General features: G+C 44.0%; 1 protein-coding gene across 3 annotated transcripts; it reads right to left on the bottom strand.

The window, feature by feature from the left end:
- Nucleotides 1-52716: 52716 nt before the first annotated feature.
- PBX1 (PBX homeobox 1) lies at nt 52717-286710 on the bottom strand. Of its 3 annotated transcripts, none has more exons than XM_079981596.1 (9): nt 286498-286710; nt 282674-282747; nt 112143-112387; nt 95456-95646; nt 94030-94165; nt 87611-87659; nt 79408-79520; nt 78127-78216; nt 52717-64101 (listed from the first exon to the last, which is right to left on the bottom strand). In XM_079981596.1, exons 1-9 carry the CDS (start codon nt 286686-286688, stop codon nt 64009-64011), a joined length of 1182 nt encoding a protein of 393 aa, XP_079837722.1. In that variant the 5' UTR covers nt 286689-286710; the 3' UTR covers nt 52717-64008. The 3 variants fall into 3 exon arrangements, with proteins under 3 accessions (XP_079837722.1, XP_079837721.1, XP_079837723.1); XM_079981595.1 differs by having other exon boundaries at nt 87500-87659; nt 286498-286709; XM_079981597.1 differs by lacking the exon at nt 79408-79520 and having other exon boundaries at nt 87500-87659; nt 286498-286709.
- Between the last annotated feature and the right edge of the window lie 1648 nt (nt 286711-288358).

Genomic DNA, 288358 nt, shown 5'->3' with positions numbered 1-288358 from the left:
TCGCAGCGAGGGAACCGCCAGAAGGCCCTCGGAGCTGGACCTCAGTGTCTGGGCAGAAGGGTTGAAGCTAAATCCTTGGAAGACAGAGGTCCTTGGGCTGGGTTGGGACGATATGGAGTTGGGGGGCCAGCTCCCATCCCTTGTGGGGGCGCAATTATTTATATATATATATATATATATATATATATATATATATATATATATTTAAACATAAATGCAGAAATAAAAACAATGAAACATATATTATAACATATTTTCTTAGCTTCATTGGACTCCCTCACGTCTCCCGCTCCCACTTGCATCATTGTCAATTCTTACCCGCAATTTATCATCTTGTTTAGATTCTTATATCCCATTCATTTAAAATATAATCTAATAATCCTCCCAAAGGTTTATGTTTTTTCCTCAATCTCACTTGTCATCCTAATTCCATCTAGTTTAGTGGTGCTCAATTATTTATGATCTAGCATCCTTCTTAACATTCAACCAAATTACAATGCTTTTTTAAATAAATCTTAAATTTCTTCCAGTCTTCTTCAACCTTCTCTTCTCCCAGGTCTCGGATTCTGCCGGTCATCTCGGCTAGTTCCATATAGTCTATCAGCTGCATCTGCCACTCTTCCAGTGTGGGTAGATCTTGGGTTTTCCAGTGCTTAGCGATAAGTATCCTTGCTGCTGTTGTTGCATACATAAAAAATGTTCGGTCCTTCCTTAACACCTTCTGGCCGACAATACCCAAAAGGAAGGCCTCTGGTTTCTTAGTGAAGGTATACTTAAATACCTTTTTCAGCTCATTATATATCATTTCCCAGAAAGTCTTCACTCTAGGGCAAGTCCACCAGAGGTGAAAGAATGTTCCTTCATTTTCTTTACATTTCCAACATTTATTATCAGACAAATGGTATATTTTGGCAAGTTTAACTGGGGTCATGTACCATCTATATATCATTTTCATTACATTTTCCTTCAAAGCATTACATGCAGTGAAGTTCAACCCAATGGTCCACAACCTTTCCCAGTCCTCAAACATAATGTTGTGCCCAATGTCCTGTGCCCACTTTATCATAGCTGATTTAACCATTTCATCTTGTGTATTCCATTTTAACAGCAAGTTATACATTCTTGAAAGTACCTTAGTCTTAGGCTCTAACAGTTCTGTTTCCAACTTTGATTTCTCCACCTGGAACCCTAGCTTTTTGTCATTTTTAAAAACTTATTTAATCTGAGCGTAGTGTAGCCAGTCTCGCACTTTATCCTTCATTTTCTCCAAACTCTGCAATTTCCAATTGTCTCCATCTTTTTCTAGTATTTCCCAATATTTTGGCCATTTGGCCTCCATATTGGGTCTTTTTCGGGCCTTAGCTTCCAGCGGTGAAAGCCACCTTGGAGTTTTATTTTCCAATAAGTCTTTATATTTTGTCCAGACATTAAACACTGCTTTTCTGACAATATGATTCTTAAAGGCCTTATTGATCTTAACCTTGTCATACCATAAGTATGCATGCCAACCAAAAGCCTTGTTAAAACCTTCCAGATCCAGAACGTCAGTGTCCTCGAGAAGTAGCCAGTCTTTTAGCCAGCAGAAAGCTGCGGCCTCATAGTACAACTTTAGGTCTGGCAGGGCAAAGCCCCCTCTTTCTTTCGCATCAGTTAATATCTTAAACTTAATTCTGGGCTTTTTGCCCTGCCAGACAAACTTAGAGATGTCTCTCTGCCACTTCCGGAAGCACTCCGTCTTGTCCACAATCTGTAGTGTTTGAAACAAAAACAACATTTTTGGCAATACATTCATCTTATTAGCAGCAATTCTGCCTAACAAAGAAAGTTTCAGTTTTGTCCAACTGTCTAAGTCTCTTTTAATTTCAGACCAACATTTTTCATAGTTATCCTTAAAAAGACTCAGATTTTTTGCTGTTATGTTTACCCCTAGGTACTTTGCTTTTTTAACCACTGTTAGTTCTGTCTCTCTCTGAAACCGTTCTGACTCTGTATCTGTCAAATTTTTTCCCAGCACCTTAGTTTTCTGTTTGTTTAATTTGAATCCCGCCACCCGACCAAAGTCTTGAATCAATTGTAACACTCTTTTCGTACTAGATTCTGGCTCCTGCAGGGTCAAAACTAGGTCATCTGCAAAAGCTTTAAGTTTGTATTGTTTCGCTCCGACCTGGATTCCTTCCACCAACCGGTCCCCTCTGATCATGTTCAAGAGCACCTCCAGAACCGAAATAAATAGCAGAGGGGAAATGGGGCAGCCTTGTCGTGTTCCTTTTTCAATTTTAAACTCTTCTGTAACCACATTGTTAACTATCAATTTAGCTTTTTGTTCTGAATATATTGCATCAATCCCATTCTCAAAACCCCGTCCCACTCCCATTTCTTTTAAATTTCCCTTCATAAATTTCCTTGCGGGGGCGCAATTAGTGCCAGCGCCTTCCGTCAAGAGCTTGGGTGTAATCTTCGAAGCCTCCCTTTCCATGGAGGCGCAGGTTACAGCTACAACAAACATGGCATTTTTCCATCTCCGCTGAGCTAAGCAGCTGGTTCCTTACCTCTCTTGCCCTGACCTCGCCACTGTGATCCACGTGACGGTCACCTCCCAGCTTGACTATTGTAACTCACTCTACGTGGGGCTGCCCTTCAAACTGACCCAGAATCTCCAGCGGGTGCAGAATGCCGCAGCAAGACTCCTTACGGGGTCCTTGCCATGGGATCACATTCAGCCAGTGCTATACCAGCTGCACTGGTTCCCGGTGGAGTACAGGGTCAGGTTTAAGGTGCTGGTTTTAACCTTCAAAGCCCTATACGGCCTAGGGCCCTTGTACCTATGGGACCGCCTCCTCTGGTATGCCCCATGGAGGACCTTACGGTCTGCAAACAACAACACTCTGAAGGGAAATTATACTGGCCTCGACCAGAGACAGGGCCTTTTCGGCCGTGGCCCCGGCCTGGTGGAACGCTCTCCCACAAGAGACTAGGGCCCTGTGGGATTTGACATCTTTCCGCAGGGCCTGCAAGATGGAGCTGTTCTGCCAGGCCTTTGACCAGGGCAGGGTCTGACCTATTTTGCTTTGTATAAGAACAAGCATGAAGGAGGCCTCACAGCCTGTTCACAGGTCCTTATATGATCAGTGAAAACCGTTGGTCCTGGCAAGTATTAACCGCTCTCAATCTTAACCAAGAACTGCCATTTGTCCAGATTTTACTGTAATTTGTCTGAATTAAATTGAAGATGTATTTTAATTAATTGATGCCTGTTTTTATGTATACTGTGTTATTTGTAAGATGTTAGCCACTCTGAGCCTGGCTTCGATGGGGAGAGCGGGGTACAAATACAATTATTATTATTATTATTATTATTATTATTATTATTATTAGATTAAAATGAATTTGCCAAGGTAAATGAACACTTCTAAAGGGCACTAAGCTATTTGCCACATCCAGTGGCACTTCACAACATATCACAGCGCTTCACACCTTAAGCATATTTTGCTCATGATTCATGGAACCCGTCAAACGTCATGGCTGATCGTGGAGCCTGGAAGTACTGGGAGCTTTACCCTTTTAAAACGCAGTCAAAAAGGCTCTTCTCCAGTGCAACCAACCTGTTCCTACCCCACTGTCTCCAAATCTGAAAAAAGGTCTACCTAAGCCCATATCTCTCCCCTTTGACTCCTATCACTGAGCACCCTTTTCTTCAAGACCCAAATAGGCATCATTACTTTATTTATACAAAGGAATGGTACCTTTGACAGGTGAAGCACTTTCAGCTAAATTAACAGAGATTCTGTTTAACTGGATACATAGCCATGAATTCCTCCATCTATTAACCCTACTGTGGTAAAGAAACAAGCTCCTAGAGTTTTATCCTCTTCTCAAGAACTAATGGAGGTCCTAGAACTCAGCCTTATCTCTAAGCTACCTTACATTACCAATGATGGGCTGAGAAACATTGGGAAGATGATATTGGTGAGCCAGTGTCTAATGAAGGTGGCCAACGATTTGGGTGGGCTGACCTTCTGATGTTTCCAGATATTTTGAGCCACTGAAAAGGTTTCAGGGTTACCATATCTCAAAAAGTAAAAAGCAGGGCACCCCAAAGTTGATGAGCTTTTTTGAAATGAAAACGCCAAAACAATGTGGGCTTTATTTGTTTGTTTACTTGCCAAAGATCCAGGACAAACTGCTGCCTTCCGGAAATTCCCTCTTGGCACCCTGCAGTTGGTGTCATGCCTAATGGCAGCCCAGCAAACTGCAACGCGACAACAGCCTTACATTTTTATGCACATTGGAAGACATACCGCAAACATCATCATAATTTAAATAGGTATCAGTACATAACATAATATCTATACAATATAAAAAGCAAAACAGTTATATGAACGCAATCATAAGAAGAAGAAATACATAATAAAATGCAGATTCTCAAAGGATGCAGATACACATAACAGCAAAAATATAAAAAGGGAGGTGGAAATCAACAGCAGTGTATCTAATATACAAAAGCAGCACACAAATCCGGAACCTCCTCTCTGTGCAAAAGTGGCTGTAGCTGGAATTTATCTGGAAATTTTTAGTGTAGCTAGCTTTTTATCTCACTGGATTATTTTAATTCTTTGCTGTGACATTTTATTACTCTTTGATTTTTTTTATTGTTATTTAGATTTTCCTTATGATGCTGCGAGCCACCCTGAAAGTTTTGAAAGTGGAGGACACCATGCAATATTTTAACAAATACTTACAAATAAACATGTTTGTTGGACGAGAAAAATAGGGGTTAACAGCGGTAATGGTTAAGTTAAAAGAAAATCAGTGTTATTAAAATTAAGTTGAAAGTAAGGGAGGGATTTGTTAATTAATTAATTAAAAAACCCACAAGAAAGTGTTGGTAAGGCCTTGGAGATGTTAGAAGAATTTGGTAAGGTATCTGGTTTTAAATTGAATAAATTAAAGACCAAAATTTTAACGAAGAATTTGCAAAAGGATGAAAATGAAAAGTTAGAATTACAGTATGGAATTAAAGTGGTAAAAAAAATAAAGTATCTGGGAATTTGGTTAACTACTAAAAATATAAACTTGATTCAAGACAACTACCTTACGACATGGAAGCAGATTAAGAAAGACCTGGACACCTGGAGCAGAGTGAAACTCTTGTGGATGGGAAGGATGGCGGCAATAAAAATGAACTTACTTCCAAGAATGCTGTTTTTGTTTCAAAACATCCCCGTGATCAGAGGCTCTAAAATGTTTACAGATTGGCAAAAAACTCTTTTGAAATTCATATGGCAAGGAAAAAGGCCAAGAATTAGATTCAAACTTCTTACAGACCGGAAAGAAAGAGGGGGATTCTCGGTACCCAACCTAAAATTATATTTCGAGGCAGCCTGCCTTTGCTGGATCAAAGATTGGATCAATTTGGAAAATACTGACTTATTAGACCTCGAGGGGTTCGACAATAGGTTTGGCTGGCATGCCTACTTATGGCAAAACAAAGAAAAAGTACATAAAGGGTTTTCTAGTCATATTATTAGGGGGCCTCTATATGAAGTGTGGGAGAAGAATAAAAAACTCCTTGAATGGAAAACACCCTGGTGGCTATCACCAATCGATATCTCAGTGATCAAAAAAACCAATATGGAAGGAAAAAGGTTTACTTATGAGGACCTACTAATAAGATCAGAAAGTGGATGGAGGATGAGAACATATGAGGAGCTGAAAGAGAAATTAACAAGCTGGTTACAATTCCACCAAATAAACGCAATATGGACGGAACATAAAAAAGTAGGGATGAATGAGAAGAAATCCAAATTTCAGATAGAAATAATAGAGGGTAAATCCAAATTATTATCTAAAATGTATGATATACTATTAGAATGGGACACCAAAGATGAGGAAATAAAGGAGGTCATGACAAGATGGGCAATGGATCTGGGATATAATATAGAGTATGATAAGTGGCTGAATTTATGGACTAGCGGAATGAAATTCACGGCATGTGTAACACTGAGGGAAAATTTAGAAAAGATGATGTACAGGTGGTACATTACCCCTGCAAAGCTAGGGAAAATGTACAAGACAGGGAATAAGTTTTGCTGGAAGTGTAAAACTAAAGAAGGTAATTTTTTCCACATGTGGTGGACATGCGACGAAATGAAGAAATACTGGGAATATATTTACAATGAGTTAAAAAAAATATTTAAATATACATTTCCCAAAAGACCAGAGGCTTTTCTTCTGGGAATAATTGGGGACGAAATTAAAAGAGAAGATAAGACATTATTCCAGTATGCTACAGCTGCCGCTAGATTATTAATTGCCCAAAATTGGAAAAGCCAAAGTATCCCACCAATTAGTGATTGGCAAACAAAGTTATTCGAATTTGTAGAACTTGCAAAAATGACACAAAAAATTAGAAACCAAAAGAATACAAAGTTTATTAATGACTGGAATAAATTTATGATTTATATTGAAGGGAATTACAAGAACCTAAAAACTATAGCAGGACTGATATAGATCTTACGATGTGCAAATCATTATAATTATCAACTGCAGGAGAAATAAATTACTCATATTAAGAAACCTGATACCGGGAGGGATGGAAGTCAATAGATGTGTAGAAGAATGATTAAAATATTTAAAGATATAAAGATACAAATGAGAAGACAAAGAAGCGTAATGGAAATCGACATCGTTTATACGTTATGTTTTGATATTTATTTAGTTTGTGTGTGTGTGTGTGTGTGTGTGTGTGTGTTGGGGTTTTTTTACAACTGTTGTAACCCTTGATTTGTTTTTCTTTTTGGTGATCTAATGTGAAAATTAATAAAAAGAATTAAAAAAAAATTAACTAGACATGAGAATGCAGAAAGGGGAGGTATGAGGAAGTCGGGAAAGAAAGGTATATGAAATTAAGAGTTGGAATGATACGTGTTGTATGTCTTTTATTGTTATTTTTTTCTTTATGTTTTGTTTGTTCTGTTAGAAATTTGTGGAAACTTCAATAAAAATTATTTATATATATAAAAAAAACAAATAAACATGTTTGCTTTCATTAGAGAAAGTGGTCCAAAGATTGCACTGCAAGAGAGAAATATTTTAAATAAATGAAGATGGACCATTGGTCTGATTCAGTATGAAGCATTTTCTATAAATATATATGACAAGGCTACATGTTGTTAGACCTGCCTAAAATACTTAAGATACTTTGATTGTTGGTTCAGGAAAAGATATACTGTATTTTTCGCTCCATAAGACGCACTTTTTTCCTCCTAAAAAGTAAGGGGAAATGTCTGTGCATCTTATGGAGCGAATGCGTGGTCCCTGGAGCCGCAGTGCCGAGGGGCAAAAAGCAGATCATGTTTCTTCTTTTTTTAGAAAAAGGGAAGGGGGTGTTGATACAAAGTCGCTGATTGGCAAGTGATCAGGAGGGAGATAAGGCTGCTGGTAAAGGAGGCTGCCAGAGGAGGGCGGGAGGTAAAGACAGCGAACTTGCAAGTAGAGGAGATAGGAATACTAAAAACAAGCAATGAGGAGAGAAATTAGAAGAAAACGAGGAGCAAAAAACTGCTCCAGCTAAGAAAAGACACAAAGACAAACAAGAGGGAAGGGGGTGTTGAAAGGAAGCAGCTGATCGGCAAGCGACCAGGAGGGAGATAAAGGAGGCTAGCGATAAAGGAGGCTGTCTGCGAGGGGGGAGGTAAAAGCCCATGGATCTTCAGGATTTTTGCATTGGGTCACGCCAAATTCACCATCAGATCACATAGCATGTCTGTGGCCACAGCATGAACCACAAAAATCATACATCCACTGTTTAATTCAGAATATTTTTTTTCTTGTTTTCCTCCTCTAAAAACTAGGTGCGTCTTATGGAGCAAAAAATACGGTAGCTATAAATGGAGAATTCCTGGGTGCCAAAATCTAAGTTTGGGGCAAGTACTCTTTGGTGAGAGAATCCCAGCAGAGTTAAAATCACAAAACATGCAGCAAAGTAAAGCATGGAAATGTTGGTGGATAAACCTTTGAAATATGCCCCTCCAGGTTAATAATAATAATAATAATAATAAATTTTATTTATATCCCGCCCTCCCCAGCCAAAGCCGGGCTCAGGGCGGCTAACAACAATTAAAACAGTGTGACATTATAAAACATTATAAAAATGAATTAAAATCAAATTGATGGCAACCATAAACTAAAACTTTGTAAAGATTGCCAATTTCCCCCAGCATAGAAAAAGAACACACACATTAGGTAAGTTAAAAAACAATTTACTTACAAACTCTGCAAAGGGCAGATTCATGTGCTTGTCCATACATTATTCAGAAAAAGCTGCAGAGGCAGTAAAACTTGGCTTAGTTTCAGAGCCTCTCTGGGGATAAAAATATTTTAGGTGGCCTGGGGTCATCTGCATTTGTCAAGTGGGAGAAGGCTGAAAAACTCCAGCCCCACCAAAGCTTCCCTGCCAGCCACCCCCTTGCGTTTCCAAAGAAAAGAATGGGATTGGGAGCGTTGTGTTTTCATATCACATGGAGGAAATTGTTCTGCCCACAATTCCTGAAGAAATCCCTCCCTTAATGATTTATTCTACAGTGGTACCTCGGTTTACGAACTAATTCCATCCCAGAAGTCCGTTCTTAAACCGAAGCCGTTGTTAAAAGCAGAAGGCAGGTCAGGGAAAAGTTCTAGATTCAGGTAGGTAGCCGTGTTGGTCTGACGCAGTTGAAATATATAAAAAAAATTAAAAAATTGTCCCGTAGCATCTTCGAGACCAACTAAGTTTGTTCTTGGTACAGTGGTGCCTCGCAAGACAAAATTAATCCGTTCCGTGAGGCTCTTCGTATAGCGGTTTTTTCGTCTTGCGAAGCAAGCCCATTGACAGCTTAGCGGATTAGCGCTATTAGCGGTATAACAGCTTTTAGCGGATCAGCTGTAAAGCGGCTTATCAGTGGATCAGCTGATAAGCGGCTTAGCGGCTTAGGAAAAGGGGGGAAAAAGGGGGGGGAAACCCGCAGGAACTCTCAAGACATTTTCGTCTTGCAAAGCAAGCCCATAGGGAAATTCGTTTTGCGAAGCGCCTCCAAAATGGAAAACCCTTTCGTCTAGCGGGTTTTCCGTCTTGCGAGGCGTTCGTCTTGTGGGGCACCACTGCATAAGCTTTTGTGTGCATGCCTCTCCACCTACCAATGAAAAAGCAGTTGTGGGAGAGTGATTCTGAGTTGTATGGCGAGTTCCCGCCCCCCCCCCCAAGGGAAATAAAGACACATGACACAGATATTTAAGGTTAATAGGCTAAATATGGCCACAACTTTATTGGTTACAGGTGATGAGCGGTATTGGCTTAGGCATTGGTCCTAACCGACTATCTGGTTTCAGCCTGTTCGCTTGAAGTCCGGGAAGGGTTAACCACCAGTAGGTGGAGTCCTGCTGATGCACATCAACTAGAAACTCCCCCGGGGGCACCACATAGGGGCGTGCCTTAGGCCCTCACCTCCCTAGGCTTCAGACAGGGCCACGCCCCACGGAATCCTTTATCGGACTACCCTTCAATATGCGGCGGAGGTGATGGCGCCTCCTCCCCCCCTTCCATCTACATAACAATACCAATACCAATGCCTAACCGCCACTCGAGCAAAAGCTCGCCGCCAATACCTCAAACCTGCAACCAATCCCTAATCCCAGCCATCATATCAGCCAGCCACACATCCTTTCCTACATTGGAAAGATGTACACCATCCTCTCAGTAGAGGGCCACTTAGCTGAACTGGATGTTCATAGAATCATAGAATCATAGAGTTGGAAGACACCACAAGGGCCATCGAGTCCAACCCCCTGCCAAGTAGGAAACACCATCAGAGCACTCCTGACATATGGTTGTCAAGCCTCTGCTTAAAGACCTCCAAAGAAGGAGACTCCACCACACTCCTTGGCAGCAAATTCCACTGTCGAACAGCTCTTACTGTCAGGAAGTTCTTCCTAATGTTTAGGTGGAATCTTCTTTCTTGTAGTTTGGATCCATTGCTCCGTGTCTGCTTCTCTGGAGCAGCAGAAAACAACCTTTCTCCCTCCTCTATGTGACATCCTTTTATATATTTGAACATGGCTATCATATCACCCCTTAACCTCCTCTTCTCCAGGCTAAACATGCCCAGCTCCCTTAGCCGTTCCTCATAAGGCATCGTTTCCAGGCCTTTGACCATTTTGGTTGCCCTCCTCTGGACACGTTCCAGTTTGTCAGTGTCCTTCTTGAACTGTGGTGCCCAGAACTGGACACAGTACTCCAGGTGAGGTCTGACCAGAGCAGAATACTGTGGCACTATTACTTCCCTTGATCTAGATACTACACTCCTATTTCTCAGCTTCAATTTCTGCATTCCAAAAATAATACCTGCATTGGGATAATATTTATTTCACAAGTTTATATACAGTTGTTTGGGGTGGTCAATGACCCAACCCCCCAGAGCTGCCACTCTATGCGCCACCAAATGTTCCAAAAGCTTCCTGGCTTTGTTTATTGCAATAGGGCACCGACAGTCTTCCACACACGCCTCTCCAACAGTGGTGACCAAATTAGGGTTGGATCTGGCAACGAGGCAATCAGTTCATTGAAGTCATTGCAAATGTCCCACATCAAGTCCATGCCTTTCCGATAGGCCAAGTCATTTCCCCTCAGCTGAATAACCAGAGCATGAGGGGACCTCCCAAAGTGGCTCTGGCTTTCACTGCAGGCATAAATTCCGCCCAGTGCACCCAGGCCACCCCTGTGTTAAATGGAGCAGGCCATTGCCCACAGGCCAGCCGATTGGCTGGCCAGAGGATGACACCAGTGGCGTAGCGTGGGTTGTCAGCACCCGGGGCAAGGCAAGTAATTTGCGCCCCCTAACCTGTGGATTTGCGCCCCCTAACCCGTGGATTTGCGCCCCCTAACCCGTGGATTTGCGCCCCCTAACCCGTGGATTTGCGCCCCCTAACCCTAACCCCCAGAAGTTGCGCCCGGTGCAGCCGGCCCCCCCTGCACCCCCCACGCTACGCCACTGGATGACACGATCGGGGATTCCCTCAATCCCGCAGAGGCTGAGAGCCAGTCCCCACCGCACATGGTGCTTTCTACATCGGAAGTGGCTCTAAGCATCAAAACCAGAAGCAGCATCTCCCTGCTTGCCTTTTTTAGGGACACTGGAAGCCGCCAAATACCAAGTCAGATCACTGGCCCATTCACTCCTAGGCGGCTGCCAGCAGCTCCCCAGAGTTGGGGTTTTTTTGGGGGGAGGGGTGTCTTTCGCAGGCACCCCTGGAGATGCTGGCAGACACTGAACCTGGGACCTTTTGCACGCAGTCTTCCCTCGCTCAGCTGCAACCTGCACAACCTACTTTGGGTTTAAAAATAAAACTCATGGAGGGAAAGGGGGAAAAAAATCACAGAACTCCATTTAGCGTGTAGCTTGAGCCTCAGTGTGACAGAATCTTCTCTCTGCTCTTTCCTACACATTTCCCCCAGCTTCAGAACCATCCCAGCCAGCCACTAGCAGATTTCACAAATCTTTCTGTCAGTGGGTACTTTATGGAAATTGAAAACTAATTAAGGTTTATCTCTGCAGCTAATCGCATAAAATCCATTGCATTCTCATCCCAGCTCTCGAAATAATGACTGGACGTGAGCACAGAGTGGGGAGACGTCGGATAAAGGCTGACAGCCTGCGAATAAGCTGTACGGTGACAGAAAGGGGAGCCCTCAGCCTGCTCTGGCAGGAGCCAAGAGCCCCCACCTCACAGATTCAGGGCCGTGATTTAACTTCTTAACCCCACCTCCCCTTGCAAAGGCTCTAATTTCAGACAGTTCTTAGGAGAAATCAGCACCCAGTTTTCACACACATCCCTTGAACATGCGAAATGGCAATACTGAAAAGAGTACCCCTGAGCATGTGCAGAGTGACTTTCCCTCATAGCCAAGTAAGCACAGGCAGCCCCACATATCTGTTGTTGTCGTCTGTCTGTCTGGCACTGCACAAACCCCACATATCTAGTATTACAATAATGAACGATTTATTTGTCGGGGGAGCTGCTTCTAGGACGGCAACAAAGATTAAGTTTAAATTGGGCATTTATGAATCATCTTGCATCTTCTTGCAGCCCATGGGACTCTCAAGAGTCTCCTCCAGCACCATAATTCAAAAGCATCAATTCTTCGGTGATCAGCCTTCTTTATGGTCCAACTCTCACTTCCATACATCACTACTGGGAAAGAAGATCAAACCTCTCCATTCTGAAGGAAATCAGCCCTGAGTGCTCACTGGAAGGACAGATTGTGAAGCTGGGGCTCCAGTACTTTGGCCACCTCATTAGAAGAGAAGACTCCCTGGAAAAGACCCGGATGTTGGGAAAGATGGAGGGCATAAGGAGAAGGGGACGACAGAGGATGAGATGGTGGGACAGTGTTCTCAAAGCTACCAGCATGAGTTTGACCAAACTGCGGGAGGCAGTGGAAAACAGGAGTGCCTGGCGTGCTCTGGTCCATGGGGTCACGAAGAGTCGGACACGAATAAACGACTAAACATGAATCATCTATCCTATGCCTTCTCTTGGTTTCAGCAAATCTGAGATGCTGGGACTCGAGAGTGGAGTATCGAGGTGTGTGAAGACATGAAATAGCCGTCCCAGGCTCTGGGAAATGTCACCATCTCCCCTTTTCCAAAGCAAGAGGTACCATATTTTTCGCTCTATAAGACGCACCAGACCACAAGACACACCTAGTTTTTGGAGGAGGAAAACAAGAAAAAAATTATTCTGAATCTCAGAAGCCAGAACAGCAAGAGGGATCGCTGCGCAGTGAAAGCAGCAATCCCTCTTGCTGTTCTGGCTTCTGGGATAGTTGCGCAGCCTGCATTCGCTCCATAAGATGCACACACATTTCCCCTTACTTTTTAGGAGGGAAAAAGTGAGTCTTATAGAGCAAAAAATACAGTAAGTTTTCACGAGCAAAAGGCCACGTAAGACTTTCCAAGAATTCTGAAAAGTCAAGATAATAAAACAAATCAACAAAATGGCTAGCCACACAAATTATATCGATGGTCTCCAATTGTTTACATCTCTGATGAGCTGGATTTTCCAAGCTCATTTCTTTGTCTCCATTCAACGGATTAGTAGTGGCTCCCCCAAAGACCTCAGTGATGAGGCAGAGACATCAGGGATTAGGTACCCTGGTCCCAAGTTGTTAAAGACCTTGCAAATTAATACAAGAACCTTGAACTTGGCCTGGGAGCATGAGGACAGCCAGCCTTTGAGTCCTGGGGCTGTGTGCTGGCAATAGTCCGTCCCCACCAACATTCTTGCCACAGCACTGTGCACCCCCAGAAGCCTATGAGCCAGGCCAGTGAGAAGCTTCACATGCTGTTTTGCTCCAACACTCAGCCAGCGTGGCCAATAGCATGGAATTCTGGGAGTTGTAGTCCAGGAAGTTGTAGTCCAGGAAGAGGCCATGGGCTCTCCACATCTGATGAACCTCTCGGAGGAAGACACAAACGAACCTCATTGGGTTTGCCAGGATCAGGGGAGCCATTGTGATGCCAGCGCTGGATTATTTAGGGTGGTGTGGATGGTTCTCCCGTGCAGGACACCAAGCCGACGGAATGCAAAATAATAATAATAACAATAGCAATAATAATAATAATGTCCTATATTTATACAGGTGCCTACTGAAAAGATCCATTTAAAAAAGCAACTGTACTGTACCAGAATGAATTATTGTGAAAATCAGAAATATTGTGGCGGGTGGGGGTGGGGATTTTGTCCTTGCTCAAGGCACCATATTACAAAAATCCACCCTTCGTGGTGCTTCATAGATGTTATTGGAGTCCCAACTCCCATTGGCCCCAGACAGCATGGCCAACGGTTGGGGATGGTGGGAGTTGGGAGGGTTTTAGGTTGACCTCTCTGTCCTAGATCCATATGATTCACATCACCCCAAAATGGATGTCTGGCTCTTGGCAAAATAATTATATTCTTTATTTCCATTATGAATTCCAGCTCTGAAATGTGCTTTTTCCTGCATACAGAAAACTTTGGGAATTCTTTGAGGGAGAATAGACACAGCTAGGACAAAGAGAGCATTTAATGCTTTGGGGGATGGTCTGGCAAGACACTTATGGAAGTATAAATATAAAAGCAAAGGCGTTGGAGTCATCAGCAATGATGTGGTGACCAAGGCTGAACATCAAAACATCCCAAGGCAGGCTGTAAATGGAGGATGCAAAGGGGGCAAAGGGCAGAGCCTCAGAGCTTTCTATAGCAGAGTGGACAAGGGCACCAAAACATCAATGTGTCCTTTTAGCAAGTGCCTGTGAACATCGTAATGCAAATGCAATGCAGCAGCTGACGCGATGAACAGAGGCTCCATATACTGTCCTCGCTGCGTTCAATTCTGTCCGGAGCACCCATTTCCAAGGATTCATCTCCCAGTAACCACCCCGGGCAGAACAACATGCCCCCGACACATTGAGCTTCTTTGGGATGGGGTCAGAGAAGCAGCCAGCAGGAGCTCGTTCCGTCAGGAGTGCATGCAGGAGCCAGGCCCTGTAACCAGTAGGGCTTCGCAGGACTGGGGCCCTCTTCCAAAGTCTTATCCAGTCCTCAAATTGTATGTTGTGACATACAGGCATTTGAGAATATCGTAGGCTTCACCATCCCACCGATACTCCAAGAAAAATACACACCACACCTAAATATTTCACTATTGATAGAAGAACGGGGAAGCCAGGCTGAACTGAATGTGCTTACCGTATTTTAATGTGTATAAGATGCCCCCATGTATAAGACACCCCCTACTCAAATTTAAGAAAATGGAGGGAGATGGCACAAATTTGTTGCACTTTTTAAGGGGAGGATTGCCAGTGTTAAGTTGTGGGTGAACATATCAGACAACACAGCAATTCTTCAAACAGCTCTTCTTTATTCAGAGGCCAGATCAGAACTGAACTGAGGAGCTCAGTCAGCCTGCTTATATAGAGCTCCAGAACAACGTAACTGTAGCAACTTTCTAAAACTATCCAATCACTGAACGTCACTTTCGATCCTTCATTTGCATACAAACTATCCAATTACTGAACGTCACTTTCGATCCTTCATTTGCATAACTATCTACAGTATCCCCCTGCTGGCCCAGGGTGAGAACTTCAGTACATAACAGCCAGAGTTGTTGAGCTTTTTCTAGGGGGAAATGCTGAAAACCGCTCACCCACACACGTCACAAAATCCGCCTCCCATCTGTCCCCTCGCTGGCAGTGGCTGCCAATCACCCATGCAATTGCCGCAGTGTCGGCCAATCAACACCACCCAATCAACACCACGCAGCAACCAATAACATGCACAATAGCCACTGACAGCCACGGCAGCAACCAATCAAACATCCACCCTATGCACTACCCAGCTATAAGACGACTCCCACTTTTTAGCATGATTTTTTTTTAAAAAAATCCTCGTCTTATACACAGAAAAGTACGGTATGCTTTAAAAGGCTGCTTTTGTTGCCATTAATTGTGGCAGAGATATCTCCAATCCGTTTCTGTGAACCTGTGAATATTTTAGTGGATTGTATTTAGATTAGCCGGGGTAGGAATTGAGGGCCGTTGGATGTGTTGTCTCAGACAGTGGAACATCTTGGGCTCATGGACAAGGCTAAATTAGTGGCGGGTTGTCATCTGAACGGAGGTGGGTGGGGAATACAAATAAATAAATTAATAAAAAAAAGCTCAGCTTCGAAGCCAATTAAGTTGGTATAATATGAGAGGGAGAGTGCTGGTTAAGGGCATGTTAACAGCTGAACGGTAAATCAACTTATTTAAATGCCTTTTCCCCCCTTTGATGGCTGAGTATATGCATATCATTAGCTTGTAAATGCCTCTAATAAGCCTGTCTACACTAATATGCCAAAAAGAGTCTAATTAACTTTCTCTCTCCCCCCCTTCCCCCCCTCCTTTGGCTTTGCGAGATGAGATGGTGAGGGGGTTCTTGAGCTAGAAGTTCTTGAGCTATTTTGAAGGAGATTTGCCAAAATCTACTTTCACCTTAGCGGGATGTGGGTGGTGCTGTGGGTTAAACCACAGAGCCTAGGACTTGCAGATCAGAAGGTCGGCGGTTCGAATCCGCGCGACGGGGTGAGCTCCCGTTGCTCAGTCCCAGCTCCTGCCAACTTAGCAGTTCAAAAGCACGTCAAAGTGCAAGTAGATAAATAGGTACCGCTCTAGCGGGAAGGTAAATGGCGCTTCCGTGTGCTGCTCTGGTTTGCCCGAAGCGGCTTCGTCATGCTGGCCACATGACCTGGAAGCTGTACGCCGGCTCCCTCGGCCAATAAAGCAAGATGAGCGCCGCAACCCCAGAGTCGGTCACGACTGGACCTAATGGTCAGGGGTCCCTTTACCTTTACCTTCCTCCTTGAATTATCATTTTTCTCCTAAGACTTTTTATTATTATTTTTAAGAAAACATTCAGGGTTTAAAGAATATTTGGCTAAATATTGTAACATAAGATAATGAGAATTTTCTTGGAAGAAATAATTAGGCTTAGGGGTAGAAGAATATATTAATAAATATTAAAGATTAGAATAGTAATAAAGGAGAAGTTAGTAAATGAAAGAAGTTAATATTAGAAATATGAATTTGGAGAACTGCTAAACAGGTGATATAATGAAATTCAGTTAGAGGGGATTCGAGGAAGTCAGTTATCAATGTAATGAAATTAAGATTTGGAAGTAAAAATTCTTTTTTATGTGTTTTTCTTTGTTTTTTTGTATTGTAATGTTCTTTTTTCTTGTTTCTTTTTATGTGATAAATGTGAAAACCAATAAATTTTTTTTTTTTGGGGGGGGGACATTCAGGGAAGGGCTATCCTTTGCCATCTTCAGACTCACTGTTTTGTCTTTTATACTGAGTGTATTGGTAATTATTGTTGCACCAAAATTAAGGAATTACAGTACCTTACATAGCGATACAAAACAGTACAATTTTATTTGTATATTATAATATGAAATTAGTAAAGGAAGTTAAATCTAAGAAGGAAGGAAGGAAGGAAGGAAGGAAGGGGGGAGGTACTGTTATGGTGGAAGAGAGATATTTTCCCATGGCTTCAATATGTCCAAAAATCTTGCACGCTATTGCAGAATGAGCAGCAGTGGCAAGGAGCAGCTGCCACATTAATTCACTGGATCACCTGCCCTTGACCTTCACAGAGTCCAATTTTATCTCACTTTTTAGATCTTACCTTATTGACACATCAAAGTCTATTTCGAGTCAGTCTACTTTGCACATTGAAATTGAAATACTGTGAGAACAACACGTGAAAATATGCAGACTTTTTTTTTGCACTAAAAAACAAATCGCAATTTTTCTTACTAACCAAGCGTTCCCTCTTCTGCACAACTCTTCAAGGTGCTGGAAAAGCCCTCTCCTTTGTATTTAGCCAACCTCAGCAGAAGACCGAGGATCTCAGAAGGGAGCTCAGATTTGGCAGCTAACAATTAGGTAGCATTCTGAGTATTAATATTAATAAAACACCGTAATTACAGGCTCGCATTGAACTCCTCAAGACATATCAGTGGAGCCATGAAGTCATGGGATTTGGTATGTGGAAAAAGAAACATTTTGCATTGTACTGCTAAACATGGCTGTCAATCTGTTTCGTCATCTTCTTCAGACTCTATTTGGTGCAATCCATTAGGAATCTCACTTGAACTAGCCCCATTGGAATGAAGAAATGAATGGGGAATGCTACACAGGTAAGAGCTGTTTGACAGGGGAACGGACTCCCTCAGAAGGTGGCGGACTCTCCGTCATTGGAGAATTTTTAAGCAGAGCTTTGCTTTCTTTAGTTGAGATTCCTGCTTTGCAGGGAGTTGGACGAGATGGTCCTCAGCACCCCTTCCAATTTGACAATTCTGTGGTGCTATGATTCTAGGAAAGCAACAACAAACAAACCTATGGTCACATAAAGCATACTCAATAAACACATGGCTGAATAAACACTGGCTGTGTTCTTAGATACATAAGATATACCGTACTATTCATAGCATAAGGTCCCTTTTTGTAATGGTGTCCATTCCACTGGTGTGTTCATAAAGTCCAAACCATCCACATGAAAGGTTGTTACAGTTCCACAAAATCCTTTCACAAAGTCTAAGACGAGGACTTTGTCACCGTCCGGTCTCCGGGCGATCAAAGTCCCGGCTGAGGATGTCGGGAATGGGGGCAAGATGGCGGGGTGGGAGCAAGAACGAGAGTCCAGAAGCCAGGAGTCCGAGGGTCAGGAAGCAAGGAGGCATGAAGTCAAGAGTCTGAAGATCAAGAAGCAGGGAGTCAAGAAGCCAAGGTCCGAGGATCAGGAAGCAAGAAGCCAAATGCAGCAAGGCAGGAAACGTGTTGCTGTGGCAAAGAGCCGAAGGGAAATGCTGACCTTATATCCCTTCCCGGCTCTTGTCAGCAGGTGCTGTGAGTTACCAATCGGCCTCACCTGTGCAGCCACGCCTTGCCTCTTCAGAACAAACTTAGGAAGGCCCCAGTCCTGCGAAGCCCTACTGGTCACAGGGCCTGGCTCCTGCACGCACACCTGACAGACTTTGTCTACAGGACATATTATAGCTGCTACTACTACTATGCCTTAAGATCCACTGTCCTGTAATATCACATATGAGCTTTAACTACTGATGAAACCCAGGACGGTGAAACAATGCCAATATTCCGGAAATCCTTGTCTTAGACTTCGTGAAAGGATTTTGTGGAACTGGAACAACCTTTCATGTGGATGATTTGGACGTTATGAACAGACAGGTGGAATGGACATCATTACATAGATGGACCTTATGCATGAACTGACTATAGAATGATCTGATCCACTGGGTCTTCTGCTTTGTTCGTTTGTTGACCTTTATGAGTTACTTCTCTTGAAATTTACAATTTGATACTACAAATAGTATATCTTATTTATCTTATTACTTTGGCCACCTCATGAGAAGAGAAGACTCCCTGGAAAAGACCCTGATGTTGGGAAAGATGGAGGGCACAAGGAGAAGAGGACGACAGAGGACGAGATGGTTGGATAGTGTCCTCGAAGCTCCCAGCATGAGTTTGACCAAACTGCGGGAGGCAGTGGAAGACAGAAGTGCCTGGTATGCTCTGGTCCATGGGGTCACAAAGAGTCAGACACGACTGAATGGCTGAACGACTAAACAACAACAACATTTATCCAAAAACACAGCCGGTTACATCTCATGTGCTTATTGGCTATGATTCTAGGTGCAAGAATTGTGCTCCTGTTCTGTTTTCTATGCACACCAATGGAGCTGGTGCACGTGACACACTTCTTGGTTCTCATCCTGTTAGCAGCAAAACGCATCACATCTGCCTGTTCCTTGCGAAGAACGAACAGATGTGTCTAAACAATAACCAAAGGCTAAATATTTTAATATGGATTAGCCACATAGTGATACGGATATGAGCTCCTCTCTCACTCTCACTCTCTCTTTATGCAAATACATAGGAAGCTCATTAACAAGGTGAGAGGCTGAAGCTTAATTAGAAAAGAAGGGGAGGCAGGGACAGTTTGATTTAGCCTCGTCAGCAAACTAACTGGCTAATTGGCCTTTGGCAGCATCAAAGGCCTTTATTAATTGAGCACCCTGTACTCATTCATTACAATCTTTACACCGATCGTTCCTTATTGTGGGCTGGGAAATGTTAATCATTCTGCCCTCCATTCAGCAAAACCTACAGCCCCAGTCACTTGCTTCTTGAGGCCCACAGATCCAAATGTCTAGCCATATGCTTTCAGTTGAGATGAGACACAGGTGATAAAAAGGGAGAGGAATTAAAATGCGCTAGTTTAAAGGACTTTAAAAAAACGAAGATCATGGCCACTGGTCCCATCACCTCCTGGCAAATAGAAGGGGAAGAAATGGAGGCAGTGAGAGATTTTACTTTCTTGGGCTCCATGATCACTGCAGATGGTGACAGCAGCCATGAAATTAAAAGGCGTCTGCTTCTTGGGAGAAAAGCAATGACAAACCTAGACAGCATCTTAAAAAGCAGAGACATCACCTTGCCAACAAAGGTCCATATAGTTAAAGCTATGGTTTTCCCAGTAGTGATGTATGGAAGTGAGAGCTGGACCATAAAGAAGGCTGATCGCCAAATAATTGATGCTTTTGAATTACGGTGCTGGAGGAGACTCTTGAGATCAAACCGATCCATTCTGAAGGAAATCAGCCCTGAGTGCTCACTGGAAGGACAGATCCTGAAGCTGAGGCTCCAGTACTTTGGCCACCTCGTGAGAAGAGAAGACTCCCTGGAAAAGACCCTGATGCTGGGAAAGATGGAGGGCACAAGGAGAAGGGGACGACAGAGGAGAAGATGGTTGGACAGTGTTCTTGAAGCTACCAGCATGAGTTTGACCAAACTGCGGGAGGCAGTGGAAGACAGGAGTGCCTGGCGTGCTCTGGTCCAGGGGGTCACGAAGAGTCGGACACGACTAAACAACAACAAAGTTTAAAGGACATGGATGAGTTTACCAAAATGCCATCTTCTTTTCCATCCTCCTTCCCAAATCTCCTCCTGGGATGCCTGACTGCAGTGGAACTTGAAGTTACCATCTTTTGCTGGTTTTGGATAGCAAGGGAGCAGTGGGCCTCACAGCACAGAGACCAGTGGGGAAAGTTAGTCCTATGCAAAGAACTTCAAAAGTTCCCCCGTGGGTGCTGTGGCTCAAGCCTGTAGTTAGCACCACCCAGTGGTGGAGCAAGCCAATCGGGCACCTGGGGTGGCGCACGTGCCCTGCACCCAGGGGTGGGGCCAGCCACCCATGGGGCGGGGTGAGGCGGGGCAGGACGCTCCGCAGGGCCTCTGAGGAGTCTGCCTGCCTCCTCCCCCAGCCAGATGGGGCGGGGTATAAATAATAAAATTATTATTAATAATTCCAATTAGGTGTGTGCTTCTCCGTGTTGTAGGGAGTAAACACATTGACTAGAACTGGAGTAACCTTTCAGTCCCAATCCAAGGTTCTTAATTTCAGAGCCATAACTAACTTCATATCCGAGTAGTAAAAGTGTGTCAGGAACAAGGGATTCAAGGGACAGAACCAGTTTACTTGCTGAATGTCCTCCTTGGAGATCCTTGCCTGGTCCCACTTAAACTCAATTCTACCATCAGGTTAAACCATGGCTGTTTAGGGAGACGTAGTTGACAGGGTTGTATTTCTGCTGCTGCTGTTAGAAGCTGGGTTTTGCTCTTAATATATTGGTTTCTCCTGTGGCTTTGTGTTTTCATTTTGATTGGATATTTTTTGTAGGTTTTGTTTATTACTTGGTCGTTAGTGGCTTTGAAATTTATAGAAAAAGCAGTGCGTACATTTCGGAAATAAATAGCTTGTTTGCATAAAAGCATTAAACTTGCCAGATCTGCATTGAAAAAGCAAACAGGTAAGCGTAGAATTGAGCGGATGAGCACACAAGAGTTGCATTAAGCCTGTGTGCGGATCCTGGTCCCAAGTCCCCTGGATTTGCACTGCTTTGGGATGGAAATTCTGGCTTGCTTCCTTCCTTCCTTAACTGCTCACACACAGTGCAACAATCACAATGTCTACGGAGGAGTAAGTCCTATTGCATGCCCTATTAAGTGGGATTAGGATAGCAGCCTTACTATGGAGAATTATCATCACTGGTTCCAAACTTCTTGGTTTATTTGAAAACATTGCTGCTCTGCCCTACCTTTAAGGTCTCAAGGTGGCTAATGTCAAGTGAGAAACAGGTGGAACCAAAAGTACCTAAAGCAGCGGAATACAAAAAATAAGAGATAATCATCAAAGCATCTTGCTATTCTCCAACAATAAAAGCAGTTTAATTAAGCAGGTTAAAACACAAAGCAATGCAGTACCTTAAAACCACTCATATGCTTTAAGGCATGAGTAGGCAAACTAAGGCCCGGGGACCGGATCCAGCCCAACTGCCTTCTAAATCCGGCCCACGGACGGTCTGGGAATCAGCGTGTTTTTGCATGAGTAGAATGTGTGCTTTTATTTAAAATGCATCTCTGGGTTATTTGTGGGCATAGTAATTTGTTCATCCCCCCCCCCAAAAAAAATATAATCCGACCCCCACAAGGTCTGAGGGACAGTGGATCAGCCCCCTGCTGAAAAAGTTTGCTATCCCCTGCTTTAAGGCATGGGTAGGCAAACTAAAGTCTGGGGGCTGAATCTGGCCCAATCGCCTTCTAAATCTGGCCGGCGGATGGTCTGGAAATCCGCGTGTTTTTACATGTGCCCTTTTATTTAAAACACATCTCTGGGTTATTTGTGGGGCATAGGAATTCGTTCATATTTTTTTTTCAAAATATAGTCTGGCAACCCACAAGGTCTGAGGGACAGTGGACCGGCACCCTGCTGAAAAAGTTTGCTGACCCCTGCTTTAAGGCACCCTAAACAACAAGTTTTTAGCCATCTGAGAGGCTGGTGCTATTTTTCTAGAAAAAGAGGTGCCAGAATTCACCATGAAAGCCTCCCTTGTTCTCTTATAATGAAAGGTACCGGTGAGTTCTGGCTGTAAAAGGTAAAGGTAAAGGTACCCCTGCCCGTACGGGCCAGTCTTGACAGACTCTGGGGTTGTGCGCCCATCTCACTTAAGAGGCCAGGGGCCAGCGCTGTCCGGAGACACTTCCGGGTCACGTGGCCAGCGTGACATCGCTGCTCTGGCGAGCCAGAGCCGCACACGGAAACGCCGTTTACCTTCCCGCTGGTAAGCGGTCCCTATTTATCTACTTGCACCCGGAGGTGCTTTCGAACTGCTAGGTTGGCAGGCGCTGGGACCGAGCAGCGGGAGCGCACCCTGCCGCAGGGATTCGAACCGCCGACCTTTCGATCGGCAAGTCCTAGGCGCTGAGGCTTTAACCCACAGCGCCACCTGCGTCCCTAAGTTCTGGCTGAGAAAAAGCTATTTATTAAGACTATCATCTCTCAGGAGGGAGCTCCTGAGCCTAGAACTTGGCATACAGGAGATACGGTACATTTGAAGCCATGCCAGAATGTTTCCTCTCTGTTGTCTGGCAATGGTAGGTGATGAGAGGAGGACCCCTTTGTTTCTCAACTGCAATTGTCTCCTTCATTCTGTTTTTACTCCCAAATCCTTATATTCTCTCTATTGTCAAAGCCAGGTTGTATGATGCTTTGCAAGCCCTTTCTGGTCCTGATCTTGATATTTGTGCCTTTAGACTTGAGTCTGTCCTGTGGTATTGGTCTTGCTTTTTCTACATGCCGGCTGGCTATTCTGCATGCCCTGAGGGCCCAGCCTTGCTCCTAATAATAATAATAATAATAATAATAATAATAACAATAATAAATTATTTATACCCCGCTCATCTGGGTTTCCTCACCCAGTCAGGGCAGCTCCCAACAGAAAATTGAAAACATGATAAAACATCAAACATTAAAAACTTCCCTAAACAGGGCTGCTTTCAGATGTCTTCTAAACATCAGATAGTTGTTTATGTCTTTGACATCTGATGGGAGGGAGTTCCACAGGGCGGGTGCCACTACCAAGAAGGCCCTCTGCCTGGTTCCCTGTAACCTCACTTCTCGCAGTGAGGGAGCTGCCAGAAGGCCATCAGAGTTGGACCTCAGTGTCTGGGCTGAATGGTGGAGACACTCTTTCAGGTGCTTGTCTACAAGCTTGCCCTGAATTTTTGGTCCTCCTCACTTAACTGTCCTCCTTCTGTGCTTTTGCTTCTTGCAGCATTCCTTGCCCAGGGACTCGGCTACACTAGTAAAGAAAAAACGCTTTATATGAGTTATAACACGGTGGCACCAGATGGCGCCATGGAGTCCCGTCTTTCGCCAACGGGATTTCTCTTTATGAAGTTTACAACATGTTTAACTGAATCACTTTTTTGATGTGTATAGATCCAGCCCAGATCTCATCCTGAAAGCACGAAAGAGCAGGCTGCTATTTTCCATTTCCTCTGAGAAGTTCTGATATTAGCTCTGCCCACTCATTCCCCTCAGGATAAATCCCGAGGCCCCAGGTCCACCAAACTCTTCTCCTGACTGGTCCTCTGCCTTTACCATGTGATTTATGATGGACTGCCATTGGGTTCCTTCTCCTCTTTCTCAACTCTGCTTTGTGATCTGCCATACGCTACCCCTTCGCTCCTAGCTTTATGGTAGGCATAGGCAAATTCGGCCCTCCAGATGTTTTGGGACTACAACTCCCATCATCCCAGACCACTGGTCCTGTTAGCTAGGGATGATAGGAGTTGTAGTCCCAAAACATCTGGAGGGCCGAACTTGCCTATGCCTGCTTTATGGTCTAGACTAGGGATGAGTTAACCCATCCATCTCAGTTCTCACCATTTCTCATTTTTCCTTCTTAAGTTCAGTTCTCTGCATTTCCACATCCATTCGCGATTTTTTGAAAAAATCCTCACAAAAATCCATCAGCATTTTAGTATCTCTAATCTACACTTTTTTTGTAGGCAGGTTTGCCCAATCTATACATTTTTGTGTGTAATTTCCCTAATATGTATGTATATACGTACAGTGGTACCTCGGGTTACAGACACTTCAGTTACAGACACTTCAGGTTACAGACTCCACTAACCCAGAACTAGTACCTCGGGTTAAGAACTTTGCTTCAGGATGAGAACAGAAATCGCTCAGCGGTGGCGCAGCAGCAGCAGGAGGCCCCATTAGCTAAAGTGGTGCTTCAAGTTAAGAACAGTTTCAGGTTAAGAACGGACCTCCGGAACGAATTAAATACTTAACCTGAGGTACCACTGTATGTTGGGTTTTTTTGCTAATATGTGCATCTTTATGCACACGTTATCCTGGCACATGCGTATCGATACAAAATACTTAGCTGCTGAACTGCGCTGCATAATTCTGAGAACTGTGACTATGAAAGGATGTCTGTGTTTCAATTCACTTACTGTTTTGGCAGTGGCGTAGCGTGGGTTGTCAGCACCCGGGGCAAGGCAAGTAATTTGCGCCCCCTAACCCATGGATTTGCGCCCCCTAACCCGTGGATTTGCACCCCCTAACCCTAACCCCCAGATGTTGCGCCCGGTGCGGCCGGGCCCCCCTGCACCCCCCGCGCTATGCCACTGTGTTTTGGAAAAGGCAATTTAGGGAGGTTTTGCCTTTAAATTCAAACTGAATCGGATTTCTTTCCCACCTGTAGCCTGAGCCCTAAGAGACCTGGCAAAGGGCAAACCGCCTCCCCCCCAACAGGGTCTCCGGTTCAGTGGCGTAGCGTGGGTTATCAGCACCCGGGGCAAGGCAAGTAATTTGCGCCCCCTAACCCATGGATTTGCGCCCCCTAACCCGTGGATTTCCCTAACCCCCAGATGTTGCGCCCGGTGCGGCCGGCCCCCCCCTGCACCCCCCACGCTACGCTACTGCTCTGGTTTGAAGGGTAGATTAGCAAACAATCTTCTCAATGTGGAGGTATGAAAAGCAAAGAGCTGATCACCCCTTTCAATGTTATCCTGCAATCCACAGATGCAATCCAGTATGGATTCCATCTGTATGGAACCCTGATGGGCTTGGTTTTGGCTCTGGTGGTTTGGAATGGGTGAAGACATTCCTCTTTAACCAGGCCTTTGTCTGACTGACATCCGATGCCCTTTTAAAATGTGTTGGGGGATTATTGAATTGTTCTTTATTTTCTTTTTATTATGCATTTTCTGCTTTTATATTGCGGTTTTATGTTGTGAACCACCCTGAGATATATAATATATTATACCTGTACATTTTCAGGCTGCAAATTAGCTCAGGATAGGCAATACATCCTAATCAGGCTGCAGATATCCAAGATTCCTTCTCCTTTCCCTCTTCAACAGGAGGGGCCTTTGCAAAATTCTTATTTCCCCTCCTTTGGGAGGCCCAGTGCCCCTGCTTTCTCTTTATTCCACGCGGTGTCTAGGACCTGAGAATCCATTGCCTCATTATTCAGATTATTATTTTAACAAGATGTCTTGCTCTCTCAGAGGCAGCAAAGGCACAGAAGGGCCCATCAATTTTCATAGAAAGCCATTAAAGTTCTTTCTCATTAGCCATAATTAAAAGGTGCAGCCTGTACTCTCCATAGATCACACTGCAAGGTAGGGTCGCCGAAAAGATATATCCTGCTTGGCACTTTAGATTATGTGCAAAGCAAACCGGTAAGACAAGTGGAAGGGTCACGATACTTTCAACGTCCACAAGCAAAAGGAAAAAGGCTTCCTTTCTCCATACAGGAAACCATTTTTTCAGGCTTTCAAAAATAAGATGATCAGATTTTAAAATCCAGATGCTAGACCACCAAACATCAAAGGTGCCAAATAGGTTGTTGTTGTTGTTCAGATTTATACATCTCACTGATTTCACAATTATTTTGACATTTCAAAACTTGACTTCCTTCCCCCTTTTTCTGTGGTTCCTTAAATTTATCTTTAATATCTTCTGCATATCCTAATTAACTTAATTTGCTCATTAATTCATCTTCTTTAAATATATACTCTTATGAAACTGCAGGTTATTACAATAACCCTGCCAATGTTTTTATCTGTTTACAATTTATCCGTAAATATTCAATAAACCATTCCCGTTCTTTTATAAAAAGCTTGTTATCTTGATTTCTTACTCTTCCGGTAAGTTTCGCCATTGAAGGTGCCGAATAGATTCGAGGTCTACCTACTGCACAAAGCGGGGGAAAGACGCCCCCCCTCCCCACAATATATATATATATATATTTATATATCACAAATACATTCAGTTACAAATTCTTGAATTACTAGTACTATTTACTATCCCTGTAAGTATCTTTATGTAGAAAAAAAGATCAGGACATAGTAAAAATAGTATACATATATCTTGGATGTGGAGTATAGAGGGCATTACAGTGGTGGCCCGCAAGACGAATGCCTCGCAAGACGAAAAACTCGCTAGACGAAAGAGTTTTCTGTCTTTTGAGGTGCTTCGCAAGACGAATTTCCCTATGGGCTTGCTTTGCAAGATGAAACGTCTTGCGAGTTCTTGCGAGTTTTTTTCCTTCCCCCCCTTTTTCTAAGCCGCTAAGCCGCTAATAGCCGTGCTTCGCAAGACGAAAAAAACGCAAGACGAAGAGACTCGCGGAACGGATTAATTTCGTCTTGTGAGGCACCACTGTATCTTTAAAATACAGGTGACCCAATGTTTTTGAGCATAGCATTATGCACACTTCACTGGACTGTAGGGCAATGCCATGTTCAATCAACCCACTCGCTCCCCAGCTGCAGTGTGGTGCAGCCTGAAATCTGCCTGCTGGAGTAGGGAAATGGGCTGTTGGGGAAACTGATGCCGAAAACCCCAAATCACTGCTCTGGAACTCAATACATTCTAGTCACATTCAGTAGTGCCGGATTTGGGGTGGTTCTCCTGCACAGGGTGACACCATCACTTCTAAAAGTTACTGTACTTTTCTGTGTATAACACCCCCCGTATAAGACGCCCCCTATTTTGGGGGACTCAAAATTTAGGGAGGACTGCCCCGAGTTGTTGTGCTTTTTTTGGGGGGGGGGGAATCGCTCACTCACCAGTCAACGCTGCCAATAACACATGTCGCAGAAGCAAAAAATCAGCTGCCTGCTTGCTGCCAGCAGCCGCCAATCACCTGCCAATCACCCACCACAGCCAATCCACAGCAGCCCTCACCGCAGCCACCAATCACCAGAAAAAACACCACTGACAATCTCATACTCGCGGCAGCAACCAATCACCTTTCCCCACTCTGAACTACCCATGTATAAAGATAAAGGTAAAGGTAAAGGGATCCCTGACCATCAGGTCCAGTCGTGGCCAACTCCGGGGTTGCGGCACTCATCTCGCTTTATTGGCCGAGGGAGCCGGCGTACAGCTTCTGCGTTACTAAGCCACTTCTGGCGAACCAGAGCAGCGCACGGAAAGACCATTTACCTTCCCGCCAGAGCGGTACCTATTTATCTACTTGCACTTTGAGGTGCTTTTGAACTGCTAGGTTGGCAGGAGCTGGGACTGAGCAACAGGAGCTCACACCCTTGCGGGGAATCAAACCACTTACCTTCTGATCAGCAAGTCCTAGGCTCTATGGTTTAGACCACCGCGCCACCTGCGTACCTGCACTGATGGTTTAGTTTATGTAAAATATGCAGGGATTTATGACATGCAAAAGGAACCATGGAAGGAGAAGAAAGGAAGTCACTGATGCAGGCCTCCATGATGGAGAACGTGTCCCTGATGTGAGCCCCTTGGCTTGCTCCATGTGTGAGTGGCACAGGAGAGTCACTGCTGGCATAGTCCCTGAATGGTGGGCACTGGCAGTTTCCAAAGATGCCTTTTTTTAAACTCCCTTTTGGTATTCTCTGAGCATGCCCTTGATATTGCAGCAGCCCTGCTGCCTATGGAGCGACACACCTCCCTATTGTTCTGTAAATAATTTGTAAGCTTCTGGCAAAGGGCTAACAGTTTCATTTTCTAAAGAGGCAGAAGGAAAAGTTAGTTTGTTTTCTCTTTTGCACCATTCTTCCCACCGATTCAGATACCGAAAAGCATCTTCCAGGAAAGGGGTGGGTGGGAATCCTGTCTGAGGTGGAGGACAGCATAAAATATTTTACTACAAAGCAGAATTACTCTGAAGACTGATGGATTCACTCGCGAGACCCACTTGCATTTATGGAGGTCGTAAGTTATACACTCCCGGTGAACTAGAGGAAACATAACAATTGCCTTTTATGGGTAAAACTTCATGCAATATATTAAACTCACCTGGGAACAGACGAGGGTTTACAGCAAACTATAACTTTAACACTTCTAAACCACTGCATTATTTTCAGAAGGATTATGAGTAACAGGGTTGGGTTTCAAATACTTCCTTGCGCCTGTTCCAATGAAATATTCTGTCTGCCGCTTGTACTTAAGAGTGTTAGCCGTTTGTCTTGATGCTCTCAGAGTGTGGATCATGACCTTATGGGGAGATACAGGGGAGGGAGCTGAGATTATCCAGAGCTACTGGGAGAGTGAAGACATGCACCTGGGGTTGGGGGGGGGGTTCCTATCTTTTTCTCCCTTAGATGCTCAGTGCCTAAGAATTTTGCAGGCGGGAACTGGAGGAAAAAGAGCTACAATGGTACCCAGGCATCCTTTGGGTCAATGCCCAGCATAGCCAAGTATGGCTTGTTGCCGGACAAGAGACTGGGGGAGGCGGGAGGGAGGGGGAAAGGGGTGTGTGAGACTTGCCCTAAAAGAATGTGTAATGTCTGGACATTCAGCCTGATCCGTGGATTTCACTGCCCCCTCCCCATGCAATGGCAGAATCCACAGCAATAATTCTCCCAACGCTCAACCATCAAAACGATGGTTTGCATGCAGTGGTACCTTGGGTTACAAACACCTTGGGTTACAGACGCTTCGGGTTACAAACTCCGCTAACCCGGAAGTAGTACCTCGGGTTAAGAACCTTACCTCAGGATGAGAAAAGAAATTGCGCAGCGGCAGCGGGAGGCCCCATTAGCTAAAGTGGTGCCTCAGGCTAAGGACGGTTTCAGGTTAAGGACAGACCTCCAGAACGAATTAAATTCGTAACCAGAAGTACCACTGTATAAGTTTAGAATGGGTGGGGATTTAAAAACAGAAACAGCCATGAGATTGGCAGTTTGGGAGGTTGAAGGAATTTAGGAGGAAGAATGGCTTCTGCCTGAAGGAAATACAGTGATGAGCTAGAGGTAGACCCTATGCTCTTCTTCTTTGGGTTTAGGGAAAGGAGATTGAGAGTAACCCAAAAGGCATGGGTAGGCAAACTAAGGCCCGGGGGCCGGATTCGGCCCAATTGACTTCTAAATCCAGCCTGTGGACGGTCTGGGAATAAGTGTGTTTTTACATGAGTAGAATGTGTCCTTTTATTTAAAATGCATCTCTGGGTTATGTGTGGAGCATAGGAATTCGTTCATTTTTTCCCTCCAAAATATAGTCCGGCCCCCCACAAGGTCTGAGGGACAGTGGATCATGGAATCGTAGGTTTGGAAGGGGCACCAAGAGTTATCTAGTACAACTGTTCACAATGAGGGAATCACAGCTAAAGAAACACCTTTAAGATGATCCGTGGATCTACATGCACAAAAGAGTGAGTGCGCAAGAACACCTGAGGGGGTCAACCGAGCAGAAAGCATGCCACAGTCATTCTCCATTGATAGTTTGAAGCTTCTGAATGGACAGCATGTTGCACAATTAAACTAAGGCAAGCATAAATGACATAAAGAACAACATCGCTACAATTCCACCTTGCAAAAACTGCTTGTACACTTTTGCAGTGCAGGGAATAGCATGGAGTGGGTAATTCTCACATATTTTACTGGGGGAATCACAGAATTGTAGAAATGCAGAATTGTAGAGTTGGGAGGAACCAGCAGGGTCATCTGTCAGGGGAATCCAATCCCCCTCCCTCATGGCTGGCACCCATAAATGGGAAAACAAGAAGTTCTTACCATGGTATTTTATTTACTCTTCACAGAGAGAGACGGATGATGCAGACTCTCTGATAATGGCATTGCTCCAAGTAAAGTCCCACCCCCACCGTCTCTCCTATTATACATCATCCATGTGACGGCTGATCTGTGCTTTCTGCCTCTGAGCTTTCTGCTCTCTTACTCTCAATGCCCGCCTGATCCTGGGAGGGGGGTAAGGAATGCTTTCTAAAGACATTGAGACTGTCAGCCATCTCTCCTCCAATGCATCATCTTCCTGCTGCTCCTTTCCCAATATTTCCCAGCTTCTCCCCTCTGCAGCCTCTGTACTACGACCTTCTGCAAACCACTGTTCTCAATCTATACTGTCCTCCTGTTCTCAGGAAGGTTCAAGAGAAGGGGGGATGGTCCCCACCATTCCTCTTCAGTGCAATCCCTGACATCATCTAGCCCAGGGGTCAGCAAACTTTTTCAGCAGGGGGCCGATCCACTGTCCCTCAGACCTTGTGGGGGGCTGGACTATTTTGGAGGGGGGGTGAACGAATTCCTATGCCCCACAAATAACCCAGAGATGCATTTTAAATAAAAGCACACATTCTACTCATGTAAAAAACACGCTGAGTCCCGGACTGTCCGTGGGCTGGATTTAGAAGGTGATTGGGCCGGATCCAGCCCCCGGGTCTTATTAGTTTGCCTATCCATGATCTAGCCCAACCCCCAGGAATCTCAGCTACAGCATCCACAACAGATCTGAGCTTTGCAGCTGGCTGGGAAAAGGAACCCAAGTGCCAAGTGAATGTTGTTTGTGGAGCTGATGCTTGGTGTGTTTTTATTTCCTGTTTGAAGTTGCCCAACAGTGTGAACTTCCATGAAAAGAAAAAAAAAAAAGGCAGGGGCTCTATTTGAAGTTCTGGCTGGCGCTTTCTTCCGGGTCCTTCACTCGTGGCACTAAGCAGCTCTGAACCGCATATTGGCAACTCATGAGCAATTACGTCGCTCTCTTCTCCGTCCTGACACAATGGAAGCTGCCAACACCTGGATGTGAGCGGATGCAGCTGACAGCAGCAAGGGCCCTTCGGGGAGGAAAAGTCCGCAGCCAGCTGATGGAGATGACAAACCCCTCGGCTCCAATGCGTGATGCCCTCTCCAATGTGAATGCCCCAAGAATGAGACAAGATCGCAGTGTCAAGAGGCGCATCTTTGCTGCCTCAACAGTGACTTAGATTTCATGCAACTGCAATCTTCTCCATACAGTTTACATGTTATTTCCTAATATATTCCACAGAAAGCAGTGAAAAAGAGCAACCTTTTGCTAAAGCAACTCTCAACCATAAAAAACTGCCTGAACAATATATTGCTTACTGGATAGAACTCCCACAATTATTATTATTATTTTTACAAAAATCAACAGAGGAAGTATCTTGCTTTGCAGTCTCTGCAGTCCTCAGTCTCTTGGTTCACCAGCACAGAGTTAAATCTGGCTTGCCGCATTGTGTGGCTGTAATATCGTTGCACATCCAATACGTGGCACATCTCCGAGTGAGAATTGGTAGAGTTGGGAAAGCGTTCCTGCTGGAGATGTAACAAGGTTGAACATACGTTTTATCATATGTGGAGGACTTGTAAAAGGGGGGAAAGAATATTGGGAAATGATATATAATGAATTGGAAAAAATGTTTAAAAGTACCTTTTCAAAAAAACGAGAGTTCCTTTTGCTGGGGATAATTCAGAGGGAAATTCCCAGGTGTCAAAAAAGGCTTTTCCTACAACTCCCACGTCATCATCAACATTTTATTTGTATGCCGCCTTTCCACAGTTAACAACAATGCTCAAGGTGGCTTACAACATGACAAGATTTACATAATTACAAAAGTCATAAACAATAAATAAACCACGTCAAAAAAATACACAACCAAATGGAAAACAATTTCCACATAAATCAAAATCTAAAACTAAGAATACAGCATTAACATCACAGTTTAAGAGGGACGCGAGTGGCGTCATGGGTTAAACCACAGAGCCTAGGACTTACCGATCAGAAGGTCGGCGGTTCAAATCCCTGCGACAGGGTGAGCTCCTGTTGCTCGGTCCCTGCTCCTGCCAACCTAGCAGTTCAAAAGCACGTCAAAGTGCAAGTAGATAAATAGGTACCGCTCTGGCGGGAAGGTAAACGGCGTTTCTGTGCGCTGCTCTAGTTCGCCAGAAGTGGCTTAGTCATGCTGGCCACACAATCCGGAAGCTGTATGCCAGCTCCCTCAGCCAATAAAGCGAGATGAGCGCCGCAACCCCAGTCAGGACCTAATGGTCAGGGGTACCTTTACCTTTATCACAGTTTAAAATGACATAGGTAAAAAAAAATAGCAATTTAAATAAAAGAAATACAAAAACAACAACAACCCAAAATGTGTGTGGGATTGGCATTTTTTCTGTATGGCCAGAGCATTTGATATAATTATCTCAGTAACCGTATAAACACTCCTGCAAGGTAGACTACTGCTTTTAATTTCATTTTACAGCTGGGAAGGCTGAGAATCACTGGTTTGCCTCTATAGCCTTACTGAACTTATGGCTGAACTGGGAGAAGGGAGCTTCCTCGATTCCAGCTCATCGTCTCAGGGACTAGAACGCTGCACTGGCTCTCATTGCTGATGAGTCACTAAACCACCTTTAGAAGACATCTGAAGGCAGTCCTGTACAGGGAGGTTTTCAAATGTTTTAATGTTTTGTTGTGTTTTTATTCATGTTGGAAGCCGCCCACAGTGACGGGGGCAACACCGTCAGATGGGTAGGGTACCAATAATAAAATTATTTTTATTATTACATTTCATAATCAGCAGTTGTGATCGGCTCTCTGCCTTGCATCACACTAAAGAAGAGAAAAATGCAAAGAAAAGCAAGGCATTTTGCATTAGCGATGGAAGCCACCTGCATCAGGAACTGGAGCTGTCACTCCAGCCAGCTGTCTGAGAGAGAAGAAAGCAGGTCCTGTCAGATAATTCCTTGCCAGGGAAACGATGTCATTGGACTTTAGTTGCATTGCGTTGATGCAGATGAGCTCCAGGTCCAAGTCTGACACCAGATCATTAGGCAGGGTTTTGCTCCTGACGCATCCCTGGCTCCGAAAGGCAGGGTCTTGTTGAGATAGGACCTGATAGCTAGGATGGCAAGAGAAGAGGCAGCAGGCCAGCTGGAGTCCCCTCATCTTAGCATCCCCTTCTTTGACAACTTCTGTGGCAATTGGCTCATGGATAGGGAAGGGAAGACGTCACCACCTGCATGCTGATCATCCGGAATGCAAATAATCACTCAGTGATTCCAAAACGGAACAGGTTTGAAAGGTCACGATGCGTGAAGCTATCTACGCACACCGCATGAAAACAGGGACACTCATCAGGGTGACAGCCAAGGAAGCCTGACTGCCAGTATGGCTCAGCAAAACTTCTGAAGCCTTGGATCTCACATCCCCAGACGCAGAGGGTGTGACCAGTGGCGTAGCGTGGGGGGTGCAGGGGGGCCGGCCGCACCGGGCGCAACATCTGGGGGGCGCGCTCGCTGCCTCCGGAGTCGCCGAAGAGCCTCGGGCGCAGGCTGTAGCAGAGCCCCATGTCTCGCGGAACCGACGAGCTGTGCACACGTCCGGGCTGAAGGCGTCCGGCAGGCAGCGGCTCTCAGCGCTCGCCGCGGTCCCCGCACGTCAAGGCCGCGGAGGGCGCGCCAGGCAGCCCCTACTCACAGCCCCGCCGCCGCCGCCGCTGCTGCAGCTGCTGGGCCATGTTGCATTTTCCTCGCCTCTCTGCCCTCCTTCTCCTCCGGGCAAGCGGCGTCGTTTGGGCGGCAGCGCCAGCGGCAACTCGCCTCAGATCACCTGACATGGACCCGCTGCTGCTGCCGTGGCTACCTTACCGTAAATACCCCAGCCCAGGCAGCAGCAAGAAGAAGCTGGCAGCGGCGGCAGGTTAGGGGTTAGGGGGGCAAATTACTTGCCTTGCCCCGGGTGCTGACAATCCACGGGTGCTGACCCACCACAACATTCTCCTGTACAAGTGGGAACTGCACTGGTTCTTGTTCATTTGAATGGGGCTTTCACGCTGAGCATAACTCACAAGAGAGCCTCCTGGTGGGTTATGCTCAGAAGGAACAATGGTTAAAACAATGAACATGGTTATTATTCTGTGCCCAGGGCAGCTGTCTACCAGATCAATCTGGTATACAGGCTGAGACCCTACCTGCCTGCAGAGTGCCTCACCAGAGTGGTGCATGCTCTGGTTATCTCCTGCTTGGACTACTGCAATGCACTCTATGTGGAGCTACCTTTGAAGGTGACCCGGGAACTACAACTAATCCAGAATGCGGCAGTTAGACTGTTGACTGGGAGTGGCCACTGAGACCATATAACATTGGTCCTGGAAGACCTACATTGGCTCCCAGTATGTTTCCGAGCACAATTCAAAGTGCTGGTGCTGACCTTGAAAGCCCTAAACAGCCTCGGTCCAGTATACCTGAAGAAGCGTCTCCACCCCCATTGTTCTGCCCAGACACTGAGGTCCAGCTCCGAGGGCCTTCTGGTGGTTCCCTCCCTGCAAGAAGTGAGGCTACAGGAAACCAGGCAGAGGGCCTTCTTGGTTGTGGCACCCACCCTGTGGAACGCCCTCCCATCAAATGTCAAGGAAATAAATGACTATCTGACTTTTAGAAGACATCTGAAAGCAGCCCTGTTTAGGGAAGTTTTTAAGGTTTGATGTTTTATTGTGCTTTTAATATTCTGTTGGGAGCTGCCCAGAGTAGCTGGGGAAACCCAGCCAGATGGGCAGGGTATAAAAATTATTATTATTATTATATTTGGTTGGACCCTTGGATGACGAGGGAGTCAAAGGTGCACTAAAGGAGGCTTCTGAGAAGCTAGAGGAATTCTTCGCATATGTCCTCACAGCGAATGATACAGGGCAGTTCCCAGTGCCTAAACTAACTTTTGCAGGGCTGGAGTCCAAGGAACTGAGACAGACAGTGGTGATGAGAGACAAAGTTCTAAGCCTACGAGACAAAACAAAAACTTGTAAATCTCTGTGTCCGGATGGCATCTGCCTAAGAGTTCTCAAAGAACTCAAATGTGAAATTGCTTATCTTCTAACAAAAGTATGTAACTTGTCTCTTAAGATCAGTCTTCATACTACTTTTTTTAAGGGATCTGTCCAGGAAAGCTAGTGGAAAGTATTGTTAAAGATGACTGTCTCTTTAACCTGTTGGGAGTCCTTTTAGCAAGCATATAGAAGTGATTTGTTTGACCTAGGGCTTGTCCCCACTTCTGCTTTTGCTGTGCCTGGAAAGCATGAGTCTGAGCTCCTTTCCAAGGGAAAACCTACTCTTTAACAACTGATTGGAACAAATGGCAATCTGGGGGAAAGCCAAATTGCTGTTTGCTCCGATTGAGCACTGAAGAGTAGTTTCCCTTGGGGGGAAAGCAGCAGGAAAAGAAGAAATGGGAATGAGCCCATAGTGCACTTGGACTTTCAAATGCTCCTGATAAAATACCTCCTGAGTAAGCTTAGCAGTCATGGGATAAGAGGAATCTGAAAGAGGCATATTCGTAAGTACACAACCTGGGTTTTCTGACCTCATCTTTGAGGTGGGCCTTAGGTGAAGATGACAAGTGCAATCTCCTGCGTGAGCCTTGTTGCAGGTCATTGGAAGATCCACTTGGCACTCTCCCATAGTCAAGGACAGCCTTCTCTGTGGTGGTCCTCAGACTTGGAACCTCCTTATCCTGGAAGATCTACATTAACACCTTCCTGGTGATGTTTCATCACCAAGTGAAAGCTATTTCATTTTTTTTTTAAAAAATAATTTTTATTAACTGGCCAATCACATCAAATTAAATCACATCATATAAATTCCGAATTACAAAGCCAAATTTTTAAATTTTGTTGGGGGAACCCATACTTCAAGATCCAAAGGGGAATTCAGATCATCTTCTTATTACTGCGTTAATGTCCAAATCAGTCCCAATCAGTCCAAACAAAGCTCATAATTCTATCCAGTCTTATCTTGGTGTTGCCACATCATATCTTGTTTGTATAATTTCTCTTTTTCCTTTACGATCTCTTCTGTTAGTCTCCTTAAACCGATAGCAAGTGTAATAATCCTGTGTGGATTTCCTGTTCCTCCACTAAGTCCAGATGGTTTCCATATATCTCCTTCGTAGATAACATCACTTTATCCATCGTAAATTTTGGCATTTGTCGCTCTTAAGTCCCACCGAGGAGTTGATTCACGATATGTAAACAACTCTATTTCTCTCTTTCTCCTCCCAGACCCAAGAGCTCCCACAATGCCTCACAAAATGGCGAACGGCATTTTTTCCTGACTGCGTCACTCCAAAACTCTTAGCTTTCCAGCTTCATCTTGAAACATTGCTTTGGATCGAAAGTTTATCTCCACACAGCCTTAAATCCACAGCTTAAGTCCTTAATTTCTGACTCATTAGGGGAGGGGGATTCTTGTTAAATCACATAAAAAGGTAGAGGCAGGTTTTTCCCCCCCTCCCCCCTCAGTCATTACCGTATCTTGACGTTCTTCTCGTATTTTATTGTTGTCTTGTTATCAGAGATCTCTTCTGTCAGCAGTATTTACTCCCCTTTTTCCTTGATGTATGTGCAATTAATCATGTCCAAATTATTTCTTTTAAAGATCATTGCAACCAGCGGCGCAAATCGGGGACGGCGTCGAGGAGTGCCGAAAATCCCACAGGAGGGCTTTGTGCCTAGTGCCCCCACCCCCACAAATTCGGGGGTGGTATAGGGCACAGCAGGCAAGGGCCGTCCCCCCCATAATCCTGGGGGGGTTAAGGAGGCTAATTACCCCCATCATAGCCTCCAAATTACCTTGTGTGGGTCGGAGAGATGTTATTGTCAGTCATCTTCCGATGCGCCACCTAGTGGCCCCCAGTGAAAGCTATTTCATGTCAACATCTGGCAAATATGAATGACTGTGATCTAAAGGGGTAAACAGCAATGAAGACATTTTTGTAAGTTGCTTAAAAACTTTTTTCTTTTGTGTTAAGTGGCAAAGACAAGTACAAGCATTCAGAAAACGCCAAATGAAAAGCAACTTTCATATTACTTGGTTAAGTTTTGTTGGCTATATTTCTAAAAAGGAACATGATTGGCAGTCACAAAGTACCGTATTTTTCGTCCCATAGGACGCTCCGTCCCATAGGACGCACCTAGTTTTTTTGGGGGGAAATAAAGGAAAATTTTTTTTCCTTTATTTCCCCCCCAAAAGCAGGTCAGGGAAACCAAACCAGGTCGAGGAACGGCGCTGTGCCTCCCTGCTGTCCCCCGAGCTTGTGGGGCTGGCCGATGTCTGCCTCAGGCGGCAGGCTGCTATCTGCAGCATGGGGAGCCGTGCGGGGAACTCCTGCAGGGTTCACCACGCTGCGGATGTCTGTCCGGTGCGCGGGGCGCTCTGCTTCAGGGTGCCCCGCCCGCCGGGCGGCAGGCTGCTATCCGCAGCGTGGGGAGCCCTGCGGAGAACTCCCACAGGGTTGCCTAGGCTGCGGATGTGTTCCCGAAGCGCCGGGCGCTCTTCTTTCAGCGCGCCCGGCGTTCCGGGAAGCAGGCTACTATCCGCAGCCTAGACAGCCCTGTGGGAACTCCCGCAGGGCTGCCTAGGCTGTGGATGTCTTCCTGAAGCCTGGAGAGTGAGAGGGGTCGGTGCGCACCGACCCCTCTCGCTCTCCAAGCTTCAGCGAAAGCCTGCATTCGCCCCATAGGACGCACCCAGATTTCCCCTTCATTTTTGGAGGGGAAAAAGTGCATCCTATAGGGCGAAAAATACGGTACACGTGGTCTGTTATAGAAAAGTGTGGAAAAACATTTAAATGACCTGCATCAAACTACTGAAGCAAGCAACATCCAATAGGTGTTTTTATTTTTTATTTTGTTCAAACATTGGGAGGGCTGTAATCATGATAATATCTTGACGCTATGGTTACAATTTTATTTTCTGTTTCTGGATTTTATCTTTTATTGCTTGCTTTAATATCTGAAAAGGAAGAAACATAATGAATACATATGAATAATATTTTATTTAAACGAGCCTTTGGGTTCAATTGATTTCTGTTGCTTAGGCACGATCACTCATATTTTTCATGATGACGTATCAGATTATTTATTTATGTGTATTGCCCTATTTTTATTTTTATTTTAAATTGTAAGTCCCCTTGGGCATTGCTCTGCGGTGGAAAGGGGGATATAAGTGTGTTTGTTTGTTTGTTTTTTATAATAATATTTATTGAGTTTTACAGAAAAAAAGATTCACAAAAACAGAAAAAAACACGTACACACATAAAAAGAAACAAAACCAAAACTTAAAAAGACAAATTAAAAATCCCTTTTTCAAATATCATGCCATTCATTAACTTATTTTCATGACTTCCTCACATCTGCCTTTTTTGTATCCCATTTAAAAATTTAAACAGCAAATTCATATCTTCTTAATTTTACCCTTAATTAATTATCCTCACGAATTTTAACTTCTAATCATATTGCTAGAACCACTTCATTTCATTCCAACATCATTCACATTCAAAAATTTTGCAATGTTTCTGTAAATACATCTTAAATTTCTTCCAGTCTTCTTCCACCAACTCTTCTCCCTGATCTCGGATTCCGGGATATAAGCAGAATCCGGGATATAAGTGTTTTAATCCCCTCTAATTTTTAAAACATCAGTTGCCACAGGGACTTAGACAGCTGCAGCATATCATGCAAACTTCTCTTTATGGCTTAACATCAGTCTGGTTTACTCCCTTACTGTTTACTGACCACTATGTCTGACAAGCCTGTCCAATAGGGCTTTGCTCCTATGCCTCAGGATCAGCTGCTATGAACAGAGCTTCCTGGCATGTTCCTTGTTGCCCCATAAGACATTCCCCTGTAAGATAAATGGAGATGAGGGTGGCAATGTGGTCTAAACCACTGAGCCTCTTGGGCTTGCTGGTCAGAAGATCAGCAGTTCGAATCCCCGCAACAGAGTGAGCTCCCGGTGCTCTGTCCCTGCTCCTGCCAACCTAGCAGTTTGAAAGCACGCCAGTGCAAGTAGATAAATAGGTACCACTCTGGGAAGGTAAACGGCATTTCCGTGCGCTCTGGTTTCCATCACAGTGTCCCGTTGCGCCAGAAGTGTTTAGTTATGCTGGCCACATGACCCAGAAAGTTGTCTGTGGACAAACACTGGCTCCCTCGGCCTGAAAGCGAGATGAGCACTGCAACCCCATAGTCACCTTGGACTGGACTGGACTGGACCATCCAGGGGTCCTTTACCTTTTCTCTTTTTTTTAACCTTACTTCATGTTCATCACAATTTGGTAGAACATGAGCTGCAAAACCAAAGCCACTCTCTGGGGGTTTTGTCGTCAGGAAATAAATTTGGAAGCGAAAGGGGTCCCTTTTGGCTTGTCCTGTTGCTACTGCTGGACCTGCACAGCCATTGTGAGGGAAGGGTGTGTGGAAAGGACTGGAGACAAGGAGATGTCGGGGGGAGGAGCTGCAAATTCTCCTCCCACTCGGATAAAAAGTTCCAAGTGGCATCACGTGTGTTTTTGCCTTTCTCCAAAATCATATAGACAGAAGCGTGTGAAAGGTTCTTGTTTTTGTGGTTGGTTTGTTTTTTTATCTTCGTGAACTCTGGTGCTGCAGGTTTGGGACTTGTCAACAAAAAGCAGATATGTAATACTTTTTGAGTCACAACACGAACAATTCTGTATACCTCCGTGCATCACATAGAGGACTGGCCTTATTGTACGACATCTGGTATTACCAAGGTGTCTCTTTTTGTCCCTAAGTTATTTTGAAATGGGATTTTCACTACATGGTGGGAATAGATGGGTATTCCATATAGGGGGGAAACACAAATTTTGCAGTGGAGGCCATATTCTGCAATTGCTGGTGCCTGGAGGCCATGATCATTGCCACCGTACTCAACATATCTGTGTTGAACCTTGAAAATTCCAAATAAAGGAACAGCCTCTTTGCTCTATCTAGTTCCTTGCATTGTGCGTTCTCTCTCTCTCTCTCTCTCTCTCTCTCTCTCTCTCTCACACACACACACACACACACACACAGTTTCCCTGGTGTTTCCTGGCAGCAGCTGCTGCCTTTCATTTTATTTCCCCCTTCTGCCTACAGACTAGCTCAAGCCCCACCTGAGACCTAACATTTGTCTGTTTGGAGAATAGATGAGTATTTATTAGAATTAAACAGCTGGGAGCGCAGTGATATTTAGACGAACATTAGAGGGGCTGCAGGAGGAGGAGATAATTCCTGGAGCAGCTTAGAAAAGCTGGCTGAGCTCAGTTTCCGCCGGGATTTCACAGGTCTCCTGTGTGCGGCTGATACAGTTAATTTCACACTGGAGCTGCAGGCTGGGCCACACTGATATTGCCATGTTATTTAGAATCGAAAGGTCAAGCTGGAAATTGAATAATCATTGACAAGGAATCCATCAGGGATGCTAAGAGCACAGCGAGCAGCAGCTCAGACCGTGTCAAAGGCTGATGGAGGAGCCTGGCTGAAGAATATAGAGGCTCAGGCAGCCATTGGCTCCATTACACCAGTTGGCCAAAGCGTCAAGTTTCCGCAGGCACGCGCGCGCGCACACACACACACACAGCAAGAGCAGGGGGCACTGTATAGGCAGCACTAATGTCAGTGTACTGGAAGAAGCAAAGATCCCCAGTGTCGAAGCAATGATTCTTCAACATCCACTTCACTGGACTGGTCATGTTGTGTGGATGCCTGATTACCGTCTTCCAAGGCAACTGCTCTATTCCAAACTTAAAAATGGAAAGTGTAATGCTGGTGGTCAACAAAAGAGGTTGAAAGACTCTCCCAAGGCAAATCTAAAAAAATGAAGTATAAACACTGACAACTGGGAAACACTGGCCTGCGAGCGCTCCAACTGGAGAACAGCCTTTGCCAAAGGTGTCATGAGCTTTGAAGACGCCCAAACTCAGGATGAAAGGAAGAAATGTGCTAAGAGGAAGGCACGCTTGGCAAACACTCACCATGATCAACTCCCACCCAGAAACCTATGTCCCCACTGTGGAAGGACATGTGGATCAGGAATTAGCCTCCACAGTCACTGTTAAAACCGTGTTCATGGAAGACAATCTTACTCGGCTACGAGTGATCGCCAAAGAAGAAGAATTGTGATTATTCACTTTCTCTTCTCTTCTTTTCTTTCACCTTTATCTTCTTCCTTTTCTTATTCTTTCTTATTCTTGCTTTTTCCTTATTTCACTTCTCTAGATTAGTTTGGCCTTTATTGTACTTTATGCAGAAAACGTTTAATAAGAATTGATTTTTTAAAACCTCTTTCTAGTTTTTGTAGGGAAAAATTATTACACAGATGGCATCACACTCTTTTGCAAATATCAAAATGTTTTCTTCTACATCACCTAATTGTTGGAGAGATTGCAATAAACTTGGTACATGTTATCATTTATGGTGGGAATGTTGGTTGGTGCAAGGTTTGGTGAATTTATTTTTTACAGAAATGATAAATATTACTAAATTTATGTTACTGAATATTTTTCATGATACCAATGTAAAAATATTATCAAAAGAATTGGTCTTATATATGATTTTGTCAGCACAAACAGTACAGTCATACATTGGAAGTCAAACGGAATCCATTCCAGAAGTCCGTTTGACTTCCAAAGCATGGCTTCTGATTGGCTGCAGGAGCTTCCTGCTGCCAATCAGAAGCCACAGAAGCCGTACTGGACGTTCAGCTTCCAAAAATCATTTGAAAACCAGAGCAATCACTTCCTGGTTTCAATCGTTCTGGAGCTGAAAAGTTCGAGTTCAAAGGTGTTTGGCTTCCAAGGTTCCACTGTAATTGCAACACAATGGAAAACAGCCCAAATTCGTACACTGGATACTTACTGAAATATAGCTATAACGGAGAAAATTACAGATAATTTGATATTTTGACAAGGTCTGGAACCTCCAGACGCTTTCTATATGATTTAGCATTCCTTTATGAAATATGTAGCAAAACTATCACTTTCAAGAAAGCCATTGTCACAAGCCTGGCAAACCTAGAACTCTGCTTGATGATCTGATAAATGTTGATAGTCTTTACTTGGACTTGGTTATTTTAACTCATGCGCAACTACACATTCTATGTACCCATTTTGCAGTTTATGTTTCTCTTGTCTGAATTTTTGCCCATTATCATTGTTCTCTCTGTTTTATATACATTATAGAATGAAACAATAATAAACTTTTTCTGACAATTCTCCGTATGAACATATTATGTGTTTTGCAACACATTCTCTGTCTCTCAGATCATTCTTCACATCTTGCAGTTATTGTAGTATATCTGTTTATTGCCAGTGTGGTGTAGTGGTTAAGAGCGATGGACTCGTAATCTGGGGAACCGGGTTCGTGTCTCCGCTCCTCCACATGCAGCTGCTGGGTGACCTTGGGCCAGTCACACTTCTTTGAAGTCTCTCAGCCTCACTCACCTCACAGAGTGTTTGTTGTGAGGGAGGAAGGGAAAGGAGATTGTGAGCCGCTTTGAGACTCCTTCGGGTAGTGATAAAGCGGGATATCAAATCCAAACTCTTCTTCTTCTTTCATTGTAGAGCACCGAAAACCAACATGGTGACTTTCAGCTGTTATGAACTACAACTCCCATCAGCCCCAACCAGCATATGCTATAGTTAGGGATGATGGGAGTTGTAGTCTCAAAGTCTGGAAGGCTCTACATTGGCTACCCCTGTTTAGAAGATTGCTTTTAAGCAGACACAGGGCAGATCTGACCAATGCTTTAAATCTAATAGTTCATCCCATAAGCATAATAATTTCTGAATGTGAAACATGAGCCCCCCTCCAAATCTGTTCCGTAGAGCTGGAGGAAACCCCAGAACAGATTTAGGGAGTGCTGGTTGAGGAGGAGAAGAGAGGGGATTTAATAACCACCAGTTCCATAGTCAGAAAATCCCATCAGTTCTAACAGCAGTAACTTTTGCTGGTGATATCAGATTTTTTAATGCCCTAACATAAATGCATTGTAGCTTTATCTTTTGAAAAAAGTACTACATTTATTTACTAGTTCTCTGAAAGTGTGGGATTCAGAGTCTTTCTTGCTCATGGGGCCAGGAGATGTTTACCAATCCGGAAGTGATTTGCAAGTGTGTTTGTGTGTGTGTGTGATTAAGTAATATGTAAACGTCCTTAAAGGGACGCAGGTGGCGCTGTGGGTTAAACCATTTGCCGACTTGCCGATCAGAAGGTTGGTGATTCGAATCCCTGCGATGGGGTGAGCTCCTGTTGCTCGGTCCCTATTCCTGCCAACCTAGCAGTTCGAAAGTACGTCAAAGTGCAAGTAGATAAATAGGTACCGCTCCAGCGGGAAGGTAAATGGTGTTTTGGTGTGCTGCTCTGGTTCGCCAGAAGTGGCTTAGTCATGCTGGCCACATGACCCGGAAGCTGTATGCCAGCCAATAAAGCGAGATGAGCGCGCAACCCCAGAGTTGGCCACGACTGGACCTAATGGTCAGGGGTCCCTTTACCTTTACCTTTAAACGTCCTTAAATCTCTGTTTTCTATGCATCCCAGAATCCACAGACATAATCTAATACAGAGTTGTGCATTTAAAACTGCTTTAACTAAGTGAGCCTAAATATGCTTAATTCTGTGTTGGATTGTGTCCAGTATCGAATTTTGAAAATCATCTACATTTCACATTCCATTAAAAACTACCCAGTCTACCCCTATAAACATGCAAATCCGTGTTTGAGAAACATGAATCTGTAGGAGCTTTTTTGAGTTGAGTTAAGTGGACCTGCAGAGGAAGAGACCACTTTCTCTGGCAGGCGACCTTTTGGGATTTCTGCCTGGGATGGGGAGAGACAATCCTGCAAAGGGCTAACAAGGCAAAGAGAATTAAGGGGAGCTTTAATTCCAAATGAGGATCATTTTGACAGAAGTCAAAGTCCCAAAGCCCCTTGCGTTCCCTCGAAATAGCATTCAGACATCCAAATCGCCTTGCAAAGTAAATTTCATATTAACAAGCAGAGAATCAATTTTAAATAACCATTAAAGTAATACGATTTCAAGCTTTAGGCGGTGGGGTTTGATACACTCTTGGCAGTCAGTCTAGGCCACAAAACTCAGGGGACTCTTAAAACTGCAGCGCTTGAAGCGGAGAACAAATAACTTGCTCCTCCACATGTTTCTCTTGTATTAGGAGGCAACAAGAAACTTGAAACACAAAACTCCCTTTCGCCTGGAAAATATTGCAGGTTTCAGCTGCAGGGATGTGTCCTTGTTTCTCCTACATTTTCCAGACTTTGAGGCAAGGTTATACAGATTAAAGTGAGGGGGGCGGGGGATGGGGGACAGCTCTCTCCAACCAAAAGCAAAGGACCTGTGGTGAATTTAAAAGATCTTCTAGTTACAGTACCTCAAAGCCTTATGGAGACTCTTGTCATCTTCTTGCGAGAGAGAAGCAGCAAGAAGCCTGGAGCATAATTCTGTTTCGGAACAAAATGGGTAATTTAATTCTGCCGGCACCAAGAATACTTTTTAGATGGCAGCCTGGAGTTGCTGCTGGTGTTTTTGTAAGATGGCGGCGGCAGCAGAGACTGCTTGTGGTGGATGCTCTTTTGTGTACCCTCTTCCCACCTTCGTTGTGGAAATGTTGGCTGGACCATAAAGAAGGCTGATCACCGAAGAATTGATGCTTTTGAAATATGGTGCTGGAGGAGACTCTTGAGAGTCCCATGGACTGCAAGAAGATCAAACCTCTCCATTCTGAAGGAAATCAGCCCTGAGTGCTCACTGGAAGGACAGATCCTGAAGCTGAGGCTCCAATACTTTGGCCACCTCATGAGAAGAGAAGACTCCCTGGAAAAGACCCTGATGTTGGGAAAGATGGAGGGCACAAGGAGAAGAGGACGACAGAGGACGAAATGGTTGGATAGTGTTCTTGAAGCTACCAGCATGAGTTTGACCAAACTGCGGGAGGCAGTGGAAGACAGGAGTGCCTGGCGTGCTCTGGTCCATGGGGTCACAAAGAGTCGGACACGACTAAACGACTAAACAACAACAACAACAAAGCTTGGGAGAAGGTAGGTGTGAGCAGTATTCGAAGCGTCTTCTCTGGATTGCAAACCTACACTATTAATCGTCTTTTCCCTTGACCGAAGGGATATTGAATGCCAAGAACTAACAGTAGCAGCAGAGAAAACATGTTCCCCTCTTCATTTTCAACTGTCTTGGGCACATGAAACTAACCACAATTACCTTGAATTTCTGCTTAACCCTCAAGAAAGAAGGGCATTTTCGCTCGCCAGGTTTAATTCAAATCCATCAAACCTCCTTTGGGGAAGGTTCTCATGCAGGGTGGAAGGAGAAAGAACTTGCCCATGTGAAGACCACCTGGTGGAAACCCTCACACATATGGTTCTTAATTGTAAACTATATGCTGATCTCCGTCAGCAATTTCTAGATCAACTCTGTATCCCTAACTGAAAACCAGAGTTGGAGGTCATACATTTTCTATTCCTGGGGAACTCACCAAGTTAGTGGCTAAATATCTGTATTTGGTTTTTTGTCGTCGAAATACACACAGACGTCTGATCTCCCTGGAGACCTAGAGATGTGACAATAGACTGCTCTGCCTCCGTTCTTTTAGTAAATGTTTTGTGCCACTGGGGAAGTGGTAATTCTGTGTTGATTTGTTTTGGATGTTTGTATGTGATGCCAATAAAAGGTTTGATGACGATGATAGTCTTTTTTCAAATATTTATTTATTTATTTATTGAATTTATATACCACCCTATACCCAGAGGTCTCCGGGTGATTCACAGAAAAGATCACAATATATAAAATCAAAATCAGAACAATAACCCAATAACAACCCCACCCCGAAAAGAGCCACATTTCAAAAGGGTATAGGATGTCGATCAGGTTGACCAAAGACCTGGTTAAAAAGGAATGTTTGTGCCTGGTGCCTAAAGGTGTATAATGAAGGCGCCAGGCGAACTTCCCTGGGGAGAGTATTCCACAGATGGGGAGCCACTGCAGAGAAGACCCCGTTCTCATGTTGCCACCCTCTGAACCTCTCAAAGAGGAGGCACACAAAGGAGGGCCTCAGAAGATGAGCTCAGGGTCCGGGTAGGTTCGTATAGAAAGAGGTGGTCCTTGAGGTATTACAGCCCTGAGCTGTTTTTTGTTTTCTCTGTACTCACTTTGGAAGCAATTCATTGCAGGCCCAGTAGATTTTGCATGTGTTTGGACAAGTTGCTTAAAACATGCCATGCTGAAAAGCTGCTATTCAAGATCCAGTTAAAATGACGACCGCTTGCCTTGTTGCATGGCTTTTGCCAAAGGTCATGAGTTCGTTTCAGTATCGTACCATTTAAACTGGAGCCAAAGCTAAGTATTTGTTCTTGCCTACAGCACTGGGCCATTGACCATGGTTTCGCACAGGCTTCGTTTTCATGCCAAGACTGAGGTGCCAGGATTTCACTGCAGTATCTCTGGGTTAATGGCTGGCATCCACTCTGGAGCCGAGAAGCTCTGTCCTTTTCTGCTGAGGAAAACTAACCACCTTTGAGGGGACAAGAAGGGATTCTTTACATGCCTTATGGATGGACAAAGGATCAGGCAGTTGAAGGCTAGACTTATCTCAGGTTGCAGTGAAAAACAAGAGTTTTCAAACCAAACTGGTTCTTAGAAATACCTTAGACTTGCCTTAGACATGAGTTCTTACAAGTTTTTGAGATGCCACCTGAAAACTTGCATAGCTAGAGGTTTCCTGACATGAAGTTCTCCAGATAATCCCCTCCTTTGCTTCATCTTGACTGGGAAGGAAGCTATGTGAGATGGAAAGATAGGGGAGAATAGGAGCTGAACTTTTAACCTGAAATTGCCCTGGGCAAACGAGATGTGGAAGACTGTTTGCCAAGAAAATGTCAAGAGAAGAGGAAGCAAGCAGCTTGGCAAGAATAAGACTCTTTCTTTGTTCAGTCCAGGCATTAAGGGAAGTGATAATGATCTGAAAGGGATAAATGAAAGGTAGATTGAAATTAATCAGTTACTGCTGCTTTTAATTAATTTCTATTTTAGTTGGTGTGAACTTCTTGAATATTCTTGAATTATAAGTGGTCTATAGATAAAGGTTTTTAAGTAAATAAAATTACCGAGATCCTGCCCAAAGAAAGACTTTCCAGTTGAAAAATCTCAATTATTAGCATTTTAATCTAGAGCTCTAGGCTACCAAGCTTAATATTTCTGCTGTATTTTGAAACTGAATCAAGAGATGAGACAGCCATAGTGTTTTCCTGCCAGTTTGTCCCTGATCTTTCCATCCAACTGTTGTTTCTCTTCTACTGAGCAACACATCTGGTATCCTGCACACAGGAGGAGCTCAGGGAAAGGACGAGGCAAAAAAATAAAAATAAAAAAGGCCAGGGCAAGAGAATGAAGTGGTTTGCAGAGCCAGCCCATGCATGAGGCAAGGAGAGGGGACTGCCTTGAGCAGCAGGATCCACGGGGGCAGAAGATCCCAACGTAGATCTTTATTCCCACCCCCTGTTCCTGATGTAGACCTTCAGTCACCTCTTCTTCCCTGGTGGGGAGGGGGAGCACTATTTTGTGGTTTGCCTCAGGTGCCAAAATGTCTTGCACCAGCCCTGGTGGTTTTGCACCTAACAGCAGGTAGTTAGCCTTAATGTGTGAGTTTGTTGACGCCAGGAAAGGAGATCGTGGCTGCTTGGCTCCTCCTCCAGTCATCTTGTTGCAGCTATGGCAGAGGCATGGTTTGGCGTGTTGTCCAAGCCCAGGATCATGGTTTATAATAATATAACAATAATACATTTTCATTTATATCCTGCCGTCCCCAGCCAAACCGGGCTCAGGGCGGCTAACATCAAAGTATATAATACATTAATTAAAACATAAAATCCAGCAGGGACGCGGGTGGTGCTGTGGGTTAAACCACAGAGCCTATGACTTGCTGATCAGAAGGTCGGCGGTTCGAATCCCCGCAACGGGGTGAGCTCCCGTTGCTCAGTTCCTGCTCCTGCCAACCTAGCAGTTCGAAAGCACGCCAAAGTGCAAGTAGATAAATAGGTACCGCTCTGGCAGGAAGGTAAACGGCGTTTCTGTGTGCTGCTCTGGTTCACCAGAAGCGGCTTAGTCATGCTGGCCACATGACCTGGAAGCTGTACGCCGGCTCCCTTGGCCAGTAAAGCGAGATGAGCGCCACAACCCCAGAGTCAGTCACGACTGGACCTAATGGTCAGGGGTCCCTTTACCTTTACCTAAAATCCAGCAGTCGACTGAAATACAGATTAAAATCAGAATAAATCAGATGGCAACCAACAATTTATAACTGCAGACAAACCGCGAATCGTAACCAAGGTTTGCAGTTTGTGGGACATATGGAGGAGCAGGGCTGATTTGGGGGAGATTGACCAGTTCGGTCACACAGAGCCTAGGGGGCACTGCAGGGGAAATCACAACTATGATGAAGAATGGAAGGCGAGAGGTGGGGCTGAGCCCGAAATTTGAGACCCCAAGGTCCACCACCAGGAGGAGAAAAACCAGAAGCTCCATTTCAGACAACACACCAAGTCAAACTGTGCCTTAGCTGCACAGCAGCAGTGGAACCAGAGAGGAAAACTCTCTCCAGGAGTTTTCCTCTCCAGGAAAACTCATGCTCAGGCATTCATTCTGAGTCATACTTTGCTCTTATTGTTAGGAGCAAACCGGCTCACTGTGGTTGTCTCATCTTCTAGTTCTCAGCAATATTGAAAGCAAGACGATGGCCAGAAACAATTGCAGTATAGAAAACTTTATGGAATAATGCAAAACATCAAAACTATCAAACTGAAGTCTCCAAAAGTCCTTGAATAAGTCACGGTGCCAGACTTTACTTGTAAAGCTTTGTATAATTGGCAAATGTCCAATTCTGATGTCCAACTCTGAACTCTGCTGAACAGTGTTTCTGGATAGCAACCACTGTTTCGTTCAGTTCTTCAGTTCCAGAGTATTTTTCATTCTCATATATATCAACTCGAAAAAAGATTGGTTAATGAAGAAATTACACATTTTTCTATTTATGAGTGTTTTTTGAACTAATTGGCTGATGAAGAACTTTTGATATTGCTGAGTTGTATTTTGCAACACGGGTTTGTTTGTTTACTCATCTTCTAGTTCAGCTGTGAATTTAAAGTTGCAGGGGCATTCCTGAATTTTCAGCTGGTGACATGACTGGGCAAACCAAATAAATGATACAAGAGAGCCGGTGGGGCAAAATGGTTATCCAGTGTTGGACTAGGATCTGGAACAGCAGGGTTTGAATCCCCAATAAGCCACGAAGCTCACGGGATGACCGTAGGCCATCCACTGCCTCTTAGCTTAATCTACCTCACATGGCTGTTGTGAGGGTGAAATGGGGAGGACAACCATATACACCACACTGAGATCCTTGGAAGATAAAATGTGGTGTATATATATGTAATACATAGATAAATAAATTAATAAACAATTGATATAACAAATGTAACAGATTATCAGGACAATGCACACTACTGCAAAGTGAGAAATTAATTACCGTGTTTTTCGCTCCATAAGACACACTTTTTTCTTCCTAAAAAGTAAGGGGAAATGTCTGTGCGTCTTATGGAGCAAATGTGTGGTCCCTGGAGCCGAATTGCCCAGGGGCAAAAAGCAGATCGTGCTTGGTTTTTTTTGAAAGAGGGAAGTGGGTGTTGAAACAAAGCCACTGATCATTTGCCGATTGGGGAGAGAGAGAAGGGACGCTAGAGATAAAGGAGACTGCCTGGGAGGGGGGAGGTAAAGACAGCAAACTTGCAAAGGGAAGAAAAGGAAGACTAAAGCAATAAGGAGAGAAATTAGAAGAAAAGGAGGAGCAAAAATTCTGCTCCAGCTAAGGAAAAGACACTACACTAAGGCAAACAAGAGGGAAGGGAGTGTTGAAAGGAAACAGCTGATTGGTGGGATCGGAAGAGAGATAAGGGACGCTAGTGGAGGCTGCCTGAGAGGGGGGAGGTAAAAGCCCATGGATCCTCAGGATTTTTACCACAAAAATCATACATCCACTGTTTCGTTCAGAATATTTTTTTTCATGTTTTCCTCCTCTAAAAACTAGGTGCGTCTTATGGTCAGGTGCATCTTATGGAGCGAAAAATACGGTATGTTACCTGTAGGCTTTAATCCTTCTAGCACCTGATGATTACTTCTTAGAAACCCAAAGTGATCAGAGATTGAGAAGACCCCATCTCCCCCTTTTGCATTGTAAAGCCTTTCTTTTAAGATGCATACATTCTTGTGCATAGAAAGTATTTGCAGCAGCCCTGACCTTTTCCACTGCCAGCAATGGCACTTTGCTCTTAGGGTCCATAATCAGGCATTTCAGTCTGACAATGAAAGCGAGACCAACCATTTCTTTGCTGGTACTTCCAGCAATTTATCCTCAAGTTAACCCTGTGTTTGCTGCTTAAAGAAGGGCAGGCTGCGTATCAGGAACAGCTAGTGGGAGGGGTGTCAAAAGAGAGACACTGGAAGGGCTGGGGACAGGAATACTACCCAGGTGCATGTTTATTGTGTGCAGAATGAAACAAGGCATTGCTAAACAAATGGACTTGCCGATCAGAAGGTCGGCGGTTCGAATCCCCGCCACGGGGTGAGCTGCCGTTGCGTGGTCCCTGCTCCTTCCCACCTAGCAGTTTGAAAGCACATCAAAGTGCAAGTAGATAAATAGGTACCGCTCCAGCGGGAAGGTAAATAGCATTTCTGTGCGCTGGTTCACATGACCCGGAAGCTGTACGCCGGCTCCCTCGGCCAATAAAGCGAGATGAGTGCCGCAACCCCAGAGTCGGCCATGACTGGACCTAATGGTCAGGGGTCCCTTTACCTTTACCTAAGCAAATGGAAACTGGCCTTGCAAACAGGGAAGAATTGGAGAGCAAATCTGCTGCCATAATGAGCTTGGTGCAGGGTTGCTAAAGCTGAGCCATTTACCCTCAGGCTCTGTACCCTTAATTGTAGCCTAAAAGACAGCCATTCAACAGGTATTGCTTATTTTGCATCTCCAGATCTTGGAGGAAGCACAGCTCTTAAATCCCTGGCTATCATGAAATGGCTCTAGGCACTTTCTTTGACAGAAAAAGAAGTTGGCATTAAAGTAAGCAGGGGAGAAATACTGGCTTGGGAATCCTAGATTCAAAACACATATTTCTGGAACCTTTGTGTTTTATTTATTTGCAAAAAATGCTTCTTAGGGTAATGGGAGACATAAGTTGAGTTGAAAACCTTTGTGCCTTTGTAGCAATCCATTCTCGAGACCTGGACTCCACACTGTCCTCAATTCTGAAGGCTGGTGGGATTTTTTTTGTTAGTTTGTGAGTCCAGAAGTATGGAACAGTTGTCATGTTGTCATGTTTCTTCTTGGGTTCATTCATTTATCCTGGCTATGCAAGCCTCCATAAAACATCCGGTCTTTTGAAGCTGAGGACCCAAAGTTTAGCCACTCCCTAATTCTGCGACTGCATTATTTCCTGGGTGTTCTGCGACTTAGCTCTGCAAGAGTGGTGATGTTAAAGCGTTCTGAAAGTCTTATGACTCTGTGCAATGTCCTTTCATTTCAATGGAAATAGCTCCTGAAAAGGTTCCCAGAAATTGTCACTATTGGAAAAGAAACTGGAACACTGGCTTGCTTGGGTGATGAAATAGATTATTTATTTTTATTTTTAGCTCACCCTTTCTTGTAGGTTCAGAGCATTTCAACAACTGTAATCAAATTTTAAATTGTGCCTGTTTTAAAATGGCTTCTGGGTCCTCCTGTAAGAATTGATTGTGGTTTCCTGTAAAATATCAAATGGCTGTGCTTTGCACGTAGAAGTGGAGTTCTCCAGGTGGTAACTGAAAATTAAACTAGACCCTGTGATAATCATGTGCTTTATAATTAATGTTTGCTTAGATGTTTTCCTTTTCTAATTTAATGCTCATACTAAGCCAACTTCCATATTGCTAGAAACAGCTGCCATCCTCCTGGGGGTAAGATGGGCTGCCCCCGATTTGGTTCGGACCCTTATTCTGCAGCGCTGGGTGGAATGGAGAACCATACGGTCCCTGTCTAGTATCCAATTATTAAATTATGTTAAGAATTTAGGGTGAAAAAATGATTTTGTGTGCAAGAAATACACCACTTTTGCAACAAAAGAAACTATTTATTTGGAATATGCATTACCAGTACAAATCAGGAGACTGTAAAACCTACACCTTGTTAGTATTATTATAGAACAGAAGAGTTTCAGTGGGAATTAAAAAGACAGAGGCCTTTGTTTTTAAAGGAGCAGAAAAGCTTGATGTAAATCAAAGGAAATGCTTCCTAGGGTTTCTAGGGGGAACCTACTGGAAACAAAAGAATGAAGACAAAGCAATAAGAGAACAAAGCAGGGTGTCTTTACACTCAACAAAAGGGCTCATGATAAGCAAAAACAATGTATGCTATAATACATTTTTGATAATAGCAAGGGTAATAATATTTTCAAGAAGCTTTAGGTAAAGTTGCATGGGGAAAATAAGGGACTGATACAAAGTGTGATGTGAAAAGTTCACAATAAATGGCAAATAAGGAGGCCAATTTTACAGTGCCAATTTTTGAGGTGCTAAATTGTAGCTCAAACTGCCTTTGCAAAATTAGCTTAGTTCTGCAAATCCTTTAAAACACAGTATCATCAAGGACAAGTTATGGGCTCTTCCTTACTGGAAGAAAAAGTAATATTCTGATCCTGCCTAAAACACATTTGACTCTATAACTCCATGATCCCACCCCAAGAATAAATGGCAGCTTCAGTGCTAATTTGAGAGAGATACCATAATTGACCAAATAAAGTTGGGTCACCACTTTCTCTGTGCCATGTGAGATAGATGACATAGACTCTTGCCAGAGATTTCATCCTGACAGACTATATACAGAGTCATCCCACATGTAGAGTAACAGTGATTTGGGGTTGCCTTAAATCTGGAGATAAGTGAGGCTTAGGCTGCCATACATTCAATGAATTTGCCTTCTAAATGTGGGCCCAGATTCTGCAAATCTCCTGGATCAGCACCTAGGGCTAGTTACAAGGGGTGCAGTATTTGCTCACCTAACAGAGTGGGTGCATGCCTAGCTATGCTTGCTTTTAGTTACAAAGTCAAATACCGTGGAAGTTATTTCAAAGAAAAAGAAAAACTTCAATCTGACCCTTCCTTGCTAGTCCCTTCGGTCTCCCAAATATCCTCCCCACTCTTAGAAAAATTACCAGCAGTGGGAAACAGGAGCTGTGGCAGTGCAAGTGGGAGGGGAGAGTAGGCAAAGAAGTCTGTTTCCTACCCCCCCCAATACTTTGGTGTTGTTGCATCAGGATGAACAGCACAGTGGTCCCTGGAAAATGCAATTCTCACAGAGGCTACGGAGGGCCATTGGTTCTGTGACCCACTGAATAGAATCATAGAATCAGAGTTGGAAGGGGGCCAAGGGTTATCTAGTCCAACCCCTTGCAATGCAGAAATCTCAGCTAAAGCATCCATGACAGATGGCCATGCTTAAAAACCTGAAAAGGAAGGAGAGTCCATCACCTCCCGAGGGAGACTGTTCCACCACTGAACACCTCTTACTGTCAGAAAGTTATTCCTGATGTTTAGTTGGAATCTCCTTTCTTGTAAGGTGAAGCCATCGGTTCGAGTCCTACCCTCTAGAGGAGAAAACAAGCATGTTCCCTTTCCATGTGAGAGCCCTTAAGATATTTGAAGATGGCTATCGTATCTCCTCTCAGTCTCCTCTTTTTCAGTGCTCCTCCACCAAGTGCTCCTCATATAGCTTTTGTTTCCAGACACTAGATCATCTTGGTTGCCCTCTTCTGCACAGCAAGCACACCAAAAGAACACCAAGTGACTAGATTGGGAGAGGGGGACAGATGCTCTGCTTTCGCTCTCCTTGGTGCTGAAGTCACCATCAGTGGCCCATAAGTCTAAAGGGAAAGTTGAGAGAGGATGTTATAGGGCTGGGGAAGCCAGAATTGGCGTAGATTTTAATCCAGGCATCCCCCAACCATCGGCTCTCCAGATGTTTTGGACTGTAATTCCCATCATCCCTGACCACTGGTCCTGTTAGCTAGGGATCATGGGAGTTGTAGGCCAAACATCTGGAGGGCCGCAGGTTGGGGATGCCTGTTTTAATCTGAGCTGGAGAAAAACGTTGGGATTTGTAAAGTTCACCTCGTTCTTTTCCCCAGCGACAAACTGTCAAGCTAACAGGTGAGTTAAGCAGCTAAGCGAGTTTGGTAGCAGGGCTAGGAGACTAGGGCAGACTGCCCTTTGATCCAACCAATCTCAAACTCCCAACTAAACTCATTGGTAAACAACATGAACAGATATGCAGTTAGAAACCCAGAAGCTGTGCTGTGGTTTTCCCGCCAGCGGATTGCACTGTCCGTCATATGTACGGCTGTCTCCCCTGCTGGACAAAGGTTGTGGGTGAAGCAAACCCTAGCCTTTAGATTTATTCCCTTGATGCCAAGATGGCTGAGCTGGAGGAGCAGAGAGAGGGGCAGAGCAAGGTGGCAAGGCCTTCAGGGACATGATACCTGTGTCGCTCTCCCAGGATGATGGCATCCCTGCTGTCATGAAGAATGAGCATCTCTGGAAAGAAGGCCACCACTCTGAGGAAGACAGAAATGATCCCTTAGAAGGGACCATTTCCTTGGGAGATGAGCAGTTATCCCCTCAGGCTGAGGATATTACTCTGGGTGGGGTGAAGGGATCTTGTCAGTGGGCGATTCAACCATTAGGAACACAGATTGATGAATGTGAATGCTCATGATGCAGTCTGGCATGAATGACATGGGGAAATGTTCCCATGAGGACCTGGAAATGAAATTTAGGTTGTGGTGACGATGTTGATAGCCAGGACCTTCAAGGTAGATTTCTCTGAAATGCTACTGGTGCTTCATGCAGTGGTGTTTCATGGGATGGGGGAGGGGTACAGAGAGTGCTATTAACCCTCCATGCCCCACCCCCACCTAGCGCATGGCATTTGCCTGTCAGCTGATGGGTGGGAGCAGGGGGACATGGAGGGTGAAGAAAACCCTCTGCACTCACCCAGGGACTTGTGCCCCCCTCGCAGATTCTGCGCCCAGGGTCACAGCCCCCACACTATGCCCTGAATTCAATACAAATGTGCGATTGCCAAGAAAATCTAACACAGTCACATTTGACTTCGACATAGGAAGCTTCGCAAAAAATTTGGATGGAGGAACTTGGCTGCCAAGAGGGTCAAATCACTCCAAAATACTTGGGAGTTGTTTAAAACCACAGTATTAGAAGCTCAGCTATACTGTACACCACAGATTAAGAAAGGTACCACCAGAGCAAAGATAATATCAGTGTGGTTAATGTATGGTTAGCGAACAGAGTCAAACAAGCTATTAAACTCTAGTAATTAGAGACAAAACAGCTTTCTTTAGAAAACGGAAGTCTTCTCCAAGTGAGGAGAATAAGAAGGAGCAAAAACCGTGGCAAAAGAAATGCAAGCAGACAAAAAGGAATGCTAAAAATAACAATCTGAGGAGCACATTGCTAAAACATTAAGACCAACAAAAAAGGTAAATCATTAGAAGCAAGTGACGGCCTAAGGAGGCTGTTGCACCTTTGAATGGCAAGGGCATGAAAGGTGAGCTGGAGGAAGATAAGGGGATGACAGAGAAGAAGAATGAATTACTTGTGTCTACACACGGGCAGATATAGGGCAAATACTGTGCCTGAACTGGACTGATTTTGGATCCATTTAACAATGTGATCCTGTGAAGGCTGAGGGTTCGCTCCAAAAAAGAATTGGGTGATGAGAAAGTTAAGAAGAAAATCCAAACTTTTGAGGGGCAAGGGCTTACAAAGAAAGCAGAAAAAAAGTTTTCTCTTACATATACTTGCTCAGCTCTGCAACTATTCACCTCCAACAGGGCACCATTTCTCCCCACAATGGTATGACGTAGCGTCACTCCAATGAGAGACCGTGAGAGAAAATGACAGCCCCGACTGCAAATTGTTTCAGATTACATTTTTTAATGGAAAATACTTCCATCACCTGAAGATCCCTAGAATTTCTCCTGCCCCATGAGAAAATGGCTGAAATCCCCTCTCTCAGTTTTCCAGAATGAGAATGGGATCATGAACAATGAATTTCAACAGGGACAAATGTTAAGATCATACACTTAAGACATGCAAAAAGTCTTAGTAGACCACACACTTCACATGAGTCAACAGTGTGATGCAGCAGCAAAAAAACCCCCAATGCTGTTCTTGGCTACATCAACAGAAGAACAGGGATCTGATCATATTATGACTCAATTCTGCCTTGATCAGACCCATCTGGAGTCCTGTGTCCTGTTCTGGGCACCACAATTTAAGAAGGATATTGACAAGCTGGAACGTGTGCAGAGGAGGGCCACCAAGATGATCAAGGGTCTGGAAACCAAGCCTTTTGGGGAACCGCTGAGGAAGTCAGGTATGTTTAGGCTGGAAAAGAGGAGACTGGGAGGAGATATGATAGCCATCTAGAAGTACCTCGAGGGCTGTCACATGGAGGATAAAGCAAGCTTGTTTTCTCCTGCTCTGGAGGGTAGGACCCAAACCAACAGCTTCAAACTGCAAGAAAGGAGATTCCAACTAAACATCAGGAAGAACTTTATGATGGTAAGAGCTATTTGACAGTCGAACAGACTCCCTTGGAGGGTGGCAGACTCTCCTTCCTTTTTAGTTTTTAAGCAGAGGGTTGTCATGGATGCTTGAGTTGAGATTCCTGCGTTGCAGGGAGTTGGACCAGATGAAACTTGGGAACCCTTCAAACTCTACAATTCTATGCACAAGGGGAGGTAGACCTGCCTTTGATCTCAACTCATCACGAGAAATATAGTGTAATGATGTCGTGGTGCTACGTTGACAGAAGAGTTGGCTACATTGCAATGCCAATCAGCACAATTAAAGGCCACTGCTTTGTTTTAATTCTGAATGGTGTCTGTGTGTGTTTGTGTATGCTCTTGTTGCTAAGGCACTTGGGCCAATACTTTCTGTTTCTTGTTTGTGTTTTGTACTGCGGGGATTTAAATGGCATAACAGGGGGCATCAACCTGGTTGTCTTTAGCAATGGGACACATCTGGTGATATATTTATGTAAAAGCGCTGAAGGAGCGGCTCCGCTTTTTGAGAGGCCCCCGCCTTCCCAGCTCAGCTCTAGTTAGTTTTAATCAGTGCTTTTCTTCTAGAAAAAATGGTGCTGGTACTGCGTGTCCTTGAGCACCCCCTGAATAAAACATTGCTTTTAACCTTATCTGCTGAATTGTAATTATAATGGCGGCTGTCATGCGTGTTCGGCAAAGTGTTTATTTCTTCATCTGTGATCCCAAAACTATGTTCCTGGCAATTAAGCTAAACAAGATAAACTTGCAAGTGTTTTACTGCCGGGTCACACCGAAGAACACATTTACTTATTTCTGCTGCTGGAGAAAGCTTGGCTGTGAATTAAGGCTAGGACCTGCAGCCAAGCCATTAAGATCAGTACTTACAAGAAAGGCAGGATGAAACTAAATGTAAAATCTGCTGTTTAATCTTAAACACTTGAGAAATGTCGAGCCTCGGTGCTTCTTTGAGCATTTGAAAACTGGATTTCTGCTTGATTGTATTTTAAAATCTATTATCTTGTTTCATGAACGTTTCAGCCTTGGGTAGTTGGTGTGGCCTGGAGTCAGGATTTTGAAGGCTCAAGTGAACCCTAGTAGATCAAAGTGAGGAACTTTGGGTGGCTTATTATTATTATTATTAGTACTATTAATGAAATTTCTATACCTGCTTGCCTATCACCCCTGACCTCAAGGAGTTAATATAAGCAATATGGCTAAGTGATGCTTAAAGGAGATACTGGGGTTCACATATCTCAGAAACCTCTGACCTTGAAACCCTATTGAGGTATGCAATTACATGCAATTAATGGCACATGATAGCTCAGTCGGTAGAGCACGGGACTCTTAATCTCAGGGCTGGGGGTTCAAGCCCCATGTTGAGCTAAAAAAAATAAGCACTGCTGGGGGTTGGACGAGATGAATCTATTGGTCACTTCCAACTCTGCAATTTTATGTTTCTGTGATGCAGAATGGGGGCTGCACACATTTGCCATGCCCTCCACGATCAAGTCCTCACCCCAATGCTATCTGTAGGTTTGGGAGGATGTCTAGAAGAGGGCAGCCTACCAAAATGCATTGCTTGGCCCTATGAGCTGGAACCCTGAGCACTCAGCAACCTGCCCCGATACAGACTTCCTCCCAACCGCATGGATTGCCACAGGGACATGACAGCTTGAGGAGGAGGAGGAGGAGCCTGGGTAGCCCGGTTCTCAACTGAGTGTGCTGCTCACTAATCCCAGATGAGGTTACTTAGAGGTGAGGGCAAGGCACACTGTAATCTGTGTTATTATTACTTGTTTGTTCTGGAACCAAGTCCCTGGATTAAACAGGTTTTCAAGGGCTCACTTGAGATGACCTAGGCTCACGGTGGCCAAGAAGATGGAAAATGGCAATAGAAGGATCTTAAATCCATGGAATGTTCAAAATTGTCAGGTATGGATCTGTGTTAGAAACTGAGATATGAAATCTAGGAGCTAAATGGCACCTTAAACCTTGGTTATTATGGGCACAACAACAGAATGTCTAGGCGCTTTCTTTTTTTATAACAAGAATAGAAAGCTGGAAATGAATGAACCGCAGCTAAAATATTATGTTCTTTTTTCACATGGTCTAGTCCTTCCCCTGTCCACCCCCCTAATATTCTTCAGAGGGTCTCTTCTCCAGGCTTCAGAGAGTAGCTGGAAGTGGGGAGGCAGAAAAAGGTCCTCCTTTCCTTCCACTCTGCAGTTTTAATCTGAAATCTTAGGCGCAGTACTGCACCCAGAGCTCAGAAACTGCTTGCGCTAATGAAATTCCCTGTCGCAAAAAGCGCCTAGAACAATAGGAGTTTCAAACCCTGGTATGGATAAGAAAGGATTTGCATTTTCACCCAACAGGCAGTGGATTGAGACACCGGCCCACCTTTGCTTTTCAAAAAGGCTGTCAAAGAAAGCCAGTTGTTGGGTAGGGGTTTAGATTTCCCAGGACTGCTGAATTTCATCCTCATTAGGGAGTTCCATGCAGCAGTCCTCAAGAAACTTGCTTCATAATCATATTAAACAAATCATTCCAGCAATCACAGACTGAGTTTTAAGTGAACTTCAGGCATGTTCTCAAATGTTTTGCTAGTGTCCCACGTTTCAGATTCCATGCTCATTTTTGTACTTCCACCTTCAGCTTAAGCAACGAACTGATGTATAATAATAATATTTTTATTAAAAGAACAAATCATGCAAATACAGGGGGAAAATAATTAGATGGTTTTTTTGTTTTGCGTTTTGCTAATGAAGCTTTTCACATCACTTTGAATATAGTAAAAAGGTTTAAGGAGTGAGGAAGCAGGGAAGATGTTTTTTTTTTCAAGGCCGTAGTCTGACAAAAAACAAAACTGAACCGAGGGTCATGCCCTGTTGAAATGAACTGGAGCTGCGCAGGAGATTCTGTGGTGCAGCTCCGCTTCATGTCTGTGGGGCTTGCCCTGAAGAACTTCCCAGAGGATTGGGCCCTAAAATAAAAGCTCCTTCAAATAATGCAAAACAGAGAATGGAAAAGAAAAATAACTTCTGGCTTTCAAAGTTAGTAAACATAAAGTATTAGGTGTACCTATTATGCTCACTATTCCAACCATTTTTAAAAGTTTTACAAAATGAATTACTGTCACTTTTTTAAAAAACATTGTGTAACAGGAAATGAATGTGCACAACTCTACACTTTTCTAGCATTCTTGAACTAATTCACAAATGCATGGAAATAATAATAATAATAAAAAATGGAAACGAAGGAAGGGTGAATGTAGGTAGTTTGGTGTTAAAAACTATACAGGTATGAAGAGCTTGTTTGCCACAGTAAAGACAGGATGGGGGGGGGCCTGTCCTTTGATGCGTGCTATGAGGGTAACTTTTTATTTTATTTTTATTATAAACACTATTAAATTCAGACTGCTTTTTTGGTTTTTTCCCTTTATCTGAATATACAAGAACATTCATTATCAAATGTTCATTATCATCAATACTACAAAGAACGAGACACAAATCGCAAGAAACAATGGAAAATGTTAATAAAGCTGAAAGATTTGAATTTTTTAATTTTTTTAAAATTTTTAAGTTTTTTTTTAGTTTCTGCAGTTTTTAATTTTTTTTGTTTTTGGTATCGAAGTCGGGGTTTTCTGGGCAGAAAATAATGAAGCAAAAGTGTATGAGAAAAAGGCAGCTCACAGGTAATCAAAATAACCAATATTAATAATAATCAATATAATAATAAAAATAAAAATAGTAAATCTGGATATGCAGAGAACCACTACCAGTGTTTGTACCATTAAGGAGTTAGTACCGTATACCATGACAGACCAGAAGGAGGAAGATATGTTGTTGCAGGCAGATAAATGCAGATCCATTTATCTCCCCTGTCTCTACTGCCACGCAAGTGAAATGATAAAATTCAGATCCTTGTCCAGTACGAGGTTAAAGTAGTGAATGTTACTGCACAAGACTATCCACCTACACATTTAAATGGGGCTTGAATAAGATTTGCTTTCCAGTGAATTATGCCTCTTGTTCACACATTACAGCCGATGATACAATGGTCCACGTGAACATTGCAAGGAGAGATACGGAGCAAAGAGCATACAAGAAACGCAGTTAATCAAAACTATGCTAATTACATCAGGAAACTGAATACAGGCATTCACACTTCCTAAGAGGTACTAACCACCTCGGGTGAACAAATTGTAGTGCTCAATTGGCTTTAATCTCAAGTGCGTCCAGCGGGTCAGGGAAATAAGGGCTCGATGGAATAATGTTGTGACTCGATATAAGGAAGCTTCATAGAATGTTCACAAGAAAGGGAAGGGCAGGGTTCTAATGCTGACACAGCCTGCAATCCTATACACACTTACATGGGAGTAAGTCCTATGGAATTCAGTGGGACTTCATGCACAGGATTGCACGGAAAGATGCACCAGCAAAATCAGCTTTGCCCCTCCTTAGCAGCTACAAAGCACTGAGGTGGGTGGACCAGAGCTCTTTGGCGCATCTCAGACTTGGCTTTTTTCAATTTGCATTGATCAATCTTGGCTATTTGCCACCTCGGTCTTCTTTTCTCAGATGATCACAACATAGACAGAAGCCCCCTAACTTCACATGCACATTAACCATCCCAATTACAAGGGGCAAGGAGACTTGGGAGTGCTAAGGAGCTTTGATCTTCATGGAGTGATTGTGAGTGTGCCACTCTAGAAAACATCAAAACCACAGCTTCAACCCACTCTTTTGAGAAGAAGTGCCATCATAAGCCAATAGATGTTGGGCCAGAGGATGCAGTTCTTGAGGCTCTTGGTTGCTTCCTACTTCTTTGACTTGCCACTAGCATGCCATGGCCCATAGCTGAGATTGTTTGGTATCTCTTCATCCCTCCAGAGGTGTGAAAGAGCACTTGAGACATATTTTCACAGCCTCCATACCATCAAAGGTAGGACAGCCCCCAAACCCTTGCATACTTCAGGCAGTAGATGCCAATGCTGTCCTCTTCTGCTGACTGGCATGCAATGCACTGGGAAATGCTTGGGAGCAAGCCTCATTGAAATGTCTGTCTGTCTGTCTCCCTCTCTGCCATCTGGGCCAACTACCTCTTTTTGCTCTGTGGGAGGAGGGCTTTGTCTGAGAACAGGTAATAATTTAAACCTGGCATGCAGATATATTTTTCAAAATTTGCTAGTCAAAGAGATATCTGTTTTAAGGGTTTTTGTGGGTCCAATATGCAGGCCAAACTAGTCTGCCTATTTCCTTATTATTATTTCTTTTTCCACTAGGAAAATGGCGAGTCAAACTATAATTCTCTTTTTCAAGATCAAGACATTCCGTTACCATTTTAGCAAGGATCCATTCATAAACCTGTAAGTAAGGTGTGAAGCTACACAAGTCCAATCCCTGTTTATATGTGCACTGGTAAAATATAATGTGCATCCTAGGACCTTAACATCAGGAGCTGGGCTCTCACTTTCCCTATTAACAGATTTTTTAAAATATATAATTTGAATACTGCTTATATGCCAAAATGGCCTCTAAGCAGTTAAATGGTAGGATAAGAGTGTATTCAGGGCTGTGGGTATGTTGCAATTTCTGCAGCTTCACTGTGCAAGTCCAGAGTTGGATACCTTGCTTAGAATGTGGCATCTCGAGAAGTTCAGATGTCGTTTTTTTAAAAAGCAAGATTCTAAACAGCATGGCTGTGCACAAACACTAGGAAGGATGTAGGCAATAGCTGGATAAGGCTCAGAAATATGAGGGTAAATGCTGAATGCCTCTGTGCTGTGCATGGCTCCCATCCCTCTGCCCTTATCCAGTTTCCCCTACTTTCCCCTAATTATTGTAAGCTCTCCTACAAAACGCCTAAGCATTTCCCCCCGCAAATCTTTAAAACACAAATATTGGAACTGGAATAAATTATGCAAATTGACTTCATTTGCATTGCTTTATTCCAAGCACCCAAACGTGAATTTCCTTGGTGCGAAAGCATGCGCGGCCCTAATTTTACTGTTCTGGGGTGGGGGTGCAGAATGGGAAACAGTGGCAGTGACCAATGGCAGGAGACGTGACTGGGGCTTGATTCAAGGCACAACGGGATGGTAAGAAGTAGATCTGCCCACATTCTCCTGGTCATCTTGGTTACCTTGTGGCATGTTGTGGACATACCTTTGCAGTACCCGAATTGCATTTATCCAACCTGTAACGGGGAATATCCTGGAAGGCAATTTCATCAAGGGTTCAGGGTCTTAAGAAGAACAGACAATTGTCCTTACATGGAAGAGGAGGAGGAGGAGGAGGAATGGAGCCCAAAAGGCCAGGGGGAAGGGCTTAGGTGGCTCCTGCAAAGAGGTAGTGAGAACATCAGAGAAACAGAAGGAGGTGGATGCCAGATAGGCTGGAGGGAGGTAAAGGCTGACTCCTCAAAAGAAAAAAAAGATAATATCATGAAAATGCACAAATACTTCTAGAGGCTGTTTGTTTCCTTCAGATTGAAAAAATATTCTGGTGTGAGAGAATGGGCGATGTAAAAAGGAGTAAAAGGAGAGGTGGCTTCTACCCAGAAAAGAAAGGGAAGAGAGTATAAAGTAGTGTCCAGATTGGCTGAAAAAAAGCATCCCAACCAAGAGAAGAGAAGGAGACTCTTGCTGTGTCTGCCGATCGGCTCTGGATCCAGCCTGATGGCGTCAACATTAGGAGAGAAAACCCCTCCCTTCTCGGCCCCCACTTCTGCCAGGTGCAGGGGGGTGGGGGCAGCCAGGGATGCCGGATTGCTGGGAGATCAGTTGGAGGTATCAGAGTGAACGCTGCCAGGGCCTTCTGTGGGGGAGGTCACTGACGAAGGAGTTGTAGCATCCTGCCAGCCTCCATTAGCCTAGAAGGAACAGAGAGAGAGCCGTCAGTCACTTTCACAACAAGGGGCTCAAGCCCCCCAAAGCTTTCCCAGCAGGAGCTCCCCTCTCACTAAGGGGATGACGGCTGTTGTTAAGGTCCACAATGCCTACGCTGGGATCAGCCGCATTAGTCGTGGGAGACAGTTGCATAAAGCATGACAGTTACCGTATTTTTTGCTCCATAAGATGCACTTTTTTCCTCTTAAAAACTAAGGGAAAATGTCTGTGCATCTTATGGAGTGAATGTGTGGTCACTGGAGCTTAATTGCCGAGTGTGGCACGCTCCTGAGCTGCTCTTTGGGGCTGGTGGGGGAAACCCAGGCATCCCCCGCCAGCCCTGACAAGCTGTGCAGCACTCCCTCTAGCTTCTGCCTTAGCGGCGTGAAGCCTCCACAGGGCAGCGGGGAGCCTTCATCCCGCTGCCCTGCGGAGGCTTCGCACGGCTATCCCTCGCTTTTGCAGGAGGTGCGTCTTATGGTCCGGTGTGTCTAATACAGTGGTGCCTCGCAAGATGAAAAGAATCCGTTCCGCGAGTCTCTTCGTCTAGCGGTCTTTTTGTCTTGCGAAGCAAGCCCATTAGCGGCTTAGCGGATTAGCGCTATTAGCGGCTTTTAGCGGCTTAGCGGATAAGCGGCTTAGAAAAGGGGGGGGGAGGGGGAAAAAGTCGGAAAAACTTGCAAGACATTTTCGTCTTGCGAAGCAAGCCCATAGGGAAATTCGTCTTGCGAAGCACCTCCAAAACGGAAAACCCTTTCGTCTAGCGGGTTTTTCGTCTTGCGAGGCATTCGTCTTGCGGGGCACCACTGTAGAGCGAAAAATACGGTATTTAAAGGTTGATCCAAGTAAGAATAACTCATTTTCATGGAGCATAAGCTTCTGTTGTTAGTCTACTTTGTCAGATGCTAGAAGTGGAACCGCAAAGCAATGTAAGCCATTAACAAAATGTTGGTTCTCAGTAATGCTCACTTATTTTGGGAGGGAGTGTAGCACATATTGCACGTGATAGCGTAAGATACATAATAAGCAGTGATTTTTTATGAGAAAAATAGGTGTCGGAACTCACCATGGTTACAGTAAGTCACCGGGCGGCTCAGGGAAGCCCTGAACAGATGCTGGTTTGACAACAGCTGTGCTGACTGCCCATGGAGGTGCCAAAATCTACAGCAAGCTGTCTCCCTAGCTGGTTTGGGCGTCTCCCCTGGTTCTGGTGTAGGTCAAATAAATGGGCCCCAGCCTCCCTCATTCTCTTAGATTCCAATGGGTGGCTAGGGCAGTTCAGAAGGGCCCTTGCACTAATGTGTGCATTAATAGAGCCCTGGCTGGAAAGCTTAAAGCCTGCTGCTGCTGCTATATGGGAGATGGATTGAAGAAAAGGAAATAGGTCTTGGCCCTGCCCCATAGCTTGACCAATTGGGGCTAGGAGTGGCTAGGAGCCTGGTGCTCCTTGACTCAGATCTTATATACCTGTTCCATGAATGCTAGTTCATAAATTATTGAAATGCAGCCCCCGCCCCCCGGAAATCCAGAGCGAGAGTATCCCCAAGAGAAGGCATGGGGAAGAGCCCAGCATCTCTCTAGCGACTACAGAAGTCCAACCAAATCTCAGGGGTGTGAAGTATCAGATGATCCTTAAGGTACATGTGGCCCTAGTGGTTTAGGGCTTTGTAAGAATTAGAAATCATGGGGGAGGCGAGAGGTGTTATATGCTAAAGCTCTGGACTTTGCGATCTCAAAATCTGTGCCTCATCTTCATTCCCCATTGTAGTGTACAAGTATATTATTTCAGTGTGTCAAAAAGTGGTCCAAAGGATTATGACAGCCATATCTAACCAACCAAGGATGCTAATTCTGTAACACGAGAATTTTCAAATGGTTAAGCAGCCTGCACTATAAACTAGGGCGCAAATTCATTTTCCATCTAGAAAAACTCACTAAAATAGCCATTCATTTCTCTCTCCCTCTCTCCCTCTCTCTCTCACACACACATATACACAGGGGCTTTCATATATTGAAATCCATGCTTTCCATTTTTGTCTTAAAAATATACAATTTTAAGATTTCAAATGCAAGTTGCAGATTCCAAATATATCTTCCATTTTGGAGATACATATCAGGCAGGTGTGTCAGGGGGGCCAACTTGAATAAAATATGGGGCGGGGCTTGCAGGTAAGCCCCGCCCACATAATTGATCACATGATGCTGTGCACACACACCATTGGAATGGCAATGGCCATCAACTTTTTTTGGGGGTGGCCCCCTCAAATATTTTATTGGGGGAGAGACCCTTTGGCCCCCAGGAATTAGCTCCTATGCTGTCATTTGACAATTCAGCCTCCCCTCCCCCGGATTTTGGAACTAGAATATTCCGCCTGCCCTTAAATGCAAATTTCCAGAAGGAACATTTACATGCTTAAAGGTAGGAAGAGATGAGGTATAAATATAGAATAAGATACATTGACTCAAGTTCCTGTTAAAAAAGTAAGGAAACTGTATTTCCAGAATTTTTGTGCAGTATAACGCATACCATATTAGAAACACAAAAATGTGAACCACATGTTCCTAATGAGCTGAATTGTAGGGGACTGGTGGCAAACCAAGGTTGGCATGCAGAGAAGTCACATATAAACTGCTCTTATTCTCAAGTCCTCATTCATCCAAATGTCCAACTACAGCAAGAAAAAGTGTTGTGTATGGATCTCAGTTACAAGACTTAGACCTGTTCACATATTAAATGCACAAGACAGTTGGAGAAGATGGTAGCTCATGAAAGTGAGAAGCTAACTGATTTTCTGTGAGTTCTTTCCTCTGTTCTAATGCTACTCATGTGAACACGAGTTATGTGAGCAACTGAAGGTACAAGAGGGCTCACAGTGATAACATAGGTAAAAAGGTAAAGGACCCCTGGACGGTTAAGTCAAGTCAAAGGCGACTCTGGGGTTGCGGCACTCATCTCGCTTTCAGGCTGAGGGAGCCAGCGTTCGTCTGCAGTTTTCTGGGTCATAGGGTCAGCATGATTAAACCACTTCTGGTGCAATGGGACACCGCAACGAGTGCCAGAGCACATGGAAACACTGTTTAACTTCCCGCCACAGCGGTAGCTATTTATCTACTTGCACTGGCGTGCTTTCAAACTGCTAGGTTGGCAGGAGCTGGGACAGAACAACGGGAGCTCAAACTATCACAGGGATTCAAACCGCCAACCTTCTGATCGGCAAACCCAAGAGGCTCAGTGGTTTAGATCACAGCGCCACCCGCGTCCCATGATAACATACCATTGTAGCAGCAGTAGTCATTTTATTACAGTCATGCTAAGGTTCCGGAAGTTATTCCAAGGTTTGACACTGACCATTTCCCAACCACACAGCAGTTAAACATACAACTGAGTTCTTACTGCTTAAAGCAATGGTTTCCACCTGTAGTCTACTGACCACCAGTGGTCCATGATTTTCATCCAGGTGGTCTGTGGATTTGTGATTGAAGACTGGAGACAGCACATCCTTTGCATTAAATGTGATCAGCTAAGACCCTCAGCAATTTTCAAGTAGTCCGTGGCAATAAAGGTTTGGGAATCACTTGCTGAAAGGAAACCCATAGTCATTTGATGCTAAAAAGCCAATTTCAGCTAGCTCTGGATGCAAACTGGAAATAAACACCAGTTTAAAATCTTTCTTTTTAAAAATCACATGAAATCAACTAGGTGGCCGGAATGTCTGCAAAAATCCAGAGCCCTAGTTTGCTGCCAGCTACATTTAGCACACATTTTAACTTTCAATTTAAAGTTTAGGCAGCTAGAAATTGTAAATCTCAGTTCATAGTCAACCTATTTGCATGCATGGCTGGGCTTACTTCACCTTTCTAAGTTACACACACACACACACACACACACACACACACACACAAAACTAAGCAAAGATTCCTGGGAGATCCAGTCTTTTCACATTAGGTTTTAATCTACTCATACATCCTAAAGAGGTTGCATTGCATATCCTCCTACTTTGCTACAGACAGGCTTATTGTTTACTGCAGAAGATGAAACCAGCTCACACACTTCCACGTCCTGACCACTGCAAGAGGCAGCAATTACCACAGATTATCAACCCGACAGTGACAAGCCGGGTAAAGAGAGACACTGAGCCAACTCTGCCGCCCGGAGACTGGCATATTCAAGTACACTCAGGACATTAATAGCAATTTACGTGCCATCACTGAGGGAGAGCCACAATGGCCCTGTTGGCAGCCTCTTATTTTGAAGCCTGTTATTTGTGGGAGTTACAAGCTATAATCACAACAGAAACTTTCAAAACCCTTATCTTCGGTGACACACCAAATCTATTTCAGAACTGTAATTGCTATGTCACTGGAGAGTTTGCTGCTTAATGCACTCAAATGACATTTAGTGTTTGCCGGGTCATTATAGGGAACGGGAAATGTAAGGGGGGGGGGAGTGGGGAGGGCTCCTATTGTGTACTCAACTTATTTTTAGAAGGGGCTTTATTGCAGACACCCAATTAAACGAGCTAGAGAAAGAGATAATCTTTATACAACACAGAGATCCTTACTATTTGAATCTTACTCTCCCATTCTCAGCCCAGAAATACTCTGGAACCCAGGACACTCCCCACTTCACTCATACTTGAGAATATGATTTATTTCCAAAGCAAGAAAAGGACCCCATTCTCTGCAAATTGTATCAATGTCTCCAGGATTCCATCCGAAAGCTTCCTTCCTAATACAGTGGTACCTCGAGTTACAGACACTTCGGGTTACAAACTCCGCTAACCAGGAAGTGGTTGCTCCAGGTTAAGAACTTTGCCCCAGGATAAGAACGGAAATCGTGCGCTAGCGGCACAGTGGCAGCAGGAGGCCCCATTAGCGAAAGCACGCCTCAGGTTAAGAACCGTTTCAGGTTAAGAACGGACCTCTGGAATGAATTAAGTTCTTAACCCGAGGTACCACTGTACAGAATAGCCCTGAAGCCTTAAAAGGAGAGCTAGACTAACACTGAGAGGTTCTAGGATTTCTTGTGGCTGCAGCTGCACATCATGAAATATGGATCCCAGAGCTTGAGTCCTCTACTCAAGAGCAATTCCAAAAATCCGTTGCATTTTTTGGAAAGGTAGGCCCGCAAGTGTGGCAACTTTGTAATGTGGGAATGGCTGTGCAATACAACTAGTGTGTGGATGCATATGCTGAAAAGAAGATGGGATATCTATGATGGGACGAAAAAGCCCAAACCACACTGCTGCAATAATTTCCCACGTTACAGTACAGGACATGATTTGGAGCGCTTGAAAATACAAAAAGAAGTTATATCCTCAATGGACACAACAATACCAAAGCAGCCCCCAAATTAGAAGTGCATGGGGAGCTTCCTGCTCAACAACCTGCTACAAGACCGTGATTCCAACAGCCAGGTGCTAATTTGCTTTGTCTTGGCTCCTGTCCTTGTACTTCCCTAGATATCGTGGTCCAAGGAGTGAGGATGTTTTGTCTGCTTAAGGGCCTCATTCCCTCATGGTCAATCTTCTAGGGGGCTGCAAGCCAGTGGCAGATGCAGTCAAAACAAAAGGTTGTGTGGCCAAAGAGGGCATGCCCAAAGCTGGCAGTGTGGGGGGGCAAATGCCCTCTCTCTCACACTCATACCTGCACCATACAGGGTCCACATTGCGCTTGTGCCCACATATGCATATGACTGCTGTCTCTGTTTAGCCAAGGCACATTCTGACCCCCTCCTTCTGTAATCCTCATAGAACTCTAGCCCAATGGTTGCCATTAATTTGACTCTGAATTGATATTAGAATGAATTGATATTGGAATGAATTGATTGTGATTTTATGTAAACTGTGTTATTTTTACTGTTGTTAGCCACTCTGAGCCCGGCTTTGGCTGGGGAGGGTGGGGTAAAAATAACATCATCATCATTGTTGTTGTTATTCTGTTGCATGTGGCTTCTGCTCAAAGCTACCCTTAACTAGGGCAACTGCCCTGGGACGCTTCACTTGGGAGGGCCCCGTGACTGAACGTGGTGCCAAAAGCAGTACCCACCGGCAGCAACCAACAGGTGGACAATGGCTGGGAGGGAGCCACAAGTTCATCCGAAAGACCTGAAGGGAGAAGGGGGCACACCTGCTGTCAGGGGTTCAGGAGCAGAGGCACAGGGAAGAGAGGAGATGGAGAGCGAAGGGGAAGAATCCGAGGGGAGCGTAGGAGAAGAGGACAGTGGACCGAGGGATTCCATGAGCCTCTCCAGCGAATCGGAAGATTCACAGAAGGGGGCGCCAGTGGCCAGGGGTAGGGGGTTCCCAATGGGAACGTCCCAGGAGCAAGGGGGCAGCAGGGACTCCCAGAGCAGTAGTTGGAAATCAGGACCAGCTTCCCCACCAGAGCAGAGTGGGGGGGAAGAGTCCCAAGGATCAGGGCCAGTGCATTCCCCACCAGGGAGAGAAGATAAGGCAGGGCTGACCACACCTCCATCGGAGAGTCAGACAACGGAGGGGAGGTCAGATCCGGCCAGTATCCCGGAAGAGGGAAGCAGTGACAGAAGTAGTGTAACGGTCAGGAGGAAGGTCACTGGGTTGGCGCGTGAGGCAAGTTCAAATGTACAGGAGCGCGGGACAGCAGAGAATGAGGATTGGGAACCGGGTCCTAAAGCCCGCCGGAGGGAGGGGGAGGAGCTAAGCGACTCAGCGTCGGAAGAGTCCAGAAAGGGCAATGCCCCAGCGGGCAGGAGGACCCAGAGGAGGAGAGAGCAGCGTAAAAGGTGGAGCAAGGCTAGGATCTTAAACTGGTGTCATAGGGGAGGAGACTCAGACGGTACTTCGCCGGTCTAGGCTTTAAGACGTAGAGCTGCGCGCTGCGGCTTTGAAATGGAAACTAAACCTCAGTAAAGACTTTTGTACATAACGACAGCCTGGCGTTGGTCCTCTGTGAGCTGGGACCTAGAGGCAGCTCTGACACCTGCGCTCAAAAGGCAGCTGTTGATGCAGCAGAGGGGCCTTGCGGAAGTTGCGTCGGAGGCTTTGCAGGGCCTTGGAGGTTGTGTCGAAATTTTTGTGGGTGCCTGGGCACCCAGGGCTCTCTACAGTTGGCACCAATGCCCCACAAACCTCTCCTTGCTCTCTGCTTGGAGCAACCAAGAGGTTACTGCTGCTTAGCTCCGCAAAGGTAAACAGTAGCAACAGAGCTGCCAGTTCCTAGAGTGGAAGGGAAGGCTGGCGGGAGAGGAGTTTCTACTTCTCCCACTTCCTAGCTCTGCCTCTGTAACTGGAGAAGAGAAATGGAAGTGAAACCAGAAGTCAGGGAGTCCAGCCTAAGGAGCACAGAACCACCTGCGTTTTTATGAAACAGCAACAGCAACAGTGTTGGGGCAACTTCACACCCTCCCTGGTCCTTGGATGAAAAGCAGGTCATATAGTTGTAGCTCTACTCACTATGCATCTGGTTCATGATATTTTATAGGTGATTTCATTAGATTTTATGATATCAGAATTTCCACACAATTAATGTCAATCATGGACAATCACAAGAAATCACGTGGAAGTACTTCACAAATGTGATGAATTAAAATGCAGAGGTGAAATCTTTTTTTTTTTTCTTCTAGAAACTACAGAGCATGAAATTTATGTCTCACCAAACTAATGAAGCACTTGTGGTTTAATGGTGAATTCTGGATATAATGGAGATGTAAAAGATTTGGATTATTATAAAAGGTGCGGGAGGAACGACTAACAATAGGACCCACAAAAGGGAGGAGGGAAGTCCAGGAGATTCTTTGGAATCTCGGTTTTATGATTTATGTTGTATATGTGAGTGTAAAACGTTAATTTGAAAAATCAAATAAATTTAAAGGTTCCCCCCACAAGAAACTTGTTTTTCTTTACAATATCACTGCAATAGAGAATAAAGGGAGAAACTGGTGTTCCTCCGTAACTTGAAATTTTTTTTTTATACCTATTTTTTTGTTTGTTCTGCATCTTATATCCTCAATACCAGATTCATAGAGTCATAGGATTGTCACTTGAATCCATTGCTTCAGACTCTACTCTCTGGAGCCTTTACCCTAATAATCAGATATAGGTAGGTAGCCGTGTTGGTCTGCTGTTGTCAAAACAAAATTAAAAAATTCTTTCCAGTTGCACCTTAGAGACCAACTAAGTTTGTTATTGGGATGAGCTTTCGTGTGCATGCGTATCTGAAGAAGTGTGCATGCACACGAAAGCTCATCCCAATAACAAACTTAGTTGGTCTCTAAGGTGCTACTGGAAGGATTTTTAAAATTTTGTTCCTAATAATCAGATCAGTGCAAAAAGTGGTCCCTGTGAGTATATACACTGACCAAATATACTCAAAGGGGTCCTTTTGGCAGGTGTACCTTATTTCTCCAGACTTTATTTATTTAAAGTAGGGGATAATGTTATGAATGTGGAAGCAGGTAAATTACCTGCTGCTGAAATTCCCTCAGCTTGATCTGGCTTTAGAATTATTGTTCCCCCACCCCCCACCCCCCCAAAAAAAAAGTAGAAGGAAGGAAGGAAGGAAGGAAGGAAGGCAGGCTTATGTAAAAACATAGCACACTGTTTCATTTATTTCACTCATTCCTGCATATTAATTTCAGGGACATGGTAGAAGCATCCAGTTTGTCTGCAACCACAGAAGATGAGGGTTAGGCTAGGAGGGTGTCACACTGAGGAAGAGGTAAATGATTCATGGTAAAGAACAATAGTCTTCTTGCATCAATATGCCTCTAGAGGTGCATGTTTGAGACTTCTTGGAAGGGGCGTGTGGCATGATCATTAGAAACACTGAGAGATGGGTTGAGCTGTATAACAACAACCATTTATTTCTTATACCCTGCCCATCAAACAGCAGCAGCAGGAGCAATTTATTTCTTATACCCCAATCTGAATGGGTTCCCCCAGCCACACACACGTGACTTGCATGCCTCATGGGAACATGGGGCACATGACGCGTTGTACAGATAGGCTGATAGGCTGCACAGGGGACAGTTCAGTGACCAGCACACATCAGCACCAATGTTGCAAGCTCCTGGAGGCCAAATTTAGTTTGTTGGGCAGAATATTATGTCCACTACCATTAGGGTAGTATGGTCAGAAATGCTACTTTTTGCATGCACAAGACCGACAGGCGGAGCTGAGAGGTCTCAATGAAGGGATAATAATAATAATAATAATAATAATAATAATAATAATAATAATAATTTTTTATTTATACCCCGCCCTCCCCTGCCAAGGCTGGGCTCAGAGCGCCTTACAAGCAATAATAAAAACAAGATGAATGATTACAAACTTAAAAAAAATAAAAAAATACAACATTAAAATAATGGAACATTAAAATATTAAAATGTAGCCTCATCGCAGGAGGAGAAGGAAAAGAAAAGAAAAAAAAGAGAGGGAGGGAGGGAATCAAATTGGCTCCAAGCCAAAGGCCAGGCGGAACAACTCTGTCTTACAGGCCCTGCGGAAAGAAATCAGATCCTGCAGGGCCCTGGTCTCATGAGGCAGAGCGTTCCACCAGGCCGGGGCCAGAGTTGAAAAGGCCCTGGCTCTGGTCGAAGCCAATCTAACTTCCTTAGTACCCGGGACCACTAGGGTGTTGTTATTTATGGACCTTGAGGCTCTCCGTGGGGCATACCAGGAGAGGCGGTCCCGTAGGTACGAGGGTCCTAGGCCATGAAGGGCTTTAAAGGTCAAAAGCAGCACCTTAAATGAGGAAAGTGCTGTTGGGAGGAAGGGTTTAGTTTTGGCTGGGCACTGGGGGACATTTGGGAAAAGCTGGTTCTGTACAAGAGAGGTTGCTGGTGCCTCATAGCAGTATTTAAACTGATTTCTTGGGGAAGCCAGTGAGAGCTGGCTCTTATTAAAAATGGCTCATCTGCACGGGATGATGGAGGCAATGAAGGGGATCCAGGGATGATGAAGGCAAACATTCCTTTTTGTCTCAAAAGGAAAAAAAAAATCTGGACTTTGCAATCATTCATTCTGAGCACTAACAAAATGCTTAAGGGGAAACAGTATGCTTACTGTATCTGTGTGGCACCTAGAGCTTGACCCATGTTTCCTCACTAAAGATGGGGGTGTACACAAGCAGTTGAGAGGCGGCTACTTGTGACCAATTCTGAGGATTAATCTAGACATGGGTTTGGGTTAGCCCATTGAAGGGCGCGCACACACAGGGCTTGCATATCTAATCTCCCTGATTTGAGTACGTGCACCATTTCCAGTGTAAATGTGCCAAGTCATTTAAACATGGGATAGGACAGAATGTGACAGCAAGCATATAGAAGAACAGGCCGTTATTTCAAGAGAAGAAAGATCTGATGGAGAAAATGCACATGCAAAATGCATTTGAGGGGTGGTGGTGGAATATAATAACTTGTATTTGCAAGCGGATGCCAGAAGCCTCCAAGTCAAGAATGAAGAACATAGGGATATAGTGGGCCTGTAAAAACATAGCGATATAGTGGGCCTGGAATCAAATTTGCAGCTCCATTGATACAGCATGGCTCCTAACAGTCCTGCTTCTTTCTGTGTGTCATGTTCCTTCTAGGGGTTAATCTCCTGCAATGGGATCTTTCTCCTCTTTTGCTGTTCCAAGATGGTCCACTCTTCTCTATTGAGAAAATCCTCATCTTTCCCAGATAGCTCAAAGTTGGAAGAGGTGGGCCTCATGTTGCTGTAGCTTCTGTTCCACCAAGGCAACCAGTTTGCACTTGCTGCAGGTGTAGTTTTGCACATTCTCAGGCAGAAAGACAGACATGGTGTTGCAGGTCACTGCAGCTGCTCCCTCGCCATCCATGTCTCTTGGTCCTACAGACACTGTGAAGTAGCATTCCAGGCCTCACTTGGCAAATGTCCCTGTTTACAAGTACTGGTCACAAGCTCCCAGAGGCTGCAAGCAGCTTAACAGAGCTACTAGCTGCTAACTCCTCCCCCAATTCAATTACATTTCAGCTTCTGGGCAGGAAAGGACCATATCATTGCAAGGAACCTCTCAGGTTACCAAGGAGAGCATCTACTATGATTGATGCCGTCTCCGTGTCCTCTTGGAAACCCAGAAGCAAGAAGATTCCACAGCTTACCTTGGCAACTCATCCTCCTGCTACCCACTGCTCAGGTTAGGTTACATTTATTTGACACAAAAGCATATTCATGTAGTTTAAACTCAGTGCTTCTAATGGCATGATAATACATTGTTCTCCCTCTTCTGCATGCCATTCCTTTCAAGAGAGGCCTTTCTTCCCTCTTCCAAAATAACTGGCCTGAAGATAAAGGAAACTGCACCATGTCCCTTCTGGTATTAGGGCTGATTCCCATTCTGCAGCTTCCCTTTATTAATGACTACCAAATTAGCTTCAGTTCTGCACCTGAATCCATGCAGGCTTTCATCTCCTCTCGCATGCCCTTTCCCTAGCTCTTTTCTTCAGCAGAGCATCCCCTGGTGATTTGGTTTAGCCTAGAAAACTACTGTGTTCAGATATATATTCAGTTGCAGTGAGCTGGGCTTCTCCTTGGGGGGTGGGGGCAGGGTTAATTTGTACAGAAGTATCATATCTTATCATGATCAGTCTCCGATTCATTTATTCCTCAGTATTAAAGAGCCAGAATAGAAATGAATTCGGCTAACAGAGATTAATGTGGAACGATAGGCTCTTTCATGTGGCATTTTCAAGCCCGGTTTTTGCAATGGGTTTATATAATCAGACATAATTGTCTGCACATGTTCAGTTGCATTTACTTCAGAATGCTTTACTGTCCTTGCCTGGTGACGTCAGGGCTCGGTGCAAACGTGGGCGCTTGGATGCCTGTGCTAAATTCAGAAGAAGTCAGCTCAGAATTCCAACAACAAAGGCACACGCCATGCTTTATAGCATTTCTGCCCCTCCACCATGCCCACCAATGGCTTCAAGGGAGCATCCTCCTTCCTCCTAATGATGAGAACCTTGCCAATAATCCAAGTTTCTTCTTACAGCTTTGGAAAAAGGACACATAAATATTGAAAAGATGCCGAAGCAATGTAGTCGTTGGACTATATAGCTCAGAGGGTAGTACGGATTAAGCGCTTCTGTTATATTACCCCCTTGGGTTTCTAGAGCGCATGTATACATTTGGCAGAACAAGGTAACAGAATTATGGATTGTATCACTTTAGAATGCAGGGAAATGCATATTTTTGAACGCTTCCATGCCTGTAGTAAACTAACATACCAGGCAAAGTTATTCTCTGTGATTTACTCCATGAAGGGCTTTGAAAGTATACAGGAGAGCATTAAAAATGGGACCTTCCACGTGTCTGAAGTGAATACAGATCAGAATTCTACCACCCCACCCTAGGTCAAACTGGAAATGGCAGGCACAGCCATATTTGATGTCCTCGAAGGGGCATTTAATTTTAATGTCAAATAAAAAATAAGCCCTCATTTTCCTTACAATCTGTCACATCAGGTTCCCCCTAATATTGTAATTAGGTTGGAAGAACATCTTACAGAAGTGGGAGAGAATACAGTCCCCCTCAACTGTGTGGCTTTTTAGTTCCTCCACCTCACTTTATATACGAATCAGACAGAAATGTGAACAACACACGTGACTAACTTGGCTACTGGCCCATCTTGCACAATATACAATGGCTCAGAGTTGTTCTGTCTGGCACGTGATTCCTCTAACACACACCCCCAGAGAAAAAACAACATGCACTCCCATATGACCCAACCTGCCAACCCGTGAGCTTCGACTTACTTTGGGTATCTAAGCACTTGCCTTTTAACGCCTCAAATTCTGTACTTGAACAAAATGGACGAGAGAGAGGGGGGGGGTCTTGGCAAGCCGTTTTAAGACTTTCCCTTCCATCACATCCTATCCTTGGCACTTCCTTTCATTTCAACTTGACATGAGCTCATGGAGAATGCCTAGCAGGTCCAACGGCAGCATGCTGTACGATTCCCCACTAAGAAAATACTTGCTTTGCCTAGCACTGTTGTGAGCAATGCAGACAGTAGAAATCCTGAAGGTTATCTAAAGAGGGTAGGAGAGAAGCCTCTAAACCGTGCACTGCCCTTTGCCACCACCCTCAACGGGCACTCCTCGCGTCTGAGGCACGCATGCAGTGGAAAGTCAAAACATCAGGACCATGCTTCACCCTCCCAGTATTTTCAGGTTAATCCTCGAGCGCAACTCTTCCCCTGACCTCTAAAAGGGGCAAAGAGAAGCCCCCGACACAGTGTACGGCAGCCTCCTTTTCCAGGCTCCCCTCTTCTCCCAGCTTGCTGTCACCGCCACTGAGATGGCGGATGATTGATCTGAGAAATGAAGTTGGATTGCTGTCCCGAATCTACACTCGGTTCTCCTTGTGTCTGTCTGATCGATTTCACTCTGTACGACACAGCTTGTCGCTATGAATTTTCATGCTAGTGAGGAGCCGCCAGCGCAACCCAGAACAAGTAGAAGATGTTCCTCTCCTCTCCACCCCCTCTCTCCACCCCTCCCCTCGGTTTTTCTTACTCTAATTTCTGTATTAGCATCATCGTCATTGTCGTCATTATCATCAATCTGTTAATAATCCATTTTTGGCTTTTAGAATGGGAGAGGGCCCACCCACTATTTTAGATGGTACGTTCAGCTGCAATGGACTCCAGCCCTTGGCCTTCTCGTTGGAGATGTCTGGGTCCCCTCCTGCCACTGTACTAGGTGTCACCTGTTTAGCAGCTCTCTCAGCAGAACGCAAGTGGCCGCAGGTGCCATGTGAATATTGATTGCGTCTGACAGTCCTAGACGCCAGCTGCCTGCACAAGGCCTGCCCCATCGCCACTTTTTTCGCAGAGAGAACTCTGCCGTTGGCACGACCGATACAGAAGCAATAAACTAGGTGACCGTAAAGCTAAGACAAGTCCTACTAAGTGGCATTCTGAGCCCTATGGCTTTGAAATAATTGGGAAAGAGAGAACCAACAAGGGGAAAAAAAGAAAAAAGAAAAAAGGAAGCCTATTTTTCTTACACTGATGCCCTGCGGACTATACATCTGACTCGCTGCGAGTCCGTCACTGTATCCTCCTGTCTGGCTGATAACATGGCGAAGGGTATCCACCTAAACAGACCAACAACAACAAAGAGAGAATTAGGAACACAGATATTAAAAGGCAAGACTAATTTTGGGGGTGACTAAAATAGGATGATATGACTATAATCAAGATTTCCCAGTGTTCACTCCAAGCAGCAATAAGTGAAGATACCTCCCTCCCTCCAAACATCCCACTATAATCCCTGATAGTAACAGTGGCAGCAGCAGCAGCAGCCCATGCTGGATTCTGAGTAGTGCAGCAAATGGTGGGGAGAAAAATATACAAGGAGGCAAGTTGGTTGGAGGTCCTTGGTTGAGTTAGCAATTCCTATATGGGGGTAAGAAATCTACTCCGTCCAAATCTGTCAACCCTGCTATCCACACCAGTTATTCAACCCAAGGTTTCTCAGTGCCACTTGCAACTGAAGAGAGTTGACTTAATACAAATGAGCGTTACGAGGGTTCACGCCTTGCCTCTTGAGACCATTCATCCTTCTTGACCGCGTTGAGACTGCCTGCCATCTAGCATGCCTTCTTTTCTGCATTCAGGGTAGTAATGCAACCTAGCTTTGCTTTTAATGCACCTTGACATGAGATGGAAATGTTTGAGTGGTTGGCACCATTATCTAAGGGTAAAAGGAGACTCCCGAAGGGGTAAGCAAATACCTAAGAAGCTGTTGCAACCATTGCATCAGGAAGAAGTGGCTTACACCCCAGTGATTATTTCCTGCACTCTTCCCTGTCAAACTGCCTTCTAGGATAGGATGGCTAAATGAAGTTTGACACTGAAATGGGGGAAAGGGAAACTTCTGTAGTTCAGCACCACTCTCTTGTCATTAAACCAAGCAGAATATGACAATATGGACATCTTGAAAAATAAGCCCGAGGTACAAATATCTGGTCATTTCTCCTAGAAAATCCACTAAGCAAGTTGCATCTTGCGAAATACTCTTTCCGTTCAAATACTGATTTCTTCTTACTGTAACTAGGAAGCCAGAGCCAAATGCATTCACAAAGCGTGGGCAACATCCCCAAAGACAATTTTTGGTAACAAATAAATAAAATTGTTTGGTTTGGGGTTTTTGTTTTGACTGGTTTAGGTTGGTTACAGAGCTTCGATTCCTCTCTTGGGACAGGAATGGGGAACGCCAATAGGATCAAAGGCTCTTCATTCTGATATTGATGCATTCACTGGCACTACATCCGATGGATCCCTACCTGTGACTGCACGTTGGCTCCAACCTGGGCCCCTTGGTAAGAATCCCCATTGAGTGACTGCACGCTCATGAATAAATCTCCAGAGTTTGACATGTTAAAAGAACTGGAAGAACCTGGAAAGGAAAGAGTGAGGCACCTGAATCATAGAAAGGAAGAGGATCAACCACACGCCTGTCAGCCAAGAAGAAGGAAATGACATGCAAAGCAATCCCAAACAGGAGACAAAACAGGTTAGTAGCACAAAGGACAGAGCAAGCAAAAAATTAAAAAATTAAAAATTAAAAGAGAGAGAGAGAGATAGAGGATGCACTGTAAGAGCTATAAATATCACATCTCAAAAAAGCTTGCCCTCCAACCAACTTCTCAACAGAAATGAGTCCTTCAGAATTCAGTGCTTCCTGATGGAGGGTGCGGCACATAGCTCCTGTTTTGTGGGTGGGAGGTTGCTTTGTTGCTGTGGACAGCACACTGATGTCTTAGCAAGCTTTGATATTTTCAGCTGTGATGCCTGGACAGCAGTCTTATCTTGTTTTTAGAAGATGACTCCCATAAATATAGATGAATAGAACATGTTTGTGGAGCATGCCATGCTAAGACACCGCCAGTTTCGTGAGGGGTTCCAGTCACAGCCCGCAATGAATCTATCTTGGCCAATTTGGCAGGATAGCAAAATGTAGAATAGAAGCAAAGGCCAGGGATTTCCACTAGTCCCTCACGCCCCACACATCTAGAGGAGCACATAATGTGCCAACTTTGGGGTGTAGGAAAAATGGGCCACAAGAATGTGGTAAGGCTCTCTTGATCTCCGTGTTGTCTTTGTCTCATGGCAAAATCTAGAACTCGCTAGATCATGTTATCTCAATAATCTCAACCACACACAGGGTTGAAAAGTGTAATTCCAGACGTAACTCCCTTTCAGTTTTCCCCCTATGTCCCCCGCAAAAAAAATATACTTTATAACACAGCAACCTAACTGCATGAGATAGACTGGAAGGAAAGGATTATTTTGAAACTCTCGTGCAACTGATGTTAAGAATGAGAAAGCTGAACGTGCAAGGTTTAGTTTTAAGCATGACATTAGGCTTGAAGGGAGAGACTTCAGGGGCCCAGGTCAATTCCATTGCACTTTTGCAATGCCAAGCTGTTCGATATTTCCCACATGGAAGATATATAACTACTATGTCTAGGGTTGGTTCGTTTGCTTGGTTTTTTGCAACTGCCCAACAGTGAAATACAGATAAAAGCTCTGTGAACCTTTGAACTATACTTTATCTTTGCAAATATTTTGGTTAAACCGGGTGTGGAAAACCTTTGGTCCTCCAGGTGTTGCTAAAACTCCCATCTTTGCCAGCAAGCATGGCCAATGGCAAGGGATGACGGGCACTGCAGTTCACCAACATCTGGAGGGCCAGAGGTTTCCAACATCTGTGCTAAACACTTAACAAATGGAGGGAGGGTGTAGTTATCTGAAGAGTACAACCATCAGAAGACAAGAAACAGTCCAACGGTGAGTTCCCCTGCAAACATCTCCCCTGCCCACGAAGTCTTTTTTTGCTCCAATGTAAACACATCTTGAAGGAGAGATTCTAAAATGTCACAATAATTAGCAAGGGCTAAGAAGTTCTTCAAAGTCTCCTTTAGCGTATGGTGGAAACATCCCAATTGACTTCATCAGGCTTTGGAAAAAACCCTGTAACTGAAGGATTGCCTCCTTACATACCATCCTGCCTACTCCGTAAGATCAGAAGGACTTTTTTGCGTTCTACTTAGGATGAGAAGTGTTTGATGAGAGCAAGAGATAGGGCCTTCTCAGTGACTGCACCAATATCATGAAGCACTTTGTCCTATGAAGCGTAGGTGACCCCCTCTCTGGCTGTTTCCCACTGGTTGGGGAAAACATTTTAATTCCAGAATGCTTTTACCTGCTAAGTATCTGCTGTAAAGGTCATGTTTTGGCTGTGATCTTTACCTCTGTTGTATTTCAATGAATTCTTAATGCTGTGTTTTTATTGTATTTTATGATACTGTGATTCTAAATTGCTGTAAGCTGCTCTGCATGGCGCATAGTCACTAAAAGGGCAGGGAATAAATCTATCTGTCTATCTATCTATCTATCTATCTATCTATCTATCTAATCACACTTTGACAATAGATAATCTACTGGAAATGGTTCCGATTACTTTTCAAGAACTCCCATTACTGTGCAGCACTAAGAGTACCAACTTTTTGGGATTCAAAAAATGCCATGATTATACCAATATTTTTCTTTCTGTGACACCCGCCTTCTGAGCATACAACATGTGCCTACTGTAATTATTTAAGTCTCACAGGAATGCCATGGGATTTGGGTAAAAGTATGGTTTTCTCTCCTTAACAGATGGCCTCAATAAATGATCTGGATTTTCAAGGTCGTGCAGCAAACAAATGATATCACCGCAAAGAGGCCCTAGGAAGCCCGTGTGCCTCCATCCCTTTTCTGCAGACAGCACAGGTTGCTTTTTAAGTTAGTTTGCTTGAAAAGTGTGGGTATTTTACCCCACACTATCTTTTTAAAATATCCCTCCCAAAAAGTAGAAATGGCATTTACTTGGCAGATGGTGAATCGGCAGGGCAGAGGGAACAGTCGCAAAATTACATTCAAAGCAACAATGGTATTGATAGATGCCATTTACTGAATATATGTTGATATTGATGCAGATGGCACAATTCATCAGGTTGGTCTCTTGTGAAAGCCCTATGGAAATGAATGGGTGGGCCCCAAGAGTACTTGTGTTCTTCCACAGCTCTCATTCATTTCTATGAGGTTTGTGCTTGAGAATGTCCCAGCGGATTGTGTCCAAAGTCTTCCAAAGATTAATGCACATATGTAAGTGGCAAATGTGCACACCAATGGAATTTACACCGTACAGATAGAGTCAGAACAGTAATTGCTGAGATGACCTTTAGTGTCATCCGTGATGCTGCTTCAGCATTCTTGGAATCAATGCAAAGTCTTCAGGAAGGAGAGTTACTATGGCCAGGCGTCTCCAAGGGATAATACAATGGTGTGGGGAAAAGGAATGACATCAAAACAAAGACACACACCACCCTCAATGAACAGCATCTCCAGAATTTCGGGATGATAGTTCATTCAACTGAGCTTTGAAAGCAGAAATACATTCCTCCCAACAATATTCCATTTCCCCTTCAGCAGAGTTTGACATTATTTTTTCCATTACTTACATTTTTGAGCAATGTGTAGGAGAAGTGGAATGAAGAAAAAGGATGTTTTGCCATGCTGAAATGGTCAAACACTAACTAAGGTTCCCTGACTGGCTTGTGAGCTGCTGTCTCTGAACAGTCTCCCTGCTTCCATCTCTGGAGCCAGAAGCAAGAGCACCTCATTTGCTCCAGAAGTATTCTGTTGGCAATTTCATAAAATATTATATCCCAAAATGGAAGGTAAACTTATCAATGGCTACTGGTCACAACTGCCACCCTGCTGAGTGACAATGTGCTCCGGACTTTCAGTTGCTTGGCTTGTGAACTTTTCCATGATACCCGCCTGAGTACCAGCGGCTTGTTTGAGGGAGATCTCAATAAAGCATTAATTAACAACATTTTGAACATGTGCAAAATGGTTTTCTCTTATCCAATGAGTCACTAAAGCCAACCCCTGATTTATCTGGGAAAAGGGACCAGCATTTACAGGTCAGAAGGCCTGACTTCCATCTTTATTTACAAAAGTTCCTTAGCCTCTGATCTTCTGAATCACACTGATCTTTAGATTTTATTGAAAGCGAAGTTCAATATTTAATTCTTGTCCTGTTTTAGAATGTGGACTTTTATAACAAAGGGATCAAATAGAAAGGAAATGTTTTGATGATTTTTTAACCAATATGGAAACATTTATATCCCCATTGCATGTGTGATGCCTTCTTTTACAATAATTCACATTGGTGGTAACTGTAAGCTCCTTAAAGGAAATGTTGTGGAAGTTAAAAACAACAACCAAAAACTGTTATAGGAAGAAAAGAGGACCCCCCCTCCCATTTCATGTGATTACTACAAATCTAGTTAAATTTAGAGCAAGTTGATGGGAGAGACCTAGTTCTGTCTAGCTAACTCTTGCTTAAATTACTGAGAAATTAACAATTATTTGTTTTCAGGCCTAGACGGAAGATGCTGTCTTAACTGCACCTGCATGAAGAGAAAGCAGCAGTTTGCCAAGAGTGATTGATTTACACCACAGGGGAGAAGGAGAAGATCAGAGGAGATTCACAGCAGCAGGATGAAAGTCTGAGGTGGTGTCGGAGCTGGAGAGACAAAGAGGTGTTTTTTTGTGGAAATGAGGAAAGGAGAATCTGCAATGTGCAGAGGGAAAAGAAAATGGTGCATTACAACAGTTGAAAGGAAGGGACTCTGGCCAGATCAGCAAGGGTTGACTTACATGGACCCAACAGGTAGGCAAGTGGATAGGAGTAAGGGGAGAGAGCAGTTGGCTAAGAGGCTCAGTCAATGTTGTGAAGCAGCATAACTCCTGAGGAAGTAGGGCATGGGTAGGCAAACTAAGGCCCAGGGGCCAGTTCTGGACCAATCGCCTTCTAAATCTGGTCCACGGACAGTCCGGGAATCAGCGTCTTTTTACATGAGCAGAATGTGTCCTTTTATTTAAAATGCATCTTTGGGTTATTTGTGGGGCCTGCCTGGTGTTTTTACCTGAGTAGAATGTGTGATTTTATTTATAATGCATCTCTGGGTTATTTGTGGGGCATAGGAATTCGTTCACCCCCCCCCCCAAATATAGTCCAGCTCCCCACAAGGTCTGAGGGACAGTGGACCGGCCCCCTGCTGAAAAAGTTTGCGGATCCCTGGAGTAGAGGGTGTTACACAGGGTGTCAAACTCCAGGATAATTAGCAGCTGCTTTTCAAACTAAGAAACCACCAACCAATAATTTGGCCACAATAAGGAAATTTTGTCCATGGTATGATTATTTTCCACCTAGTCATTTTGACACCTTATTTGCAAAATTTAACAATTCCAAAGTACAGACGCGCTCTCACTTTCACAAGATTGAATATACTACTGCCTTCAGCTGTACTTGAGGGTCAATTTCAAAAGATTGCACTGGAAAAACGGTTATGTTCCTGTGGAGACGGCAGTACTGAGTCAGTGGCTCATGTGCTTCTGGAGTGCAATCTTTGAGGAGTGATGTTACTGTTTCCTTTCTTTTAGCAGATCAAGACGATCAGGACCTCTGGGTATGGGGCGGTATATAAATTCAATAAATAATAACAATAATAATCCGGTGACAGCAAAAACTGCAAGGTTTTTTAGCAGGGGTAATTAGAATAATATCTATTATTTGATTATTGATGTAAACCTCCAACGTGTATTTTGTATAGTTAAGTTTTTACCTCTGTCTTCAGTACATTTTATTTTATTTTATTGCTATGGCTAGTGGCGGATTCAAATAAAGATTCTTCTGATCTGAACCTGCGAGTTGGTGAACGCCCATCTGCATGGCCCCAATACAAGCCTCTACTGTTAGGCTCATCCTCCAAACATAATGTCCATTTCTTATTTTTCCTAAAACACTTCCTCACATCCCTTATTGTCCCCTGCCTTCCTTTCACTCAGTGGGATGTCGTTTCATGCACAACACAGCAACAACTCCAGTTTTGCTTCCAAATGTACACTTCAAACAGGGAGAAAAAGCCACTTTGGGCTCTCTGACAAAAGAACCTGCAAGATATATATCTCAGCAAACGTGTGCTTTCTGCATTCATACTGTACTTTTGTTTTTCCTTGCACAGTTAAAATGTGTCAGGTACATATATATATAATGTAACATGTGAAGCAGTCCTAAATGTTTTTGCCATTCTGGGCTATTATGAAATTTGGCCAGGCAAAATCACTTCTCTTATCCAGCAAGCCACTGCTTTAAAGAGCCATTCCTCCTATTACAAGGAGGTCTTGGGGAAACCAACACGAAATGTTGTCTTGCGGAAGTTTATTACGGATTTGACTCCTTGCCACTGCAAAAGGGCAAGTCTAGATTTTGGGTTTTTTTTTTTAATGGCTGCTGTTCACAGGCCAGGGAGCGGAGCTCATAAAAAGGTCAATTCTCTTGTATAACAGCTACATTACCAAGCTGCTTCTTGTAACTCACAGGCCTTGAGCAAGACAGTAAATGATAAACCAATAAGGCAAAACACACCATCTCAATTTTCAAAAGTAGTGAGAAACAGATTGTAATTTGTGATGTGTGACCTGCATAGTGTTACTTGTGAGATTTGATTTCTGGTACTCCTCCACTTTGCCTTGATGGGGGCAAGATCACCAACAGCAATGGCTTCAGCCCTGGGGCTGCAGCTGCCAAGACAACCTGCTTCACACACAGTCACGTTGTCAATTGCTCCCTCATTTGAATGAGGAGGGCCTACCTGTGGAACAAGGCCTCTGGCCCATGTCAGCTGCAGAGCCAGCACTACTAAAAAAGCTTCAATCAGAAGAGATGGAGGGAAGAACCATCTCCAGGCATGATGAATGGTGTTACCAGTTCTAGCCTCTTCCCCACTGCACAGAAATGGCACCATCAGTTCCTCAGAAAATGAAGTCCATTCTGGTTCTGAGGAGGGCCAGCCCACCCGCCCCCAAAAGAAGACCAAAGCACGATGCCTGCCCTGCCGGTGCTGCTCAGCTATGGGTTACTATCTATGATGTTTCTCCCATTGCCAAAGCAACTTGGATAGGAGGTTCCAGATCACAGAGCTCTAATTCCCTTTGCTTTAGCCACTTGGTCACACTGACCTGAACTGTGGACTAGAATAAAGACTGAAGTGACTCAGAACAAGGGCTCACCTTAGGCACACACTCCTCTGAAAGAAAGATACTCTACTTTAATGCTTTATTATTTCAGAGCTTAAAAAATTCAGAGCAGGAGACATAGCATGTTTTCTAACAATATCTAGGCTCTCTTGGAAGACATCCAAATTACACCGTCTTCGGCACAGCTTGTTGGCAGCTTTATGTAAATGCCTCATATTAATCTGTACCCATATAATTTCAAAATGTAGAAAAAGTGTATCAGCCCAATGTATTTGGCATTTCCCTCTTTTAAAACAAAAAAGCCATACAGTACACATTTGTTCACAAACTGGTCCTTAAGCTGGCCTTTTCCCAAAAAGATTGTCCCAAGTTTTCTATGGCCCAGGAAATTACAATCCATTTTACAATGAACAATTTGTCATAAACAATTGTCTAACACGATGCAAATATGAAACAGCAAGCCTGATCCAAGCTCTTTACCACATGCATCTCAAATATCAAGATCAAATAAACTATTTATTGGGCTAATTTATTTCCCAAATTTCCACTCTGCCTTTCTCCGCAATAGTACTCAAGGAACCTAAAATGAATTTGTCCCTTGCATAACTAATACAAAAAACACAAGATCACATCCTGGAAAGGTAGAGGGACAAGCCATGTTTGAATTTTCATGGAGTAAAAAGCCCACTAGCAATTCTGATACCAAAGAAAAATAAAATTACACAAAACAGGTGAGCTACAGGTAATGGGAATAAGTAAGCAATAATCCAGAGAGAAACGTTCACGCAATACAGACACCAAATAACATGACTGGGTGATGCTCTGAGCAAAAGTCCCATGGAAACATTGTGTGCTCGTGTGCAGCTCCCATTCATTTCAACGTGGCTTGTACAGGAGAACTTCCTGGTGGATTGTGGCCCCTGAATGTGTTGGGTTATTTATCAGGGTCACCCAGTGATAAACGTCTCTCCCCTGTTGGAACTTACAAATGTGCACGGACGACCTTTCTCCTGGGAGAACCAGCAACTCAGGCAAAACGTTCTCCATGCCAAAATTCCCAACACATTACTTTTAACCACACAGCATGACTACATTGCCTTCAGAAACAGAAAAAACAGACAGGAACAAAATATCCTAAATGAATACATTGCCCCAAAAGTGAACGAACCAAAGAGGAAACCAAATTAAAAAGCAAACGAGAAACACACATTGATACTAAAAGAAAATAAAACCCCACGGAAAGAAAAGAACAATAACAACCCAAAAGAAAAAAAAACTAACCAGCTGAATTGGGAGTTGAGGGTGAGTTAGCTTGGCTTCCATGGGCTGACACATTTGTAGCAGTGACAGCCGTTTTGGCAGCATAAATATTGGCTTCCTCTTGAAATTTACCTATGTTCTTCTTGTACCGGATTCGCTTATTTCCAAACCAGTTTGATACCTAGAGCAAGTTTGAAAAAGAGAGAGAGAGAGAGAGAGAGAGAGGGAAAAAAGCCTGTTAATAAGAAGTCAAATATATGACCAGGGTGGGAAGCCAGGGGAAAGGGAGGAAAGAATGGGAATGCTGTTTAAGTATGCTGATTAATAGTTTAGAATAAATCTCTCTCTGAACTTACAAGACAGACCCATAAATCTATATGATTTTGTGCTTATATACAGCACACACTGTGGATTTTTGTTTATGTTTTCTGGTGTGAGAGGCTAGGCCTTGGGCCACATGCTAAAACTGTGCTTCCATACATTTCCATTTAAAATAGAAATCCATGTTTTCCTGATGTGATTTATGGAATCTCAGAATCATAGAAGAGACAAAGAGAGCCATCAGGAGCATCTTCTGTGCCAAGGGATCATTTCTTCCACAAATCGGCCCCACACCTCAAGAAGTTAACTTATGTAATTGTTACTACAAACAGAGGAGAACGAACAAGGTATGTCAAGACTCTGAAACTGCTGTAAAACTTTGCATCCCTATCCACGCACAGCTCCCTTGCAGTTGCTATAATGCATAAACAACCGTAAACGGAACTGTCATATACAGTGCTCTTTTTTATTGAAAAGTTTTCAGTTATAAAGAAATAAAGTGATACAAAGCAAAACAGAAGAAAATAAAAATAAAAAGGCACAGACATTTGTAGAGAAAAAGCTCCCCCAATATACAAATATATGTGAAAAATGTCCTAACCCATTCATTCTTTTATAAATTTGATATTATTATCCTGTCATATACAGTGCTTAAAATTTGTGTAGATAAAATGTAGCCAAGACTTTGGAATGAAATTACTTCAAACTAATCACGGAAATGATAACTTGGACAAATCTTTTAGTGTGAAGATCCTCAAAGAATAGAAGATGATTGTTGCTGTTTACTTTCTAAGGAGGCAGGGTAAAATAGATGTATTTCTCACTTGACAGAATTCACACGTGGCAATGCAAGAAAGCCCTGGGCAGGTTTTTGTTAAACATACAGATTTACATTTTGGCGTGGAATTGCACCCGAGGGCCTTTCCCCAAGCCTCCATGAGCTGGAGATCCTGTCTGCCAATCCTGTGTATCCTGCAACCTGCATAGGATCTTATTGTACAATCCATACGCTGCAAAAGGATAATCAGAGCCTATTGGTGTATATGTCTGTATGCCTGCAAATGAGACTCTGTATCTGTGAAATCTGGGACCAGGCTAGCAGGTAAAACCCCCTCAGGACAGGGCTTAGATAGCTTTTAAAAGGGAACAGACAAATTCCTGGAGAACAGTCTAGCTACGAAGGAAGCCTCCTTATTCAGAGGTTGTCTGCCTTTGGATACAAGATAATAGAGGCAAAAACCTTCATGCCATGCTTGCGAGCACCCAGAGCCATGTGAACTTGCTGCTGCTGGAAGCAGAAGGCGGAACTAAATCCATCTTGGTCTGACCCTTGTATGTCTGCACGTACATCTTCCCTGAAATGTGAGACCTGAATGCATAACGCTCTGGATTTTGAAATATCTGTGTGGATTCCACATATAGTCAGATGACAGCCTCATTTATTCTTTCTATAGCTGGCCAGCTTTTGCTTCTCACTTGGAACTGATGGCTTACAGATGAGAACTTCCATCGCTGTCCATCATAGCGGCTTCTCTTTTTTTACAGCTTGGCATTGCACAAGTGAGTAAGAACAAGAGTGGCAGGTTGGCTCCATTGCATTGCATTGCATTGCATTGCATTGCACTGCATAACACAACACAACACAACACAACACAACACAACACAACACAACACAACACTGGGCTCCCTGTGGTTGGTTGGTTTGTGTGTGTGTGTGTGTGTATGTGTGTGTGTGTGTTGTGGCCTTCTGGCCAAAAATGTTTCACCCACCCCACACTAGAAGGATAAGCTTAACCTTCTCAGTGCAGTTTCTGAAAGACCCTGACATGAACTTTTTTCAGTAATGCTATGTTTGCTTTCTGAGTTGAGCACCATTCTCTTCTGTCTGAAAGCAAGATACATAAAAGCTTCCATTCATGAATAAAGTTGGAAATAGTGAAGCTTTTTTGGCACATATTTAAGGGCATTGCTAACACTGGATCTTTTGAAATGAAGCGGGTGGCAAATCAGTTTAAAGTTTGAAATAGAATCAACGCATAAAAAGTTTCTTGCATACAGCTTATTTGGAGAGTCAAAAATCTGCCTGATAACATCTTTCCTGCTGTGGAAATGAACTTCTATAAAACAGGTGACATTGCTGCATCAGTGGGATGCTTTCCCTGAGATTTAGAAGGAAGATCATAATCTTCCACCAACTTCTGGGACGCTGCAGCATGAGATGCTTGAGGAACATGATTCCTGTGAATTCTGATATGAGTTGACCTGATCCATACCACCAGGATCAATGTGCAGATGAGGATGTAGCTATCCTTTAGATTTTGCACTTCTGAAAATTGTGTGATGCAGTTATTGGCTCAAAACAAGTATCAAAATAATTTCTTTTGGAGACAAAACATGTTCTTGAGAAGACAAGTTTGTATTTAAATACAAATTTAAGTGCACGTTTTCATGAGGATCTTTTTTTTTTTTAAAAAAAGTAATTCTCAGCTTAATGTGGAAATGGGACAAAGCTGGCTTATAACTAAACACATTCAAAAGTGACACAGACCTGAGAATTGGCTGATCCATCTATCCATCCTTAACTGAAGCCCCATCTCACATGAGCTTCTTGATATGGCTTTCAGTTGTGAAAGTTTAGTGAGGCCAGTGACCAGTGCTATTTTTCTAGGAAAAGAGGTGGAGAAACTCACCATGAACACCTCCCTTGTTCTCTTATAATGGCAACGGTGGCCACCTGAGAGGTGCCGGAACTGAGTTCTGGCAAGATCTGGTTGAAAAAAAGTATCTTTCACCAGGAATTTACAATACAGCTGGTGGACTACTGACTGGTTCCAATGGACAGCATGACTCCCCTGGCTTCAAAGTCTTATTAGAACTGTGAAAGTAAAACTGTAAAACTGGTTGCCACATAGTCCTGTAGATATTAACACAATATCTTTTCCAGAACAAAAGATGCTGTAGAAGTTTTATGAGTAAGCAAACAGACAAATAAATGGGAAATCCTATATTTTATGCATCAGTGGAAGTCATATGGGAGGAAGTATTGTATACTTGGACAACAATTGAGGTTTGACCAAAGCATTCTCAATACAGGGAAAGTGAGAAATGATAAATATCTGATAAATATAGTAATTGACAACTACTGCCCTTTGACTGGTATAGATGACATATCAGTTCCTTGGTGCTGAATAGCACTGGAATTTTTTTTTTTTTAAGTTTGCATTTGGGAGCATATCTGCCACTAAACAATGATAGAAAATGTCAGCATGCAGAACCTCTAAACCTCAAACCATATTGGACAGGTGGCAAGGGACAAGCTCACAATGTGATGCAATTTGTCAGTTCAAGAAATTAGCAAAGTCAAGGTTGCCATAATCTGAGAATACAAATTTAGAGTAACAGGAGATTCAAATTTGAAATATGAAAGAGAGTTCTCAAGATCACCCAACAATTCTACTAAAAGTTCAGAGTTGCTTCTGCATGCTGTGGCAGTTTCTACCTTAACAAGCCAAAAGAAAGCAGCAACTCCTCTAGTTGTGGAATCTAGCATCAGCTAGATGCTAGGGGGTGAACAATCCTCACAGAGAAACACAATAGGAGCATGTGTGTGTTCGTGTGTCCAAAATGTCATTAATTAGTTAATAAATAACTTGAAAGAGCAGTGAGGCATAAATGCTAATTAATTCAATTTAGTATCTGGTTAAGTTACTAAAACATAAATGAATCTAAATGTCAGAGACAGAATGTTGTGTAATAGTCTATATGAATTAGTCAAGAGCAACTCATACCTAAGTAAACTTTCGTTACTTAAAAAAAAATATTTAGCAGGTAAAAAACATGCAGATGTACAACCTGTCAGGAAGTTCTCCTGCACAAGTCTCATTCATTTTAAAGGGGCTAGTACAAGAGAACCCTGACAGCTGTCGTTACTTAAACATTTGCTAGCCCACATGAGAAAGAAACAAAAGACAGATAGAAAGGTTGAGTACACAAAACTTCTATCTGGTGAACACATCTGGATAAAAATGCACATTGCAAGATGCAAATGACAAGAGAAAAGAAGAGTAGTTTCTGCTGAGTCTATTGAAACACAATAATCTCTGCTCTGAGTCTACTGGAACACAATAATCTCATCAGTGATTTGGGTGATGGAAGAGCATACTTTTGAAGCTGGAGGTGAAACCAAGAAGGAGGAATTGTTAACACTTTCAATGACAAAAAGTTTGAATCAAAAATATGTGAACTGGAAAAATGGTCAACAAAAAAGTAACATGAAATTCAATAAAGACTGGTATGGCCTGACTTCCCAGTTGGAAGCAATCTTCAGAAGGTTGCTGCTGTCTCCAACTGCATATACTGGGAAACAGCTCTTAGGCATTGCTACCTTCTTAATTTTAGGTGGCTCCCTGGATCATGGAATGCCCATTGGCTGAATGGCAAAAGCCTTTACAAAAGCCACAGCATTATAAAAATTTGAGAGGCAATAGCATAAGGGGGCAAAATCAAATTTCTATATCATCCATAAAATTACAGAATCAAAGAATCCTAGAATGGTAGAGTTGAAAGGGACCCTGAGGGTCATCTGGTCCGACCCCCCCTGCAATGCAGAAATCTTAACTAAAGCACCCATAACAGATGGTCATCCAAACTCTGCTTAAAAACCTCAAATGAAGGAGTCCACTATCTTCCGAGGGACTCTGGTCTGCTGGTTTTGATTCTTCTAATCAGCCAGAGTGGTCTTGTAATCAACTGGGTACCTCCAGAAGGTAGGACCTGAACTAATGGCTTCAAGTTACAAGAAATGAGATTCTGACTAAACATCAGGAAGAACTTTCTGACAGTAAGAGGTGTTTGGCAGTGGAATAGACTCCCATGTGAGGTGGTTGTCTCTCCTTCCTTGGAGGTTTTTAAGCAGAGGTTGGGTGGTCATCTGTCATGGATACTTTAGCTGAGATTCCTGCATTGCAGGGGGTCAGACAAGATGACCCTCAGGATACGTTCCAACTCTACAATTCTATTATTCTATGCTTCAGCCTATGCAATAAATTCATGGTGTTCTTGGTGACACAAATCTGCTCAGCTTCAATCTGTTTCAGCAACTTCCTTATCAAGGAAGGCTTCACTGAGAGTTTGGGAAGGTTGCAAGGAGCAATAATTCCACCATTCATAGTCCCATCCTTGAGGGTAGCCAATAACTGGTGGCCAATAGCTGAGCTTTCCATTCTGGGAGCACCCAGCTCCTCTGTCACCTTAATAAGAAATCTCAAACCATGTGGGAACACATAAAATAGCACAAAGAAGAACATTAAGGAGGTGTTATGTTCAGTAGCAAATGGGAGAGTAATTACTATGTACACTGCTTGACAAGATGGAAATTATCCTGGAAACTCCCCCCTCCCCACCAGTCCATCCATGACAATATAGTCTTCACAAAAGTTTCCTAAATGTGGTGGTTTTCAAATGTTCTGCTTTCAGTGAATCCTTTCCACATGGCTTTGTTAGCCTTGGAAACCACTGTCAGCACTACAGATGAATCCTGGGCACATTCTAGGATGAGCTCTTAGTTCACATGCAGCTCTGGCCAAGAAGCCTCATTGTTGACCCAGGTGATGAGGGTACTATCCAAGCAGACATCCAACAAGTTGTCTTTCACGATCTTTTCCCCGATTTTCTCACTGAGCAACTCCAGTTAAACGTCGCGAGGTTGCCCAGAATAGTTGCCCATGATTTTAGTGCAAGCAACACAGGCTGTGCTCTTCTTTGGATTAAAATAATCAGGGGCCTAAAAACAATCCTGAATACCCAATTGCCGTATACAATCATTGCACACAATTCAGCAGAATCATAGAACAATCCCCTGTAATGCCTGCAAATCTTTTGCCCAACATGGGGCTCAAATCCAAGACCCTGAGATTAAGAGTCCCATGCTCTACCCTCTGAGCCATGAGTTTTAAGAGTCGTTTCCCCCCCAAATACAATCCCTTCCCTAGACAACTTCTACATTTCTTGCTTAGCAGATTTCTCCTTTCTTATGTCCTCAGAATTCTATTGCTCCCCAGTCCCTCATCCCCCTCTTTGCTCATTCTTCATTCCCGATGGTACTCTTTTTCTATGCAGACACTTCTTTTGGTGCGGGCTCTTTCCACCTCTCCCAGATTACATAAATGGATGGATAACTAGACAGACAAGATGGGTGCTCTCAGCACAGAACAGGCACCTGGGTTTCTTACCTGTGAGACTGTGATGCCACATTTCTTGGCTAGCTCCTCTTTGGCTTCCTCACTGGGGTATGGGTTGCTGAGGTGGGAATAGAAATACTCATTGAGGATTTCTGTAGCCTGCTTGTTGAAATTTCTTCTTTTCCGCCTGGTCAAAAAGAAACGGATGCTCAGTACTCAATGACCTAAAAGCAATGTATTTAAGGAAGAGCCTACAGTCACCAGGAACACATCAGTCCTTACACCCTGCTATGCAAATCGTAAATGGTCAAACTAGATGTTCCATACAGATTGGTGTATTTCTCCCCCCTTCCTAAAGTGACAGCAGCCTTGGGAGGATGCAAATCTGACTGGCAAAGTAGCGAATCATTTAACCCTTTCCTCATGTGACAGTTTTCTAATGAAAATTACCTTCCATCAACTGCTCTTCACAAACGTGGAAGGTGATTTTGACCCACCCAAGAGATGGGCTAAGTGCCATCACCCCAACTGCTGTGCTGTCACTCCCTATGTCCACCCCCAAAGATTCTTTAATAAAAAAATAAAATGTGAAAAACTTGCATTTGTGTGTAACGTTTAGCTCTGTGCCAAATTAGATATTAGGAGAGATCTCTGGATCTTTTGCAGGAGTTTGGAGCACGTTGTCGGTTACACTGCAAACATCACTCACTGCCTTTTACGCAGAGCACCTTCCATCGACCCACTTCCAAGTGGCCTTTATAATTCCAGTTTATTGGAAAACAGGCAGTAAAGCAAGTTGGAAGAATTTCACGTGACACTGGCCACATACTTGAAAGATGGGCAAACTATGGGAAACTAGCTTGTGCTCTGCTCTGTAAGGGGGTGGGGGGCAAACAAGTAGAAAAATCAGCATAATAGTGAGAGCCCTGGCCAATAACTTTTCTCCCCGGTGTGCTAATTTTCTACCTGCAGAGAACTTTTGCATGGGAGAGCATTCAAAGAGGGCATCTCCTCCCTATAGTCTGAACTTGTACAGCCCATGTTATTTTTATTTTGCTTTTCAATTCTAGCTTTGACAATTGAATTTGTTATACATTTAGTTTGATCTCAGTTTGTACAGAAATAACCCTGTAGCTCATCTATCTTCTTCCCCAGCAAGCTTAAGCAACTATTTCCTTTAAATGGTTCAATAGTAGCTTTCGTTTGTTTATTTTTTTTTTGGGGGGGGGAGGTAGAACAGCCTTGAAAATCTACCTTGAAGGAACAGGTAGAACAGTCTGCAAAAGTTACTGATCCACAAAAAAATGTTTACTAGCTCATGCTCCCACATATGTGAGTCATTTGTGGCCCCAACATACTGGAAGAAGATGAAGAAAGGAGAAGAGGAACAGTCTCTCTTCCAATTTACAAGTCTTCCTCCCTAGTCACACAGAAGTGATTCAGTGAGTGCTTCTTGATATGCCTGGGGTAAACTCACCGTGCATCAAGAAATCGGGAGCGCAGGATCATGACAGCTTCACATGTGCTCTGTTTGAGTTGCATCTGGATGGAACTGAACTTGCGATGGATGATGCTGACCATCCGCTCTATCTCCTTGGGTGAGATGGGCCGGGTCCTGCTCTGCTCTCGCAGCAGATTCATCACGTGAGTGGTGAACTCGTTGCATGCCTGGGACAACAAGAGAAAGAGCGAGAAGATCCCTTAGGACCGGAGGAGTCACTGCATGCTGTGCAAGAGGCAGCTGCAGCACGGATGTAGGAATCCTGCCCCTTTATTCCTTCAAAGGTTGTCTGGTTTCCTGCCCCATGGTCTTGAACATCTGCTGAGCAACTCTACACAATGTCTCATTTAGAGAAACCACCAATGAAAATAAGATGCAGGTAGGAATATGTATCCAAATACACATCTTGCTTTTCATAAGATGTGCACTCAGATCCTTATTTAGGTGTGCAGCTAAATTCAATCGTTTCCTACTTCTTTGCTTTCAAGTGGATGCATAGTTCGATGTGCATAAAGATTCTTCAACCTCCAATGAGCTTCTGTAGAAGTTTCTGTATCCAGCCACCATTTTTTTGCCTCCATTACTTCCACAAGAATTTGTGTGTACTGATAATCTCTCCCTTAAAGGTAAAGGGACCCCTGACAGTTAAGTCCAGTTGTGTCCGACTCTGGGGTTGCGGCGCTCATCTCGCTTTACTTGGCAGAGGAAGCCAGCGTACAGCTTCCGGGTCATGTGGCCAGCATGACTAAGCTGCTTCGGGCAAACCAGAGCAGCGCATGGAAACACCATTTACCTTCCTGCCGGAGTGGTACCCATTTATCTACTCGCACCTTGACATGCTTTCGAACTGCTAGGTTGGCAGAAGCAGGGACCGAGCAATGGGAGCTCACCCCGTTGGGGGAATTCGAACCGGCGACCTTCTGATTGGCAAGTCCTAGGCTCTGTGGTTTAATCCCTTAGTAGAAAGTAATTGGATATAACCCAGTAGCAGTCTTTGGGCTTTAAAATTTCAGTGGTAATCTGTGGAAGGCCAAAATTCGCCATCCCCGCCTCTCACCTTCCACTCTTTGTCACTGTTGCGATGCCCCCTGAGGCGCTCTCTTGGCTCGGTGCCCAATGCAAGAGAACCAGTCACACTCCCCTAAATCCGCCTCTTTATAAGCAGGCATATGGTGATTATGGAGCCATTTCACGCAGGTCAGAAATTGAACCTTTCGGATTACTGTGACACCTCTATCTAATACCCTTATGGAATAAAAGATCCAACACGAGTTTATGACAGGACATGAGCAAATGCAAAAGAGCATGAGCATGTGCATGCGCACATGGACAGATGAAGGCGCAAATTTGTGACTAGGGGGAGAAATTCAATTTGGTTCACATTTTATTGTGAACCTACCTAATTTGCACTTACCAATACAGAACTATCCTTCAAAATTTGCACTTCTACCAATTTGGGTGTGGAGTTCTCCAGCCAGACAATGTATACAAAACATATTGTCAGGGAACTGCCATCGGAAGGACAGGTGGTGAGAAGGCTTCAGGAGAATAGGAGAGCCTCTTCTTCAGCAGAAGAGGGAACCAGTAGGGGGAGTGCGAGAGCTCCAAAGGAAAGGGAGTCGGAGGGGAGGCTCTGGGATACTTCCAGTGGGAACAGCGAGGAGGTATCAGAACAGCCCTTAAGAACTCCCACCCCCCGCCGGAAACTGTCACGCAGGGAATCCAGGAGGCGCATGTCTGTGAAACAGCTTTTATGTTGGAAACGCTTCCGCAAACGCCCACTGTCAGATTCTACCAGCGACTGAGGGAGCCATGCTCAAGGGCTCCTCTCAAGGCAGGGTTTCACTACACTGAGTGAGCTCTGAGGGATCGAGTTTCAACGCACAAGCAGCTCATTATCCCACCACAGCAATCTGACAGTCCCTGAAAGCAGCTTGTGCAAAGAGAGGCATCATGAGCAACCCAGCCGGAGCCGGAGATGGGGGAGCAGCTGCAGCCGGTCCTAGCCTGGAAGAAAGGTACAGGATGTTGGAGGTACAGTTAGCTCTGCAAACGGCGAGGTTGGAGGAGAGGAGGGCTCATGATGCAGAAAAGGGGAAAGCCGCCCAGCTCTCGAGGAAAGTGCCAGGACTGGTGCAGAAGTTTGGGGGTGATCCCAGGAATTATCAAGCCTTCAGGACTGAGATGCAATATGCCCTCAATCTGCAGTTTGATGATTTTCCTGATGAGGATTCGAGGGTTGCTTTTGTGATTGGGCATCTCGAAGGCCCGGCCAGAGATTGGGTGAGACCACTAATGGCAGCCAATAATGAAGCCCTAAGGGACACAAGGAAGTTTTTTCGCGCCATGGATCTGATGTTTTCCAGCGAGATTGAGCAGGGAGTGGCGCGCAGGCAGTTAATGGCGTGTAAACAAGGGAACCGATCTGTCCGTGAGTACTGGACTGAGTTCACCATGTTGATCCATAAATTAGGATGGGATTTGTCAGCGGAACCGATACAAATGCTGTTCGAAGAAGGACTATCTTCGGCAGTGAAAGACGAACTTTCCCGGGGGCCCAGGGCGGAGTCTATGGACCTTCTGACTAAATCAGCGCTGGCCATAGGCTCACGCCAGGAGGCCAGAGCCTTGGAGAAGCGGGAAGGGAAAGGGGAGCGTTGGAGGGATTTCCGCATTCCAGAGATGCCAGAGCAGCCTTCTCTGCCAGCAGAGCCGATGGAAATCGGAACAGCGCGCGCGCGCGCAATTTCAAACCCCAGTGAAGGGCGGAAGAAGGAGGGAAAAGGCGCCAAGAAATGTTTTCTCTGCCAACAGCCAGGTCATTTTGCCAGAGTTTGTCCGCAAAGAAAGGAATGGCAAGGAATGGCGGGAGCTGTTGGGGAGGAGGGAGAAGGAGCTAAGGAGCAAGTAAAAGCCAACGCCTGGCTGCCACCGACGGGGCACAGCAGCCAGGCCAAGGAACAGTAAATGTGCCCACGCCAGAACCCCCAAGACCAGCTCTTGTAATAGAGGTATTGCTGGAGCTGGCAAACGGACACCCACTAAAAGTGAAGGCGTTACTAGACTCAGGCAGCTCCTGCAACTTTATGAGTAAGGAGTTTGCAGCCGCCCATCAGATACAAACCATTCCTTTAAAAAATCCCCTGCAGGTGACCACGATTGATGGGAGGGCGCTGTTGGGGGGAGAAGTAGACCAGCAAACTGTCCCCATGACAATGAGGGTGGCAAGACACACAGAACGGATAGCGTTTAATATAGCCACGTTGGGAGGAGCGCCCATCATTTTGGGGATGAGCTGGCTAGCGCTGCATGATCCGCTTGTGGGATGGCACCAGAGAGTGGTTTCCTTTGGGTCAGCACATTGTATGGGACACTGCACAGAAAGAGGGGGCCAAGTGGGGACTCAGGCCACGTTAGCAAAGATAGAAGCAATGGAACAAGGTAGGGTACCACGACAATATGCAGATTTTGCCGACGTCTTCAGCGAAAGGGAAGCAGATAAACTACCCCCGCACAGACCCTTTGACTGCCAAATCAACTTACTTCCAGGGGCGCAATTGCCAGTGGGCAAGGTGTATGCAATGTCTGACAGAGAAATGCAGGAGCTAAGGGAGTTTATTGACAAAAACCTCAAGCGTGGGTTCATCAGGGAGTCACGAGCGGTGGGGGGTAGTCCAGTGTTCTTTGTAGACAAAAAAAACTCGGACAAACCGAGATTAATTGTGGATTTCAGGGCCCTAAACGCAGTGTCCGAACCCGTGAGCTTCCCTATGCCCAGAATCGATGACATTCTGACCCGGGTGAGAAAAGGGAAGATTTTTACCAAGCTGGACCTGAGGGGGGCGTATAACCTGATACGTATGAGAAAGGGAGATGAGTGGAAAACCACTATGTTCACCCCCTTGGGGGCATTTGAGTACTGCGTTATGCCCTTCGGCCTCCAGGCGGGTTCCGCAGTATTTCAATCATTCATGAATCACGTACTAGGACCATTGCTGTACAAGAACTGCGCTGCGTTCTTGGACGATGTACTGGTGTACTCGGAGGATGAAGAGCAGCATGTGCGAGATGTGCGAGAAGTACTGAGCAAACTGCAAGAAAACCAGCTGTGGGTGAAACTGGAGAAGTGTCAGTTCCACACCAGGGAGGTGGAATTCCTTGGGTACCGGTTGTCGGACAAGGGGCTGGCCATGGATCCTAGCAAGGTGCAAGCGGTGCTGGAATGGAGGCCACCGAAAACTAAGAAAGATGTGCAGAGGTTTTTGGGGTTCGGAAACTTCTATCGGAAGTTCATCAAGAACTTCGCCCATTTAACAGCCCCCATCACGGATTGTCTCAGCAGTAAGAAGAAATTTGTCTGGACGGAAGAAGCGCAGCGAGCTTTCGAAAGTTTAAAGAAGGCGTTTGCTTCGGAAGAACAACTCTTACACGTGGATCTGCAGCAGCCGATGAGGGTGGAAACCGACGCGTCTGACAGAGCGGTGGGGGCCGTGCTTCTGCAGCCAGGAGCGAATACGTCGGAATGGAGGCCGTGTGCCTTCTTCTCGAGGAAATTGAACAAGTCTGAGAGGAATTATACAGTGTACGACAGAGAATTACTCGCTGTCCACGAAGCGTTCAAGAGATGGAGACACCTGTTGATTGGAGCGCAACACAAGGTTCAAGTGCGGACAGACCACAAAAATCTAGAATACTGGAGGACAGCCCGAGTGTTGAACCAGAGACAAGTAAGATGGGCGCAAGAGTTCTCCAAGTTCAATTTTGAGATTCGCTACGTGCCAGGGGCTGAGAATGTCAGGGCGGACGCTCTCTCCAGAAAACCTGAGTACTTGGAGGGGGAAGGAGGGGCGGAAGAAAGACATATCATCTCAGAGGACCACTGGGTTTGTGGGGCGGCATTGGTGGGGCAAAGAGAACTGGTAGAGGGTATTGAAAACGATGAATATGCCCAAGAGAAACTTAGGGAACTCAGGGAGACAGGTGAGAACGCAGGGGGGTTTGAGGAAAAGAACGGAAAACTATATTACAAAGGGGCGCTCTACATACCAGGTGGGGAACTAAGGGGGCGGGTGCTTAAGCAGTTGCATGACAGCCCCACGGCGGGGCACTTCGGGCAGCACAAAACCATGTGGTTGGTTACCAGGGAGTTTTGGTGGCCCAAGGTGCGGGAGGACGTGCGGGAGTATGTCAGGGGATGCGACAGGTGCCAAAGAGCAAAGGGAGAGAGGTTGGCGCCAGCGGGGTTATTGGAACCCTTACCCACCCCAGAAAGGCCATGGGAGATGGTATCCATAGACTTCATGACCGATCTACCGAGATCCAAAGGGAAAACCGCGGTCATGGTGGTGGTAGATCTACTAACTAAGATGTGCCACTTTATAGCTTGTTCACATGCAGTGACAGCGGAAGAAACCGCAAGGTTGTTTGTGGAGCACATTTTTAGGTTGCATGGCGCCCCCTTGAGGGTTTTGAGCGACAGAGGAAAACAATTTACTTCTAGGTTCTGGAGGAAACTAATGAGCATGTTGCATGTGGAGGTAAGTTTTTCCACCGCCAGACACCCAGAAACAAATGGGCAAGCAGAAAGGGCAAACGGGGTTTTGCAACAATATCTGAGGTGTTATGTAAAGGACAGAGAAACGGATTGGGTGGACTGGTTACCTCTGGCAGAATTTGCCTACAACAACGCGGAGAACGTGTCCACAGGGATGAGTCCCTTTCTAGCCAATTATGGGTGTCATCCTCGGGCGTTTCCAGGAGAGGGCGGGGGAAGGTGGAGTGTACCTGCAGCGGAAAATTTTGTTGAAGAGATGGAAGCGATCCACCGTCAGCTCCAACTCAACTTAGAGAAAGCCAAAGAAGAATATAAGAAGCAAGCTGACAGAAATAGGAGGGAAGGCGAAACCATAAGGGTGGGTAACCGGGTGTGGCTATCCACCCAAGGACTGCCGTTCAAGGGAGGGTGTAAGAAATTGAGACCCAAACGGTTGGGACCCTTTGAGGTCATACAGCAGGTGAACCCAGTAGCATTCAAACTCCGATTGCCCAGTCACATGAAATTGCATCCAGTATTTCACAGGTCATTACTGTCGCCATACAGAGAGGGGTGTGAGTGGGGGGAACATGAGAGGGAGGTCACCCGGACACCCATCATAGAAGAGAGAGAACGCAACATGGATGTGGCAGGGATCATTGATTCCAGGTGGAAGGGGAATCAGGTGGAATACTTGGTAGAATGGGAGGGGGAGGAAGAGTCAGAAAACGCATGGGTACCGGCAGAGGAAGTCAAAGACGAGATTTTAATAGAAACGTTTCATCGGCGTTTCCCAAGTAAACCACAACCAGTGGCAAGGTTTAGGAGGGAACACTTCGGGACTACAGATGAGGAAGGGGAATTTGAAGGGTTCCCAGAGTCGGAAGTGGAGGTGGAAACAGATTCCGACGAAGAAGAGGAAGAGGGGGAAAGAGGCGGTAGGCCGTGGTTAGAAGTGTTTGATTCCTCGGAGGATGAGGGGAGTTCCTTCCAGGGATTTCCGTCCTCGCCGCCAGTAAGAAAAGAGGCGGGAGGGGGTGAAGGGGGCCCTGGGGGGGAGGTGGATGTCAGGGAACTGCCATCGGAAGGACAGGTGGTGAGAAGGCTTCAGGAGAATAGGAGAGCCTCTTCTTCAGCAGAAGAGGGAACCAGTAGGGGGAGTGCGAGAGCTCCAAAGGAAAGGGAGTCGGAGGGGAGGCTCTGGGATACTTCCAGTGGGAACAGCGAGGAGGTATCAGAACAGCCCTTAAGAACTCCCACCCCCCGCCGGAAACTGTCACGCAGGGAATCCAGGAGGCGCATGTCTGTGAAACAGCTTTTATGTTGGAAACGCTTCCGCAAACGCCCACTGTCAGATTCTACCAGCGACTGAGGGAGCCATGCTCAAGGGCTCCTCTCAAGGCAGGGTTTCACTACACTGAGTGAGCTCTGAGGGATCGAGTTTCAACGCACAAGCAGCTCATTATCCCACCACACATATATATTAAGGAAAAGTGTGCATAAATGCATATATTAGTGAAAATAATATGAAAATGCATTGTATTACTAAAAGCTGCTTGCAACAATGTGTATATTAAATAGAAAATGTCCACATTAGGAAAAATGCAAACTAAAACGCTGATGGATTTTCATGCTTTAAAAAAAAATAATCTCAAATTTATGCAGAAATGAGAAGAACCGAATTTAAGATTGGACAAATGAAAAACTCAATTTGACAGGTTCATCTATTCTTATTTGTGACAGAGCTGAGCCAATGGTCTTATTTATTTAGTTTGCATTTATTTAAAAATGTACACCCCTACCTTAAAAAAAAATGAACTAAAAGCCTCAGGCAGCTTTTTTCCTGTGCATGAATGATCATTTCCCCAAATACGCAATCGAAATATACATCCAGAACTCAGTGTAAGTATCAACTACAGAGCCACAGATGTGTGAGAGAGTCTATTTGCAGACAGGAAAAGAAATCGTCTAGGGTAGGCAAAGTGTTTTTGTTACTTAATGAGATGCTCTCAGAGATGAGATGAGCCTTTGCTCTGTTGATATGGCTATAAGAAGTACTGCCCATGTGATTCTGGAATGGACCTGCCATTAGAAGACATAAAATACACTATTTGAACACATGATCAGACATTTTTCTGCTGTCTGTTGCACTGCATAAAACCAATCCAGTTCCAAACTAACATTCCACCTCCAGTTCATACGAGTTCAGTTTCAGTCAGGCTAACAAACTCTCTGGCTAGCTAATATTCTTCAATAACACAGGGAATCAACATTACCGGGGGGGGGGGGGGGGGAAATCCACACATAAGATATCAAAAGCAGAAATATATATGGGACACCGTACATCATGGAAGCATTAATAGGCCACAGATAGTGCTTGAAAGAAACTGGCTTTATTTTGCTGATGGAGAGTTGGGGCAGGGCCTCCAGAATAATAATAATAAATAATAATAAATTTTATTTATATCCCGCCCTCCCCAGCCGAAGCTGGGCTCAGGGCGGCTAACAACAATCAAAATAATCCAACGATTCTAAAAACATTTCATTATAAAAATTAATTAAAATCAAATTGATGGCAACCATTAAGCAAAATTCTGTGCAGATTGCCAGAGGAGGGGGGTCAGGCTGCGCCCTGACCAAAGGCCTGGTGGAACAGCTCTGTCTTGCAGGCCCTGCGGAAAGACGTCAAGTCCCGCAGGGCCCTAGTCTCTTCTTTCCTCCTCCTCCTCATCTATGTCGTCATCGTCATCATCATCATCGTCGTCGTCTTCATCATCATTGTCATCCTCTGTCAGCTTTACTTTTTTCTCTGGAACTTTAGCCAATGTCACACCTGCAGGCCTTTTTGCTGTGTTGTGTAGTACCTTATCATCATCTTCATCTTCAGAAGATTCTGGTTTTTTCTTCTAAAGCTACGAGATGTTGACCACTGACATAAACTGGTCCTGAGTCACTTTTCAACCTCAGAATTACTGGTGGTGTGATTTCAAAGCCACCTAATGAAACCGTAGGCTGCGCTGACATCTTCAAGGATGCCAGAGTGACAGTAATCTGCTTGCCTTCGTAGTCCAATACTTCTGCTTCAACAACATGCAACTCATCTTTAGCACCAGCTCCTAAGCTAACTGTTCTCAAAGACAGTTGGTGATCATTTTCTTCATCATTCACCTTGAAAGAACAATGGTGAATGCTGTGAAGATTACACCCTATGGAAGTGACAATCGTATATCAAGACCGGGTGGGGGAAGAGGCACACACAGTGGGATCCTCTCCCTTGGGACAGCGGGAAAGATTCCTGTGAGCTGAGCATCAGGGAGAACAAGTTATGCTAGAACCCTTCTCCCTACCACGCTAGTTTGAAGGGAATTGTTTTGTGCAGAGGAGTGGGATCCCTGTCTGAAGTCTAAAGTGGTCCAAGCTCAGAAACAGGTTGAAAACCTCAGTGAGAACTAGGCCAAAGACTGAGGGTGGAAATGAACAGCACAAAAGCTACAGAGTGGGTGGGTGTTGAATTGAAAAAAATCAGTTCACATTTAAAGGCAAGCCTATCTAATTTGGGGATGCGGATGGCGGAGGGATGCTGGTGGCACTGTGGTCTAAACCACTAAGCCTAGGGCTTGCTGATCGGAAGGTCGGCGGTTTGAATCCCGGCGACGGGGTGAGCTCCCATTGCTCGGTCCCAGCTCCTGCCAACCTAGCAGTTCAAAAGCATGTCAAGGTGCAAGTAGATAAATAGGTACCGCTCCGGCGGGAAGGTAAACGACATTTCCGTGCGCTGCTCTGGTTTCATGCTGGCCACATGACTCGGAAAAACTGTTGGCTCTCTCGGCCAGTAAAGCGAGATGAGTGCCGCAACCCCAGAGTCGTTCGTGACTGGACTTAACTGTCAGGGGTCCCTTTACCTTTACCTATCTAATTTGTATATTTTGAAACACAGCCATCCTTCAAAATCCACACTGAATTTTGCAGTGCAGTTCTCCAGCCAGGTAATAAGCACAAAAGTGTGTATGCATACGTACACACAAATGCATAAAATAATAATTGTACATATAAAAATGGGGCAAGCCAGCCAGAGGGGTGAAGTACAAATAGTATTATTAATGTTGTTGTTGTTGTTGTTGTTGTTAACATGTGAAAAAAATGCAAATACCGAGGTTAAGTGTCCATATGAATACCTACTCTATGGATAGACATCTGCCTTGGATGCTTTAGTTGAGATTCCTATATTGCAGGGGGGCGGACTAGATGACCACAGGGGTCCCTTCCAATTTCCAACTCTACGATTCTGCAGTACTATGGATATACTCATCTTGGCTGTGACTCAGCCTGGAAGATCTTCTCGGTGCCTTACGGGCCTTTTTCCACCTGGACTGGGAAGGCAGGGCCGTGACGGACTCCAACTACAAAAGCTGAGACTGTAGAAGAGGGCCTGGGTCATGGAGCCTCAACTTCCACAGCTACCTTGGAAGGACTGGCAGCAACAGCAGCCATGTTCCATGCCAATGACAATGTTCTCTTATCTTGATAATTCTGCTCTTTTATATGTGTGCTTTATATTTGACTTACTTTAATAATGTTTTCTTTTTAAATGTTCAAGATAGTATTTTCGTTTCCTGCTCATTATGTTGCTTTGAATGTATACTTTATACGTGACTTAATTCAGTTGTTTAATTCTGGACGGTTTTATTTGATGTTTTAACGTAGGTTGTAAACCACTTCCAGATTTTTCCCTTAAAAATATAAAGTGGTATAGAAATGAAATGATGATGGTGATAATAACAACAACATATTAATGAAAACAACACATAAAATGCACTTTTTAAGAGGAAATCGATTTGTAAAAAGGGCATACTGGGCAAAATTGCATACAGGCAGGTGCATATCAGGAGAAAATCACATTAAAATGTTGATTAATTTTCATGAAGACTTAACAAAAATCAAAACAGGTGTGGAGAACTGAACTTCAGATTGAGAAAAAATAAAAACTGTGAGAAACTGAAATTGGCAGATTCACCCTTCCCTCTCAATAGTAATGAGGTTCTCAGAATGTGCCAGGGTTGTGAGAAAACAGCTAATATATAATCCCAGATGGATTATTTATATAATGAAAGGATCTCATGAGTTCACATACAGAGAAAACTTCCTATTGTGTCTCTCCACAGATCACTGGGCTTGCCTCCTCTCAATCATTGACTCATGCAGAGATGCAACAGGCAATCTTCCAGGCAGGATTCTGGTAACCGTGCTGTGCTTCGGGACTGGGTGTGATTGTATCACTCAGTCACTCCCAGTGCAGAGATACAGTGGGATTACCTCCCTTCTGCCTGGGAAAATGCCTGTTGAATCTCTGCATGAGTCGCTTATTTTGGGCATTCCTCCTGACTGGAACAGGCACTTGTCCACTGAATCTATCTACAAATCCCCTTCAGATCAGGACATGTTCCCATATCATCAACTCATGCAGAAACACAGATCAGGGCCCCTTGACGAGTATGCAATTCTTACACAATCAACAAACAAATCTGTAAATAAAAGTTTTAATACGTCCGTCAGTGAGCAAAAAGTGTGATTTGTATCTTCTGGCTACAGGGTAAGCTCAGTGAACGTATTTGTGTCAAAACTGGAAAATAGATAGGCTGGGCCAGAGCATTTCTTTGTGATGTGCATAGGGTATTTATTTATTTATCTCCCAGTACGTTTCTGAGCATAATTCAAAGTGTTGGTGCTGACCTTTAGAGCCCTAAACGGCCTCGGTCCTGTATACTGAAGGAGCGTCTCCACCCCCATCGTTCAGCCCGGACACTGAGATCCAGCGCCGAGGGCCTTCTGGCGGTTGACTCATTGCGAGAAGTGAGGTTGCAGGGAACCAGACAGAGGGCCTTCTCGGTAGTGGCACCCACCCTGTGGAACACCCTCCCTTCAGATGTGAAGGAAATAAGCAGCTATCCTATCTTTAAAAGACATCTGAAGGCAGCCCTGTTTAGGGAAGTTTTTAATATTTAATGCTGTATTGTTTTTAACACTTGGAAGCCACCCAGAGTGGCTGGGGAAACTCAGCCAGATGGGCGGGGTATAAATAATAAATAATAAAATTATTATTATTATTATTATTATTATTATTATTATTATTATTATTATTTCTGCAGGAAACCTTTTACATGGACCAGAATTCAAAAAAATGTCACCTATGATTCCTATCGCTGTACTCAGTTTCATGTATAGTGAGTCATAGATCAGGGATCCTTGAAGAAGCAGGCCAAAGAAAATACAGTGGTGCCTCGCAAGACGAAATTAATCCGTTCCGTGAGGCTCTTCGTATAGCAGTTTTTTTTGTCTTGCGAAGCAAGCCCATTGACAGCTTAGCGGATTAGCGCTATTAGCGGTTTAGCGGCTTTTAGCGATCAGCTGTTAAGCGGCTTATCAGCGGATCAGCTGATAAGCGGCTTAGCGGCTTAGGAAAAGGGGGGGGGGAAGGGAAAAAACCCGCAGGAACTCGCAAGCCATTTTCGTCTTGCGAAGCAAGCCCATAGGGAAATTCGTTTTGCGAAGCGCCTCCAAAACGGAAAACCCTTTCGTCTAGCGGGTTTTCCGTCTTGCGAGGCGTTCGTCTTGCGGGGCACCACTGTAATTGTTCTGCCACCCTGGTAGCCATGGGCACTGGGGGTGATGCAGTCCAATAGGTTCAGGGATGCACCTTCCAGGGCAGGAGCTGGAGCTGACAGGTGGCACCCAGCAAACAGTGGTGGCTTATGAGACAGCAAATGGGAGGAGGAGAGCTCCCACCCCCATTAGCACCTCCATTGCCCCCGACAAACATGCACGGATGGGTTTGCTGCTGAGCAGCTTTGCCTATTTATTGCTTGACAATCCCACTGGTCACCTCTGCTAGAAACGGAATCTCTGACAATTACTAACACCAGCCCAAACTTTGGCAGCCGGTGATAAGAGCGGGTGAGTTATCACAGGTTTGGGGATGACACGAATCAACTCATTGCAAATACAAAACATGACACTTACTTTCAGCAAATTTTTTCGCTTGTGTGTTAACAAGGATAATAATTAGAGCCAAAGCAGCAGGGTTGTAGAGCACATCAGGATCCCTGACATGAAAGGGCAAACAGGTAATAACTGAAATTAGACGTGCCAAAGGCATCTTGCTGCCAGAAGCTCCTACACCCAGTTTCTGGAGGGCTCTGTTCTTGATGACTGACCACAATGTTAATTTGACAGAGGATTCTTAATGTCAGTTTCTTCGCCGGCCGTATCAAGGAGTCTTCCTTTCCCTCAGCCAGGCGGGGATATGCTACGAGGAGGCAAGTGATGCAAACATATATCGCCTTAAGGTAAAGACTAACGGATGGGCAGTACAGTGGTGCCCCGCAAGACGAACGCCTCGCAAGACGGAAAACCCACTAGACGAAAGGGTTTTCTGTTTTGGAGGCGCTTCGCAAAACGAATTTCCCTATGGGCTTGCTTCGCAAGACGAAAATGTCTTGCGAGTTCCTGCAGGGTTTTTTCCCTTTCCCCCCCCTTTTCCTAAGCCCTGAGCCGCTTATCAGCTGATCCACTGACAAGCCGCTTATCAGCTAATCCGCTAAAAGCTGCTAAACCGCTAATAGCGCTAATCCGCTAAGCTGTCAATGGGCTTGCTTCGCAAGACGAAAAAACCGCTATATGAAGAGCCTCACGGAACGGATTAATTTCGTCTTGCGAGGCACCACTGTAAAGAGATTCTTATTCCCCAAGTCCTACAAAGGCTCCAGGCAGATTGGCTCCTTGCACAAGCCAACCTATCTGAACTGCTCTCCCCCTGCATTTCTAGGGCTGTGAGACTGAAGGAGAGAGCTCGCCACACCTGGGAGAGCATGGTTTTCCATTCAGTTGCTGGTCGGGCACCCCCACAGCCAGGCTCACACAATATGAGGGCTCTATCAGGAGTAGGCAGCCTAAGGCCCATGGGCCAGAAGTGTCTCACGGGGGTCATTTAACTGGCCCCCGAGCTGCCCCCGAACTGAGCCGCCCATGTGGCGAGTCCCTGCGTGCTGCACTAAACTGGTGCAGCGTGGTGCAGGGACTCGCTTCTGTGGTGCCGGAAATCATGTCTGCACATGCTCAGATGCCGGAAATCGCAGCCGTGTGCACGATCTGGCCCACAGAGGGATCTCAGCTGGAGTGAAGTGGTCCAGGCAAGGAAAACCTTGCCAACCCCTGGGCTCTATGGAGCAGCATAGTAGGGGTAACAAGACCCCCCAGCTGGGTGAGGGTGTCTGCCAGGGTAAGTCCTGTCGAGAGACAAAGGTAAGATTACTGCTGATCTATTTTATTTACATTCCTGCCCTTTGTTAGAAAGGAAACTGGGTGCCATCCTGGGTATAGTTGGAATAGGACCGAAGTTTACTCACCACTCTTTCTTGTGAGAAAGAGGCAAACCATGGAGCTGATTTACAGAGAAAGCTAGTTTCCATATATTTATTTCTTCCTCACTATCGCTAGGGGAATGAGAAGCGTTTCTTGTCCCTATTGCTCCCAAATGAAGTTCTCTTCCCAAATTTGCCAAGCCCAGAGGCCAAACCTGGGAAGATTTTAAAGCACCTGAAGTGGACCCAAAATGGCACAGCCTCTTCCTACCAGGGAAGAATGGGTGAGGGAAGATCTCCCTCTACATCAGGAACAAGGGTGGAAGAAATAGTGACGTCTGGATCTGATGCCCTGGTGAACACTGCTGCCTGAGGCAGTCACCTCTCCTTGCATCATGGGTGAGCTGGCCCTGGTGTGTTGGGAGAGTGCTAGGGGAAGATTGCTCTAGTGCTCCAGCTGGCAAGATGAAATGCTTGTGCAAATGGAATGTTCATCATAGCACAACACTGAATTCCACCCTCAGAGGGCATTTTTAGTGAATATCCTGTAATTTCCAGAAAAAGGAGGGAAATCTAAAAGAAACCCACTCTCAATAGAGGAGGGAGTTTTTTCTGTCTAGTCAATTCATTAGCATTTTAAAAATATAAAGTGACAACAGTGGCTTTGGGGCATATCTTTGGTGCAGTGAATAGGTCTTGTAAATGCTACAGTTCATCTTGGGAATCCTTTAAAAAATCAGCTGAGATGAAACCAGCTTGAAGGTGATCTTTGCAAGAGAAAATTCAGGAATGTTGCCCCTGTTCAGTGTCTTATGCACAAAAGAATTTATGGAAATCCCTTGCGCACATGGATTTCTGTGATATGGAGAGTAGTGCATTGAATATCCTTGTCTGTAAAAAACCCACTAGATCAGGTTGTGTTGTACTAGAATCACTGCACAACTTTTCTAGCTTCTAAATACAGAAATGTCTTATTTAGTACTTTAAACCTTTAAATCAATCTTTCAGGAACTATGAGTTTGTCACCTATACATATTAGACAAAACTGCAAAGGGAATGTTCAGGTACTATTCAGATATTACAGTATTTTGATAACATGCTTCTCTGAGATCTGGAGGTTAAGGGAGCAGGGAAGATTTCATGCTGATCCTGCCCCTCCCAGCTGCAGTTCAGGATTTAACAGTTCTGTACATCATCACAATGTATTAAGATTAATTCACCATAGGCTGCAAGGAGTTCACATGTTGGAGTAAGAAGTTCCACAAAAATTTCCTAGAGGTTCATTGTAGAAAAGAATTGTGTATATTACTCTGACGGCCACATCTATACCATACATTTAGAGTACATTCATAGCATTTTCATGGCTTCCCCCAAAGAATCATGGGAACTGTAGTTTACCACTCACAGAGCTACAATTCCCAGCATGCTTTACAAACAACAATTCCCAGCATTCTTTGGGGAAAGTCATGTGCTTTAAATGCATTGAGTGGATATGGCCTCTGTCATATGTTAAGTAGGCTGCATCAGCAAAAGTCTAGTGTCCTGATCAACGGAAGTCATAGTCGCACTCTATTCTGCCTTGGTCAGACCACACCTGGAATATTGTGTCCAATTCTGGGCGCCACAATTTAAGAAGGATGTTGACAAGCTGGAATGTGTGCAGAGGAGGAGGGCAACTAGGATGATCAAGGGTCTGTAAGCCAAGCCTTATGAAGACCAGTTGAGGGAGTTGGGTATGTTTAGCCTGGGAAAGAAGAGACTGAAAGGAAATCATAGAATCGTAGAGTTGGAAGGGACCTAAGGGTCATCTAGTCCAATTCTCTGCATTGCTGGAATCTCATATGAAGCATCCTTAGAGGTTTTTAAGCAGAGATTGGACGTCCATCTGTCTTGGACGCTTTAGTTGAGATTCCGGCAGGAACTCAGTAATGTTAATGGGATGTGAACTCTCTAAACATTATTTGCATATACAGCTTGTCTTAAGAATCCTTCACCATCAAATCCAATATCAGAGTAGTCCTGTGAGATGATGTGTTATCATGATTAGCTGCAAAGCTTTCCCTGGGCTGCATCATTTTAGGATCTGGTTGAGGAGTCAGCCTGTAGGAATGCTCTCCACAAACAAATCCCACTGCATGTTGAAAACCAGCGTTTCCGGAAAAAGGATTCAGCTAAGTCCTTGGAGAGGAAGGGCAGGATAGAAATTTGATAAATAAAAAAAATTAACAAACAAGTCCTCCCCAAAATGTTATTTTTCTATATTAAGCTTTGTTTATAGAGAGCATCCCAATTTGGATCTATGAAACCAGGGGTCAGCAAACTTTTTCAGCAGTCCACTGTCCCTCAGACCTTTTGGGGGGCCGTACTATATTTTGAAAAAAATAATAATGAATGAATTCCTATGGCCCACAAATAACCCAGAGATTCATTTTAAATAAAAGGACACATTCTACTCATGTAAAAACACGCTTATTCCTGGACCATCTGCGGGCTGGATTTAGAAGGCGATTGGGCTGGATCCGGCCCCCCAGGTCTTAGTTTGCCTCCCCATGTATGAAACTCTTCCACCTGCATCATGAAGTGGTACTGTTCTAAAAATGGCTTTGCTGCTTTATTCTTCTGAGTGCATAAATTCCGAGGACAAGGATAAGGTGGAATTCGAACCCAGATCCAGCACCTTATCTATAGGACCATGGATTTTTGTGTGTGCAGTCCAACATTATATGTTGGCTTTTACTGTGGTATGGGAAACTGCCACGCACAAGATTAGTACCTGCTCATATTTCTCCAACTCGGTGTGGTAGATCTGTCGAATTTGAGATAGTTTTGCTCTGTAGTCCGAATGCTCCACAGAATTGTCCGAGCCGGCACCCCCAGATGCTGCGGCTGCGGCAGCCGCAGCGGCTGAACCCCCTCCTTTTTCAGGGCCTGCTACCCCTTCTGCTAAAAGCATGTTGTCCAGTCGCATTAGCTGTGGGTCTGTTGGTTCCTCCTCCTGAGCCCCTCGAATACTCAACACTGTGAGAAAGCACAAAAGTGAAATGCATAGATTAAAACACGGAATGATAGCAACCGCTTCCTAAGTATCTAGGAGTAGGCTCCAATGAAGATATAAACCTCTACAGTCCTATAAAGGACCCGCCCTTTCCTGTGTGGACCCTTCTGAGTATCGTCATCATCAGAGATCCTTCTCTGTGTATCCCCAGCTTTGACCGAAAAGTGGGTGGCGACAGTAGAAAGGGCTTTTTCGATGGTGGCACCCCCAGCTTTGGAGTTTTCTCCTCAGGGAGATTCACCTGGCACTGAGCTGATGTCATTCAGCACCAAGTAAAGAACTTTTGTTAAATTTTCTCCCCATCTCTTTTAGCCTTCAGACACTTGCTGAAGACTTTTTGTTGTTTCCGGTTGTTTTTAGTATTTATTTTACTCTTCCGATTTGCTGCCCACTTTTAAATTACTGCTGGTTTCTAAAGTGTTTCTTCTCATTGTTGTTTTTCTCATATATCAATGTTTTTTTTATTGCACTATATACTTTTTTAAATGATGTAGACTGTTGCTTTGTCTGCCTTAACAATATTTATGTATTTTATTGTTTTCTGCTGTTGTTTCTCATAAATTGTTATAAAAGGCTGAAGATCAGGGTACCAAATAATTTTAATAAAATATCTTCCTTTATGAATATGGCTTAATATTTAGGCACAAAATGATAAATTATATTATTTTGCCCTTCTCTGGTGCAGGGAAACCATCTGAAAGTGGTCAGCAACTGAAAGTGTCTAGACAAAGCCGGGCCATCTGAAGGAGGCCAATAGTTCTGTCTACTGACCAAACCAAACGACCAACCAACCAACCAAACAAACAAACATAATATTGTCTTTAAAAGGCATTTACTTTAAAATGAAACTCTTTACTACACTTTAGAATAGTTTTTGGGAAAAGGAAGCTATTTTGGGGAGGGTGCAAAAAGACCTACAAGGGGTAAAACAATTTACAGGGTGGCAGCTCCCCTCACAGTGACCCACAGGTAGACATGCCTGAACTACAGATAAACTGCAAGATTCGGTCAGCAACCATCACTTTGGCGCAAGCAAAACCGTCTACAATTGGCACAACAAGAGTTAAGCTACAGCCAGTGCATTCAAATAGTAAATAAGTAAAATGCCATGCCCTTGTGTGTGCGGCTGGCCAGACCCTGTAGGCTGTTGCCAATTCCGGTCACATATGCAGCTTTTGCAGGTCAGCCACATGAGGCTGTGACAGGGAAGGTGGATGTGAGGCCAATTCGAGGGGACACTTAGTTATTGGGGGCATCATGTTCTTCACATGATAAGACCAGACAAGAAGACTGTTTACACATGCTCTGCATTTATGGCAAAGAAGGCTCAGTGCTGTATTTTCAAAGCAGGAAGCCCAGTTATAAAATAATCATGGAGCAGTAGTTTATGTTCAGATTTCCAAGAGTTGCACAAATGTATGGTGATCAAGGTGAGAACAGTCAGTAACTAGATCTGAATCAGCACAGCTCTGCATTCTCTCTCTCTCTCTCTCTCTCTCTCTCTCTCTCTCTCTGCTAGTGCCCACAAGTGCAGACTGTCACACTGTTGTACGGCTCTCTCACACGTTTGTTTAGATGCTGGAACTGCACCACCATAAAAGTGCACTTTCACAACCCACTGGTAAATGGTAATAGCTAATGTGCTTTTTAAATTTAAAAAAGGCAGACTTTTCGAAATACGAAAAGCGATGGCAATCTACAGCAGAAGGTGCAGAACAGCAACTACCGGTACTTACTTGACAACAACGTCACGTTACCTCCGCATAACTTTTGTGAAAAATCAGGACAATTGCTTGATACACACTCTGCCTTGAAGTGGCATCTTTGTTTTTGTAAAACAGCAACCCACTCTCTTCTCTGCATCTGATACAACTTCAGACAGCCGGAGGTGCAGGCAGCGAAGTGCTGCGGAGTGAATTATGAAAACCATTCCCAATATTTTGCAATCTGCTTCTCGTTGGTTGTTCAGTTTTGGAAGAGTGTCATGCATTCTGCCCATCCCTAACATATCTGACCATTGAATGGTTGTATTCTACTGTCACAAAAACAGAAAATTAGCACTAAGCAGAATTTTGACCTCTGATCAATACAGTCAATTGAGATTGTGGGTAGGTTTTTTGGTTTTTTTTACAGTTTCTGTTTCAAACACCTTTCTTTCATACCTCTCCAAGGAGACATAAAAGATAAACACAAAGGAACTGTAGCTGGTAAATTAATTGAATTAAAGTTGTGTCAAGTCCCCTGCAGCCGGGTCCTAGTATCACTCTGAGGTCCAGCTCTGAGGGCCTTCTGGCGGTTTCCTCCTCCCTGCGAGAAGTGAGGTCACAGGGAATCAGGCATTCTTGGTAGTGGCGCCTGCCATGTGGAACACCCTCCCATCACATGTCAAGGAAATAAACAACTATCTGACTTTTAGAAGACATCTGAAGGCAGCCCTGTATCGGGGAATTTTTAATGTCTAACGTTTTAATTTTTGTGTGCTGTAAGCTGCCCAGACTGGCTGGGGAAACACAGCCAGATGGGCGGGATACAAATAATAAAATTATCATCATCATCATCATAAGCAGCAGCATCTCTGAGGAGGAAGTAGAATCAGATGACTTGTAGTCACCTCTCTGATGGGACACCCTCGCCATTCTACTTCCATCTCAGCCTGAAGATGCAGCTCTTTTGTCATGCTCAGATTTTGGGGGTGACTCCCATGTAGCTACCCCTGTTCCATGGCTGTGCTGGAGCATGCGACTGCAGAATAAGCTATGAGCTCTTGAAGGGTTGTAGGCAGCTCTCCCAAGAGGATGGAGCCACCAGAAGACAAGGCCTTACCAGTCTTCTTAAGCCTTCAGATGACCCTGGTCATTTGTTGAGATAACATCTTCCAAAGCTCAGCTGGCAGCCCCAGCTAGGAGATGTGCAGGGTCTGGCCTGAAGAGGCTCTGGGAATTGCAACCACCTCCCCAGCAGAGCAGGATAAACAGTAACTGAGTTTCACTGCTTTATCAGAGCAATTTTATACTTGGTGGCGGTGTGTTGCTGTGCTGTCAGAATGCCAACTTTGTATGCTATACCATCAGAAAACACACACACAATACCTTCAGCCAAAGACCAACTATCGGAGACACTGTTGGTGACGACACCCACATTCTTTCTTCTCCCCCAAATAAGCCTTGTTTCAGCTTGGCTGCTTTCAGCAGAATGCCCCTGAGAATGACCCGATGTCATCATGACGTAGAATAATTCCCAGGGACATTCTTGGGCAAGTGGAAAGACGGCTGTCCCCATTGGCCACTACATCAATGCTGTTTCATAAAACTGCTTGAAGCTGCGGTAAGCCTTTCTTTTTTTCAATGTAAGAAAGAAGGCAAAGGAAAGAAAGATCTCTGGCCACATCGAATTTAAAGGTAAGCACCAGCACTCTGAAAATTATTAGACTTTGCCCATTTCTTGAGTGCTGTTGAATACCCACCACCTATGTGGTGGATGGGGAATGGTCCAGCAAAATTCTGCGTGTGGGGGGGGGGAGATTTTCATCTCAGCCGGATCTCTCATTTATCGTCAACAGAGGTTCTATGAGCCAAATGAAAATGCACAGCTGATTCCAGCTTCGAGTCAGATGCTCATTTGGTTAAAGTAAGAGCAAACACTTATTGATTAAAAAATAAAATAAAATTATCAGCGTTTGCCAATTCCTCAAAGATTAATCCTCTCCTTGGGGAGGGGGCATTGAACTGGTGCAAAATTGTTAAAAAGACACAACAGAAATTTTCAGCACAAAAGTAGTTCAGGCTGGTCCAGTACAACTTCAGCTCACAGGGGTTACAAGAAGCTAACAGCTGGTGTATAGGAAGGAAAGAGCAATGCACAGCAGAGGCACAAAGACCAAGCCAGCCGCCAAGGTAGAGCAGTAGCAGCAGTGGCCCACATGCCAGTCTTTCAAGGCTAAGCACTCTGGTTTAAACCTCAATACCCCTGGCTCACTGATCACTCTCAGAAAAGCAATGGAGACAACTTATTTCAGTGCAGCACTTTCACAATCATGAGATCGCTTCAAAGAACTATTTCCCCTGGTCCTGTGAGAAAATCTGAATAATTAAATTACTTTTGGCAGAAAGCACATTTAAAGGTGTGGGGGGGGGGGGGGAAGCATTCCAAAACTCAAAAATTAAATACCTTAAATTGCTTCAAAGCAATAGTGGTCAAGCCACAAATCCTTTCAAAGATCTGAGCTTTTTTTTTTGTGCGATTAAATTTCACTTATGCGAGGGCGACTCAAAACCGACACTGGAAAGGTAACGTGAAATAAAAATAAAAGGCAATGACAATAAAGCAAAAAGCAACAATAAAGAAATGTTGCCAGGCATATAAAAGATATTAGTTAGATAACCACGTTGAGATTCAAAGATAAATGTGAGAAATTTGATGAATCAGAGCTGCTGCAATCTAGGATCCATGCCTCAACTTTATGCCATTTTAGTGTGTGTGATTGTGCACTGCAGTTTGTGAAGCCCGGCAGCAAACAAAGCAAAATTAATGAATGGCAATGCAAAAAACTAGAAGAGCACCCTAGTCAAATGTATAATGTTAATGAATTCATAATATATAGGGGACGAGAGGCTTTATATTTGTTTCACTGGAACAGTTGTCCTCCCCTTACCCTCTTTCATACAGAAAGTTACTATTGAAACTCAGGGGGATTTCAAAAGCAATATTGAATTCAACATGGACTCCATCTGTTCAAAAGGGAGGGAAATGCCTAAGGCCTTGGTGTGAACTGTCTCAAGCACTTCTTTGGATTTTGACTCCTATTTATAAAACCGGTATAATGACCTGCCTCAGAGTCTGAACTGTCCTCTGCCCCCGACTCGTCCTGCTCACTAAGCCCTGTAACTTCCCCTGCCTATGACCTTTCCATCACCCATTCCCTGGCTCTGAGCCGTCTTCCCATGGGCGCTCCCTTGGGGGTTCTCCAACTGGTGCCTCCCAACACTCTCTGCACCCAGCCAATCCATGATACTTCCCCAGCTAAGCTGTTTGATAGATGGATACTTGCCCAAGGCCACACCAAAACAGGGATTTACCAGTAAGGTGGTAGCCATATTTAACCCGCACTCTTGTCTCTGGCCCATTATTGCTCCCAGGCTTAGTCTGGAGTGGATCTGGCATGCAAATACTGATGCAAATGATACTGATGCCAATATTTGGGATCTGGGTACTAGAATGAAAGCTCACCCTGTGCACACTCTAAATAGGAGGTTAAGGAGCAATAACAATGGGGAAGATTACTCTTCCCTGTCCAACATGCACCCAGTGAACCCTGTTACAAACCTTTTGAAGAAATGGGGAAAGAAAACAGGAGAGAGACTAAGGATTAAAACGTGAAAGAGATCGGATGCCTGCTTGTCTCATAAAGAGCATTTGCCGAAAAATCACACTAAAGTGGGAGTAGGCTTCAGAAGGGAGATACTGTCCATATAAAAAAATCTAAGCAATCAGTGTCTGAACTACCATGTGTCTATACAAACAAATGATGAATTTATCTTTGCAAAACAGTTCATAATGGGGCAACCTAAGTATTATTACTGAGCAATACAGTATATCTTTAATCCATGAAAAACAAACACTTCTTGGACAGATATGACATGCCTCTTTATAGATGATGATGATGATGATGATGATGATGATGATGATAATTTATTATTTATACCCTTCCCATCCAACTGGGTTTCCCCAGCCACTCTCTGCATATGTAAATCCTGCATATCCTACATTATCCTTTTCATTATGATTACACACATTCTTTGGGTAATAATGCAGTTGGAAAGGTGCTGGGAAGGCCAATGTGTCCAAGCATTTATTTTTGAAAGTCCTACATGGGAACTGGGGACAAAGGGAATATTTTAAAGCTCTTCTTTACCTCTCTTTAATATAATTAGCCCCACCTACAACACCACAGATCTAACACTCATCTTAGACAATCCATTTCCTAATGCAACAGCCACATCAACTGCGTATCATCAGGCCCCTGTTTCGTTGACGTCTGCCTCCCTTGCCCAGTCCTTTCCCCACTCTGCCTGAAATGTACAATGTTAGTTAAAAGGGTAAGGCACGAACGCACAGCTGGCAGCCTCCAGAGACAGCAAAACTCCAGCCTGGAACTTCAGGAAGGAGTAGAATGATGGAAATGACAGTTGTGAAAATAACATGAATCTTTACACACTCACATAGAGAAAATGCTATTATGCCATGCTATTAGGTACGCATTCAGATGGAACAGCATTATGATAATCTAGTTTGGGTTTGCTAATATATAGTTTTATACATATATAATAGTAGGGCATAATAACACACATTTTGTAGAAACAGGAAGCCATTTAGCAAAGCACAGTGCTGGTGAACTGACAATTTGGAGGATGTTTCATTTACATAGCTGGAACCGCAGCTAGCACAAAGTGGTGTAAATTTAGCAAAACAGATTCCTACTATGTGTGTGCTTCTGACTTGAGTTGTTGCTTCTTTTTTTGTTCACAGAACTAATTTGAATTTACCTAAGCATGCCTTTTAGCTCCAAAATGCTGAAAGCTTTTTTTTTTTTTAGTGCTTTCCCCATTTATAGGCACCTGCTTAAGAGAAAGGGACCAATCTGGCCATCTAGAAGAAGAGCTTGCAAATACAACAGTGATTCTGTCTTGTGGTGCAATCTTGGAAAAGGCAGATAAGTGATGTGTGCAGGACAAAGTCCGTGGCTTCCAAGTCCCAAGATCTTCTTTCTGAACGTGACAGTCCACCTAACAGAAGGGAATCCACCAAAGGTCAGCTTTCCAACTTAGTTGTTTATTTAATCAATTTCTATACTGCTTTTCATCTGAGGATCGCAGGGCAGTTTACAATACAAAAACGCAAAACCACATAACGTAGTAACTAGCAAAAAACCTCAACGTAAGAAAGATAATCTTGTTTACTGGTGTGTGTGGGCGGTCTTCCTGTGCTTCTCGGTTAGCACAGCACTGATGTGACAGTCCAGAAAGCTGTTATGCTGATGGCAACCTATGAGTAATTTCTTCACACAGAGCTCAGCATCCTGATCAGAGTACAACCCGCCTTTCTTCCGCACAGCAACACACTACATAAACAACACACAAGCAACCTGCCCGGTACCAGACTTCCCCCTATCTTGCTTCTTCTGGTTTACAGCACCCCAAAGTGTCTGTTTGGCAAGTTCCAGAAAGAGTTAAAATTTAAAAGATATTAGAAATAATAGCACAATTTCATGTTATTTTTGGTCTGTACGCAGCATTGCAAGAGAGGTGCTGTAAATACTTAAAACATTTCACACTGTCTCTTCTTGCCTAAAGCTAACTCTACAAAGTGCCTGTTTATTACTCAATATTTAAGACGGTGGGGTGGGGGGGGGAGAGAGAAAAGGACACAAATTAAAGAATCAGGAAGACAGGCACAGATAGCTCTGAAAACCTGCTGGCCATTCAGACATCCACTAGAGGGTACTCTTTCTTCACAAAGGAGCGGCACACCTTCAAGAACAAATAATTGTAATAATAAAAAACAACACGAAGAGAGCACACTCCTTGTTCCCAGACACAATATCCAACTGCTTCTTATCCAACTGTGTCATGGAAACATAGAGGAACCGAAGTCAGTCTTCTTGGGCAAAGTCAGAATTAGCTCACTCGTTCTATCCAGGGACAAAGAGCTGCCTCTTTTAACCCTATTCAAAAGAGCTATGGGTCCACGTAGGAGTATGGATCTCTCTGGATTCCTCTGTCTCTCCACTCCAGGTCTGTATTTTGCCTTGACCTCAAGCCCTTATCTGTTGGGGAATAGCATCCATGTGCAATTTTTAGCCTGCAGATGCTGTCCTCTAGTGAACAGGGTTCACCTATTGTGAAATACCGGAGCAACTCTCAGGCTTACACTGCCCCTCGCTCTAGGCAAAATGGGGTGCATGGTGGTGGGACAAGCACCTGGGTCGTCCAGGACTTTTTACAAGCATAAAACGGCGTGCATGCATAAGCCCAAGATTCCTTCCTATAGCCCACTGGTATATGTGTCTGTTTGCATGCATGTATTTATATGTGTTTCTTTGTGTTCACATACACTCTCTCTCTCTCTCTCTCTCTCACACACACACACACACACACACACTGTATGGATGTATATACTGAAAGTTTTTCTTCATCTTGGATTAAAATTTGAGCTACTGATTAATTTAAACTATCCCTCCAAGTCTTCATCCCTCACCCTCTACTTTCCATGGCTGCTGTTGCCACAACAGAAACAAGGGTAAAAAAGAAGAGAGGGCAATCTCCCTACAGTCTTCTCCTCTCCTACATCTGACACTCTCCTACCAAAAAGGGAGGGAGAGAATGGATCCCGATTTACTCCTGATGACCTCCTGATAATCAAGCTTTTTCTGCACGCTGGAAAATAGTACGGCCTTTAACAAGTTCACTGGGGGACTTCTCCCCACCAACACTGGAAACTGACATGTAGAGGCCCTGAGTGCTGGAGTAGTATTCAGCATGTCCAATGGGTGGGAAGGACATTGCTCATAGTGAATAGCAAAGGAGACCTGCATGGCTGTGTTCCTGCCTTTATATTCATGATAAGCATTTTGCAAGTCTCATCCCTTTGCCTCCAAGGAATAATGTGAGTGAACAGGTGAGGTCCCTATGGGCTGAAGGGAGCCAAATGATGTACCCATCTTAAAAAAAAAAAGGGGGGGGAGATCTAGGTGGCTACCGAATGGTCAGCTTGACATCAATACCAGGAAAGGTTCTTAAGTACTCAGTCTGCAAGCTCATAGAATAGGATGCAGTGATTACCAAGACCAAGCATGGGTTTCTCAAAAATAAGTCATACCAGACAAATTCCATTTCTTTTTTTGATGGTGTTACAAGCTTGGTGGATCAGGGGAATGCAGTGGAAATTGTGTATCTTGATCTCAGTAAGGATTTTGACAAAGTTCCTCAGGATATTCCTGCAGAGAAACTAGTAAAATGTGGGCTGGATTAGGTTACAGTGGTGCCCCGCAAGACGAACGCCTCGCAAGACGGAAAACCCGCTAGACGAAAGGGTTTTCCGTTTTGGAGGTGCTTCGCAAAACGAATTTCCTATGGACTTGCTTCGCAAGACGAAAATGTCTTGCGAGTTCCTGCGCGTTTCCCCCCCCCCTTTTCTAAGCCGCTAAGCCGCTTATCCGCTAAGCCGATAAGCCACTAAAAGCCGCTAAGCCGCTAATAGTGCTAATCCACTAAGCCGTCAATGGGCTTGCTTCGCAAGACGAAAAAACCGCTAGCCGAAGAGAATCGCGGAACGGATTGTTTTCGTCTTGCGAGGCACCACTGTACTTGTTAAATGGATGTGTAGCTGGTTGACTGACCAAACCCCAAAAGTGTTCACTAATGGTTTCTCATCATCTTGGAAAAAAGTGACGATTGGGCTGCCGCAAGGTTCTGTCCTGGGCCCGTTGCTGTTCAGTGTCTTTATAAATGACTTGGATGAAGGAATTTAGGGGATGCTCGTCAGATTCGCAGATGACATCAAACTGGGAGGGTAGTTAATGCCACAGAACACAAAATCAGGCTTCAGAATGACTAACAGATTGGAGAACAGGGCCAAAAATAACAAAATGGATTTCAATATGGGTACATGTAAAGTTTGACACTCGGGCAGGAAGAACCTGCTGCACAAATAAAAGATGGGGAACACATGGCTTGCCAGTACAGTGGTACCTCAGGGTAAGAACTTCATTTGTTCTGGAGGTCCGTTCTTAACCTGAAACTGTTCTTAACCTGAGGCACCACTTTAGCTAATGGGGCCTCCTGCTGCTGCCGCCGCACGATTTCTGTTCTCATCCTGAAGCAAAATTCTTAACCCAAGGTACTATTTCTGGGTTAGCGGAGTCTGTAACCTGAAGCGTCTGTAACCCGAGGTAGTATGTGTGGAAAGGATCCTGGAGTCTTAGTAGACCACAAGCTTCACATGAGTTAACAGTATGGTGCAGCAGCAAAAAAAGCTAATGCTACTCTAGACTGCATGAACAGAAATATAGTGCCTGATAAGGGAAATCATAGTGCTCTATTCTGCCTTGGTCTGACTACAATTCTGCCTTGGACAACTGTCTTCAGTTATAGGTGCCACAATTTTAAAAGGCTGAGAAGCTGGAACATGTGCAGAGGATGGCGACCAAGATGATCAAGGGTCTGGAAAGGTGAGCGGGTTGGGTATGTTTAGCCTGGAAAAGAGGAGACTAATGGGGAGATATCATGGCCATATTCAGATATCTAAAGCAGTGTTTCCCAACCTTGGGCCTCCAGCTGTTTTTGGACTACAACTCCCATCATCCCTAGCTAGCAACACCAGTGGTCAGGGATGATGGGAATTGTAGTTCAAAAACAGCTGGAGGCCCAAGGTTGGGAAATACTGATCTTAAGGGCTGTCCTATGGAAGATGGAGCAAGCTTGCTTTCTCCTGCTCCACAGGGTAGGATGTGAACCACGGGGATAAGTTACAAGAAAAGGGATCTTGTGAACCACCCTGAGATCCTCAGATGATGGGAGGTATAGAAATAAATAAAATAATAATAATAAATAACTAAATATCAGGAATAACTTTCTGATGGTAAGAGCTGTTTGACAGTGGAACGGATTCCTTGGAAGGTGGTGGACTCTGCTTCCTTGGAGGTTTTTAGGGCAGAGGTTGGATGGCTATCTGCCATGGATGCTTTAGTTAAGATTTCTGCATTGTAGGCAGTTGGACTAGCTGACCCTCAGGGTCCCTTCCAACTCTACAATTCTATGATTCTATGAGTGGAAATTCTAAATAGTACAAAGTTTAACTGAACAACTAGCATATGTTGCCTCTCAAAAGGTTCCAGCATTTTAGTGGTTTGACAATGCTGAATCTTGTACAATCACTACAGGACTCAGATAAAAAGAATGAAAATCCAATAAAAGAATCTAGATGTTTTCCTGCTTACCGACAAAAGCAAGGAAACGAAATACATCATTTGGAATTCATTAGCAAAGAATCCAGCCCTGACCCAGTGAACTAGAATTCCTGATAGGAGGGCATGGGCAGGTCTCCAGAGCTGATGGAGTCAGCCGCTGAGTGCATTAGCATCCCACCTGCCAGCTGGCTCAAAGAGCTGTTTTCTGTCAATCTGTGGAATGAGCAATCGGGACATAATCTACCTGTCCCAAGACAGGTCAGGGAAAGAAAAAAGGCTGCTGAGTTTGAGCAGTTGAGCACTTACTATGAAGACAAACCAAAGCAAAAGTAGTTATTTACTGAGATGTGTTACAGAAATGATGAACAATAACTAATAACTGACTACATAATTGTTTAGGGTAATATCATACCCCTTGATAGTCTGTATGTCCGGCCTCTCGACCTCATTTGCCCTTCTGAGAGTCAGGAGAGATCCCCCTTCTTCCAAGAAACCACAATGGAAAATGACTGCTCTTCTAGACATCCTTGCTTGAGGGCTTTGTAACACCTGAAGCCATTACATCTTCATCTCATACCTAACCAATTGCATAAACCCCATAATAAAAATAATAACTACAGATAATTTGTTATGTGTTGGGACTGTTCCTGGGAGCTTGGGAACAGAAGTGCTATGAAATCAAGGTGACAGAGCAGGAAGGCATCCATTGTAAGTGCAGTAAAGATCTGCTACAGCTGTGCAGTTAGTTGATTGTTCAGTTGCCCCTTCATTATACATGTATTTAGTTCTGGCTTCTTGCTCAGATTTCTGAATATGTGAGGTTACACCTACGCTACAAGTTTGTATTGGCTTAAACCTGGTTTAACTCCAAAGAATCCTGGGACCTGAAGTTTGGTGAGCGTGTTACGTAGTCTCACTTAGAGATTATTTGCCCTCCTCACAAGACTACAGTTTCCAGGGTTCTTGGGAAAGTCCTAATCGAGCTGCAATGTGTGAATATTTCATGAATTTGGGTATGCCCTCCTTTTGTAAATCCCATGATGCAATTTCTTTTCCACCATTCCTACTTGATCCAAGACTGCAGAGATCAAGTGAGGCCCTGGGCCAGTGGGAGGCTGTGCCCCTTGTCTCTTTGGCAATTTCACTTCCCAGAACGTGGAAGAAGTAACAGTGGGATCATCTCTCTTGTACCTGGTCCTCATCAACACGGAGGAACTGATTGATGTGAGTGGAAGTACTGGGAAACTTGGGAGAAAGTTATCATGTTTTCTTGGGTTTCATTATATACAGGCAACGGAAAACTGAGTGTAGTCAGACATGTACACTGGACTATAAGAAGGTTAATTTCAAAAAGCTTAAGGAACTATGGGGTGAAATCCCATGGTCAGAAATACTCAATGAGAAGGAGTCCAAGATGGATGGAGTTTCTTAAAGGTGAGATATTGATGACACAAATGCAGACAATTCCAACAAGAAAGAAAAGTGGGAGGCATTTAAAGAAACCAGTGTGGCTGCATAAGGAGTTTATAGACAAGCTGAAATTTAAGAAGGGTATGTATAAGAAAGGAGAAACCATGAAGGAAAAGTAGCCAACAGTTGCAGGGAGGTGAGGTGCATCAAGAGAGGTCCAAAACAATTTAAAAGCTTTCTTTGGCTATGTTTGAAGTGGGAGGGGGGAGCAAGTAATTGGTCCTCTGTGTGGAGAAGAGGGAGAAATGATATTGGTTGAAGGAGAGGCGGTGGAACTGTTCAGCACCTACTTTGCCTCTGTCTTTAGCCAAAAGGAAAGCAATGCCCAACCTGGTGATAACAGAAATAAGGATGGAAGGAGGGAGTGGCAGCCCCAAATAGGAAAGGTGGTGGTAAGGGGACATTTAACTACCTTCAGTGAACTGTGATCTCCAGGGCCTGATGAGCTGCACTCAAGGGTACTCAAGGACCTTTTGAATGTAATCTCAGAGAATCTTTGAGAATTCTTGGAGAACAGGAGAGATCCCTGTGGACCAGAGGTGGGGAAATGTTGTCCCCAATTTCAAAAAGGGAGAAAAAGAAGATCCAGGTAACCGACCAGTGAGCTTGACATCAATACAAGGAAAGGCCCTTGAACAGATAATTAAGCAGGCAGCCTGTGAGCACTTAGAAAAGGATGCTGTGATTACCAAGACCCAGTATGGATTTCTCAAAAACGAGTCATGCCAGACAAATCTCATTTCTTTTCTGATGGAGTTACACATAGGGTAGATCAGGGGAATGTAGTGGACATTGTGTATCTTGATCTCAGTAAGGGTTTTGACAAAATCCCTCATGATATTCCTGCAGAGGTATAGGTAGATTTGTAGCTGGTTGACTGTCCAAACCCAAAGAGTGCTCATTAATGGTTTCTCATCATCCCGGAAAAAAAGTGACAAGTAGGGTGCAGAAGGGTTCTGTCCCGGGCCCGTTGTTGTTCAATGTCTTTATAAGCGACTTGGATGAAACAATTGAAGAGATGCTCATTAAATTTGCAGATGACACTAAACTGGGAGGGGTAGCCAATTCCGCAGACAGAGTCAGGATTCAAGATGACCTTAGCAGATTGGAGAACAGGGCCCAAACTAATGAATTTCAATAGGGACAAATGTAAGGTTCTCTACTTAGGCAGGAAGAACCAGTTGCACAAATATAAGATGGGGGACACGTGGCTTGGGTCACAGTAGACCACAAGCTTCAAATGCGACAATAGTGTGATGCAGCAGCAAAAAAAGCTAATGTTATTCTAGGCTGCATCAACAGAAATATAGTGCCCAATCAAAGGAAGTCATAGTACTGCTCTATTGTGCCTTGGTCAGGCTACACCGGGGAACTGTGACCAGTTCTGGGTGCCACAATTGAAGAAGGAGATTGACAAGCTGGAATGTGTGCAGAGGAGGGCAACCAAGATGGTCAAGGGTCTGGAAACCAGGCCTTATGAGGAATGGCTGAAGGAGCAGGATATATTTAGCCTGGAAAAGAGGAGACTGAGAGGAGATAGGATAGCTATCTTCAAATATCTAAAGTGCTGCTCTGGGGGGTATGACTCAAACCAGTGGCTTCAAGTTACAAGAAAGGAGATTCAAGGAACATCAGGAAGAACATTTTGATAGTAAGCTGTTTGACAGTGTAACAGACTCCTTTGAAAGGTGGTGGACTCTCAAGCAGAGGGTTCGATGGCCATGCGTCATGGATACTTTAGTCGAGATTCCTGCATTGCAGGGCTTTAGATTAGATGACCCTCACTTTCCCTTCCAATGCCCTATGTCTTTGTATATCCAGAAGTACAGGAAATAAAATGAGGAATTTGTTTTAATTAAATGTGTGGTTTTGATCTTGAAATTCAGCACAGCAGATTTAATTGATGTCTCCAAGTGAGGATTCTGTTACTTGGCAGGATTTCTTTTTTTCCTATTTCTAGCTCCTGCAAATATTTGTTGAGAGAAACACAGAAATCTTGAACAGGAACTTTGCTCAAGCTGCCCCTCCCCTCCCCGGCAACCATTCCACTCAAATGAAATGAATTTGCACACAGAACAAACACGACGCCGGAATTCTAATTGCAATCTACGCTGAGAGGGTTCTCTTCTCAACTTGCCATATAGCTTTCCTCCCCCCCCCCACCCCAAGAGGGATATTTAAACAGGTAGGAGTTTTTCAAGTAAATGATTGCAACTTATCGAAAATAATGTGCTACTTAGTTTCTGAGGAGAGAATCCTGGCAGGCAGCTCCAAGAAGCAGCACGGGAGCAGATGGAGTGATTAGTCTGTGATTTTCAAAAGGGCTTTTTCCTGCCTCCACTGTGCTTAAAATGTGCTGGGAAAATCAAGGCACCCCAGAGGAGGAAGAGGCGCTAACATTGCATCCATAGTGGCACTGCTCTGCTTCCTGCAACCACCGTCCAAAAGGAATCAGGGATTTCTCATTCAGAAGGGTGGTTGGCATGAGACGCTCCTAGGGCTGGGAGGGAATAGAATATCATCATGGCCGCAGGGCATTTTCACCCCTGTGGAAGACCCGGACACAGTCTTAAGTGTGGTGAAGGTGGTTTGCACACAGTTGCAGTGTGAAGACAAATGCCTCAGAATTAGGGGTGTAGCTAGGAGGTGGCCTAGGGTCCCTGAACCCTGGTGGGGTTTTTTTTGTAACTAGCTCCCAGATCTCTTCCCATTATTTTAATACTTTAATACTTTGCTTACGGTGCAACTGGGCACCCTGCAAAGTGCAGTGCAAATGTTGTTGTTGTTTAGTCATTTAGTTGTGTCCGACTCTTTGTGACCCCATGGACCAGAGCACGCCAGGCACTCCTGTCTTCCACTGCCTCCCGCAGTTTGGTCAGACTCATGTTTGTAGCTTCGAGAACACTGTCCAACCATCTCGTCCTCTGTCGTCCCCTTCTCCTTGTGCCCTCCATCTTTCCAACATCAGGGTCTTTTCCAGGGAGTCTTCTCTTCTCATGAGGTGGCCAAAGTACTGGAGCCTCAGCTTCATGATCTGTCCTTCCAGTGAGCACTCAGGGCTGATTTCCTTCAGAATGGAGAGGTTTGATCTTCTTGCAGTCCATGGGACTCTCAAGAGTCTCCTCCAGCACCATAATTCAAAAGCATCAATTCTTCGGCGATCAGCCTTCTTTATGCTCCAGCTCTCACTTCCATACATCACTACTGGGAAAACCATAGCTTTAACTATACGGACCTTTAGACCCTGCAAATAAGACCCTGAAGTACAAGAGGTTGGGCTAGATGATCCTTGGGGTAAGAGTCTATGATTTTATGAGTCAACAGCAGCAAAAAAACCCCAACAACCTAATGTTGCTCTAGGCTGCATCAACAGCCTAAAATAAAAGAGAAGTATAGTGCCTGATCAAGGGAAGGAATAGTACTTCTCTATCCTGCCTTGGTCAGCCCACTCCTGGAGTACTGTGTCCATTTCTGGGCGTTACAATTTACTACACTTGATCTTAGCCCAAAGGCCGAGAAGCGATGCCTGGGCGTTACAATTTAAGAAGGAGATTGAGAAGATGGAACGTGTGCAGACGAAGGCAACCAAGATGATCAAGGGTCTGGAAACCAAGATTTAAGAAGTTGGTTATGGTTAGCCTGGAAAAGAGGAAACAGGAAGGTTATAAGACAGCCATCTTCAAATATCTGAAGGGCTGTCACCTGGAAGATTTTCTCCTGCTTGGAGAATAGGACCTGAAGCAATGGATTCAAATTACAAGAAATGAGATTCTGACCAAACATCAGGAAGAACTTTCTGACAGTGGAACAAACTCCCTCAGAAGATGGAGGACTCTCCTTCCTTGGAGAGTTTTAAGCAGAGGTTGGGTGGTCATTTTGTCTGGGATGTTTTAGTTGAGATTCCTGCGTTGCAGGGGTTTGGATTGCCTTCCATCTCTACAATTCTATGATTCTATCAAGCTACTCCATTGTTGGAGGCAGCATGCCTCTGAATACCAGTTGTTGGGAATTACAGTGGTACCTCTGGCTGCGAACGGGATCCATTCCAGAGGCCCGTTTGCAACCGGAAAAGAACACAACCCGCGACTGTGCATGCGTGGGTTGCGATTCGCTGCTTCTGCGCATGCGCATGACATCATTTTGTGCATCTGTGCATGGGCGAGCAGCGAAACCCGGAAGTAAGCCGTTATGTTACTTTCGGGTCGCCACAGGACGCAACCTGAAGCAAACGTAACATGAGGTATGACTGTACAAGTTGGGACAGTGGTGTTGTACTTAGGTTCTGCTTGTGTGGTTCCCATAGGCATCCAGCGGGCCACTGTGGGAACAGGATACTGGACCAAATGTGCCTCAGCCTGACCCAGCAGGGCTCTTCTGATGTTCTTATGCTGCATCAAATGCAAATATGTTTGTTGTCAACTACAGAATTATAAGACAAAACCTGGACATTTCATGCAACAGCAACCCAGATAGAGTGCCAGCGTATTGGAAAACTTGGAGCAAGGCTGCATCTAGCACCCTGTCCCTCTGGTCGTCTCCTTGCTATCACTCACTACAGAGGAACAGAGAGAACGAGATGAAAGTGCTGCTTTGCTTATGAATATGTAAGTACAGAATGCACTGCTTCATTTCAGGTCCTCCCCATGCCTCATAAGCAGAGAGTACTCCAGCCAGAGAATGTTTAGACTGTTGCCTGCCTAGGACAATTCCTTCCCTTGCTGCACTGATATCACCACAAGCGACATGTAGGAAAGCCCACTTGATGCCTTTCCCCCTTAATAGCATTGCCAGCGGTCAGGGATAATGAGAGTTGTGGTCCAACAAGATCTGCAGGGCACCAGGTTGGGAAAAAATGTTCTGGAGGCAACTGAGAGTGCAGAGTCAAGCAGCTGCAAATGACTGCAAACCTACATATGAAAAACCTTATATATGAAAAAATATATTCCCAATTCGTTGTGGCTAGGAAGGATTGCCACATCTAGGGAGGAATAGGACAATAAAAATGGCAGCCACTTATTAGTATAGATTTCATTCCTAGATATTCAGATTTTAAAATGCCCAACTCCACAACCTTTTAGAAAAAACAAACAAACCCAAACCCACAGCCAAGTAGGAAAGGAAAATTGCACAGCGGCAGATCCCACCACGGGTGCGAGAGACCTCCCTCGCTGTCTTCCAACTCTCAGTATAATTAAACAAGCAAGTAAACCTTGGAAACTTAATTACCCTACAATATTACTTTGTTGCTGATCTCTGACCCAGCTGCCAAACTCCTGGGAGCCAGGAGGTCGAAACTGTCAGGATCCTATTATCTTGTCAACTTCTTTTCCCCTTGAAGAAACTAAAACAAATATTTAAGGGCCTCCTCCTCTGCTTGCAGGGGAGGTTCTCCTTTAGGTGTCCCTGACCTGACCTCAGATATCTTTGCTTGAAGCCTTTGGGTTGTTTTGACACCCCTGACCTCTTGGCGAGTTTACTCAAGGTAGGGGAGGATGGACTCCAAGCGGACTAATTCCAAATGCAAACAGAGCCCTTGCTCAGCATGGAGCCCACACCAGGTTGCAAAAGGCTTTATCTAATGAAGCAGTTCCCCTTTCCTAACCAGAGAGGGATTAGCAGGCTGCAGCTGCAGCAGTGAAATGCAATCCATCCTGTCTCTGTACTTAAGGCCACCCTGAGCTAGAAAGCATCTCCGTCTGCAGGCTGCTTCATCCCACTAATGTGCAAGCCTTCAACAGGCCAGCACACACATCCTCAGGTGGGCAGAAAAAAGGAAGAACAACCTCGCAGGAACTGGTAGCTTCCCCATGAAGGAGCCCCCCCCCCACCCCCGAGCATCAGAGTCTGACTGTTGAGTGTATTTTAGCTGAACCGTTACTTGCCGGCTTGGTTCACCGCACCTGAATAAGCATTAAATGCTTGTGACTGTAACTGTACCTCAAGGAGGTGGAAGTGGGAGCAGGAGTAAACCAAAGTCACAATGTTTTTCTTCAATAAGAGGAATACTATTAAACAAGGTGCTGGCATCTGTGGGTCCTCAAAAGCTCCAAATCTGCCATCTGAACACCAATTGCATAATTTTGTGGCAAGCTATAACAACATGCTGATTTGAAGGAATATGTCACGGTTAGCCATTCTACCAACTTTCCTTTCCACCATCTGAGACCAGAAAAGATAGCCCTCGTTGTGTATACACATCTGCTTGCCCTCAGCTGGCATGGGAAATTTCTGCTGTTTGTGGAATTCTCTCCCTAGGGAGACTCGCCTAAAGAAAATTTTTCTTTTCAGAGAGGCACTGATTCACTTTAAGAACTGGCTGAAGATGGCAAAGGCTAATTGTGTAAATGAGTTTAAAAAAATGTTTAGGCACACTGATAGAGAATAAATCCATTATTGTTTATTAGCTAACATGATCTAGAGATGCAACCTCTTTCTCATCTGTGCCGCTAAAGATCTGAATTCTAAATGCTGGAGGGAAGGGAACACTTCGCAAGTGTTTGTTTCCTGTGCACCACCATGTACTTCTGCTTGCTTTATTAGCATCTGTGGACCTGGGTGGATTACATTGTACTGGCATGCTAAGGTTGCTCCTGAGATATCCATGACATGGTATACAAACAATGCTGGATGTGTGCAGTCCCATGCAAAGTAAGGTTTAACCAACCAACTGAAACAAAAACAAAAACAGTCACCTGGCTTAAACTGGTGCTCTCTGAGGGCTTCTGGCCTTTACACAGCTAGAGATACCTAGGGTTAGGGTTAAGGTTAGGATGATTTCCACATCTGTAAGTACCTGAGCAAATCTGCTTTGATTGGTTTTGTCATTTAAACAAAGATGAAATGCATGAAGCGAGGAGATCCTAATGGTCGGTGTGTGTGTGTGTCGTGTGTCCCCCCCCCCCATATTTTCTTTCAACGGACACCCATCTTTGAGTAACCTCTGAGTTGTGTTTTTTAAAAGGGCCTGAACCTTCTCCCATTCTGTGGTTTCCAGCAACTGGTTCTCAGAAGCAACCAGTACTCACAAGAAAGAAATCCAGCAAAGGCTGGGTACTTCTTTCATTTTGTTGGATGGTGTTCCTACTCCCTGTGAGCTGTTTAAATGGCAACTTTTTAAAAAAAATAAATTGTTGTATTTCAGCTTCCTGAAGATCTTCTGCTTAAAGCTCCACATGTTTTGCAAGCTGAACAGATGCAGTCAGAAGTGAGCACCACTGAGCTCAGTGGAGCTTACCCCAAGGTAACTATGCAGAAGACTGCAGTCTTTCCACAAAAAGTGCAGTCTTTACAGTCCAACCAGCAGCAGAGCACCCCCCGACCTGTGCCCAGAAGGATGCGAGAAAGACACAACAGCTCCCGGTGCCCTCCCTGCAAGCAGCGCTGTTCAAAAAGCAATGCTGGGTTTTCAGGTACCAGGGCCTTACTGAAGTCAAAATAAGCTATGATGGGCTATGGCATTTCAAAAGTGACCACTGACAGACACATCATTTTCTTAAAATAGGTGAATAACCATTTGTCTACCACCAAGGAGGAGTTAACTACAACAATATAATTAACACCTCTCATTAGATCATAGTTATTACTGTCAGTATACCAATGAGAATAATTATGATCAGGGTACATGCATGGCCAGATAATATTAACACCTGTAGTGTTAAATGACATTGGTATTATTTAGTTGTGTATGGGTGCTTGTGTCCTGATATCCAGTTGGTATCATTTCTGCTGCAGTGTGAATCTGTTGCTAACAGCCCTCCCCTTAGTATTCCTGGCAAAATGTTTTGTTTGCCTGGGATGCATTAGGAGTTGCCCTGTCCGTGTGTTAATAAATAAGTGAATGTACATGTGTATGAGCTTACCTATTCCAAACTCACCAAAACTAAAGCTCCTCAAATATGTATTCCCCCCTGCAAAAAAAAGGGAGAAAAAAGAAAAAAGAAAAAAGAAAAAAGAAGAAAGGAAGGAAGGAAGGGAGGGAGGAGGGAAGGAAGGAAGGAAGGAAGGAAGGAAGGAAGGAAGGAAGGAAGGAAGGAAAAAAGCGCTTATTGCGTTCTTCCTTATCATGCCTTTAACCCAATCCCACAGATGGAGCTGTGCTCTGAAATTATACCCAAATGTTACCCATTTGCCATTCCCAGCACAATTCCCTGTCACAACTTAGCTCTTAAGGGGAGAGATCCATTTGTTTTAATAGAATTTTTTTAGAAACACTGAACAAATTGTGGAACAAACCAATGCAGCATATTAAGTAAACCTAACAGGCACTAGGAAGTCCACTTGCCAGAATTGGGCTCCTTAGATGTAGCCTGTAGGACAAATTTATTCATGAATTTATTTAAAGGAACACCCTACTCGACCTCCAGAACTCAGCACAAAATTCTCCCGTAGAATAACAAGAGAGGAGAAAAGCAACGCTTTCTAGACTGGAGAATTGGAGAATATTGAGCCCCAACTGGGGAAGGGAGTATGCGTGTCTTCCCTACTTCGCTGATCATGCATACGATGCACACTGAAAACCAAAGCAAACAAAATAAAAAAGAAGTACCAAAGGGTTCATTTGTCAGTATTTGGAGATAAGTGAGTTTAGCCCTGGCAAGTAGAGAGTTAAGCGGGGAAAGATCTTGGCAAGAGGGGAGGGGTGTGTGAGGAGATCCTACCCATCAAGCTTTATTGTGTTATTCCAACTAAGCAGAGACAAAAAGACAAATCTAAGCTCCCCACTTTCATTTATAATTGAACCCAGTCCAGAAGGATGGAGCAAGCACCATCTGTAAGGCAGAGCGCACTAGCAGCCGGCGGAATGAAATATTCAAATTACTGTAGGCTACCTCGCATTTTAATGACAGGGTTACAAAAAACTGACTTGTAAGTGACGATTGCACTGGAAGAAAAGAAAGTTGGATTTTCTAGTGCATGAATTAACGAAACAAAAAGGCACTTTCAGTGCACGGATGTGTGGTTTTGCAACATATCCAGAATGGTGTACAAGACAAAAGAATTGCTCCACTTAGCTCTTTTAATTGATCAGCAGTCCTTGGAGAGGTTTTAACCAAAAGAGGCAATTCCATACCTTACTTTGTTTATGGAGGCAATACTACTGTCGCTTAAGTGTTTTACCTTACTTGACTATGTAAAGATAGATGTGACTTTTTGGCACTGTGCTCACCCTTTCTCCATCATATTAAGACAGGTGAGAAAGCGGCCGATATAATCAATACTACAAGAAGCTTCAGCTACAGTAGCATGGAAGATAAAGAGGTTAATTATTTCTAGAAGGTTGTTTAGGCTGTAGCTGACCAAATATCTAGGGCTGATTAAAGTTTATTTGTGGTGAGGGTAGCACTTTGCCCATGCTCAAAGGCAGAGTGTTTTATTACTGTGTTTAAATCTAGAGCTGCAGTCCAATAAGAACTAACACAGGCGGACCTACTTATGAGTAAACATACATAGGATGGCACTCTAAGCCCTAATGAACATTACCTTGAACGAAGACAAATGGGAAGACTTGGTTTAAGATGCAACACAGTCTAAATAAAACGTTAAAGCATAAAATCTAATGGAGAATCCTGTGGAGAAAAACAGGATTATGAATGCTTGAACACGTTTAGAGATGTACATGTGGGAGGTGAATGCAAGTCCCATATTAGAAAGGAGAAGTGATAATATTTTTATTATTATGTGTCTGGATATTGTTTTTGAAAATGAATAACAATATACAAAAAGAAAAAGAAAGGAGAAGTGACTGAGAGTTGCCCCACCCCCAAATGCCCCCTATTTTATTGTGGTCCAAAACTGAAAGACATTATTACTTCAATGTCTTTTAAAAATTACTATTTTAAATGTTGGCAGCACCTTGTAAATTTACAGGGTTATTCAATCGCAATTTCTCTAGGAGCTGAGGAGTATTTTTGGCAGAAGATGCAACCTTTCTTCTTATTTACTAAACTACAAATACTTTTGGTATTTCTAAAATGTCCATTTTAGGCATATAAACTATTCAGGCCACTCCTTTCTCATTTAAATAGGACTGCCATGTCTGCTGCCACCCAATGTGCAGTTCAGCATCGTAACATTCATGGCATCATCCACCCATGTTGCCGATTGCTGGCTTGTGTCTGAACCACCCAGCGCAAGATATGCATTATTTCAACAAGACAGGAGCGATATGCAAAAATCATGTGCATAAAAGGTTGCTTTACTCTGACCTGTGCCACATTGGAATGAGGTCTCTTCCTTCTGAGACTCTTACATTAACAAATGCAAATGGTATGCAACATACAGAAGTTAGAAATGCTAGCACTCTATTCAGCGTGGTTTAGGCCTCAGGTGAACTGCTGCTGCTAGTTTCTTTGGCCACAGAGGATCAAACTAAGAACAAATATGGATTTAGAACATGTTGCATGAAAGAAGAGAGAGAGATTTAAACTTGCAAATGGTGCAGCTCACCAGGGGAAGGCAATGTTCTGAGAAAAGAAAAAGAGGAGAGGAGAGTGGGGAGAGACCTGCAGAGTGGTGTAATTTCTAAGCCTGTTTTTCATTACTTATTGTCTGCTGCCTGGCTGTTGGAATCTGTGTTAATGGTGTCTGTTACAGAGGGAGGAAGCTGTTCTCTGAGCCACAAGCACCAAAAAGTCACCTTCCCTTGGTCTCTGGCAGACACCATTAGGCAATGACCCCTACTTCATATGCTCTCTAATACCCTCCACTCAGTGGAATACGGGTCAATCCACAGCATCTGACAGAGCTAAAATCTGGCTCTTTAGGGAGCGCCTGCAGTCTTCAACGTTGCTTTTCACCAAGTCGGGCTGTAGTCACTCAGTGCAGGAGTTTCATTAGCCCTCAGCCATGACACAGTGCAATGATATATTTAAGCAATAATGATCAGCAAGCCAGCAGTGTCTGTGTTTAAAGTATTGCTGCAGAACGGGGGTAAACACAACCAAGAGAAATCCTCTGCCCAGCTTTCAATGGCACTGGTCTTGCCCTTCCATGCTCCAGCCTCAGGCTCCAATTTAAGCGGGTGAAACAAAGAGTGGATTGCCCCAAGGCAACCAACACAACAAAAACATGTGGCTGCTAACAAGCATCCTAGAGAGCAATGGAGTGATTCGCATACCACAGAAAAAAGATCACAATCATCTCCACAGGTCTGTATTCTGGCTGCTACTTCGGCACATGTCACATATGTTAACTTGGCATTTATAGTATGTTTAGATTCTTCATCGGTATTCCTCAAATTATTTTCTCTCAGACCTAAACCGATGAAGCAGATATATTCAAAAAAGCATTGTGCATAAGATCTACCGTATTTTTTGCTCTATAAGACTCACTTTTTCCCTCCTAAAAAGTAAAGGGAAATGTGTGTGCGTCTTATGGAGCGAATGCAGGCTGCGCAGCTATCCCAGAAGCCAGAACAGCAAGAGGGATTGTTGCTTTCACTGTGCAGCGATCCCTCTTGCTGTTCTGGCTTCTGAGATTCAGAATATTTTTTTTCTTGTTTTCCTCCTCCAAAAACTAGGTGCGTCTTGTGGTCTGGTTCGTCTTATAGAGCGAAAAATATGGTATCTATTTGTAAAGCAGGCCTGAATGGGGATGAGGGGAAAAGGAGAGAGCACCCAACCACTAGCAGCAAACCCTACCCTTCAGAGCAAAAGTCCCTCCCCGGACACAGAAGTCACTCAAGGAAAAATCGCCCTAGGATATTTTTGATGGGGGTGAGGCTGCCACATGCATGAACAGCTTGCTTCACCAGACCCATGGCCCATCTAGTCCAGTATTCTGACCTCACTGTGATCAGCCACATGCCTGTAGGAAACCTGTAAGCATCACCTGAGGGCTCTCCCCTATTGTGATTCCCAGCAACTGGCATTCAGAGGCAAGCAACCTCCGACTATGGAGACAGAACACAACCATTGCAGCTAGTAGCCATTAATAGTCTTATCCCCCATAAATGTCTCAAATCCTTTTTTAAAGCTATCCAAGTTGGTGGCCATCGCTGTCTCTGGCGGAAAGCAAATTCCATAGTTTAATTATTTGCTGTGTGAATAAGTACAGTGGTACCTCGGGTTACATACTTCAAGTTAGAGACGCTTCAGGTTACAGACTCCGCTAACCCAGAAATAGTACCTCGAGTTAAGAACTTTGCTTCAGGATGAGCGGCAGCAGTGGGAGGCCCCATTAGCTAAAGTGGTGTTTCAGGTTAAGAACAGTTTCAGGTTAAGAACAGTTTCAGGTTAAGAACGGACCTCCAGAACGAATTAAGTTCTTAACCCAAGGTACCACTGTACTCTCTTTTATCCATCCTGAATCTTCCAAATCAGCTTCACTGCATGTCCCAGAATTATGAGATCCCTGTCTACTTACTCCATATGCTGTTCTTAACTCTATCGTGCCCCCCAAACTCACTTGCCTTTTTTCTAAACTAAAAAGCCCCTAAATATTATGAGGTGAGGAAAAAATTGTACACAATGTTCTAAATGTTGCAGTCCCATAGTTTTGTTTCAATAATAATAATAATAATCATAATAATCATAATAATAAATTTTATTTATATCCCGCCCTCCCCAGCCGAAGCTGGGCTCAGGGTGGCTAACAACAATCAAAATAATCCAACATTCTAAAAACATTTCATTATAAAAATTAATTAAAATCAAATTGATGGCAACCATTAAGCAAAATTCTGTGCAGATTGCCAGAGGAGGGGGTCAGGCTGCGCCCTGACCAAAGGCCTGGTGGAACAGCTCTGATGTCAGGTCCCGCAGGGCCCTAGTCTCTTGTGACAGAGCGTTCCACCAGATTGGAGCCACGGCCGAGAAAGCCCAGGCTCTAGTTGAGGCCAGCCTAACCTCTCTGTGGCCTGGGATCTTCAGGATGTTTTTATTTGCAGACTGTAAGTTCCTCTGTGGGACATACCATATAGATGCATTATGATACACAATTGTTTATTTTCGTTGTTTCCAAACTATCCCTAGCACAGAACTTGCTTTTTTCACACCTTATTTCACATGTATATGTGTGCTGTAAAATATACGTGTGAATAGAGAATGTAGACCCTGTATAAGTGAGCCACTGGAGCACCCCACAGTTGCCTAACCTTGGCCCCCATAGGTTCAGGTTGGAGGTCACAAGCAAGAGAGGAGATAGAGGCAAAACAGCAGCCTTTAGGCCTGATCTTTGTTGTTGCAACAAAACTTCCCACTATCACAAAGGCGAAGCAGCCAGAAACCCTGAGCAATGGTTACATCAGTATTTTAAAGTTTCCCAAAGTTTCCCATAATACATTTCCAGAAGCACCATCAAGACATCATAGATATGTCACAGAAAAGGTGTGGCCTCAGGTAGAACCTAAGATCCAGGCATGCCTGTCACTCAAATACAGTCTTTCACATGTACTCCATCACCGTACAAAGGAAAGCATTTACAGTTTCCTGGTCCCCAAGTCAAGTCAAATGCATATCACGCGTCATGACTCCTTGGAAAGCTCCTGCAGACCTGACTGTACAACTCAGGGATTATGGTGGGCTCACTCACTGCTCCCCTTATACCTCACTTCCCTGGGTCCTAAATGCAATTGGAACTGAGAAGACTAATATAACAATGTGTTTTGTTTATGAATTTCTAAAAGTTTTCCCATTGAGCCAGTACATACATTTATCAGTGAATTGCCACATTTGGTAATGTGCAGCGGAGGGTCATGTGGCCAGCATGACTAAACCACTTCTGGAGTAACGGAACACCATGATGGAAACCAGAGTACACGGAAACACCGTTTACCTTCCTGCCACAGCACTACCTATTTATCCACTTGCACTGGTGTGCTTTTGAACTGCTAGGTTGGCAGGAGCTGGGACAGAGCAACGGAAGCTTACTCCATTGCAGACATTCGAACCGCAGACCTTCCGATTGGCAAGCCCAAGAGGTTCAGTGGTTTAGACCACAGCGCCACCCGCGTGGATTAATACTGGTCTGTCCACACATCATTCTGCTTTATTAGTTGTTCTGTGATTCTTTCCCATTTTTATTATTACAGGGTGCAATCATTTTGTGTGGAAGTTCCATTCCTGACCCCTGTGCGTGTTTGCAGAGCACATATAAGCCTGTCCCGCCCCATTCTGGGGCACTTTGGGGTCAGCAGCTATGATCACAAGTAATATGGTCGCTGCCTGTATGCCATTTCAATCTGGAGGCCTACTCTTGCACTACAGCATGACAAAAGCAAGACAAAAACCTTGGACTATTTGCGGTATAAAAAGTTGCAGGATTTTGACAGAAAGTTGTGTAACATGCCCTGATTGGAAATCAAGCAGTATACTTGCCCTGAAATTTTTTGCAGGGGCAAACAGTACTGAGTACTGGGATCACATTTAACTGCCCTGATAGTACTTTGACAGACAGCACCTCTCCTAGGTCTCAGGCCTTACCCAATCCTCCTTCCTGAAATCCTTTATCCAGAGAAGCCAGGGTCTGAACCTGGATTCTGGTACATGCAAAACATATGGCCTGTCATTGATCTATGGTCATTCTCCTAACACAGTCTTCTTTTCCCTCTCACCTTTCAGATACTACCTCTCCTGCCCATGCTTTTCAGTAAGAGGTGAGCAGACTCACAGACATACACACTTCCAGACATTTGGAACACTGTTATATTTTAACATACTGTGTCCTATGACTTACACCTCAGAGCAGACCCTTCTTGACTAATTCTCCAATACTGTCTTGGATGTGCCTGATTTTGTTGAATTTCACACCACGAACTTGATCCTGCCTTAACAGACCATGGAAGAGACATTTCCTTTACAGTATCTTTAATTTCATAGCAGAGAGTGAGCATAGGATTAGCACTGAATTGGAAGGCCCTGAAATTCCTTGCCTAAAGTATCAACTTTGAAACAGTTTTTTTTTATAATAAAAAAAAATGATGATGCTGTATTTAAGGTAAAACAAGGTTTTCATGTTCAGTTATAAAGATACTATGGTCTTACCACTTCTTATAGCCAAAACAGTAGTGTGACCAAAAAATTAGAATTTTTATATATCTGTATATCTGTTAGACTATCTCATAGAGTATGGCTTCAATTAAATGTTTCTTGAAATACTGAACTCTCCCCTCTGTGCTGGATGGATTTATTTCTGAGATTTCTGCAACTGCAGAATCAGTTTGATCTTATCATAAACAGCTGAACACAGGAAGGCAGGATTGGGGCCAGTGCATGCGTTTCCTCCATTTGAGATGACTAACCCTAATTGAGTTACTTCACTTCCTAATGGCTTCCACTAGCACAACATACACCATTGTAATGGCAATACATGTTGAAACAAACCAGCCACTCTTTCTCCTGCTAAGCCATTAAATTAGAGAGTATTCAATTAATAACAGCTGAATATTCTGTCACATTTAGGAAGATGTATGGTAAGACAAGCGAGTTGTGATGTCTCTGACAGAAATGATAAAAGTTCTCCCGACACAGCCTGGCAGATACTTGGCTCCTGCTGCGGCTCCCTCTTCATGTTCTCAAACGTCAGCGCAGACACAAGATCCAGGCCTGGCTTCAAAGAAGAAAGGCTCCAAAGAGAACAGCGGAACCTTTGCCAAGGAATTTGAAGGCAGCTCCTCCCAGCAACCTTCTGGGAGCCATTTCAATGTACACAGACTACTTGCAAGCGCACACGCCACTCCTGCGCAAGACGGCAAATGAGCAGATGTATTCCTACAACGTACCAGCACAATCACGCTTGCTCGTTTCAGAAGATCCATTAAAATAATAACAGGAAGAGTACCGTAGATTCCGGCATATTAGGCGACTGGGCATATAAGACGACCCCCCAAACTGGCAGTGCCAATTTGGGGTTTCGTCTTATAAGCCCAGTCTTATACGCTGGGCAGGAGGAAGCCGCCCCGGTGCGGCAGGGAGCCCGCTGCCCACTGCTGCGGCAGCGGCAGCTTCGGCAGCCTCTGAAGCAGCAGCGGGCGGCGGTCTCTGTGCCGGGAGGAAGCCGGCAGGTGCCCACTGCTGCCTCGGAGGGAGTACCCGGCGTATAAGACGACCCCTGACTTTTTAACCTCTTTTCTGGGGTTAAAAAGTCGTCTTATACGCTGGAATCTAGTAGAATCTTCTGTAGTCACAAAGTATAGTCCACCAGAAAGTTCTCTCGCGCAAGCCTCATTCAAATTCTAGAGATGTGCAGAAGCAGATACGATGAACCTGTGTATCACATCTGTCCCATCTCAGTGGGGCTCACATAGGACAACATCTTTGTGGATTGGGCTGATTATGGGCCCTGCAATTTATATCCAGGGCCAGGCCAATACATTTTGGCGCCTGCAGTGAACCATAACATAGTGCCTCCCTCTACAAGAGAAGAGGTGAGTGAAGATCTACATCAGGAATATGGGAGGAATAAATATCTACATCATGAACAAGGGTGTCGGGCTCAGCTCTGCAAGCTACAAAGCAATAATGAGGAGGCAGCAGCCAGTGACATCAGCAACCTAGGCAGGTTTGGGTAAATGAACTGACCCAACGGCAAACAATGGTTTGCTACAAACCAGAAATAAAAGCTTCTATTTTCTCCTTCTCAAATTTGGGCACTGCAAGACACCTGAATGCACCTATTGTCTCTGGGCATGTGCCTGCTTTCCTTCCTCACAGTCTCATCATAAACCAAACATGCAAATCTAGAATGAGAAACTAAGGGCTTCCTGGTTGACTTGAGCTCCAATCTCTCTCTCATTTTCCATTTTTATTCTTTAATTATAGGTTTGCTTGTTGTTTTAAACCTGACTGTGGTATGTTGATGAGATTCATTATCAAAGAGCAAAACAACCTGCAACTGCTTACAACTTCAAATACATGCCACAGTACCCGACTGGAATCTCTCATATACAAAAATTTAAAAACAAATAAACCTTTGATCACACAAACTTTTTTTAAAAAAAGGAAAATGAGCTATCAGATCCAGAGATTCCCTTCCTTGAACTGATATACAAACATTGGTAGCTTTGCAGCTATGCAAAGCAATTCATTTAAAGAGAAATATCCATTTGTAACTGATTTTGTCATACTGCAACATACATGCATACACAAGCAGACAGACATGCACATTAGGGCGTGAGCTGCCCATTTCAGAAAACCATGAATATGATGAAATTTAATATTTGCATTCCACTTTTCCAACAGCAATGTTGAGCTCAAACTGGCTCACGACAATCACAGCGACAAAACCAGCAAACAATAAATACAAACTCACAGTGATCAAAAATATCTGGCCCTGTGCCAGTTGTCATACTCTTGCTGGGAAGGTACTTCTTCACCCATTACAGCAGCACAGTCCTAGGCAGCATTCATAGTTTTTAGTCCTGATTGATTGATTGCATTTATATCCCATCTTCCCTCCAAGGAGCTCAATATGGTCCACATCATTCTCTTCCTCCCCATTTTATCCTCACAACAACCCTGTGAGGTAAGTTAGGCTGAAAGGCTGCGACTGGCCCATGGTCCCCCAGTGACTGGGGATTTAAACCCAGTGTTAGAAACGTAGATATATTAAGCTAATTGCCAAATGGCACCTTAAACTTAGGTTGCAATTGCCACAACAGTATATTTGCCCCCACTAGGGTTTATCATCATCATCATCATCATCATCATCATTATTCATGCTTCAATGAAAATATCTCAGATCCTTCTCTGACATTTTGCTTTCCCCATATTTATTTACCTACTTAATTTATATAGCTGCCCCATAGCAAAAGTTCTCTAGGAAGCTTGACTTCCTAGAGTACTTTACCTCTAACAATGTTTAATTCTTTTTTGTTTTTTTTGTTTTTTCTGTTTTAGTGTTTTTCATTTTTATAGAGATCCATCGTGGGGGGGAAAGGCGGGGCATAAACAAACAAACAAACAAACAAACAAACAAACAAACAAACACTTTGTGATGAATTGTGGCCTCTGGAGGTTTTTAAAAGATGGTTGTGCTATCTACAAATGTAAGATGCATTACATATCACAGGACTGTCTCACATACATTTCTTCAGGCCATTATCTCAAAATTAGGGCCTCGACCTGCAATGTACATATAATTTCAGGGCAGGCATGGATAAATGTCTTTTTTTTTTGCAGAGCCTGCTTACAGGTATGGGCTTATGGGCTGTTGGGGGGGTACTACCTCTGGTGGGGGACACTTTGTGCTCCTCCTGGGGTACTTTGTTCACCTTTGGTCCTCACCCTGCACTCAGCTCTCACTTGTGGTTCCTAGAAGCTGTCAGCATATGACAGCAGCTACACCCTGGGAAATGGCATTGACTGGCTGGCTAAACCAGGGGAGCCAGTGAGTCTCAAACCCTCAGTGAGTTAGTGACTTCTCCTGCATGTGAAGACAGGCTCTGGTGGACTGAGCAGATGTGACCCATAGGGGGTCCTTTGGTCAAGAACAGGCTTCCTCGACCTTGGCCCACCAGATGTTTTGGCCTACAACTCCCATGATCCCTAGCTAGCAGGACCAGTGGTCAGGGATGATGGGAATTGTAGTCTCAAAACATCTGGAGGGCCAAGGTTGAGGAAGCCTGGTCAAGAAGGTGGCTTCTGCATGTGCTGCAGAGGGAAGTGAGTGGCAGATGGAGCTAGCTCACCTGGGAAGGCAGCCCATCGAGGAGAAAGAAAACTCTGATTCTAAACCTCTGCTGCCTTGCAGGATATCTTCGGGAGAAGAGAAGGCTAAGGAATAAACCCCACACAAATCTGGACTGGTCCCTAAGACAGTTGGATAGTGCCTTGTATTCCTCCTTCCAACAATTCCTGCAGCCAAGCTGCTGCCAAACGTATTGCTCTGCTTTCCTTTGGGCCACATCAGCAAGGCAGAGAGGGAGGGTGGTCTTGTCGTCTGGGCTGCTCAGGACCTCCATACACACTGCCCAGGCTTGTGTCCTAGAGAGGCCACTTTGGTGCTGCTAGCACAGCAAAAACAATGCAGTTTTGAGTTAGCAGTCTCTGCAGCCACAGCAGGGGCTCTGATTCTCCCGCAGTTTGACTTTACCTCTGGGGACACACTCCATGGTCTTTTGAGATAGACCGATGCCAACAAAACATATTATCGGTAGTTGCATAATATGAACATAATATTTGTATTGCACCTGCAATTGATGATTCTTTTTAAAAGGAATAATTAAAATCATAGAATGATAGAACAGTAGTGTTCGAAGGGTCACCTGATCCAATCCCCTGTAGTGCAGGAATCACAGCTAAAGTATCCCTGACAGGTGGGCATCCAACATCTGTTTTGTTGTTGTTTCGTTGTTTAGTCATGTCCGACTCTTCGTGACCTCATGGACCAGAGCACGCCAGGCACTCCTGTCTTCCACTGCCTCCCACAGTTTGGTCAAATTCATGTTGGTAGCTTCGAGAATACTGTCCCACCATGTCGTCCTCTGCTGTCCCCTTCTCCTTGTGCCCTCTATCTTTCCCAGCATCAGAGTCTTTTCCAGGGAATCTTCTCTTCTCATGAGGTGGCCAAAGGATTGGAGCCTCAGCTTCACGATCTGTCCTTCCAGTGAGCACTCAGGGCTGAGTTCCTTCAGAATGGATAGGTTTGATCTTCTTGCAGTCCATGGGACTCTCAAGAGTCTCCTCCAGCACCATAATTCAAAAGCATCAATTCTTTGGCGATCAGCCTTCTTTATGGTCCAGCTCTCACTTCCATACATCACTACTGGGAAAACCATAGCTTTAACTATACGGACCTTTGTTGGCAAGGTGATGTCTCTGCTTTTTAAGATGCTGTCTAGGTTTGTCATTGCTTTTCTCCCAAAAAGCAGGCGTCTTTTAATTTCGTGACTGCTGTCACCATCTGCAGTGATCATGGAACCCAAGAAAGTAAAATCTCTCACTGCCTCCGTTTCTTCTTCCCCTTCTATTTGCCAGGAGATGATGTTTAATAACCTCCAAGGAAGGTTTTCTTTTCTTTTTTTAACAATAAGAAGAATGGACACCAAATTTGCAAAATAAGAGCTGCAAAACACCTAAATCAAAATTTCCATAGTGACATACACAATAACGGAGGTGGCATTAAGCCAATATAACATAAGGTTAAAAAAAAGAGTGAAGGTAAAGGACCCCTAGACAGTTACATACAAAAGCATAGAAGAATTTGACTAACTAATCAAGCTACAAATAATATGTAGTAAATCACAATACATGTAAAAAAAAAAATGAAACAAAACCAAAATACAATGCAAAATCTTAAAATAAACGTTTTGAGATGGATTGAAGTAATAAAAATAATGAAACCTTAATTATTCTCGCATAACTACAGCACCACCTGCTGTTGTGTTTTTAACAAATAACCTACAAGCAACAGTTCAGATGGCCCAAACTGCTGTGACCAGAAAGAAGAAAAACAAATAAGAACCAGATTAGAGTTATTTTCAACACACACAATTTCCAACTTTCCCAACAATTGGCTCTAACACTTGACCCTTTGGCAGGACAAAATTTCAAAATATTGTCGCAACACTCCAAGGATCGTTTGACACACCCTCCGATTATCGAGACTTCCCATATCAAAGGAAAACTTGTCCTCATGTCCTGCTCCTGTGCATTTTATGCAGTAGAAATTAAGCAGATCTAGCTTTCCAGATCCCACTGAACTTGTATGATTGAGAAACTCTTACAACCAGAGTAAGGCAGGAAAGGCAATACTGGGCTCAGTAGCATCTGGTGTGGCAGAGCAGACCTGCAGTGCTGCTCTCCCAACACTTGCATGCTACACCTTACCAGAAGAGAGCTGGGCAGCACATACTCACAGTCAGTGGTGCAGTCATGGCCCCAGGTGGTGGTGTTTTTTGAGGGGGCGCAATCAGGCATCCCCATGGCGGCTCCCTCGTTGAGGCCGGAGCCTTGGGGAGGGAAGATGCACCTGGACTGGGCCTTTGGGGCTGGAGATGCAGCGGCGCCTGCTTCTATTTATGGCCGTGAAGGGATTCCCGTGTGTGCCCTTTCCCTGGGCTGGCCGAGAGGTAGCTGAAGGGCACAGACCCCCCTCAACAAGAAGGGAGGAAGAGGACATGACTTGGGGTGGAATCATTGGTGTCAGGGACTGGACAGAGGAGGAATGGTGCAGATGGCCTCCCTGGCCTGACCCTTCCAGAGAAGAGGAAGACAGTTCAGAATTACAACAGGGGTTTGAGGGAGGTCACAGCTCAGAGGCAGATGAGGGGGAAAGTTGGGAAATAATAGGAGGAGGAGGAGGTGTTGATAGAACCAGAGTGGCAGCTGGCTGACACATTGTTGTTAGAAAGTATTTCAGACCCTCCATCTCCTAGAACCCAGTGAGCCTTAAAAGTAGGAGAGCAAAAAGCTCAAAGACAGGGGGAACGTAGGGGAGACGATGAGAATGAGGAATGAGGAAGTGGGAGAAATGGGGGTGGGGGTGGAGATTCACTCAGGACAATGTCATTATCCAAGAGGCTGGGTTCTATAGCCTCTCTCTGTAAATATTGAAATAAAAAAGGGCGGTAAGAAACTTCTCATTGTCTTTATATTTTCCTGGGCAACCAGCTCGGAAGTAGTGGCATTGGTGGCAAGGGCTGGCACGGCCACAGCAGAGGCCCCGGCATGCCCCACCCACCCGGGGCAGTGGTAGCACATGCTACACTGCTGATCACAGCCTCAAGTTCAACAGCACCTTGGCCCATGCCAGCCCCAATCAGGTAAGCTCTAGCAATGCTCTTGTCAAGGGGTGGGCTCTGCAGTTCTGCCCCACATCAGCTGCTGCTGGCACCACTAACGTCTAAAACCAGAAGTCTGTGCACTTCATTCTTTCTAGGTTTTAAAAGTGCATCTAGATTCAAGTTTCCTTTAATAGAATGGAGGCAGGGTTGGATCTAGGAAACATTTCTCCCATGAACTTGAGGAACGGCCTTGGGCAAGTCATGGTCTGTTTAACTTTTGCCCACCTTCAGTTAAATTAGAAGAGCAATGGCCTGGCAGACACTGGCCTTGTTCACATGTAATTGTAAGCAAACCAGGGCTATGAAGGAGCAGGGTAACAGTGCACCCTGCTCAATCACTTCCACTCCATCTTGTCTGCCTCTGGGAGAAACAAAGCACGGGATTTGGGATTGTGTTATATGCAAACCAGTGTTTGTGGCATGTGTCTCATGTCTGCCAAAGAAATCTCAAGTGGTAAGCCAACAGCAAACCTTGGATGCTGCTCATGGTTTGGAAAGAAACAAATCACAAAGACTGGTTTAACATGGCACTAAGCCCACCCTCATAGTTTGTTTCTCCTTCAGGCAGACTGGGTGGAAAAGAGTGAGAGAACATGAGCAGTGTGCATTTAAGATGATACTTAATGTAGATAAAAACACCAAGGGAAGTGGGCATGCTTTAAAGACCCAGCCTCCAAAGCTCCATGCTAAACTTGTGAGGCTTACCAAGAGTTAAATCATCTTTGCCTAGGAGGTTAATGCTGCTACCAGTCATTCTTCCTGCAATCTATTCCAAGGAGGGTATGCTGGCCAGTTACCGCAAGCTGCTTTTCATTCTGTTGATGCTTTTTTATATAAAAAGGTTGTTCTTCAATGGCCTTGTTTGAGGATACATTTTAGTTGCTAAGAAACTAGTTTCTCTTTGTAGGCTCCAAGCGGGAAGACAAAGAGACTGTCAAAGTAACATGCTATTTTGACAATAGCCGTAACATAATCATAAAATGATACAGTATTTCTGGATCTCCCTTTTTTAACATTTGCTAATGTGGTTTAAATACCATATCGATGCCTATGACATATATACAAATATATACACATAGCAGCTATACAATGTGCACTCCTTAAATATACACACAAGGTAGCTAGAGAAGCAATAGAACGAAAGAGAGAGAGAGGAACACAAAGTGAAACTATTATCTCTTAGGAATTTGAAATCCACAGGTTGCCTTTAATAGAGGAAGACAGTTAAAAAAATCAGAGAAAGGGATACATTCATAACCATCCCACTCCTCCTATTTCCAGTCTTTTTCCTGCTACATCGCTTTCAGAGGTTCTTGCACCACAGGCAGTTGTAAAATTTGTTCTGTATAAAACCCAGGGATAGGAAAACAACAAACCTGTATCAAAGTAGCGAGTTCAGGGCTACTTAAAATGTGACTTTTTTGGCAAACATTTTGTGTTAATAAACATCATGCCTGATTGTTCTACATGTTATGCATTTTGCAGCAAAATGCAAACATGCAAAATGTTCAAACACAATGCAAAAAGTGAGTGCAGCAATTTATGAGAACAATCAAATCAGGACATTTTCCTGCACATCCTATTGAAATTAACGTTAACTTGTGCAATTATTCCACTACATGCTCATGCACAGCTATGACTTGTGGATTCCCACATATTCCACTAAGAGCAAAATAATTCAGTTAACTTCTTGATATATTGATTTCAACACTGAATGCAAACAGAGCAGTTTAAATCAGACTTGTATAAATAAGTGGAGTCCGTCAACTGTGAGGATATGCAAAATTAAGCTTAATAGTTCAACACAAGTACGCAAAGGAACCACAACTTCCTGCTTGTGTTCTGTTTCTGCTGTGGATTTCAGAGCAGAGCTAGAGGTGTGGGTGGGAGATCTGATCCTGAACTGCCTACATTTTCCAAAGAAGTTGAAAGCCTCAGTGGGGCCTCAGCTGGAAAGGTGCTGTGGCACTTGGATGTGCATGGGTCGTGGTGATGAACTCCTTCACCCATGCCTTTTTCTGATCCAAATAGTTCCCCCACTGCTGCTATTTGCCATGTGATGCAGATACACAGGCGAGGGTACTATCTTGAATAAAATATTGGGGGTAAGCCCCACCCTGCCTAATCTATCACAGGACACCATTTGAATGGCAATGCCCATAAATGGGGGGGCCTGGCTGCCTCATTTATATTATGGGGGGGGGGGTCTGAAGACCCATTGGCCCCTAGGAGCTGGCTGCTATGTACATAAGTGGTACCTCTATATTTTCCCTTCATGCAGCAATTAGCAGCTTCAGTGGGGCATTTTAACATGGAAAATGCCACAAAGTGTTAAAAAAACTATTCATTAGTGTCACAGCTCTGACCCAGTTCTGCAACATAGACTTGTAAAAAATAAACACAGGAGATTTCCCACTGTCTCATCCAGTTTGCATATCCTAGAGGTTTATACAAGGTGCACACAGCCCATCCCCTTACTCCCAAAAGTTCACGTCTCTCAACTTGCTTATATGTCTTAGAGGAGTACGATGACAAGGATGGCTGAACTTCTGTTTTGCTCCAGTATAGATGGCAACAATGACAGCAAAATGCACACAAAGCAGCCAAGGAAGCAAACAGGCATGTGATCTGTGTGAGTAGAACCTACTTATTCAGAAAACCTCGGGAGTCTTGGGTAGTGCCCTGTGAGCAGAGACGGGCCCTTCCACTTCTCCAAAGCACTGAGCTTCTGGAGCAACGGCGTGGAAAAGCCATGCCTGGTTTAGGAACACTAATACAAAGAGTGACGGTTCCTTTCCCTCCATGCGCCATGACCTGTCTCTGGCACATCCAGGCCTCTGTTTATTTCCTCACCATCCAGAAAATGCAAACAACATTCTCTTGTAACCAACCTGGCATGGCAAGCAGGCCCTTTCACACAATGGAGCTGGAAAAAAAATCACTGTGAATAATGCTATTTGAAAAGCTATTCAAATGCTATTGTGCTGTCAAGCAGGAAGTCTGGGACCAGCAACCAAAGCAAGCAGCAAGAGCCCAGATAGCAGCACTGCCCTGAGGTGATCTGTGGTACTTCCAGGGCCCCAGGAAACCCGCAGAGGCTTCTACCTGAAACAGTTGTTTTTATTGGCAAGTTCTCTGGTGACATCCCCCCTTTCCTGTACCATTTGTCCTCCTGTTTTCCATCACCATGCGTCCTTGAACAGCCTCATGTTTTAAGTTACAGCAGAGCTTTCCAAACTTTTCATGTTGGTGACACACTTTTGAGACATGCATCATTTTGCGACATGGCAATTTAGTTTTATTCGCAAACCGGAGGTTAAACCATGGGTAGGCAAACTAAGACCCGGGGGCCGGATCCGGCCCAATCGCCTTCTAAATCCGGCCTGCAGATGTTCTGGGAATCAGTGTGTTTTTACATGAGTAGAATGTGTCCTTTTAATTAAAATGCATCTCTGGGTTATTTGTGGGGCCTGCCTGGTGTTTTTACATGAGTAGAATGTGTGCTTTTATTTAAAACGCATTTCTGGGTTATTTGTGGGACATAGGAATTCATTCATCCCCCCCCCCCAAAAAAAAAATAGTCCGGTCCCCTAAAAGGTCTGCGGGACAGTGGACCGCCCCCCTGCTGAAAAAGTTTGCTGACCCCTGGGTTAAAATAACCCCTTTCCAGCCCCGGGAGGAGAGCAGGGAATGCTCACAAGACACACCTACACAATGCAGCCAACACACTAACGTGTCGTGACACATAAGTTTGGAAAGCTCTGAGTTACAGTATAAATTGAGGAGTTAAACCAGGCATTTCTGGATCTGAGGCAGGGGCCTGACCAGTCCTAAGGAGTTTTTTTCAGGCACCGAAAAGGCTACAGATCCACCCCAGCCCCTGGCACTGACAAGGAATATAAGAAAAACCTCTAGACTGCCCAGGTCTGCTATAAATGCTTACAGCCCGAGCTTCTGTCTTTGCCTGGCCAACAGAGCAGTGCCTCCTGTCTGATATTCAGGTAGCGGCTTCAAGTTCAAACAGTACCTGCAGGGATACTGAGCTGGAAAACAGCCCTTCAAGGTGAGACTCGGCTTTGCCCAACCTGGCCCTGAGCCAATCGCTAGGAAAGGATTGAACAGCATTGCTTTGCAATTGGTCTCATTTGGTGGCATGAGTGGCCCCCGCACGATTACTATGGACTATTATGACATCTAATCATGTCATGCTGTTGAAGAAGTTGGAACAGTGGAAAGGAAGAAGACATGGAATTGAAGGGCTGTTAGTAAGGGATCAGGAAGCGGGATTAGTCTATCAAGTGGAGCAGAGAAGTGTACAGAGTTTAAGAAACCCTATCTCCCAACTCAGGGCTTATCCACAATCTTCCTTCTTGTCCTGCTGCTTTTCTCTGGGGACAACTGTTTTTTAGCGCTCAGTCAGAGCAAACAGCAATTTGGGTTTCCCCAGATTGCCATTTGTTCTGATCTATTGCTAAACGGCGGGTTTTCCCTTCGAAAGAAGCAGGCCCAGGGGAAATCTGCTTCGACTACTGCATAGAAAATGTGGGTCAAGCAGAAAACTGCTTGGACCCATGCTGTCTAGGTGCAGCACAAGTGGAAGTGTGGACAAGTCCTAGGCAAAATTGCCCTTTGATCCTTTAGCAAACGTCATCTCTAAAGTTTTTAGGTTTTTTTAAGCAACACATTTCTTAGAATATTTGCTCTTTTAGAATTCATTGTAAGATTTTTGACATTTAGAAAATGAGATAATAGATTCTTGGGGGAAAAGACTCAAATCACCTGGTCTTTAGGACCAGTACAAGAAGTGCTGCCCTCATTCTATTGGGCTTCAATTGCAGTTAATTTGGTATCTGCACACGGCTAGATCCGATTTGCTATTTGATGTGGTTTACGTCATCCTGTCCAGCAGCATGACATTGTGATTGGCTGGGGTGATTTAGAAGGGACTGAAAGGGTAGAGAGGGAGGAGCTGCTGCTGCAGAAGCAGGCAAAACAACACAGTGACTGCAAACCCACTGCAAACTGCCAGGGAAAGGTGAACACCAAAGATCTTTTCAGAAGACAAGTCTGCCCGTTTCTGAATTACTACTGCTGAGATTAAAAAAAATTAATATGGAGAACAATTGGGTCAGTTTTGTTAAAAATATATGGCAACAACTAATCCATACAAGGAAAAAGACAATGGGCCAAACAAAATGCAAACAATTTGGGCTGACAACGCAGGGTATGAGTTGTTAATACAGCACCAGGAAAGCAGAGGTAGGTGTCAGTGGAGAAATGTGTAACATGTTGAACAAGCATTAATCTGAGTTCTCCACCCACTACCCCTCCAGTTTCCTAAACTTACGAATGTAGACAAGACATACTTTTGCCAATTTACTAGGATCCATGTGAAGTTAGTGCTGACCCAGGAGTGATCCTTGCTCTCCTTTTCTATCCAACATCCCTTATAACTTTCACGTCCATCAAATGGTGCCTAAACTTGCTAGCTGCAGCACTGATGGCCTCCGTTTACCAAGGACTAAAAATTGCACAATGCCGTGAGGCAAAGGGCATCTGCCACGTGGTCAGAAGGAAGCATGGCCTTATCTCTTAGAGAGGCAAATCTGGCAGTTGGCAGCAAAATGGCCAAGCCAGGGTCACAACAATGTGCCACACTCCCTTATTCTGGAAGATCACACAGAGTAGTTTTGGAATAAAAGTGGCTATTAAATATAATAAATAAACATAATTGGCATTGAATGCCTATGACACAGACCCTTAAAAGGCCCTCTCTCCATTCCATGAGAGAATTTTATATTCATAAACTGTTCAAGGAAGTGGGGCATTTTGCAGAAGACTTGAATGAGAGTGTTTCTTTGTGATGGAGATGTGTGATATGGGGAATTATAATTCATATTTTGCGGTACAGGCTATTCACCCAGCTTCTTTGTTGAATAAGGAACTGGGAAGCAACTTCAGCCTCATAAAAAACACACATGACAGGGATAACTCAATTTCCAACTACTGAGATATAGATCTTGTAAAATAATAATAATAATTGCAATTAACCTTATTCAGAACACTTGGTACCAATTTTAGGCTTGGCTCATGTACTATAATTGTGTTGCCTTCTGTTAAAGAGGCAAAGTTCAGCAGTGCCCAAAAGAATGGGACAGAAAAATGTTAGGGCTGATCTATGTAACAGCCCTTCCCTCTTCCTCTGACACCTCCTGTTGGGCCACAGCACAGATCAGCTTGACTTGGGTTTCAGCTACTGGGCTCAGGACACCTGGAGAGACCATACATAATATCTAATGCAGTGTTTCCCAACCTTGTGCCTCCAGCTGTTTTTGGACTACAATTCCCATCATCCCTTGTCACTGGTTTTGCTAGTCAGGGATGATGGGAGTTGTAGTTCAAAAACAGCTGGAGGCACAAGGTTGGGAAACACTGATCTAATGCTCCTTGCCAGGTCTTTAATCCAAATCTTTAAGAGTCCACAGTTCCCTACAATTTGCAAATACCATACTAACCTTGGGGAGAAGAGAACATTCTATTTTTTAAATGCTCATTGAAACTATTAACAGCAGCAATTGAAACAAATTGCTGTATCTGCTTATAGAAATGAGAGGGGAAGGGAGAACACTACTTTCTTTTGAGGGAGAATTGAGTAGGTCAATGGCTGTGACTATTCTCTCAATAACCACTAACAAAAGACCAGTTTTGGTGGTTAGGGAATAGTGGCTATTCATTGAATCTCAGAGTAATTGCACTTACCCCAAGCTGTGCTGAGAGAACCAAGCTATGTGGCCTGCCAGGTAACACATCTCAGCTTCGGTAGAAAAGAAAACAGACAAAAACCAAGCAATTCTACATGCTTATTTACAAAAAGGCATGTACCTGTTTGCTACCAAAACGGCAGAAATAAAAACCAACCACAATCAAGCACAAATGTGCTTGATTTGATTTGCAATGTTCACTTGCTTAGCTTAAAATCTCCAAACTGGGTTGTCTGTTTTACTCCCTGGTTTTAAAAACCTAGGGCCTTAGACTACCAATAACTGCTTCTAGTTAACTACACATGATCAAGGACTCCAGAAAGCAGCACAATTATATTTGCACCATGAAGTATTACAGCCTTTTAAATGGAACCCTGCTACCTGAGCAAGAATTTCAGCATTTTTAATCCGCAAGATTCTAGGCCTTATGGATATTATATGGTCAGGATAAAACAATCAAACCACGTAATATAAATTCAGACAAAAAGACAACTGAATTCTGTAATGTGTAAAATAAATAAATTAAATAATTCATTAGTAATCTTTTAGATGTTTTTACTGCAGAGAATTTGGATATTTTGGTTGAAAATCAGGGATCAATTTTCAAGTATGGGGTTCCAGATAGCCTGAGTAAAAGGTTAGACACTCCAGGTAGATAATGATCAACTCATTCACAAAGCAGTTAGAGCTTCATTATGTTCGGACATTTATTATCCAATGCACTGGTCACCTGGTCAACATATTGTTGTAAAAATAGATATTAATACTGATAAGAAATATGAGGGTAAGCCATATTTCCATTCTGCCAAATTTAGTTTTTCTGTGAAACCTGATATACTGCATTCTTCAAGAATGGCAGAAGTTGATCCAAGAAATAAATCATTCATTTATCTGTATCTTTTGTTCTCTGGATCTAACGTATCAACAATTGTCTATCAATTTAAAAAGCACTCCAACGTTGGTGTGTTATTTATTTATTGTGCCTGGGTATTCCACAGTGACTAACATATACTATTTTGTTTTTTAACAAACAAGAGGCCTGCCTGAACTGGCAAGCTGTGGAACTGAAAAGTTGGATGGGATACACATTTAAAATAAAACATTACAAATGGTTTAAAACAAATTTCAATTCCAAAGGAGGGTGGTGGGACCTAGAAATATAATCATCATCATTTTATTTGTATACTGTCTTTCCATAGTTAAAACCATGCTCAATACAGCATGAAAAGATGGGCATAATTATAAAATTGTCATCAACAATAAATAAAAAACACAGAATCATAGAATTGGAAGATATTTCAAGGATCATCTAGTCCAACTGCATGCATTGCAGGAATCTCAGCTAAAGCATCCATGACTTAAAAACCTCCAAGGAAGCAGAGTCCACAACCTTCCAAAGGAGACTGTTCCACTCTTCCCGTCAGAAAGCTTTTCCTGAAGCTTACTCAGAATTTCCTTTGTGGTAATTTGTAGCCATTGGTTCGGATCATCAAAACACACACAACCAAATCGAACAATTTCCACATAAAACATAATAAGATCTAAAATAAATGTACAAAAAAATAAGGTCAGCAACAGCGAAAACAAAACAAAACCCTACAATATCCCAGGCGAAGAGTCTGTTCAGCAGCCTCAGCTTCTTTGGCTGGAGTCAATTAGGGTCCTGCCCTCCTATGCCAGCTAGGAAAAGGCCCGCAAAGCAGGGAGATGGTTTTCCAGGACTCACAACCAAGATGGCCTCTAGCCTCTTGGGTGTATATATCTCAGGTGTCAAGGATCAGGATAAAGTGGTACATTTTTAGCATCTGCCAAAAGCTGTGCAATGAAGGTGCCAGATATCTCTGTGGGGATTCCATAAGTTAGGGGCTACATGCAGGGGTCAGCAAACTTTTTCAGCAGGGGGCCGGTCCACTGTCCCTCAGACCTTGTGGGGGGCCGGACTATATTTTTAAAAGAAAAATGAACAAATTCCTATGCCCCACAAATAACCCAGAGAAGCATTTTAAATAAAAGCACACATTCTACTCATGTAAAAACACGCTGATTCCTGGACCATCCGCGGGCCAGATTTAGAAGGCGACTGGGCCGAATCCAGCCCCCGGGCCTTAGTTTGCCTACCCATGGACTACAGCAAAGAAGGCTTTCTCCTAGCCCCCGTCCCCACTGTGTGAGCTTCCAAGGGTGGCAAACCACCAAGAGGGGACCCTCTGCTGATATTAACACTTAAAGAGGCCTGTAGAGATAGAGTCTGTCCTTCGGGTATTTGGGGCATATGTCATTTAAGGCTTTAAAGACTAACACTTGAATTGAACCAAGAAAAGAACTGCCTACCAGTGCAGCTGTTTTAAAATAGGGGCTATGCGGGTTCAAAACACAACCCCAGCCAGCAATCTGGCTGCCGCATTTTGGACCAATTGAAGAATCTGAGTCAATTCACTCCTCAGGGGAAACCCAGAAAGAACTGCAGACCCAAATCTGACATAAGCATACAGAGGCCAAAGTCTTTCTTGGGTTCCTCTGCCCTTTTATAAAGGAATGAGTGTGTTGCCTGGTTCTCGCCTTTGCCGCTGTGCTTTATTTTTGCAGCAAACAATGTGTGTGCCCTTCCTGATCCTTCAGGGGCACAGATTCTCCTTTTAAGTCTCCCACCCTTCAATGCTTCTTTATTTGAGGGACTAGAAGAAGGATTTTCTACCAAAGAAAAGAAAGCAGCTGAAAGCAAAGGGGGCTGAGGCGTATATAAGCACAAGAGCGCAAGAGGAAAGTGTCAATTAAAAAAATGAAGCCCACTGCATTCGGTGCCTGACAGTTGGGGTGAGCTGAGCTGACAGCCATTGCATCAGCCAGCTTTGGTGGCTCCTTCGTCTCTCATGGTCCCCTGAGCTGGAAACCTGCGACCATGGCTTGAGCGGACCCTCGCACGTTTCATTTGGTGTTGCAGTGGTTCCCCTGCAGCTATGTCTAATAATGGTAATTATAATGATTTGAGGCTTAAGAAGTCCAAATTGAGCCTGGAGGCAGATTGTAATGAAGCAGTCAGGATACTGGGGGTGGGGGTGGGGAGTGTCTCGTGAAGCTGGAGCCTGCTCTGCCTCTCACCAAGGGACCAGCAAAGAGACCACGAAGCTGAGAAAGTGGGCTACGTTTTGAAGGAAGTGGATAACCAGTGGGCGCTATGGTACAACCAACAGGACATCAGTCCAGCGGTACAGGAAGCAGCTTGTGTGAAATGGCTGGGTGCTGCTGCTGTTCTGTTGAATATGACAAGTGTCATGAATGACTAGACCACCACTCCTCTCTCTCAAGCAGTATCTCCCTAAGTACTTATCTGCCTTCGAATTTTAATCTCGCTTTTATTTTCAAATGTTAAAGGTAAAGGTAAAGGTACCCCTGCCCGTACGGGCCAGTCTTGACAGACTCTGGGGTTGTGCGCCCATCTCACTTAAGAGGCCAGGGGCCAGCGCTGTCCGGAGACACTTCCGGGTCACGTGGCCAGCGTGACATCGCTGCTCTGGCCAGAGCCAGAGCCGCACACGGAAACGCCGTTTACCTTCCCGCTAGTAAGCGGTCCCTATTTATCTACTTGCACCCGGAGGTGCTTTCGAACTGCTAGGTTGGCAGGTGCTGGGACCGAGCAGCGGGAGCGCACCCCGCCGCAGGGATTCGAACCGCCGACCTTTCGATCGGCAAGCCCTAGGCGCTGAGGCTTTAACCCACAGCGCCACCTGCGTCCCTTTTCAAATGTTAGTCCAGAGCTATTTAGAATAAGCACAAATACTAAAAAAAAAACCCCATAGATCTATCTATCTATATCTATCTATCTCTCTGATTTATATAGTTCTGATGTAGTTCAAATGTAGTCGCTGAGCATATGTGGAACCAAACAGGACGGTCTTTGTCATTCAAAAAGGGGAGGAAAGAACCTACACAGTTTGGGCATTCAAAATAGTCCTGCACATATGAATCTTCCCCGAAATGAGTCAGTCCATCTAGCTTCAGTATTGCCTGACTGGCAAGTAGCATCCTAAGCTCTCAAACAAAAATAATAAAATAATTTCAAAACATTATCTTCTTCTGAGCTACGGTCTCTCCTCATGCAGATTATCACATTTTCTGACTTGTTTTCCTGACTACCACTGGCCCCTCCCCAACCCCAGGCTGATGCAGAGCTCTCACAGTCCTAAAGGGACCCCTGACCGTTAAGTCCAGTCGCGTACCCAAGTATTGATATCTAAGGCACATATGTATATTGTGAAGGCTTCCTTGTGGAAATTTATGGTGCAATAAATCAGGGACAAAAGTGCACAGCACTCTTTGTCTTCTTGCTTACATCATGGGTCCCTGGGAACAATCTCATTACTACTGATAGACATCTCTCCAGTTCCAAACCTGGCTAAGGGATAGACAGGCAGTGTAGCAAACATGCACTGCTCTCAGTGTGTTAATGGTTGTGTGGTCCATGTCACTGCGGAAATGGCCTTAGGGGAAGACTTGATGGGTCTCTCAAGCCATCAACATCTTTCTTGCCCTCCCCCCTTCGTCCTGCTTTCCCTTCCCCAGCTCACTGCCCTTATTAAAGCCATTCATTCTGAAAGCTAAATGAATATGTTTCATTTTCAAATGCTGGAGAACACTTGCAAGGAAAACAGAGGCCAGATAGAACAATCCTAATTTAATCACGTCTTTTCCTCCCCCACCCTCTTTGTACACCCTGATTCTCCCCCAGCTAAGGCAGACAGATATCCCTCATCCACCAGGAAGAGACAACATTGAATCTGTGCCTCTCGTACAGCTATGCATGTCTACACAGAAAACACTGCATATACAAATTGTTTTAACGCATTTATAGAAGAAGCAATTCCATCTCACGCATTATGCACAACAGGCAACCTCATGCCGGTGTTGTTGTGTCAGCAGAACAGAAAGCTGTTGCCAAGAGCAAGCGCCTCATCAGAAACTAGAAAGATGCTTCTCTCTCTCTCTCTCTCTCTCTCTCTCTTAAGTTATTAAAAAGCACCTGGGTTGCTCTGCTGTCATCCTCCTCCCATTGTCATCATTCTACAAGGAAGAAAGGAGTGGAAACAGAGGATGCAACCACCACATGTCCTGACTCGCTCTTTTGCAGACAGAAACAACTGGATCTTACTCAAGCCGACTCCTAGGGTAGCCTCTACAGTTCAAACAGCGCAGCTCATGTTCTGACTAATGCATATTTATTACAGGTGCTCTCCAGTCTATTTTGAAGCGACAATTACCCTGAGGTACCAGAAAAGGAATCTGCATTTGCATGTTTTCCTCAGGGGGAGTAAATGACCCTAGGCTGAGTTAAGTCAAGCTGATTCTGAAGGGAAGAATACAGGGTGTAAACCTAACATGCCAATTTGAAATAGGAAACACACCCCCACCCCCAAAAAATAAAGCAGGGGTGGGAATGTGTGGCCGTTGGCCTAATTTTGAAAGAAAGCCCTTTGTAAGTGATTAGTTTTGACCTCTGGCCAAAGGAGGAGTGAGAGTTGTGAGAAGGGGATGGCAGAAAGAAAGAGGCAAAAGGTGTGTCCCTGCTCACACTGGTCCTACCCATAGTCAGCATGCAGCCTCCAACAGATCACACACTCATATCTGCCCCGAGAATGCTGGTCTCAGCTGGAAAAAGATTTCCCATCCCTGGGCTAAGGGAAGTAGAAAGTAGGCCTAGCCCCATTGAAAGGGTATATCCCAAGTGACATATTTGGAACTCCCTTTACTGAATGTAACTATAGGGATGATGCACATTATGAGTCTGTTCCATGCTTTTTCTGGCATGCACAATTTAACTGTCCCTTTATATGCCCTTCTTGTTTTTGTGTGTGTGTTTTTTCTGGTGTTGTTGCTTATGGAGGAAAGCAGGCTGTGGATGTGTCACTTTGGAAGGAAAGAATGCATTTGCAGGCGATCTCACACATTTCACTGCTCAGCAGCTTGCTTCCTCTTCGCTACAGAGCATCATTTGCAAGAAGAAGAAAAATCCACAGCAATGAAGAACAAATGTGGAAGCAAGAGAGAGAGAGGCCTGGAGAAATAAACAAGAGGCCGGAACTGGTTCATTTGTTAGAATGTTAAAATGTATCCTTGTGATGACAGAGACGTTTGCCTTTTGCAGGCAGTCTGGAAATCAGACAAAAGACATGCAGTGGTACCTCTGGTTACGAACGCTTCTGGTTACAAGCACTTCGGGTAACGAACTCCGCTAACCCGGAAGTAGGTCTCATGGGATGTGTAGCACCTCCGGGATGTGAACGGAAATCGCAGGCAGGAGATGCTTGTACAGCGGGAGACCCCATTAGCAAAAGCGTGAACGGTTTTGAGTTAAGAACGGACCTCCAGAACTAATTAAGTTCGTAACCAGAGGTACCACTGTATATTGCTGGGGGCGGGGGCACTGAAGATCTGACCACACCAGCTCTCCACCTTGCATCCCTATCACCCTCTGCAAAATGAAGGGCAGCTGTCTAGTCACTTAGTTAGGAGCCTTCATGAGTAGAAGCAGGCTCCCCACTTATGGAAGTCATTCTCCAATTTGCAGAGAGGTGATGGGGGTGGCACCAGTGTGCCCATTCCTTTAGGCCCCCCCCCATGTGTTGTTTCCCCATAATGCCTGAATTACTGCCATCGTACGGAAAAAAATTTGCTTAAAGTCTCTATACGCCATTTGGGGTATACATTTGTGTATATGCAAACATAACAAAAACATGCTTGAAAACAAATGTATCCTACAGCTACCCTTATAGTAAATTTCATTGTCCCTGAGAGGGGGCAATGACAATAAAGATATTATTATTATTATTATTATTATTATTATTATTATTATTATTATTACTACTACTACTACAAAGAGCTGGCTTTGGATCCTACTACTACTACTACTACTACTACTACTACTACTACAAAGAGCTGGCTTTGGATCCCTGTTAAAGGCACAGCCCCAAGTTCATTGCTACGCAAAAGAAGAAAGCCCAAGGCCCAAGTGTCCCTTACTCAGCTCCTTGGCAGCGTGTTTAAGAGTCTGCCGTGTTGGCCAAAACATGTTTCTATTTGCCTTGCATCTTTTTTTTGGGGGGGGAGTATATCTGGGACTGGGTTCTAAATGCCTGCCACTTCTTCTGCTGTTTGGACTGTTTCCATGGCTCTTCTCCTGCGGCCACACGGCTTGTGGGGCTGGGGAAGGGGAGGGGGCTGTGCTTAAATGCTGAGGTCGCAGGACTGAGGGGCTCCTTCTCCCGGAAAAGCAAGGTGATGGCAGGCTGGCAGTGGGATGCTGCGTCGCCGCAGCCATCCAGGCAAATAAAGAGCGACCTGCCAGGCCCACCCAGCCTGGTGCGCTTGTGTTCACTTATGTGGCAGGCTTCATAAGGCTCCGCTCTTTGACTGGCGTTGAGTTTATGTGAAAGTAATTAACAGTAATTAATCCTTAATTACAGTAATTAGCCAAGTCGCAGTAAATTAAACCACATCTGGAGCAGATGAGGGCTTCCGAAAGGGAGCCTAACGCAGGCGACAATCGGGGAGATGCTGAATTCATCTGACAGCGTCTGATTAAGACTACCTGTTGCCTGCAGCCTCATTTGCATGTTGTTTTTGTTTGCTTTTCTTGGTAACCCTTTTAACTGCATTTGTACTGCAGACCCCTCTCCCTTGCCTTTAAAGAGAAAATGAAATTGCCCTGGGATGCCAGCAAAAGGAGCCACAAGTGTCACTAGATAAGGAAAGGGAGCAGAGATTAGGGCTAGAAAAGGGGTTCCATGACAGATGTCCATCCAACCTCTGCTTAAAAATCTCCAAGGAAGGGTTGGCCAATTGGTGTTAAAGAAAGACAGAACTTTTTTTATGTATGCAACAACAGCAGCAAGAATACTTATCGCGAAGCACTGGAAGACGCAAGATCTACCCACTCTGGAAGAATGGCAGATGAAGGTGATAGACTATATGGGACTGGCAGAAATGACCGGCAGAGTCCGAGACCAGGGAAAAGAGACGGTGGAGGAAGATTGGAAGAAATTCAAAGACTATCTGCAGAAGTATTATAAAATTAATGGACATTAGTGTGATGTTGGATAAAAATTAAGTGGTTACCAGCTGTAACGCAGAGGTTGAACAATAAGATATGATAAGTTATAACAAGTTATAATAAGGATTTGCTGAACTAAGAATCTGAACGGGAATACAAAAGGGGGAGGTGAGAGGAGGTCTGGGAAATAAGTTAATGGAAATGAGTAATGGATATTATATTTGTTTTAATTGTTCTTTTTTGCTTTTGTATTTTTGTGTTTTTATTATTATTATTTTGTGTATGTTTATTTTCTGTATTAATTGGAAACTATAATAAATATAATTAAAAAAAAAAAAATCTCCAAGGAAGGTGAGTCCACAACCTCCCAGGGGAGAACATTCCATTGTCAAACAGCTCTTACTGTCAGAAAATTCTTATTGATGTTTAGTTGGAATTTCCTTTCTTGTAAGAGTTCTTCAACTACATATGGGGAAGATGTCAAAGCGCCTCCACATCAGAATCTTCACCACACGTACTGAGAACTATCAAAATGAATGGAAATGGACTTCAATTACCAGGAACTCTTGCAAGAAATTATTGCCCATGGCTTGTAGTTTTAATAGACATTCCAAGGTATAGGTAACTTACATTTTTATTTAGGACTGCAAGTTTCACATCCAGTCCAAAGTATATTCATCCACACACAGAAAGTCACATTGGTTTCCATGAGCCTTGCATCCAAAAATGTGTGCTTACAATATAATCTATACAACACACCCAATCCTAAACTCAGCAAATCCCTCTGGCTTCAATGCAGCTTATTCCCAATTAAGCGTGCAAATGTGATCAATATATCGATTATCAATTGATGGAGCAAATTTTAAATGGTGAGTGAGGGGCACCCTTGTTCATTTTTGAAAGCATTTTGCCCTTGTTGGATTATTCTAATAGGAACCAAAAGAGGAAAAAATAGTGATTGCCGTTTCTTCTAACAAGAAGCGGCAGTGCTTGTTTATTTAGTTTTTACATTATATTGCACTTCTTTCTATATTGTGTCAAAAAAGCACCTGTATTGAGGTCATGGTTCACAGTTTATGTGGGGATGCAAATCTTAACCGGCATCGCATGAAAGCCAATTTTAGGGCTTGTCCACAATTCCGCTTGTGCCATGCCTAGGGATCATGGAACCAAGCAGTTTTCTGCTTGGTCTATGCTATCTAGGCCCAGGTCCAAGCAGTTCCCCCCTGGCCCCACTGCTTTCCTAGGGAAAACACACTTTTTTACGATAGATTGGAACAAATTGCAGTCCAAGGGAAACCCAAATTACCATTTGCTCCAGTTGAGCACTAAAGAGTGGTTTTCCGCAGTTCAAAGCAGCAGGACAAGAGGAAGAGTAGCTAAGCCATTAATTGTGATCTTGAAAGGAATGTGGTGCATGCAGACAGGTTTCGCATTGCATATCTGAAGAGGCAGCCACATAATAATCTCAGTACAGATTGTCTCAGCACTCAATGCTGAGTGCAGACAGACCATTTGTACTTCGACATGCATTTGGAGGCACATGCCATTTACACTGGATTAAATGCTGTAGAGCAGGGGTGGCCAACTCTCAAGAGACTGCAATCTACTTTCAGAATTAAAAACTGGCAGTGATCTACCCCCGTTTTTTGGGGGGGATTCAGCTCAGAGCTGTTGAGTTTTTCTTTTTTTTAGGGAGGAGAAAAGCCCCCTTTTTAGGGGTTTTTAAAAAAACTTTTGGGGGGACTTCCATTTTGGGGGGATTAAAGGCAAAGGACAAAGGGGTAAAGTCACTCACAATAAGGTCGCTATGGATGAAAACAGCACCACAGAGAAAGCTCCATCTTCCCTTCCGGAGATAAAACAACAATGGGGGGCGGGGTGAGTGGGCGAGACAGGAGTCAGTTTTAGCGACACTAAGGAGAGGGAGCCAGAGATAAACCGTGATCTACCAAAACCTTGCGGGAATCTACCAGTAGAATCTACCATCGACCTGCTGGACATCCCTGCTGTAGGGGAACAGAGCTGAACACAGAAAATGAAGATCTAAGGGCATGCATTCTGTGGGGCTCATTTCAGCCTGACCTCACCCTAATCCACTAGTGCTTTCCATCAGCTTCAGCTGGTGACCCAGCTGTGCCCCTGTCTGGACAAGGATAGCCAAACTTCTGTTGTCTATGCTCTGGTAACCTCTGCAATGTGTTAAATGTGGGGCTGCCTTCAAAGAAGGCCAGAAACTTCAGTTGGTGCAGAATTTGGCAGCCAGGTTGCTCACTGGGGCAAAGTGGTTTGAACATATTACACCGATCCTGGCCTGACTGCACTGGCTGCCAATTAGGTTCTGGGCCCCATTCAAAGTGCTGGTTTTTACCTATAAAGCCTTAGACAGAGTTGTAGAACCTCAATAATAATAATAATAATAAATTTTCTTTATATCCCGCCCTCCCCAGCCGAAGCCGGGCTCAGGGCGGCTAACAACAATAAAACAGTACAAAAGTACAGCACAAACAACGCTCTAAAACCATTCATTATAAAATTAATTTAGCACCACTTCTCCCCATATGAACTGACCCAGACCCTGTGATCATCATCTGAGTCCTTCCTTTGAATGCCTCCTCCATGAGAGGTCCAGAGGGTGGCAATGCAAGAATGGACCTGTTCTGTGGGGTGCGCTCAGCAAGGAGACTTGCCTGGTGCCTTTGTTACACATCTTTAGGTGTCAGGCAAACATATTCTTCTTCTTTCAGGCCTTTGGTTAATTAAACAATTAATCCGCCTTTTAAACTTTGTGTGGAGGGTTTTTACTTGTGTTTGTTACTACATTTTGTATTTTTGTGTTTTTATACTGTAAGCTGCCTGTGATCCTTGGGTGAAAAGTGGTATGTAAATTGCAAAACGGTAGCCCCTGTTGCAACTTTAAAGGTCAGTTGCTGCAGAGGGCTCTCCTCTAAGCTAGCTGGCAGCTGGCACAAACTCCTCTTGCCTCTGTGGAGCTGGTAGGCCAAAGGACCAATAAGGAACTTGGGGGCTCAGCCAGCAAACCACCTTCCCATCCTTTAAACTGTGAGGGAGTAGTGCCTCTGCAGTTTAAAGGATCCTGCTGGGGGTACTAGGCCAAAGGAGATGCACTGACAGGCTCTCATCCTCCATGGCCAATGACCAGCCCCCGCTGCATTTAGTTCATGAGCTGAAAGGAAGAAAATGGGAAGCTGCTCGCGTCCCTTTCAAACTAAGTACCAACCTCTACCAGCTGCAGGCTCGTACCTGTGTCCTGCTTTCTCCTGCCAATATTTACTGGGAGAAACATATGCTGCCTAAGTCAAACTGTTTGTTTTTAGGGGTGGACTTTGAGAACCTTATGCATGCTGCCTTGAGTTCCTTGATGGAAGAAAGGCAGGATATGTTGTCTACTACTTTATGGAACTGTCTTCCAGTTGAGGCCAGACTGGTCCCTTGACTGTTGAACTTGCTGTGCCTACTGAAGACTTTTCTTTTTTATTTCAGCAGGCGTTTAAACTGAATTCTTATATTATAGTTTAACTGTTTTATCTTTCTTGTCCTGAGTCACTTGGACACTGCTTAGAGACAAATGTAATTAAGCAGTATATAAATTGTCAAAAGAAACATTAAATAAAAATAAAAGTTGAAGTTAAAAATGTTACCATTCAAGCAGAGGGGCATCCTGCTCATATACACTTGCACTGATGCTTAGATCATCAGTTTAGTGCAGGCAACACAGACTTGATGCTCATTACAAGCATCTCATGTACTCGAAAAACATATCATGCAAGCAAAGCCAAAGTCAACTCTGTTTGGATCAAACATACCTTCAACAGATTAGCAGATTAAATAAAAGTATGTAAATGGCAATTAAATATATCTACATACTGCAAACTTGTGAAAATGTTCTCCCCACCCAGGATTTTGAAACTCATTTTAATAATTTTTTAGTTTATTGAAGAAAGTCCTAGAAGGAATGGATAGTTCTACCCTCTCACCAAATCCAGAAATAGAGAGTATTATAGTAACATGTTACAGCCAAAAGTACTGAATGCAATCCAGGTTTAATAGGTGCAGTTTACACTGATTTTCCACTGAGCAACATCACTTTGAATTGCCTTTGGTGCTGTCATCCTAAAAGGAAAACTATCTGCTAGCTTTGTACAGAAATGGAGGAAAAGCCATCATTGGGAGCCAGGTGAAAGAAGCTACCTTGCATCTCCCCACAACATTGCCTATAAAGGGTTGCCATATTTAAAAAATATTTCAAAAAGTGAAAATCCAGACACAAAAGTGGTTGGGTTTTTTTTTTTGGGGGGGGGCAAAATCTCAAAGAGAGAGAGGAGTTTTTCAGCTATTTTAAATGAAATTTTCCAAAATCTACACTTTCTACATGGACTGCTATATGTCCAGATTTTCCAGGACATTTCAACAATTTCAGCCTGCGTGATGCTTACGAGGGCCAAATACTGACTATGTGTGGGAAGTTCACAATTTCTCTCTAAGTGTCCCACTTCCTGGCATGTACTGAATTGTTGTTGTTTTACTAGTAAAAGATAACCTCCAAATCAGCCAGTTTGCCCTTTAAAATGCCAGCTTCTGTGCTCTAATAAATTGAAAAACTAGAAAAACAGATTTGTGAAATCTAAATGTATGAACAAGCAATTTTTTTTAACACAGCAAAGGAAAACACAGACTGTGGTTAATATTTTAAAAGCTGTATCAGAATGGGAAGTGTCAGCCAAAGAATCAGACAGAAAAAGCAGCAGGCCTGGTGGCAGCATAGATTCTTTGCATTCTAAAGCTTCAACCACTGGCATCGTAACTGAAAAAAGACCTCAGGTAGCTGGGCTGGCAGCCTGAGAGCTTAGAAGGCTGCTGCCAGTCCGAGCACATAGTGCAGGGCTAGATGGAGCAACGGTCTGATTAATGCTGTGTGTGCGTGTGCACGCTGATGAAATCCAGAAGCCCCATCTCCTGAACACACACACACACCCCCACCCCCACCGTTGAGTGAAATCATGGCTTCCCTGAAGCCTTCTAAAAACAGCTGCCTGCAAACATTTCTCATAAATGTGGACCCTTTGAGGCTCAAAGATACACAACTGAAAATTAGGGGGCGAGATAAGAAATGCTTACGGCAGCTTAAACTTCTAGCCACTCTGCGGCAGCACCTGATATTAAACCACACTCACATTCTCTCTCTCTCCATAACATAAGCTTCTTTCGAGCTGAAGGCTCGAGCCCTCTCCTCATCTGCACAGCTCGAATTAATTATACACTTTAATTTCATGAATTATTAATTTGATTCTGACTCGGCAGCTTAGCATTATCCAGGGCTACAGACTATACAATTCCAGCTTCATTAAAACATCACCAGCTGCCTGGGAGACAGACATTAAATAGGGGAGGGTAATAAAAAAATTAAGCTCTCTGTGCATAGCAACAGAGTCTTCCTCAGTTGCACTCCAGTCTCTCATCAGGCCCATTCAGATGATGGTGATGGAGATTAGCGCATTTCCAACACCTTGTTTTTCTCAGGGCAGTTGCCTTGCTTGCGAAGGGATGCTTTGCCCTCTTTTCAGAGTCCTGGTCTCTGTTCAATCAGATAAAACATTCCAGCACAAGTTGTCAAAGATCTTGATCTTCCCATTCAAAGCCTGCATGGGATATTCTCAAAATACACAGCCTCAGGAGCGCTAAGAATCCAGCACGCAGAAGGGTAAGCCCAGACATTGTGCTCCACACATTGTGGAAAGATTGGAGATGACTGGTATATTGAATGCTAATCGTTTGCTGCAAGCTGTGGGCTGGTGATGGGGTGTCTGTTCAGTAGCCTTGCAATCAAAAAATGCAATCATCTGCATGTATTATTGAAAGAAAACCCCACCACTCTTAGTAAGGTTTTATTCTTAAGCATGAAGACAGCGGAGTCTCCTGCCTATGTTTTGTGTGCTTTTGCTTGCGTTACTTACAATATTTGGATTTCTGCCTACTTAACCACAACAGCTGATCCCCGGGGGAGGGACCTCTGTGTGAAGGCATTTGCCTATATGCTGTTAAGGGAGGCTGTGCAATTTAAACACTCCTTCAGCTGCTAACCACACTAACCACTGTTAAGTGTGGCAGCTCTGGGGCTAGGCTTACTGTAGTTGCGCCCAGTGCAGATGATGAAGGAGATATGTGGATCAGATCCACCTCAGAGACCAAGGAGCACAGAATACGTCACGTGGGCACAACAAAGGGGGAGTGATGGGGGTTTGCTAAAGAAGTTAGCAAGGATGGAGGGGAAGGGGAATTTGGGAAGGGCCACATAAACACTGACCTTATTTTACCTCTTTGCTGTTCTTCAGTTAACACAGATTCAAAATACTATTTCTGCTTGCCCTGCCCCAGAGATAAGCCAGTCTTCAGCCTGGCTAGGACAGTGCTGGATTAGGCCCAAGCCTCATCTAGTCGTGCTTCCTGTTCTAACAGTGGCTGAGCAAATGGATATGGGAAGCCAGGAATCATGAGATGGGTGCAATAGCACTCTCCCAGTCGTGATCTCTAGGAACAGGTATCCAGAAGCATGGCACACTTATACTGGAGACATTACAGCCATTATTATAACCACTTATGTTGCATGTATTTGTGTAATCACACACACACACACACATGTTGCATGTATTTGTGTAATCACACAAAACAAGCCCTTTTCACCATAATGCACTCTTCCCAAAAAAAAAAAAAAAAAAAAAAAGGAACAGTAAAGTGTTGTTGCCGCCCAAGCATCTCGCTGGCCATATAATTTATAGAATGAAAATGCTGGAATTTAGACATTCTATTTAAGCTGCTTCAAAAATCTAAGGACCTCAAACCTGGCGGGATTTGAAAATCGATGGAATTAACTAAGGGAGATGTCCACTAAGTAATCAGCAGGTACAGCAGACCTGAAATTCTATAAAGAAAAATGGAAAGCGATGACATTGAGGGAGGCAGTGGGGATTAAAAAATGAGCATCCGAGTGGTAAAGGCGCACATCCATTGATCGCTGCATTAGGGATTAAGGCTTCACCGAGCAGTCAGAAGATTCTGTAGCAGAAAATGGTTACAGAGGATGAGCATGAGCACAGCAGAGATATATAACCTCTGACAGCCAAGCACGACTGAGACAGAGGACAGCTCTCTAGTGAACCTTGGAGAAAAGTGTGTGTGTGCGCACCCGCGTGCACGCACACACACAGGCCATTATGGTCTGGCTAGATTGTATAGCTAAATTCTCTTATATATACGTGCAAGTCCTGCTATCCGAACACAATACATTCTCAGGAAATCATTCGTTAGGTGAGCATTCAAATAACGAGTTGATGATTCCCATTGATTTCTATGGGGGAAATTCTAATGAGTTCCCAAACACAGAATTTTGACCCCAAAATGACAAAAAATAATAATAATAAAAATAGGAAAACCCTCTGAAATCTTGCAAAATGCAAACAAAGAAGAAAAAAAGCTCTTCTAATTGTCCAATCTCTCCCCCTTCTTCCCACTGTGGTTTCTGGATAAACAACTGCCGCAGACCAGCGAAACACAAAAAGTCAGGCTTGTTTTTATTATTATTATTATTATTATTATTATTATTATTAATAATAATAATACCCCAGCCACTCTGGGCGGCTTCTAAAAAAATATTAAAATACTGTAATACATCAAACATTAAAAGCTTCCCTAAAAGTTTATGCCTGCTTATTTGTTTATAGTACTGTACACAGGTCTAGCTGTTTGGATATCTGAACCTGCGGGGTGTGTAGCGAGGTTTGGGTACTAATTCCTCGTATTTGGATAACGAATTTTCATAGGGTGGGATCTGCATGTATTCCATACTGCCAAGACCCAACTCCAAACAAAGTTCTACCTCCATGGAATGGCTACAAGAAATATTCCCACCCATCAGTTAGAAGCACCTAGAAATGTTTTGTCGGATTGTGTCACCCGTCAGATCTTCTTTTGAGGAAGCTACATGGACATCCTGACAAAACAACTCCCCATGCCTCCCTGTGAAGGCAAGACATTGCATCAGACCCACCAGCAGCCCAACCAAATGCCCTTCCACTTCTTAAAATGTTGTGCCAGTGCTTTTTCTCTCTCTAGAAAAATAGGTGCCGGTACTCACCATGAAGTTTCTCTCTTCTGAGGTAGTCATGGTTTGCTGTAACCATTGTTTATTTAGTTTATTGCTACAGCCCCACTGTGGTTGATTCATTCATTCCAACCAGGGTTACCCTGAAATTATGAGTTGAAGTGGATTTGCAATTGGTGGGTTTTGGAAATCCTAGTCATCTCTAACCATACAGTGGTGCCCCGCAAGACAAATGCCTCGCAAGACAGAAAACCCGCTAGACGAAAGGGTTTTCCGTTTTGGAGGTGCTTCGCAAAACGAATTTCCCTATGGGCTTGCTTCGCAAGACAAGAATGTCTTGCGAGTTCCTGCGGGGTTCCCCCCCCCCCTTTTTCTAATCCACTAATCCGCTTATCTGCTTATCTGCTAAGCCGATAAGCCGCTAAAAGCCGCTAAGCCGTCAATGGGCTTGCTTCGCAAGACGAAAAAACCGCTAGACGAAGAGAATCGCGGAACGGATTAATTTCGTCTTGCGAGGCTCCACTGTACTTGGTTTGAATGATTGATATGAGCCCCTATAACTAGCAGTCAAGATTGTCTGGCCAGTTTTTAATCAGTTTTACATGTCAATTGTTCTCTTCCTTTCGCACACCACCACCACCACCCTGCCTGTTGTAAAAATACTTCAAGCAAGCAAGCAAATAACACTGTCCTGATCTCGCAGCCAATTCAACCTGAGACTTAAAGGCTCACAGTTCTTTCCCCTGCCTACTCAAACCAGCGCACCAGCAGCTCCTGCTGCTGGCATAGAAATAGCCACAGCCTAGTATCAAGTTGCTGAAGGGATGCCTGAAAATGTGATGGAAGGTAATCAGAATGGCTCAAAAACAATTCCCTTTTTGTGAGCAAAAGAAGTGATTAAAAAGTTAATTCCAGTAGAGACAGAAGACCATCAACAGACACCTGATTTGCCATGGTGACCCTGCTCTGGTAACTGCCCATTTGGACTGTTGTAATGTGTTGCATATGGGGCTGCCCTTGAAGACAATCCAGAAGTGTCAGTTATTTCAGAATATGACCCGAACAGCTAGACAGATGCTAATGCTGGAGGAATCACATTGACTTCATATTTGCTTCCAGGTCAAATTCAAGATGCTGGTCATTATTTCATTATGTATCATGAATATAAGGAAATATAATGAACTAGAAAAAATGTTTAAAATAACTTTTTCTTTAAAAAAACAAAAAAAACCTGAAGCTTTTCTTTCAGGAAGTCTAGGTGCCGAAATTCCAACAGATCAGAAAAGACTATTTATGTACGTGACCACTGCTGCTTGGATGTTACTAGCCCAGAGATGGAAAGAAGACAGAGTTCCTACCAGAGAAGAATGACAGATTAAGTTGATGGAGTATGCCAAAATGGCAAAAATGACCAGAAGAATCAGAAATCAGAAAGACCAATATTTTTATAAGGAATGGGGAAAATATATAATTTACATTAAAAACCATTGTAAACAATTAAAATTATTAATAGGTTTGAATAACACTTGTAGTTTAACGTTAAATTTTGGTTATAATGGAGATTTGATAGATTTGGATTAATAGACACGATGAAGGAGGAAAAGGTTAATATATGGACCCACAAAGGGGAGGAGGGAAGTCCAGAAGTTTCTTCGGAATTCTATTTCTATTTTGGTTGTTAGATAATTGTTTGTAAATTTCAAAATCTGAAAAAACTAAATAAAATTTAATAAAACAAATTCAAGATGCTGGTGCTTACCAATAAAACCTTCAATGGCTTGGGTCTCAAGTACCTGACGGAGTACTTCTCCCTATACAGTGGTACCTTGGTTTAAGAACAGCTTAGTTTATGAACAACTTGGATTAGGAACGCTGCAAACCAGGAGGCAGGTGTTTTGGTTTGTGAACTTTGCCTTGGAAGCAGAACATGTTCTGCTTCTTGAGTGTGTTCCATTTATAAATTGAGTCTCCCGCTGCTATGGGAAAACATGCCTTGGTTTAAGAATGCTTTGGTTTAAGAAGAGACTTCTGGAACGGATTAAATTCATAAACCAAGGTAACACTGTATTCCCCTGCCCACTTAAACAGTGTGATCCAACATGTGGCCCATGAGACCTTTTTTGGTGGCCCTCTGCTTACCCCCTCCTTCATCCCTGCCCATTTACCTGAGCCACACATTGTTTAATGGCCCTACGGTCATCTTCATCCTGCCTGCCATCACCCACCACCCATCCCAAAAGGGTGCTCCATGCTGTGACTCCTCCTACCACCTATCCAAGAGCTGGGCCCAGTACAATGTGCCCACCCCTTTGCATGACCGAAATGGATATGAGCCAATCAAAGGATGCTTGAGCACAGGGTGGGTAGGAGTTCCAACTCCCAAGACCAACGGTAGCGCTGAATGATGTGCCAGAAAGCCTATCGGATTATCACCACCTCAACAGCCTCTGCGAGGTAACGCCTCTTTGCAAAATGGCACATTGACTTGCTAGCTCTCTGGACAACAAGAAAACCAAATATCTCCAACATTAAGCCTAACCCCAGATGTGTATTGGACAGAGGTCATCGCTTTTCAGCCAATCAGAGGGACAGCTTTAAAAGCATAGGCTTCTCTGCCATTTTCAGAAGGAAACAGCTGTTTCATAGCCACTGAGAGTTAAAGATGGACGTGGATTGAAGCAACTTTCGGGTCACAAAAGCCCGATGCTTTTTATGTGTGCTTTTAATGGCTTTTACCTTTTTCTTGGCTTTCTTTCCCATAACTAAAGAGAGTTAACAATGAAACAAGGAGCACAAGGTAGCATATCTGATTCTCTCCGTTCTTCACTTAATCCCCTCAACAATCCTGTGAGGCAGGTTAGGCTGAGAGCAACTTGTGAAGAATTTTCTAGCTCAGACACTCCACTGATGTCTGCAATGTTAATGAAAGTACATTCATCTGTTTGTGTACAGTGGTACCTCGGGTTAAGAAGTTAATTCATTCCGGAGATCCGTTCTTAACCTGAAACTGTTCTTAATCTGAAGCACCACTTTAGCTAATGGGGCCTCCTGCTGCCGCTGTGCCGCCGCTGCACGATTTCTGTTCTCATCCTGAAGCAAAGTTCTTAACCCGAGGTAATATTTCTGGGTTAGCAGAGTCTGTAACTGAAGCATATGTAACCTGAAGCGTATGTAACCCGAGGTACCACTGTATTGAATTTGTTTAATAAATAAGTATATTAAATCTATTTTTTGTTATTTAATTCTACATATATTGAATTAAATATGTAAATTGTGTATATTAAATAATATTAACTATATTGCAAGCACTTTAATCAATGGTATGGAAATTTATTTCAGTGTGTGGCCCTCAGGTACTGTGTCAAAGTACTCTTGCGGCCTACTTGATCTGAGACGGTGGACCTCCCTGTCTTAGTATATCTGGTGGAGCTCTTCTCTGCATGATGTCAGGGACTGGCTGGGTGATGAGAAGTGGTGGGAGGCACCCTCTGGGGAACCCCAAAGGGAACCCCCAAAGGAGGAAGGCTCAGAGCCCGGGGATTGGTGGTGGGACACCGAGGAGAGGTCATCGGGAGAACAGAGGGAGGAGTTGCTGGATGCTGAAGGGGCAACAGTATTTAGTGAAAAGGAAGAGCCTTAGACAGGGAGCAATTCCGAAAGCAGAGGAGGAGGGCCAAGAGAATGCAGAAGAATCCAGGGAGCCTTCCTCTCCTACTGTGACAGGCTCCCTTTCCCCCTTGTGTCCAAGGACACAAAGAGTGGGGCATAGAGCTGAACAGAGATTAGAGATGCCCAGGCGCAGTTTGAAACTGCTTGGGAAACATTCGGCAGATGAAGAGCCTTACAGGGGGTTGAAGGTGGAGATGGGTCACTCCTGGCAGCTGCTCCATAGGGGCAAGACTTACTGGGAAGCATTGCTGAGTTGCAAGACGTTTGTTTGAATAGAGAGTTAACTTCTCTGACAAACTCTGCTTCTTGCTTGCCGACCAGAGTCTGACTTCAGCCCGGACAGATACCACTATTGGGGGGGGGGGGTGCTGCATGAAGTGGCACGACAAAGAGCCTTCTCTGTCATGGTGCTCTGCTTGTGGAATGCCCTCTCCTCAGAAGAGGACACTTCTGTTATTTCGCAGGCAAATAAAGGCAAATATAGGCCTCTTTGTTTGCCCGGGCATTTTCAATGTGTCAGTTGGTGTATTAATTTGCTGGTGGAATCATCAACCTACGGTACTCTATAGGTTCAGCTGCTCTTACTGTTTAATTATATTTTAAGAGATGCATTTTGTTTTATAGGGTTTATGTACCCTATATTTTGCACCCTGCCCTGGGATTTACTGCAACAAAGGGTGGTGAGCTTTAAAGTTTTCTATTTTACGATCATGGGAAGCTGAGGTGAAAACCTTTTGACAGAACGGGCTCCAGTAGACATCTGTACATAAGGACCTTTTGTACCTTGATGGGGAAATTTGGGTTTATTTATAGTAAGACAATGGACAAAGTTCCAAAATAAGAAGCCTCTGGCAATTTGCAACATAAACAGGACCACACAAATGTGTCCCCTTCAGGTTTGTTCAGCTTGTTTTAACCACTTCAGAGCAAAAATGCATGTGCACAAACCAATTAACAGGTGTGAGGTTTTCTGCACGTGGAGACATGTGGCCACTGTTCTCAACCCTCAGAGCTTTGCACTATCACCAGATGACCTGCTGCTTAGGAGTACCACCATCTCAGTTTCATTTTTAAAACCAAAAACAACAAATAATAGAAGATATTCAAAGGAAAAGGCCAATTCAAAAAAAGGCCTGGTCATACCAGTTAAGAACCAGCTAGGTGGTGAAGTAAAAAGGTAAAGGTACCCCTGCCCGTACAGGCCAGTCTTGACAGACTCTGGGGTTGTGCGCCCATCTCACTTAAGAGGCCAGGGGCCAGCGCTGTCCGGAGACACTTCCGGGTCACGTGGCCAGCGTGACAAAGCTGCATCTGGCGAGCCAGAGCCGCACACGGAAACGCCGTTTACCTTCCCGCTGGTAAGCGGTCCCTATTTATCTACTTGCACCCGGAGGTGCTTTCGAACTGCTAGGTTGGCAGGCGCTGGGACTGAGCAGCGGGAGCGCACCCTGCCGCAGGGATTCGAACCGCCGACCTTTCGATCGGCAAGTCCTAGGCGCTGAGGCTTTAACCCACAGCGCCACCTGCGTCCAGGTGGTGAAAGCCTCCTGCTATTCTCTCTGTAAACAATGAGTAGTTTGTCAAGTTGTTTGCAAAAAAAAGGAAGAAAGAAAAGCTTACCAGAATATACTGGCAATTTAAAACTGACACCTAGATTTGCAAGAATTGCAGTCAAATGTAGCAGTCTTAACACGTTGCAGCAATAAAAGAAGACTGGGGAGGGATGGGTGATCACGTAGCCTTCCCCTAAACTGAGGGAAGCGGGGGATCAATTGCACAGGCAATTCTGTGGGTGTACTCCCAGCTTTTTGCAAGTCAGAGTTAGCTATATTAGCTGAATTAAAAAAAAAAAAAGCCCTTCCCATAATGCCTTGGGAACATGCTGTTTCACCTCTCCTTGCTGACAGGATGAAACTGCAATGGCTAGAGTGTTTCAGCAGGAAGCCTCTGTTCCTCATAAGCCAGCCACATCCCCTGTTCCGTGTCTCAGGAGGTCACAGGTCCGAGTCCAGTGAATCCCCAGCGAACCTCCAATTCTTCATAAATATGCAACGTTCCAAGTCATTGCAAGCAAAATGTCAGCTGTGCCAGAAGGGCTTTTAACCAGACACACACTCCAGAGATAATGTCTCCACGTAGATTTGAGTGGACATTCACTTCACTTCAAATGACAAAGGCACTTTAGCGCTAGCAGATAGCGAATTCTACATGTTGCCCATTCACCCACCCCATCCCTTTCCTTATTTTCCCATTAGCAATCCATACTGCAAGCAATTACATAAACATGCACCTTAGGGCTTTTCCAAACCATAGTTTCTGTATCCACACCAACCATTTTTCACAAGCAGATCCTCTCTTTCCCCACCACCCAGAAATGCTGTATGGAAAAACAGTTCCCTTTCCCCTGAGGGATACACCATGTCGGGCAGTTCAAGAAGCTAGAGTTATAAAACCTTCGCTGATTATGTGCCACTCAGTCAGATGCCCGGATTCTCAGGGACCAACCTGTAAGGTGCTGCATGATTTGTGACTCATTAGGTTAAGGGGTGATATGATAAAAAGGTAAAGGTACCCCTGCCCGTACAGGCCAGTCTTGACAGACTCTGGGGTTGTGCGCCCATCTCACTTAAGAGGCCAGGGGCCAGCGCTGTCCGGAGACACTTCCGGGTCACGTGGCCAGCGTGACATCGCTGCTCTGGCGAGCCAGAGCCGCACACGGAAACGCTGTTTACCTTCCCGCTGGTAAGCGGTCCCTATTTATCTACTTGCACCCGGAGGTGCTTTCGAACTGCTAGGTTGGCAGGCGCTGGGACCGAGCAGCGGGAGCGCACCCCGCCGCAGGGATTCGAACCGCCGACCTTTTGATCGGCAAGCCCTAGGCGCTGAGGCTTTAACCCACAGCGCCACCTGCTCAAATATATAAAAGGAGGTCACATAGAGGAGGGAGAAAGGTTGTTTTCTGCTGCTCCAGAGAAGCGGACACGGAGCAATGGATCCAAACTACAAGAAAGAAGATTCCACCTAAACATTAGGAAGAACTTCCTGACAGTAAGAGCTGTTTGACAGTGGAATTTGCTGCCAAGGAGTGTGGTGGAGTCTCCTTCTTTGGAGGTCTTTAAGCAGAGGCTTGACAACCATATGTCAGGAGTGCTCTGATGGTGTTTCCTGCTTGGCAGGGGGTTGGACTCGATGGCCCTTGTGGTCTCTTCCAACTCTATGATTCTATGATTCTATGACATAGCGCTCCTAAATCTTGAAAGAAGAGCCACCAGCCTACAACCAAGGGATGGATAGCCTGGGCTCCCGAGGTCAGTCAAGAACCCATCACCTGCCCATTTTTCTAAATATTTATTTCTTAAATTTATATAGTGTCCTTCATCTGACGATCACAAGGTGGTTTACGGTAAAAAACCACAAAATACACAGGAGAAGGAGGAGAAGGAGGAGGAGGAGGAGGGGGGAGGAGGGGGAGGAGGAGGAAAACAATACCCCTCGGACACATTTAAAAGGCCATCAATTGTTTAATCAGCCAAAGAGGAATGTTTTTGCTTGGTGCCCAAAGATATACAATGATAGTGCCAGGGAAGCCTCCCTGGGGAAGGCATCTCACAAATGGGGGACCACTGCAGAAGAGGCCCAGTCTCGTGCTGCCGCCCTCTGGACATCTTTGTAGAGAAGGCGCACAAAGAATGGCCTCGGATACTGGCAAGGTCCGGGATGGTTTATGTGAGGAGAGGCAGTCCTTGAGGTATTGCAGTCCTGATCCATTTAAGTGTTTATAGGTTGAAGCCAGTACTGGGCCCCAAAATGAATTGTCTATGGGATTTATGAACTCCCTATGCCTTAATTTGCCTATCTTATTTGAGACTTGGCAGTGCGGAGATGTAGGGACAAAACCTGCTCACACATGAAGCTTAAAGGGCAAGGTAAAAAAGGTAAAGGTACCCCTGCCCGTACGGGCCAGTCTTGACAGACTCTGGGGTTGTGCGCCCATCTCACTTAAGAGGCCAGGGGCCAGCGCTGTCCGGAGACACTTCCGGGTCACGTGGCCAGCGTGACATCGCTGCTCTGGCCAGAGCCAGAGCCAGAGCCAGAGCCAGAGTCGCACACGGAAACGCCGTTTACCTTCCCGCTGGTAAGCGGTCCCTATTTATCTACTTGCACCCGGAGGTGCTTTCGAACTGCTAGGTTGGCAGGCGCTGGGACCGAGCAGCGGGAGCGCACCCCGCCGCAGGGATTCGAACCGCCGACCTTTCGATCGGCAAGCCCTAGGCGCTGAGGCTTTAACCCACAACGCCACCTGCGCACATGAAGCTTAAAGGGCAGCTGTGGGCAAATCTCTTTTACTCAACACTACCTACTGAACAGAGCTGCAATTGTGAATAAGACAGGTTGACCCCATTCATGTCATCTCAAGTTCTTAGGAGGAAGGATAGGATACATATATGATTAATAAATCCATAAGTAATGTTATGAGGGACTCATTTTAATAATGGCAGCATTCTACTAAAACTGAGTAATCAACTCAATCAAAATGTTGAGCGTTTCAAGTGCTTAGCCCGCACAACCTTCAACCATAATGCAACAAAAAGCAAAGAACTTATCTGCAACACAACACAGTCGAAGGATCGCTGACATAGTGCAATTCAGTTTTCATTTGTAAAATAGGATTGTAAACTCACATCACAACTTTAGCTTGAGAAACACAAGCTATAGATAAAACCCTTTAAAAGTCTTGTATAAATGCTTATCAACAAACAACAACAGCAATTATATGTAGCCAATACGAAATATTCGCCTTTTAAGTGTCCTCTTCTGACACATAGTCTCACATAACCAATGACAGGCATGTGTGTTGTTAACACATCTGCCTGAGGGCTACTTCACGCATAATATATCTGTACAGGGATCTACTCTGTGTGCACCATAATTTGAGATGTAATAGTCTTTCATTTCCATTTCATATTTCATTACTGTTCCAGTTGGATAATGAACAAGTCTTCTGCCAATGCCTGTGGCACCAACACTCCTCCTTTTGAAGGATGCCTTGAGAAACCAGGATAAGCCCCTTGCCATTTCATCTGAACTGGGAAACCATGGTTAGCAGCTTCACAACAAGACAGGAGATGAAACATCCAGAGCTAGGGTTGGTACGCCACAAATACCAGTTGCTGGGTAACAACATCCCTCATGCCTTGTTCTGGACTCCCTAGAGGCTTCTGTTTGACCGCAGTGGGAAACAGGATGCCGATCACATGGACCTGTAGCCAGATCCAGCTAAGGCCTCGTAAAAAAAGACTTGCTGGCAAAATGAAAGTAGCAGCACCTTCTTTTTCTTCCCCCTGCCACACACAGCATTTCTTCTTAAAAACAAAGCTTTCCTGCCACTTCAAGTGGAACCAGACAGACAACCATATCTCCCCACAATGTTTCTGGAACAGTATGTCATGCCACAGTGTCATTCCAATTGGGGCATGATGGCCCCCTGCCCACAGCTGGGAGGATTTTCCGTACGAACCAGTGAAAAAAAGCTTCATTTTTAAGTTGAGGGAGGGGAGAGGTAGCCACTGTTGCTTTTACTAGTAATGGCTTATCAGCACTTAACTTTCGCCTCACTCTTTCTAGGCCGAGGTCCGTGTTTTAACGCTCCGTGTCCAAGCCTGTTTTTATTTCTTGGCCCCGAGCTTTCCCTGCGAGAACTTGCTCTTTAAAGCTGAATCACAGCAAATGTCAATTTGGGTTTCCCGCAGATTGCCATTTGCTCGGCTTGAGCTTTAAAGAGAGGGGTTTTGCGACAAAAGCTCCAGAGCCAAAAAGGGGGGGGGGTGCTCGGACGTAGAGCTTTAAATTGTGGGCTTTCCTGCGGGGGGGGGGGGGGAGCGGAGAAATTGTGTGCATGGATAAGCCACCCCACCCCAAAGTTCACAATTTTCTCCTTGCTACCACCCACCAATAGCCGAGACAGAAATGCTGCCAAAGACCAGTTGCTGGAGAATGTTGTTGTGCTCAAATCGTGGGTTTCCTGCAGGCATTTGGGTGGCCACTGTGAGAACAGGATACTGGACTATGTGGACCATTGGCCTGATGAAGCACGCTCTTATTACGTTCAACACCTGATTTCTCCTGTCCTTTCACACACACACAACCAGGAAGCACCCCCGCTTCAGTATCAAAGGTCCCAGAGAAATATTTAGATCAGCACTAGAGCACTTCCTATGTTCTTTTAGTTAATTTAAAGTTTATAATTTATTATCTAACCATTTACATGTTGCACCCCTACTAGTTTTAAATGTGATGATGATGATGATGATGATGATGATGATGATGATGATAGGATTATTCAACCATGTGAGCCCCCATGCCACCTTGCAAATCTGAAAGTGGTACAGCCAAGATACAGGTTTACCATCTTAGAGAGAATTAGGCCATAGTTACTTCACTAGAGAAACTGCTAGAAGGACAAATCTGGTACAAATCTGGAAGCAATTACAGGGGGAGTCATTATAGTGGAAGATAAAAAAAAGACATTGTTAGCCTAGAAGCTTCCACAGAAATAGCAGCTGAGGAGAAAAGATAAACCCAAATGCCCCACTTAGCATGTCCTGGGAGAGGTCAGCACAGATCGCACAGAGCTGAACGGCATCCAGCCTCTCTTCTCCTTGCCAACAGAGACCCTGGAGCTAGTTCTTGGAGTGGTCACTTTGTATTCAGCTCAAAGGGTGTCTCAGAAATATGTAATAATAATAGTAGTAATGATAATAAATAACAGGGCGCATTTCTCCAGGGGGCATACATTAATGGTGCAACTGGAAATGTTCGATTTGATTATAATGCTTTACGAAAAGGTCATTGAGAGACTGCAAGCTTACCTTGGGGATGTTCATTCTTCTTGCTGGGCGAGACAGAAAAAGTCAGTTTGCCCCCTGCTTGCAGCACCCACATTACTCTCACACTTCTGGGGCCAACAGTGGGCCACAAGGTTCATTAAAGTAACACACAGAACAGAATAATAGAATCATATCACAGAACCATAGAATTGTAGACTGCGAAGGGACTCTCGCAGTTATCTAGTTCAACCCTCTGCAATGCAGGAATCTCAAGCAGACTGGATATATCCAAGCATGCCTATATGCATGTATCCCAGAGTAGGTTTCCAGCCAGCAAACATGTGAGCTGCAGAACCACCAATAATTTTACCCATTTTAGATGCAGTATGTGCATTTAATATAAATCTGCATTCCATTTCTGGTTCAATACACTTTAGTTTAGACAATTTATACATCACACCACACAGCAAAAGGAGCTCTGGAGTGATTTACAAAGGAAACAAAACACAAAAAACAGAATATAAATACATATTATAGATTATATATAAAAGACCCACTAAAACAATGCAGATACACTAAAAATGTTTTAAGGCCAGTCAAGATGTCCAGGAATGGACATCTGGATTGAAAAGATGAAAACGTTTTCATCTGATAGATCGGATGTAGCGGGTTACACAAATTTAGTAAGAAAGAAAGAAAGACAAAAAGTTCACAAAAGTCTAGCTTGGGGAAAAGTGAGTAAGGTATGGTGAATTTCTCTCTGATTTTTAAAATTGAGGTTGTTGTCCCGTCTCCCACCTCTCTCCAGAGAAAGAACATGGATTCAAAGTGCTGGTGGAAGCACTTTGAATCCAACTCACTTCAGCCACTTGGGCAGCGAATTCCCAGCTAATTGTCGGGGCTGCACTCACAAGAAAGGCAGGGGCACGGGTGGGTAGGTAGGTAGGTAGGTAGGTAGGTGTGTCACTAGTCTTATGGATACATGAGCACCACACTGCTCACTCCAAAAGGGGGCTAAGCCTCTGTGGACTTTCAAACTGAATGCTTGCAAAAGCTCAAGAAATTTGTGTGTGTGTTAGATGCATAGACCCACAAGGCCCAAGGACATTCACAAAGAATCTGGTGTCTCCATTTTCTTCCACTCAGCCAGGGCCCAGAAATTACAATGGAATAGGTATAGGGGGCTGTGGCAGTGGCGGGTTCTCTCAGGGAACCTGGCACCTTTCCTGTTGGTGGTTGGGTCTCATAACCACCCTGGAGCATGAATAGGGAGAAGCGGTGACAAATCCCAGGATCAAATCGTTGCTCATCACTTGCAGCCACATTCCACACTGACCTCAGATCAGCATGAATTTGCTAATTCTGAGGCAGAGGTGAGGTGGGAAGGGGAGAAAAATGATCCAAATTTCATAGCAGCGATAGATTCCGGCTTGGGTGGTGGCAAAATGCAACAATCCTGCAGCGGTAACAGTTCCCTGATGGCAAAGGTCTCTAACACTTGTAACAAGGTTGTTTACAAGTTGGCAAGCAGCTCAAGTAGTACAAGCCTCATCGAAATGATTGGAAACTGTATAAGTATTTGGGAGTTTTCTGTGCTAATTCCATTAATTTCAATGGAGCTTGCAGAATAGAACTCCCCAATGTGCTAGAGCCCAAATTTGCTGCAAACATACATTTGTTGTGCAGACTGTATCGAAAGGCCCAAGGGACAGTCCCACTGTCAAGAATGCATCCACTGGAGTAACTCTGGATGCAAACAGGGAGGTCTCATCAAAAGATGTCTGCAGATGACCAGTAAGCAGATAGGCTTCACCACGTTACTTCCTTTAAACACACACACACACACACACACACACACACACACACACACACAGAGCATGAGCGCAGGGTTGATTGTAAAGCAAAGAGCATACAAAGAAGCGACACATCTTTTCCCAGCTCGAGCGGATGGAATAAACACTGATTTGTTCCTTGTTCAGAGAGAAGCCTGCAAGGCAGTGCCGGTCTTGGGCCTGCAGTGTGTTTGTTCTACCTTTCTAAACACACTCTCTCTCACACATACACACACACACCTGCCCATAGAAACCGGATGAGGCATTTTCGCCACTCCAGTGCTGCTGAGAACAACTCCCAGTTGCTGCCAGAAGGTATTTTTAGCTGCATTATTTATTTGAACACCTGCCTGCTACTCAGAGACAGAGCATGGAGGGCCTGTGTAGGGAAATCTGGACCTTTTCCATGGATTCAATTGTGCAAATCCAGGCACGGTACATGAGGCACCTGCCCTTTTGTTCCTGCAATTTGCCCAACGTAGCAAAGGAAGCAAAGAGACAGCCATGAAGGCAAGAGATGATTCCAGCTTGCCTTCCTCCACCCAGAAGTAGTTTATTTTCCTAGACTGCCAGCACTGTTCTCCTGGTGAAGCTTAAATCCAGAAAAAATTGCCCAAGGCATGTAGTCCTGCTGTTTTTCAAGAGGGCTGATAGTTGGGAATTCACTGGGATGGTGTTTGGCTACAGGCTGTAATCCATGTGATGCACCCACTGAACAGAATATGTGCTTATCCAGTATAATTTCCCCTATTTTTGTCATTGTTTAGCCACCACTGTCCTAATAATTGTTTCCAGGCAGCTACAGGTATAACTGTGGACAGCGTGGGTCACACATACTATGTTCTCCAGGTACCTGCATGTCTGGTGTCAATAGGGACAACAAGAGAAGAGGAAGATTTGTTAATGTTTAAAATAAATTACATTTTTTTTTTTGTGGGCTAAGGGGAAAAAGTCCATACAATCAAATATCTGCAAAAGGAGTGAATCAGAAACTTGTTTATTTAGCACACAGTACATAATTTTCGGGGACGCAGGTGGCGCTGTGGGTTAAAGCCTCAGCGCCTAGGGCTTGCCGATCGAAAGGTCGGCGGTTCGAATCCCTGCGGCGGGGTGCGCTCCTGCTGCTCGGTCCCAGCGCCTGCCAACCTAGCAGTTCGAAAGCACCTCCGGGTGCAAGTAGATAAATAGGGACCGCTTACCAGCGGGAAGGTAAACGGCGTTTCCGTGTGCGGCTCTGGCTCGCCAGAGCAGCAATGTCACTCTGGCCACGTGACCCGGAAGTGTCTCCGGACAGCGCTGGCCCCTGGCCTCTTAAGTGAGATGGGCGCACAACCCCAGAGTCTGTCAAGACTGGCCCGTATGGGCAGGGGTACCTTTACCTTTACATAATTTTCAGCTTGGTAGGTGGCACATTTTTAAAAAAATGGACTGTTATACTTTTAGCATCCACTTGTATAAGGCAGGACCATAAAGGGTCTCTGAGAGACAGCAGCAGAGAAGGGCAAGAACTGACTTTCTAGAGGGAACATCAGGCTGCATAGTACTGGAATTAGTCTGGCAGCGATGTTGGAAAGATGGCAGCTTCAGAAATCTCTAAGGCTTCCTTTCCTTTGATTCTGTTCTACCGTTCCATCTCCCTTCTTTTCTATTTAAGCTACATGTGAATGAAACACCCAGACATACATCATCCCCTTTGTTGATTAATCCTCCCCTGTGTGTCTTCAATTCTCTCTGAAATCAGCCAGGGAAAAGGCATCTCAAAAGAAAGGCCAGGCCAGAGTATGCATGGCTAGGTTGGGCTCCTGTGCTCACAGATCTGCTTATTTTGGCCTATCTCTCCCCAGTGATAAGGCTGCTAACAGCCTGTTATCAGGCAGTCTGCGAAAATGTGCTCCAGCCTGATTAGGCCTCAGTCTTTGCCAAGGTTATAAACAGCCGTTATCGTTTTCCCGAACAGAATAATCCGGACAGTATCAGCTCAGAAACATATGGGCCACACAGCGAAGATAGCCGCTGACGGACACTTCATTTTAATTGTAACGAGTGGGTAGCAGCAGCCGGCAGACAACAGACACAACTGCCCAGTTGGCAGCTATTCTCCTTCTCTCTCTCTCTCCCTTTCTGTCTTTGGATGCTAAAATACAGATATTGGCTCTACCTAATACAACTCTAATATCAAGACATACCTCTCTCCCAAAAGGAAAATGCAAGTTCCCATTTCCACATTGCAGACTGAGAAATCTATCACAACTCCCAAACATTCACAGACAAAAGACAGGTACTCTTAATCCTTCTTCCTCTTCCTTATTCACCTACTCAATGAATAGTCCAATCCCAAATTTCAAAGGAATCACGATGGTCACATGGACTCTTCCACCCAAAAGGCAGAATACTTTCATGCACCGACCCCGCCACCCCGCCTGTACACTCCCTATTAATTAACACAATTCAGGGCATTCTCCATTCATCATTCTCAAACCCTTTTAGGGAAAGCAGGTGGACCCAAAATATGTGGAATGAAATATAATGACCTCTGATGACACAAGCAAATGAGCCAAACCACATTCTACAAGGGAAGAGGCACATACGTACACCCAGATACTAAGGCCATAAGCCAAAAGGGCTCAACGAAACATCAGTGAAGCAAAGTCTCTTTGTCACCTAGTCTCCTGCTATGAGGTGAGCTGAGGGACGTGCGCTCACCCCCAAAAAAGTAGGTGGTGGATCTGAGCCACTATTAAAGGGAGTGGACAGAATGAGGACAAGAGGGGGGGGGGAATGTAGGCAGACCTGTTTGGAGGGGCCTAATCCTACAGGAAGTTATTCTGAGACACCATCCTACATTTTAGTAAGGTTTGCACAGGGGCTTTGATGTTATGGAAACAGATTGTGTTTATATACCAGATTGCTGACCTTTCGGAAATAATTAATAATAACAGTTATTATTACTAACAGACACCTAATAAAAGCATTTGTGAAATGCTTATGATTTTTAAATAGGGACGCAGGTGGCGCTGTGGGTTAAAGCCTCAGCGCCTAGGGCTGGCCGATCGAAAGGTCGGCGGTTCGAATCCCTGCGGCGGGGTGCGCTCCCGCTGCTTGGTCCCAGCGCCTGCCAACCTAGCAGTTCGAAAGCACCTCCGGGTGCAAGTAGATAAATAGGGACCGCTTACCAGCGGGAAGGTAAACGGCGTTTCCGTGTGCGGCTCTGGCTCTGGCCAGAGCAGCGATGTCACGCTGGCCACGTGACCCGGAAGTGTCTCCGGACAGCGCTGGCCCCTGGCCTCTTAAGTGAGATGGGCGCACAACCCCAGAGTCTGTCAAGACTGGCCCGTATGGGCAGGGGTACCTTTACCTTTACCTTTATGATTTTTAAATTTGTATTTGTTTTATTATTCAACATTGTAGTAATCATAATTAAAATGTACCATATTTCTCACTCTATAAGACGCACCAGACCACAAGACGCACCTAGTTTTTGGAGGAGGAAAACAAGAAAAAAAATATTCTGAATCTCATAAGCCAGAACGGCAAGAGGGATCGCTGCGCAGTGAAGGCAGCAATCCCTCTTGCTGTTCTGGCTTCTGTGATAGCTGTACAGCCTGCGTTCGCTCCCTAAAGACGCACATACATTTCCCCTTACTTTTTAGGAGGGAAAAAGTGAGTCTTATAGAGCAAAAAATACGGTATTTAGAGCCAGCAGTTATTTTTACAAACAAGTGTCACTGTGCCAACGTCCAGAAAACCGTAACAATCCATTCACAGGTACCTTGAGACTCGTGTGTCTGTCTGGAAGGAAGGCTGGGAAATTTCTCTCTTGTGGCATTTTACATATGTGAGAAATACATATCAATCTACTCTTGATGTACAGCAGGGCAATTGTACTGGCCAACACCATTACAAAGATGGCAAGTATTATCAGAAGCAGCCTTTTTCTGCATTCCAGGGTGAGTATATGTCTCATCAGTTTCTCATCAGCTCCTAAGGTTAGGGGACACAGTTCTGAAGGGGACCCATTTTGCTCCTGGTTCTGTAAGTTCTGGGTGAGTTCTAGAATGTGCCACAGGAACAACTCAGAACCAAGTCAAGGTAGCTGTAGGAGACGCAAGATGTGTTCCGCTACATTTGTGCCTTTCCAGGCAGAGTCAGAGGTCACTGCAGAACTGTTTATAGTATCTAAAGTTAAAAGCAAAATGGGAAGATTAGCATTTCAGAATAAGAGAACATTTTGACTATGAGCTTTTAAAAACGACCATCTGTTCCATCATATCGAAATAATGTGCAAAAATAACAAAAACTGCTTAAGTTCTATTAGTGAAATGTTTATCATTAGAGCAGACAGGGGCTCAAATATTTCAGGTATCTGGAGGGGCTCACATTCCTAAGTGTTAATTCTGGACAGCCATTAGCTTAGGACATTTGATTTTTTTGTTGTTGTTGTTGCTGCTGCTGCTGGGGGATTTTAGTAATTGAATTCTTTTTTGTTTGTTTTATGATGTTTTGATCTTATTGTAGGATTGCCATATTCCAGGGCTCAAAAACCCAGACATGCCCCCATCATTGGGGCACCGCCATCCCGCATCTCCCTCGCTCGCCCCCTCCCTGCTCCCCTTCGTTGCCTGCCTGCTCCCCCCTTCTTCCCTCCCCTCTTTTACCTTTGCTGTCTTCAGCCTCCTGCTCACGATGGGAGGCGGGGCAGCCCCGGGAAAGCCACGCAAGGCCTGGCAGCCATCAGGACCACAGAGGGGCCTGGCGGGGCCCCAGGAAGGCTGCAGAAGACCTGGTGGCAGCTGGGAACATCAGGCCTAGCATCACCCCCAGCAGGCCGCTGCAGGCCACCTGCTTCCTGTTCCAGGACACAGCGCCTTCTGAGCATGCACGTGCCCCACAAATTTTTTTTTAAAAAAACCAAAAACATAAAAATAAAACCCCAAACCCAGATATTTAATCCAAAATGTAAAAAATCTGCCTGAATGGGGGTGCTGGGCCCCCAAAACCACACGTATTTGGGAAATCCCAGGTGCATGACAACCCTATCTCATTGTTAAATATTTGGTTTGAACTGTGCATATTTCCACACTATGGCTTTCAGGTGAAGGACAGAATACAATATATTTTTTAAATAAAAATACAGTTCCACCCGACTCAATGGATCAGGGTCATGTCTGCCCACCAAAACCCATCAACTGCAGTCATTGAGGTTTATAGCACCTCCCCACTGTTATCCAAGCTGCCTCCTCTTTTTCAAATCCCTACTGGGAATGATTTTCACATGTAAGCCTCTAAAAATATGGATTTATGTAGGAAGGGGTATGAGAGCTCGCATTATGTAGTGGCTAATAGGATGAGTCAGGAAGTCCCCAGTCAAAACCATTCACTACTAGGTGGGCTTAGACATCTTCCTCAGCCTTCCATCTGCAAGATGAGAAAAATTGTTTCCAGAGGGGTAGCAGTGTTAATTTCTTACAGGGGAATAAAAGGACAAAAGAGTATTGTGGTACCTTAAGCATTAACAAATCTATTATGGCAATTACTGTTGATTTCATCAGAGCCTTAAAGAGATATTGTAAGACTCCCTGATATAATATACGTGAAGCATTTTGAACTCTTGAAATGCACTGCGTGTGTGTGAAGTGCTATATTGTTTATTTAATGTCGATATACATTCTCAAATGAACTAGCAGAAGATCATTGTTCTGTGAACTATTTTTTTCATGCAGATAGAGATACGAAAAGGTAGTGGTGGGAACCCAAAAAATTGTAACCCCCAAGCCTTTGTTCTGCCTCTTGGGGCATGGGCAAGAAACTAGACGTTCCATGCAAATGCACGGAACAGGTGCCTTGAAAGGTGTGCTTTTTATGAAGAAAAGATTGTGAAGCTATGGCTCTGAACTGACTCAAGTAACTGTAGGAGAAGGTACTTACCGGTAGCTATTCTCCATTCATAGTTTTACAACTACAAATCACCACTTCTCCCTTCTCAGATCTAGATTCATCTCTGCAAACATGCATCTGGATTTTTGTGGTTGTCGTTGTTGTGATCACCAAGCTCTATGTATTTTAATAACCTATTTAAAAGTGAAACCGAGTATGGCATGGCCATGCTCGTGCTGACAGCATTCCACGGATGAAACCAATGCGAGAGAACCTACCTATCAAGGGGCTCTTTCTCTAGCTTTCAGCTCACCCTGATTAATCCAGTAATTGTATGAACTGATGAGAGGCTGCTGCTTGTTATCTCAAGAATAACACCCAAATTGAACAAATAGCTATATCACACACAACAATCTAAGGCTAGGGCTCTGGGTCTCCTTTTCAAGTCTATTGATGGCAAGGTATTTGCCGTCTGTCTCACAATCCATGAAGCTCCCCCTCCCTCTGCACTACCCAGATCTGCTAGTTATCTCTGTAGGAGCACCAGTTCAGCTGTAATGAAGGATGGTTCATTGAGGTGTAAACCTTCATTCACATTCCCTCAGTGTCCCTTTTTATGTCAAGCTTCCTTCCCAAAAGGGGAGCTTAGTTGAGAGATTCTTAACCACATTTGCATTCCTGAGACAAGCACTTTGGCATTAATTCATCTCAGCACAAGGGTCTCCTTTCGTCTATTTTCCCTTCTTCAAGAGACCCAAAATGAATTCAGCAAGAACAGTTTGCTCTTTCAATGCTGCAGCGCTGCGCCACGTAGGATTACAAGGGATTGGGAAGCTTTCCTTTTCTTTCGCTCACAGTGTTCAGCAGCTCTGCCTTGTTTTGCTATTAAAAATACAGCAAGATAATGTTCTTAGCTCCATTAGCTGCAGTAATGGTCCTGCCACTTCTGTCTGCAAATGCACCCAGCTCCTGGAGAGCACCCAGCCCGAGTGTCTCACCACCCTGCAGGGAAAGTGCTAGATAAAACAGCAACCGATATTCATACAGTGAGCAGAGTCAAAATCCTTGGGAAGATTTAGGCCTGGGTTTTTGATTCACCAATGCTCTCTTTCCATAATCTGTATTCTGATCTCAGCATCGGCAGAGCTGTGATCAGAATAACCAAGGTCTCATCAAAAATTCAGTCCTTATTGACTCCCTTGCATTTGCTGCTGTTTCATGTTGCTCAAAAGCCTCAAAGAAAAGAACCCACGCTTGCTTCACATTGAGGAAATGTAGCTACCCAGAAGGAATTCCTGCCTTCCCATCCTGCGTCTGCCATACTGGGACCGAAGGGACGCAAGGTCAGCTAACCCTCTTCTCAGCTGGAGTGGATTTCATTTAGGTAGGATAGCCAGCTGGCTTTATTCTTATGGATGAGCTGCTGGATGCATCAAGCAAAATCTGAGCGATTATAGGGAGTGTAAGGTCAATAACTCTTCTCCTCTGGCCATTCTGAATTTGAAACTTGAATTGCAATTGTGCTATGGGTGCTATCCAATAAACACCCAAATTGAATAAATAAATAAATAATTCCTAGCACAATCACCATTCTTGTCATATGGATAGATAGATGTCTGTATGGCAGTTTGTGCTTGGCAAAGCAAAAAGCACTTGGCTGGAAATTGAAGCAGTGGGAGGGGTGATTTAACCTGGGCAAATGATGAACCAGTGTCCAGAAAAGCCCATGACACAGAGGAATGAGCCAGGTCACAGCACACCTGGAAGTTCTCCTCCATAAATCCCATTGCAAAAACATCCTGCTCAGAAAATCCAGAATATATTCACGAAGTATATGACACTTCTTTATCTGATAAAAGGTAAATTTAAAAGGTAAAGGACCCCTGAATGGTTAAGTTCAGTCAAAGGCGACTATGGGGTGTGGCTCTCATCTCACTTTTCAGGCCAAGGGAGCCGGTGTTTGTTCACAGACAGCTTTCCGGGTCATGTGGCCAGCATGACTAAACCGCTTCTGGCACAACAGGACATTGTGATGAGTGCCAGAGTGCATGGAAACACCATTTACCTTCCTGCGGCAGCGGTACCTATTTATCTACTTGGGCAGGTGTGCTTTCAAACTGCTAGGTTAGCAGAAGCTGGGACAGAGCAATGGGAGCTCACCTCATCGCAAGGATTCGAACTGCTGACCTTCCGATCGGCAAGCCCAAGAGGCTCAGTGGTTTAGATCACAGCACCATCCGCATCTATCTCTGATATTCTATACGCAGCTCATGTGAATGTTCATTACATTTATATTCTACTCTTCTTCTGTTGTGGGAACCCAATACAGGTACATGGTTCCCAGGCACTGAGTAGCCATAGGCCTGTTTAGTGATAGTGACCTCTTGCGCTGTTTAGTGATAGTGACCTCTTGCGCTTTCAGACCATACCCTGGGACCCCAATATATTTCATACAACAGTGAGAAAAGACCATTTAACAGCACAGCATTCACAGAAACTCTGGATTATAACAAAAAAATACACACACTGCTCAAAGGAAATGAGCAGATTGTACATCAGTAGTAGGAAACTGGCTGTCACTTGGCCCGTTTTTCACCCCTAGTGAGACAAACACCTCATAGCTGCCTTCTGCTTACCCCCCCCCCAAAAAAAACAACAACCCCACATTCTGTAGTTTGTCTGTCTGTCTCCGTCATGTGACAATTATGCAACCCAAGTTTCCAACCAAGACCAGGGTTTGCCTTTGGCATCTGATGAGAAAGCTGCTTTGGAGTGCCTCTGGAAAGGGAAAGGGAAAGGATTGTTCTCACAGTTGTGCTGGACTTCCAACACCCCCCCTCCCAAATTAACCAGGGTATCATCTCAGAGTTCCTGCAATGGCACAGCTTGAGGTCAGGGATCAAATAGCCCAATCCTCTGCATATCTACTTGGAAATCAGCCCTGATTAGTTTGATGAGATTTACTCCCAGATACAGATCCCTAACAGCCACCTCCCATCGAAATTTACAAACCATTACGAAAAGACTATTTATGATGCAACCAAACACTGCCATTGAAATCAGTGCCAGATAAGTTCCTTTGACTTTGACTGTGTTGTGCTCTGCTCAGATACAACTTTAATACAACAAAAGACACTGTGGTTGCAATCCACAATCCACTTTAGCAAAATTGCTTGGATTTATGTCTATCTAGCCCCATTCATATGCATAGATTATGGATGAGTCTGCCGCACATTAGCATCTTAAAGAGTTTTATGGGATGTTTAGTTCCCATATACAAATCAGCTAAAACATGGATCAGAGCTAAATTTAAACCCATTGACTGCTATCAGCTTAAATGCAGGAATGCCAGTTTGACTGGACTGCAGACTGGGTTACACTGGCATGCAAGCCCACCTGGTTTAAGTCATCCAGCATAACTGATTTGTGGCTCAAGCCAAGTGCCACATAGAAATCCACAGCATTCTTGTACTCACTATCCTCACACCTCTGTGCTGTGACAGCTCTGGCTTTCAGTAATGTAATAATATTATTTTTGAGATCAGTTAAGGTATAAAATGTGCGCACCTTCAGTCTTTAATATTAATAAGTCTTGTAACTAGTGGTTTCTCATAGCTCCGAATTCTTGAGCACAACTAGAAAGGGCACTTATCCTGAAAAATCTAATAAATTTACAGTTTTATATACTTCCTTCAATTGTAAAAGTCTTGTTCAATAAACTTTAAAATGCCACTATAGAGCAATAACACAGACGGTATAAAGCCAGCCCAGGGAAAGCTGTGCAACTAGAAATTGTTCCCCTTTCTGCTAGAGCAATAAAGTTTTATATGTTTGAACTGACTGTAAAAAGGTTTGAATGTTGGCAACTGGGGAATAATCTGTCTTCTTTATAGTTATTATCATATTTCCCACAAGACCCCTTGGTCTGTGTCAATCCTTCTTGTATATGACACCTTTGTACTGTCAGCGAAAGCTAGAATACTTTACCCTCTTTTTTGTTTTGTTTTTTATCCTATAGGTCTTGTGTCTGTATTCCTTCAGATTACAGCAAGCAAGAATAAATTACTTGTGACAAGCTTCAATTGCACGTTTTACCAAATAACACTAAGTCTGAGCTGCCTTTTCTTGGGGGGAAAAATTAATAAATGATTACATTTACTCGTCATTTGATCCAAAAGTGATTCAGGGACAGTCATAAAAACAAATTTGCAAGAATGTTTCCCAAGGCTGCAAGTGGGTTGGTGGTGGGGAGACAAGTTAATTCTTTAGGGCAGCAGCCACAAATGTGGGGGCAGGTCTTCCTTTCATACCCCCCTGAAACTTAGCCCTCTCTCAAGCACACAAAAGCATAACTGCGAGATGCCACAGGAAACGTTAAAGTTGCATCTGATTAGACAACAGAGTTGAGCTGACACTGGAATCTTTGGAGATGTGTAAGAACCCTTTCAAAGCAATAAAATAAAATAAATAAATGCTAACAAGCCATGGTTTTGGATTCCTGCTATGCACACTAAACAGCTTTCTACCTTGGTCCCAGGTTTCTAAGGCTGTGTCAGAGGGCCAGGAGGACTAAGAAACTGATTTCAGCGCAAACGTCCCCATAGCAGCTTTATGAGGTTTATCATAGTTATTCTCATTTTTCAGACAGCAACTGAGGATAATTGGAAGCGACATGAATAGGCCCACTTATTAAATTCTTGATTAGGCTGGCACTTGAACCCAAGTCTTCTTAATGCAAGTCCCAGTCTGGATTATGCAAGGATACCTTGTTATATTGGACACATTCCTTTACAGCATGGCTGTAGCTCATAAAGGTGGGCTTCTTGTGTGCTATCCAAAGTACCTATTGTTGGCCAGAAAATCTTAGCTTTCATTTAGCCATTATGACTACAGTGGTACCTCGCAAGATGAATGCCTCGTAAGACGAAAAACTCGCAAAACGAAAGAGTTTTTCGTTTTTTTAGTTGCTTCGCAAGACGGATTTCCCTATGGGCTTGCTTCGCAAGACGAAAACGTCTTGCAAGTTTGTTTCCTTTGTCTTGCAAGTTTGTTTCCTTTTTCTTAAAACCGTGCATTCACTTTGAGGAGCAACTCATAGCAAGCGGTGTGGTAGCCTTTTTTGAGGTTTTTGAAGACTTTGGTGATTTTTGAAGCTTTTCCAAAGTCCGTGCTTCGCAAGACGAAAAAATCGCAAGACGAAAAAACTCGCGGAACGAATTAATTTCGTCTTGCGAGGCACCACTGTATAGAGAAAAGGCACAAAATGTTTGCACAGGAGAATGTTGATCTGGAGTTCAGAATATCTAATCACTGGGCCTATGAAAGATTTCAGATTATATGTTCACTTTTAAACTTGCCCAGAGAACTGACACTGGTATGCTGGCAAATTTGCAATGTCAGCAGCATCCCAAACTTAGTGGGGCCTGGCAGTGTCACATGGTTACCAACTTGTCTTTCAAGAGAATTTTTAAAAAAATAAAAATAAAATCTGGTTCCAGAGATGAGCCCTGCAGGAAAAGGGCAGAGACCAGGGGGACTGAAGAGCAAATGCAAATTTGCAGATGAGACTAAAAAAAAGCCACACTTTTCTTTTTCCTTTTTCGGAATGATAAATAAAATAATTTTACTGTAATGTGTTAATGTAACATTGTTAGAGCGGATTGTAATTAAACTCCAAAAAACTTCAAAGGCAATAATAATAGTGTTGAAAAATGATAGTGATGATAACATTGAATGAGTGTGGTTTAGTGAGTAGAGTGTTGGCCTAGGACCTGGGAGACAAGGGTTCGAATCCCCACTCAGCCATGAAGCTCACTGGGTGACTTTGGGCCAGTCACTGCCTCTCAGCCTAACCTACATCACAGGATTGTTGGGGGGATGAAATGAGGAGGGGGAGAACCATATATGCCACATTGAGTTCCTTGGAGGAAAAAAGTGGGATAGAAATGCAATAAATAAGTAAGCATTGTTACTGCGCTTGTCCGGATTACTAAACTGTATTCTCCTAACATTTCACAGAGACATGCTTAGAGACATGTATATAACTCCCCAGTTCCAAAACCAAGGTTCACTTCACTGTCCAGCTCTCCTTCCTATCTACCCCAAACCAAAACACACCATTGCACATTGCTGGGTGTTTGGGTGTGTGTGTGTGTGTGTGTGTATAAGATATTATTTTTAAAAATGCCCATCTCCTATCAAAAAGCTTTACATACATTCCAGCAACAGGATAATACAAATTGACAAACACAATTGTGACAGAAGCATAGAAAGCATGAATTAAAAGTCCATAACTAAAATAAAGGTGAGTGAACACACTTGCAGGATGATCAGTAAAGCCATGGAAAGGATTCAAAATGCTTAAGTAGATCACTCAAGGACATTAGGCCATGCATATAGTTCAGAATCAAGTAAATCATGCAGAGAACACAATAATCCAAGATATGGCCACTTGTCTAAGTCTACCTAGTAAGATCATAGCTGATTTGAGAGTTCAATGCTTCTCAGCTGTCACATGGAAGATGGAGCAAGATTGTTTTCTCCTGCTCTGGAGGCTAGGACTCAAGCCAATGGCTTCAAGTAACAAAAAAAGAAGAAGAAATAAATTCCAGCTAAACATCAGGAAGAACTTTCTGGCAGTAAGAGCTGTTCAACAGTGGACTCACCTTCTTTGAGATCATCATGTGTCATGGATGCTTTAGCTGAGATTCCTGCATTGAGGGGAGTTGGACTGATTACCTTTTGGGTCTCTTCCAACTCTACAGTCCTATGATCTTACTGGTTAGAGCAGAAGGGAGTTACGCTCCAAATCATTGAGATGGCACCAGGTAGAGGAAGGTGCTTTAAAATACACACAGCTTTGGAATGTGCACCTTAATAAGAATAAGAATAATATTTTTCTTATTTATACCCCACCCATCTGGCTGGGTTGCCCCAGCCACTTTGGGCGGCTTCCAACACATATAACAACATAATAAAACATCAAACATTAAAAACCTCCAGACACATTGACACCTGGAAGCACCCTCAAACTTTGGATCAATTATTAAGAAACTCAGAAAAATCCATCTGAGGGCCAAGACAGATGTGAACTTGTTCAAATAATGTAAACAAGTACACGTGTGAATAGAAGCCTTGCGGGAATCTAGACTGGAAGCATGCCACTGGGAGGGAGCACACATCTTTCATCACACTCATGTGATCACAGGCATAAGTCACACCAGGATAGCCAATGTTGTCCAGATGCTATGGGCTACAACTCCTATCAGACCCAGCCAGCATGGTGCATGGTCAGGGGTTATGGAAAGTGCAGGTCAAAATATATGGAGGGCACCCCCTGGTGGCTGACCTGGATTTGACCAGGCCATAACTGGGAGGAGGATCAATTTATTACTTGCTCCAAAGACGTGTCACCAGGAGCAAAGGGAATGCTTAGAACCCACTGGCGATCCTGACTGCTTCCCTTCGTTTTCTTCCTTATAAGTGGACAGCTGCCATTTGCTCCCTTGAGATGCAATGCCGCACTTTGGGACAACTGTGTGTTGCACATTAGGTGGCTGTCCCTGTCCCCCACCCCACTGCCTTAAATATCCAGGAACACACGCACACACGGACTGCCCATGACAACGACGGGCATTTTGCTAGTGGCAATATAAAAATGTGTCGAGGGAACGAGGAGCACAGCAAGGGTTAAGCCCATCCTGTAATAAGCATTTCTGTTCTGGCGCGTTGCAAGAGCCCATTAGCTCCCGCCACATTACCTCATTCATTTCTTATATGCGGATGGTTTATTTTCCCATGAGCACCCTGGCGCTCAGACATGGCTAGTATAAAGTCCCCTCCCTCTTCTCTATTTCTCTATCCATCACATTTAACACTCTGACAGTAACAGTCTATAATGTTTCTATTCTACAAAACCGCTCTGTCAACTCCGGGCTTCCAGAGCAGCAACTGAGGAAAATAAATAACATCAACGCTGTGGACGACAGCATCACAGCCTGCTTTCTGCTGGGGCTTTCAATATATTTTTATTTTATTTTTTCACAAAGGAGGAAAGGGGGAAAGCTACATGCATGGGAGGAGCAGGATCCTAACCACCTGACAGACGCAAAGGAATTTGGAAAGCACTTCAAGGGGAGATAAAAGAACAGCATTTTCCCTGCACAACATACTCCCTTTCCCACCCTGCCCTGCTCTCTTTGCTTTTTGCAGCCAGCATGGTGGACTCGCAGGCAACTCAGGGTGCCCTGTTTCCTCCTAGGAACCAAGTCAAACAACAATGGCAGCTTCTGCTGTTCTGGGTTCATTTCCTTACCCTTTGATGTGTCACACTCCCTTAAGTACCGTGTATCTTTTGGAAGAAGGTGTGCCTACTGGCAGGGCCTGGGCTTCATTTTACTTTTAATAAATCAAAATAATAAAAAAATTCCTTCCAGTAGCACCTTAGAGACCAACTAAGTTTGTTATTGGTATGAGCTTTCGTGTGCATGCACACTTCCTTCAGATACACTTTTAATAAAGCACTTAGGGTTGTTGTTTTTTTGGGTTGTGTGGATTCTTCTAATAGTGTGTTGTCATCATCATGACCATCACCAGTACTACTGTTAAATTATCCATCTGCCAAGGGTTGAAATGATTGTGAGAGGACACTGAGTTGTCAAGGAGGCATCTTTCTGCTCCATAGTTGGCCCCAGGCAGTAGGAGGCAGGGCTTCCTTCCTTACATACTGCCTGTGTAGTGCCTGCTTTGCATAGGCCCAAAAACAAGGTTTAGCGCAAAGGGGGTTTTTTTAACGCCATGCGTTGGTATGGTTATTGCCTCTTTTGTATTTTAATAACTGTATCTTTTTTAATATTATATTTTATTTTTTCCTTCTGTGAACCACCAGAAGAGCACATGCCAATAGGTGACAATATTAATTCAGCAGCAGCAGCAAGTCATCCTGCAGGGTCTGCTATCTGAAAAAAACAACTTCTAAACTCACCTCAACCTCTGATTTTCAACATGTTCAAAGGATGAAATAGGATGAAAAAGAATTATGAATATTTAACAAAATCAGCTTTCATTTTCCATGGCTATGAGTATTTGTGTGTGCACGCAGTATGAATTAATGTGCATTTCCAAACATTTGCACCCCAAGTAATTCATTTCATAATTCATGTTTGGGAGAGGAGATGCAGTGCAAAAAATTGGAAAATACACATTCATTTTCTTGTTCTATAGTTTACACACACACAAAGGGGGGAGTGTGTGTGTGTGTGTGTGTGTGTGTGTGTGTGTGCTGGGAAATAAAAGCTGGTCTTGCCATGGGTTGATATTCATGATACCAAATATTTCCTTTTGGTATCATGAATACCACCTCCCATTCTGGTACCAAACCAGATTGGGAACATGGCATATTTGGTTTAACTCCCACCCATTTTCCCACCCAAAATATCTCAGCCGCTATTTTCCTCTGGAAATGCTATTCCCAGTCAGGGCCACTAGCTCCTGGGGACTGAGCCCTTTTGGGCCCCTTCGATATTTTGGGGGTCGGGGCCAGGCCTCTCCTATGTCCGTGAAGCGCAGAGCCAAGAACAACTCGGCTCCAGTGGCCAGCTCCTTCTCCTCTTCCTCCTGGCGCAGAGGGGAAGGATGGTCAAAGCAGCTTCCTGCTGGTGGCAGCGCCAGGAGGAGGCAGAGATGGAGCTGCTGGCCATTGAAGCTGCATGGCCGCTGCATTTGGCTCCACCCCTAGCTCCTTGTGACATCACAACATTGGCCCCCAAATTGGCCTTGCATTCTGGCACCCCTGCTCCTAGTAAAGAGCATCTTGCTTGGAGTCATAGTTATGTCTTGTGTAAAATAGGGAGCAAGTGATGGAACAAGAAGGCTGCACAAGCAGGGGGGTTATCCCTTGTCACACTCACTCACAGCCCCTTGCAAACACAGCCAGGATGCTAGCACCGAAGAACTGTGACCTGCCATTAATGCGAAATCAGCTGACACCATAGCAGCCAGCCCAAAGAATGGGTCGGAAGGCAAGCAGTCAGAAGGGTTATCTAATGCTAGCTTCATTCTAATTGAGTTGGTACCATATGTCACCCTGCAATAACATCGCAAGCAGTGTGCAACTGAATACATATTTAATTCACATAATGGGTACAACAGTAGAAGTAATCAAGGCAGTTTGCCATAAGCCATAAAGAAATGTAGCTTGTTCCCTATCAAGAAACATTCAGCACTTAGGGGGAAACTGTATCACCAGAAAAGCGAGAATCGCATCACTGAAAAGAGCTAAAAACACCCAGCAGAGATTAAAGCCAAGGACCTGATCTGGCATGAATGAAAATCAATGGGAGAATATTGTTGACAAATCCTTAGCCCTCTCAATATAATTAACAGTAATGGATTTATTGGCAAGATCTTAATGATTTTCATGTTAAATAGAAGCCCAGAATTTTCCTCATCCGGTCAGTCCATAGGGTCATCCTGAAGTGGAGATTTCACCCTTTTCCTTACAGAATCCAGCCAGTTCCACTTGGCAGTGCTGCACTTAAGAGTGGCAGCTGACATTAAGCCAGTGGCTCCTCCCCTTCATTTCTTTCTGCAATGAGATGATTAATATGATTGTGAAATGCTCATCAATTTCTTTGGACAGATGAGCCGGCATTTCCATTAAAGTCCTATTAATGCGCAGGAAACACAGCTGCGGACAGGTTAGCGTGGGGGAAAGTTCCAAAATGAAGTTGTGGGACAGCACCCCCAGGTCTGAAACAAACGCAACCCAGCGCTTCCGCTCATTAAGGCTTCCACCACCAACATGTTTTGATATATATTTCATGAGGATAAACAAACATTCATTTCACTTTAGTGAGGTACTTTGCTATAACATATCAACAGCCCAGCCAGCAATGAGGGGAAATTAATTTCAATTCTGGTGTTTAAACACTTTGGCGAGGCCAATCACTCATTCCTGGCTTAGCCCTCCAAAGCCCCCAGGAGACCCCAGGGCTGCCCCCTCCCCCTGCCAACATCACATTATTCCAACCAGAGTGAGCAGAGGACAAGAGATAAGTCGTCCCTGGGTCGAAGAGAAAGAAGAATCGAAGAAGACAAAAAAGAACCAGTTGTTTTCCATATTCTAATATGAACGGAATATTAAAATATACTGAGGGGATCTGTAATTCTAAGCCAAAGGCCAGGACAAATAAGTAGGCAGACAAGCCTGGCAAGCTAAGGCCACTGAAATCATTAGGATTTGCCTGCAAATATTGAAAGTGCCTTGCTGTATACCTACAAAAAGCCCACTGGAACATAAATTCCACATTAAGATCATCACTAATTATTTGAGAGGTTGTTCTTGAATCACAACTAGACCTCCACCACCCTATTTAATAGACTCTCTGGGATTGGGGACATAATGGTATCCATAGATTTTGATGTGATGATACCCCAGCTAAGTTTTAGTAGTGGTAAGAAGAATCTAGAAGTGGATCACAATGTGCAAATTATGCATTCACAGAACATCCAAATCATGTTCAAGTGCTTCCACGAAAGAATGACAGGAAATAGAAGCAGCCCTTTATCCAGCACACAATTTTATTTTAAAATGTAGAATCCTTGGGGATTGATAGCACTGAACTCTGGAGCTGGAAGGAGGTTGTAACCATGAACTTAGAAGTGAACTATCCTGGCCTTTTTATGCAGTGTGTCAAGATCCTACCAAGCTTCAGGCCCAGATCATAAAAAAGATTGCTCCAATATCCCAATCCCTTTTTTCCACCACTGCAGACATGCATTTCTATTCCCTACCCCCCTCCCCCAAAAAAAAATAAGTATCAGCCTTCAGGAATGCTCTGCTAAATGTCAGAGTCTCAAGTGCACAAGTAGGTCATGGTGTCTTGATGGTCCAAAAATTATCCACTCACCAGACTTGTCAAAGTGAGCACCAATCTTCTCCTTGGGAAGAATGATCAAACCCCAGCATACCTTCTGAACTTGGGAGTTGGAGAAAAGAGATGGCCTCAGTTACACTATGCTCTGAAAGTGCTCCAAGCACCTTGGAAGAATGATGCAACATGGGCAAGCTTCAAGATCATCCCTGATCTCACAGTGTACTTCAGCAGCCCAAGGTGATGTCAGGGACAAGACTCGTGAGTTGCAGAGTCCCGGCAATCACAAAAAGTAACTGACTATTAAGGGGGTTGGTAGAAATGAACTCTGCTTGCATATATATGCAAAACTCCTTCATTTCAAATTATGGCATAATTTAGAGATTGCAGGCTTCACCAGCACCGTAGACCCCTGGCCTGCATGCAAGTATGCTCTATCCAGGGTAGTTGTGATCCATGGGAACTACAATTCCAATTTTCCCAACTGGGCATATGAATATAAGGGAGCCACTGGGGCCTGAAAACCTGTAATGCCCTTCAGCCAATGAACCTACCAGCCCCTACTGCCTCCAGAAATAGCATCAAGGTTGGGGAGTGGGGAGCCTAATTTGCACCCTGAAGGCTGCTGCACAGTCCCCACCTCCTTCAGATTAGGATCCTGGACATATAGCTGCCCTGCCAGGAAAATAATCTAATTACTTTGGATTACATTCAAAGCATATGTGTTCATGTGTGCCCATTATTATTTTTATGCCCCCAAGTTCCATCTGGCGTTCCCTCCCGCAAATTCCTTTCCTTTTATTCCCATCTTCAGTCCCTAGACAATGCAAATAAATTAATAAATCAGTTTCTTTTCTTTTCTTTAAAAAAAAACCCGGAGTCTTGAGAGCTGATGAAATTATGCAAAGTAAATAGATGTGGGTTTATATCTGCATGATTTATCTTGAGTGCCAAAGACAGGTTTCCTTAATGCAGAGCACCTGTTTATATTTCACATTCTACATGACATATAAATGTAAAGAAGAGATGCATTTTCATATGTACCTATCAAGTAAAGCAGGTCAGCTGAGGCATATGCAGACTCTGCCTCCTTCCCTCCCTCCCTGTGTGTGTGTGTGTGTGTGTGTGTGTGTGTGTCAGAAAAAGAGAGAGAAAGAGAGAGATATTTTTTTCTCACTTTTTGATGTGCCTGAAAATAACTAGATATAGGTTTTAAGGGTAAATCGGGAAAAACTGAAATTAGCCAGTGCAACAGAAAGAGGAATTGAAAAGTATGATACACATAGAGCTTACATGTTTAAATATATAGGGTGCAGTTGCAGCAGGCAAGCAAAAATCTGGTGGAAAGCATTAATACTCCAGGAATCTCCAGAAGCGAGCCTGACTGCAGACACTTAAGCTCTCGGCTCTGCCATTAAAGCTGGAGCCTAAATTATTGATCCCTTGCCTTGATCAGCATAACAGTCACGTCCCCGGAATCGAGATCTAAGTACACTGCGGTCCCTGTGCTGCAGCCACTGAAATAATTAGGAGAAATTCTCATTAAAGGAGAGTGAAAGGTTCAGAGATGGAGACAGAGTAAGGGGTCTGGGCGAGTGTTTAATGTGTTCCAACAGGGTCGAGGGATTGCTCAGATCAAATCCCCGCACAGGGCTCTGGGGTGGGGGGGGGGCGGGGGTGGAGATGTCAGTTTATCAAAACGATAAGTTCAAACAGACAGAAAGCTATTGCTGAATTCACACCTAAATATAGTCGCACAGAGCGGGAAAGAGACAAAGAGAGAGAGGGAATGCGAGGGAAAGGGACTAAAAATAAATAAAAAGGAAATTAATAATGGAAAATCCATCATGTACTCCTTTGAGTCTAATTTATTCATCCTTTAGAAATGCAAGGGAACTCGCGGATGGGGGGGGGGATGGGACAAAAAGCAAACGGACTGAATTGCCCACACGACTGTGAATTCAGACCTCACAAACCTTAGCACAATGTAGAAAGGCAGGCACACACACAGATACACACACACCACTTGCCAATTGGTAGGATCAGATTCTCCCTAGTGAATTCACAGAACTGTCCTCCTCGAAGAAACACACAGGCTTGGAATGCAAAGACTGCTCAGTACCAACGCAGAAACCAGTGTCACACGGACGCACACATACAGCCTGTCTCCCCCCCCCCCCCCGAGATGGGGCAGGAGAGGGAGGGCAGGAAAGATGAAGCAAATGATGAAGAGGACATGAATAAGACATTTGGATAAATGCGAAACTTGGGCCCACCCACCCCCTCTACCTCCCTTCCATCAAAGTTTCCCCATATATTGAACGTCAACACACACTGCAATTTAAAAGAAAAATTCAATCTCACTCAGCTAATCAGAGTGGTTAGAGAGACCATTAACACAAACTCTGGGAATATCAGAAATTGATTGTTCTTTTTCTTACGAGATTGCAAGAGCTGCCGGCTGAGGGGCTACATAGGATTTGGCAGAAGGCCTGAAATGCTGTAGGATCGCCAGGCACACAGCTGCCATAACAGATCCCCACGGCAGAAGGCCTCGGGTGCACCAGTGAGACACGCCACCAGCAGAGCTGGTCCACCTGCAAAAGGGCTGGATCTGCTCTCAGTAGCCACAGGCACTTTTCCAGGGACAGAACACTCCTGGCACAATAGCCATGCTCCCAGGGGACCCCAACAACAACAACAACAACAATAATAATAAAAGAGGCCAGGCCATTACTTGAATGGGGACAGCAAGGCTTTTGGGGAGTGAAGAGGTAAATAAAAGGGGAGTGGAGAGGGGGAGGAAACCCTGATCTCATCTTAAAATTCACTTAATATTCTCTTATTCACACACACACATTTTTGTAAAGAACGACTGATCCTGCACGAAAGTGAGGAGGGGAAAAATACTCAACTGGCCTGAGTCTGAACCCTGTGGTGCTTTCCCCACACGCCGAGGGGGTCACTCAGCCCCACGTGCAGGCAAGATCTCTGCTGGCAAAGGTGGGGCCCTCATTCCAACCAGTGCTAAGCAACTTAGCCTTGCGGGATCACAGCCCAGATTTATGGAGCAGAACAAACAGAACATTGATCCATGCAGTAGTTATCCTGATTGACTCAGGTTTCCTTGGATGGAAGGACCTTTTCCCTTTCCCAGATTAGGGGTGTACTCTGGATTCAAACTGGGGGCCCCCAGCACTGAAAACATACAATAGGGGTCCTCTGCAGCCGCTGTGCTCATGGTGTCCATGACTGAGTCACTTAAGGCTGGGTCGGAGTATGGGGTGTATGAGTGGGGGGAGCAAAATGCTCCATGAGGTCTCTGACTGTAGGGCTTGTATTCTATTTCCCCTGGGTGGGATTTAAAAATCTGTTCCTTTGCTTCCCCAAACCATGGGTGTATTTGTGACTTTTGTGCCATTCTTGCATTTTCTACCTGTGTGTTTTTCCCAGGCTGAGCATGCCTTGTATGTGTCAGCCATTTCCTCGGCACAACAACAGCATCCCTGGCATAGAGTAAAAATAGGATTATTCTGTCAGTTAAGGCAGCAGAAAATTAGTGGTGGATGCATTTGTGTAAGGGTGTGAAGAAAACCAGTGGTGGACAATAATTATGTTAGCAATATAGCTAAGTGCACTACCTTTTTTTGGAAGAGGAAAAAAGAAACGGGGGGGGGGGGACACAGATGAAACAGGCCTTTCCATCCCCCTCTCTTATTTTGTGAAGCTGGAAATACTTAGCATGAACATCACATCTCATAAGATGCACCACATCATTAAATGTCTTGGGCTGGTGCAGCGGGGAAGAAGAATGCAGGATGTCACCAACTGATAGGGGAGAATACTCTGAGGTTATTTATTAGAGGATACTTCATCCAGAAATAGCATTTTTGCTGTTTGCATTAGCTATTCTGCTTGCCTGCTTAGCCCTAGTGAAACCATAATGGCAGAAATACTCCAGCAATTCAACTCTGTCCGGCTCGTAAAACTGCAGCCCTGAACCCCACCCTCACAATACAAACCCTTCCTTGGCACTATTACCCTTTCATTCAGTAACTCCTCTGACCCTTCCTGCCAAGTTTGGCATCTTGGGAGACTTTGCATTCCACATATCCACTCGACCATACTTCCAACATTTAACACACTAATACAAAACCAGAATTTCCAAAATTTCCAAATGACCAGAATTATTGCCATCAGTTAGGCCACAGTGAGAGCTGAATGCTAGACTAGATGGGTCTCTGATCTGATCCATCAGCACTGTTTTTATGTTCTTGTGATTTTTCAACATCCCATTCTGCATTACATATCATTAAGATTTGTTTATTTTTTAAAAGATGGCTCTAGCCAACCACATTTGCAACTCCAGTTATTTTCAGCTTTTGCACTGATCCACACTCTCTTCACTCTCATCTGGCATTTGTCAGTTCATTGTTCAAAACGGAGGGGTCCAAAGATACCTTTATCAAGAAGATCCAAAACACAAGCAGTTGGCCGAACATCTCCAAGGATTCTGCCCACAAACTCAGGGCAAAAAAGTTGAAAGTTATCCCATAAAACGTGGCAACTGGAAGCCTCAGAGTCCTCCAAAATCACTGCTGAGAAAGTCCATTTTATCTGAAAAATGCTGAGGAAATTGGTTACAGAGGGCTTCTGAGCATTCCTCCATTTCTTTCTGACGTTGCACTTGAAACAGGTCCTTCATAACCTAGAACAACTTCACTCAGGTAGAGGCAATGGTGACCACCCTCACCTTCACAGACCAGGAACAACTACCATCTCTTAGCTGTGTTTTCTCCTGCCCATTATAAGTTTTCCTTCATCATCACTAGAGGTGAATACCTACTTCATTCTGTAGAAAACAGATGCCCACTCCCCACTGCTCTTTATCCTTCCAGATCTCAGGGATGCAAACCAGATTAGCACACTGATCTAGGATTAAATCGTAGCACTGACATGGCATTAAAAAGAAAGATGGTAAGACCAAAAGTGAGATTGGTTATGCTTCCTTAAAGTGCAATGCTGCTCTAGGGGTGTTTTCTTCATTTTATAACTTTATTAATATGAAAAATAAGATAGAATTGTTTCTTAAAATAGAAATGTGGTGCCCACAACTGGACACAGTATTCCAGGTGTGGTCTGACCACGACAGAAGAGTACAGCACTATTATTTCCCTTGACCTGGATACTATACTTCTGTTGATGCAGCCTAGAATAGCATTATTTCTATTATTTCTATTTATTTATTTTTGCTGCATCACACTGTTGACTCGTTTGAAGCTTGTGGTCTACTGTGACCCAAGCCATGTGTCCCCCATCTTACATTTATGTAGCTGGTTCTTCCTGCCCAAGTGTAGAGCCTTACATTTGTCACTATTAAAATTCATTTTGTTCATTTTGTTCGGTTCTCCAATCTGCTAAGGTCATCTTGAATCCCAATTCTGCCTTCTGTGGCATTAGGTACACCTCATGGTTTTGTGTCATCTGCAAATTTGACGAGGATCCCCTCAATTCCTTCATTCAAGTCATTATAAACATGTTGACTAACAACGGGCCCAGGGCAGAAACCTGTGACACTTCACTTCTTTCCAGGATAAGGGGCCATTGATTAGTACAATTTAACACTAAATGTTAAATAGTAGCAAATGAATTTTGGCAGATGCAAGCTGGGAATCCTTTGCTTATCAGATGTATAGAGTTGCTCATACCTGTGCAATAATTCAAATCCTTTCCTGCATACTTTTGCATGATCCTCTCTTCTCTCATACTGTCCCATCGCCATATTTTACCAGTAGGCTTGCTTACTTCAACCTCTCTCTCTCTCCATCCTACTTCTAGGGGGGAACTGGAGGGACGCTTGCTAGATCCCCTAAGGCTCAGACCTTGAGGCACAGCATCAGAGCCCGGGAGCTAAAGAGTGGTGCCTCATTGATCAGGAGGGGATCAGATGGGGTGGGAGAGAGCCCAGGGAAGCCTGGCAATCTGAGTTGTGGGAGTGTCTGGCAACTGCAGTGTATAACTGAGACAGGCGAGTGAAACATTCCAGTGATGAGCGAAGGTTCCCCTTTGCAATTTGCTTATGTCACTAAACCCTTGAACCTTATCTAAATGAGTTCATGGCTGAGGCAACATTTCAACCAGGGACTCCTTGGCTCAAAGACACTTTTTAATATGAATGTATCTCTGCATCCATTCAACTTACTATGTATTTTGGAAAGTTGTTTGTATGTTTGTTTTGCATTTGGAAACCTCTTAAGATATTGTAACCAAATTTTGCATTATGCTTCCTGAGACCGAGAAGCAGTTTTTCATCTTTGGATGCCACTGAGAATAAAGATGGCAGGCCGAACTGCACTCATTTTAACCAAAGATTTTTGGGTTTGCTAGAATTCCCAAGCAACACCAGCAGCAAAGCTGCTGGTACACAATAAATTGTGTTTTGTTTGATTCAAATAGTACCACTCTATTCTGCCTTGGTCGTAACCACACTTGGAGTACTGTGGCCAGTACTGGGCACCACGTTTTAAAAAGGATATTGACAAGCTTGAATGTGTGTAGAGGAGGGCAACCAAGATGATCAAGGATCTGGGAACCAAGCCTGATGAGGAATGGTTGAGGGAGCTGGGGGTGTTTAGCCTGGAAAAGAGTAGACCAAGGGGAGATAGGATAGCCATCTTCAAATAGCTAAAGGGCTGTCACATGGAAGTTGGAACAAGATTGTTCTCTCCTGCTCTGGAGGGTAGGACTCAAATTAATGGCTTCAAGTTACAAGGAAGGAGATTCCGACTAAAGATCAGGAATAGCTTTCTGATGATAGGAGCTGTTTGACAGTGGAACATACTGCCTTGGAAGGTGCTGGACTCTCGTATTTAAATATACCTTTCTGAAGAAACCAGAGGCCTTTCTCCTGGGCATGGTCGGCCAATTGGTGCTAAAGAAGGACAGAACTTTCTTTATGTATGCAACAACAGCAGCAAGAATACTCATCGCGAAGTATTGGAAGACACAAGATTTACCCACCCGGGAAGAATGGCAGATGAAGCTGATGGACTATATGGAATTGGCGGAAATGACTGGCAGAATCCGAGACCAGGGAGAAAAGTCGGTGGAAGAAGATTGGAAAAAAATTAAAGATTATTTACAGAAATATTGTAAAATTAATGAGCTTTAGAAAAATGGTGGAATGAAGTTATATGGCTTTGGCAGAAATGTTATAAGGAACTAGGTACAGATAGATTGTTAATGTATTAAAGGGAAAAAAATAAGGTTAGAATATGTTAAGATTAATTAACATTAATTAACAGAGGAAGATGGAAAGGAATTGCTGAAACAGTTAATTGAAGTGGAATACAAAAAGGGAGGCATGAGGAAGTCAATGAAACAAGTGAATGAAAGCTAAGATTGAAAATATTGGAAGTGTTTTTAATTGTTTTTGTTTTGTTTTGTTAATTCAATGTTTTACGTAGTGTTTTTGTTTTTGTCTTTGTATTGTATTATATTGATTTGTTTTAATTTTCTTTCTTTCTTTTTGTAATCTTTAAATTCTTAATAAATATTATTTTTTTAAAAATGGAAGGTGCTGGACTCTCCTTCCTTGAGGTTTTTAAGCAGAGGTTGGGTAGCCATCTGTGCTGGGTGCTTTAGTTGAGATTCCTGCATTGCAAGGGTTTTGAACTATATATATATTCTCAGTTCGTTCCAGGAAAGTATGTGCATCTATGCTGAACAAAAACTGAGAAGACTGAAGTTCTCCCTGAGCGAACTTCCCCCATTAAGTTACCTTTAAGAAGGTCAGCATTTCTGCCATGCTCACCCAAAGACTGCTGTGTTTGTTTGTGTGTGTGTGTTGCCAGCATTTTCCCCCTGTTTCATTAAAAGGCGGTCCTGTTTCCACTTAGCCCAATCAATGGGACAATCAATATAGTTTGTTCTAGAGATCCTTCCCCCACAATGGGAGTTAGTAACCTCCAGGCCATCCAAAATAGTTCTGCCCACCGGTTCCTCAAGGATGCAGTGCAAAATGAGCTTTCTTTGCAGCCCACACTGCCACCTAGAAGGCTCTATGATAAGCGCTGGCCAGCATTTGGTCAGTTTTGGTGCAATGCTTCTGCCACTCTAGTCTTCATACAGCTTGTCATGCATTATGGAGTGTTGTTATTTATCAGTTCTGTTATTAGGTTTTATACTGTTCCATAGCAACACTTTTGAGCAATTCACAAAAAGCAAAACTGAATAATAGTAAGCTGCAAGCAAATATAAAAAGCAACTCTTTTCATACCCACATCACCGAAGGCAAGAATGAGAGTCAAGAATTAATATCCAGATTTAAATTTCCATCAACTTCAAATAAACGCTCTCTGAAATTAACCTGCTCGCTGAAAAGCTAGTAAGGAATTTTTCAAATTCACATTTTTCATGCTGCCCAAAACTATGAAAGTCGGAAGTGCAGATTATATTTTGTCACTTCTAAGAAGACACCAAGTGCCTCTTCCCTCCCCCTCTGTACACTTTCAAATATGGTGCTTGGGGACGGGAGGAAATCCACTCATTTTCCGCTTCACCAAAGTTAATGATGTACATCAGGCTGTGCCCCTCCATCCCCTTCATGTCTCTCTCCCTCAGGCTCTTCTGCTCCCCAATCTATCTGGAGTCTGCTTGGACATCATCACACAGAGACAAGCTGCAGCAGGTGGGTGAAACTAGGAAATGAAACCACCAGCCACAACTTTCCACCTGTAGGATAGCTCTCAGAAATGATGTTCCTCCTGAGTCTCTGGCTCAAGAAAAAAATGGCCCAGGTAAACTACTTGAGGGAAAGGTGAAGCACAATAATCTTTTGAAATCCAAGTCAGCCACTTCCTTAATCAGGGTCACTTCTATAATGTGTAGGGTCACTTTCGGGTGCTCAGTTCAGGGTTAGCTGTAACTTCATAAAACAACCTATAATTTATGCTCACGGAGATCTCCTCCCCAAAAAGACAATGGACAAACATAGCAACTGCTGTTTGTACAAGGTCACAGGAAGGCTGCCACAGATAATGAATTGGGCACCCTGCAGTTGCTGCATGTGGTGGAGGGCACACTTGGCCTCATGACGGGGGAACACAGCACTTGAACCAAGGCAGGGCCTGCAACCAGGGTTCTAGAGGTGAACGGGCAGTGCTGTAACCCCTTGTGGAGTGGCTGACACTGAACATCTTTCTGCTGTTTGGCCTTGGCACTGCCAGGGCCAGTTGCCGTGTGCCAGCATGGCAGCAGCCAAGGCCCTCAGCTTGTTAGACTGAAAGAATGTGCCGTTTTAATTAATGATATGTAAATATCCTTGAATGGGCTGCATTTGCATATTAAGAGAGATTTGCGGAATCTGCGGAGTAATATATTTTAATTAAGGATTAATTAAAAATAATGGGAATTTCATTTCGCCTGGCAGAATCCGTTTAGATCTTAGCACACGTCTGCTCACGAGTCTGGTCCGACTACTCGGCATCCCACGTCCTGCAGCTGAGCCCACCTCTCCCGTGTTTATCCTTCAACACCCGGGTCTCAAACAACAAAATGGCACCAAAAGGGGGGCAAGCAGCCAAAGTATCCTCCCTGTGCACCTCCTTGGTGTGATTTCCAGGCTGGTTTTGGTACGTGGGTTTTTTTTTTTTATCGTAAAGTAAGTAAATGGCTCTGAGACACGGAACACTAGTTGTGTTGGCAATTATGTTAATGGGATGCTATTAGGCTATGATTCTATATGAGCAATTGGGGAGAAGAAATGCCTTACTGAGAGAGAATGATACAACAGACGTCTGTCTTATTGATATAGCTCCAATGGAGCTTTCTGCATAATTACACTCGGCCACTTTCCATGGGTGGGGGAGACGCCCTAACCACTGAGTGGTACATGGGAGCTAAGACACAAGAATGGAGTCCAGCAGCATCTGGAGGGCCACAGGCTCCCCGTCCTTGCACTAATGCCACATGTATGTCAAATGCATGGCCGCCATCAGCCTGTTGTCAAAAAGAGCTGTGTAACAACAACAGCAGCAGCAGCAAGAACAACAATAACAACTATATGCCACCCATATGACTGGATTCCCCCAGCCAATCTGTGTGGCTTCTAACAAATTAAAACACAGTAAGACATCAAAATTAAAAAACTTTCCTGACCAGATACAGTGGTACCTCGGGTTACATACGCTTCAGGTTACAGATTCTTCAGGTTAAGAGCTTTGCTTCAGGATAAGAACAGAAATCGTGCTCCGGTAGCACGACGGCAGCAGGAGGCCCCATTAGCTAAAGTGGTGCTTCAGGTTAAGAACAGTTTCAGGTTAAGAACGGACCTCCGGAACGAATTAAGTACTTAACCCGAGGTGCTACTGTAGTTGTTTATTTCCTGACATCTGATGGGAGGGTGTTCCCTGGGGGAGGCACAAATACCAAGAAGGCCCTCTGCCTGGTTCCCTGTAGCCTCTCTTTTCTCAGCTTAGGGCATTAAAAGTCAGCACCAACACTTTGAATTGTGCTCAGAAACGTACTGGTAGCTGCTCCCTGTCATCAGTCTGGTCACTAGTGAGAAAAATTAACTGCTCATGCTCAGAGACATGCTCAAGGATTCTGGAGCTGAGTCTTGGTTCAGCTTACATCGTACCATCACCATCTAGACTTGGAAAAACATTGCACGCTAAGGTCCAGGTAAAATCCTGATGGGGAACATTTTGCCCCACTGAACAGTCAAAACTGCCTTATTATCATGGACTGGCCGGATGCAGCAGAGTGGTGGGAGGCACCGGCTGAGAAATCCCCAGGAAACCCCCAGAGGAAGAAGGCTCAGAGTCAGGGGATTGGTGGTGGGACACCGATGAGTGGCCAGAGGGAGAAGAGGGAGGAGGAGGTGTCAAAAGCTAAAGTGGCAACAGGGTTTAGTGAGCAGCAAGAGGCTGTGGCAGAGAGCAGTCAAGAATCATAGGCAGAAGCAGAAGGGGGTCAAGGGACAGATATGATGCAGGCTCCATGCAGAGAAAGGAAGAGGTCAGAGCAAAGAGAGACAAGATGACCAGGGACCGGGGAAGGAGACTTAAAGAGCAGTGGAAGGTGGAGACCTTCAGCTCTCGCAACTTCCTCATTGGGGCAAGAACTACTGGGAAGAGCTGCTGTGATCGCTAGGCCTGCAATGTTTTGGTTTAACTTCACTGACACCAGGTGTTTTATTGCTAATCTTCCCCAGACTCCAGCTCCTGACACTCATCCTGGATCAGATCATAGGTTCATCTAGCCCAATATTGTTAATTGTGACCGGCAGGAGAAATTTGCTAAAACATCAGATCTGAGGTCTGTCTCGTTCTCAGTTACTGGTGATGTTGGTGATTCAGTCTGGAACCATCTGCAAACATAGAATGTACTTTTCCAGGAAGCTACAACCCTTAAGAATGTAAGATGAGCCTGCTGGATCAGGCCCATGGCCAATCTAGTCCAGCATCCTGTTATCAATGGCCAACCAGATGCCTGTGGGAAGCCTGGAAGCTAAAACAGGACATAAACGCAGCAGCACTCTGCATAGCTGCAATTCCCAGGAACTGGTCTTCAGAGGCAACCCTTCTCCACTGAACTTAGTCAGCTAGGCAAAACAGAAAGTACCCTGCAATATGGCTTGACATTTACAACCTGCAAGCTGATAAAGTAGTCTTAGTTGAAAGACCCTTGCTGTCAGGCAGGCTTGCTGTAATAGGAATCGAAAAAAATATTTCATGATCCTAAAATGCAGCAACAGACCTTTTTAAGGCCAGCTCTGGATATAAATGGAAAAGTATTTTAGATTCCAGCATGCTTGCTCAAAATGTCCAAGAGCTTCAGATTTTTCTAGGCCTATACTGCGGCTTGTTATATACCAAAATCCTTCCCCAGTATAGCAAGGGTAATGTCACTCACCTGGATGCTAGAAGGACAAATGCAATTTTCTAATACTTGGTTTTTGAAAAACTATGAAAATGCAACTTTGAAAGAAAATTCTCACCTCTTGAAAAATGGGTTCCATGATCAAAATTTTTCTAGTGGGTTCTGGAGTTCAAGATCTGTAAGACGTGCACTGCTAGAACTTTTCCTGGCATTCATCAAGGTGGATATGGAAAATCTGGAGCTTGAAATCCAGGCAATTACAGTTTTAGCCCCAGGGGCCCAGCCTCCAACTGGAAATAAAAGATGCACTTCCAGAGAAGTGGGTCAGGCCAATACAAACTAGCAGGGAACAAGGAAACACAAAAGAACCCAATGTGATTCCCAAGAGTGAAGCCCTGCAGGGCAACTGAATGCGAAGGGGATGACTTGGGAAGCTAGGAACCTTAGATAGTGTCCAGTCTAATCATGAGCACCCTCCAGATCTGAGCTAAAGAAGCCAGTTATCACTTGTCAGCAACACAGGGCTTGGAGCTTCCTTTAATCGTCTCTTTCGGACCATATGTGCTCCTGCTGCCCGCAGCAAAGTATTACTGACAAGCCACTGCACTGAATTCCCCTGGATAGCTCTTATCCATGCCATGCACACCAGGAGGGGCAAATGCAGATGCTAGCTGCATGTCTACATCCAGAATTGGAATCATAAGCAGAGACCACATACACACGGCTAATGGTATCTGGCTTGGAAATTGGAAGCAAAGGGTTCAAGGTCTACTTCTCTCATTGCCTCGTTGTGTGGTCTTATGCATACCACTCATTCTCTGCCTCAGTTTCCAAAGAGAAAAGCTGAGCAGCAATCTTCCACAGAGGATTTAAAAGCAGAAATGCCAAAGATAGGTAAAGGTAAAGGACGCCTGGATAGTTAAGTCCAGTCAAAGGCAACCTTGGGTTGCAGCGCTCATTTCACTTCAGGATGAGGGAGCCGGCGTTTGTCCAGAAACAGCTTTCTGGGTCATGTGGCCAGCATGACTAAAACGCTTCTGGTGCAACAGGACACTGTGACGGAAACCAGAGCACACGGAAATGCTGCTTACCTTCCCATTGCAGTGGTACCTATTTATCTACTTGCACTGGCCTGCTTTTGAACTGCTAGGTTGGCAGAATCTGGGACAGAACAACAGGAGCTCACCACCATTGCGAGGATTTGAACCACCAACCTTCCAATTGGCAAACCCAAGAGGTTCGGTGGATTAGACAACAGCGCCACCCACAGCCTGTTAAAAAAATTACAGGGTGCTGAATTCTAAAACCAGAGCCCCACTACTCTTAAAATATCAGTGCCAACCAGAACTGTGCTATACAGGAAACAAAAACAGCTAGAATCAACCCTAGTTCAGTCTCAGTTCTAAAACAGAATGAGTAGGGAGGAAGTTATTTTAAAAAGGGATGTGAGGAAAATAAAAGGTTATAGGACAGCCTATAAACCCAAATAACCCTTTGCAGCTTTACTCTTTGGGACTTGGCGGGTTTCCACGTTTTGTGACCTACATTGAGTAAAGAGGTTAAAGAAAAAGAAAGGGATATTGATTTCCATGGGGGTTTCTGAATTTTTCACTATCTAATTAATCAGGTAATTAGCTTATTGCTATCAACAAGTAATACCACAGAGACTGCTCTCAGGAGTCTTGAGCTTTGTCCATACCCAGGCCTGATTTAAATGGGACCACCCTTTATCTATGCAGAAATTCATGTGCAGCCTTAAACAACACCTTACTTCATGTACAGTGTTCAGCATGCCAGAGATTCATGAAACAAGTGTGCATTTCTAATCCCACATCCAGAATAACTGAATGAATGTCCTTTTTGAAAGTGAGGCCAGGCACATGAAATACCCTATGTGGGCATATTTCCACACACATGTAGTATTACAGATCTAACTGGGCATGTCTCCGATTGCAGTGCAATTTCTGGATGATGCGCTTCCCTGTTTTAGGTAAGGTGGTTGGTTGATGATCATTCGATGGGGGGGGGGGGGGCTTAGAAGAAAAAAATCAAAGCCAAATTTCATCCCAGGTTTTGGACTCATCCAAACTTTTGGGCGGTCCTGTGCCTAGAAAGCTTGTGTCTGAGCGGTTTTCCCTTTCCCCCACTCCTTGCCCAGAGAAAATCCACTCTTTAGTGCTAAATCAGAACAGATGTCAATCCAGAGAAAACCCAAATTGCCTGTGGAAGAGCCCTTTGTTTACTCCCTCTCCAGCTGATCTGCATGGGTCAGCTGAGGGGGTGCTGTTGCCTGTGTGTGAGCGCAAAAGAGGGAGGGCACACCCATCACTGACGTGCAGGCGGAGGGGGCAGCAGGGCAGTGTTAGAAACTGAGATATGAAAGCAAGGAGCTAAATGGCACCTTAAACCTAGGTTATGGGCGCCACAATGGAATGTCAAGGCGCACTTTTTTTAATAACAATAATACAAAGCTGAAAATGAGTGAATTGCAGCTAAACCTATTAGCTTGCTTGGCGCTGCAGCAATCTCTTGAAAGTCGAGCGGGTAGGAATTTCTCCTCCCATGCCCTCAGTGCCAGCAGTGGTAGCTTTAATCTGAAAACTTAGGGGCAGTACTGCGCCCAGAGCTCAGACACTGCTTGCGCTAATGAAATTCCCTGTCGCAAAATGCGCCTAGAACAATGGGAGTTTTGAACGCTGCCGCAGGGTATACTTACCCTGGGCCTTGGAGGGCTAAGTTGGCTGGGGGCCCTGCCAGGGCCCAGCTGCTTTTTCGTTTATAACTTTATTCTAACAAGACTCCTGCCCTAGGCCTCAGACAAGCTCTGCACAGGTCTGGGGGCATGTGACCCCCCCCCCCCCCAAGGCTGATCAAGACCACAAAGGGTTAGCAACTCTAGTGCTATCAAAATATGAAGTTTTACTAAGTGCTATTTTATCATTCAATGGGTTGTCAAACATATTCTCACACAATAAATCTGTCATATTTATCATACACCCCCACACACACCTCTTTGGAAATCGCAGAATAGCTCCTGTGGGGCTTCCGGCCAGTTGACTATCCAGGAACCAACCGTGCAGAAACCTGACCAGTTTAAACAATCTAACAGCATCAAGCAAATTATTCCACTAATGGGAACTGTGACGCCTTTCCCATTAGTGGGGAAAACCCCACTACAGTGCATCACATATCAGTCATGATAGAGATCACTCCTTCTCAATATGCTCCATTGCTGGGGATAAATGCATGAGTGATGGAACAGATAGGCAAAATAGATGGCTCAAGCAAGTGAATCAAACTACATACTAGAAGAGAAGGAGAACACGCATATTTGAGAACCAATCTGACCTGCAGAAAAAACGCTTTCTGGTGCCAGCTGTGTGAGATATCTTGAGCTAGCTCACACACTACATTTTCTAGCAATCCTGGTTACGAATGCAAAATGACTGCTAATTGCAAAATATGAAAGTATGAAACATGCAAATACAATAAGGTGCACTAGTAAGTAAATAAGTAAACCTGGAGACAACATCTTGATGTTTATATATAAAATTATTCTTTAAAAATGTTTTCCCCTCCCCAACACCAATAACAACACACACACACCCCGCACCCTGGAACATGAAGTAAATGGCTCAGATTTTTATTTTTCATTCATTCATTTGTATTTTCTGTTTGTGTGTGTTCATTTAATTTTAATTGAGCCATATAGTCATTCTTTATTCTTGTATGTTATTGAGTTATATGTTCTTGCTTCCTTAAATATAAATAGAAAAATCAAAAATTCCTGATTCATTTCGCTGATGTTCATCAGGGGAATTTGTTCAGTAGTTAGTTACACCCATCTTACATCTTCTGATAAGGGGCGTGTATCCAAACAAACATGGCCAGTAACAATTCCCAGGATCACAGCACCATTTTTCTATCAGCTGTAATCATGAGAATTGCTACCAGTGATATCTATGACCATCTGGTTAACATGTTAGATTTTTGCTAATGTAGCTACAAGCAATTGCGAGGAACTCTTGGTGTGGGGAGAGAAGGTGTGAAATGGTCCAACATCCAGCTACCAAAACTTCTCACCTCAAAATGGTGAAACATGGAACCAACTCTGTTGGAAATTGCATTAAAACAAATAACTGGTAGCAGAGATGAAACAAATTTACTGATGCCATGAACATGAATTGCAAAATTTTCATTGCAATACTAGTGTTTTGGTAAGGGTCTTTAAAATGAGACTTGAAAGGAAGATTCTATGGTAGAAGCTAAGCTTTCTTATGCATAAACGTAGCTCAAAGCTGTCTAAAAAGAAAAAATATCATCTGACTGTTTTGGGATTTAGAACCCTATAGTGTTAATCTTTAAATCTTTACTTAGAAGTAAGCCTCACTGAGTTCAATGAGACTTACTCCCTGGCAAGTGTTTAGGACTGCAGATTCAGCTAATTGTAAATATAAATTTATTTATTTTTATTAGCATAGTCTTCATCAATTAGAATTTTTGCATACAGATACGCATCTCAAAAAAAGGTTTATGATGGCAGACCAAAAAAAAATCAGTGATGCTGACATAAAAGCAGATTTTAGCTATTATGGAGTAATGAAAAACAACTATAAACACTAATCAGTGGCATTGGCTTGAGATCTAGACTTTGAGAGAACCTTAATTCAAAGCCTGGCTCCATCACCACAGCCTTCCTGGGTGGCCTTGGACAAATCACTGCCTCTCTGCCTGATCCTAAGACCATTTTCTCAGTCAGAAACAATGGGCAAAGAGGTCTGACAAGCAAGAAAGGTGGGTTACACATGGCAGCTCTCCTCACCCCTCCCAATTCCCATCTTTTATTTATTTACTGCCAAGCCCAGAGCAGAGCCCCATACACAGCTGGAGGCTAAAGTCAGGCAGCTCTTCCTTTGACTTTAACACGAGGCCCCCTGCTCTGCTTTCTCCTCATGGAGGGCGCTTTGACGGATTATGCCTTGGCAGCCCAGACACCGGTGCTGCAGAAAATGTACAGGGAAGCGTCTCATACAGAGCCTCACAGCTGTGTCCTTCTGCCACCGGACAGAGACAGGGACTCATCACAGGGTAGTGGTGCCATGGAATGGCAGGCGCCCGAGGGCTGAGCATGACCTACAGGACAAAGCCATCCATCACCTCTTTTCCTCGCCTTCTCATGAAAGAGCAGTAGGTGATGGAGGGAAGTCCAGCAAGGACAAAAGCAGCCATGAAACTGGGCAGAAGGAACACCAGAAGTGTACAAGTCTGAGGATTCTATTCAGAAACAAGTGTCAACTGAAAACCCAACTGGAGGATTGTTCAACTCATGGTCTCTCAGTCATGCTGATACTCGCAAGGCACTGCCAGTGCAACAACTTCACCTTTTTTTATAGAAGAAAAGCATCGAGCAAAATGCTAACGTAAAGCAAGTCTAGGAGCAAAAAGGAGTAGAGACAGTACAAATGATGCAGGAAGTCCAAAGGATGCAAAAGCAAGGCAAGGCCACATGCATAATTGTTCCTCACTGGCCACTCGTTATTTAATCAGGAAACACTAATTGTACTGAAAATAAACTAAGTAAAGATGAATAAATAAAAGATATGAAGTGTCATCAATGACCTACAACTTACCAATAATAGAGAGAATCAGAATAGTCCCAGTTAGTGTCACATAGTACTGAAACAACCAGATTTCCTAGACAGCTCAAAGCATTTCCCATCAATGCTCAGTGCTGAAACAATTTCTTCTTTACAACCACCAGAGAGGAAGATTTTACATCTTCCCTAGGCAAGTTGTTCCACTGCCCATTTAGGAAACATTTCCAATCTCTTACTATTCTTTGCTGCAAACTTAACCCTGTTGTTTCTTGTCCTTCCCTTACTGCAACCATTTATAATTTGAAAACATCTCTCTTGTCCATCTCTCGCTCCCATATTCCTGCCTCTTAGAGTGAGGGGAGCTAAACCCTTATCCAATCTTTACTGGTCAACCACACACACACACACACACACACACAAAGAGAGAGAGAGAGAGAGAGACATTAAAATATTTGAATTTAATGAATTAATTTAAATTTACAGTTTTTATTAAAATGAACATATCACAATACCACAATGAATGTACGTTTTGAGGTGTCTTGGAAAAAAGTGGTCAGCTTCTCTTCCTTTCCTATTAGCAGTTAACACAGGAGAGCCTAAATGGCTTCAAAAAACATTCCAGTAAAAGGCCCATCAGTGTTGTGTAAGATCCAGTTCTAAAAGATGTATTGACACTGATTTCATTTGAGAACTGTCAGCTTCAGTTGCCTGTGGGTCTTATATAGCTGAAGGAAAAGGCACAGCAGTTCTACCCTGAAAGGCAAACTGTCGGCTAGCTTTGGACACAAGCAGGAAGGAAAAAATATCTTTTCTGTGGGGTTTGGAGAAGTGGTCATCCAATTTGATCCCTGAGCAGGCAACTGGCACGCTTGTGGAACCTATTATAGCTCCTTAAATCAGAATTTTTTGCTTACCTATTTAAACGAGAAACAAAATTATAAACTATGAATAAACCTTTTCTCTTTCTACCCCATTAATGACACTGATTAATCAAACAATGTTTGCTGCTCTAACATTTACTCTTCTTTAAACATATTGTCTGAAACAGGAGACTGGTAGTACTATTATTCCCGCTATCCTCCTGCTTCTGTTACTAGGCAAGCAATGCTGGAGACATTCCAAGGTTTCTCCAGGTGATGAAAGGAGTGTGTAAGAAAGACAGCTGTTCAAAGGGGATGAGTGACTCTGCCTGTTTCCAGCCCCACAATGCTCTAGGGCAATGGTTCCCAATCGGTGGTTCATGGACTATAGGGGGTCTGCAAAACCCACCCAGGGGCTCCGTGACACCATTCACATAACAAAAACTGCCATAGAGATATTAAAATTTTCAAAGGTTGGGGGTTCATGGCCTGGCTTTTGAAAAAATGGGGGTGCACAGTTCTTAGCTGAGAAACACTTCTCTAGGCTAATGTGAGCAACTTTAGGCTTCACCATCTGTGGTGGTGTGGTTAAAATTTGAAGTTCAGGTGATATTTTCAGGAGAGCTCCTGCGGCCATGGAAAAATCCAAAAATACAGGTGACAGTGTTGCTCCATTATTAAACACACAAGGCACCCGCAGAAGAGCAGTACACGGGATAATCCTGAATGTATACTTCCCGGGAATGAAGCTCCATTGAACACACAGCAGTGCTTGCTTTGGGCCACATAAGTTTAAGTTATAAAAACACATGGACCTTTTAAGAAAAGATCTTCAGCTGGCTGAAATCCAACCTTTAGCTTTTAATTAGTAATGCAAACCACCTTGCACAGAAGTTATACCACTGCAATTGCTACCATGAATAAAGGAAAGATGTATACTCTATCCTTTGCTTGATGATTTTCTTCCAACTCTGACTTCCTCTATGCTACGTCAGCAAAACTTGAAGACTTTGTTATCATCTCATTCACTCCCCAGGGCGAGGAGGGCCTGTTAATTATGGTATGCCTCCTGACACCCTACTCCCTGGTGGTTGATACTATCACCCCTTCTCTGAGACACGCACTCCCATGTTCCTTCTCCACTTCTCCACAGCTCACCAGCTTTCTGAGGTTGCACATTGCAGAGGACTTTTTTTTAAGAAACCTGACCATGATCACTGATATTCTCATTGAGTAAATTACAACAAGCTTCCAAAGAACTCAAGAGTTCCCTGGAGAACAGTTTTGAGACTGCTGGCATATCACATTTGATAGTATTGGGTGATTGGCATGATAGCTTTTAATAACAATATTTGACAGTTGAAATGTAAAGGTATTTTAAAAACTTGCAACATCTGAGAGATAACACGCCATGGTGGTTGGTATTTGACAGCTGAGAGTTTATTACGGTGTTTCATATATGGAATCTGCCAAATCAATACCAATACCAAGAAATGCCAATAACATGGAGAGGTTAAAATATATTCAAAGTGCAAATTCTTATTCAAAAGTGGAATGGTGAAACAGGAAAATCTGTTGGATTTCAAAATATTTGCTAGCAAAGGCTTCACCTTAAGGACAATATCCAATTCCATCCACCTGACTGCACAACCCATTTCCACATTTGTGATGGCACTTCATCTTCCTCGCCTCTTCCCTATAGTATCTGCATGCACCCTCAAAATCTGCTTCAGAGGGTCCCCCAGCCCTCCAGTATACTTTTTTTTTGGGGGGGGGCTTGGGAACTGTCAGGGAATGAAAAGGAAGGGCCGTCACCTTTAGTCTTAAATCATTTTTAAAGCACCTTCCAACACATCTGTTTTACAACATTAATGGAGAGATTGCAGCAACAGGAGTGCCCCTTATGAAAAAAGAAAGCACTCCCATCTCTCCCAGCTAAGGCATGGTACAGCAGAGCCCGCAGAAAAAAGCAAAAACAAAAACTCAACCCATTGCACCCACATTTCACAACCAGACAACTCAGCTGAGGAACTCTCAGAAATGTAAATCTTTAGCAACTCTAGAAACTCCTGAGTGACTTGACACAGAACAGGGGGCATCTCAGGCAATTGCAAAGAGAAATATATCAGTAATATAAAAGAATGGTGGAAAAAAAATACGTTAGTAACTACGATTTAGGAGCCCAAAATATCATTTATTGCAGCCAATATTAATAAAACAACAACCCACACAAACAAACCCTGTTCAAGTAATCTATCAAGTTAGATAAAATGGCAGGTGGTAAAGTGGATTGGATTGGATTGTTATAAGATGGTTATAGTTTTGTTGTGCTTGTTGTTGTTTCTCCAGCTTGTAAGCCACCTTGTGCATAGCAATATGGAAAGGTGGTATACAAATTAAAAGTGAAACGAAATGAAATAAGACACTGGTTCCCTTGACTTGGATTTATCATCTGCCACTTTTGATTCGCAGCATGCATTGCATGGAATTCAGGTGTAATAAACTTCTTAAAACCACAAGATCAAAAACTGACTCACTGACCAATCTCAAAAACACAGTGGCAAAGGAGGAGATGAACTTTTGAGCTGTCCCTACAGCTACGTATTCAATTCAAAATCATTGCTAATGTATGGTGTGCTGTTTCAGGGGTCCCCAAAAGGCCGTGGCCCCTGGAGGACACAAGGTTCAGTCACCCAGCAGAGTCCAGCCTTCCCCCCAAAGAACCTGCTTCCATCATCCACTGTATTATGAAGAACAAGAGGATTCTCCTTTTATAAGCTTAATCATGTAGAATAGCAAAGGTGGCATGTAGAGTGAGGCATATTATTCCTAGAATTCACCCAGACTGTGAATTCTTCAGCCTAAGAATCAGTATCTATATATATTTATGGAAAATAGCACTCGTAGTTGTTTAATAATACCGTATTGGCCTGAATATAAGCCGCACGAGGCAGGCACTGCTTCTCCGCGCTCCTGGCGCTGTTCGCTCCGCGCTCCTGGCTGCATGCCATAAGGTCGCAAATATAAGCCGCACTTTTAACTTTTCACATTTGGAATTTGGGGGGAAAGTGAGGCTTATATTCAAGCCAATACGGTAATAAAAAAAGGAGTTTCCCTGTTCTAAACAGCATACCTGACTTTTCCATCTATTCTATTTCCTTGGCCTCCCATCTCTCTCTAATCTCACTAACTCCTCTTACTCGCCATCTCAACCAGCTCCCCCCACCTGTCAGTCACTCAACTCACTCACCATTCCATCACACTGCCCTGCTGCCAATCATTTTTCCACTCATTCTTCTGTTGCATATGAGTATTATTCTTCAAGTTCCTCAGAGGGGGAACCCATTTTTGTTGTTGTAAAATCTAATGCGCACTAAGGACACTGCATTGGTAATCATTAATAATTGGATTGTGATAACAGTTAATCACAATCCAAATTTAATCTGCTGATCTACTAATATATAAAAATAAAATGAATATAACAAATTGTGTGGCAATATTTCTGACTGCATTTGTCAATTGGGGGGGGGGGAGTTTTAAGAACCTACTTTAGGTTTTTATCCCTAATCCTGCTCCTTGCGTTGCTTCTGATCATTATTAGCCAGCAATTCAGCAATGAGTTTGACTAGAAGACTAAATATAACAACCATCTGGAATACTGCCCCTGACAGTGGAGGAAGCGCATAGCCATTGTTAGTTTTCTCTAACCGCTTTTGACAGCCTCCAAGTTAGAGCCCATTATTGCATCTCATGGTGTGGAATTTTTGTTAATGATGTTAATGGCAAATTATTATTTTTTCCCTTTCGCATTCCTTATTATCTACTTGTACTTCTTTGCCAAAATTTGTACTTTTTTGTACTCCTCATTTGGACAAGACTTTCATTTCCTGAAATACATCTTCTAATGTAAAAGGTAAAGGACCCCTGGATAGTTAAGTCCAGTCAAAGGGGACTATGGGGTTGTGGCGCTCATCTCGTTTTTCAAGCCAAGGGAGCTGGTGTTTGTACACAGACAGCTTTCCAAGTCATGTGGCCAGCAGGACTAAACCGCTTCTGGCACAATGGGACACCGTGACGAGTGCCAGAGTGCACGGAAACACCGTTCACTTTCCCACTGCAATGGTACCTATATATCTACTTGCACTGGTGTGCTTTTTAACTGCTAGGTTGGCAGGAGCTAGGACAGAGCAACAGGAGCTCACCCCGTTGTGCAGATTCGAACCACCCACCTTGTGATCGGCAAGCCCAAGAGGCTCAGTGGTTTAGACCACAATGTCACCTGCATCCCTTTTAGATGTCTTCTAACCTCTAATTAGCTTCCTTGATTCATTAACCCTGCTGGCATCTTATTGGCTCTGATGGTTCCTTTCCTGTTCTGCAGTATATCATGGAGCTTCTATTAATGAGATTAAAACAAACAAAAGCCAAACCTATCTGGAGAGATTTGACCCTCTCTACTTTCCTTTAAACTTCCTTTTTACCAGTTCCCTCATTCGTTAGTTTTCTTTTTTATTACGGTATTTCATAAAATTTATATACACTTGATTGTAAAACCTTAAATGGTTTACACACTCCAAAAAAAAGTTATATGTGACTGTGTTGCACTTTCTTAGCAACTACCCACTTACATATCTATTGCTCCCAGACATTTCAACAACACATCTTGCAACAGGTTTGTGCCACCACTTAAGGTATTAGTACCCATTCCATGGCTTAGGGAATTGTTGCAATTAAAAAAATAGAAATCTCAGAATTTGATAACTTATCACAAGAGTTAAAAAAAACAGTATGACAGAACAAAATCTGCATTATGATTTTAAAAAACTATTTAATAAACTCCTGCTCTTATTTGTCTCCCCTTCATTACATCCCCCCCCCCCCTTTACATTATATTCTCCAATTATCCTTTATCAGCTGAGGCTGCCATGTTTTTTCAGAGCTCTATCCTGAAGACCTCTCAAATCATCTAATATTTCAGGAATCAAGTACGTTCCCATTCCCCACCCACAACTTTTGGGCAATTTGTATGGTTCTGACAATAGGAACTGAAGCCCATTATATGTATCACAAACTGCATAGATACCTCTTTATGTATGATGCCAGATTTAAACTTGCAATATCCTATTTTATGTTAATGTGTTATGCATTTGATGTTAGCCACTCTGAGCCCAGCTTCGGCTGGGGAGGGCAGGATATAAATAAATTATTATTATTATTATTATTATTATTATTATTATTATCTGAGGCAAGCCAAGAAATGGACATGAAATTGGCTCTGCTGCATTGCATTTCCTGGCTTTCCTTCCCCTGAACTTTCCTCCCCCAAGCCTTCCGAGTTAAATGAACATTAGATGCTTCCATTGCTACTGGTGAGCTGTCTTCCTGCTTTCATCACCCTCCTGAATTTGCTGGAGCTCCAATGGAAGTTTCCAATGCTGGGGACCAAGGACCGAGGACGGGAATTTGAGCTTTGGAAACACTTTTGGCTTCTACCTCCTTGTTTAACTTATTGGTCAGACATCAACATGAATATTACTAAAAATGTAAAGTGTCTTCTTCCAGTGTTGGGGGGCGGGGTTGGGTTTTTGTTTTTTTTTTAAGAACTTACCACTGGAAGACAGGAGTGGGAGGTGAAAAATAGATGCGATTTTTTGAGAGTGGTGGTGGGGGAGATTGTCAACTCAGCACTTATACCAAAAATCCTGTGCAAGCATATGATGCTCCTGAATTCTAGCATGAGAAGGCAGCTATTAAATGATGGTTAAAATACACTTTGCGTGTGCTCAGAGGCATTTTTATTACCATATTCCAGGATTCCACCTAGGAACTGAATGCAAAGGAATATTCTCAGTGGGTTCTGAACACAAATTAAATTCTCTGCAGGAAGAAAGGGTGTGTGTGTGTGTGTGAAAAAGAAGCCCTTTTTGAGAAGAGTGGTTAGAAAGGGGGAAAGAAAGATGAGAAATGAATTGTAAATTTGCATGGAGCAGAATGTATTTTAATAAATTGTATATATGTATGTATGTATGTATGTATGTATAGTTTAACAGTTTTTAATCGTGTTTTCCCCCCTATGCTTTTAGCGTTTCTTAATTTTATATGTAAGCTGCCTTGAGTCTCGTCAGGGGGAAACAGAAAATAGTCGCAGTAAAGTTACTAATGTGCTCTGCTGGCAATGGATCTCACTATTAATTTCTAAACCGAGATGACAGGAGGGTTGCATCTACTGGGGAGCCATGCCATCGTTCTGTAAATGTGTGGGAGCAGGCAGGCTCCACTTGTTCAGTGTAAGTGCAGAGATGTCCCCAATGTGAACGTCAGAAAGGGAAGCACAAAGCAAAGACGGTCAGGTATTGGGTTAGACCACCCCACTATCCCAGATGAGGGGCAGGCATTTCATGAGTTCTTCTCTTCTAATGACTCTCTCTCTCTCTCTCTCTCTCTCTCTCTCTCTCCCTCCCTCCCCTCACCCCACCCCCAGGCTCCCCCTCACTTTCTCTCTCCTTTTCCAGGCTGCATTTAATTTGACACCTTGAGCCTTGGTAACGAGGTGGGGAGCATGAAGAGCCACAGTGGATTTCATTAGGCTCGGCACTGCAGGCCCCACTCTCTGTGCGTTAATGACATTGGAGGATAGGGAAACGAGACAGCCACCGCGCGAGATGAAATAAACATGAGGGCTGTCAGCAGTGACAGCTGAAGCAAAGGGGACAAAATAAGTCAGGTAGAGACCTTTCCCATTCTGCACAATGCAAAGCGACACCTTGCCAAGGCCTTTCACTGCGATCCTCTCTTCTTGGGGAGAAAGGGGTGGGGGTGCGGGGCAGAGGAGATGAAGGAAAGGAAATGCAATTAAATTAGCAGCATCTTACCATACAAATTACATTTATCAGTTTAAATGTCAGCGGGAACCAGGCCCATTCTCCTCCCTTAGGGAAACATTATTTGAGAGGAAAACAGGAGTTCTTTTGCAAATAACAGTGTAGCTTCTCTTGGGATCAGCTTTAAAAATCCAACAGAATGGCAAAGGCATCTCAGGAAGGAGCCAGCAAACAAACAAAACATCTCCTTCCTCACCCAGGCCAGCAGCAAGGAATTTGCTGCAGGAGACACACACACACACACACACACACAGAGAGAGAGAGAGAGAGAGAGAGAGAGAGGAAGGAGAGAGAAGGGTTATGACAGGAAAGGTGAAGGGATACTCCATAAGCCCTGTTCCATTCTCCTTCACAGCAGAGCAAGCGTTGGTGAGGAAGGAGTGGCCCTTTGCACAGATAGAATCATAGAATCATAGAATCATAGAGTTGGAAGAGACCACAAGGGCCATCGAGTCCAAACCCCTGCCAAGCAGGAAACACCATCAGAGCACTCCTGACATATGGTTGTCAAGCGTCTGCTTAAAGACCTCCAAAGAAGGAGACTCCACCACACTCCTTGGCAGCAAATTCCACTGTCGAACAGCTCTTACTGTCAGGAAGTTCTTCCTAATGTTTAGGTGGAATCTTCTTTCTTGTAGTTTGGATCCATTGCTCCGTGTCCGCTTCTCTGGAGCAGCAGAAAACAACCTTTCTCCCTCCTCTATGGGACATCCTTTTATATATTTGATAAACATGATAATCATATTCCCTGGCTGGGAGAAGAGGGATGCCTTAACCTGGTCGGAAGTTAATGTCTGTGCCTGGCCCACCTGGCCCACCCATGAGGCAAGGTGAGCTAGCCACCTTGGGTGGCAGGATCCACAGAGACAGCAGATCAAGCCTCCAAGGAATGTATCCCCCGCCACCGCTGCCGCAGCAGTGGCAACAACTGCCATGTACTCATTGGAGGCTGGATTTCCTCAGCAGCGCCCCCCCCCCCATGTGCGCGAGTCCCTCAATGCCCCCTCTACATCAGCGTCTGGGCAAATAGGAGGTGCTGCTTGTCTCCTCCCGCCCTTGCTCCCAATGCAGATCTTTATTCCCCATTTGCTCCTGGTGTAGATCATCACTCACCACTTCTTCCCTGATGATGGCATTTTGTAGTTTGACTCAGGTGCCCAAATGTATTGGGCGGCCCGGGTGCCAGGATGGGCCTTGCTGGGGAAGGCATTGCATAGACCATGGGTAGGCAAACTAAGGCCCGGGGGCCAGATCCGGCCCAATGGTCTTCTAAATCCGGCCTGCGGATGGTCCAGGAATCAGTGTGTTTTTACATGAGTAGAATGTGTCGTTTCATTTAAAATGCATCTCTGTGTTATTTGTGGGGCTTGCCTGGTGTTTTTACATGAGTAGAATATGTCCTTTTATTTAAAATGCATCTCTGGGTTATTTGTGGGGCCTGCCTGGTGTTTTTACATGAGTAGAATGTGTGCTTTTATTTAAAATGCATCTCTGGGTTATTTGTGGGGCCTGCCTGGTGTTTTTACATGAGTAGAATGTGTGCTTTTATTTTATTTATTTATCTCTGGATTATTTGTGGGGCATAGGAATTATTTCATCCCCCCCAAAAAAAACAAAGAATAATTGGGGGTCTGAGGGACAGTGGACCGACCCCTGGCTGGGCTGTGTGTGTTGCAAACAGCCACGGGATGGACACAGACAAGGCACATAGGTATGCAAGGACAATGACGTTTGACAGTGCTGAATAGTCCGAATGCCTGAAGCTGTTTCTTCTGAGCTTGCCATTCTAACTCAGTGTGGCCCTGACTTGGTAGTGGCTCTCCATAGTCTTCCTCACCCTCAATTAGTTCCTTTCAGCTGCATATCTCAGGGACTGAACCCGTGATCTTATGAATACAAAGCATATGCTCTGCCACTGATGATGACTATATACTATACACTTATTTAAACCCCACCTTCTGCCCTGACAGGGACTCAAGGTGGCTTACAGATAAAATAGGAACAGCTAAAAACATAGAAAAGTATCATTAAAAAACAAGGCAAAACATTGAGAAAATTAAAGATGTATATAAATATAAAAGTTATATTAAAAAACATACAGACGATTACTATAACAACAGGGAGGCACTAGTCCTTTCATTAAAAGCAGTCAGTTTCCAAAAGCCTGGAGGCAGAAGGACAACAGGGAGGGAGCCAGGCTAGCTTCTCTAGGGCAGGGATGTCCAACAGGTCGATTGGGATCTACTGGTAGATCCCTGCAAGGTTTTGGTAGTTCGCGGTCTATCTCTGGCTCCCTTTCCTTAGTGTTGCTAAAACTGACTCCTGCCCCCACCCCCTCGCCCCGCCCTCCATTGTCGCATGATCTCCGGAAGGGAAGATGGAGCTTTCTCTGTAATGCTGTCTTGATCCATAGCGATCTTTTTGTGAATTACTTCGCAGTAGATCACTGCCAGTTTTTAATTCTGAAAGTACAGTGGTACCTTGAGTTAAGAACTTAATTTGTTCTGGAGGTCCGTTCTTAACCTGAAACTGTTCTTAACTTGAAGCACCACTTTAGCTAATAGGGTCTCCTGCTGCCGCTGTGCCACCACTGCATGATTTCTGTTCTCATCCTGAAGCAAAGTTCTTAACCCGAGGTACTATTTCTGGGTTAGCGGAGTCTGTAACCTGAAGCGTATGTAACCTGAAGCATATGTAACCCAAGGTAGCACTGTAGATCGCAGTCTCTTGGGAGTTGGCCACCCCTGCTCTAGGGAAAGAGTTCCAGAGATTGGGAGCAGCCACCGAGAAAGCCCTCTGATCTATGCCCCTGCACAAGTGTGCGAGGACTTTTCTAGGAAAAATGAGGCCAAGAATCTAGGGCCAAACAAAAATTTCTCAGAGAATAATTTTCTAGCCATTTTTTTTTGGGGGGGGGGGCGTGTTGGGAGACTGCATGATCATTTACCAGCTTGGCTGGTAGGTGAGCCAGGTCAGCTAGAAACGGAGCCGTGGGGAACATGTGGGGAAGGAGCCTCCAGAAAGAGTGAAGGGAAGTTGCTGATGCATTGATGCATTGGAGGCTGGTCCCATGCAAGGCAAGTGGGGACCTGGATTGTGGCATTAAGGAAAGACAGAGGGAAGGAAAGTCTGAGGGGGGTGGAGGACAGAGGAGAATGGAAGGGGGAAATGCTGCAGAGTGCAGACAGCATCCCCTGGGGCCTGAGGATCCTTGAGACCTTAAGAAGGGATAGGAAACTTGGTACCATTTTCTTTTTTTGAGCTCCACCTGAATGGTTGGAAAATCCCATCCCCCAGAAAATATTTGGTGATATAACCTCTCTGGTTTCACCATCCATGATTTTTTTGGTGCAACTGTAGCTCCAGTTTTAATATTGTTTAATGATATTTTAAGGAAGTCATGGGCTTCCATATTCTATTTGTCCTCCCTTAACCCACTACCGTATTTTTCGTCCCATAGGACGCTCCGTCCCATAGGACGCACCTAGTTTTTTGGGGGGGAAATAAAGGAAAAAAATTTTTCCTTTATTTCCCCAAAAGCAGGTCGGGGAAACCGAACCAGGTCGAGGAACGGCGCTGCGCCTCCCTGCTGTCCCCCGAGCTTGTGGGGCTGGCCGATGTCTGCCTCAGGCGGCAGGCTGCTATCCGCAGCGTGGGGAGCCCTGCAGGGAACTCCTGCAGGGCTCCCCACGCTACGGATGTCTGTCTGGCGCACGGGGCACTCTGCTTCAGGGCGCCCCGCCCACCTGGCGGCAGGCTGCTATCCGCAGTATGGGGAGCCCTGCGGAGAACTCCCACAGGGCCGCCTAGGCTGCGGATGTGTTCCCGAAGTGCCGGGCGCTCTGCTTTCAGGGCTCCCGACGCTCCGGGAAGCAGGCTACTATCCGCAGCCTAGACATCCCTGCGGGAACTCCTGCAGGGCTGCCTAGGCTGCGGATGTCTTCCTGAAGCCTGGAGAGCGAGAGGGGTCGGTGCGCATCGACCCCTCTCGCTCTCCAAGCTTCAGCGAAAGCCTGCATTCGCCCCATAGGACGCACCCAGATTTCCCCTTCATTTTTGGAGGGTAAAAGGTGCGTCCTATAGGGCGAAAAATACGGTACTTCTTTCATCCACCAATATGAACCACCTAGAGTCCTGATCTGGGGAAAAGGCAAGCCAAAATTAAATATAATAGCAACTACAAGTAGCAGCAGAGTGTTATTCAACATTAAGTGAGCCAAGATTTCTCAAGAAAGAATTTTCTTCAAATAGTTACATCCCCCAACCCTCCCAAAAATGTTTTGCAAAATGCTCCCCTCTTGCAACCCATAAATATCATGGAGAATTTTAAGAAGCCATTGTCCTCTTTCTCTTTCCTTCACTGAGAGAAACTAGCAGCAGAGCAGAGACAGAACTTTATCAATGCCCGGGCAGATCATTTCCTGGACTGCATTGAGAAACTATTTTTAAATATCCCCAGAGATGAAAGGGAGAAATGACCATAGAAATCAATGAAACAAACGTTGATGTAGCCAGGATTGGGAATCCCCAGTGTTGTCCATCCTACTGCTAAAACAAAAACAAACAAACTCCCACAAGATAGCAGCAGAGTGATCTTGCTGTTTCTTAACTGATACCTTATTTACTGAAAATTAGCCCCACTAATGCAGATTCCAAAGCAAATACAGCCCCTATTGCTGCCAGCTGGGAAAGGCTCTTGCTGAGATCTAGCCTTACAGTGTCATTCACTCTGCATACTGCAGGATAGGCTCTAAAAAAGGTAAAGGTAAAGGACCCCTGACAGTTACGTCCAGTCGCAAACGACTCTGGGGTTGCGGCGCTCATCTTGCTTTACTCCCAAAGGAGCCGACATTTGTCCACAGACAGTTTTTCTGGGTCATGTGGCCAGCATGACTAAGCCGTTTCTGGCGAAACCAGAACAGCACATGGAAACACCGTTTACCTTCCCGCCGGAGCGGTACCTATTAATCTACTTGCACTTTGATGTGCTTTCGAACTGATTGGTTGGTAGGAGCTGGGACTGAGCAACGGGAGCTCACCCCGTTGCAGGAATTCGACCTTCTGGTCGGCAAGCCCAAGAGGTTCAGTGGTTTAGACCACAGCACCACCCGTGTCCCATAGGATAGGCTCTAGGTGGCTTACAATACCCCTGCAGGTATTGTCTGGAGGTATGAAACCTCAACTGCTTGTTGGGGTTGAGCAGAAGCTGAGAAAGAAGTATACAACAACCCTGAACTGTTCCCCGTTGCTTTAATCCTCATGTTACATGTTGAGTTGACAGAGTAGTATACAACAACCTTATTGTTGTACCCCTATTACAGACTGGAAGGGCTGCACTAAGAAAGCAGTTCATGGCAGCCCTGAAACTGCAGTCCGCTGCTAACATGGCAGGTTAGAAGTGGGTTTGGAAGCTGGTTTGGATTCTCAGTGAAAAATTCCTCACACTTCTCAGGTTGCCGCAAAGGTCAATCTACTTATATCACCTCCTTGGACCTCCTCTCAGGCCAAATCCATCCATCAATTGCTAGCATAAGTCTCATGCTCCATTGACTTGCATGCAGACTGGGTGCAATTTTAAAGGTTCACAAAATAAAATAGGGGGGAGGGGAGTTCGCACATGTAGTAAAACCAAAGTCAGCATGGCAGCTTCTGTCAGTGAAACAAAGTTTTGTTTTTATGGCTCCTTTATCCACAGACAGACTCTCTCTCTCTCGCTCTCTTGCACACACACAAACGAACACACAGAGGTACCACTGTAACAGGTTGAAACTGATCCCATACAACTTGACCAGACAGAGCTCTGGCACTCTCCCGCCCTGGCCGGCTACCACGGTGGAGTCTACCTCTTTCTGAATCTGAGCAATTTTATCAGAAGAAAAAAAAAACTTTGCAAAATTGTTACAGGAGATATTGTATATAGGAGGATCAAACTCATTGTATGATAGTTGATCCTTATGTAGCCAAACCAGCACAACCCATGCACCAGAAAGAGGCACCTGCAGGTCTGAGAAAAGTCTGCAAAAGAAGAATAAATAAAACCTTAAGGGGGGGGGGGAACCAAATGGAGGAACAAAAACAGTCCAATGAGAACTAATCAGAGGCCACAGCAAACATATGGTGTGTTGATAGAGAAAAACAAAAACTGTGTGTACGTGTATAATGACTGGTTGGAAACAGGATCACTCCACGCGGCAACATTTTGTTGGGAGATTCCATGTACGTATGTCGGGGGGGGGGGGAGAGAACCCGAAACTCAAGTGCTGATGGATGGCTATGTAGCTGAAACTGAATTACTGAGAAACTAGGGGGAGGTATCAGCATGCTCTCTTCCCAAGAACAGATCAGCCACAAAGACAACCAAGTGAACTTGCCAGAGAGATAAAGATTAAAGTGGGGAGCTAGCCATCAGGTGCTTCTGCTTGAAGTGACAAAGGCTTATCTCACCTGTTTGAAAACTTCCCTCCTACAGTCTCCATTCTTGGGGCTAGAAACCCATTTATGATATGAACCAAATCCTTCCCTTTCTGCAGTTCAAATCCAGTTTCTCTTGCACACCGAACAATCGTCTTTCATCTATTCTGGAAGCATTTTACATGTTCAAACAGTCTGATCACTATCTGCTTTCCTCTGTTCCAGCTTTCTTCTCTTCTGTTGAACTGAACACACACCCAGCTCCTTTCTCAAAACTTTTCTCTTTGGCCTGATGTTCTAAGCACTTCATCTTTGAGCTTTTCCTCTGAAATCCTTCCAGACTGTCAAGATCTTGCTCAAAGTTTAATAATCAAAATATGTGTGATATTTCAGCAGAGACCAAGCAGAGACAATAAGCTTATCAAGCAACGAACACAGAGCTGTTGCCCATTTGCTGTCTGAACATAGTTCCCCAGCTTCCCATTTTACTAATGCTCAGACTATACTATATTGTTCTTGGGAACGCAGTGCTTCCCGGCCCCACATAAAAAAGCTAGTTGAGCACAGCTGGTGACATAGCTGATGCAGAGTGCCCCTCCCCAGCACAGAGATCCTGCCTGTCTGCTATGGGGCTGCCCTACATCCATTATGGGTTAAAAAGGATATTATGCAGTACTGCTCGATCTGAAGCTGAAACTACATGTTACTAGCAATTGGGTCATAGGTTTTTAAGAATTATTACTATTTAAATAGTATTTAGTATATCTGTACTTGGCTCTGCATCTGATTATTTCCCCCCTTAATGACTTCACACATAACTTTTTCTCTCAAAAACTGACATATCCATTGCATTTGAAAGGCAAGACAGATGTCATTAAAGTATCTGACAGCAATAAAAAATTATTTAGTCGTCTACCAGCAATTTTCAAGTGGGATGGGGATAGTTTGAGCTTTGCTGACCTCAGCAGCTCCTGCTATATACAATGGACAAAGGTTTCCTTACAGTCTGCAAGCAAAGCTGTGAAGTTAAGAGGACTATTTCAGCTTAGCCCGGCACTCAGGAGACTGTACGGATCCCGGAAGCCTTAAAACCAGCTATAGAAGCTTTTTACCACTTTTATTGAGCTATAATTAGTTTTTAAGACTTCCACAATAAAGCAGAGAAACACTTCTGATGTTGGAGGGGCAGTGTGATTGGAGCAGTTGCTTAATTAACAGTTCTTTCGCAACGAAGAGGCAAATTTCAACACACACACAGAGTTCAGTTCTCGCAGAAACTAAAATATTGCGGACCCAATCAAGTTCTAGCCATACTTTGTCACCAATGACTAGAAAATATGGGCTGAGAATTAAAATGTGGGTCTTTGTTGATTACCAATGTGCCCAGCAAGTTCAGAGCAGAGTAGATAATTTAGTACCAAACTCTCCTGCTACCTCTTCCCAATCTTCCATTAATACTTTGCTGTCAAGAGTCAGATAACTATGTGTAGACTAGAAAATAGGTTGAAACCTGACCCCTTAAATTTCACTAAGTATATGGAAACTTGCTTGTTCCTTTCAGATTCCACCACAATTTCACCTGAGGAACTCACTGTTAGTTTCACATCTGGTGAAATATTGATGGAAACCCTTACCTAGTTGATTATTCTGTCCTTCCTTGAAAGGGTGACGGATTGAATAATGTACATACATCTGTTATGGTAGCCAATAGACACAATCCACAGAGAAATTCTCCTGGACACTGGAGAATGTTCACTGAAATGAACTGGAATCACGCTAGTATATCACTTCTAGCAAATGACTCTGGAAGGGGGAGGGTCCAAGATTCATGGATGCCTTTCTATAGATGCTGCAATTTCTCATGCACAAACTCCAAGGAGTCAGGACTACTAAGTACCACAGAAAATTATCACTGAATCCACATTTCAGACTCTTTCTGAGCAACTTCAACACAAACTGTTTCGCTGATGATCCACTCCCCTGACCCACTACCTATTCTGAAACTGCCCCCCCCCCACATACGCATACACTGATTCCCACACCAAACTGGGACAGCAATTAGCATCACCTTGTCATGGGGTACAGAAAATGGCTGCAACGGCCCATTTAACTGCATTGCGCTCCTGGCCATGGGCCTTATTAGCATATTTCAACCGCAACATGATGGATGAAGATAGATGGGGGAACATCATCCTTGGTGAAAACACTGTTTTATCAAGGTTAAATCATCATCGTAGATGCAATCTCCCTGTATATGTTCATTTCTGGCCACAGACTTAGCGCGCATTTGCCGCTTGTCCAGCTTAAAAAGAGTTATTTGCTGGATAAGTGAGGAGTCATATGTGGCAAGTAGCACCTCTGACCATTGATTATCTTAATAATAATAATAATAATAATAATAATAATAATTTATTATTTGTACCCCACCCATCTGGCTGGGCTTCCCCAGCCACTCTGGGCGGCCTCCATAAAAACCAAAAATACACTAAAATATCACAGATTAAAAACTTCCCTGAACAGGGCTGCCTTAAGATGTCTTCTGAATGTCAGGTAGTTATTTATCGCTTTGACATCTGATGGGAGGGCGTTCCACAGGGCAGGCGCCACTACCGAGAAGGCCCACTGCCTGGTTCCCTGTAGCTTTGCTTCTCGCAATGAGGGAACCGCCAGAAGGCCCTCGGCGTGAACCTCAGCGTCCGGGCAGAACGATGGGGATGGAGACGCTCCTTCAGGTATACTGGGCCGAGGCCGTTTAGGGCTTTAAAGGTCAACACCAGCACTTTGAATTGTGCTCGGAAACGTACTGGGAGCCAATGTAGGTCTTTCAAGACCGGTGTTATGTGGTCTCGGCGGCCGCCCCCAGTCACCAGTCTAGCTGCCGCATTCTGGATTAGTTGTAGTTTCCGAGTCACCTTCAAAGGTAGCCCCACGTAGAGCGCATTGCAGTAGTCCAAGCGGGAGATAACCAGAGCATGCACCACTCTGGCGAGACAGTCCGCGGGCAGGTAGGGTCTCAGCCTGGGTACCAGGTGGAATTGCGTACCAGGTGGAGTTGCCCTGTTAGTACTGATCAGCTGTAGGGCAAGGTGCAGGCAGGCAGGAGGTACCCATTTAGGCATTAGGAAACAGCAGTGCTAGAGTCAGAATGTACACATGCAAATCATTAGAGGTTTTTAAGCCGAGGTCAAATGGCCCCTTCTCAAGGAGGCTGAAGCCAGTGCATCAGCAAGGGGTGATGATCTCTGAGGTCCCTTCCAACTTTATTGTTCTATTATGCTTTCAGATTCTGCCTGGATTCACTTCATCACTCTGAGAAAAGGATGCACAAGCAACTACTTTCAAGAATGAGCAGTGGTGCCGGCATGCATGGGAGGTGCCTGGGATGGGGGGAAGCCCGGGGTGTGCACACGTGTCCTGGGGAGAATGGGCACCATAAAAACAACCCCATAAGGCTGTCAAAGGAGAGGCTGGATTCCAATCACTCACTTCTCAATTCAAGATTTGGTCTGTTTTTAGTCACTCTACCGCATCACACCAGACCTTAAACCAGGCTGAAGGGTGTGTGTGAAGAAACAGGTGGTTTGCTAGGGGTGGGACGCACTTGGAGAACCATTTCAGAACTGTGGGGGTGTCTAATATTTCTCCTTCGACCAGGGTGGGAAACCTGCGCACCTTCAGCTATTGCTGGATTTATAATTCCCATCCAGTGGCGTAGCGTGGGTTGTCAGCACCCGGGGCAAGGCAAGTAATTTGCGCCCCCTAACCCGTGGATTTGCGCCCCCTAACCCTACCCCTAACCCTAACCCCCAGATGTTGCGCCCGGTGCGGCCGGCCCCCCCTGCACCCCCCACGCTACGCCACTGTTCCCATCACCCCTAACCATTGGCCATGCTGGCTGGGTCTGGTGGGAGTTGTGAGTCCATCAAGGTGTAGAAGGTCAGAGGGTCCTCAGCTCTGCCTCAGACAAAAAAAAATGGCATCTTTTAGTCATCATGTTTGATGTGGTTTTGAACAGCTCTAGTGTAATGAGTTCAGAAACAAATCTATGGGGAATATTTCTTGTACATCAGGATGGAAGCGAGTTAATTCAACCGTCTTATTTTAAATTATAAGCAAATACATTGTCATTTGGTGGAAGAATAGTTTTTTCCTATGCAGATATTTGGGGGGCACATTTTGCTATACATTTGTAAGATTTATTTAGATTCCTCTTATTGCTTGCAGTAAGCACACTGGCAAACCACACAAGGCTGCATCAAGGATTAGTGAGATATAAATGCTGTAATTACACACTAGCTTTTTATTACATATTTTATAAATTCTAATTTATTATTATGATTATGTACTATGTAAGATTTCTTGCCATATTTGGCTCTTCAGCATACAGTCTCTGCAAGAAAAAAATCCAAATCCCAGCCAAACAACTTCCCTAAGGTTCATTAATTAATACATAATGAGCTCAGAAAAGAAAATGTGGACATGAAAAATACAGGAGAAGCAAGATCAGCAATGTCTTGGTATTCTTTTCTTAGAAATCAGGAGCATGACCATCCAATGTTAATCATAAAAGGACAGCTTAAAGCATTTGTTCATTTAACAGGTCTTAAGTACACTAGGGCCTAGGGCTTGCCAATCGGAAGGTCGGTGGTTCAAATCTCCATGACAGGGTGAGCTCCCGTTGCTCGGTCCCAGCTCCTGCCAACCTAGCAGTTCGAAAGCACGTCAAAGTGCAAGTAGATAAATAGGTAACACTCCGGCGGGAAGGTAAACGGCGCTGCTCTGGTTTTGCCAGAAGCAGCTTAGTCATGCTGGCCATATGACCCGGAAAAACTGTCTGCAGACAAACGTTGGCTCCCTTGGCCAGTAAAGCGAGGTGAGCACCGCAACCCGAGAGTTGTTCACAACTGGACTTAACTGTCAGGGGTCCTTTGCCTTTTTAAGTACACTAAACTTTGGTTAGAGCACATCTGATCTTAGACTTTGAAGCCAATGTAAACTGTCTAATCGCAGCAAAAGTGCATGTACACAAGTGGTGATAGAAAGCATTCTGTACATGCACAAGAGTGTTCTGTACATGCACAAAGAGTCCTTTGTGGCTTTTAAAAATATGTTCCTAGACTGAAAGCCAACAAACATAACAAACATCCATGATTTTGTCCATAGGGTTGGTCTGAACACCAGGAATGTGAAGCTCTGGGAGGTGGTGCTTAATCTTTTCCTTCCATGCCCTTCTCCCAGTGTAAATCTCCTCCTTCCAAAAAGTTGCTATCAGTCCCTTAAGAGAAAACAACAGGGAAAGTGAGGGTTTCTGTTTTCTCTCCTACACTCAGCGCCTGAAATTCACTAGGCACCAGGCACATTTTGCATCTGGCTGTTGGCCACCTGTGACCAAGTGAAGATGCCCAGGTGCCAGTGATGACTCCACCACCCAGAGGTGCACGTCTAGAGATCCTTGGATCTTGACCGTTTAACACTAGCAACACAACCTATAGAATTCTATCCAGTATATTTTATCTGCACAAGCAGAATGAATTTCAGGAACCCAAAAGTCCTATTGAAAAATCCGAGCTTTGAGCCGTCTGGCCACAAAATGGCAACTAGGCATTCCGTTTTGGCAACTGTAACCCTGGTTTAAGTAGCCATTTGGAGCCTAGCTTATATATATGAGTTTCTAACACTGCCTACACTCATTACCCCCCACCCACTACTACTGCATAGCTTTGTGATGAGCAATGGAGATTTGCAGCAGGCAGAGTATGGAGAAAAAAGGGTTAAAACACCGCTCTGGAGACCACATCCCTGACATTCAAAGCAGCACTTGCACAGAGAAACACTTGCACATAATTTTGCCCCTCCTCCCTTCTTGGACTCTTCCTGCAGTCTCTTCCTTTTGCTCTTTTTTCTTTCTTTACCAGCACAGAAAAGCATCGCTGATATGCAGCTTAGCAGCCAACTGACCCTGGCAACTATTGACCCAGGGAGAAGGTCGCTTATTGAATCCTGTTGTGATATGTGCTGCTCATGATGTCATCCAGTCCTCAGCTGGGAAGAAAGCCAAATCAGAAGAGAGAGGAGTACTTTTTTTCGAGCCTGGCAACCGTAAGGCGCAAAGAGCATTGGAAGGGACCAGTGCGTTAGAATTATACTTCTTTGTTGGGCCTCTTCGATCATTTCTGGTTTGTATTTCTAATAGCAAGATTTAGAAACAGTCAGACCACATCAGCCAAGGGGCAAAGGGAACATCCTGTTCAATAGCCTAGCTCTGATAACTGCCACCATCAGCTGTCTCCAGATGGGGGATGGAAAACCCTGCAGTTCAGGTGAATATGGGAGCTTGGCATGTGCCAGAGCAGGGATGCCGACTTGAATAAAATATTGAGAGGCCCAGGTAAGCCCCACCCCACATAATCGATCACATGAGGTGGTGCATGCCCAGAAGAGTATTATCCCATTTTTGTTGCTGCATCACTGTCAACTCAGGTTCAGCTTGTGGCCTACTATGACATGTACTGCATGCAAGGGGTACTACCAAAAGAGTTACCCATTCTAAGTAAAAAACCATCTCCTTTAGTATTTCCATTTGGAGAACTGAAAAAAGTGCTTGAAATTGGAGACAACAATAAGTTATGGTTTACTGTTACAAAATGATCCACAGCACTCCCTTCTCTGTAGTTAACTATTGTAAGCCATCGTTAAAAGTAACTACAGTTTTTTATTCATTCATTCATTCATTCATTCATTCATTCAGTTAAGGGTTTGGCCTTGCATAACAGTAAACTGTAGTTAATTGAAATGAATGCTTCCAGTCTCCTCATGGATGTGCCAGTGGAAAGTGGGAGCACCCAAACTTCAGATTTGCCTAGGCTCCTTCCAGTAAAGATAAGCCATTCAAGTAAAGATCAGCAAGCTGTCTTGAGTCCTGTCAGGGGGATAGATAGACAAGATAGATAGAACCATAGTTTACTGCTATGTCTAAATGCAGCCAATGCCTCACATTAATAAACCAGAAGGCAATGTTTAGTTGATAAACTCATAGAGCTCTAAATCTTTATGATTATTCCAGTTGTTTCTTTTGATACCTGAGCAGAGGTGGCTGGGCAGACAACTGTCAACTAATCCCAAAGAGTAGAACTCATCATTGCTAACTTCCAAACATTCTGTCTGTGCAAACATTACCAGGTGAAATTATTACCCCTTTCTTTTTCTACACCACTGCTCTGAAGGTTTTTTTGGGGGGTGGGCATGGGGGCACATGGGGGGGGGGAGGAGAGTGCAGAAAGCCCCATTGTGCAAAAAGAAATCTTTCTGCAGGGCTTCTGCTGATGAGGCTGATTAGTGGAATCCTACCCAATACTTTTGCAGTTGCAAGTCTACCTTCTTCAGGTGAAGCCAATGGTTCTGTTATCTAACCCTTTCTAGCACAAACTCCCGATCTACTGAAATTCAGCAAAGCCAGATGAGATCTAGAAAAGTGGGTTTTTAAAAAAATATTTTATTAGAAGAATTTCATTTATAAAAAGATAAGAGTGAGAAAAAGCAAGAAAAAGGCGAGGGAATAAAAAAAGAAAAAATACTGCTACATTACCATGCATATATGTATATTATTATTATCCTAATACAGTACACACATAATCATCAAGAATCAAATATATTCTGTGTAAACTCATTCCAAATATCATTGTATTTATCCAAAAAAGTCTGTGTCTAAAAGTTGTCCGTTCATATGTTGCCAATGTTGTCAAGTTATTGATTAAGGGGAAGATTATCTCTAATTCTACCAATTCATCCGTATCATTAGGGTGCATTGAATCCATTTTCGCTGTCCTGCTGTCAATTTCCATACAATGGGTATATAGTTCAAGAGCATATTCACCTCTGAAAATCTTAATTTTTTCTGTAGTTTCTTGTTTATATAGTCTAGCACTTTCTCCCAAAACTTAGAAAGCGTGGGACACAGTAGAAGCATGTGTTTCAAAGAAGAATTGTCCATATTACATCTCCAACAAAGAGCTACATTACATAGTCCTTTCCTATACAAACGTAAGGGAGTCCAATAGATTCTCAATAGTATTTTCTGTTGTAGAAGTCTTAGTTTAGGTTCCATCAATACGTCTGATACCAACGCCAAGACATTTTCCCACTGTCTAGGTAATAGTGAACATTCCAATCATTTATTAAACTCTGCCTATCAAACTTATTTGTTGATAATAAATATCTATAAAAAGTAACCACTGGCTTTTTAGTTTCAAATGAATGATCCAATTGTTCCAACATTTTGGGTGTCTCAAGACACTAGAAAAGTGTTCTTTTAAAAATGGAAGCCATCTTAAAGTCCATCAGGAATATTTTGGATCTGGTTACCAGATTTTATGGAAGTGAAGTTATCCTAAGTAACCACCTTATAAAGCAGTGTTTCCCATTTTATTAGTGTTACAAGAGTGGTTTGCAAATGCAGCAATGCTGAACATCTCTCCTGCACCCAGTGGGATGCAGTGGCTTCAACAAAGGGATAAGCACAGCCAGTTCATCAGAGGGGCAGGGATGTCCATGTTTTCCATGTCTCCCTCCCTCCCCCAACCTCCCTAGTCGAGAGTCTCTTCCCCATCATTAAAATTATTGAGGCCAGCTTTCGAGACATGGTTAACACAAGCACCTCCTATTACTGGAAGTACCTTCCTTCCTTCCTTCTTCTTTTTTAAAAGTGTGATTATATTAAGCTCAAAGTTTGAGTAGGCATCACTTACTTTAATGCTGAATACAAAATTTACATGCAAGTTACCAGCTTCCCTCCAAACAGGCTATAAATTACCTAACATGTTCACTTGGGCATACAGTGTGGCTCTATCATTGAACTCTGTCAGGGGTGGGTGGCGGGGAGAGAGATAAAAGGCAGGATTCAATGGGAGTCCTATTGAAACAAATGGGAGCTGCACAAGATCACTGTTGGGATCTTCCACAGGTCTAACGCATTTCAGTGTGATGTGTGCTGGAGACTTCTTGAACAGGTTTGTGTCCTAGGAGTCCACTAAATCCAACATACTTAACCTTCACACGAAAAGTCCGCTGTGTGTGCCGCCAACACACATTTGCTGAGAGCATCTAATAGGTAAGGCATGGTGTTCTCTGTTGTGGTATCCATGTTGTAGACCCCTACACACAGAAGCACCCAGCGTGTGTCTTTTGTATATGTACCACTCCTTGGCAAAAAATGGGTATTGGCAAACTCTTCTTTTTTAAAAAGTCAAGTTTGATTGGCCAGCACCCCTCCCCCCAGAACCTGCAAAATAGCCAAAATCTCCTACCCAAACCAGAGGGGAGGGGGCAAAATGGGAAAGGCAAATTCCTGTATGCCAAGCTAGTAAAAATAAACAAAATAAGAATCCATCTTTTCTCAAATCTTCTAAATTGTTTTTTTCATTGCTGTTTATGATCATGCTTTGCTGCCAGCATGAATTCTTATTACGGTTGTGCGAAATTCTGGTTATCTTAAGGTACTTTTAGGTTTGTATTCCACCTTGGGCAAATACCAGTAAGGCCGTCAATGAAATCTCAGAAAGCCAGAAAAACTCCATTTAGAAAAATAGTCTGTTCCTAGCAGGGCCTTGCTTACTCAGCTGGGGAGTGTTCTGTGCTTGATTTATTAGTTGCTAGTTTAGTAGTTACTGTATTTAGTTTTTAAATTTATACACTGTGTTTCTACAATATATATATTTCAGGTAACTTACAGTCAAAGCAAAAAACAATTCACTGTAAAAAGGATGAAAGTATCAATAAAACCACAGATATGATTTAGATCAGTGTTTCCCGAAGTGGGTGATACCGCCCCCTGGGGGGTGCTGGAATGATCCAGGGGGGAGGGGTTAAAAATGCTAAAATGGGTGGGCTATCAATCTAGATAAACACAGTGATGAAGTAAAAAGTAAGCCTCAGGAAGTGCCATTGGGCACACGGCACCAGGAACTTCCCCAGGACTTGCACACAACCCTCTGAAATTATTTCCCCTGATATTAATATGCACTTTTGCGTGTGTCAAATTCCACTTTGGCACTGTGCTCCTTTAAAAAGGCAGCCAAAGCACAACTTCCAGCTTTGTGAAGAAAAGCACTGCACACCAGTCCAAGTACTCCTGGACGGGCGGCAGCAGCAAAGTGTCTTCACTCACCATGCAAGGAAGAGCATGAGAGAGGCAGGGGTGGGGGGCGGGGAGTCTATTTGAAAGCCCATTCTAACCAGCCCTAATAAGTTAATGCAGAAATCCTCCCATTGAGGCCATCTATAGGAGACACTAGCCTCCCCTGAATCAAGAACTGTTATGTTGTAATATAATAGATGTAAATTAAAACAGAAAATCTATCATGCCTCTAATGTTGTCTGATAGCTGAGTGTGTGGATCTGTACAAGGAGAGGCACAGCGAGGAAGGGTGATATATGGCAAAGCTGGATAGAGGGTGAAAAGCGTGGCGAGACAAGCGGGAGAACGCCGCAGCCCTCTCTCCCTCCTCGGACCCAAGGGCAAGAGAGGAATAAATGTTGATTAGTGTTGATTTTGTCCGACGCGTGCTTGCCGAGTGACAGTTGGACTAAGCAGCTCTGATAGAGAACCATTAATCTTGGTCTGGTTTAAGTAGAGTATATTAATTTGTGTCATTTTTACTAAGTCGTACTGAGAAAGGCCTCTTACTGCTTTGCATTTGACTGCTTTGGTGGTTTAGCCTCCTTTTCCTCCTCCCCCCCCCCATCTCTTTCCCTCCCTCTCCCTCTCTTCCCGCCCCCCCCCCTTACAGCAGTGGTGGCGGCGGCGGCAGCAGCAGCAGCAGCAGCAGCACCATATTCAAATGACACAGCAGGGGGCCAAGAGACCGGGAGCTCCTCACTTGGATTAAGAAAATAAACTCCCAGGGTGTTGGCATAGCAACAGCATTTCAGATGAACTGCTATATAGGCAATGATTAATAAATTAACATTTTTATACAGTTGTGCTTCTCTCTTTTTTGCTTCCCCTCCCTTGGATAACAGGAAAAGAAAGCATGCTTGCAAAGGTTGGGGGGAAATGGATTGGGGCGAAAAGGGGTACACAGAAAGACTGCAGGTAGCCTTATCTGCCAGGGTGATGGAGAGGCCATGCAGGAGGTGGGGCTGCTTAAAATCACATTGAGCAAAGGATTTGCTGATGGGTGTAGTCCGTGACTGGGTACCAAGAGGCATATGTGCTGGGATGTATCAAACTATATTCCCCTGTAAGTTCACATGTTACCAAAAAACCCAAAAAAAAACCCACCTGAGATGGGGGGCGGGGAGGAGCATTTCCCTCCTAAAGGATTCCATCCAAACATTACAACATATCTGAGCCGTAAATTTAACCGAAACTACCACAAATCTGAAAATATGAGCAGATAAACCAAGAGGGTGAACAAGCAATTGCTTCTGAACATAATGGTCTGCTTCATGAATATCTCAGGGTCTTAGCCTTTGTGGTGCAAACAGCCTTACCATGCTGATCTTTGGCTCTATTGGGGGCAGGGTGAGCAGTGCAGTCATACCGGGTGTGCAGCCAAGAAGGGAGCCTTCTCAAAGTCCCGTAAGCACTTGCCCTGCTTTGGGAAATGAAGGTCTGAGGGCCCTGGTGTGGCCATGAAGTCCTCCTGCCACTTTTCCACAGGGTAGCAAATTACCAAGATCTGCCCCAGGCTATATCCCCCCCCCCACCAAGTAATAGCACATAATAAAGAGAAGCATCTCTGCCCATGTACAGAGAGTCTCTGACTCTCCCCTCCTCCTCCCCAAACTGAACAACTGCAGCATATCCTAACACAATGATGGACCGGGCCCATGTCCTATAAGCAATGCAGCAGTGAACTTTCTTCCTTGACATGTTGTCCTGGCTCGCACATAAACGTATGCCAGACTTAAATAATGGCTTAACCAGGAATTTACAAATATGCTGGTATAAGGTGCTTGGTGTAATCATGCCTCTACACCCCTAGTACCACTCCAGGAGAAAAACCATGGTTCATCTTTGGGTTATTCTTGCTTTTTTCCACCCAGCATGGTGAAGACAGGGATGGGGAGAAGCAGGATTTGAGTAGCATGCACCAGACCCATTTGTTTGTTCCCTGTTAAGTCATAGTTTGGTTTAACTCTGGCTTCTCATTATGTGCAAACCCAGCCACTCTTTGAACACAGTCCATAAAAATTGTCAGAAAGGGTTATGTTAAGAAGTATATTATGTCACTGCTAAAGGATGTAGTACTCCATATGCAACATCAAAATTCACTTTCACTGCTGGTTAAGGCAAAGTTTGGGTTAATGTTGAAAATAACAGCCTTTGTATACAGGAACAATTAATCCAATTGTGTTATGCCGGATAAGAAAGATTATATTCAAGAGTCACAAGTCATGACAGTTGTCTAAGAAGCTGGCAGCTCCATTTAATAATTTAAACCATGTGTATTCTGCTTTTTATCAAAGATTTCAAGAAGATATACAAAAATAGAAAATAAGAAATTCACTCAAAACAACCAGCAGAAAAAAAAGCACAAATAAAGACCCAAGAAAGTAAAAATGTTTTAAATTGCCTGGGTGAATAAAGAAAAGTTTTTGCACGATGCCAAAAACCCCCAGCAAGGATGCTGATACCAAGAGACATACCTCCACTACTCCCATTTGGAGAAAAGCATCCACTTGCTATGAGAGAAGGTACTTGCCTCTCAAGCTGTCTAAGGCTTTAAAGGGAAGCACCAGCATTTTAAACTGGACTCAGAAGTAAATACGGTAGGTTAACCAATGGGGAAATTCTTTTAAGTCTAGGCAATGTATAATCTGAGCAAACAATGCTGGTTAACAACTCTAGCACTTCCTCTCCTGAGCTAACAGCCCTGCTATTGTTTGAAGAACAACCATCCAGACTGCAAAACCTTCCGGTGAAAAGAGTCCTGCCAGAGGTTATTTTATCTCACTTCACTTTGATTCACCCATCTGAACTACAGTAGCCCTTCTTCCCTCTACAACAGCTGCCTGCAAACAAAACATTCCATGGCTGCCATCTTCTCACCACAGCACATGCCCATGATCGGAAAGGACATATATGTTTAATGTCTTGTAAGCAGGTGCCTGTTAAAAGGAAACCGGCTAAAAGAGCCTCTGTCAGGAAAAAGGTGGCAAGCTGCAAGCTTACAACCAGAGAAGGTCTCTCTCTAAGGTCGCACTTTACAGTTCTATAAGAAAGCAGCCCCGCTGAATTAAAACAATTGCCAGTTTGGGGTGAAGGCAGAGGTAACAAGCATGGCGGAAAGTGGTCTGAACAAACATTTGGTGGAAATACGTTCCAGAGCATGTGAGCAAAAAAATGTGGCTTACAGCAATTAACATTCAGCACAAAAGTGCTGCTGGGGAGTGTAGTGAATGAATGGAAATGAGACACCGTCCCTCATGCTTACAGTTGAAAAGACAAGACATAGGAGGGGAGGGCGGGTAGGGGTAGAGGAGGAAGATCGGTTTGACAATGCCAGAACAAAAGATATCGCAGGCGTTATCATCCTCATTCTTTCGAACAGCAAACTCAGGTGGTTGAGTGCTTGTTAGTTTCAAGCAAAGTGTCCATGCAAATAATAATAATAAAGTAGTAGTTTCTACATACTTGGGAGATTCCACTCAGAAGTACATACATTTGTAAATTAAAAGAAAAATATTTTAACATCCCACCACCACCTTAATGTGAGTACCTGTGAGCTTCCAGGATATATAAAGTGTCAAGATATGGAAGAGGGCAGAGAGAGACAGGAGGAGTAAGATGAAGATATTCACCTACTCAAGCCCTTAACCACGTATAATAAGCATCTTGGAGAAGATACATTAGGGATGAGGAGATGGTGGTCCATGCAATGGAACCATTGAGGCCAGACTATGGGAGAAGAGGCAGGGCCTCTGCAGCTTAGGGTGCTCCTCATACCCTGTTCTGAACCCCAGCATACTCTGAGTTAAGTCCCAGTAGTGCACACAGTGAACAGCGTAGTCTAAGAAGAAAGTGCTATTGGGACAACACTCCCAAGGGCAATGCTAGAGTCCAATGATCAAATATAGCTTCAAAGTCAAACCATAAGGCCACTTTCCCATCTCTGAAAAAGATCCAGTTGGAATCATAGGGTCAGTTCCAAAACTGCAGTCCAGTGGAGCTCCTGAAACAGTCAAGCCATGGTCCATCAATGGTGGAAGTTGAACAGACACAGACACTCCTTGCTTCTCTTTTTATTCCACTCAGTCTTCACCTGATCAACTACTAAACTGGATTGTGTTCTCTTGCATGCCCCAAGTGCACTTTCCGCTGTTCATGACGCCTCGGAACCTGTCATGTCTGTGAAGATGGGGGCATCTCTGGTTCTGGAGATGTCTCCCCTTCCCCTGACTCCCCTGAACTGTCAGCTGTGCCTACAATGTTCTATGATGTCCGGTAAGGATTTCTCTCTCTCTCTCTCTCTCTCTCTCTCTCTCTCTCTCACACACACACACACACACACGTTTCTGCTTTTGCTGCAAGAAAAACCATGGACAAACATTTAATTATTATTTTTTAAAAAAGTTAATCATAGAAGATTGTCACTGTGACTTTTCTACCTCTCAATATACAGGTAAACGGAAACAAAACCACAGCATGCTGGACGACCTGAATATAGGATGCAAGTGGTATGAGGATTCTCCCAACAATTTCCTTCACAAAGGCTGGTGAACATATGGTAAGGATGGACAAAAATGTCAAGTTTCATTTCTCTCAGTTTCTCATATTTTCCCACGTTAAATTCAGTTCCTGGTAGGTGTGTTGCTGTCACTTACTGAGAAGAAGACGGGAAGAGGCAAGGTGACAGGAAGGTTGGTGCAGGTCACTGAAGGAGCCAATCCATGCCAGCACTCCAACTGATTTCCAGCTCCTGTCACTTCTCCAAATAGGTTTGTAGCTCCTTCTGCTTTCCCATGCTTTCTCCTACTTTAAAAAGTTACTATCTAGTATTCTGTTGTGTAACACTCCATTCCTCTTTTCTTTCTGCCTTAAACATAAGGAGAGTCATGCTAGATCAGGTCAATGAACCATCTAGTCTAGCGTCCTGTGCTCACAGTGGCTAAACATATGCCAGCAGGAAGTCCGAAAGCTGGACATGAGCACAACAATGCTCTCAGCACTTGGCCTCCCCAGCAACTGGCATTCTTAATCCAGTGTGTGCTGATGCAACTAGAGGCATGATGCATCTTGCTCCCAAAAGAGCTACATTTTCAAATGAATGCTCAATATTTCACAAAGCAATGCAAATTCTTAATACTTAATTGTTTATGTTTTTGTTCTGATTTTATTTTCCATATCCAAGTCTGTGAAGCAGAGAGAAGAATACTAGAAAAAGGTATTAAATGTTATCATCTCATAAAACTACAAATATCAAATTTCTTCCAAATTCCAGCATGGTGCAGGATCAATAGGGCGCATGTAACAGAAGATCAATCGTTTCCATTCTGCAAGGTGTCACTTACAGAGATGGAATTAAAACGGAGGTTGTAATACTGGAACTGTAAGTTATGCTTTTTTTTAAGGAAAAAAGAAAGAATGAAACTCAACCATAAAATGGCACTTTCCTCCCTCCCCCCACCTTCCAATCTCAGACTTTTCAATTAAGTGAGTGCAAGGACAAATGGTCCCATTGCCTTTAGCTTTAAGTTATAAGTGCTTCTGAAACCTCTGTCAAAGCATTTAGTAACGCAAGATTTAAGATGCCCAATTAATTTTTCTCCAACAGGCAGCCAAATGTGGATGCAGAAGGAGGTTAAAAGCTAAGTGTTTAATTAATATTAAATTTATTTGGTTCTTTACCACTGAAAGCATTGTAAAATTGAAAAAGCAGTTATTTTTATGGTCACTGTGCTCTGCTTTGATCTTTGATCCATGGTATAAAATCACAGTGTGTAAAGATTCTTCTGCTTTACTGTTCTTGTTTAATGATGGGGAGGACAGACATGCTGGGGTGGAGTGGGGGGAGAGATGCTGAGGTTGAAGGGGGGACATGGTCACCATTCTCCTCGGACCTGCTGCTGCTGAAAAGCTACAAGCGGCTACAGGTAATGAGAACACAGCATCTGGGCAATGCTTCCAGATGTTTTTTCTGAGGCCCCTTCACAACAGGTATCAGAAGCACACAGATGGTCAGGTCCCAAAGATTTCTTTAATTTGGTGCTTTACTAAGCGGGTTATAACTCCGACCCATTTTCCTTGAGAGCCAGTGTGGTGTAGTGGTTAAGAGCGGTAGTCTTGTAATCTGGGGAACCGGGTTCGCGTCTCCGCTCCTCCACATGCAGCTGCTGGGTGACCTTGGGCCAGTCACACTTCTTTGAAGTCTCTCAGCCCCATTCACCTCACAGAGTGTTTGTTGTGGGGGAGGAAGGGAAAGGAGAATGTTAGCCGCTTTGAGATTCCTTAAAGGGAGTGAAAGGCGGGATATCAAATCCAAACTCTTCTTCTTCTTCTTCTTCTTCCTTCAAACTTCACTCATGACATGGTTTATGTCAAATATGATAGCGCAAGCCCCACTCATTTTGTCCATCTCACTCATGTCACACGTAGGGAAAGGGGACAAGTGGGAATGGTGTAACTTCAACCAACACAAAGCAATAGGACCAATTTCCGTTTTCATTTTGTACACATTTGCAATTTATAGCAACTAACAGCTTGCAATGTACACGTTTTGCAGAAGCCAAAGAATTTATACTTGAACAAAAGCAAACATAGCCGTTTGTAAGATAGCCACCAAACTGCAGAACATATAAGCCACAATACCATCTTGGATCACAAAAGAGGTGTTCACACATTCATGGAATCTTGCAGTTTGAGATCTCTCCTACGTCACCCATTCCAACCTCCTGCCAATGCAGGTACCTCATTCTCTATGTACTTTCTTACAGTGATCATCTCCCACTTGCTCACAACCCAACATCCACCAAATTCTACACTTGACATCAACATCACATCTAAAGTTCAGTGCCACTTCATTTTTGAACGGCATTCCAAATCCCATCTCAACCATGAATCCACTAGGTGTCCCTAAGCAAGTCTGTCCCTCAGCCTCAGTTTCCCTAATAAAATATGTAGGATCACAGTAACCTCTACCCCTCTGCAGGGTCAATCAGTCCTTAGTGAGAATCCTTACTGAGTTTCCAGTTGGCATAGCTAGTGTGCTCTTGTCAAAACACCAATCACTCTATGAGATGAAGAGAAGTCATCCAGTTTTGTAGTTTGCCAAGAAGCTGGGGTCAATGACACCACCGGAGAAATGCACAAAACTTTGGGGGTTTTTTTAACCAAATAGAACCAAATATAGTTAATAATTCATTATCAAGGCCACTCTACAGCAGTGATAGTACTTCCCAGGGCAGTGATACAAGACAAAGTGTGAACTCTCTCCAGGGGAGGTGAAAGCCTGGCAAGCAAGGCAAGCAAGGCAAGCTTAAGCCCCAGGATGAGAGTATCCATCCCATTAGGGCCTCTGGAAGAGCGTGCGTTGGCCCATACATGCATGCCCATCACTTTATTTCTCTAAACTTGCTCATTTTACACTTGGTGACTGGCAGCTGCTGAACACATGAACTCAACTCCAACGAAAAGCACTGCGTTTGAGGTGTGAGGCAAGTTCTGTCTACATGTCAGCAACTGATCTACCAGTCAAATGATGCACACAGATGTCTAAACCAGCCCTGTGTGTTAAATCTAAACAGAGCCATAATTGGAGAAGACCAGTTAACGTGACATGATTTATTTACTTGTTTATTTCTTTATCACCCACCCTTTACCCTAAGGTCCTAGGGTAAGTTAAAGCATTAAAACACTCAGGAGCAGTTGGGGGCAGCATTGCTGGTCTCTGAGACCAATTGCAGAGGCTGGGCAAGTTCATATGGGAGCAGGCAATTTCTGAGAATCGCCAGCACTTTAAATCCAGATACAAATGGACAACAACTGCATATTTGTATAAGATCAGAATGTGATCTGACCCTCCAGTGCCAGAAAACAAGCATTTTCCACCAAAGTTTTCAGATTGCTTTTATAAAAGCAAGTCTAGATAGCAAGCACTGTAGTAATCTAGTCTAGTAGTCTAGTCTAACAGCCAGGGCCTGGAAAACCTATGCCAGCTATACCTTCTCCAAGAAAGGTCACAGCTGGCAAAGGTGGCAAAAAGAATACCCTGTCAATACTAGCATATTCAGGGAACTTGATGGATTTAGAAGTACCTGCAAGCTGAACAAGTCTTGCTTCACAGGAAGGTCAATATTTATTTAGACTGATTCAACCCCATCTTTAAGATCAAGTTTGCTAGAGATGCAGCAAGAGCAATTTTCTCTGTTATACCACACAACCTTTAAGGCAAGTCCGTCTGATGCCCATTTTACACATGGTGAAACTGGTACATTAGTGACATTGTCTAACACTGTCTCTATGCCATTTTAAATATATATATATAGAGAGAGAGAGTGGTGTAGTGGTTAAGAGCGGTGGACTCGTAATCTGGTGAATCGGGTTTGCTTCCCCGCTCCTCCACAAGCAGCTGCTGGGTGACCTTGGGCTAGTCACACTTCTCTGAAGTCTCTCAGCCTCACTCACCTCACAGAGTGTTTGTTGTAGGGGAGGAAGGGAAAGGAGATTGTTAGCCACTTTGAGACTTCTTGAGGCAGGGCTGCCCAAACTTTTTTCAAAGAGGGCCAGATTTGATGAAGTGAAAATGCGTGAGGGCCTACCAAAGTTTTTGAGGGTTTTTTTAGGATTGAAGTTGTTGAGCTTTTTAGGATTTTACCCCAGGACATATACTGCCAACGGGGGCTGGATTAAATCAACCGGTGGGCCGGATTAGGCCCCGGAAATGGACTTTGGACATGCCTGCCTTAAGGGGAGTGAAGGGTGTGATATCAAGTCCAAACTCTATGTAGATTTACACTAGTTTGTGGAATAAAGACTGAAAATTAGTTGTATGTGTGCAAAAAACCCAATCAGAGATTGCATCATAATGCAGTTGTGGCAAAGCAAATTCCACTGAAATCACTGGGGACTTACTTCATTATAAAACAGCATCTGAGTGTCAAAAGGGAAAAAGGAAAGCTAACTGATTTGCTGGAATAGCATTCATATGCAGTTAACATGCATGCACGCATGCATACATACATGTACACATGCACAACAAATCTCTCTTCCCTCACCCACAACCAGTTCCTGTTCATCCATTTTCAGCAAATGTTTATCTGAGGCCACATCCAACCGGATTTGTCAAGCCCCCTCTTAACAACTTGTTGTCACAGTCCATTACCAAATTGCATATAGTTATATATTCCACTAATTAGGCTTCTAAAATATCATTAACATGTCTCTTGATCATTAGCATAACGTATGAGGCGTCCTCGTTAGGCACGACTCAAGTTTGTTAACGTGATAATGAAAGGCACAGGGCTGGCATTATGGGAGCTGTGCTGATAGGAGGTTCGGAACATCAAAAGCAATGAAGCTAAACAAAAATGGAAAGGGGGGTAGAGATAAAAGAATACACTTGGAAAAAGAAGTGAAGCAGCAGTTAACAGCTTCAGGATTGGGGTGCATCCAGTTTGGGGAAGCAGAAGTCAGAGGGAAAAGACATATGTGACCAAAGAATCATGCTGTCTATTACTGGCCATTTGCTCCAGAAGAATCCCACCAATTACACCTTCCAGCCCTGTAAGTCTAAGGCACAAACCAGGAGGAACTTCTCATGAACAAGTCCTACTGAAATGAGCAAAGGTTGAACAGTAAAAGCTCTTCTGCAGCTCCCATTCTCTTACGTGGGACTTGCTCATGCATGCTCCTTGGGAAATTGGGAAATTAGGGCTGCAGTTTTAATTGCAAGACCTACACTTAATGCCAACATTCATGGATTTGAGCAGAGCAGGAAAAGTAAAGAAAGAATATTCTGACAAACGAAGTTGTTGATGCAGCCATTTACAGAATCAAAGTTTACATGGGGCTATAAAAAGGTTGCAATAAATTTGCATAGTTAGGAATTCCAATTATTTGTCTGCAGCTCTAAGAGTCAAGGTATTAGCATCCTCATTATAGGAGCAGCTGACATGTTTGAATCAGTAAAATAAAACAGCCTGCAAAAAAATACAGGGGAGTTTGATTGGGACCCAAGAAAAGAGGAAAGGGGCTCCCCAAACCAGAGATTTGGATATATCTGTCTTGTGCCCAAGCAAGGAACCCTGACAAGAACAGAAAGGGGAATCTGAAGAGACTTACCTTCTCCCTTGTCAGTTTGCCTACCCCCCAGAACGGGACTATTAAGATCACCGGATGCTCTTTTGTGAATTCCTGCACCATCTGTAGTGAGGTGAGGCTTTTCAAGAGGTTTCATTTGTTGTAGTGCTACTCTGTCATATTGGATGCATGTTTATTAAAAACTGTATCACTCCCCCAACCAACCTCATTCCAGAAACCCACTTAAAAAAAAAATTGGGAGGTTACACACCTGAAAAATGTTCCAGTGCAGTGCTGATGAGAGAGGAAATTCAGCATGTGTCATGAAACTCAGCCAGAAGCTCTCCTCTGACATTAGCTCCTCTGGAGCCTTCTAAAACCAGAAGCTAAGGAAGCCATCACAAAAAAGCAGGCCAAGCCTCTTCTGGTCCCCACATAATTAGATAATCTCCCCAGCACAATTCAAGGTGCTGGGCCGAAAGTGTCGTAAGCTGGGTCGTAAGCTGGAAGTCGTAAGTGGTTTGGGGTGAACGTACTTCCTCCTCCCCATTTTCACCCCTCAGATCCACCCAGGTTTCTCCTTTGCAAGCCGCATTAACACTCCCCAAGCACATGCCCACCCCTGAGCATTGCTTATGTTGAGAGTCAGCAAAGCCAGGTCATCTTTCAGAAACACTAGTCTGTCCTCAGTGGTGGTGGGGATCTTATCCAGTTGTGGTGCTTCGACTAGGAAGGAAGGAGAGGTGTAAGTTAGTTTGAGAGAGGCTTGCAAAGCTGGTACAGTGGTACCTCAGGTTACATATGCTTCAGGTTACATATGCTTCAGGTTACAGACTCTGCTAACCCAGAAATAGTGCTTCAGGATGAGAACAGAAATCGTGCTCTGGCGGCGCAGCAGCAGCAGAAGGCCCCATTAGCTAAAGTGGCATTTCAGGTTAAGAACGGACCTCTGGAACGAATTAAGTACTTAACCCGAGGTACCACTGTATAGGGGCAGGGGGAAATCAGGCGGGTGGATCCTTTCTCCCTCTAGTATTTTTCCTCATTTTTCCTCTACCCCAAGCAAGCAAAAAGAGCTGACAACTCATAGCTTATCATATGTAACTTTTAATTGCCAACACAAAAAAAACCTCCAAAATGGAAAGAGTAAAGGGAAGGGATTGAATAGAAGTGCGTTGTATATTCTAGAACCCCAAGAAAGAGAAGAGGTGGTGCTGAAAAGGATAATTTCGGTGGAACTCTAACATTCAAGTTGGTTTATTATGATTATTTTGTTTTAGTGGAAGTTAAAATGAAAACCACAAGGGATGGGGGAGGGGAGCGATTAGTGGACAATCCACAAGGGACTGGTGTATTGCCTCCAAGATTATTAAACTATAAAAAGGCGCTCTCTCTGTCTGTCTCCTCCAAATAGGCTTTCAATAGGAAACAGATGTGATGGCTGATCAACAAAACGCGGGGTATAAAATGGTCTTCCCCACTCATAGGCTGCAGATGCAATGCTTTTAGTTGAAGCTGTGGAGTGAGGCTGGCCCCCTCCAACTACAAAAGTGCAGCCAGGGCAGGCTAGGTGCCTGCCTTTCCAAATGCTCTTTCCTTCTCCCCCCACTCCACTTCAAGGCCCAGCCAGCTAGGAGTCTGGGGGCTTGACATAAATTTTGCTGACCTTGGGTGAAAAATTGCCTCGTTTCTAGGCTGGAAAAAAAACATTACATCATGTCGCTCATGTCAGATTCTCTACATGCCCCCCTCCATAACTCCAACCCACAACGGAGGGTGGGTGGGGGGGTGTAACATAAAACTATCAAAACACCAGCAACAGAGAAGAAAGGGAGCCATTGTTGTGGGTTGTCAGCTCTCTTTGCTTGTTTTAAGTAGAGAGGTTTCGGGGCAGAGAGGGGGAGGCAAGACTGGAGACAGAAACTTGCCTTGGATCTATGCTGCCTGATCCCCCTAGTGTGGCTTTTCAAGCTTCCCCAAACTAATTCACACCTCTTTCCTTTCCAGACCCAGTGCAGGGCCCTCAATGCATAATAAACAGAAGAAATGAAAAATAATTCCACTCCTTTGCTGCTATTCAGCTGCAAAATTCCAGCAAACCCAAAACAGTCTAAGAAAAACATGACACCGTCAAAGCAATTGATAGGGATCTGGTGATGTTTGGGGGGAGTGTCTTATGTACTTTAAGAGGCAGAACCTCCTGGGGTATATGTTAGAGCCACTTATAATCTGATGGCCCACAGAATAATCTTATAGATATATCAGTCTTGTAATTATTTATATATTAATCAGTTCAGGATCCTGAGAGGAAAAAATGTTTTGTGAATAAAACATTCTGATGCTCTCTGTGGCACAATGGGATAACAGTTTTAAAATCGGCATCAGAAATAGACTTCAGGAATGGTGGAGACTGGCTTAGCAGGAAAGAAAATTAAAATGAGAATATAAGGCAGCAACTGGTAAAAAGCCTAAACAAAGGCAACAATCAATGGAAAGGCAAACAGAAAGAAACCAAACAAACTAAAATAAGACTTTTGAGTTTTGAAAGGCAATAGGAGAAAGGCAATACTGTATTTTGGAGGCAGTGCTCCAGAAATACACAAAGCACAAAATCACCAAAGAAGTAGAATGCTGGCAGGACAAGAAGGAGGAGGAAAGGGTTCCAAATTTATTGCCAGAGAAGATTCAGGGAAGAAATGAAACACAAATGAGAGCCCAACTGAGCAGCGAAAGGCAGGCTGCAACTCCAGTTAAATACAGTACAACAAAGAAAGCCAGGGCACTGCTGGCACTAGAACAATTCAGGCATGTGCCAAGTACTTGGATGGTACCCACCATGAACCCAGGAATCCCAGGAAAAGCCAGAAGTGGCCCTGCCATAAATCAAGGTGAGGCAGATTATGGGTGCAATTATAGACAGAAGAATGGGAGACAGATCTGAGTCATGGGGCACAATCCACAAGTTCACACACACACACACACCTCATTGAAATGAAGCACAATGAATTGCACCATACTTGAAGGGGGGGTATCTGAATCATTTAATTTAAGCACAAACCACAATTTTAGACTCTTCTTCATTTAAACCTCCCTAATGCTTAACAGCCATCTGTATAGTTCTAAATTGTGCACATAACCCCCTTGCCATGGAGAAAATGATGCATGAAGCTGCCTTCTACAAAGTCAGACTACTGGGTCTACCTAGTATTCAGCATTCCAACTGGGAGCAGCTCTCTAAGGTCTCAGAGGCAGGATCCGCATCCCGGATCTTTTCTAACTGGAGATGCAAAACATGAACTTGGGGGTTACTGCATACAAAGCATGTCCTCTACCAGTAATGTACTGCCCAGACCTCACACAGTCGTATTATGTGAACTGGCCAAAACCTCAAGTCCACAAACATCCACACAAGAGTAAAGTGAGCATTTGGTGAGTTATTCCTGTGTCTGCTGCTGTAGCCTTTTAAACCTTCTTGCAAAGAAAGGTGGTTCTGGGGGCAGGCCATTTGCCTCCAGAGATGGGTCCTTCACTGAACTGTGCCTTCAGCCCACATCTCTCAAAGCCTCACTACTTCAAATTTATCAGCAAGCTTGATCTCTTGCAGCCTCCCCTCCAAGGAAAGTATCTTATTCATGCCAGTTGTGGCATGTCTGGGGCATAAGCCCCTCTTCTTCGGGAGAACACAGAGGAACAAATAGGGGGAAAGGCCATGCCAAAGGCTTTGGAGATAGATAGCTCTGCTTAGCAGCAATTACCAGAGTGCCATTAAAAGAGAAGGCAAGTGTTGGGAGTAGCAAAGAGGTTTAAACTTCTATAAAGGCAAGCAATTTGTTTATTTGTACTAAAATGGGCAGAGTTATGTTCAAAATGCTAAATGGAAAAGTACAGGGGAGGGAGAATAGCTAAGTGGCCCAGTGTGGTCCCTATTAAACCTGTTTCTTGTATCCCACATGGCCCTTGCAAATCCCAACCTAATATCTAATGCTGCTACTTATTATTCATATTGCACTGTACAGTGTCCAAAGTGTTTCACATACATTGTCCTGATGAAATCCTTACAAGAACCCTGTCATATAAGTTAGTAGTATCATTTCATATTGCAGATGGCATGGTGACTGAGCGATAATGACTCAGTTCACATGTAGTGCTAAGCATGAATGAGCAAGCACAGAGCAAAAGTCATGGTCAAATAATGCTAAGCCAAATCCTGGCTTAGCTCTGGGTAACAAAACAGCAGCAGGACTGGGGGAGGAGCGGAGCAATCATGATTTTTGCTCCATGTCCCCACATGTTGGCTGTTCATGTTTAGCTACGATTTGGCTTAGCATGACGTGAACCAGGCCACACGTAGCATTGACTAAAGTTACACAGAAAATTCATGGCAGAAGAGAGTTCACAAAACTGCTTAGCAAGTGGTCTGTTTTCAGCTCAGGTTATTCCTAACGATTGGTCTAACAAACAAGCTTTTGTATTTTTTAACGTGTTCATTTTAAGGGACGCAGGTGGCGCTGTGGGTTAAAGCCTCAGCGCCTAGGACTTGCCGATCGAAAGGTCGGCGGTTCGAATCCCTGCGGCGGGGTGCGCTCCCGCTGCTCGGTCCCAGCGCCTGCCAACCTAGCAGTTCGAAAGCACCTCCGGGTGCAAGTAGATAAATAGGGACCGCTTACCAGCGGGAAGGTAAACGGCGTTTCCGTGTGCGGCTCTGGCTCTGGCTCTGGCTCTGGCCAGAGCAGCGATGTCACGCTGGCCACGTGACCCGGAAGTGTCTCCGGACAGCGCTGGCCCCTGGCCTCTTAAGTGAGATGGGCGCACAACCCCAGAGTCTGTCAAGACTGGCCCGTACGGGCAGGGGTACCTTTACCTTTACCTTTAACGTGTTCATTTAGAAATCATGGATCAAACCTAAGACATGTTGGGAGAGCAGGAGTAAAATATTTCTCATGCTAAAAGTCAAGGCGACCTCACCTAGTCTTCAAATCCATGAATTATTGGGGAGTAAGAGATTCCTACATAAAGTTCAAAGGAAGCATCAGGCTAAAAGCTGCTGAGCGGTGGTCATTTGTGATTTCTTTTTTAAGACTAAAACAAAACTTGTGGACATCTCTTCTACATAAGGGCCAGAGAGAAAGCAGTCGGTCCCATTAACTGGCCGTAAAAGCCCTCTGATGACAACAAGTGACAATGCATTGGCTTTGGAGCCACACCTGGCCCAAGAGGGTGAGAACACCCAGTGAGCCTCACACCTTTTCTTCTGAGATGTACACTCTCATTAACATGTAATATGGTTTTATTGTCTGAAACAACGTCTGGTTTAGATCAGTGCCTTCATCCCAGACGCTGCAGCTCTGGAAACTGGAGAACAGATGGTTTGTATTGGATGAGTCTTCCCTACCTCCCATTCTCCATCAACATCACTCCCTCCACCCCACCCCCATCATAATTCCTTACAAATTCCTGAAATACTTGCACTTAACAGAAAATTAGGCGCAGGGAAAAAGGAATGAATTGATAGTGGAGAGAATGTGGGTTTCAAGGATCTAACTGTAACCCTTCAATTTCTCATTTTTTGCTACTTCTACAGCAGTTTGATAAGACTACTTAGCACTTTTAGAGCCAACTAGAGTGGCATTGTGCAAACTCTTGGGTGGAACCAATTGCAAGAGCTTTTGCTACCTAGCAAGAGACAAGTACAAAAGAGTGGGGAAGGTCTTTGCAAGCAGCAGCTCTGCCCACCTGGTTGCATTATTTCCAAGTAAACCACAGCTGTGTAGGGTTGCATCTCAGGGAAATAACACCATGTGGCTACAGGACTGTGCTAAGTGGGCCTATGGTACCTAAACTGCACTCCCCCACTTCCTACCATGGGTAACTGGAGATATCCTTTCATATAGCATGAAACAAGATTATCCACAGACATGAGAGACACACTGGTAGGCTTGCAGTGCAATAAAACGAACAGCCCCTATTACAAAGGTGAAGGCCTGAGGTCAGGAACCACCTCCTTTCCAATGAAGTCCTATGCAAAATAAAAGACCCTGGAGTGAGGAGCAGGGTGCCACCAAATCCTAACATGGCAGAGTGGAAATTTAAAGCAGAGTTGGTGGCAAGGAACTGAACCCATCCCTTGCCAAGCTTACCCATTCTTTTCTTCCTGAAAATGCTTTTTTAATCTCCCCCCCCCCCCCTTGATGGGGCTCTGCAACCAAAAGCAACTCCTGCTAGGAGAAAAACAGCTTTAACGAGTGGATTGAGGAGAAAACAATGTGCAGGGGAAGCGTTCACCTTCGCTCTCTTTCTGAACTGTAAAATAGTGCTCAGGGCCAGCCCATCCATGCATGAGGCAAGGTAAGCAACCTCCTTCAGCAGCAGGATCCACAGGGGCAGCAGATCCAGCCTCCAAGGAATGCAGCACCTGCTGCTGCTACCGCTGCTGCAGCGACAGCCGTGGTGCGCTCTTTGGAGGCCGGATCTGCTGCCTCCCCAGAAGCCCTCCCAGGCTGCATCCACAGTGGCTTCTTGGTGAACAGGAGGCACTCCTGGTCTCCTCCCACCCCTAGGAAGGAAATGGTGGACTCCTGGGCTCTGCATCCACCAATCATGATTCAGAGCAGGCCCCTTCTCCCCCCACCCCCACTGTGATGGCCTCTGATTTCCACTTCAACCTTTGGATAAGGCTGATTTGATTTCCCCCTCCTTTGTTCTTCATGTAGATCTTCACTCCACTCCCTTGTTCCTGATGTAGATCTTCACTCACCCCTTCTTCCCTGGTGGGGAGGGGGGGGTACCATTTTGTGGTTTGCCTCAGGTGACAAAAGGGCTTGGGATAGTCCTGAGAGTGTGTCTTCAGAGTTCAGAACAACTCAGGTGAGTTCATGTCATATTGCTTCTAATTTACCCTTTCACTTCCCCTGGTAAATGAGTCCTGCAAGCTAAACATACCACTGTTGTCAGAAACTATGGAGAAACAGGGAGCAAGGCCTCCCCATAGGAACAAAGGAAGTAAGACTATTGGCCCATCTAGCTCAGCATTGTCTACACTGGCTGGCAGTTACTCTCCAGGGTTTCAGGCAGGAGTTTTCCTCAAAGCTACCTGGAGATGCCAGGAACTGAACCTAGAACCATCCGCATATAAGGCAGATTCTCTATCCATCATCCTTGCATTGTATTTACTAGAGCACAGAACAAACATTGTAAGAACCTCCTTTTGTAACTGTGGAATTGAACTCATATTCTTATTAAGTCCATGGGCTGGAGAAACATAACCATCTCTTTGCCACACAACCACCTAAAATGAGTCCAACTGTAGCCACCTCTGGGAAGAAGCGAGACAGCTGTGTGTAACTATGCGCAATGTTGCTAGACCAACTGTAGGAGAACCACCTGAAAGCAACAGTGGGAAACTGACAGAGTAAATTGGGGAGATTGAAGTTGGCATTTGGCCAAGGTATTGGTTTTGCAGAAGTGCCACTGCTCTGGTTAATATCTCAGAGGCAAGGCTGTACACTCACACCGTCCCAGTGTGGAATGGCCAGATTAAAATGTTGGCACTGCTAACTGATGGAGGAATTCGTGTCAGAGGTGGGGAAGCCTTTTCTGGCAGACCCTCTGGTGGTTACATGCCAAAAATAGGTGGGGCCAAAGCCAACAGCTGCATTTTTCAAGCTATGCCTATCAGAAACCAGTGCAGTTGCATTAAAAACTCATCAGCTTGCAATTTTGAAAAATCACATTCATAATCAAGTTCAATATTATATTCATTATTAGGAGATCCAATATTCACTCCACACACAAACTTACACCACACCCATTAACTTAAAGATGAGCTTTTGCTTGCTTTTTTGATGAACAAAATACACTTATGTTAACTGGACAAGAAACTAACATAAAATCAAATGAATTCATAACTGTGCCCTCAGACACTCTCATCATTCCTGCCCCAACACAAATGAAATTGCTCACCAATATTTAGTATAGTATTTGTGTGTGTGTGTGTGTGTGTGTGTAGTATTTTGCATGGTATTTAGTATATGTACTTGTAAGGGTTGTTGGACATGTCTCTGCAAAAAAACCAAACTGGTACTCTGCTGGACTCTGTGCAACTGGACTTAATTTATTTTTCTCCAGCATCAATATGGAAAAAACCACCCCAGTACTAACCCCAGTCTTGTGTTTTCCTTTAGCTAAAAGCCATCTCTGCCATTAATAGTGCCACAATCAACACTAGCACAGGTAAATTTGGTAGGTGGCTGGGCAGGCCAATTCCAGTCTAAAGGCTAGCAGTTCTCTACCCCCGGTATATGAGTTTTAATAAAAATAGCCAAGCCCACTTTCAACTAAAAACTCCCTAAACTACACAGGAAGCAGCCAGGCTAGCGTGATGTGACCTGACCAAGACACTTCAGTTCTCTCATCTAACTACACACACACACAGGAACGCCCCTCTTTGGCTGTGAAAGAACCCTTTTCTCTCTTCTTTGCATATTTGGGGGTCTCAGAAAAGTCAAAGGTGGATGGTGACCAGAGCAATGTGTGATCAGTCTTAAAAGGTTTCCAAATTCTGCAGTTTTTTTAAATGTGATATGGTATTTCATTTAAAAAGAAGCAGCAGCTGCCCAGACTGAACTCTTATGATAGGCAGCAGTGGACGGTGCAGTAGGACAGTGATACTCACCTGACATCCCAGCAGTTGAGTCACTACTGCTTACCAGGAGGAAGAGTGGGAGGGCCATGATGGTGGGGAGAACTGTGCTGCGCAAACACACCTCCCGAGCCAATAAGGTGTACCCAGCTATGTGTTTGCACAGCACCAACCTCCCTCCCAGTAAGCAGCCAGGAGGTTAGGTAAGTCCCACCATGCCACACCCCCATCTGCTACTGGGGATTTAGGAGGTTAGCAACTTACCGTATATACTTTTTCAGCACATTTTTTATGCTGAAAAAGCCCCCCTCAAGTGAGGGTCCTTTCGGGCTGCTTGTTCTTCCTCCGCCGCTGCCGCCACCACCAGGTTTGTGGTGTGGTGAACTGGCTTATACTAGGGTCAATAAGTTTCCCCAGTTTTTTGTGGTAAAATTAGGTGCCTCGGCTTATATTTGGGTCGGCTTATAGTCGAGAATATACAGTACATATATACTAGAACTGTGTAAATTAATAAAGGCAATATTACTGTGTTTGAGTTTCAGATTCTCCCAAATAGACTAATAACAGAAGGGTTCTTATAGACTGGATTCTATATTAGCAGAATCACTCACATGCACAAAAGAATAAACATGAGGTTGATGCAAAACACTTAGAATTTGGGTTCGGAGCCCCAAAAGGGTCCGCTACGGTTGAAGAAGACGGGTGATGTCCAACCAAGGAGAGAACGAAGCAAGCGGCTTTTTAAGAGCAAAGATCCTTTATTCGGTTGCAACCGGGTTCCCAACGCAAAGGTGACAAAAGGTATGAGGAACCCCGCCCAGAGGTAAGTCCAGAATTTTATACAGTCACAATTGTGGGTGGTCTTATTCATCACAGGTTCGTCAATTTACAAGGGGGGGGGTACAGGTTTGCAGGGTGCAAAAGGGAGGTTTGGGTGCAAGATACAAAGTGGGGTGCAAATCCTATCTACACGAGTAAGATCATGCCTAGAAATCAAGGAAGGGATGGCAAATGAGATGGATCTCGTTGTCTGGCACTTTACGAAAGAAGGAAGCGGAGCTGAGTGGAAGTGATTAGGTTGAGGCTAAAAATAACATTTATACTTTCATCGTTACAATAAAGTGATGCAATCTGAATACATGGGTTCCATTTCTTATTGTCCTGAAAGTAGTTACAATCATTGAGATGTTGAACAAACACTGATAAGGCACAAGGATACAAAGGGGTCAATGCCATTTGCAAAAGTGCCAAATGTAGCAATTGCATAAGGGTCACAGTAAGGATTCACATTTACAAGGAGTAAAGACACAATTACAAGAGAAAAAACAAAAACAAAACTAGATACAATTGAAAATTACCTGGATACGATTATAAAAAAAACCACACTTGGTTACAATTACAAAAGAATACATGGATACAATTACAAAAATAAAGTAAATTGAAGAAATAGGGTAATGGGCAGTGCAGGGAGGAAAGAAAAATGCTTTATTTGACAGAAAGGAAAGAAAGGATTTGAAGAAGGGGAATAATGGGAGAATCAAATTAAAAAGCGAGCAGACTAAAGGCAAATTGAGGAAAAGGCTTATATATATCTCTTAGGTTGTCTTCATTTGGTTTATTTGGTCTTGGTTTTCAGCTTCTTTAACTATTTTTCTACATCAAGGTAAACAAGGAAGTGACCAAGTAAAACACTGTGGCTCCTGAATAAGAGAAGCCCTTCCCAAGGCTCAATGGCATTTTCCATATGTTAACAAGAATCCGTAAGGACTGGTACGTTGCTTAAAAATAAGAAATATAAGTTTATACAATACACACAGATTAAAAGGAAGCAAGCTTTACAGTCACTTCACTTAGCAGTCGGTTCCCGCTATGCTTTAAAATGCTCCAAAACACTGAGGCAGGATAGAGACAGCTATGGCTTCCCCCATCATCAAGGCTGCTGTGGGGCAAAATTAGAATACTGTTAAGCACAGCAAGTGAGGTAGAAGGATGAGCAGAAGTGAAGGAAGGCACTGTGACCTGCTGCAGTTTTGCTCAACAGTTCATGTAATTTAAAGGTGCAAGCATCATCTCTCAAGTAAGGTCCTGGAAAACCTATATTGGTAAAAGAAAAGACTTCTATTTCAATCCATAATGGTTTAAGAAGCTCAGCTGTGATAGTTTGCCCATCATATTAAAACATAGTTAAAATAAAGAATAGTTTGATGTGAACATATCAGCGCATGCTGCTGAAACAATTGGCACTCTGCTTCCAATCCTGCTCCAGTTACTGCCATGCTGCCAGCAAATACGCCATGGTTTGGCTTAGTGTTGTGTCCAATGCAAGACTCGTGGTTTGTTTTCCCCAAACAAACCATGAGCAGTGAGACAAGAACAAACCTCAGTTATCCCTCATTGTTTGTTTGGAGAGAAGCAAATCATGAATCTCAGGTCTGATCACACTAAACCAAACCATAACTGGTTTCCCAGCAGAAGCAGGGGAGGAGAAGTTCCCAAAACTGCACCAGCATGCCTGCTTGCTCACATCAAAACCATAGCTTATTTTATTGTGATGTTTGAACCAGGGCACAGTGTGTCTGTGCACATTTTGCAGAATCACAAAGAGAGTAAAGTGGAGCCTTGAGGCTGAAACAGATGAGAGCACTGCTTAGCTTGTGGATGCCACCTGGAAGAGCCATTTCAACATGCAGACATCCACATATGAGGATGGGTATCACCACCACAAAATGGCGAGAGAAAGATACTTCACACATGCTCACTGGTGCTGCAGGAGGAGAGAGAGGTACGAAGAACACTGCACCAAAAGCAGGGAGGTAAGAAGTCATGATAGTCATGCATCAAAAATTTCTTGAGGGAGACGAAGAGGAAATGGCTCCTTGCTGGGGTACAGCGAGGAGTGGGGAGGGGGGGGAGAGGGAGGAGACGACAGAATCAGCCCTGTAAAAACTTACAAGCAATTCACGAAAGCAAAAGAAAAATGCTGTAATATCCATGCCTTCTCTGTAGTAACTGACTTAATAAAGTGTATAGTTTTCCACTGTCATTCATTTTGTTATTTCAATACTTTAGAAACAAAGCCCATTTTCTTATTATTCATTGCTTTGTTAACTTAATTTAATTTCACTGAGGAGGGGCAAGGCACAGGTCTCGTTTCAGGCATCTCTTTCAGCAGCAAAACTAGCAGGCATCACATTGCTCCAAACTCGCTGGAGTTCTGCAGGCTTGGCTTCCTCCAGGAAATACAGAACAAGCGAAGCTGAAACTCTATACCTTGAAAGGCCAAACTTCAACTGGCTTCTTTTACTGGAGCAGCCAACCTTTACGTGCCGTCCTGGGAACTCATAATGGTTCCACTCACAAGAACTTCATTAACTTTTTATACACTCAGCTACTAATTTATAATCATTAGCCGACAAGAGGCGACAATTACCCAAGCACTGAGCAAGGAGGAGACTACAAAGGAGGATCAAGGCTGGTGGGAGGCCTGAGGCCTGGCCTGAGGGCCCAAGTGAGTGCACTCTCCTTTGGGTAGCACTCCTAAAAGCAGAAGGGGAAGCAGACAGATGTGGAGGGTGAGGAACAGCTGACAATGAAGGGCAAAGGATGTGCAGCCAGTATGTTTTCCAATCCACTGTTAAAAGTTCAAACAAGCAAGATGGTGAAACAAACTGGGAAGACTGCAGTCATCTAGTATTCTTAAGGAGTTGATTTTTTAAAAGGAGATGCCCTTCTAAAAATACACTATGCAAAACTTAAAAATAAAGATGCACCAACTTACCCATCAGCATAACCTTAGCCTCTATGTCAGCTCAGTACTGAACAGTGAAGATAGCCGTAACATAAAAAGAAAGCTAACAGCGAGTCCCTTGGCTGCAAGATTGGCCCAACTTCTTCCCAGTTTCACAAATGAAATTACATGCATACCAAAAAAATCAAATTTTGGCCCAGCCAATAGCCTCCCCCCATGCTTCAGGCTGTGCTTTTATTAAGCTAAGTTCCAAAATAATGTTAATGCATTTGTTTATCCCTTTCTCATTTTAATAATAAATAATAATTTATTCATTTTAATAATAATTTGGGGGGGAGCTTTATAAAAAATGCTACAGAAATTGGGGGATGGAGTTGATTTTGGATGACAACATATAGGCCCAGCGTATCAGCACTGATCCAGCTAGTGCTTCACATTTACAAAACCATTTCCCCCAGAGCTGGAGCTGAAAGGCATAGTTTGGCTTAAAGCCATGAGGGTGCTTCCAAGAGTCCCCATTGTGCTTTTTTAAAAAGTGTCTGCCTTCCCCTGAAGAAACTCACATTGGACTGCAGCGTAAGTTGCCGTAATCTAGTAATACAGTGTTTCTTCCTTGTTCGAACCAACTCTTATCAGTCTTGTTAAGAAAGTTCTAATTAACCTGACAATTCACATTAAAAATTTACAGTGCAATTCAGCAAGTGTCCAAAACTGAAAAATAAAATTCTCCTAGTTCTGTATTGGTTCCATCAGTGCTCAAGTATATGTCCCATTAATACTAATATGGAAGTATAAGGATGTTTCTCATTAGAGTGTCTCTTCACTACAGATAGTTTTTATGCAGAGAGTGGGCTAATTACAGGAATCATCCAAGATGTTCCTTGCTATGTAATTTCTACAATAAAAAGCATTGTGTGGTTTAAGCTGGCCATTCTTCTCATTTGATGTTATTTATAATACGTTAAGATATGACCAAAAAATTTACAAAGGCTCTAGCTGTCCTTTCTAAAGAAACAGACAATTCCCGCTTACAAGGTCCCAAAAAGGTAAGCTATTTGGATTGCGCTGGAATGCAATTTGGATGAAAAACCAGGCTTCCTCTGACTTCTCAGGTCAGCCTACTGCCTATAAGACCCTTCCCAAGTTTCCCTAGAGAGTTTCAGATTCTGTTTCTTCTGTTTGCCCTACTCCCCCAAACTGCCAAGGGCCAAGACGCCAGAACAATCTCACAGCGGGCTGCTTTTGTACAACTTCAACCCCAAAGAAAAATGATGAGTTTGAACTATTAACCCCACCCCAAGAAGGAGTCAGAATTAAAAGTTTGTGCATAAGCCTGTAGATGGGAACGCTGTAAAAACAGCAGGCAAAGGTTTACCTAGTGTTGCAGTGAAAAATGGAGATGAACTGGCTTGAATGGGGAGCAATGCACAAAGAAATAATTCAAGAGCTCTGAAGCAACAAAAACAGATAATGGAGAAGACTCACCTGACAACCTCCCTAAAGGAAAGATGGAACAATACTTGATCAGTCCTGTTCACACTGCAGCTATTCTACCATTACTATTCCAATTTCCTTAGCTCTGATAGTTAGTACATCCGTACCAGGAATTTGTTAGCTGCTGTCATAGCAGCAGCAGCAGTAGTAACAGCAATAGTTAATATTTCTAGTTGCAATATGGCATTTTCTCATTTGGGGTGTTTGGCACAAGGTTTGCAATAGTAATGGGCCAACTTCCCATTGGCCTGATGCACAATTGGTTTAATTTTTTACTAGCTTTATTGGTAGATTAATTGGGGTGGGGGGGCACATCTGTTCTCTCAGAGTTCTCTTCTGCTTGTAATTTGACACCGTGCACATGTTATCATATTGTTCCCTTAGAATTATAGCTTGGCTAAATCCAATGGCCTCCCAAACGCTATATCCAGAAGTATGTGAGGGGTTTAAATGAGGGTGAAATTTCACTGCACATGTGCAGAATCTCAGCTAACATTATGAGCTAGAGAAGAACTTTGGGGGAAAATTCTGCTCAATTCATAATACAGTTAAGCATTACAAGTTCAACAACAATCCATATTAAATACAAATTTCAGTTCCATTACTTGTCAGCAAACGTCCTTGGAAGCTTGTCAGGAGTTTCTAAATGAGAAGATCAATAAAGGCAAACATGCTTTCTTGAAAGGAAGCTTCCTCGCTACTATGAGACTTTCACTATGTGCAGCTGCAAGAGAGCATGTTCTCAGTTCCTTGCAGCAGTTCTCAACCTGTGGGTCCCCAGAGGTTGTTGGACCACAACTCCCATCATCCCTAGCTAGCAAGGCCAGAGCTCAGGGATGATGGGAGTTGTAGTCCAACAACATCTGGGGACCCACAGGTTGAGAATCTCTGCTTCAGAGCAACAATGTGGCTCAATAAGATTGGCCAGTGCTCCAACTGGACCGTAAACTATTTGTGGAAACCATATATTCCTGACATGGGTTTCAAGCCACGTGAAGTTAAATATGTTAGAATAGCGTCCAGCTATTAGTTACTGGAGAAGGAAGCAGCAGCAGAATCACAGCACTTCTGCTAAATCATCTCATCACCATCAGAATTTATATACACCATTTTGAGAAGAAAAACCAAGGCCATTCACAAATAAAAGCCAACAACAAAGTAACAAGAATAAAATCAGCTTTTAAAAATGCAGCCATTATAAAGGACATTGGAAAGGACATTGTTTTAGATCCCCTTCTTCTTCTTCTTTGGCGATCACTCGTAGCCGAGTAAGATTGTCTTCCATAAACACGGTTTTAACAGTAAGTCCGTAAGTGACTGTGGAGGCCAATTCTGGATCCACACGTCCTTCCACAGTGGGGACATCAAAACTCCCTCAAATATCAAAGAGAACTACAAGAGACAGATTAAGAGACAGGAAGCAATGCTTAAGTCTTGAGCCACACTGTATATAAATGCCCAGAGAGTTATTTTTAAACCATCAAATCAGTCTGTCCCAAACCTCTCGATCCCCTTGCCCACAATTGTGGCAGGTGGGAAATGTTTGATATTTAGCTCCAAGGCACTCAGTATTCCAGTCAGCAAGTTATCTGCTAGAGGTGAAATGTTGGCAGAAAGTACATCTCACGTTTGAAAGCAGCATGTGTGTGCTGGGTGGGTGGGTGTGGAATCTGCAGAAAGTAAGAAAGCAGGGGCAGATTTACAGATGGAAAACAAGAAACATTACCACTTATTTGATCCTCATTTAAAATGAGGGAGAAGGGTTATGTAAATGGACAAGTCTGTCGGACAAGCAAGGCAAAATATACCACCTAAGGAAGAGGCAACCTATCACAGCATTTGGGGGGGGGGTGAGGAAGAGGACATACATGATGGTTGGGTGCCCATCTCTCATGGATGCTTTAGTTGAGATTCCTTCATTACAAGGGATCCCTTCCAATTCTATGAATGAGGGTGTGTGGACTAAGTGCTTTTTGCTCCTTTCACTGTTTGCTTAGTTGGAGAGCATAGATGAGCACGCAACTGTAGCAAGGAAGAAAAACACCAAGGCCAGGGGGTTGGTATCAGTCTCTACCCACCACCACCACGAACGACAGAGGTGTAAATTTTGACAGGTGCCCAACAATGCCAAGGCCTTTTGATAGATGCTGATTGGCCCAAGAGCACTCAGCCCTAGCAACATGGAAATTTGAACCTAGCTCTCCCCACTTATTCACTACACCTCAACTGTCTGTGGTTCTTTTCTTCCCACCCCGCTTTATCCTAATATTTCAAATTGATTTTCAAAGTGTGCTGACCATGTAGGCAAGTGCTCTTCAGTGGTTTCCACCACATGTAAATCAGACCATGGTGATTGCAACTGTACGAAGATACTTAAGGAAATGGGGACTCTTTTCTAGTAAGGAGTGGCCCCTAGCCTTTATGGATCAAGGTATCAGTGTGTGTCTTTTCACATTATTAAAAGCACGTTGACACTAATTTATGGAAGTTTTTAAACTTTTGGTGAAGAGCAAAGTGGTGGCTGAGAAGGGACATTTAGGTAAGTGAATAATGGCTTGCAGATATAGTTACAGCAATACAACACAACAACATATTTAGGAGTCAAAAGACTATCGTTGTCCATATCCATACTTATGAACAAACGGAGGCCCATGTCATTGCTTGGATGTCTTGAAAGAGATCTCTGTATCAATAAGGATATCACCACCATTTTCCTCCAAAAAGTGAACAACAGAAACCTTGCACCAGATGCTGTATATGAGCAGGATTTTACTTGGCTATACAGTATAAGCAGACATTAATTGCTACATCTGTATTTTGGATGTACTTTGGAAATTTGGAGAATGTGGCAGCCATGCTAGTTAAACTGCACCTGGGCTCTAGTAGAAGACAAATAATTCAAAGTAGTGCTTGACTTTCATATGATTACTCTCTGCTTTTTCCAGCAGTAAGGTGCTTAGAACAGACTGTGGTAAAAGAAGTTTGACTGCTAGATAGCTATTTGTTTGTTTGTTATATATTATTATATTTTAATTTCTATCCCACTTTCCCCCGACTTGAATTAAGGGAGCTTACAGATAAAAACAAGTATCTGCTCCCCTGCCCCATTAGCCCTGAACCCACCCCAACAGATTCCCCTAACAAGTGTGCATTTACTACGAACTGCCAACATCGTGGTTACATGCGGTGTTTGATTGGTTTTCTTTACACAATTTCAAACTACTTGCCGAAAGATGAAAATCACAAGCCTCTCAATTATCCAGGGAATCTTACTCAGTTTCAACAGACTTCACCCTCTATTTAACCCCATCCACATAAACAAGTTAAGTTTCTTTGGTTGCTTCAAGATAAATCATTATATAAACAAACTTCATTACCAACTGAAGTTCCCAGGTAGTATTCAGTTCCTGCTCCAACCTTAAAATCTCTTCCATCTTAACATTTTGAAAACTCGCAAAACCATCCTACCCCTCACACTACGGTTTCAGAATGAGGGTGTTGGGTAATGTGTGCTGATCAGCATTTTAATTTTTTTTAAGTATGCTGCTATAGTCTTTTTAGGGGGTATAATTTCATGCAAAAACCATGCCCCATCTGCCACCCCCTGGTAGTGTTGGATTCCTGTCTTAAATGGAGTGATGGGGACAAAGGGTAAGAAGTCAGGAAAAGTTCTGAGCCACTTTGTTCGCTGGTTAGAGACGAACTTTCAATGAACTCTGTTGGGAAGGAAAGAGAACAGGGTGAACACACCAGGCGCAGCTTTGCAGAAACAGAGAGAGAGAGAGAGAGAGAGAGAGATCTCAGGAGGGGAGGGGTCCTTCTCCATCCCCTTCAGCACAACAAGCCCCTCGAAGTACCATGCTCCAATAAGAGCTGGCTTCCCAGGGGTGCACGGTCAGTAAAGGCAGATACCAGCACAGCTCTTTTCTCAAACAAATCCATCAGCAGCAGCAGAACTAGGGGCCAGCCAGAAGGGACTGCATTTTGCAAAACCCAAAGAGGAATTCTTTTTATTTTTAAAATGTCAAAATCCACAGTTGGACTGGCCGGACTAACTAAAATGATTGGCCTTTTCCTCAGTTTCACAGATTTCACACACTGTTTAGCCCCAGCCACATAATGCAAGCAGGTTAAGTTTTGTTTTTGTTTTTTGCTTGTTTCAGGATAAATCATGAAAACAGTAGAAACCAGCAAAACGGCACATGAGCTTTCAGTGGGAAGAGATATGCAATAAGCGTGGATAGCAAAAAACACAGGCTGGATGTTGAAGCCTTGGACTGTAGACTCGCCTAGTCCTAGGCTTCTGGGATGAAGAAGCAATGTCTGATCCCCATTTTAAAAAAAACTCTTAGCCAGTTCAGTCCCATGCCTTAACCTTGCCCTCCAACCCCTGCTTCAACTACACACACACACACACACACACACACACACACCAGGGAGAGGAAAACTAGTATGTTGTTGTTGCTGCTCCTTTCCTACCAAGACCAAGGAACAAGAAGAGAGCTTTGATGAGTGAGGAGAAAGAAGACGAATGGCAAGAAAGCAGGAAATGGAAAAAGAGGTTTAGAAAGAGAACAAGTGTGAAGAGGTAGTAACCTGAATCTTGGGACAGGCATTTCTGGGAGGGCAGATTGTTGCTGTTGGATGCAGAGATGTTTTGAAAACAGTAAAGGAAAAGGAAGCAGGAATACAAGGGAGAAGGGAAGAGAGAAGGCCAAAATTTGTGATAATGACCAATTAAGGTCATTAGCTAGAAGCATGCACTAAATTATCTTCTTCCAGTGAGATTGTTTAGCTTTTTAAAACAAAGTAGTCCAGATTTGTCCCTTACAGTCAAAATTTTCTTTGTCTAATATGGGTCTTTTTTGTTCTTTCTTCCAGAATGGTCTGGCAAGTCTGGATTACTGGGTTCAAGACATGGCAAATGACATATTCTTCCCAGAATACACCAGAGCAAACTTTGCTCTGGATATGCTAGCATGTTCCTTTCCAGAAGGAAAATGCAGCTCTTAGAACTGACAGTACATTCTGATAACATTCCACAGGAAAGCCTCACCACAACCACAAACCTGGATCAAGGAGGTACAGAGCTAGAACCTCTAAATACCCCCACTCTCAAACTCAGATACTAGTGATATGTAAAAGTAACTAATGCTGCAAATTCAGAAATAAAATATGGAGCTGAGCACCTTAGAACTACAGTGGTGCCCCGCAAGACAAATGCCTCGCAAGACGAAAAACTCGCTAGACGAAAGGGTTTTCCATTTTTCGAGGTGCTTCGCAAGACGAATTTCCCTATGGGCTTGCTTCGCAAGACGAAAACGTCTTGCGAGTTTGCTTCCTTTTTCGCAAAACTGTTAATACCCGGGGAATCCGCGCTCCGCAAGACGAAAAAATCGCAAGACGAAGCGACTCGCGGAACGAATTATTTTCGTCTTGCGAGGCACCACTGTACTGAATTTGGGACCCACAGGTCGTATGTTTATGTATCTCCTTACTGAAGCCTAGAACAGGCCAGGGGCCGGAAGGAGGTCGCTATTCTGTATATAGAGCAATGCTTTTGGCTACAGCAAAGGGTGTATAAAGTTGCAAACAGGTCTTGGCAGATTCAAAAGCTGTTTGGTTCAGTGTTTCCATGTACACTCTCAATGGGGAGCTACAGCTAACACTTGCTTAAATTTTATGTTTTAAAAATTAGCCTCAGTAGGCAGTCAGCAGCACTTTTAGATTTGCCTACAAGGACAGCTTAAGAAAAACTCTTGTTGCCTGGTTGGTCCCAGGAAATAAAAGTCTCTGTTTTGCAGAAATCACATTCATAGGTGGCTTCAGCGGACGAATCCTGTGCTGCAGACATGGAAATGTGCTTCAGCTTGACCGACCAGACCCTTTGTGGTTTGGACAGTCTGACTGGCAGCCTTCTTTCCTAATCAGCATAGAAAGATTCCAGGAAAATGATACCTGCTTAGTCCAGGGACTAAGTCATGCTCCCAGCTCTGTACGGTACCCTATAGTACCAAACAGGGACCACAGAAAACTGTCACATGCCATGGATACTAAGACACAAAATAGGTAATGTGATATTCTACGATGAAGTATTAAAATCCAATAAACTGTGTTAGCAACTGAATGTTCAAAGTCATCTCACGTTAAGTTAAGAACGAAATCTTTTTGCTCTCCACTCTAACGTGCACCCCACACAATACATACACACCTTATGATGAGCACCACCGAACCAAAGAGAGAAAATAAGAGGCTAAACTTAAGATGGCATGAATCCATCAAGTCAACCTCCTGCCTGCAAAGAGAATATTCTTCATACAATTCCATCCCCAGTGGATGCCTGTTCATGCCATTTTTGAAACCTTCTGGGATAGCTCAGTTGGCAGAGAATGAGACTTTTAATCTTAGGGTTGTGGGTTCGAGCCCACATTGGGTGAAAGATTCCTGCTGGACTAGATGAACCTTATGGTACCATTCTATTCTATGAAATCTTTCAGGTAGCGAAGAGGGTCCTCTACTTGCACAAGGAACTGAGCTTGCTCCTTGCATCATGACACTAAGCTGAAGAGGTAGCGAAAAGCTGTGGGGCTTCACAATGTTGTCCTGTGTGCAAAGCTTAAGGCACTCAAGGTGTGCAAATGTTAGAGGAAGGCCCAAATAGACAGAAAGCAAATTCCAGACACCTCGGGAAATGTTGAGCAACATTGAAAAACAGGCTCTGCAAATAGCAAGAAGCAGCTGGGGAAGGGAGAGGAGAAAGCTTTGGTAGATACACCCATTCTTAATCCTCCCCGGATGCCTCAAGCGGGGTATTTGATCAAGAATTCATAGAATAAGAGTATGGGCAAGAAATTAGCAGAAGCCAAATGTCAGCTCCAGGGTTGGATCCCCAAACCACCCTGCAAGAATGAAAAGCACAAGACAAATACACAAGCACCCTTCTGTCTCTCCTTCCCTGTGTCCGTCCCACCCCACCTTCATCCTCTTTTTTTAATCATTTAGATGTATCAAGCCAACATAGTGGCCACAATGAAACCAGTGCAAATGATGTCAACATGAAATCAATTTCTCATAACATGCTGCAGTCCTGCAAATTTGCACCACTCCATCCCAATAATTAAGATTTCCCAGCAAACCTATCTCTGCTAATTGGTCAAACCATCATACTGAAATAAACTCTGTTTCCAAAACTTTCTTGCAACAACCTATTATCTTGCAGCTACTACTCATTTCAATGAGGAATGTGCAGGAAAATGTGCAAGAATGTGCAAGTGGATTGCACTCTGTGAGTCAAAGCTTCAGTCTACAACATGGGTAGGCAAACTAAGGCCCAGGGGCCAGATCTGGCCCAATCACCTTTTGAATCCGGCCCGCGGATGGTCAGCGAAGCAGCGTGTTTTTACACGAGTAGAATGTGTGCTTTTCTTTAAAATGCATCGCTGGGTTTCTTGTGGGGCATAGGAATTCATTCATTTATTACTATTTTTCAAAATATAATCCGCCCCCCCCCCGAGGTCTGAGGGACAGTGGACCGGCTCCCTGCTGAAAAAGTTTGCTGACCCCTGGTCTACATGTCTGCCGCTATTCGTAGCATCCAAAACTCACCACCAACTAGAGATGGCCATGTAATCTTGCTTCACAGCAGAGCTACATTTGAATGTCCCCAACATCCCTGCACACTTCTTGTAATGGTTGCAGATTGGTGACTGGAAACTGCTAAGGATTACAGACCAGTATGCTCAGGCCAGCACATTCACTCCATATTAGCAATTCTTAATCAATGTGAGCAGACGCATCACAACATGGAACATGCTTGAACATAAACATGCCCATGATTATATGAAGAAACATAAGTGTGAACTAAACTATTTGTGTCCTGCAACAATTTCCATGATCACAGCAGCATTCTTTGCAACTGCCATGGTCACAGAAACTGATCTGCCTTATAACCATGTAAAGCAAAGTTTATGCTTCTGTTTCTCCATGAGGTCTTCTGCACACACGTGACTGGGAACAGGCTATTCGCGTGGAGAAGCAAATAACTGTGCGAACTGGCCCTTGGTGTGTAATTCTTCTTGTCGTCTGTTCCTTTGGGAGTATCTGATTAGGGCCGTATTTTAAAATCCAGCTAATAATGTGAAAGGCAGACTGTCTAACCAAGCCTTATTCTGCATAGCGATTTTGTACCCAGTCTCTCACTAAATGCCTTACGGAGTTAAATAATTCGAGACAGCAGGCAGTATAAGGTATAAATTACAGAAAGCAGTGGAGTAAAGAGATTGTATGCTGAATAAATTAAAGCTTTCAGTTGTGAGACCAGTAATGGGTGGGAGAGGAATTAGGAGCCACGGAAGCAGTGAGACAATGGAGGCATTTTTCCCCTGATGGGCATTTTTGGAGTTTATTTGTTGATAATTTATTAATTTGTGAAGTCAGTTAAAATCATAATTAATTCAAGGTGCTGGTGCAATTTGGCCCTGCCTCCTCCCTTCCTAAAAATAATCATCTGTTGAAGTTGTGGGGGGGGGCTGTCTGGACCCCAAGCACAGATGGGTGCAATCCATAGGCAAAGGTTGCAGGGCAACATAGCTCTAATGGCAGAAAGCAGGAGCTCTGGCAAGCCAGACACAAATGCTGCCAACTCCCAGCCAGAATGTCTATAACTAAAGCCATGCCAGTTTGTGGAAAGCAGTGTCAGGCTATCTAGACACTAGTCTAACAGAAGCTAGATCAGGAGTGGAACTACATGTTACACATGGAAATGCACGTAACAAAACCCTGACATGCAAGACTAAAAAGGGTGAGATATATATTTTTATTTTCCAAACTGGCTAACAGGAAACCCCTCTCCCTTGCACAAAATCCACACATGTTCATTGGGCAGGCAAGAAAATTCAACTCTTAGTGCAATCCTGAAAAGATTTTTGGAAAGCTCCATGAATCTGCCTCCAACCTCACCAATGAAAAGCACCCTCCCCCCAAGTTATCCAAACGTCTGTCACATTGAAGAGGGAGCAAGTTTGTTTTCTCCTGGCTTCAAGTTACAAGAAAGGAGATTCCGACTAAACATCAGGAAGAACTTTAGGATGGCAAGAGCTGTTTGAAAGTGGTATGCAGCAGCAGAATGGGAATTCCAGTGCCCAGTGTGGGAGGGAAGGCACAGGGGGGGGGTGTATGCACACAACGGGGGGGGGGGTCATGCACACTGGGATGGCAGTGCATGGCCGAAGGAACTGGTCATGGAACTCCAGTCCTCATCACTCACACCGCTGGAGTGGCCCAGCACTCTTCTCCATGGGTGTTGATTCCTCTAATGCCAGGGAGGAGGGCCCGGCTGCCTGCATTGGCACACCTATTTCATGCACCCTCAAAAATCTGTGTCTGGAGACACAGCCCCTACAGCACACACCACGCTATGCCTCTGGTGGAACGGACTCCCAAGAGAGGTGGGGGACTCTCTGTCCTTGGACAGTTTTAAGCAGAGGTTAGATGCCATCTGTCATGGATGCTTTAGTTGAGATTCCTGCGTTGTAGGGGGTTGGGCTAGATGACCCTTGGGATCACTTCCAACTCTACCATTTTATTGAAAGAAAAAAGAAAATACCACAGAGCAGGGCCTACCAAACCTTTTACTAAAAGAGCTCATTTGAGACGGCTGAAAATTAAGGAGGCCAAATCAAGTCATAAAATGCTAGAGATACAGACAAATTTTGGCACAGTCTCTGCTGGTAATTTTTATTATTGGCAGCAATTTCTACTGATAGATAATACACTTTTTGAAACTGCTAAATTATGAACCACAGCATTTTCCTTGTGGCAAGGAGTTCCATAGCGGAGCTTTCCTTAAGATGGCATTTGCTATGGGGATACTAACTTTTGTGTGTGTTCAGCACGAACATGATCACCAATGCACACACAGTTTTCGGCCCTGGAAGGGGACGGGCTAATGCTCACCCCGTTGATGCATATGCTGTGTCAAAACGCAACCCCTGCACAAATGGAGAGTTCCCTGTATTATGAATCACCCTCCTCATTTTATTCAGAAATTGTTTAGCCCAGAGGCCCTACGTGAAGGCTATTTAAGAAAAAAAAAAAAAGCTTTCTTCCTGCATGCATCTCGAAGTGTTTTAACCATCTCAAAGTGTTTTTAACCAAATGATGTAAGAACTATGGATTTCTTCACCAGTTTTTTCACACTCCGATTGAACACAGAAGACACAACCCTAAGAAAAATGCATCCTTCCTCCCTGGTCCTTTTACATTGACTACTTCTTCCTATAACAGCTTTCCTTTCTTATCCCTCTCCTTTCTATTCCCTGTAATAAAGACAGGAAATGCTAACATTTTATCTCTTTTTAGGCCCTTTTCCCTTAGAAGAGGGTGCCTTCCTTTCCTTCTGAAGCTGGTCTAACTAAAAGGCTGTAGCTTGGTAGGTGGGTTGGGCTGGCAAGCGAGGAAGTGGAGGCAGGGTGGGTGGGATATAGCCCTGAGGCCCATCTGAAAGTGGCCTAAGGCCCACTGGTGGTCCAGCTCCACTCTTGAGAAACATTGTCGCACATGCCAAACTCTCCCTCATTCACCAATACCCCCTGAAGTATTAAACCAGCGAAGCCTAAAGCAGTGAGGGGTGGGGGGCTACTGTTCAAATGGAAAGCTCTTATCACACTGAGGTGGCTGCTATTCAGACAAGCAGTCGGATCTCATTGATTCAATTCCTTTGAGATACAAAGAAGTGGGAGGCCGTGAGGGTTAGCCAAGGTAAGGATTCCTTAACCAGCGTTGTTCCTTTCAAGTTTACTTAACATCAGGACTAGATAAAGTCCCGGTTCTTTTATTATTATTTTTAGAAAAGGGTCTCTCTTTCCTTCCCAAACTGTTCTCGTCGTCATTTCAGAATCAATGGCACAAGCAGAACAAACGCATCCGAACAAGGAAGAAGAGTGCAGAGCATGTTCAGTATCTTCCCTGGGACACCCTAGAGGCAGGAAGCCTGCCTGCTTAGCCCTTGAAAGATTTCAGTTCCAAATGAAACAATTAGGTTTACTTACCCTAAGCACCCTCCACAATGGAGGGAGGGAGAGCACATGGACACCCAGTCCCAAACACCCCTGCAGGCATCTTAGCACTTTTGCACACAACCAACCAGGAGGGATGGGATTAGGGATGTAGGACATCTTGGCTTGGGTTTGTGAAGCAACTGTACACCCCTTTCCCCACAAGCACATGTCTCAAACCCCACAACTGCACCCCAGCCTCAGCGCCTCCCCATAACTGTGATGCCCTGCTCCATGACTTCTCTCTCCGGCCAATTCACTGTGGCTCACCCTCAGCCAGCCGCCCTTCCCACGCAGAGGGGGCTGCTTCAGCGGATCACTCCTCCACTTTCCAACTCTCCACCCCAAGCAAGAATTGTGGTTGGGCTGCTTCTTCCTTCTCCCTTTTTCTGTCTAGGGAGGAGTGGAAGGACTTCGCCTTCCCAACACAAGGGGTCTCCGGGAAGAGGCGCAAAGGAGGAGAGGATTGGGCCCCTGTGTGGCCCTCCCCAACCTGATTTCCACACTCCTTCGCCCACCCACATGCCCAATCTCCATGCCCCCACCCGTGTGATCTCTGTGGCTGCTCCTTCCCTCATCCGAACACCCAATTTCCAATGGCAATATATCATAATATTGTGATGTTTTAACTGCTGATATATCAGTGTTGAAAATCAGACATTGCACAGCCCTGGTCCACACTTACTAACATACTTTCAGTTCTACTTTGTGGTGTGGCAATGTGGGTGTGGGTAAAAGTTGAAGCAGTTGTCTCCGTAAGCCCCTTCCAAATTCAAACTCAATATTTTGAAGCTACACCTGCACACTACAGATTTGGTGGTGTGTGTCAGTCATATCACCATACACATCAATGAATGCACATCAAAAACAAAGTATATGAGCTCTATTTGACTTCTCCCCTCCCCTTAGCCCTGTTTTTGTGTTAATTTCAGTACCGGACATTTTCTGCACCTAACGGCTGCACACAGATATGGAGACAGGAAATCTGGTATTTGCTGCCTGAGATGGCTCTTTCAATTCATTAAAAATGCCAAGTCCCAACTAATTTAATCATGTTCCACCTGGCAACATGACTGGCTCTACCATTAGGCTGAGTAAGGAGGTTGCCTCAGGCGGCAGACACTGAGGGGAAGGGAACTGTCAGAGCAACCTATGCTACAAAGCCTGTCCTGCACCCACTAAGCTAGCAAGTTGCCTTCATGTGCTGTGGAAGGCACTGCCATTGCCTGTGCAAAATTCGACAGCTAGGTTGCTCACTGGGGAAAGATGGTTTGAGCATATTACGTGGATCCTGGCTGCCAGTTAGTTTCCAGGCCCCATTCAAAGTGCTGGTTTTTACCTATAAAGCCTTAAACAGCTCAGGACTGCAATACCTCAAGGACCAACTCTCCCCATTTGAACCAATCTGGAGCCTGCAATCATCATCTGAGGCACATCTTTGTATGCCTTCTCCACGAGAGGTCCAGAGGGTGGCAACATGAAAATAGGCCTTTTCCGCAGTGGCTCCCCACTTGTGGAATGCTCTCTCCAGAGAGGCTCCCCAGGCACCTTCATTACATATCTTCTGGCACCAGGCAAAAAAAAGTAAGAGGTACAGTTCAAAACACCAGGTGCATAAAAGGCAAGGTTCTCCCTTCTATGCATTTGTACAGCTCCCGGCACAAATAAATCTTCATTTCTTTCTTGGGCTACCACAGTGTAAGCTTCTGCTGTTAACAGAATTAGTTCCATGGCTCCCATGAAAGTTTAATGAGACTTAGATGCTTAATTTTAGCTAGATCATCATATCATTTTAAAGAGAACATCAACACAAAGCTCAACGGCAAAGCTCAAGAAGGTTGGACACAAGACAAAGGTTGGACACAAGAGGAAAAAAGAGTGCAGCCAGGAAGCATTTGATTTCTGTATATAGCTAAATCTGTATTTTAAGTGACAGGCAGAAACAACAACAAAGGTGTCGGAAGTGAAATCCAACCTAAGAATTTATAAATAAAATAAGGAATGTAGTATTGAGGTGGGATACAGAAAGAAAGAAAACGAAAGGAAGAACCTGCTCCTCCTCAAAATATCTGTTAACTTTGCAGCAGATATAATTGTACAAGATGAGAGCAGAAGATATTTGTAGTGTGAAGTAGTATATTGGTGATGAGCGTGAGAGAGCAATAAACTATTATCTTAACAGTTAAAGAACTGGTCAATGCTGCCTATAAATATTTTTAGTATGTTTTACTGTATAGGAAAAAATAGTATCTTAATGCTGAAAACATGAATGAAGTGTACACATTTTAACCACTTAAACATGGATGGGGTAAGCAATTAAATGAAATTAAATACACATAATCAGGATTTCAAAACTCAAGATTATCTTCAGGTTTCCTCAAATTCTAAATCTGAATACAGATCCTCATGTTTAAAAACTGTACATTTGTTTCCATTTTATTAATATAGTCTTGTAGTGCAACAATTCCGTTTTCCTTTTGGAAAGTTTAACACATTTTTCCTTTAAAAAACACTAGGGAAGATCATTATATCCCAAAACTGATCTTGGAAAGCAAAATTAAATAATAAAGACAGTTCACAAGAAGGAATGAATGAGGCATCAAAACTGGGTAATGATCCTGTGTTGCCCTTCTACATCAAAGAAAGAAACCTATGCTAACTGACAGACTGAAGTCTTTTTAACACCTACTATGCAATTAAAGGACACCAGCTCTCATTCCTTCTCAGAAATTTTGATTATACAGATAGTTGACTTTTAAACTTCACACTCACCATGCTCTACAAAACAATCCCCAAGTTAAAATTACAATAACTCTGAAATCTGTCACATTTTGCAAATAAAATATTAAATAGTCAATTAATCACTATAAGCTGGCCTCACAATTCAATTCTTCATTACGCAACAGTACTCACTTCCTGCCAAAAAAGTACATATGCAATCCAGAGAAACATGTAAACAAAATTTGTTTCCCTCCCCTTACTTCAAAATTAAATCTTGCCTTCTATCTTCTTTGTAAATAAACATGCTCAGATTTCATACATCTCAACGTATTCTACTTCAAGCTTACATAAAAAGCATCCATAAATCCTTTCCTTTAAAATAAATTGAAACATCAGCAGACAAGGGAGATCTCTTTGGCCGGTAAAGATGACCTCTTTTTACAACAAGTTTATAGACACTTTAGGTTTGTTCCGGCAATGTTAACACTGTGAAATATTAGCCGCACTGTTGCGAGGGATGGTGGTAAAGTCTCCAGCAGACTCTGGAGTCACTTAAATCAAGTAGTAGAAAAGTGAATGCCCATTTCAGAACACTGGAACACCAGGAGTGAAAAGAGATGAACAAAAAACACAGAGACACCAAATAGGAGCCGCAAATGATTTCAGCAGAGTGAGATTTTGATCTATCAGTACATTTCCCCTTTCAATCATTGTTGGAAGAAGATTCTGACAGAATCAGTTGTATTACTCAGCACTGCTTCTTTCCTTTCTGACCGGCAGCTTATGGAATTTCTCCCCCCAAAATAATTGCATCTACTTATTTAGCATGACAGTTTGGTTTTAAATTACAAAACGTATAGTAAACCAGTAACCAGAGATTTTGCCATGGGGCACTGACATGATGAATGCACAAGGAGGGAACTAGCCTTTCACACAGAAAATAATTTCAATAAGCTAAATATTGTTAAAATATTAAAAAGTGCCCAGATGCCTGTCAAACAATCCAGGAGAAGGTTTACTTTGAATTAAGCAATGGCATAGAATGTATCCAGCAAGCAAATGTCAGCCTGGAATATTCCTGAGGCCAGAACCCACAACTCCCACCCCCTGGGCTGCATTGCTTTATGCTGAAAGTGCTAAAGAGCGCAACCGCAACCACTCACACCTCGATTCTCAATGCTATGGATATAGGTGTGTGAATACATGGTTGTCTGGGTATACCCAGCAGAAGTAAGCCTGGTTAAAACACACAAACACTTCTAACAGCACAACAATAAGCATTAAGAAAAACAAAAACCTACATATGACTTATTTTTTGTATGCAACCTCGCGCACAGTGCATCGGAGTGGCAGGTCAGGTGGACAATTTACAATCTACAATCAACATGCAGTCCGTCCCTATCTCCCCAAACACTTCTGAACAGCCAGCATCATTCTAAAACTGAGAATTATAGGATCTCCCCCCACCCCACCCGCTTCCTGTTCCCATGTATGCAGAGATGATTTTTGAAAACGTAATGGCAAAAATGCAAAAGTATCAGGTACAAACGGAGAGAGAAATTCAACACAAAATTTACGATTCCAAAGACTCCAGGCATCTCCCCATTTGGCAATGATCCATTCAAATGTTCCCCATTTGTACGTGCAAAAATGTCTTAGCAAGAATAAGTCTAAGAGATATTTCAACTGCAGGTGCTGATTATGCAAGGTTCAAATGGTACAGAGATTATAACAATGACATGCAAATAGTATGCAAATTAGTTGCACCCCTCCAGCTGACAATATTTCTAATGTGGCCCTCTGTGCTGAACAAGCTGCTGCTCACTGGTTGTGCCAGTAATACAACCAGAATTAGCCCACTGGTAGTGAAAGTCAGATTTTCTCACCTTCCTCCAAATCCCAGCCTCTCCAAATATTAGACCGGGAAGAGGGGTTCTAAAGAGGTTCAGTTTTCACTAACCATCTGCTACCACTTCATAAGCACTTCAATTTCAGATCAGGGGAGAAATCAATTAAGAAGATTGCCACACAAGAGACAAAAAATCCCAAATAAGAGAATATGAAAACAGAGGACAATGTAAAGTATTTTTTTTTTTTTTAAGAGAGAGAGAAAACACACATAGAGTAACAGAAAAAGATTAGAAGATTCAGATGTTCTTGCTATTAAACTTATATATTCAAGCAGCAATACATCGCATTATAGAAAGACCTCAGAGACCCCTTTACATTATATTATAAGAGCCACATAATGAATGGCTTCTAAAGAAGGTCAGCATTCGGCTTCGCAGCCTTAAGGGCCTTAGAGGCTTGAATGCCAATGCTAGGTGCTTTGTCTAGGTTACAAGCTGCACAAACAAGATTTAACAAAGGACCTCCTTAGTCATCTTATATAGATTGCTGGAGTCAAATAATCCCATTTCACTCAGCTGTTCACACGATGAAACATAGTCACCCATAGTTTAAAGGCACATAGACATCATTTTCTGAAAGCTGCTTTCCCTTTTATGCATCACTTTTCAATGTATATCAAGTGAGTTTGCAATCATATTTGTTGTCACTTTCATTCATGTCATACCCCTTACTTATATGATTGAGATCTGAATTACTGACTGTTACATCCTTGTTAGGAAAAAAGCGTGGGGTGGGGGGGAGGCGTGTGGAGGAGTAGATAGTTTGCAACGCACATCAGCCCGACTCAAGAGCTGAAACTCAGCAGTGGCCTTCCCAGCTACCTTTTCCTGTGGGCTAAGATGTAAGCCAGGATTTCCCCTTCCGAAGACCATTCGAAAATTGAAATAAATAAGTGTTGCATGTCACTGAACACTCTTCTCTGAGCATCTGCTGTTTAAGATCACCCTTGATTGATGACAGCTATTTTTAATTGTTGCTTTTAAAATTTAAATGCCCCCCTGAGACATTTTATAAGTGTATTAGTGCACGGCAGGAGGCCTCTGCGAAGTGGGAAACACAGACCGAATCAACAACCTCATGCCATTAGCACCTTTGTAACCAAAAAAACCACTGTTTGATATAAAAGTAACAAGATCCTTAAACAGCCAACAATCTCATATCTATAGGTGTGTGTGTGTGTACACACCCACACTGCCCTCTTTGAGTGTCTATGTGTGCATTACCTGGACTCAATGTATGCTAAATGAAGGCTTTTCCGTGTGTTTTCCACATTAGGAGCCATGTATTTGACAGTAGCTCTTAAAATCTTAAGACAAATATTCCCTTTAAAAAAAAAAAGATTTAAGTATTGCAGCTGAATTAATCCAGTTATGGGTTGTTTTCAACTAATGTAATATTTAAAAAAGTAATGAGGAATATAATGCCCAGGAAAAAATATTCCCTCAATTGTAGGCACACAAATGACTTCATTGTGCTATTTAGACATTTATATGATAGGAGAATGCATTCTCCAAAGAATAAAACAATAGCTGCTTTCCCCTTTAAATAAAATATTTACACCAAAACAAGTTTTCTTTTGTTTTTGTTTTTTTAGAAATGCATGAAATGTGAAAGGCAGCAAAAGAGGAAAAAGGTGCAAGACGATGCGTTTCTCCTTACCTGTTTTTTCTTTGATTTCACACAAAACATTAAAAAGTGCTGGCTTCATTCTGTGGCAGTTTAAAGCATGTTTTCTGCAACAAGATCAAAATAGTTTATATTTAGAGTGTGCCACAGAGGCCTCAAAAAAAAGATGTTTTAGGCAGAAATATTGAAGGTTAAGTCATCACTGAAAATTATGCAAGGGTGAAAAACAGCTTACAGTTTTATATTGACGGGACACCAGTTTGGTGATTGTCCAACGCATATGGCAATACAAATACCACCCGCTTAGGGAACTGTCTGATAGCAGTATTTCAGTAGCTTTCATAAACCATGTTTACTGGCCAAGCTATGAGTAGGTCAATGATAGGAGTATGTATAAGCCATTCATAAGTCCAATGAAGATCTTTTTCAGATATTATTGTTATTATTATTACACTCAATTTATTAATCACCTTCTGAACCACCATCTCGTGGCAGTGTAGGGAACGTTGTTATTTTATTCACCCATGTGGTTCAATTCATTGTGCAGATGCTACAGTATAAACAAGGTCCTTCATCACGGAAAGCCGATGTACAGAAATTTTAGCCACTGAGTTGAAATGAGCACAGAAATGCAGTAATGCACTGCCAGGAGAAAGCACACATGCAATGGGGAGGGAGGGAAAATAATTACTTCCATGCTCTTATTACCTTTATGCTCTACTTGCTTATTTGAAGGTGTTAGAATCAGTCGGCTTCCCAAAAGAAATCTCAAACACTCCAATACATGAATCAGAATGACAAAAAAAACCTTGCTAATTTAGCATTTACACAAGTGGTCAGAATGCAAATGGATCTTTCTGAGTCTCCTCTTTTCTTGGAGGTCCAGCAAGTTGTTGTTTATAAGGCTGATTAGTTTCATGTCCTAGCAGGTGCTCAGATTTTTTAGGTCTAAGAAATAGAATTTCTTAAATATTAGAAGCAATCACTTTGTAAAGATTTGTTGTCATGTACAAAAGGACTAATTTCATCCAGCATCTGTTGCAAAATGGGTTTTTGAATGAAGCTTACATAAGTATGTGAGTGTTTTGATGCCTCAGGCAGAAAAATCTAAGGAAGCCCCCTCCTTCCACTGATTAATATGGGACACAACTCACTAGGAAAGTCTCCTTCACAAGGCTTGTGAAGACTTTGGACAGCTCCTGTCATTTTAAGGGCCCTGCCCCTTAAATGACACCCCATATCACTGCCTAAGGTTCCTGCCTCTCTTCTTCTCACAGTTGGGTTCCCTCTGTATGAGCATCTGGTACACAAAACCTTCTTTCTGCCTCCAAAATATTTTTTGGCCAAGCACAAAAATGGGTAAAAGGACATTGAAAAGATCACAGCCACGTTTTCACAGCCTTGCCATCACCGCAACATCTCTACAGTTCCTTATAAAGAGATATATAATTAAAAATCATAGGAAAAACTGAAATGCACAAACTGCTTTCTACAGCTGCATTACTAAAGGGACCCGCTAGCAGAACGGCTAAAGGAGTGTGTAAAGAGTAACTGGCTATAAAAAGAATCCTTACATTTGTATTGATTTCCAATTTAATTAGTGCAGTATATAGATCTTTACACACAAAAAACATTTCACCAAACATAAACTTAAACTTTCAGAAGCAGCTTCTTTCCCCTTTGTCTAATGGCAATACTGGGAGGCATCGTTCAACAGAAGCTATTCCTCATCAAGGCCAAGTGTTTTACGAAAAGCATTTTATACAACTGGCATTTTTCATTCTAGGTGTTTTTTTGTTTTTTAAGGCCTTTTGGATTAAGTACCAAGATAGCAGCTGCAAAGCTATTTAGTAATGTGTGTAGCTTTTGAGGGACACACAGACGCTGCCTACTCCAGTTGAGAATGAAAATCTCTGTGGTAAGTACAAGATACAAAATGCAGGTGAAGTGCTAGAAGCTTTTCTTCAGGTAATAAAATTCTAGTGGTCACTGGGCAACTTTTTCTTCTTTTGTTTTGCTATTTTTCCTTCTTGTCCATTCTTCTCTTCTGTAAATCCATGTATTCATTTCCAACTTCAGTAATGATTTTGTAGATTTATGTTAAGAGTGTTGTGCAGCATTCCAGTCTATTTATCTGGCATGTTTCTTTTTAAGAATCATTGTATTTACAATTTCAAATGTGCACACAATATTGACCAATGAGACCATTTAATCATTGAAATTAAAAATATTATATATTTCAAAATTTGTGTAACCATAATAATTATTATTTTAAAATACTACGCCCTGCCCCAAAATTCAGCTGTATGAGGCACAAAACGGCGTGTTGGCTTCTGTGATAAAATCAACAATTGAAACATACTTGCTATGAGTAACATAAAATATAAGTGTAGATTGCCAAATGTTCCAATATGTGTGATTAATGATAAATACTCATGTGCAATTGTCACACACATACATAGATTTCATGCCATTTCCAACATGGAAAGCATGATCTGTGAATGAAATCTGTATGTTTATATGTGAAGCGGCATTTAGTGGCTAGACTCTACGAGCCTCTGTGCTCAGCTAATATGTTCAACTCATTATTTTAGCAACAAAAAACCTGTTTGTGTCTTTACACACAAACAACAGCCACAAGACTCCAGTTGCAGCACAACATTCACCAATATAAGAGGGCAGGAAAATGTGCCCTTTTTGTACACAAGGGCCACAATCCTAGAAGCATCGTCTATGAATAAGCCTTCCCATTTAAATGGAATTAAGTGAGTTTAACTTCCTTGGATTGCGGTTAAAGAACGGTAGTGGCAATGAACTCGGAGTAACCAAGTTTGCAGTACAGCAAACAAGGCCTTTTATGGCTGCTCCTTTTCCCTAATTCAAAAACAGAGTTCAGGTCACCAGATCCCTTCAAAACGGATCTATAAAACTAAGGATTAAAAAGTTTAAAAGGTCTTCCAGATAATTTTTGGTGTGACGTTCACCGATATGCTCCATTCAGTGCCCCACTCAGCAGACAGAAATGGAGGAGCCGAGCATTTAAGACCCTAAATATCCCAAAGCTCAGCTAAAAGGAGGACAAGATTTCGGTCTTTTGGCCAAAGAAAGTGGCTTCTCCAGCCTTTCAGCTCTTGAGGTGTCACAAAACAGAGATGGGAAGGTGCAGCTGCACAAGGCGACCAAAGGAGCCAATTCAGCCCTTCCTAACTTGGCAAAAAAAGAGAAAGAAAGAACAGAAGAGCAGCAACCTTCTCTCTCTAAACATTTCCACGTACCCGCACGCCACTAGAAATCACACCTATATACTGTACACTTAAATATTCCATTCTGGCATGTTGCGCCACAGAAGACACCCAGCCGGGATGTTGTTTTTCCTGGAGAGCTATACTTTTTGTTTGCTGCACTGAGAGAGAGAGAGCTCGGCTGCGAGTCAGGCTTTGAGAGGACCAGGATCCTGCCGCGGAAAGAAATGTAGTGCGATAATAATAATAATAATAATAATAATGATCATAATGATAATGGGATGTTGTTTTTCCTGGAGAGCTATACTTTTTTGTTTGCTGCACTGAGAGAGAGAGAGCTCGGCTGCGAGTCAGGCTTTGAGAGGACCAGGATCCTGCCGCGGAAAGAAATGCAGTGCAATAATAATAATAATAATAACGACGATCATAATGATAATGGGATGTTGTTTTTCCTGGAGAGCTATACTTTTTTGTTTGCTGCAATGAGAGAGAGAGCTCTGCTGCGAGTCAGGCTTTGAGAGGAGCAGGATCCTGCCGCGGAAAGAAATGCAGTGCAATAATAATAATAATAAATGACAATTATAATGATAATGGTGGCGACGAGAGGGGGCTCACCTGGCCTGCGCCTCGTCCAAACTCTGGTCGGTGATGGTCATGATCTGCTGCAAAATGTCCCCGATGTCTTGCTTGCGGCCCCCCTCGCCTTCGGCGCCCCCGGCCCCGTCCTGCATGTGCTGGGACAGGCCCGGGTGGCCGGCCATGCCCACGCCGGCGTGCGAGTGCATCAGACGGGGCTGGTCATCCATGGCCGGCGGCCCCTTGCCCGCCCGCCTTCGCCCCCTTCTCGGAGCAACCGGGGGAAAGAAAGAAAGAGCGCGCTTCTCCGGCGGCGCTGCCCGCGGAGCCGCCTTCCGGAAGCAGCAGAGGCGGCTGAGGCGAGCCCTCCTCCCGGGCGCCCTGGAGCCGGAGGCCGGTCCGGCTCCCTCGCCTCCCGCCGACGGAGCCTCCGCGTGAGGAGGAAGGAAGCGCGGAGAAAGTTTCCCTCACGGACGCTCCTCTCTCTCTCTCTCTCTCTCTCTCTCGGACGACGCCGCCGCCGCTCGCGCGCCTCAGCCGGGCGAACTCGCAGGAGCCCCGCCGCCGCCAACGCCAACGCCGCCGCCGCCGCCTCCCGCTTTTGTTTCAGGCTCCGGCTCCGGACTCCGCCAACTGACACGGGGAAGGCGCCGCCAGGCGAGCGAGGGAAGGAGGGAGGGAGGGAGCCGGGAGGGGGAGGAGCCACACGGGGGGGAAGGCCCGCCCGCTGAGCCCTCATTGGCCGGCGGACGAAAGCGGCGGCACCTCCCACCGCTCGCTTCGGCGTCGCACGCCCCGCCCACCCGCTCGCCTGTCACTCAGAGGTGGGCCCTGCGCGCGCGCGGGAGGCGCCGGCCCTTAAAGAGGCAAGCGGGGGAAGGCGCCGCCAGAGGGAGGGGGCGGCGCCGGGGCCAAGGAGACCGCCCGGGCTGGTCCGGGCTGCCGCGCGGGGCTTCCCTGGAGAGGGGCAGAGCGCAGAGGGGCGATGCAGGGGCAGCCCTTTCAAGGGGATGCTGCTGCTGCTGCTGCTGCTGCTGCTATTATTGAAGTGCAGAGTGTTTGAGGACCGGGACATTGGCAGAGAAACCAAAATTATTGTTTGCAAAGCTGTTGTACTACAAACTTTACTGTATGCTTGTGAAATACGGACCACTCATAAACGCCACCTCCAACTCCTCAAAAGATGATGAAAGGCTGCAAAAGTAAGGGTCAATATCAGAGTAGGCGTGAAATACAGTACAGTGGTACCTTGGGTTACAGATGCTTCAGGTTACGTACGCTTCAGGTTACAGACTCCGCTAACCCAGAAATATTACCTCGGGTTAAGAACTTTGCTTCAAGATTAGAACAGAAATCGTGCAGTGGTAGTGGGAGGCCCCATTTGCTAAAATTGTGCTACGGGTTAAGAACAGTTTCAGGTTAAGTACGGACCTCTGGAACAAATTAAGTATTTAACCCGAGGTACCACTGTACTATATGCCTGTGAAACATGGACCACTTATAAACGCCATCTCCAACTCTTCCATCAACGGTGTCTCCAGAAAATTTGAAACGTCACCAGGGAAGACAGGCAAACTACTGCTAGTGTAGCAAAGATCACCAGTATCAAAGCAATGATTCTTCAACATCAACTTCGTTCGATTGGTCATGTTGTTCGTTTGCCTGATTATCATCTTTCAAAGCAACCACTCTATTCCCAACTTAAAAATGGAAAGACTCTCTCGAGGCAAATCTAAAGAAAAGTAGTATAAACACCGACAGCTGGGAAACACTGGCCTGCGAGCGCTGCAATTGGAGAACAGCCTTTACCAAAGGTGTCATGGGCTTTGACGATGCTCGAACTCAGAACGAAAGGGAGAAACCTGCTAGGAGGAAGGCACGTTTGGCAAACCCCCACCAT

This window comes from Podarcis cretensis, assembly GCF_951804945.1.
Source record: "Podarcis cretensis genome assembly, chromosome: 6".
Lineage (NCBI taxonomy): Eukaryota > Metazoa > Chordata > Lepidosauria > Squamata > Lacertidae > Podarcis > Podarcis cretensis.
The sequence above is the reverse complement of the archived record's forward strand: the minus strand, read 5'-3'. Positions and strand labels throughout refer to the sequence as shown.

Coding starts and splice junctions, on each gene's coding strand:
- PBX1 (XM_079981595.1), bottom strand. CDS start 286,688: ATGGATGACCAGCCCCGTCTGATGCACTCGCACGCCGGCGTGGGCATG. Junction 79,521..87,499: donor CTCAACTCCCAATTCAGCTG/GTTAGTTTTTTT, acceptor TTTCCTTTCCAG/GTTCTTCCAGTTCTTTTAAC. Junction 78,217..79,407: donor GAGCCAACGTGCAGTCACAG/GTAGGGATCCAT, acceptor TGGTCTGTTTAG/GTGGATACCCTTCGCCATGT.